At 37.1% G+C, this 288,358-nt stretch overlaps 12 protein-coding genes, 1 long non-coding RNA gene and 1 pseudogene across 21 annotated transcripts; 8 read left to right on the top strand and 6 right to left on the bottom strand.

Moving 5' to 3' along the window:
• Window positions 1-52,711: 52,711 nt before the first annotated feature.
• Window positions 52,712-141,594, bottom strand: NGR-A31 (neuropeptide receptor A31). Its single transcript, XM_028187537.2, has 7 exons — window positions 141,262-141,594; window positions 87,936-88,211; window positions 74,511-74,655; window positions 72,214-72,373; window positions 70,620-70,817; window positions 58,498-58,659; window positions 52,712-56,370 (listed from the first exon to the last, which is right to left on the bottom strand). Exons 2-7 carry the CDS (start codon window positions 88,168-88,170, stop codon window positions 55,882-55,884), a joined length of 1,389 nt encoding a protein of 462 aa, XP_028043338.2. The 5' UTR covers window positions 88,171-88,211; window positions 141,262-141,594; the 3' UTR covers window positions 52,712-55,881.
• On the bottom strand, window positions 85,025-85,143 carry LOC114252930 (5S ribosomal RNA; annotated as a pseudogene).
• A 10,463-nt stretch (window positions 141,595-152,057) lies between the features above and the next one.
• On the top strand, window positions 152,058-152,890 carry LOC114252758 (uncharacterized). The gene is made up of 3 exons (XM_028187382.2): window positions 152,058-152,360; window positions 152,508-152,611; window positions 152,696-152,890. The coding sequence occupies exons 1-3, from the start codon at window positions 152,279-152,281 to the stop codon at window positions 152,888-152,890; spliced, it is 381 nt and encodes a 126-aa protein (XP_028043183.1). The 5' UTR covers window positions 152,058-152,278.
• A 42-nt stretch (window positions 152,891-152,932) lies between these two features.
• On the top strand, window positions 152,933-153,247 carry LOC114252759 (uncharacterized). Its single transcript, XM_028187383.2, has one exon. The coding sequence runs from the start codon at window positions 152,933-152,935 to the stop codon at window positions 153,245-153,247; it is 315 nt and encodes a 104-aa protein (XP_028043184.2).
• A 21-nt stretch (window positions 153,248-153,268) lies between these two features.
• LOC114252757 (ankyrin repeat domain-containing protein 39) lies at window positions 153,269-156,963 on the top strand. The gene is made up of 3 exons (XM_028187381.2): window positions 153,269-153,410; window positions 154,405-154,623; window positions 155,705-156,963. The coding sequence occupies exons 1-3, from the start codon at window positions 153,302-153,304 to the stop codon at window positions 155,899-155,901; spliced, it is 525 nt and encodes a 174-aa protein (XP_028043182.2). The 5' UTR covers window positions 153,269-153,301; the 3' UTR covers window positions 155,902-156,963.
• A 2,259-nt stretch (window positions 156,964-159,222) lies between these two features.
• On the bottom strand, window positions 159,223-165,589 carry LOC114252756 (uncharacterized). Of its 2 annotated transcripts, XM_089740309.1 has the most exons (10): window positions 165,264-165,589; window positions 164,596-165,085; window positions 163,966-164,123; window positions 163,627-163,802; window positions 162,045-162,195; window positions 161,026-161,150; window positions 160,819-160,948; window positions 160,028-160,211; window positions 159,590-159,916; window positions 159,223-159,500 (listed from the first exon to the last, which is right to left on the bottom strand). In XM_089740309.1, the coding sequence occupies exons 1-10, from the start codon at window positions 165,343-165,345 to the stop codon at window positions 159,467-159,469; spliced, it is 1,857 nt and encodes a 618-aa protein (XP_089596435.1). In that variant the 5' UTR covers window positions 165,346-165,589; the 3' UTR covers window positions 159,223-159,466. The 2 variants fall into 2 exon arrangements, with proteins under 2 accessions (XP_089596435.1, XP_028043178.2); XM_028187377.2 differs by having other exon boundaries at window positions 159,223-159,916.
• Window positions 165,590-169,713: 4,124 nt separating this feature from the next.
• Window positions 169,714-170,296, bottom strand: LOC149503122 (uncharacterized). Its single transcript, XR_016325795.1, has 2 exons — window positions 170,021-170,296; window positions 169,714-169,896 (listed from the first exon to the last, which is right to left on the bottom strand). It is a non-coding gene; the product is annotated as an uncharacterized LOC149503122 (long non-coding RNA).
• Window positions 170,297-171,382: 1,086 nt separating this feature from the next.
• LOC149503121 (uncharacterized) lies at window positions 171,383-174,825 on the top strand. Of its 4 annotated transcripts, none has more exons than XM_089740316.1 (6): window positions 171,383-172,654; window positions 173,532-173,591; window positions 173,667-173,825; window positions 173,934-174,085; window positions 174,262-174,403; window positions 174,495-174,825. In XM_089740316.1, the coding sequence occupies exons 3-6, from the start codon at window positions 173,803-173,805 to the stop codon at window positions 174,601-174,603; spliced, it is 426 nt and encodes a 141-aa protein (XP_089596442.1). In that variant the 5' UTR covers window positions 171,383-172,654; window positions 173,532-173,591; window positions 173,667-173,802; the 3' UTR covers window positions 174,604-174,825. The 4 variants fall into 4 exon arrangements, with proteins under 4 accessions (XP_089596442.1, XP_089596443.1, XP_089596441.1 ...); XM_089740317.1 differs by lacking the exon at window positions 171,383-172,654 and adding an exon at window positions 172,701-173,018; XM_089740315.1 differs by lacking the exon at window positions 171,383-172,654 and having other exon boundaries at window positions 173,389-173,591; window positions 174,319-174,403.
• Window positions 174,826-178,457: 3,632 nt separating this feature from the next.
• RtGEF (Rho-type guanine nucleotide exchange factor) lies at window positions 178,458-195,293 on the top strand. Of its 4 annotated transcripts, XM_089740302.1 has the most exons (11): window positions 178,458-178,601; window positions 178,842-179,054; window positions 179,365-179,527; window positions 180,427-180,645; window positions 180,853-181,051; window positions 181,294-181,515; window positions 181,702-181,914; window positions 182,279-184,346; window positions 184,870-185,137; window positions 187,788-187,988; window positions 194,995-195,293. In XM_089740302.1, the coding sequence occupies exons 2-9, from the start codon at window positions 178,871-178,873 to the stop codon at window positions 184,887-184,889; spliced, it is 3,288 nt and encodes a 1,095-aa protein (XP_089596428.1). In that variant the 5' UTR covers window positions 178,458-178,601; window positions 178,842-178,870; the 3' UTR covers window positions 184,890-185,137; window positions 187,788-187,988; window positions 194,995-195,293. The 4 variants fall into 4 exon arrangements, with proteins under 4 accessions (XP_089596428.1, XP_028043423.2, XP_028043425.2 ...); XM_028187622.2 differs by lacking the exons at window positions 182,279-184,346; window positions 194,995-195,293 and adding an exon at window positions 189,025-194,203 and having other exon boundaries at window positions 178,459-178,601; XM_028187624.2 differs by lacking the exons at window positions 182,279-184,346; window positions 194,995-195,293 and adding an exon at window positions 188,282-194,203 and having other exon boundaries at window positions 178,459-178,601.
• Window positions 195,294-201,323: 6,030 nt separating this feature from the next.
• Window positions 201,324-218,148, bottom strand: LOC114252854 (betaine-homocysteine S-methyltransferase). Its single transcript, XM_028187526.2, has 7 exons — window positions 217,863-218,148; window positions 210,042-210,248; window positions 206,741-206,911; window positions 206,330-206,430; window positions 204,049-204,210; window positions 202,857-203,071; window positions 201,324-202,328 (listed from the first exon to the last, which is right to left on the bottom strand). Exons 2-7 carry the CDS (start codon window positions 210,220-210,222, stop codon window positions 202,136-202,138), a joined length of 1,023 nt encoding a protein of 340 aa, XP_028043327.1. The 5' UTR covers window positions 210,223-210,248; window positions 217,863-218,148; the 3' UTR covers window positions 201,324-202,135.
• An 8,462-nt stretch (window positions 218,149-226,610) lies between these two features.
• LOC114252909 (uncharacterized) lies at window positions 226,611-229,775 on the top strand. The gene is made up of 3 exons (XM_028187599.2): window positions 226,611-226,851; window positions 228,762-228,933; window positions 229,352-229,775. The coding sequence occupies exons 1-3, from the start codon at window positions 226,624-226,626 to the stop codon at window positions 229,585-229,587; spliced, it is 636 nt and encodes a 211-aa protein (XP_028043400.1). The 5' UTR covers window positions 226,611-226,623; the 3' UTR covers window positions 229,588-229,775.
• An 8,302-nt stretch (window positions 229,776-238,077) lies between these two features.
• LOC114252781 (uncharacterized) lies at window positions 238,078-270,638 on the top strand. Of its 2 annotated transcripts, none has more exons than XM_028187409.2 (10): window positions 238,078-238,676; window positions 251,005-252,300; window positions 252,368-252,521; window positions 252,861-253,089; window positions 253,809-253,905; window positions 254,692-254,824; window positions 255,868-256,085; window positions 263,995-264,256; window positions 264,572-264,647; window positions 265,619-270,638. In XM_028187409.2, exons 2-10 carry the CDS (start codon window positions 251,029-251,031, stop codon window positions 265,848-265,850), a joined length of 2,673 nt encoding a protein of 890 aa, XP_028043210.2. In that variant the 5' UTR covers window positions 238,078-238,676; window positions 251,005-251,028; the 3' UTR covers window positions 265,851-270,638. The 2 variants fall into 2 exon arrangements, with proteins under 2 accessions (XP_028043210.2, XP_089596433.1); XM_089740307.1 differs by having other exon boundaries at window positions 264,562-264,647.
• Window positions 270,639-271,967: 1,329 nt separating this feature from the next.
• Window positions 271,968-284,352, top strand: Taf5 (TATA-box binding protein associated factor 5). The gene is made up of 12 exons (XM_028187362.2): window positions 271,968-272,357; window positions 272,438-272,623; window positions 273,107-273,309; window positions 274,101-274,300; window positions 274,833-275,034; window positions 275,137-275,326; window positions 276,311-276,386; window positions 276,460-276,597; window positions 278,245-278,438; window positions 283,079-283,192; window positions 283,323-283,503; window positions 283,999-284,352. Exons 1-12 carry the CDS (start codon window positions 272,295-272,297, stop codon window positions 284,202-284,204), a joined length of 1,953 nt encoding a protein of 650 aa, XP_028043163.2. The 5' UTR covers window positions 271,968-272,294; the 3' UTR covers window positions 284,205-284,352.
• IntS10 (integrator complex subunit 10) lies at window positions 284,263-286,099 on the bottom strand. Its single transcript, XM_028187363.2, has one exon. It carries the CDS (start codon window positions 286,026-286,028, stop codon window positions 284,292-284,294), a length of 1,737 nt encoding a protein of 578 aa, XP_028043164.1. The 5' UTR covers window positions 286,029-286,099; the 3' UTR covers window positions 284,263-284,291.
• Between the last annotated feature and the right edge of the window lie 2,259 nt (window positions 286,100-288,358).

Here is a 288,358-nt window from a genome sequence, read left to right as displayed (position 1 = left end):
GAAGTCGTCCTTTAAGAGATATTCAAGAGCGACGTAAAATATGCAACTCTACCTACCTCTCTTGATCAGGTAAATGTAGAGTATCGCGCCAAGAAGCCCAACTCGTTTAGCTGCAGTTATTTCCAGCGAATCGGCGTTGGCAAGGAGGCCCTGAATTCAGTCAGACCACCAAAAGGTAGGCCTGGACCACCCTTTACACATCAACCGATGCCGGTAAGAAGCGGAACTCTGTCTCGAAAGGCTACGCTGAAAGAGCCTTTTCGAGGCACTCCCTGACGGCCAGTATATAGCGGATCCGATTGGGTTGAAAGGGCTTGCAGGCGACCTTGACCGCGTAAGAGGTTGAAAGTGTGGGGCCTTGAGGATCGCCCTATTCTTGGACATTTATTGTGCATCTTGATCAAGCCTTAGTTAGACTTAGACCTGATTCTTTCCCGCAGCCGGGGTGTTCTTGAGCAACCGTTCAGCATAGGAAACACAATTTCCCCCGATACATCCTCCGGGAGTCCTGGGCTGGACGTCCGCTCCTGGGCAGATAATGACCGGGGGGGTCGCTGAAGATTCTTAGCGAAGTGCGAAAAGCTCCGCTACTTTAATCCTCTTTTGGGGCGGACTAGATGGGTTGATGAGTGAGCTCCCTTGACATGATGTTCTTTACTACTTATGCATTTTTTTTAATGAATGGCTATTGGCGACGGGAACCTTTCCAGTTTCGTGAGGACAAGTGGGCAAGCAAAGGCTCAGCCACAGGGGGATAGTATTTGCTAACAGCTGCTGGAGCGCCTCCAAAAGAGGCCCAACAACTCAAGAGCAACTGCTTTGCGAATCAATATACTACCAGATCGGAATCGCGACCCGCTGAGAGCATCCGGCGAGAAACTCAATGGGCTGATGTATGGGTTAGGTACTCTTTGCCGAGTTCAACGAGTACAGCTACCAAAGTCGGTACTTCTTAGACTGGGTTGGCATAGGAATTTCTTCCAGTTGCGACATAAATAACTAAAATACTAAGTTATTACAACTGAGGTAATGTAGTAATTAAAACAAAGTGAAACGAAGAAAATATACACATAACGTATGCAAAATTTAAGGTCAAAAATCAATTGAAGTAAAAGTAAATAAAAATTATAATAATATATATAAAATAAAAAGTAATATTAAGAAAATTAATTTAAAGTACTCTGTTTTACAGGGTTCAGTAAATAAGGGTAAAAATTATAACTAGTGCTTATAACCAAATACCTGAATATAAATGTATCTAACTAACTAATCCAATGTGTGCAATCAAAACATGTAAAAAAACAAACAAACAAAAATGTAAAAAGTAAAACGAATAAATTAAAATAATAAGTAAAGGAAGTACACACTAAATCTTCTTCTTTGTTCTTATCACACACTATGTGGGGTCGGCTCGACATTAGGTGTTTTTTTTTTTTTTTATTGCCCTTGTAGGCAGACGAGCATACGGCCCACCTGATGGTGAGTGGTTACCGTCGCCCATGGACTTCAGCAATGCCAGGGGCAGAGCCAAGCCGCTGCCTATTATGAGAATTCTGAATTACGAATGTGAAAAAAAAATACTTTCACGTATGGTGCTTGAAATCGATAAAAACAACCCTAACTTTAATAAAGAAGGTGTTGATGCTTTTTTTTTATTATTGCTTAGATGTGTGGACGAGCTCACAGCCCACCTGGTGTTAAGTGGTTACTGGAGCCCATAGACATCCACAACGTAAATGCGCCACTCACCTTGAGATACAAGTTCTAAGGTCTCAAGTATAGTTACAACGGCTGCCCCACCCTTCAAACCGAAACGCATTACTGCTTCACGGCAGAAGTAGGCAGGGTGGTGGTACCCACCTGCGCGGACTCACAAGAGGTCCTACCACCAGTAAATCTTATCCAACACCTAGGCTCCTTTTACCATGACGATGAAAAATCAAGGTAAACAAACTGCCAGACCTTAAGAAACTATTAATTAATTCGGCATGAAATGAAACATAAAATTATAGAAATATTTTTTAATACAATAACAGACGGTAGTTAGCACAATAATCGGTAGGCGGCGGCTTGGCTCTGCCCCTGTCATTGCTGAAGTCTATGGGCGACGGTAACCACTCCCTATCAGGTGGGCCGTATGCTCGTTTGCCTACACAGGCAATAAAAAAATTATAAAATTGAAATGTCGATGAATAACATGTTAGTCCACCACGAAAACTGTGGAGTATTTATTCGTAACGTCGGAAATAATATAATAACTAGACGATGACCGGTTTTTCTTTTGATAAATTGTGTTTTTTAGACATTATATTTAAATACAAATTACATATTGATAAAATGGTGAAATATTCCATGATCGTTTAGGCATTTTTAAGTGGCTTCGGGTGGCTTAACAACGCCATCTGCTGAAATAGCTTTAGTGTTATTGTGTCTTTAAAGCAGTTAGTTGCTCTCAATTATGAAAAATAGTGTTATTATTCGCCAATAGATTTCGGGAAGAGTCATAAAGTTGATTATCGATAAAGTTGATTCTTGAAAACACGAATAAAACAACATTTTCTGAAAATAAATCGTAGCTAGATCGATTTATCGCCCCCGAAATCCCCTGTATATTAAATTTTATAAAAACCGTTGGAGCCGTTTCCGAGATTCAGATTATTTTACAAGAATTGCTCGTTTAAAGGTATAAGAATAATATATGATAAATAATAACATTTAAAAATGCGAGATTAAAACGTAAAAAGTAGTTTTAATTATGTCTACGACTCGCGAAGAAAATACTGAATGGTGAAAATTAAGTTTTCTCCTTGAATTTATTCTGACTTGCTTTTTTATCCTTTTATAAACAAAGCGTTCAACTCTCGGTTTATTTCTTCTTTCTTTTGTAAAGTTGAATTATTAGCGGACTATTTCCTTGAGAAATATACTTCGACTGGATCAATCAAGATTTAAGCGAGTTTTCGGTACTGTTAGTATTTCCCAAAGCCTTTCTCGAAAGCACTAGTTGATTTTATTACTAAGTTTTGGAACATTTTAGCTACAATCTTAGTAATTTGGTATTGATCCGGGCAAATATAATATAATTTAATCCTGTATAATCTACGTAACATTAATCTACAAGGGCGGGATGATAAGTAACTAGCCTAATAATGAAACACTTAACTTTCCATGATAAAATTAATTTTATTTTTCGACATAGTCTCCGTGAACCTCTACGCACTTATTCCATCTTCGTTCTAAAGCAGTAATGCCTTCCATAAAATGATTTCTATCGGGGCCTGCAAAATACTCCTCTACAGCGGCTATGACTTCATCATTTGTGGCAAATTTCTGTCCGCCCAAAAAAGTTTTGAGCTTAGGGAATAACTGGAAGTCTGATGACGCTAGATCAGGCGAATAAGGTGGGTGGAGCAGCAAATCATACTTCAATTCGTTGATTTTTGCCATAGCTTTAACACATGTGCGAACCCTAGCGTTGTCTTGGCGGAAGATGATATTTTTTTTCGCCAAACCTTGTCGTTTCTGCTGAATACACTGATGAAAATTATCTAGAAGATTAGCGTAGTATTCTCCATTAATCTTTTAACCTTTAGGAAGGTAATCTATCATCAAGATCCCATCTGCATCCCAAAAGACGGAAGCCATCACTTTTCCAGCCGACTTTACAGCCATGGCTTTTTTTGGAGCCAGGCATCCCGATTGCATCCACTATTTTGATTGAATTTTTGATTCTGGCGTGTAATAATGAACCCATGATTTATTTGTTACAAATCGACGTAAAAAATTGGCATTATTACTCTGAAACGGTCCAGACATTCTTTTGAGTTTTGTACCCGAATTCTGTTTTGATTGTGCGTAAGCAATCGCGGCACCCAACGGGCCGATGACTTTTTCATATTTAATTCCTCACTTAGGATATGATGTACCCGTTCTTTTGAGATACCTGTAGTGTCAGCTTTTTCAGATAACTTCAATCGTCGATCTGTTAAAACTATATCATGTTCTTTCACAACCATTTCCGGAGTCGTGACGCTTTTTGGACGTCCGAGGCGGACTTAATCTTGGACACATGTACGACCGCGTTTAAACTCATCCACCCAATTTTTTACTCTGACCTAAGAAGGAGCACATTCACCCAAAACATTCTTTAACTCGTCATAGATATCTTTCCCCTTCATGCCCTTCATATGAAGAAACTTTATCACTGCTCTTTGTTCAATTTTATCCATTTTGAAAACACTTGACGAAATATATTTTCAAATGACAAAAAATCAATAAAATTTTCACGCTACCGATTTCAAATTTAGAACACAGGTGGCCAGAGATACGAATTTAAAAATGACATATATATTTTTTTATATATTTTAACTTTTTAAATAGTAGAGGCTAGTTACTTATCATCCCGCCCTCGTACGTAACGTTACATATTAGAATTGAATCTTCCTAAAAGGCCTTGGCCCAAACGACCTGTGACTATCAATAAGTAAAGAAAGCCCGAAAAATGAAGATAAAAGACTAATCCAGCTAACAGTCAAAGGCATTTGCTCTATTATTTCAATGTATAGAAGATGGGTGACTGAGATCATGGCCCGCCTGGTGTCCGCGGTCCGATGGTCATCAGAGCCAACATACATTAACGACGTAAATACCACCGCCTACCTTGAGATATGTGTAAGTTTCAGGTCTATAGTGCGCGTGGGAAAATAGTTACGATATTGCAAAGGTTATCTACTTCTTATCAGCCCACAGACGTCCACTGCTGGACATAGGCGTCCCCAAGCCTCGCCACAAGGACCGGTCCTGCGCTGCCTGCATCCAGCGGATCCCCGCGAACCTTAATAGATCGTCGGTCCATCTAGTTCTAGTGGGAGGCCTATCCACGCTATGTCTTCCGGTACGCGGTTGTGTTACCTACTTATTATTATTAATCCTTAATTAAGACAGCTGCGTAAAATTGTGTTATGTGTGAAATTTTTATTAAAATTACCACCAAAAGATGAAGAAGTACAAATGATAACCGCGGAATAGCTGTATAAACTATAGTAATTAGTCCGCGAGTACGCAAATAAATAGTCTCGCAAGTTTGAAAGCGAGGCACGTAATCGCGAAGTTCGTGATCGCCACGATCTCAGAATTGTCGGATGGTGAAGAAGGGGCAGCCTATATGCTCTACGCAGAAAAACGCTAGACAAGCTAGTGCACAATTGCTTCATATTCACCATCTTATAATTTATCTATCTATCTTCTATCTTCTTCTTCTATATCTCTACATATAAAAATGAATCACTGTTCGTTAGTCTCGCTAAAACTCGAGAACGGCTGGACCGATTTGGCTAATTTTGGTCTTGAATTATTTGTGGAAGTCCAGAGAAGGTTTAAAAGGTATTTATAAATGAAAATTCTCGGAATTAAATATAAATATGTGTCCCCCGTCGGACGGATTCTTTTTGTTTGTTCTATGTTTATTTTATACAGAAGTTTAGGTCTTTTAATTATAGATTGAGGCATTACGAAGTCTGCCGGGTCAGCTAGTTTGTTATACAAATTGATAATTACCGTACACAGTTCACTTAAAACCGATCGTCGGGGTCGTAGATTCGCCCAGCACAGCCCAGCAGCCTAGAGGTTCTCATGTTTGTGTATTTAGGCATGCGCGAATGTCCCCAATATGAATATTACTGCGGTAACTGTTATTATGAATACATATTATTAAATTGTTCGATAATAAAAAAAACACCCAGATTGTACTAAATTTTTCAATAACGTGTAAAACCTGTCTTTGTTAACCCGAACCTTTGTTCAGTCATTTGCTACGGAGTCATGATGCTGATCGCTGAAGTTCATCAATATTTAATTTACAAACTGAATACTGAGCATTACCGACACGTCATAATATTTTAAGTAAATTCTTTCTCTATATATTTAAGTGTGTATGTGTTTGGCGACAATAATTGAGGTACAACGAAATATAAAAACAAAATGCGTGTATTGCGTTGAAGACTAACATACTCAAGGCAATCTTAAAATATTTGCTTTCATTAAAGTTTTTCAGTTATTGAATTATTATTATTTATATTATTATACACATTAAATTATTATAAAGCGGACCCTGGTACTAGACCGGGAAAGTGCTAGTAAGAAGAAGAAAAAGAACGTTTTCCAACTATTTAGTTTATTATTACAAACAATTGGTATCTCTACAGATAAAAAGAAACGCAGTTATATATCAAAGTCTTTAGTTTCCGAAAGTCATTGTACCTATTTGAATATTTCAGATTAAAATCATAAATTTGTGAAGCCTTGAAAGCTTTTGAAATTTAAATGAAAGCTTGTAGCTTCCATTATCTTTTTTTAAAATAATGATCTGAAGCACATTGAGTTATTTTGCTTACTAATATGTATATCTATATCTATATATATTAATGGCAAGTACTGTTTTCGTATTAAATTTGCTCTATGAATTTGTTCTATGTTGGGTTTTTTCCTACTAAATAACTACAAATAGATAAGAATTGTATATCGAAACACCCTCTGAAAATTTGGAGCTGAAGTGCTGCTTGTAGTATCCTGAATTTCAATTAGGACTAATACCTCAACATAAGAACAACCCGGCATCAAGTAGCGTCTATCTATAACCATGAGAAATCGAATCCATAAATGTTTCGATCTAGTCTCCTGAAGTATCACAGGCCGTTGTTGTGCAAGGCTGGCTCGAATTCACCAAACGTCGCGGTTGATTTCCTAGGAGATGAATTTTTTAAATCTAATCCGCTTTATGAGTTTAATTGCTTGATCATACAAGTCGATGATTTGTAAGGAATGGATGCAAAAGGATGAAAAAGCTCTCTGGCGAAACGTTAATAAAAAGTTATTTTGTGCAACACATATCGACTCCCATCGACGATTTAATGTGAATTCCATCGTCCACCTTAAGTTAAAACAATGAAAATTCAATTGCAAACATTAAAATAAAATATTTTTAAAGATCGTTCATAAACATAATATTATATTAAAAAAATGAATTAACAAAAATAGCAATCCTAAGATTGGAAATAGTAACGGCTGCAGTTAATAATAAATCGTTTATATTATATTTTAACTAGATTCTATTTGATTATTTCTTGAATTAATGATCGACGCGAAACTCACTTAAGCTACCTAACGATCCTTAAAGATAACGAACGATCTTCTGCTTTGGTACAGTTCATTATTTTACTTATTTCGATACGATCAGGCTTATCGTTGAATTAAAATATGCAGGAAATAATACAATAATGTTATTTTAATAAGATTTCACGAAGCGCACATAAACATGAAGACCGTGTTAATAATAAATGTTGTAAACTAATATTGTTATCTCTTTTTATGGACAGTCGTGTATGACACGATTAAAAGAGAGAGACAAGAATACTGTGTAACCTGATAGTGACTTTGTAAATGTATATTATTTATAATGCACAGTTATCAAATATATATAATGATATCAAATACTTCAGACAAAAATCATTCCATAAATTAAAACAAGGTACAATTACATGAAGTGCTTTAATACGAAACGGGGAGGATAATATTTTTTATTAAAAAACAATATTTCATTTCATAGCGAGGGACCCAGCAAAATAGCAGATGTGTAGCGTCCGGGTTTTCACCACCCATTCCAGAGCAGATGCCGGAATTTGAACTAAAAAGTTTGTCAACCGAATATACTGAATAATCGCATGCCTTTGTGACCCTTTCATTACCATGTGTGTTCACGAAATAGCGTTATTTTATGAAATGCCATGTTCCGGATTACATTTAGAGATAAGAAAATACCACATATTTCCCGTCTAATGTTTGGTGTGACGCTTTTTTATTCCAGTTTCCTGTTGCTTTGTTTTCTGAAATCGTAATTTACAACAAGTTAAGGACTTTGTTTTGAGACGAAATGTCTGGTCTAGAACAAAGGATTTTGGTAATCTTAGTGAGCTATGTACTGAATTGAAATTTTGAAAAGTAATACGTAATTAACTAGCGATTTTACATTATTTTCTGCCAGTTTGCACAGATTTTTTAAGTTGATGGGTAAGCAGACATTAATTTTGAGAAAAATAAGGATTAAGATTTATGCTACTAAGATATTTGGAATTCAGTGTTAAAACTGTTTAGGTCTTAGACATTACATAAAACAATGTAATAATAAAAACTCTGCTATATTTTAAGTTATTCAACAGATTTTGACGAAATTCAGTATGGGAATAGTGTGAGCCTGTTAAATTGATATTATTTCGTCTGTTGATATTAAAGCTGATATTAACAGTTAATGTAGGAATGAACATTGTTAACAGGACGGGTGACGGTTGTATAGATATAAGTCTACTGTTTGGGAATAATAACAAATAATAATATAATTTGAAAAGAAGTTAATCTTTTTTAATATTGCATAGGCGGGTGAGCGACCTCACGGTTAAGTGATCACCGGAGACAAACTCAACGTGAATGTCTTGAGACATTAGGTACCTATAAGTGTCAGTTATATAGTACAACGGCTGCTCCACGCGTCGATTAATACGAATGCACGGACATCTTATCCATTAGGTCACGATGGCATCTTTACCTTTCATCCTAGTGCTGATCACGGGTATCTACTTACGACATATAAAACGTATCCCATACAGGCGAAACTGAGGGCAGAAAGCTACTAAAGTACATAAATACTTGAAATGCACCGATCGAGCAAGCTGGCTATAAGTTTTTTCATTTAACCTTAAGTGCTTTCGCAGTAGTTCCGTTGAATAGAAGTTAGAAATTAAAAACGTTTTCTGTTTTTAAATACAACGGGTTCTCGTGTTCGACTTTTCTACGCTAACGTACTATATAGACAGGCGAAATCATGGCCTAAGGCTAAGTGACAACCGAAGGCTATAGAAGCCACAACTTTAATTTCACCGCCCATGTTCATACCTTACCTAGTCCGTAGTAAGTCCGTAGGTAAAGTGCCGGAGAGGGATGGGACAGGATTTGCAAAACCAAATTAAAATGTTGCTAATTTTCGAAACTTAAAACTAACAGTTTTTAAACCAGCGCAACCACATAGGTTTAAGAAAACTATTCAAGAACATCTGTGTAATAAAGCTTACTATAAATTCAATGATTATCTAGAAGATTGCATAAAGTGGGAATGAGTTCCTCGCTCCGGACATTTCAATATTGTAATAATTGTTACGTTATAATACTCATTGTAAAAATGAATATTAAAAAAAAAATCTAATGACAAAAAAAAAAAATTAAGAAAAAAAAAGACCTGCCCGCTGAGTTTCTTGCCGATTCTTCTCAGGACGGAGGCTAGTTTTAGTGAATTGGCAGTAGTTCTTTTGACGTTCAACAAGTATGTACTTTCATTTATGTTGAATAATTTTTTATTTTATTTTTATGATTGAAAAATTACTGATGGCCCGGAGGCCTTTCCAGGTGGGCGAGCAAAGGCTCAGCCAGAAGGGGTGGGATTTGCTAACAGCTGCCCGAGCGCCTCCGAAGGAGACCTAACAACTCAAGAGCAACTGCTTCGCGAATGAATCTACTGCCGGATCGAAATCGCGACCCGCTGAGAAGATCCGGCGAGAAACTCAGCGAGCTGATGCATGGGTTAGGTTGCACGTCGACCTCTTTGTCGAGTTCGACGAGTACGGTTACCGGGGTTCCTCAGCCTGCTCCTAGTGTTAGAGTTGAAAGTATCTAATGCAAGAGTTATTGGATCTGATGGATCCGTAAGGACGTGTCTAGGGCGTCAACGGTGACTGGCTCCTGCATGATCAGGATTCGGGGAGTAGTCAGCGGCGCCTACGATAAGGCGATTATCATGACGCATAACCTTATCGAAGTACCGTTCCGACGCTGACTTCATGTATTTCTGGATAGATTCGAGGCCTAAGTCGTAGTGTAGATCAACGTTCCTCACGCACCACGGAGCTCCGACGGCTAACCTGCAAAAGCGGGATTGTAGAGATTGGAGGGTGTCTATGTGTGTGCGGGCCGCGTGAGCGAACACCACACTCGCGTAAGTCATGACGGGCCTTATGCAAGTTTTGTAAAGTGTCACCTTGTTCCGAAGGGACATTTTACTCCGCTTACAGATCATGGGGTAGAGTCTACCGAGAATAAACGCGGCACGGTCACGGACTGATTTTATATGCGGGCGGAATGTCATCGATGCGTCCAGGGTAACGCCCAGGTCCTTGACCTTCCTGGCCCAGGGTATGGGTTGTCTAAAGAGAGTAATCGGGGGTGTGAGAGTCCTCCTCCTAATCCGGGAGGAAATCCGTGTGGAGCTGTTTTTTTTTATTCATTTGGAATATCCTGTATAAAGCTTGTCCTTGTCCGTTTTTCAATAGATGTTTCGATGTCTATATTCATAGCGGGTGGAATATATCTATACTTAATATTATAAAGAGGAAAGATTTGTTTGTTTGTTTGTATTGAATAGGCTTCGAAAGTACTGAAGCGATTTGAAAAATTCTTTCCCTGTTTAGAAGCTACACTATACCCGAGTGACATAGGCTATAATCTTTTTTGAAAAAAAAATAGGGATCCTTATTAAAACTCCAACAATGTAACCAACGGTGTAAAAAAATTAAAATATTCTTTACATCGCGTGCTCTGCGAAAACTATTGATGATAGAATAAAATAATGTACTACGACTTTGTAGAACACATTATTATTTACAAAAAGTGTCGCGACAGCATATGTCTAACTATTATAGTTATGAAGCAATAAGTGTTTATTTATTTAAAAAAATAAAACAACGTTAAATATCGTTGAAATTTTTGTCAAAGACCCGAGCGGAGCCGGAGCGGGGCGCTAGTGAACTTATAAAAACAGACGTCTGTTTGCAATTTTGTGTTTAGATAAAAATAATTTTTCATACTTATCATTCAAGCGTAAAAGAATCGTGCTTAAAGATAAAAGCGGTCTAAAATTTCTCTCTAATTTATTAAATCAGGATAGGATCTCAAGGATCTCTAGGATCTCAAGTATGCTTGAATATTGAGATTGTACCAAATTAAGTAGTGTATTGAAGCTTAACATCTAAGAAGTTCGGGTTTCTTGGTGTGGTATTTGTCTGACTTTAATTCAGGATAAAAGAAAACCCGCTCTTGAAGCCGGAATGATATTGTATTGCTAACATAACGTAAATGGAGAATGTTAATATTTATTGTGATTTTCTTAGTTGTGATTTTTTTAAATGTTTTATGTATTAAAATGAAAATTATGAAATGAATTTACGTATGATTTTACTTAATTTAGAGCTCAGATTAGACCAGACTACACTAGACTAGAGCTTAGATTGTTAAGTGAACACTATAATTACCAGTTCGAATGGAAATAATACGTGTATTTTAATAATGTTCATAGGCTATAATTTACATTAGTATTTCATTTGTCTCATAGATATGTTAGTTTAAGTGTCTGTAACTCTGAGTTTATTAAGAATCACACTAATTCATTAAAATGTAAAAAAATAATCTAATTCAATCTCAGAGCAATTGTTTTGAAAATTGCTCTTCGATGATTGTTCCAATCAATTTTGTTAAGTTGTGACCTGTAAGGTTGATATCCCCTCTCTTATTACTCATCCTTCGATATTCGTTCGACTATTCGGCGATAGATGGCGTTACTCTTACCGGCGTAACAGTATTATAATTATTTTTTGTATATTACAGATATCTACGGCACGTATGTTTCACGGCAGAAATACGTAAAACGGTGTTACATATCCATGTTTACTCTGGCACCAGTAGTAATTTTATTTTCTAAGCCTGACATGAATTCCTACCTATTTTACCAAACTCAGGCCCATAATAGGAATGGGAGACGGTTTTAAAAATGATGAAATCAAATTCCTTATCCAATAATCTTATTCTACTGAGCCTCATTAACGGGTACGATATGGCAAATAAAGAAGCATACCTGTTAAGTTTTTGACATTCTTCTTCTTCTTAGTCGAATACTTCATTGCTAAAGGTCGTGTCCCTGAAAGCCCTTCGTGGCTCTTTGTACCATCAGCTTCCACTTGCTTCGGTTTTCGGCTTCTCTCAATATATAGTATAACGAATATTTTATTAATGGTGCTCGCAAAAACAGCTGTTTTCATATTTTATTTTATTACTTAGATAATTATGCAAATGAAGCTTTCCTTATAACGACAGCGTTCACTTTTAATGCGAAATGTTCTCATTGAGTTTCCATTCTTAAGGGTATATAAGATCTAATAGTGTAATTTCCCGTCATATATTGGGATTTTCATCAAGATAATAAGACTTCAGACCGCAGCCACCACCATGGGACAGTGGTTCCGGAAGTGGCGCATCGACATCAACCCCACGAAAAGCACAGCGGTGCTCTTCAAAAGGGGTCGCCCTCCGAACACCACGCTGAGCATCCCCCTCCCGACTAGGCGCGTCAATACCCCCGCCCCCGCCGTTCGCCCGATCACGATGTTCGACCAGCCCATACCGTGGGCCCCGAAGGTCAAATACTTAGGCGTCACCCTCGACAGTAGGATGACATTCCGCCCTCACATCAAGACGGTACGCGATCGTGCCGCCTTCATTCTAGGACGTCTCTACCCGATGATATGTAGGCGAAGTAAAATGTCCCTTAGAAATAAGGTGACACTCTACAAAACTTGCATACGCCCCGTCATGACCTATGCAAGTGTAGTGTTCGCTCACGCGGCCCGCATACACTTGAAATCATTCCAAGTCATTCAATCCCGTTTTTGCAGGATAGCCGTCGGAGCCCCGTGGTTCGTCAGGAACGTCGACCTCCATGACGACCTGGACTTAGAGTCCATCAGTAAGTATCTGCAGTCGGCGTCCATGCGCCACTTCGATAAAGCGGCACGACACGAGAACCCTCTCATCGTGGCCGCCGGTAACTACATTCCCGATCCTGCGGACAGAATGGAAAGCAGTCGACGTCGCCCAAAACACATCATCTCGGATCCTCCCGATCCACTAACGGTGCTTTCAGACCACTCAAACACCGGTCACCGTCCTCGTCGAACTCGTCGATTAAGATGAAGAGTCCGACGAGCGAACTAGCATAGACACAGCCCACTGAGTTTCTCGCCGGATCTTCTCAGTGGGTCGCGTTTCCGATCCGGTGGTAGATTCTGCGAAGCACGGCTCTTGCTAGGGTTCGTGTTAGCAACATCGTCAGGTTGAGCCCCGTGAGCTCACCTACTAAAGTTAGGGTTACGCTGACATAGCCTCTCAAGGCTCTCAGCTTAGGTAGGAAAAAAAAAAAAAAAAAAGATAATAATGCCGAATTTCCGAGTTTATAACAACTGACATCGTTCTTTTAATGGATCATAAGTTCTATTGGCAAAAGTGGGACTAAGTAAAGAGATAAAGTGTTAGCAGACTTTTAGTCCTACTCCTCGGTAAAGAAGTAGAAATAAGTATATTACTTTTGGAAAATATCGAAATACTCTAACCACTAACCACCACTAACTCGAAACGGCAACCGAGTCCCCGAGCTATGTACTTCCTTTACCTTACACAAGAACAACCCGTCAATTACCTCGGATGCCCTAAACCCAAGCAAGGAAACCGCGGCCACCGCGCTCTCTCCTACTTTAAAGCCCTGGCACCTTCAGTGTCAAAAGCAAAACTCATCTTTGTCCCGGCGGCGCGCCAAGTCTCGGTAGGAGAAAAACGCTGCCGATTACGATGTAAGACACCTCACACTCGCGTAATGCCCGCGCCCAATCCCGCGGCACGCTTTCTCCGTAGTGCGCAACTTCGTCACGTTAGTACTGCTAACTTGGTAGACTTTGAAAGGTTGCGTTCCCTCCTTTTTTTTAGCTGGAAGCCGAACTTCCTACGAGGTCCCGTCACCTAGGGGGACGTGCGGGGTATGTGGAACAAGACAACCCGCAGATTTTGAGAGGACCGCGAGCACAAACGACGGAATTTAGGGCCCTAACCACTAAACGACACACCTACACTATAGCCCAAGCGTGAGGTCATCCAGAGGTCTAAACTCAGGTGGCAGAGCTCCACTGGGCAAGAACGAACCTTCCAGGTCAAGACGCGACACACCACCAACCGGGAACCGGGTGTTCTTACCATGTTACTCCTTGGCGGCGTGTTGGAGCGCTGGTAGCACACTAAGCGGCCTCTACCCCCTCAAGTCACCCCGTGATGTGATCTCGGGGAGGCTGCCACTTATAGGGGTCGGAACGTACGCTCGTACTATCTGCTTCGGACCCCGGCCCGTCGACGACGGATCTATGTGGAGAGGGAAGAGCTCTCCTCTCTCTTTCTGCCGCCTCCTTCGAGATCGTAAAGGCGAGCATTGCAGCTACGACGCCGATGGGCAGTGACGAGTTCTGGCAGGGGCTGCTCGACTTCTACGAGTTCGCCATTTCGCAAAAGAGCTCTTCGTCCCTCTCGGCGCCGTACCGCTGCAGCCGCGTCGCACGTCGGAGGAAGACACTCGTCAAGATCCGGTCTCTGTGAGGAGGTAGCTGGTGAAACCACTAATTACGACTTAGACCTAGATTTTTAATGTGATCTACATTATTGATACTATGGCATCGTTTTAGGTTGATATATAATATTATACACTTTGGGTGACACCCTGCATTTCCAGTACCCATTACTGTACAAAAAACAAAACATACTTCTTCTCGAAGATTCTGGTTTTGTCGTTAGGCTTCTAAATACAAAATAGTATAATATTTTATGCCTTTTTAGGCAGACGAGCACAGAGGCTGCCGGATGGTGAGTGGTTATCGTCGCTTATTATGGACGTGAGTTAGCAAAGGAGGACATTATAGCGCTTGGGAAAAGCGTGAAGGGGATTCGTTGCCTAGTTCGTTTATTTCATATCCAGATTATTGCACTACATTCGTGTACGTTATGTTGCGGTGTGTATTCTACATGGTATCTTTGTTTGTCTACTGTAGATAATCATAGCATATAAAGTTGATGCTCTTTCAACCACAAATGTCGCTGATTTTAATTTAAGCAATAATGAAATTGTAGTGGTGATTTAGAAAGCATATCGTTCAAACAAACAAAATAAAAAATACAACAATACAACACCAGATCGAAGGATCTAAAAATTGGTAATTTGCTGCGCGGGTCCATTTTAATACTTATGTAGCCTTTAATGTACATCCATAAACTGTTATTCCCTAGTAGTTTTATTGAGATTATTTTCCAAAAGATTGATCCAATTTGATTTATTATTTTAGAAGCAAGCTTTTCATGAGATTTAGCATTTATAGAGGGGAAGTAATTCAATTGGAACAGGAGGCCATCTTCTTTGAACTCGTGTTGTGATTTTTAGAACAATCATCGTTTTTGTATGGCATATTTTTTGATAGGTCAGCACTTTCAATACAGACGTACACGAGGAGTTTTTAAAATTTTATATACTCTGAATACATAGTTGAATTTATCTATACTTCTATACTTAATATTATAAAGAGGAAAAATTTGTTTGTTTGTATTGAATAGGCTCCGAAACTACTGAACCGATTTGAAAAATTCTTTCACGTTTTCGTTTGGAAGCTACACTATTCCCGAGTGACATAGGCTATAATCTTTTTTGAAAAAAATTAGGGTTCCTTACTAAAATTCCAATAATGTAACCCACGGTGTAAAAAAATTACCTAAAATATTATTTACATCGCGTGCCCTGCGAAAACTATTGATGATAGAATAAAATAATGTACTACGACTCTGTAGAACACATTATTATTTATAAACATATTCCTAACATATTCCAACATATTCCTAACTATTATAGTTATGCCGCAATAAGTGTTCTTTTATATATAAAAAAAAAACAACGTCAAATATCGTTGACATTTTTGTTAAAGACCCGAGCGGAGCCGGAGCGGGCCGCTAGTTTACAATAAAACTAAATCACATTACTCTTTTTATTCCGCGAATAGGCACGAACTTAGAACGCCCCTTGGTTTTTAGTGGTTACCGGAGCTTATTGATATCACACCACGAATGCCGCCAGCCGCCTTGAGACATGAGATCGAAGTCTCATAAGTATTTTAAATTACCGCCACCGGAAAAGGATACGTCCTTACTACCTAGACCTGGTATGGTCAGTATGGTGGTAGGACCTCTTGTGAGTCCGCACGGGTAGGTACCACCACCCCGCCTATTTCTGCTGTGAAGCAGTAATGCATTTCGGTTTGAAGGGTGGGGGCAGCCGTTGTAGATGTCTATGGGCTCCAGTAACCACTTAACACCAGGTGGGCTGCGAGCTCGTCCACCCATCTAAGCAATAAATAAAAAAAACCATTAAAGTCCCCTTCATGGTGTTTACATAATAATTTTACCTTTAAACGAGATTTAATAAGTTTTCAATGATAGGCAGGGCCGGATTTAGAGGTTTGGAGGCCTCGGGACAACAGAAGAGCGGAGGCCCCCTGGCCCCAAATTATTTTCCAAAAAAAAAAAAAAACAGTCTAGTTTTCCAATAACTAATTTATTGTAAAATCACGTAGATTCTCTTAGTATTCAACAAAAATACATAGACAAGAATTATCTGAAATTAAATGTTAGTGTTAACGTTAAGTAAAACACCGAAAAAAAAGGTATCGAAGGAGAAGGATGCTTACTAGTGTTTACTTGTCGGAATTTCAAAGATTTTTGTAATAAAAGTCTCTAGTGTGAGGGCCTTCCGTTTGTGAAGGCCCCGGGGCTTTCGCCTCGGTTGCCCTCCCTTAAATCTTGCCCTAAAGATAAACCGTGACTTAGCTATACTCCTGGTATCGCTGCTTTCATCGAACCATGACAAACACACGCGAGATTAGTTGAGTATGTCGTTTACCCTTGAAGGCAGTTTGTAAATTGATATTCCTCGCGTCACACGAGGCCATGATTTCGTGATTCGTCTTTATGGTAAATTATAATCCTAAAGCAAATCTAAAAAAAAAATTTTCATTGCTATTTATTAATTGCCTATCATCCGTAACGAAAGCTCGTTGGAACGATTAATGATTCAAGGAAGAGTAGACAGATGGTCAATGTTCTCGCGGTCGATCACCTACAAGATCGATAGACTTTATTAAATCATCTGCGAAGTGATACCCTATTGAATGAACACGCCCCACTACAAACAGAGAGAGAAAGAGAAGCCTCGCAAAGGCCGCAAACAACCAATAAAACGATACATAACCACGACCGCTTCGCTACGTGTGTATACAAATGAGAAGAAATTACCTTTGAAATCAAATAATGTATGTTGATAAGATACACGTGGTTATGGTTAATCGAAAACAAATAATCAAATCATTATTTTTCTTCAGCTTTGTATGATTTCGTTTGATTCGTGATTTATTCGACGCTTTCGGGTATAGCATATTTTGGACACAATAATTTATTTTGTGTTCATAAACCGTTAATATTAACGATTAGCATTTCTTGTTGCATAATATTTATTACTGGTGGTAGGACCTCTTGTGAGTCCGCACGGGTAGGTACCACCGCCCCGCCTATTTCTGCCGTGAAGCAGTAATGCGTTTCGGTTTGAAGGGTGGGGCAGCCGTTGTGACTATACTGAGACCTTAGAACTATATCTCAAGGTGTGTGGCGCATTTACGTTGTAGATGTCTATGGGCTCCAGTAACCACTTAACGCCAGGTGGGCTGCGAGCTCGTCCACACATCTAAGCAATAAAAATAATAATAATAATATTATGTTTTTTAGGAAAAATACCTATTATAGAACATTTGTTCTACTAGGTTTGTTAGAATACGATCTAATAACATGCACTAATTTCATTTCATAAAATCAGTATTCATTAACATTAACATGAAACAGTAAATTTTTGTATTACACTATATTAAAGTGAAAACAATAATTTGCTAATAATCTTATAATTATCATTAAAAGTTCACAATAGTTATTAAAATCAGTTTTTCTTCAATTCGATGTTTCAACAAAACTTCTTTATTTGCCTTCGACTAAACTTTCATCTAATTTTCACTATTTTAATGAATATTTTCTAACTCTCCTAATTATTATTGTTTCACCACTTTTTTGCCTACTTCTATTGAGATTTCTGATAACTAAGACCTACCATTCGCATAGGTTAACGCAAGTCAGGCAACAGTCGTGACCTTTAAAGTACATATTACATATACATTAATTCACTTACTTGAATACAACTCTCAGCTGGGATATGGCAAAAATTACAAAGAAAAATAGTGAAAAAGCAAAAAATAGATAAAAAAATTTAATATAATAGGACATGGATAAAACAACAAGATAAAGATGGTAAAGTTTTAAAAACATTCGAGTAATTTTGTATTCTCAAGACGACCGAAGAAAATAATTCGGTCAGGAAATAATCCGATGGAGGGTTAGAAAAAGTCAATAAATCAACTGGAGTGTTTCCAACCGAAGCGTAAATGCTAATCAAATTTGAAATCAGGTAATGCAATGATATTTCAGCAGGGAATAATGTTTGTAATTTGAAAAGAAAAGAAATATGTTGAAAGAGAAACCTTTTCAGTGCTTTTCTGTCCTTCAGTAATCAATTACACATTGAATTAAAAACTTTACGTGCTTGAAGAGTATATTATGTACTTAAGCTTAGCTTAGCTTTGGTGCCTAACCGTAAATCGCCTAATGGTACAATAATGTCGGGGTTCAAGTGTCTTGTACATAATGTTCTAAGTAATACGATTTCATGAACAATGTCCACATTGAGTAACAAAAGCAATGTCTATGGTTGTCAACTTGTTCAACCCGGCGCAACGCAAAGCCGCTGTTGCCTGAATGTTTCAGGTAGATGGGATCCCCCCCGGATCCACTCTCGGTGCTTTCAGACCACTCAAACACCGGTCACCGTCCTCGTCGAACTCGTCGATTAAGATGAAGAGTCCGACGAGCGAACTAGCATAGACACAGCCCACTGAGTTTCTCGCCGGATCCTCTTAATGCGTCGCGATTCCGATCCGATAGTAGATTTTGCGAAGAAATTCTCTTGCTAGAGCTATTGTTGGTAAATTTTCTCTTATTGACGCGGTGAGCCCACATTCCTGTCCACTGGCTACCAGCTAATAGGTAGAAACAATTCTGTCAAAGATACCTATGAAGCTTTCGTACATTTCGGCATGAGGGATATCAACTAATATAATTCCATTTTTTTATTGCCTTTGTAAGCAGAATTGAATATGGCCCACCTAATGGTGAGTGGTTGCCGTCGCCCATGGACTTCCACAATGCCAGGGGCAGAGCCAAGCTGCTGCCTACCAAAGAAGGTAGGTCATAGGGCTCTGGAGGTCTCCGATTGGGTGACAGCATTTACTATTCGATCCGAAACTCACTGTGCGGGCTCACAAGGCGTCCTACCACCAGTAATTACGTAAATTATAATTTAGCGGGTTTGATTTTTATTACACGATGTTATTGCTTCACCGTGGGAGTCAATGAGAACAATTGTTAAGTACATAATTATTTCATTAGAAAAAAATGTATGTACCTGCCTGCGAGAGATTCGAACACCGATGCATAGATACGACTACACCGTGTTTCTTATCCTTTAGACCACGACGACTTTGCACAAGTAATTCCATCCATAAAGTAATCGAAACCACTGCCCGAGGGCTAACGCTGCGCTCTGGAGTTTACCTGCGATTAGAGACTTGTTTCTACTCGAGTAGTAAACGGTTGTGTCGTCAGCGAATAAGGCTAAAGGTTCAGGGTCGGCGGCGACCGGGGAATGTCTTTAATAAATAAACTAAATAGGAGCGGAGAGAGAACGGAGCCTTGCGGGACTCCAGCCGTGAGTGGTCGCAGGGAGAAGCGGGTTCTTTCTATTTGATATCGAAAAGAGAGAATGTGCGTCATGAGGCGGTGCACGCATTTTGTTGTACGCATGAGTGATTTGTACGGAATTCGAATCATCGACGAGAATGCTCTTGGATGAGACGAAGTATCTGAGTCAGCGGCATGATTCGGTAGGCAGCGGCTTGACTCGGTGGCCAGCGGCTTGACTCCGGTAGGCAGCGGCTTGACTTGGTGGCCAGCGGCTTGACTCCGGTAGGCAGCGCCTTGACTCTGCGCCTGGCATTGCTGAAGTCCATGGGCGACGGTAACCATTCACCATCAGGTGGGTCATATGCTCGTCTGCCTACAACGGCAATAAAAAAAGGCGTTTTTAGAGCACACACCGATACAGTTTGCCTAGAAGGCTAATCGGGCGGTAACTCAGCGGATGATTTTTTGCTTTGCCGGGTTTATGTATGCCGATATTGTCCGCTTCTTTCTACACCGCGGGAAAGATACAGTTCGCCATAGCGGCATCTATACTAATATTATAAAGAGGAAAGATTTGTTTGTTTGTTTGTTTCGAATAGGCTCCGAAACTACTGGACCGATTTGAAAAATTCTTTTTCCATTAGAAGCCGACATTGTCCCGGATGAACATAGGCTACTTTTTTTATTTTTTTTTAATTTTATTTTTTTGGTTTCATGTGTGTTTTAATGTTTCCGAAGCGAAGCGAGGGCGGGTCGCTAGTTTAAAATATATGCCAACATCACGATGAGTTGGATGGGGTTTTATAACGCGGTTAGATATACCGTCGGAACCGGGAGCCTTGCGAGGACGTAGGCCTAAAAACACGTATCTTATCTATTATACCTAGTCAGGTCATAAATTCTGTCACATGTTTAATGTAAAATAATTGAAACAAGTTTATTCATTATGTAACCATTCATATACCAAAATGAACTTAACAAAACATAGATTCTTATGACACTAAAGTTTATTCAAAATGACCTCCGTGATTTTGAATACAGGCCTTCAATCTGCGCGGCCAGTCGTCTATCGCAGCACGAACGAGGTCCATGTCAATATCGGCGGCTGCCTTAATCAAGGATGTCTTGAGTGACTCCAAATTGGGATGAGGCTTTGAGCACGCCTTTTCCTCCAAGTGTTGCCATATCTTGTAATCTAACGGATTCAAATCTGGACTGGAGGAGGGCCAGTCTTCGTGCCGGATGAAGTCGATTTCACGCGCCGCCAGCCAGTCTTGTGTGCTCTTCGCTCTATGAGCTGGCGCCGAATCTTGTTGGAATACCCAGTGCCTGTTATTGAACATGGTATGAGAAACAGGTTCCACAAGGTTCGTCAGGACTGTATTTTGATACACAACTGCATTCGTTTTTACACCTTTCTCACAAAAATGTACCTCTGTTAAGCCCCAATAAGAAACTCCCAACCATACCATGAGCGAGGATGGAAAATGACCTCGTTGGACACGCGGAATACGGTTGCTCGCTTCTTCACTACTGTGTGCGTACACCTTATCATTTTGTTTGTTGTAGCTCTCTTCTACGGTAAAAAATTTTTCATCCGAAAAAAGAATTTCCCGATATTTTTTTCCCGCGTACCGCTTCAAGAAAGCGCGGCATCTCTTCAGTCTCAGGTCCATTAGACGAGCATTCAAACAATGTCCTGTTTTTCTTCGATATGCCCGAAGCCCTAAGTCTTCATTTAACACCCTTTTCACCGTGGTTCTGCTTAACCCCATCTGAAGGGCCAACAATTTCTGCTTACGTTTGGGATTTCTTTGAATTCGCGCCTTCACAGCTTTTATCACTGCTGGAGTCCTAACAGACCGAGGGCGACCACTTCTTGACCTGTCATCTACACTAGAGTCTTCATTGTATCGTTTGATGGTACGATAAACGAATCTTTTGGTTATATTCAAATTTTTCAGTATGTTAAAAATTTTAATTGGCGCGTAACCGCAACGATGCAACGCAATAACTGCAACACGGTCTTCTTTAAGCGTCCACTCCATATTTAAAAATGAGTAAAATTCTAAAAGTATACATTTTTATTTTCATGAACAATTCGAAATTCGAATTCAATAAACTTTTTTGTGGCCAGCATTCTAAAAGAAAAGTTTTTACTGTGTGACAATACTTATGACCTGACTAGTTATATACATATATACACGTTAACACAATACCTATATATTATTAAATATAATAGTACATCTACAGAAGCTTACATAAAACGCGTATAGTAACCGGCAAACTTCTTGAGCAAATGACCTTGACTGCGCAGAACCGAATTTTAGATCACTTTGGTGGTGAGGGTGAGGCGCGACGGCAGGGGAAATCGTATCGAGCGCGTTATTGGTAGATCAGTCGAACCTTGCGTCCCGCACCGCGCCCTCGTTCCGCTTGCTCCCAAAAGTACGCTTGCGTACAGTGAAAAGTCTATCGTTATTAATCGTTAAGTTATTTGTTATAATTGCTTGTTGACTTTGTTGCCATTGCTATTTGTTGAGTGTTTGTTGATTTTTTATAAAAAATACATTATGCCGCGACAAACTGGTGTAGTATTCAAAAGAAAGGGTAGAAAAATTGTGTACGACGTATATTACTTCATTATAAAACAGGGGAAGAATGATATGGGAAAAAGTAAAACAGACTTCGGAAGCAACAAAAACATCCGTGAGTACTGTTAGGTGCATTATTAACGAAGCTAAAGGCTCTGGCTTGCTCGCCGTGTTTTGGACTCCGGGTAAGAAAAGATCAGGGAAGAAGAAAGTTACCGGAATGGATAGTTTCGTTCAATCTGTAATAAGAAGATGTAATCATAATAACTACATAACAAGCAGCGAAACTCCGTACCGTAGAAAGGCTTCGAAAAATTTAAAGAAGATATAAATTTTAATGGCTCAGTATGAAGTTTACGACGAATTATGAAAGAGCTAGGCTTCAGATGGAAAAAAACAGAAAATAATCGGAAGCTGATAATTGAAAAAAGTTACATTCGATTACTACGAATCGAATATCTTCAAAAAAATAATTAATTATACACAAAAAAGTAGACCGAACCGACCGAGTTGTAAACTACACCGATGATCCCTATGTCGACTCATCACGATGATAGCAATTCGGGTGATAAAAACAGTGATGATGATGGTCAAGATTATGATAACGAAAAAAAAAATTACAAATACCAGCTTCGCTTCAACTGAACCAAGACCTGGAAACAGCTCTAGTTTTGACTTTATAGAAGGAATATCTATTTTACCCCAAGATTAAATTATTACAATTATTAACCTATATTTTTTGTTGATGTTCTCATAAATATATAAATAAATACATATGTTGATTTTAATAATTTAATTGCATTATGACGCAGAGTAAATAATGTTTTTGCACGTGAGTGTACCATGCGCAAACTTACCCCCACTACGTCAACAAATGCTCAAGAAGTTTGCCGGCTATTATAACAAAGAAAAATTGATGTCTATTATGCTTCGAATCGAAAAGCGAGTCAAAGTTAGCGTTTGGCGGTCGCACTTTTTATCCGTGGCTACTCACTGCAATCGTCCCAAAATACACAAACAACAAGTATTTAGCATAGAAAAAGGTTAGGTATGTAATTGAAATATAAAAATTCAACATTCTTTGTTCAATATTTGAAGTCTAAGATTTCCTTTCTGGAATCTAGGATTCTTCTTAATACTTTCATTATTCTTAACTCAATCACTAAAAATAAATATTGGGTTATCTACTAGCTTTGTTTGAGTTATAAAAGGTCTACAAAAGACTATTTATTCTAAGAAATTTGGTAAATCGGGCTCCAAGTCGTGACGAGACATTTTTAGATATACATAATATTTGTTTATGTCGTTTATAAAGGGTTAAGAGCACCCGCTTTTCTATCAGTTCTAAATTTGGCGAAAACAACTACTCAATTATAATACCTTCGACCATTGAAACTGAAAAGTATTTGAAATTTATTAAAGTTATTGTTACGCCGGTAAGAACAACGCCATCTATTGTCAAATGGCAGAAACGCATATCAATAATACTCGACTTGTCAGGAATTTTCTTGATAATTCTAGGAATGTCGTATCGACTTTAAAAGCGTTGCAGGGGTGTCACAAAGGCAGTTAGTAATCGAATCTACTCGAAGCGAAACAGCGAACAGATCACCTGAAAAGAAACTGAAGAAATGAATTGCGAAGTATAAAGTATTCTGTGAATGCTCTAAGTGTTAAATAGAGTTCTTTGGTGGATCTTTTATCGATCCCGAAAACCAGCGCGTAACAATTTGGAAGTGTGAAAATAATGCCAGTTTTACCGAAGGACACGGCAGAAGGTATTCGCGACAGGGTCAGCGGCAGCAAGAATTCGACCGATGGCGGGTTGAAGGTTCTGCAACGCCGACCGAGGAATAGCCGGTCCGTCGCCAGGAGGAGAAGCTGGTTCGCAGGCTGGAGGAACAGTCCTGTCGGCAGGAGGAGCACGCTTGACGACAGGACGAACAGATGCTCTTAATAAAATATTTAAAAGAGACATTCGGAAAAGACTTGACGGATATGAAAGAGCAGGAAAACAGCACAAGGACCGTATTATTCAGCATGAGAGCCGGATCGCGAAAGCTGAGATTCAGGTGGCTGATGTGACATAAAAACAAGAACAGTAACTTCAGCCTCGGCTACTGTTGCTCCTTCCACGCGAGGGTTCAAAGTCCCGCCATTCGATGGAATAACCTCGTGGTCAGCCTATAGGATCCAGTTTGAGGCCGTTAAGGCAAACGGCTAGAGCAACTCACAGGCCATGAGGGCGCTTACTCTGTGACTCCGCTAACAAGCTTTCACCGCCCTGGAAGCCTTAGTTAAGGATGCAATCTATGAGTAGCTCGTGGAGACGTTGGAGTCGAGATATGGAGATGCGCACCTGGAACACGTTTTCGTGCCCAGTTGAAGGAACGAGGATAGCGCAGCAACGAAAATCTCCAACAGTGGGCTCTCGAAGTTGAGAAGCTAGTCCGCAAGGCGTACCGATCTTCGCCTGCCCTTATTGATGGAATCTTGGTACAAGTATTTATCGACGGATTCCGGAATTTGGAGGTTAGAGTTGCAGTGCGATTGGGTCATCACGAGGCCCTGAAAGACGTCTTAGCTCATGCTTAGGAAGTAGAGGCCGTAAGGCAGGATTATCGATCTCATCGTGTCGAGTTACCGCCCTATTAGCCTCCTCATGCTACTAGGCTATGAGTGTCTGCTCTACAATCGCCTCAGAAACTTCGTCCCATCCAAGGGCATTCTCATCGATGAACAATTCGGATTCCGTGCAAATCACTAATGCGTACATCGGTGCACCGCATCACGGAGCACATTCTCGTAGGGCTTGACTGACCAAAACCGTTCTACACGGAAGCCCTCTTCTTCGGCGTCGCAAAAGCGTTCAACAAAGTCTGGCACAACAGTTTGATTTTCAAACTTTTCAACATGGGCATGTCGGATAGTCTCGTGGTCATCATACGGGACTTCTTGTCGAACCGCTCTTTTCGATATCGAGTCAAAGGAACTCACTCCTCCCCGCAACCTCTCTCGGCTGGTGTCTCGTAAGGCTCCGTCCTCTCGCCGCTCCTATTTAGTTTATTCGTCAACGATATTCCCCGGTTGCCACCGACCCAGTTAGCTTTATTCGCTGACGACACGACTGTTTAGTATTCGAGTAGAAACCAGTCCCTAATCGCGAGGAAACTCCAGAGTGCAGCTGTAGTCCTAGGACAGTGGTTCCGAAAATGGCGCATAGACATCAACCCAGCGAAAAGCACTGCGGTGCTATTTCAAAGGGTAAACTCTACACGGATTTCCTCCCGAATTAGGAGAAGGTTTCCCACACCCCCCATCACCCTCTTGGGCCAACTTACCATTGGCGACAGTCGCGCGTTTATTCTCGGCAGACTCTACCCCATGATCTGTAAGCGGGGTAAAGTGTCCCTTTGGAACAAGGTGACAAAATTTGATTAAGACCTGTCATGACTGACGCGAGTGTGGTGCTCCACCTTCCAATTCCTACAATCTCGTTTTTGCAGGTTAGCCGTCGATAGCTCCGTGGTTCGTGAGTAACGTCGACTTACACGACGACCTGGATCTCGATTCGATCCGAAAACACATGAAGTCAGCATCGGAACGTTACTTCGATAAGGATATTGTTACGTCGTAACATAAACTCTAAAATATAAAATTAATAAAAAAAAAAATTACACACAAACAAACAAAATAACTAGTTAATACAATGAATGAAAAGTACGCGATTTAACTAGTCATAGCTTCATAATGTCCATATAAGGTAATCTTTGGTACCGGAAATCAAATTATTTCTGGAACATCCGATAGAAACGTCCACAACGTAGGTGCAGGTAGAAATTTCGAAAATAAAATACAATAGCGAACAACTGCTTGAGAATGATACCATTTCGCTCGATTCGAGTATTGCTATCTCAGTAGTACAGGTGTTTTCTGGAATATGGACAATAGTTTGGGGCGTGACTTGCTTCGGTTGAGCCGTTCTTTACATATTTCTATCTCGTCTCATACGAAAGATCTAGAAGTCAGGTCAGTGCGCATTGTCGCCACAGGGAGGAAGTAGGCCGTTCCGATACATACATGTAAAAACGAATTCGCGCAGGAGGAAAGCAAGAGAGCTCGCACGACGATTATAAGTGATCCATATTCGTGATTATTTGTTCACTTTTTAAAAATAGCACAATCAGTCCTACAAAAATATAAACAGGAAAATTAAAAGCGAATTGCATTATTTTTCAACCCCCTTGGTAAGTTTATTATAATTAATTCCAATAGGTTTGGTTGCTATTTACTAATTTTCGTGTCTGGATTAATTCGATTACTATTCAACAAGTAATTTGTAAATAGTGAAAAAAAAAACTCGTATATTTCTTAATAGCGGTTTAACAACGTAATGAAATGTGACAGCAGGTATCTTAAAATTAGTAAAGTATAAGTTTATCAGTTTAATCATTCCCATAAGTTTTAAATATGTTTCACCGCGGTATTTTTCTCCATTAGCATTCTATTATCATATTAATTTAGTCCAAACCAAATCAGTCCTGCCTCCACAAGAAACCAGAGGATATATGGCCGCGATAATTAATTCCCATTGTGTATTCCGCGCGTGTTTTGTTAACGTCGGTGGCTAGTGTGTATCTTATAGAACCTATTATTCTAGAATATTTATTTTGTTAAAGTTTTATAAATAATAAATTTTAATACATGCTTGAAAATAATAAGCTTTTGGTTTTTGTAGTTAGTATTCTATTAAAAATTGCCACCGAAAAATTGTATACAAGATTGTTCATATGAAATTATAAGCTCGAAGTATTGTAATTGAAATGTTTGCATTGATACACATCTTAATTTCGTTTAGGTTTTAAAGCCAATTGTATAATAGTTAGAATTTCATACTTAAACTATACTTCCTTGTATTAGTTCATTTCATTGATGAGAATGCCCTTGGATGAGACTAATTCTCTGAGCCGCTTATAGAGCAGTCGATCGTACAGTTTGCCTAGAGACATGAGGAGGCTAATCGGGCGGTACCTCGTCCGATGCGACGCGTTCGCGACTTTGCTAATTTTAGCGACCGTAGGAGCTTGGTACTCCACGGTGCGATTCTTACCTTTTTGTACCAGGGTGAATTCGTCAATCAAAGAAGCGGGGGAGAGGTTGACCTCCATGTCCAAGTCATTTGTAAGTCGTCGTGGCCTAAAGGATAAGACGTACGTGCATTCGTTGTTGCGATACAGCGGTGTTCGAATCCCGCAGGCGGGTACCAATTTTTCTAATGAAATACGCACTTAACAAATGTTCACGATTGACTTCCACGGTGAAGGAATAACATCGTGCAATAAAAATCAAACCCGCAAAATTATAATTTGCGTAATCACTGGTGGTAGGACCTTTTGTGAGTCCGCACGGGTAGGTACTACCGCCCTGCCTATTTCTGCCGTGAAGCAGTAATGCGTTTCGGTTTGAAGGGTGGAGTAGCCTCTGTAACTATACTGAGACCTTAGAACTTTTATCTCAAGGTGGGTGGCGCATTTACGTTGTAGATGTCTATGGGCTCCAGTAACCACTTTATACCAGGTGGGCTGTGAGCTCGTCCACCCACCTAAGCAATAAAAAAAAAGTCCGAGTCAGAGTCTGCAGGTGCTTTAAAGGGCGCGGGGGTGGCGGTCTCGAAGGAGGCCATGGACGATCGCGCAGGTGGAACGGAGGCCGCGGCGGAGACCGCGGAAGGGCTTGCCGCGCGTTTGGATTTGTATGTTAGTAATTTGATGGCTAGGCTATGTAGGTACTTCCGGAAAACCCTTGGTCGCCAGAAAAGTTGGGCGATCGAGCGGTCATTGAGTATGTCCGCACGCGACGGGTGCTTGCATCAGAATGATTTTAAGCTCAGTAGAATCTTCTCCCTTAATCATTTAGGTAAAATGTGGAAATAATGTGGCTTCAATGATGATTTGGCGGAGATGTCTGCGATATCAAATCATATTTCTGTCACTCATTTGGACCTGATTTTAAGTGATTTGCGGAGCGGATTATTTGGAGAAAATCATATTAAAAATCCCGTTAAATGAGTTCGTGTGATATATTCTCAGATTTATTAAATCTTATCAGCAAATAGGAAATTACGTTATCCCTTCGTTGGATGACTACACAATTTCCGAAACCGGAATCAAGACATATTCACGTGTAAGCTTGAGGGTAGACATTATCTTGTTGAACACCGAGTAAAACGAAGTCACCTTTGGTTTCTGATTTAATCAACAATATGTTAACTTGACAATTCACTTTAACACTTGTCCAACTTTAACCAGTACGTACAACAGTCACTGAATCACACAACGTAACAACGATATAGTAAGTGCACCGGGCAAACGCAGTCGAACGAATGTTCATTGCGAGGCACGTACCGCCTTTTTATGCTGGCCGGCGCAGCTGGCTTATTTATGAGTCATTTCTGTTGCACCTGTTGTTTGTGAGTCGAACGACACGGCCGGCGCACCTGGCTTGTGTGAGTCACTCCTATTGCACGTGCTAAACAGAAATATCGTTAACGCCGTCACGGCCATACTGACGTGCGCTCGTCCTCGTGCGCGCATTCTTATGGTATGTCTGTGAACAACAAACGTGTTCGTTCATCCTGACATTAACGGATGCAACTTAAAACGTGGTCTATGATATTAACAATCTAGTACGGTTCGGTTCGCATAATTCTTCAGAAAATCCTATATTGGCTATAAATACTGACTGCTTATATACCTGGGTCAGTTCATTTAAAACTCTTCAGGTATGTAAGTATGTCCCTTTTAACTTTATCTCTTCAGTTTTTCGAATTGGACCGAATAATGCTAGACCGGATCGCAATCCCTGTAGCTAATTGTTGTGGCTAGTCCGGATCAACATCCCTTTAGCCAAGTCGTTGGACCGGATACACCCTTCAACGACCTACATTTTTTTTTCTCTTTTTTTTTTTTTGCTAGTCCGGATTAACATCCCTTTAGCCAAGTCATTGGACCGGATACACCCTTCAATGACTTACAATTCTTTTTTTTTTCTTTTTTTTAATATTTTTTTTTTTTTTTTTTCATTTTTTTCTCTCTTTTTTTCATTCTGCGTGTACGGTAGCATTTGTTGAAACATTTCTTAGACTAGAACGGACTTTCTTCAGAAATAGTGCGAGACCGACCATCGTTTTCTACATTTCCAACACCTGCACCCGAGGTGCCTGACCTAACAGACATTGTATCACCACCCACAGACATAGTATCGCTATTTGCGGATAAAAATGTCGCTTCTATTGTCAGTGATAGAGTCGTCATCATTAAGATCAGTTTCATGAACAAGATTAATTAATCCATCTGTGTACGCCGTCACGTCATCGTCACTATAATTTTCAGAAATTTCTAGTAGGCCTGACGGGCCTCGAGGTATTTCACGTAAGTTTTCATGGGGAAATTTGTACACTCTATTAGAACTATTTACATGTCTCAATTTATACCTATCGTTTTCCAAAACTGCAGTAATGTTGAAGGGACCTTTACATTTTCGGTCAATTTACGAAAACAAAATCCCCAGCGGAAAAGAGGTTGACTTTAGCTTTGCCTCGACTAAACCAAGCTTCTGTTTGTGCCCTTTTTTTTATGTTTTCGCCGGTCTTCGACCGTGCTAAATCAAGATCTGATCTAGAGGGATTATCACTCTGTTGAAACTTTAAGATATTTCAAGTGAACTACCCTGAACGGCAAACGTCTATTCTATTGGAGTAAACCCTGTTACTCGACAACGTGCACTATTAAGGGCGAGTTGAATATCCCCTAAGTGCTCTTACCATCATGATTGGTCTAAGTTACTTTCAGATCAAAGAGTGACTTGTTCATGAAACCGCTTACCATTGAATAAATTACTATGACTTTGTTTTATAAGACTACATTCTGACCCTGAATGGAACATAAAGGGGAAGCCAAAACCACTTATCTGTAACACACTGAAGCTCTGGAACACACGTTGACGTCTCTGGTTGCACCTGCCACAGCACCTGGAGCAGTGTCGTTTTTCTTCTTGTAGCGCATGGAACACCCAGAAGCTACATGACTCGCATCACCGCACACGTAACAGCTGACTTGCAGGCGAGAGCCGGGCGCCCACGGATGAGGAGATTGTTCAGGTTTTGCCACGAGAACGTCGCCGCGCTGCGACGCCGGCAGCGCGCGATCGCAGTCGCTAGATCGCAGGCGCGCCCTAGCGCAAGTGCAGCCGGAGCGCGGGGGCTCCAATATCGGCAGTAAGTGCTGGAGGCGAGGTCTCGTCGTTTGGCGGACCCGTCGGCCGGCCTCCGTACCGTCGAGGCGATCTGCCTGGTTCTCGCGGACTGGGTGGGCCGCGACCGCGGAAGTCTCACCTCCGGCTACCTGTGCAGACTCACAAGACATTTTACCACCATGCAAACTTCTTACCGCAACAAATCTTACCAGCCACCACGCAAACTACAATTTTACGGGTTCCACCTCTCTTACACGATGTTACTCCCACACTGAGGAAGCCAATCGCGAACACATGTCAAGCACGCACTTCACCGGAAAAACCTGCATCCGCCAGCGGAACCCGAACACCGCCGCATCGCCAGACACGAACGCACCGGACGTCTTATCTTACAGGTCACGACGACTTCAGATGTGTCAATTTTTCTTCCCCACGGAAACTTGCTTGCTTTCTTGTTTGCTTGCTTGCTGGAGCCCGAAGTCATCGAACGTGTAGTGTTATTGGTATTGAATCGAGTAGATTCTAAAATTTCAGCGACAATTCACAGTCTCATGTCCTGGTTTACTGTACTAGTGCCATGTAACTCTAGCAGTAGTCATTGGCTTAAAAACGATTCGTGTCGGAACTACCCACTCGTCATGACAGATCCATTATTGCGATCGAAGTTTCACTTGAGATTTGCACTTGCCTTAATTTCTTGCAATAGCTTGTTACGTGTTGTATTTCCGTTAGTAAATGCCATGTGATGAAGTCGACAGTCAAACTGGGCAACATGAGCCAGAACGTAAGATGTGACGATTTCTTCGTGGCTCAGATCTTCCATCGAGGTAACAGAGACGTTATTACACGACTTACGTATGCTGCATTCACGCTCTTGTGGCGTACCACTACTAGTATTCTGATCTGCATCATGTTTTTTTGCTGTACTTCGAACATGTTCAAACACGTCACGCCAGTGAGAGTAGAGTCCTGATCTCACTTCTGATGTAAGCTTGAGGGTAGACATTATCTTGTTGAACACCGAGTAAAACGAAGTCACCTTTGGTTTCTGATTTAATCAACAATATGTTAACTTGACAATTCACTTTAACACTTGTCCAACTTTAACCAGTACGTACAACAGTCACTGAATCACACAACGTAACAACGATATAGTAAGTGCACCGGGCAAACGCAGTCAAACGAATGTTCATTGCGAGGCACGTACCGCCTTTTTATGCTGGCCGGCGCAGCTGGCTTATTTATGAGTCATTTCTGTTGCACCTGTTGTTTGTGAGTCGAACGACACGGCCGGCGCACCTGGCTTGTGTGAGTCACTCCTATTGCACGTGCTAAACAGAAATATCGTTAACGCCGTCACACGCAACAGTACACATCCAACCATTGCTGAGCGATTATATGTTATGAATGGAGGATAAATATCATATGTTATTAATTATTTTTGTCAAAAATACGTGCAAATAAAATATCATACGAAATTTGTACTCTGAATCTATTATGCGCAGATTGATTAATTAATTCATAACTAAAAAATCAGAATTACCTCTAAGCAAACTGGCACAGAAGGGCATTTAATTTCTGAGACGTCGAAATTAACTCCTAATTGACAAATTAAATTAAAAGAAAGAAGACTGAATGTGTAAATTTTTAAATAACAATGCGATTAATAATGATTGGTAATTTATAATCTTACCCCTATTGAAAAAAGATAAAACTTAGCTCGAATAAGATGACAGAACGATCTTCATAAATAATTTTTTTCCTTAATTGATATAAATTACCTAATGGATTATTTTTCTAACCTCGGTAGCGTCTGAGAATTACTGCGCTGACATCCCTGACTCACGAGAGATACCTCTGAGAGAGATTGAAGAGGGGTTCCCTACTAAAAACTTCCCGGCCCTATCGTCCCTACTGTCCCATTATTCCTCTAGATTTCAAAGGAGTATCAGTCTCAATCTTCTGCTTTCTTCAAATAAAAAAAACGAGAAATCATTTGAATAATAATGACATTAATTTGTGTATAATGAGTTTTCTTACTAACACATTGCATATTATAATGTGTTCTTCTGACGAATTATTTCTAGAACGTCATGCAACACAAATAGAGTACCTATTGATAAAATAGTTTTGTATTTTTATTACCGTAGATAAGCTCATAATGCAATCATGAGGGCAATCGCTTATGAAGCCGGAACAATCTCGGGCACTATTTGCTTAATACAGTCAATAATCACCGACACGAGTTAAAGTAATCGGCCTATAATAACCACCAATCCATAAAACACTAGTAATATTTGAGCGTCGATCATCGTTTGTTAGCGAAAAAAAAAAGGAAAATATTTGTCCCGGTTGCATTTAAAAAGAGAAACGTTTTCAATTCCTATATTCCTCTATTCAGTGGAATCACAGTCAATGTAATCAAAAAGAAATGAAAAAAGTTACTTTAAGCCTTTACTCGTGCCGTTCAAGTGTTTGCATATCACTACTCGACCGCTTTTGCTTATGTGTGTACATCTCACTTGAACGAAGAACTAACGGGAGTTGAGAGCACTCGAGACTCTTTGCTCCGACCATGCAAACATAGATTCCTAGATTTATTCGGAAGTTCTTCGGAATTGGAGCAGTATTTGTCGATGCGTAATTCACAAAGCTCAGTAGTATTCACTGACGTATTAAGATGCACTTTTGTTTTATTAGTACGTTTATATTAACTTTAATGAACTATAAAAATCCCGTTGCATTAGTATGAATGTATTTTTGGTTAAAGCCAAGAAAATCATATAATGTTGGTAGATTCTAAATGTAGGAAGAAGAATGTAGAAAGAAATATTGTATCTTAAAACTTATTTTATTCATTCACTTTTCAGTTATTAATTTCAATAAACCTATAAATCTTATTTTAAAAATAAACACAATTTTATAATAAAGATTTTTTTGAAGACAATTGTTAGTATATATTCACCTTGAAATTGTTATAAAATTTTCTTGTTATCTTATCATACGTCATGACGGAGCGTATGCAAGTTTTGTAGAGAGTTACCTTATTACGGAGGGACAGTTTGCTTCGACTACAAAGCATTGGGTAGAGTCGTCCTAGCATAAAGGCGGTACGGTCGCGTACCGTTTTAATGTGGGGACGGATTGTCATCCCTCTGTCGAGGGTGACGCCTAGGTAATTGACCTTCGAGGCCCACGGTACGGGCTGGCCAAAGAGAGTGATGGGGCTAATGGCAGAGGTGTTAACGCGCCTATTAGGGAGTCGGCTGGTTGAAGTGGTATTCGGAGGGCGACCCCTTTTGAAGAGTACCGTTGTACTTTTCGTGGGGTTGATGTCGATGCTCCACTTCCGGTACCACTGTGCCATGGTGGCTACTGCGATCTGGAGTCACCGATGCAACAGCGACTTCTTCCTACACGAGCAGTAGATAGCCGTGTCATCGGCGAAGAGCGCTAGATGAGTCTCCGGAGACCGGGTATATCATTGATATACAAATTAAATAATAACGGGGAGAGCGCGGAGCCTTGCGGTACTCCGGCTATCAGATGACGGGGGCGAGATCGAGCTCCCTCTACTCGATATCGAAACGAACGGTTCGACAAGAAGTCTCGTATGATGAGCACGAGTCTGTCTGGCACTTCCCTTTTATACAGTTTGTAAATCAAACCGTTATGCCAGACTTTGTCGAACGCCTTTGCGATATCGAAAAAGTGGGCTCCGGTGGGGATTGGTTTCCGCCTATTTAGCCCTATTAAGATATGCTCCGTGAGGCGGTGCACTTGTTGTATGCACGAGTGTTTGGCCGTGACCGTGCCGCATTTATTCTCGGTAGACTCTATCCCATGATCTGTAAGCGGAGTAAAATGTCCCTTCGGAACAAGGTGACACTTTACAAAACTTGCATAAGGCCCGTCATGACTTACGCGAGTGTGGTGTTCGCTCACGCGGCCCGCACACACATAGACACCCTCCAATCCCTACAATCCCGCTTTTGCAGGTTAGCCGTCGGGGCTCCGTGGTTCGTGAGGAACGTCGACCTTCACGACGACCTGGGCCTCGAATCGATCCGCAAACACATGAAGTTAGTGTCGGAACGTTACTTCGATAAGGCTATGCGTCATGATAATCGCCTTATCGTTGCCGCCGCTGATTACTCCCCGAATCCTGATCACGCAGGAGCAAGTCACCGTCGTTGCCCTAGACACGTCCTTACGGATCCATCAGATCCAATAACTCTTGCATTAGATACCTTCAGCTCTAACACTAGGAGCAGGCTGAGGAACCCCGGTAACCGTACTCGTCGAACTCGACAAAGAGGTCGACGTGCAACCAAACCCATGCATCAGCCCGCTGAGTTTCTCGCCGGATCTTCTCAGTGGGTCGCGATTCCGATCCGGTAGTAGATTCATTCGCGAAGCAATTGCTCTTGAGTTGTTAGGTCTCGTTCGGAGGCGCTCGGGCAGTTGTTAGCAGATCCCACCCCTCCTGGCTGAGCCTTTGCTCGCCCACCTGTCCTGGTGAAGCTGGAAAGGCCTACGGGCCACCAGTAATCTTTCAATCATAAAAAAAAGAGTGTTTGGCGTGAAACCCAAACTGCTCGTCTATTTTCTTTTCGGTAATGAAGTCCGAGAGGCGTTTCCGAAGGAGTCGTGCTCTTGTGTATCGTTGACTTGCAGCATTGCGAGTTCTGCGACTTAAGTTTGTAAGTCTAATAGCTGGCATTTTTGTAAACGAAAATTCAATTGTAAATTAAAGAAAACCGTTGTACTCTTCTTTATAACCAAGTATACCACGTGTTATATTAGTAAAGTGTATGTTAGTCTACACAAGCTTACCAAAACTCCACATCAAATTGCACTTCTAATATTAGGCATGATAGCTCTGAACTAGCCGTGATGTTCAATAAGAAATTCAGTTTTTTTACATCCTCTTTGACGATATTTGTAGCACGCATTCTGTCAATGTTATGTCAAACACCATAAGGTTACAATAAGAAAATTTAATATGGTGCATAAGTAATTTTATATTGACTAATTGTCGGCGCAATTTTCTAATTTTTCATAGCCACCTTCTCCTGTCAATAACAAAAAGAAAAGAACTAGCGAAATCAGTCCAGCCGTTCATTCAGGCGTGATACCGTAACCAAGGGAAATTGGGTTTCATTTATATATATATGTATATGTATATATATATATATATATGTCGCATCCGGGTCAATAGTTCGGAATATCAACGATACACAAACGTCAAAGTGACAGAATGGCCGCGTCGTGGTTGACGACTTTTAGTAATATTTAAGACGGTGGTTTTGATTATTATTTTAAATGATGAAATGTTGTTTTGATAAATATGACAAAATGAAGGGTAGACTCCGTAACGCCACAGTTATAAAATGGCGGTACGTGGACAGAGTCGTGGCATTCGTGTCAGACAGTGATTCCGTCCGTCTCAGCAGTGAGTCTCTGACGGTCAGTCAGTCAGTCAGTCGGTCTGTCGGTATGTGCAACGAAACTGTCGGTTTACCCTGTCATTGTGAAAGCTGTGTGTGTTGAGTTTCAATAATTATTATTCAAAAGGTTTTATTGACTTTTTATAAACTGTGTTCAACCAAATACGAGTGATGACGGAAACTACCGCTTAGCCATCCCTGGCGCCGCCGCCTACGACATATATATATATATATATATATATATATATATATATATATATATATATATATATATAGCTATGAACCTTCTCCTCACAATAACAAACATAACGAAAAAAGAACTAGCGAAATCGGTCCAGCCGTTCACGCGTGATTCCGTGACCAAGGGAAATTGGGATTCATTTTTATAAATATGCATATAGATAGCCTGTTGGATCTCTATTATAAATTTATTGAAGTAATTATTACAATACCCGTATATTTTTATTATTTTAATCCGACATGGCAAGTATTTTTTTGTTATTAAATCTGTTACGGAAAATTATGTAAGTAATTAAATCAAACAGTTATACCTCGGCGTTAAGCAGCGTCTGTCTACAACCGAAGCTTTAAAAATTGAATCCTAAAAATTTCGAAGCCTTAAAATTTGGAATTCTTCTTCTAAATTTTTCCTAATTTCTTGAAATTAGGCTCAGACTTGTTGTGTAAGTTGAGGTGGATTTTGCCAAATCTCACGGTTGGTTTCCTCGGAGATAGACGAAAAAAAAATCTATGTTAGGTAGACTTATTGCTTGAATTGGTCGATAAAGAAAAAAACGATACAAAAGGGTTCAAAAACTAGCCTCTGGCCGGATTATTGGTTTGGCGCAGGTAGCTTTCGTAAGGCCGTGGGCAAAAACAAGTAATAAACAAAAATGCTTGCAAGGTCTTACAGATTAAATACCTATCACACGGAATCTCACTTTGAAAAATTACAAACCGTTTGTACAAAAAAAAGAAAGTTGTTTTGTTTAACGACTGTCGGATCCAATATAATGCTATTGTGGTGTTTTTTTTTAAAATGAATGAGGGATTACTGGTGGCCCAGAGGCCTTTCCAGTTTCACCAGGACAGGTGGGCGAGCAAAGGCTCAGCCAGAAGGGGTGGGATTTGCTAACAGCTGCCCGAGCGCCTCCTAAGAAGACCTAACAACTCAAGAGCAACTGCTTCGCGAATGAATCTACTACCGGATAGGAATCGCAACCCGCTGAGAAGATCTGGCGAGAAACTCAGCGGGCTGATGCATGGGTTAGGTTGCACATCGAAATCTGTGCCGATTTCGACGAATAGGGTTACCGGGGTCCGTAAGCCTGCTCCTAGCGTTAGAGCTAAAGGCAAGTGTTATTAGATCTGATTGATCCGTAAGGACGTGTGACTGCTGGTGTCAAATTTTAAATATAATGTTAAAATTTCATTGCACTTTTTATATTAAAATAACAGGCTTTTATAAATAAATTACTTCGTAAATTTTATAAATTTACTAGTTTATATTAAGTATAATAATAAATTAAATATTTATTTATTATACTTCATGTATTTATCGATATTGGCGAACTTAAGGCCTAAGTCATTTTCTACCATTCAATCAAAGGTAGTGCAGAGTTAATAATGGTAGATGCAAATATTATATAAATTAAACACGCAAACATAAATATATCCAAGAAATATATACATACAAACTATACATAAGTGTATTTATACATGTATTTACCGGTCAGTAATGGTTCTGACCTCGAGAGAGGGCCCATTCCATAGCAGAATAAACTGCACGATATTATTACGAACGTAGCTGAGTAATATGTGGGTGGCTAATTATAATTTAACGAACTTAAAATAGCAACTATGAGGTTGGAAATATCAATATCTATTTTAATTATTCTATTTTAGATTAACTAGTATATTTTAACTAGATTTTAAATTTTGTTTGATTTTTATTTGATCACAACTTAAGTTACCTAATGAGCCTCAAAAATAACGAACTATGTTACACAAGTTTATTTCGATACGATTGGAATATTTATCTTTGAATGAAAATACGAAGCCAATGATAAAATTTTATTAAGATTTCACGAGGAGCCTATACGCTTGAAGATCCTGTGGTAAACTAGCTGTGTATTTTCACTTGTATAAGCGTCAAAGGAGGCTCGGGATAAATAAAACTCACCGATGTACAAATTGAAACTGTAACACTTAAACACACACTTAAGGACACATTACAAGCGCAATTCACTTCTTTCGCTTCGCTTCAGGTGATGCGTTCGCTATTTCGCCTCGAGTAGAACCGATTACTAACTGCCTTCATTTTTTTAATTTTTTTTTTATGATTGAAGGATTACTGGTGGCCCGGAGGCCTTTCCAGTTTCACCAGGACAGGCGGGCGAGCAAAGGCTCAGCCTGGAGGGGTGGGATTTGCTAACAGCTACCCGAGCGCCTCCGAAGGAGACCCAACAGCTCAAGAGCAGCTGCTTCGCGAATGAATCTACTACCGGATCGGAATCGCGACCTGCTGAGAAGATCCGGCGAGAAACTCAGCGAGCCGATTCATGGGTTAGGTTGCACGGCGAACTCTTTGTCGAGTTCGACGAGTACGGTTACCGGGGTCCCTAAGCCTGCTTCTAGTGTTAGAGCTGAAGGCGTCCAATGCAAAGGTTATTGGATCTGTTGGATCCGTAAGGACGTGTCTAGGGCGTCGACGGTGACTGACAGGAGTCAGGAGTCAGGAGTCAGGAGTCATGCAGGAATATGATCAGGATTCGGGGAGTAGTCAGCGGCGGCTACGATAAGGCGATTATCATGACGCATAGCCTTATCGAAGTACCGTTCCGACGCTGACTTCATGTATTTCTGGATAGATTCGAGGCCTAAGTCGTCGTGTAGGTCAACGTTCCTCACGAACCACGGAGCTCCGACGGCTAACCTGCAAAAGCGGGATTGTAGAGATTGGAGGGGGTCTATATGTGTGCGGGCCGCGTGAGCGAACACCACACTCGCGTAAGTCATGACGGGCCTTATGCAAGTTTTGTAAAGTGTCACCTTGTTCCGAAGGGAAATTTTAGTCCGCTTACAGATCATAGGGTAGAGTCTACCGAGAATAAACGCGGCACGGTCGCGGACTGATTTTATATGCGGGCAGAATGTCATGGATACGTATAAAGTGTAGTCCATGTAGGCTGCAACATAAAGCTGGTAAAGTAAATAAATACTTGAACTGTACTGCTCGAGCTAGCTAGCTATAACTTTTTCATTTAATCTCAAGTGCATTCGACGTTGTATAGGAGTTAGGAATTAAAAGCTTTTTCTGTTTTTAGAATTTAAACAGGGTCCCGAACTCTATTTTTTTTTAATAGGTAACCTGTATTGCTAGTACTTATTGCGCTTTATAACAATAGCTTACGCCTTGATTCTCAAACAATAGATAAAGTTATTTGAAATTTCGAAGACAGAAAAGCAATATTAATGTCTGCAAGCGAAGTGAAATGTCCTTTTGCATCAATGTAATATTTCACAAAACTTGCCTCTGGCCTATAATGAATGACCTATGCGAGTGCGGTGTTCGCTCATGCAGCCTACACTCATTTATACACCCTTCTGTTTCTTCAATACCGAAGGATAGCCATCGGAGCGTCGTGGTATGTGAGGAACGTCCACCCTTAAGACGATCTAAGTTCAGAATCATCAGAATGGTTATTTTGATGAGGCGATTTAACATTGCCGCCTCATCGTGACCGCCGCTGGCCACTCCATATAAATGGCTCATTCAAGAGCCAGTTACCATTGACGTCCTAGACACATGTAGTATTGTAAAGGTATGATTCCGAACTAAGCTGCAGGCAGCGTGTTGTCACGGCACTACTGGTCCCCATACAATATCTATAAGCTTATATGACATTTCGAGCTAGGCAGCAATGTCCTACCCCTCTTAACTGAGCCAGTGCTCACCCATTTTGTAATGGTGAAACTGAAAAGGCGTTCGGCCGACCCGTAAATCCTTTTTTCCTAAAAAAAATTTATAAAATATAATATATTTAAAATATTAATCATTACTATATTTAAATTTAAAATTATAAAATAAAATAAAATTATAAAATATAATGTGTAATTATAAATATATAAAATTATAAAACAATCTTATCAATAAATCTTTGAAAACGTGTGAAATATTTTGATAAAACGGACAAGTTATCTATGAAACAAAGTTAAAACGTTTTTAGTTGATGTTTCGATACCTAATAACATTCATAGCGGTGAATTATTCGATTTGTTATTAAAACACTTCTTTGAAATTTAACAGTCAGAAAACAATAAAATTTTCAGAGTTATAATTGAACATTGAGTATTATATTTTGATAAAACATCGTGATTCGATGAAATAAAGAGTCTAAAATCAAATTAAAGCTAGACGCTGCGTTAAAATTTATTAATAGTGGAGAGGCCGTAATTATTTTTAAGCAATATAGTTTTCTCTCTAATTTAATAACTGATATTTAATAACCTTCAGGATCTAAAGTATGCTTGATTATCAATATTTTCAAGACCGCCAAGATTGTGTGTTGGCAATAGGTACCGACTATTCTGTGCCCCTGAAATTGCTGATGTGAATGAGCCCTTTTTTTCCTACCTAATCTGGTAGCCTAGAGAGACTATTCCAGCGTAACCGTAACTAGTAGGTGAGCTCACGGGGCTCAAACCTGACGACGATGCTAACACGAACCCTAGCAAGAGCCGTGCTTCGCAAAATCTACCACCGGATCGGAAACGCGACCCACTGAGAAAATCCGGCGAGTAACTCAGTGGGCTGTGTCTGAGAGTTAGTTTACTCGTCGAGCCCTTCGTCGCAAGAAAAGCCACGGTTCTTACTAGTAGTAGGACGTCTTGTGAGTCCGCACGGGCAGGTACAGCCGGTACAGGTACAGATTAGCCTGACATACTTCAGCCACAACGTCCATCGTTTCTCGGTAACGATTCAGATTTAATGAAAGACCGCATAAGACCGCAAGGTAAGTGAAGTAAAACCTTTATGAGCCCTTATCTGTCCTTAACCGTATCTTCAATTTGAGCTTATTTACAAGTAGCGGTGTGTATTCGAGAAGGTGACTCACGCTCGGGTGTTCGTTCTGTGGAATTTAAGAATTGTACGCGAAATCCGTGGTCACAGGAAAAGTTTCTATGCAATTTTGGTATTATCCTACAGAAGTCCACTGCTGAACAAGCATCCACGCCCCCGATCATCCTCTTCAGCCAACCTATATATACCCTGAGACAGGAAGGTCAAGTACCTGGGAGTCACCCTGGATGCATTCATGACATTCCGCCCGCATATAAAATTAGTCCGCGTCCGTGCCGCGTTTATTCTCGGCAGACTCTACCCCATGATCTGTAAGTAAAGTAAAATCTCCCTTCGGAATAACTCTTTATAAAACTTGTATAAGGCCCGTCATGACTTACGCGAGTGTGGTGTTCGCTCACGCGGCCCGCACGCACATAGACACTCTCCAATCCCTACAGTCCCGTTTTTGCAGGTTAGCCGTCGGAGCTGCGTGGTTCGTGAGGAACGTTGACCTACACGACGACCTGGACCTCGAATCAATCCGGAAATACATGAAGTCAGCGTCGGAACGTTACTTCAATAAGGCTATGCGTCATGATAATCGCCTTATCGTTGACGCCGCTGACTACTCCCCGAATCCTGATCACGCAGGAGCCAGTCACCGTTGACGCCCTAGACACGTCCTTACGGGTCCATCAGATCCAATAATCCTTTCATTAGACACCTTTAGTTCTAACACTAGGAGTAGGGATCCCGGTAACCGTACTCGTCGAACTCGGCGAACTTCGACGTGCAACCTAACCTAAGCATCAGCCCGCTACCGGGGTCGTATCCGTGACCTGGCCCCCTAAGAGCTAGGGGTCCCACCCGTTTTGTGCGGGGAGAGACCCAGACGTGGGGTGGCGTGCTTTGCACGCTCACCCGCAATAGGAAGCCGGGTGATGGTAGACCGCGTTCCCCCGACCGCTCTGGGGGAAGGTGTAACGCGGCGCCATCAAAGCGGGCTCTCGGCCCGCTGAACGAGGGAACCGGTGGTCGTGTCGCTGGCGGCCACCGGTCCGGCGTCCGTGGGACGGTGGGATGGATGTAATGTGCTCTGCGTCAACCCTGTCCCGTCGTTTCAATAGCCCCGACTGGGCTCCGGCCCGGTCCGAGGTAGGGCGCCGGTTGTGAGCGGCAGGAGTTTTTAGTGGGTTCAACTCCCACATACCCCACCTGCCGCGCGGGTGGGGATCCGGCGATTTTCTCCTGTGGAAAAAAAAAAAAAAAGCATCAGCCCGCTGAGTTTCTCGCCGGATCTTCTCAGCAGGTCGCGATTCCGATCCGGTAGTAGGTTCATTCGCGAAGAAGCTATTCTTGAGTTGTTAGATTTCCTTTGGAGGCGCTCGAGTAGTTGTTAGCAAATCTCACCCATCCTCGCCCGCCCACCTGTCTTGGTAAAACTGGAAAGGTCTCCGGGCCAGCAGTAATCTCTCACACATAAAAAAAGAGCATCCACTTACCGACGACCATCTCTTCCTCGAGAAAAGTAACTATGTCGTCTGCAACCGACATATCCCTTTAAATTTCTGAAAGATTATCAATACGTGGTTGTCACAACCTTCTTGATGATCAGCCGTCAACTCGCCTTATATCCATAGGATCCATAGGAATCCATATATAGATTTCTAGCTCCGATGATCGTAATAAGGTTATTTTATTTTTGTTTCTTTTATTTGGGCTGAGAAGATTTTGCGTGAATATCTGTTAGATATGTATTAGCCTAGGATAACTGGTACCCACCTGGAGAATATGACAAAAGGTAATTTCACTTGATATGAGTAAGTACACCAGGCGTGATATCGTTTAAGCCTCTAGTATTCGTGTCTCTAGGTGAGTGGCTACAACTACATTATCGCATTCGGAGAATCTAGTAATAGTCGATAACGGGTAAGTCGTGGGCACGTCTACATAAACAATAAAAATCACAAATCAAATAGATTAGGTTTTCTTTATTTATTTAAGCTTTACAGGAAAAGTTTTTATTTTTTCGAAATCAGCACTTTTATTTTATTATATTTCCTTTCGTGTATTAAAGATCTGTGGCGCTATTTTTAGGAAAAAACGAATAAAGCTAATACTGCAAATATCAGTAAAATATTTTTGTTTGTGATGGATTTTTTTATAATAAAAAACCTTTATTCTTTGTCTTTCCACAGAGGTTGAAGTAAATACACGCGAGGCGGCGTAAGATAGGGGCCATGTGAGAGCTTTCCTTTTAGCTTGAGCGAATCAAGCAATCGTCGCGTGTTGTAAAAGACAGTGACAAAATTAGGGAGAGGCCAGATTAGTATAAAATCAGGACAGCACAAATTTTCAGGACCCAATTAAGTTTTTCTTTACGAAATGGCAACATTGTATGCTATAGCTGCATTCCATTATAGTCAACAAATCCTAGTAAACCATTATGAATGTACAATTTTACCGCAAGCACGATGATAGCCTTAAATACACTTAATAAAAAAGTATTAGGTCTTCCTGAAATGTAAAAATTATATTATCTATGAATAAGACCGTTTTAGTGTTTTAAATATACAATTTAAAAAGAAAACTAAAATCGACTCACCGGTTTTTTCCAGGACCGCTGCGCATTTTAAAATCGATTGTGGAGTTAGTTAACATTTTGTCATTCTCACCCTATTTAACAATTCATTTGCTATGACATCTAAATTTAAATAAGATTCATTTTAGCTTAACTGTAGGTGATACAATGGGCTTCCAGAAGGGTTCAGTTCATTAACCTTAGTCAGAAATAAAACAGCCTTTGTTTTCGATACTCCTTTACAGATTTTTGCTGAAGTTTCTAGTTCTCCAATTGAAAGCTAAAGCTGTTTTCGCCCGAAAATAAAGTAAAAAGAAGATATATACTGGGTAAGTATTCAATTAAACCGATTGAAGAAATAATATTAGTACTTTTGTAAGGTTTACAGACAAACTTATTTACCTTTGTATTTTTATGCATAAGCAATTATCTTCGCTTGTATTTGCTGTGTGTGCTTCATATCCGCTGGGACATGAGCTAGCCGCTCTATTTAACTGAATCGATTACATGAAATTTAGCAAAAAAAATACAATTTGAATTTTATAATAACTTTTTTTCTTATTTATTGCACAGATGGGTTACTGGGAGTAAAATAGACAGAACCCCTTTTTTGGGCCGAGTGCCAAATTTCTACATGAGGTTTCCACGTCGGGAGGCACACGAATATGTAGAATTACCGTAACCACCTACTAAATGATTACTCTGTACTTTCTTTCCAAGGTCCGAGGCGATAGTACGGTCTGGTTGAGGTATTAAGGTGATCAACACTACCAGTAAACGCACAGCATATCCCTAGGATGCCTGGCTGGCGGAGTCGTTTAGGCAAATCGAGGACTCTACGTTGGCTATCACGGTCGGTGGTGCATCAGGTTGGCTAGCCGGTGCCGCTGATATTTCGGAATATCAGCGGCTAATTCGACAATCCGAACGGCTCTTGAACGGCTCTTTTTTGTATGGAGTCAAATGGAATATCGGCTCTTGAACGGCTCTTTTCTGTATGGAGTCAAATGGAATTAGTTATACTGAAAAACAAAAAAAAAACATTCGAGTTTTTGTTAAATGGATATCTTAAGTTTGGAGTACAAAAGTTAGCAAAAAGGTATGAGTGTATTTAGGATTCAGCAAAACCCTTTTTCGGACTTGTTCGAAAGTGGATAAATATCTGGTATACCTGATCATCGAATCAGGAGCAACTCTCTGAAAATAATAAATTTACATACGGCAAATTATATATGACGGAGGAGAAACGTACGTAATGTTTTTAAAAAGTGTGACGTCACGGTCATTACTTTCTTGACGATGACTCATGTTATGGCTTCCGAAACAAAACTTCACGAGAACTTGGTGAGCTGCGTATATTTCACGAGGAGCGTAACAACGTTTCAGAGAGATCCGTACTGTATACTACGGCTCGGGCACGAACACAGTACACTATTACTTCTAGCGAAAGGCACGAATGACCAAGCGCTAGACAGTACGGCCGTATTTTATAGGGCTTGGTACACGTGAGCGTGTTTACACGTTTTTAAAGTATTGAAATTACAATAAAAGGGACTGCTTAACATCAATTTCTATAAAATTAGTTGACGATCAGATGATCCGATTATCACATTCAATTATTATTATTTTTACAATAAGTAGGTAAATAGTCATATTTGCACCACACGAACGCTGATACCGATATTTTGAGACAGAAGCAGTTCGAAAGTTCATTTTTGTATTGCAATAATGGCTGTGCTACCATTTATCTCTATGATGACCTGGAACTATCTCCATTATGACCTGGAACTTGACTCAGTAAGTATTTACAGTCGGCATCATTACGCCACTTTGAGAAGGTGGCACGACATGAGAACCCTCTTGTTGTGGCCGCTGGAAACTACATACTCGATCCTGTAGATCGAATGGTAAACAGTCGACGTCGCCCAAAACACGTCATTGCGGATCCTCCCGATTCATTAACGGTGCTTTTAAGTACCACAAGCACTGATCGCCGTCCTCGTCGAACCCGTCGCTTGCGACGAAGGGCTCGATGATTCTGCAAAGCACTGCTCTTGCCAGTGTTAGTAACACTCCGGTTTGAGCCCCGTGAGCTCACCTACTTGTTAGGGTGAAGCTGAAATAGCCTCTCAAGGCTATCAGCTTAGGTAAGAAAAAAAAAGAAATCAAACGAGATTGTGATAGAATTTAGATAGATTAGAATATAGATTGCCTTATCCGGCGGTATAATAATTAGGAACACGACTTCAAACAACTCAAGCTAATGTGGACGTAGCCATCACACAACACAAGATACTTGATCGGTAGGCGGTATAATTAGGCTTATCCTTAATGGAATAATTATATACTAGTGTCAAGGAATCAAAGGGCACCTTTGACATAGAGATCACTAAGTCACCTCTAGCTGAAATCGAGGTTTCAATTTTATTGTATATAAGTGGCTGGTCCCATGGTGTTTTTAAAATGATGACGTCGGCTTAATATGATGATCAACGTTCATGGAGTGCTACGTGTTTGAATTAAATAAAATTTTAAAATGTATACGGGAGACACAGCAATTAAATTCACAAGTATGGGGTGGGTTACCATACTACTGAATTCTGGATAAAGATATTCCGACTAGTGCCAGTAACTATCTGTTGCTGAGTTTGACACGGCAAGAAGAACTAAAAATATATTTATTTATTATATTATTATATGACGAAGAGGCTGGTTCCATGGTGTTTTTTAAATGATGACGTCAGAGTCACTGACGCCATTCTCTTCATCATTATCATTGCCTTCCATAGTGACAGTAATTGAGGCTCAATGAATCCCATTTATTACATTTCAAGTTTACAACGAAAACAACAGAGAGCTGTGCGTTTTTTTTACCATTTCTACCATTAGCTGATAGCCTTGAAAGAGTATATCTGCATAACCTAACCACTACTGGTGGTCACCTACGTGAGCTCACGGGGCTCAAACCTGACGACATTGCTAACACTAACCATAGAAAGAGCAGTGCTTCGCAGAATCTACCTCCGGATCGGTACTACGATCTACACGGTATAGATAAATATATCATCACATACAACAAAGTACACAATAGTATATCATGATAATGATATACAATTTACACATATATCTATATATTGCTATCATATACTCGTATATTTACATACGGTAGCCACATTCGGTAGGCAGCGGCTTGGCTCTGCCCCTGGCGTTGCCGAAGTTCATGGGCGACGGTAACCACTCACCATCAGGTGGGCCGTATGCTCGTCTGCTTACAAGGGCAATAAAAAAAAACCATATATAATCATATACACACTTAAACACAACATAAAAATATAACAAATTTATCAGAAAAATAGAAGAAAATAGTTTAAGAGAATAATATATTATATTGCACAGAACACCCTACATTGCGAGTCAATTTTTTAAGTTTTCACTAATTCATCCAGAAAAAGTTGCCGAACATTTATTTTGAAAGTTAGACAATCAGTGGTCATCCTAACATTAAGAGGAATTCCAAAGTTGAACAGATTGAACTACGAAAGGCCAACGGACCAAACTAGAGTTGTGCGTGGGACTGCGAAGGAGTCAATTATTAGAGGAACGCAAGTCCTTATTGTGCGAAGAATGTAAATATTTAAAGTACTGAGTCAGATAGGAGGGATGAGTTGGGCATGTCAGTATAGAGTGAAGTGAAGTAAGAGGATGTAGGTTGCGGCGCTCGCGTTGAGGAAGAAAATTTATTTCGAAGCGGTAAGTAGACACGTGGTCATACTTGGGAAAATTAAAAGTAAATCGAATGCAGTTGTTGAGAAGACGCTCGAGTTTGTTCAAAAGGTCGGCATTCAGGTCAAGATAACACACATCGCCATAGATTAAAGCTTGAACAAGCATCAACTTTATTTTGAAATGGAGAAAGTTTTTGAAGCGATAAAGTGCATTATTTATTATGTCCCCACGTGTTCTTACCCCGTATTTTACCAATCTAGCATTGCAATATGCAATTATTACAATATGCGATTCCAAAATGCAATATAGCAATGTGAAGTTTGCATTAGGCAGATGGTCGTAGAACTGTTCCAAATCGAACCCCACGTCCCCTGCGTGCCGAAGTCCATTTAGGTGTAGGATTTGGAAAAACATCATTCAAGGTACCTCTTAAATTGTTTTACATGCGAAAAATACCCTATTGCTTTTGCGCCGAGCCAAAAATACTTTATTTTGTTACTTAAATAACAAATGCAAATTAATTATATGCAAATTAACTCATCCTTGTAACGGCGGCGTTCTCTTTTAATGCAAAATGTTCTCATCGAGCTTCGATTCCTTAGGGGTATTTAATATCTTATACCGTAATATTCGGGCTCGTAACGGAACCTTCATCGAGCAGAACAATGCAAAACTACTGAGTAAAAAACACTTCATATCGGTTTTTTAATTGTTTATAAATTGCATAGGAAAACATTCATGTCTCAGTCCGGTGTGACACGGTATAGAGATTTTATTGTAGAATTTTAGATGTACTCTTCTAAAGGATATAGAAATGAAATGAACTAATAGTTGTATCAAATATTCAGGAAAATAACTCTTTTTAACTAAGAATAAAAATTTAACTGCATGTTGGTGGCTTGAGGAATTCACTGGAGAACTAGTGGTAGGGTGGGTGTGTTGAAAGTTCACACCGGTAGTTACCAACATCCGGTCAATTTCTGTCATAGTTACAGTTACAGTTTGAAGAGAGCGGGGTGGGTAGCCATTTTACAATACAATTAAGACTTACTTCGAACACATGTTTGAACTAACATTTGCAATAAAAGGCATTTATTATAGAAAATATAGTTTTTACCTAAACAAAACAAGTTCCAAAAGAGCTTTTACTATAATGGTAATAAGCTCCGTGCGAAGTTTGCGTGCCATAAATAATTTTCATTAGCACCTTTACAGTAACCACTAGCGACCCGCCCTCGCTTCGCTTCGGAAACATTAAATTTTATTATTGATAGCAGAGTCCCGCGATGTTAACCCCCGGTACGACAATAGCCGCGGGTGACGCCGCGGGGCGAAGCTAGTCTAAAAAAAGTACAGTATAAGAAAGCCTAAGTTACTCCTTATATCATCAGCTACCTATCACTGAAAGTCTGGTCAAAATCGGTCCAGCCATTCCAGAGATTAGCCGGAACAAACAGACAGACAGACAGACAAAAATTGTAAAAAATGTTATTTTGGTGTATGTACCGTATACACATTCATATGCACGTAGTAAAAAGCGGTTATTTCAATATTACAAACAGACACTCCAATTTTATTTATATGTAGAGATTTATATGCGATTTTCACATAGAGATCGTAACCAATAAGGATATTAATGAAGCCATATCGCACTGATACCCGACCCTTTGATTTGACAGCACATATGTACCTACCTATACATATTTGACACTCATTTAACTTTGGGCTACAAGTTAGTAGGCGGAAAAACTTCAAGACGTGTGGTCGTACTGATGTGGCGTTCTGATAAGGCTCTTGTAAGGTTCGATTGAGATGTTTTATTGTTTGTTTGATTCGATGAGAACAGATAAACAATATCGTCACGCTACAGACTAGGTGTGGTAGATTGACCCGTTTATTATATGTATGTATAAATACTTCTACTGAGGGTGACACCCAGGTACTTTGTTTTTGTACGACGTAAATATAAAGTATATATTTGCTTAGATGGGTGGACGAGCTCACGGCCCACCTAGTCTTAATTGGTTACCGGAGCCCATAGGCATCTACAACGTAAATGCCGCCATCCACCTTGAGATATGAGTTCGAAGGTCTCAGTATAGTTACAACGGCTGCTCCATGCTGATCCCATGAGCTCACCTACCAGTCCGTGAGTGGCTTTAATATCCCCTTAGGATACCAGCGAATAGGTAGAAAAAAAAAACTGACAGGTGAACTCTTCGATGAATACGATGAGTACGGTGGCCTGTCTTATGGCTGTTCCTGGTATTATTAGATCTTGAAGCGACCATCGATACTGAAAGTGAATCGGGTGGATTCATCAAGACGAAATTTTTGAGTTAGTTCTATCTGAAATTTTAATATTAATACAGAATCCTCAGGCCACTTTTCCGGTTTATTGGTATCAGTGTTGTGGGATCAAATCGTTAAGTTACCAAATTAAATGAGCAATGAAGTAAATTTCGTTTATCTTCGAATTTTACAATTTTAGTAAAGACAAATACTTTAATTGTAAATACGTTTAAGCTTTCTTGACAGTAATTTCCTTCCACGCCGGTTACCTTTTTCCTTCGAGGTACCTAATACGTACTCACCAGCAAGTAATTGGTAATTTGTTACCCTTTCTTCCATTGTAATAGGAAGAATAGGTATGCCACGGGGATCTTCTTTTCTTACCGACTCTCATTCAAATAAGTATAAGAGCTTTATTGTTATGAAATAATCTTATTGGGGTATTTATTTCTATAGTCAAAAGTATTTTAACAAAATATCTATTACACCATCCATTGTAATTAAAATTCTATGGTCATTCTGAAAGTATTGATTTTAGTTTACCATCGTTCTTCACTGTTTAATTAATCAGTCGATTTAAAGTTATTATTATCTTTTTGACCTGAAATATACAATTGTTATCAGATAATTCCGTTTGTTTACGCGGGACACGTCAGAAAAGCTCCCGGTCTGCATGATTTTTTACGATTCCTTCCGTCGCCGTTAAGCCAATTAATAAAAAAATATAATTAATTAAACATCTGAGCCTTTCTCATGAACTATTTAACCCTCAGACACAGCCCACTGAGTTTCTCGCCGGATATTTTCAGGGTGTCTGGCTTCCGATCCGGTGGCAGATTCTGCGAAGCACTGCCCTTGCTAGGGCGAGTGTTAGCTGTTTCTTTCAGGTTGAGCCCGCGAGATTACCTACCCGCCCGAGTGTAGCTGGAATAGCCCCCGTAGCTGGAATAGAATAGAATTAGACCACCAGCGAATAGGTAGGGGAAAAAATATGTATCGCTCAATAACATCAAGCAATAATAATTGATTGGTGAAAGGGGTATGACAATCCGCTCTTTAGTTTTCGAGCTTATTGCGTTCGATACAGACACGCATGACGGCGAACTTTGTTAATATACTAGCAGTACTCGCCCGCTTTGCTGGGCATTTAAAATTAATATTGTTATATATATTGTCATTATTATTAGGGAGTCCAATACTCATTTAAATATTAGCCTATCTATTAAGTACATGTATTTTCTACATGGATACCAAGTTTCAAGTCAATCGGATGTATGGTTCAGTAGTTATAATGAAACATTCGTAAAAACCACTGTAGAGTAATATAAGTATATTGATAGATTGTTTGAGGAATATTGTTAAAATCGGTCAGGTAAAGATACCGTCACTAAAATCGTAAAACTTTGAATTAAAATAGTAGAAGAAATACCTAACGCTTATAATCCTTAAAGTTATAAATATCTTGAACTTACTAGACTGGCAAACATTGTAATCGACTTATATGATTCATTTTTTAGTTTTTTAAATCAAACTGTCAAACTCTTAAAGCGAAGAAATAAATTCCTTTATAAAAGACTTATTACACTTGGCTGAATTTAGTAGACTGATTTCTGAAGCAAATTTAGAAGCTCCTGATTACACTGTTCTAAATTGAGTTACTGAATCAATTGTCAGTTGAAACGCGACGAAATAGGACGTGGCCTGTGCGTAAGAGGATGGCCCCAGTGTTGTCTAGACAATTTTTTTTTTGTTGTTTTTGTTTTATGTTTCAATTTCCAAAATAAAAAATAAAATAAAAACAAGAATATCGGTGAAGAAATATTTATTGCTGCGCGGAATGTTAGCAGATATGAATATTATGAGTGATTTAGAACCAGCAGACTTCAGAAATTATCTACGAATGGATTCGAGATCGTTTGACCTAATATTAAACCTTGTGACACCGCTTTTTTAAAAGCAGGACTATCCTACGATACTACGATAGTCTATTATATATCTGTAATATATGACTATTACATATCTAATCCTACGATAGTATAAGTCGAAAAGAAATATTGGTTGTAACATTAAGATTTCTTGCAACAGGAAATTCGTATCAAGATTTAAAATTTAGTTCTTTAATATGCCAACCCCTGCTGACAAAAATTATCCCTGAAACATATCGGGCTATTTATAAATATCTGGCATATTAAATAAAGGTGACAGAAATAAATACTTTTTATTCGGAAGTAAAAAACAAACTAAAACGTCATTACGCACAGAGAGCTAAGGGACGACTGAAATCATTAAGTAACTAAATGCGTTTCTAATTAGGCTTCTAAATGATTTAGTCAGTCAGAAATCATCCTTTCTACTGAATTCAGTAGACTAACTTACTTAATGCTATTATTACACTTTACTGAATTCAGTCGACTAAATGCAGCCAAGTGTAATAAGCCTTTAACTTATGAGTATTTCTTTGTTTAATTGTGAATAATCAAAATCGTAATTTAGGGTAAAACTTGACTTTTTTATTATCTCAACACATTACTATAAAGAATAATGTTATTATTATATAATTGTAAGAATAATAATATTATGTAATAAATTCGCGCAAAAAATGAGCAAACTTTAATATATTACATACAAAGCCTCCAGACTTATTAAGAAATCAATCTCAAAAAAGAATATTTTATTATTTTTGCATTGAAATAGTGTTCAGCTAAGACGATGACTAGATTTACCGAAATAAAAAATAAACATTGAACATAAGTTTTGTATTATTGAGTTTCACTTGAGTTCAGAAAATAACAAGTGAAAATTGGGATAACTATTCGACGCTTATTGGTGTAGTATATAAATTGGATCCAATAAATTATTCTATCGTTAATATTGGCGTTTACAATTCCATGTTACACAATTTTGTTTGCATAATAACATTGTGATATCGTATACTTTGTTGTGAAAGGCTCTTGAAAATAAAACACTATTTAACAACATCCACTTAACTTTACTTCATAAAATTAATTCATTAACATTAACATCAAACTTACATTCTACATATATATCACTATAGATTAAACTAAAAATATTTTTTATATCTCATTAAAAGTGTCAATTTTCACTTCACTTATTAAACTATGCTTATTTTTGTTCAATGCGTCGTATCAGGAAAAAAATATTTAACTCATGAAAAAAATCAGTATTTTTTAGTATTTTGTAACAACAATCGTTACTTAAATATGATGTCACTGTTACAATAGGTTCTGGATTTTTGCCATAAGAAGCTCCTATTTCCTATCAATGGCACTACCATTGGCAAGGATTAACTCAAGACGAACGGACTGCCGTAAACTTTAGATAAAACAAACAATCACAAGAATACAACTTTGTTGCGGAAAATTTGCAAATGAAAATATCGAGAGAAAAAATTAGGAGATGATAAGGAAAGAGAGAGAAAATTATTGGTAAAGATTTTAAAAAAATTATTTTACTTCTGGCAAGATATGACTGAAGAAAATAATCAGGAAAATAATCTGAAAGTAATTCTATGGAAGGCAGCTCAATCGTGATATTTCAAGCGTAACGTAAATGTTAAAATATAAAATTGGGGAAATCGGTTAGTGAAAATGTCAACAGGAAATTATGATTCGAATCTAAATACTGAAGAAGAAACCTTTTCAATGATTATCCACTTGTTAGAACATTGCGTCCTTGAAATATATTTTATGTGTCCTAAACACGAAAGTTGCGTCGCCTAGCCGTAATACGACAATACCCTTGGTTCAAGTTTTTTGTTAATGATTTTAAATTGAGTAAATAACTACATCCACACATAGTTGCTAAAAAATTATGACGAATTTCGGTGTAAGGGCTGGGACAGCTGTTATGCCGAGCTAATATGACTTCTGTCTGAGAGGGCGGCAGCATTTACGATACGATATCTGTCTATCTATTTATCCGGTAAATACTTAAGGCCGTGTTCACTGAGAGCTCATCTGCCGATACACAATCATTAAAATAATTAATTGAAACAAATCATTTGAAATGTTTGTGAATTTGCAAAGTTGCATTTTTTGGATTGTATACAGGATGAAAAGCCACAGTCTATCTATTGATGGCATGCATTATTATGCGAATGACAACACTGGCTATCAGAGTCTCTCTCGCAGCGTGGTGCACGAGATACGATCAAAACTTGAATCTGAAGTGGAAAATTCTCTGGGGCAAGTCTCCGAGTGAAGTTAACCAACTTGTTGAAGACACACGTTGCTTGTTTACTGCGAAGAAGGACTATTTCTCATGGTGACACAATTTCAAGGACAATCCCTGCAAGCTTCCATGAGAATTGCGACACTTGAAGAGTCGTTTCTAGTGATATCCAATATCTGACTCATTTGGAGAGCTAAGCTAAGATGTCGTCTAAAATGCTGGGAGCCCTCAAAGGAGAGAAGTGGTAGTTCACTTCTGGACAAAGAAACACGGCCAGTGATCCCACCTCTGGGGCAGGCCTCCAAAATACTAACTACTTCTATTATATTTAACTCTATATACCAGCGGCTGTACAGATTGTCGATAATCCCATTCACACCGCTCATTAATTAAGACCCTCTGCATTTGGGACGTCTATAAGGGACGGTAGACACCCATAACAATGGGCCTTGTTCTCATACAAGGGCAATAAAAAAAATCAAACACCTCATAGAGCGTATGATAATTTGCATGATACAGAGTCAGAAATACATATATAATGAACGAGGACTTTCCTACAAGAAACTAGCTCTGGAAAAAAACCGTTCGCTAGCTTTACTGTTTATTTTTTTAAGTAACTTTCCCTTAAACTAGATTTAAAGAAATTTACTTCGGAAAATCGTAGTATATGACGCTATAAATTTTAGCTTTATGATTTCAATTATATATAAATTAATGCTACATGAAAATTCCGAACATAGTAACTGCTCTCGACAGTAAATAAATAAGACGTAATAAATAAATTAAAACTTATTGGATATTCAAAATACTTCCAAATTTAGATATAACAATTATTACAACAATATATTACAACAATTATACGATTACAGCTAAAATTTACATAAAGTTAAAATGAATTACCGAATGTGGTTTTATTAATTACATGAATATCGATTATAATGAAATGAGATACAATTATAATGAAATAACAATGTTCTCACTGACACCATACGTCGTAATAAGTAACATCAGCTTGGTAAAGTCTCTAACGTCTGAAGTCCAAATGAAACCAGTGTATTTTAATCATCTTTGTTTTTAATCATTTTTTTGCTCACAAGAATCGGTGCTTCTTATTCACCGAATATTCATTGATGAAGAAAAACTCAGCATTTCCAATAAGATCATTGTAAAACACGCAATAAATATACACATTACAAGTAGAATTATGGATAACACTTATTCATATAACATTTATTAAGTCAATCGCCATATAAGGGGCAAAATTTAAATATTACAATAAAGTATCTGTCATTGAATTAAAATCACGAAATACAACAATTTACATCTTATTATAAGAGTCGTAACAATTATTTTACTTTGTCTTCTAAACAAAGTGATATTATTCTAGAAATGGATATTACTTTTAACAGGTACGTACTCACTACATACAATTCAAAGCCTCTTACATAAGATATTACATGCTTAAATAATTTTTTGTATCTATATAGTATAAATTTATTATTTTGTTTTGTACGGAGTCCTATTATAACTTTGTTTCATTACAAGCCAATGTAATCATTATTTCATTTTGTACAAGATATGTATCGCAATTACTTGTGAAAGTCTTCATATGACATGCATTTGGATTCGATGTACATGTGTAATCTAAGTACACGTATAATAAAAATACACACTAAAACTTATTAAAATTAAGCTCATGAGATCGTCATAATCAAGATCGTTCACGATCAGACTTACCAAATGTCAGGAGTCGAGAGAACAGTCATACGAGCACTTTTATTCGGATAGGAGAGTTCGACGTACGTGAGTTTAGCCGTATAAGTCCATTTTGGAGATTGTAGACACGGTGTAGAGACCGCTGCTGTCAGTCACTTCATCCGTGCTTTCCGTTAATCAGGAAACGTCAATATTCTCCATCCTATGAATAAAGCGCCGCCGTCTTAAATCTCACGAGTCACCGTTGGCCGCCATCGTAATCGTGCTGCAGTTAGCGCGGGTAGACCGGGTCGAGCTGCGTCGCAGAACTCCACCGCCTACTGGATTCAAAACTATAATCTGATCGTTCTTCCTTTTGGCGCGGTAGTTGCAGAAAAGTAACTCCTTCATGCCTTTCCTAAAATTCTTAGAGAGGAACGCGTACAGGAGAGGGTTTATCCCCGAGTTGAAATACGTAATGAGAAACGTTAACGGCGTCAAAAGTGTACTGAAGTCACTCGATCCCTCGTAGCCGCTGGACCAGTACTGCCACATCTTGCGTGCGTGGAATGGTAAGTTGCAGATGGCGAACGTTAGGACGACCACGATGAGCATCCGCACGACACCGCGACGCGCGCGCAGCACGTTGCGAGACAAGTGGCTCAGGTGGTGACAGTCGCGAGGCTCGTAAGTGCGAACATTTTTAGCTGGAGGACCTTTTACTTTTGTCGAAACTCCGTTCTATTTGAACAGAAAATATAAAAAGTTATTAGATTAGATTAGAAGATTGAGCAATAACAAATTAACTCTGTTGGGTATTTTTTACGTTGGACGCATAGCCATTCTCCAGAAACGAACCTTAATGTACATGGAAAACAGGCTTAATTTGTCAGGCTAAACATAAATATTTGCCGTTTTGTTGACTTGAATGTCGAATGAAATCTCGATCTCATGACAATAACGGCTATTTTATCCTTCAAACCGGATGTGTCTTTGATCGGCGTCTACGTTAAAGGAATGAGAAAATAAGGCTTTAACAACGCACAACGAGATTGAATTTATCTAACAAAAAGTAGAACAGCTATTGCTGTCGGCGAAACATCGTTTTGATTTTACCAAAACCTTTTAGTAATAAGCTTAATATTAACATAAGAAAACAGAGTGTGTCTGGATTATTATTTTAGAATCCAATTTCAATGTAAACGTGTTGCGGACTGTTGGAAGAAAGTGTCGCGAAAATGTAAATACCACATACTGAATATACTTATTTTCATAATCTAAAATTCCGATCTGCAGAGAGTTCGGCCTAATGCCTTCAGATAGGCAGTGGCTTTTACGACTTGAGCAATCTCGTAACAAATAGTAGGCCATGAAATCTCATAACTGTCTGAAGTATAGACAAGAAATACTTCATGTTCACTTAGACTATAAAAAAACTAAAGATACAATGATTACGGAAACAATTTATGATTCACTGCCATTGTAATGATATTTAATCATTTTAGAAAGGATCAAAATTTTAAAGTCTAAATCATAAGACGCCCGGATTTTTTAAATCAAACAGTGCTAGTGCTCAAACAAACTTCACATGCAGGTAAACACTTTTATTCACGTCTTGTTCACGAAGGGTAAGACGTCCGGTGCATTCGTCTCTTGCGATGCACTGGTGTGTGGATCCTAGGCGGGTACCAATTTTGCTAATAAAATACGTACTTAAAAAATGTTCATGATTGACTTCCACGGTGAAGGAATAGCATCGTGTAATAAAAATCAAACCTCCAAAATTATAATTTGCGTAATTACTGGTGGTAGGACCTCTTGTGAGTCCGCACGAGTAGGTACCACCGCACTGCCTGATTCTGCCGTGAAGCAGTAATGCGTTTCGGTTTGGGGGGGGGGGGGGGGTTGTAACTACTTATACTTGAGACCTTAGAACTTATATCTCAAGGTAGGTGGCGCATATACGTCGTAGATGTGTATGGGCTCCAGTAAACACTTAACATCAGGTGGGCTGTGAGCTCGTCCACCCAGCTAATCAATAAAAAAAAAGAATAATACCAGTATGTAAAACAAGTGAAACCCGCAAAGCTTAATTAGTGGTAGGCCGTAATTGTACAATATATTGTGAAGCAGTTGGATTCCGGTTTCAATGATGAGACAGCCATTATAAATAATACAATTTTTTCACGGCGTCTGGCCGCCGCAGTTCGAAGGAGTGTCCCTGCAATTGTCGTATTACTAGCATTGCTGCCGTCCACGAGCGACGGTAACCACGTACCATCAGGGTGTATGCTTGTCTGCCTACAAGGGCAACAAAAACCAAGACTTCGACCTCATTTCTCAAAAACGATGGCACAATTCAAGTTATGATGATGTGAATAGGTTTTGATAACTACATAACACCGGGTAGACAGTGAGGTAAACAAAAATTCGTAAAAGTGTAAAATCAACTTAATAGATTTTTATTTTATTATAAAGTACGGATGATCTTTTGACCGGCAAAAAGTTCTGACTAAATTAGGTTTTTATCAGTTTCGAGTTTAGCATAAAGTAGTAGCTTAGTAGCCCTCTTTATGATCAAAACATCATCAAGAGCTAAGAATTTATCAACGCTACTTTCTACAGCTATTATTATCGATTTTATTTAGACTAGACTTTCACGATACGTGACCATTATCAGTTAGTAGTGAACATAGGACCATTTTGTACGAAAATAATATTGAAAATGAAATAAACCTTAACTTATATAACAATCGTGCGTGTCAACGTACCCTCTTTAAACCTCTACTGAATTAACTCAATGAAAATTTGATTTGCAGTGTGTGCTGTCTGTGTGATTAGCATAATAATATGTATTTTAAATCTGACCTTGTCCTCGGTAGCACCGACAAAGGTACGTTGCGGCTCGTAATTAGCAGTGCGAGGTTTCTCAGGTCGAGGACATTCCGTTGCGCAGCATTGAACACGTCCGAGGCTCTGAAGTGTGTGTGAACTCTGCCACAAGCCCACGGCAATCCGCGTGTAAAGTACCTAAAGGAAAAACGTGGCATGCATAAATAATATATCGCTTTTCCGTAGAAAGGCAGACTAAATCGCGGCTTGCGAGGTGGTTGCAAGATATAGGAACTTAAGCAATAAATTAGAACACTACAAATGCCAGAATCAAATAAATAACATGATTGCAGTAGAATGATTTATACCCGGAAAATCTATGGTTAACAAAAATAAAAGGGAAATCCAAGGAAACGCGTTTTGTTTCATGTTTGAATCATATTATTTTTGTCTAAGGTAGTACACAGCTACTCTGTTCTGGCAACGAGAGCAATGATAGGGGAGAAGGATTTTGAACAATCGCGTTAGGTCGTGTTTTGCTAGACAGCTAGAGTTACATTCGCGTGGATATTTTTACATTCTTCTTATTATTTAAACTCTTATCAAAGGTGTAAACCGATTTTAGTTAACTAATCTGTTGATTTTGTTTTCAATTACTTGATAAATCTTTTAAAATAAAATTCGATCCAATCGATCAGTCATAGAAATTGATTTGAGTCCAAATTGATCCATTTGTCTGTAGAAAAAAGAAAAAAACTTTTTTATCTTCACATGGATGTGCTAGTCGGATATGGCTGCAAGCTGATGGTGAATGTGAGGTGTGAGGAGACGGCAGGGACGAGAGCCATGTAAGTACTAGCCATGAGCTTGAAGGTAATCAAGCGATCCTTTCGTATTAGGAAATATAATAATAAAATTGAAAAGTTGTCGAAAATATTTTTTTTTTCTACGAGCTGACAATATTACTTTCTATGGCGGCATTTTAGCTAACAAGGTCTCAACAAACTATTGTTAGTAAAAATTCAGACCATAATATGACTGTCTTGGAAATATTGAATATCTTATTATGAATAAACCATTGAAAGTCCGTTAAAGTTTGTAATTTATATCATGTTATTACTTGTATTATACTATTTTGGAAGTCTGCCACAAATCTTTAATATTCCGTATCCTTAGTAATATTTAATTCCCTAAAGATTTAATGAGAGAACTTTTAGATGCTTTCATAACTTCCTTGTTGTTCGACGATGACGACAACGTTGATGTATTTTTACAAAACTTAATATGCTATTTACCGACTTTAGTACCAAAATATTGTTAAAAAAAATACCGAAGTTTTTTAAATTTTCATTTCATGTAGTGTAATGAAAATATGAAAAACTTACCTATTTTTGCTACTCAAGAATATGAAGATGGCTAATTCGGATATATATGCTTAAAAAGTTCGTTTGAGTTTCTAATAGTTTGCCGACTCTATTCAGGACTATGACTTTTTTTGCAATAGGTGATAGAGCTTACTTTGACATTTAAAATGAATGATGGAATAATAAAAAAAAAAGGGAATGATTTTATCTTTATGTAAACTGTTTTATTGTTTAAGAAAAATTATTCGAAAAAGTGAATTAAATGTGATATAATGCTAAAAATGTCAAATTTATCATACTCACAGTAGAATAAAAATAGAAATAGTTTTTTTTTATTACTTAGATGGGTGGACGAGCTCACAGCCCACCTGGTGTTAAGTGGTTACTGGAGCCCATGGACATCTACAACGTAAATGCGCCATCCACCTTGATAAGTTATAAGTTCTAAGATCTCAGTATAGTTACAACGGCTGCCCCACCCTTCAAACCGAAACGCATTACTGCTTCACAGCAGAAATAAGCAGGGCGGTGGTACCTACCCGCGCGGACTCACAAGAGGTCCTACCACCAGTAATAATAATATTAATAATTAGATAGAATAGATACATTGCTGGTGTCTATTTTATTATCTATTCCGATATTGAATACTACACAAAATCATAGTATAAATAGACATTTGTAAATGAAATAAGTGATTGCTAGAGAGCATTTGAAGTACTTGCGACGAGATTGAAGAATGAATCGGAATCATTTGAAGAATAACGCAAAGTTGATATAAAACACGCTTGGATTCAACAAAGCGACGCGTTATTTCACGTTTGAATACTTTATAACATACTGTACAAAGTACTTTCACCTCCGTAAAAGATCTCCGGTTCTTTCTGTGTTTTGTATCGTTTGTTTCATAAGTATTTCTGAGAAATTGTGCGAGATGATTCGTTCGCCTCCTCTTTACCACCTGACTTTAGAATTCAGATTAAATTCAAATTAATTATTATCCTTAACTGTATTTACTGTATTAAGGATAATAACTAATTTAAAGCCTACTGTTAACTAAACTGTTTTTGGAACGAAGTTCCTTATCGCGCGTTGTGAAAGGGGGCTAGACGGAAAAAATTCTTACGAAAAGTTGTCACGACACTTTTTAGATCCGTCATTCTGACCAATCAACGTGTAGGCGCTTATCGCGTGACATTGCTCGTATCCGATTGGTCCGCGTAATGAGTACAGTTTCTCGAGATAGCGTTTCAACAATAGTAATTTAGTTCATAGTATTGTTTTTTTCTTCTTCATAATGCCGTAATTTATTATTATAACTTAAAAAAAAGAAATTACAATTCCTTCACTAATTAATCGAAAGGAACTTCGTTCCATCCGGGTGTCCCTTGACACCTCTGAAGTTTTTTTTTTATGAGAGTAGACATATAACCTGTCGCATGGCCAGTCATAAGCAAATACATATATGGTTTTGTTTGGAGAAAGCGCTCTTTAATAAAAATATCAAAATTTAAAGTATATGTACACAGTACCTAGTATTTTCAGATATACACATATTTAGAAGTACCTATCAAGGAAAAATGTAATCTACATATGTTACATCAAAGTTAATAATCAGGATAAAGATTTTCTGTGGGAAACCGGCATGCATGGCTTTTAGAAACTTTTGTCTTTTATACATTATTAAATAAATTATGCTTCTCTGCAAGCTCAACGTGTAAAATTTTAAGTGGGGTCGTATATTGTGTTCCCGCATTATCAGTCCCACGATTCATCGAAAGCTTGAAATAGTGTGTCAAAGTAAACGGCTTTAAAGAGGTGGAAAAGAAAAAGTCCATAATATAAACCTTTACATTTTAAAAGGCTAGTATTAAAATATTTAGACTTTCAAACTAGGACAGACTATCTTTTAGGTGTGAATTTATCTGGAAGAATTGACAAGACAGTACAATTGAATAACAAAAAGCAAGTTAAGGTTCTGCGACGATTTGGGCGGAAAGACGGGAAAATCGTTTTATTTTTGGGGGAAACAAAAGGTTTATTTTGATAAATGGCTATGGCTCAGTTTTACTGTTCACGGACCACAAATTCTTGATTTAAATAGATCGAGGTAGCACCATTTTCCCTTGGAACACATAATGTTTTAAGTCGCGTTAATATGTGAATATACTCGTTTCTAGCGGTGCGACAATGCCAGTGTTCTAGTGCCGCAGTCAGGTAACAATTTTTCTAAATTTTTTATTTTATTTTTTATTACTTATTTGGGTAGACGAGCTTATGGCCCACTTGGTGTTAAGTGGTTACCAGGACCCATAGACATCCACAAAGTAAATGTCGCCATCCACCTCGAAATATTAGGTTCCAGTTTTTACAGTACAACGGTTGCCCCACCCTACAGACCGAAACGCATTACTGCTTCATGGCAGAAATAGGCAGGGTGTAGGTACTTGATGGTGGGCTACTTGTGCGCGCTCTTGTAATTCCGAACGCTACTCTATAAACCATTTTGGTATACAAAAATCTACAGGTTTTTTAAAATAAATATGCATATTATGCTTTTTGTAGTTACAAACTTTTCACACAGCTCGAAAATCAATTGACCTACACAAGTAAAATAATCTTCCCCTTGAATTTATTAGATAAACCGTGACCTATTTCATCAATAGTGCACAAATTTTGATGTCTACGAATCTGAAACACAATACAACTTAGCACGCGAACATAAAGCTTAGTATGCTAAATACTGTTATTTGATTACTATTTATCGGTACATCTACATGTTTATTAAACTGAAGTAACATAATTGATTGTTATTTTTAAATAAAATAACCAATTACCATTAAATCAATTACCCAAAAAATTTAGAAATGAACTGATCGATTGATTCGTTTATTTCTTTATTGTATTGTGTATTTTTTTCCTTTAACTTATTATTGTTACCTGTACTTAGTATACCGATGTGATGAGATCATAACTTTGGCAACATGTTTTCGCGTGCTATTTTGATCTTTTTAATTTTTTTTATTGCTTATATGTGTGCCCACCCAGTGTTAAGTGGTTACTGGTGCCCATAGACATCTACAACGTAAATGCGCCATCCATCTTGGGATATAAGTTCTAAGGTCTCAGTATAGTTACAACGGCTACCGTATCCTTCAAACCGAAACACATTACTGCTTCATGGCGGGGTGGTGGTACCTACCCGTGCGGACTCAGAAGAGGTCCTATCACCAGTAAAAATTTTTTAGTTAATAAGTGAGCAGCGATTTCCTTCCCCTTATTTGTCATAGCTACTATTTTTTTTATAGCTCATGCATAAACTTGCAAAAATCTCACAAAAAGTCCCAATAAAAACATATATTTACTAATTTTTCTCTAATTTGTATCTATTTCGTTTTCTAAATTCAACAAGAAGCTGTACTAAATTATTGGAGGAGTGACATAATATTATATTTGGGACTAAAAAAATATTTTATGTTGGTGTTATCTTATATTTTTTGTATCAATATAGCCGTAGCATATCAGAATTTTTAATGTTATGTGAGGTCTATATTGTTTTCGGTTTTTGATTCTGTTGTCGATGATGATGAATCAAACAGTCCAAACGAAAAGATTAATAGACGACGGCATAGTAAATGCGTATGCTTTTTATTCGAAATCAATCAAAAAATAATTTAAAAATTTACAACGAATGTCGAAGTTTTATCATTGTCAAATTCAATTTCGACTATAATATTTATAGCACAATTTCGAAATTTTGATTGCTTAAATTTGACAGCGTTAGACCGAAAAGAGATTTGTAATTACAACGCCACTTTCATTTAATAAATTCAATTTTGCGCCCATAAATTTCTGTTATATGTTTTATTGTATTTTTGAAAGTTGTATGAAACGACTTTTTCTCCAACCTATTATGTTTTATTCTATAAAGCCAGAATTTATTAATATATTAATGGTCATAAAATTTACTTTTCTAAAATTAGCCATAGATCGACCTGTAATTAAACGCTGTAGTCATATGGTAAACAGTATAGTGTAAAGTTCATTTCTATTCACATAACCGTAGATAGTGAGATAAACTTTTTTTTTTTTATAACAGCTAAGAGGCAAACGAGCAAGACGGGTCACCTGATGGTAAGTGATTCACCGCCGCCCACGGTCACCAGCGACGCCAGTGCGTTGCCTACCCTTCAGGTAAGAATATGCTCTTTTCTTGAATAACCCAATGTCGCAGTTGTTGGGGAAGACCGCTGATGGCAACGAATTCCAGAGATTTACTGTGCGTGGCAGAAAACTGTTTTTAAAACGCATTGTAGTGGAACGCCAACCATCCAGATGGTGCGGATGATAGTTCCGGCGAGACGATCGGTTGCGAAAATCAGCGGCTTCTATTAAATTGAACAACTCCTCGGAACACTCCCCATTGTAAATTCTGTAAAGTATGCATAGGGAAGATAGATCCTTACGCAGTGCCAAAGGATCTAGCCGATCGACAAGTTCAGGATCGTCGACAATCCGAGATGCTCTACGTTGGATACGGTCAAATCAAAAAAAACTCTTTTAACTTTACATTTTCATCAGTATTTTTTTTTAACTTAAATAGTATAAAAAATTTATTAAGCATTAATGAAAGTGAAATAACACGTAGATGATGCTATTTTAGGGTAAGCAAAAAGGGGATGATGACCTGTTGCTGAGCGGGTAAATTTACTCTGTAATCCGAACGTTGGAGATTCAACATCTGCTTGAAAAGCTTATTCTGAATTTCGTTAGTGCGATTCAGGTTCATGCCATTTATTGTTCTTTATCGTTCATTTCGCACTGGAAATGTGGTGTTGGAGACGTCTCCTCAGAATTCCGTGGACCGCGCACCGTACCAAAGCTTCGATCTTGAAAGAGCTCAACATCCAGGAAAGACTATCGTCAACAGTCCAATTACGAATCCTCAAGTTCTTAGGGCACATCACTCGTAATGAGGACTCCATTGAGCGGTTGGTGGTGCAAGGGAAAGTCGAGGGCAAAAGATCTCGCGGACGATCTCCAACACGATGGACCGACCTCATAAAATCTGTGACTCACTCCAACATAAATTATTGCTCTCACTCTGCGAAACACCGTGCCACATGGCGTCGCATCGCGAGAGCATCGGTGTCGCAGGATCTGACTGATGCATGACCACGACCACTCTGACATTCTGTTCATTTATTACTGGTGGCTAGGCCTCTTGTGGCCCGCACAGGTATGTACCACCCACTTATTTCTACCATAAAGCAGTAATGCGTTTCGGTTTGAAGGGTAGGGCAGACGTACTGTAAAAACGGAGACCTTAGAACTTATGTCTCCAGGTGGGTGGCGGTATTATTTGTCTATGTTTAGGTGTCCTGGTAACCGCTTAGCACTTCGTGGGCCGTGGGCTTGTCCACAAATAATAGAAACAAAAACTAAAAAATATGTCAAATGATAGAAACCACTACATTGTTTTTCAGCAACAAGTTTGCTTGTCAAGTTGTCCTTCGACGTAATTTTATATTTAATAAACTTTTGGTTGTGTAACCTTATTTTTAATATATTTCGCTTCACTTCGGTTGCGATAGAGCTAAAAAGTTGGTGTAAAGTAGCTAACGAGTAATCCCATCGAGTTTGGTTTCATACAGTTTTTTTTAACGAGCCTCGTCGAATTTTCGTGATGACGAGAACTTCATGACGGATTTGGAAGGGTACGTGGTTAGTTTTCAAGGGATAAGCAGATACACTCAAAATATTCTAAATTAACAAGACTAAAATTTTGCTGAAGTACCTAATTGCACAGATGTTTGCAGGCTTAAATTAAAATTCATCAAACGATGTTATTCGATCAGTTAAGAAGTAATTAGTTGAAAAGCTATCTTCGGAGTCTTGAACATATTTTACGTTTAGGCCCTATTTTAAGAGATACACACACAACAGTTTAAAACCATTTTTATCTTCACAAAGATCCATAACACTTACGATTCAATTATCGCTTCCTTTGCTTGTAATAAAAATTTATATAAGACCCAAAGGACATATATCCATTCGTACAAAATTTAAACAAGACTGTTTACCAGGAGCTTTTGTCCTTAAAGTAGCAGGAATTATTTTTCCGAAAGACGTTACGATTTACATTTTATTTGTTACTAGCTGACCCGGCAGACTTCGTATTGCCTCAATAGATAAATAAAAGACCTAAACTTTTGTATAAAATAAACTTGAAACAAAAGGAATCCGTCCGACGGGGGACACATCAAAGGAAAACCAAAATTGTTTGTTTTTATATAATTCCGAGTATTTTCATATTTATCTAACTTTTAAACCTTCTCTGGACTTTAACAAATAATTCAAGACCAAAATTAGCCAAAATCGGTCCAGCCGTTCTAGAGTTTTAGCGAGACTAACGAACAGCAATTCATTTTTATATATAGAGATTATTGAGTGTACTTGGTAAAATGTAAAGTATTACGTATCGAAGCTGTTTAAGTACGCAATTAAGAAAATCGTTCGTATACCAAGCTTTTAGCTTATGACCTACTTGTGTATAACCAATTCGTTCTCTACAATTTCTTTCCATAAATAGGATATAACAATTTATTTAAATCAAGGTAGGTATTTTATAATGTTTGAAAAATAAAATTTAATAATGTGTGTGTGATTGTAATCTGTAATGTGAATAATTGTAATATTCAAATGCGATTAATTTGAGTCCGTAATCATTTAAACGTTCATCTAGGAATCTTTTATGAAAAATCTGATGAGATGAATATTAAAGCCGATGTATGTTTTATTCCACATTACTAAGAAAATCTCTATCTTGTATTGCATTATTAGTATTCAACCCTTTACTAGGTATTATAAGTTCTTAAATGTTGGAAAACAAATAGAAAAATAATAATAAACTACTTAAAAGTTCTATAGTCGTAACGTCAATCTACACGACGATCTGGGTCTTGAACCGATTCGGAAACACCTGAAGTTAGCGTCGGAATGGTGCTTCGACAAAGCTATGCATCATGATAATTACCTTATCGTTGCCAACGCTGATTACTCCCTAATTCCTGCCCACGTAGGTGCTAGACACCGTTGACGCCCTAAACCCGTCCTTACGGATCCATCAGCTCCATTAATCTCAGCACTAGACGCTTTCAGCTCTAACGCTTAGGGACCTCGGTAACCGTACTCGTCGAACTCTTTGCAGAGTTTTACGTGCAACCTAACCCAAACATCCGCGTTGAGTTTCTCGCTGGTTCTTCCCAGCGAGTCGCGATTCCGATCCGGGAGTAGATTCATTTTCGAAGCCTTTGCTCGTCAACCGAATTGGAAAGGTCTTTGGGCCACCAGTAATCCTTCATTAATATGAATTTAAAAAATTACAGTTGCACCTCGTTCGTTCTTTACTAATCGTAGATACACAAACATCAAGCAAAAAGTTATAATAGAAGAAGTGTGTGTGTTTTTTTTAAATGTAAACATTCAACAATGTTTTATTTCTGAATATTTTTTGTAGATTGAGTAGCTTAAAAATTCTCTTATTAATACTTTCACTATAAATACATATTATTATATTATATATGTCGACGCACCACTCTAATTATATGGAAAAATTAATTAATCAATCAAGATTAATTCCTAATTTAACATGCGGCGTAATTATTGATTGTAATTATTACACGTGTAGTAAATATATTTCAGACTGATTGTTAATTTAAGCAAAATGCAATGTTATGGTTTGCTGTTGCTTGGGCAGCAAACGATAACTTTGCATTTACCATTCGTCTTCAGAGGAATGTTTAATCATTTGCTAAATTCATTTCTTGATTTTTAAGCGACGTCTACTTGTTTAACACGATGTTTGGTTAAGATTAATGTTTTAAGGAACTCCGCCAGATTTTGTAATACGCGGATACGATACCACGTGATTACGTTTGTAAGGATAGATTCAACTTTAGGTTTAGTTAGTGACCTAAATTAGTTGTTTAAATTAATTTGTGATTTAACTATCAAGTTTGGAAAATTTAGAGTGAGTTTGCGTTTTAATAATTTGTGAATTTGAAGTAATTTCCGTCTTGACAAGAGGGAGCCACCGTTTTTGTTTTCGGGGTGGCGGCTTGTGATCAAGACGGAAAAAGATTGCGACCAGACGCTCTGTGAGTACATACTGTTGTATTATTTTAAGGTTATTTTTAAGTGTGTATATCAGTGCTAGACGAAGTGTTGTAATTAAATAGTGTTAAACTATAATTTGGTGTTTCGTTTGCAATGAGTGAGCCTTGTGATGGGGTTGGTGGCGTCAGTTTATCTGACGTCACCTTTTCCAAAAATTCTCCGGAGGTCGGTGCGCCGTCATATATTATATTACTTTTAGTCACAATAAATATTGGTCTATCTACTTGAGTTTGAGTTTTGAAAGATGTTCAGCAGTTTTCTGCGAAAATTTTTAGTGCACTGAATTCCAGTCTAAATCTTGACATTATAATAATATAATGGTATTTTGCTTAAGGAATGAACATGAAATAAACAAGCAAATTAACTGATCTCGGCACAGGTAAATATCTAAACATCATAATATGGAATTTGTTTTATTAATATCTTCTACGTAAAATTTTAATGGAATTTTACATCAGGTTTATGTACATAGTTAATACCTCTGGGTAACGCTTACAAAACAGCTTTATGTTCCCATGATTAGGCAAAATCTTACAAATTAATGTAAAATACAAAAATAGATTATAGTGTTTTAATATAAAAGAAAGATGTGTGGTGTCGTAGGACACTGGTTAGGAATGAAGTTCCTTATTATAAAAATATTAATTTAAGTTCTATTCGAGGTATAAGGAAAATAAAACTGGAAGTTTCGCAACAACCCACGGTTATTCGGTAGCGTGCGAACTTATTGTGGTACACTTCATTCACGGTTGTTTGCATAAGAATTAGTGTATTGCGCAAACGAACGCTCTGAGATCGTGGTCAATGAATGATAAAAAAAATTGTTATTTTTTGTACGTTTTTGTCGTATTTTTTGTCGTACACTGTGTGCATTACTAATAAAAATCTTACGTTACGGACGTTTTTTCCCTGTTAGGGTATCCCTTCGCATCGTCCCATAAGGAACGTCGTTCCAACAATTAACAAACTTATTCATAATAAACTCACGAGTCTCCTTCCAGGTTTCTCTGGGAACTTCACAACAACATGGATTTCAATAAAAAATTATATATAATTAATAGATGGGTCTGTTTTATTAATCATAGCTCTTTTGGTATTGTAAATGTAGTTATTGGATTCCATAGACATCACACAACGTGAATACCGCTGGCGACCTTGAGACATAAGATCGCACCAAACATCAATTCATTACTGCGTTACGTCAGAAATTAGACAGAAATGTAGTGGCCATCTTACGTCAAAAAAAATTAGTACATTGTAATGGAAAAATGTGCTGAAAATTGAGCCGTCTATGTTGAGATTTAATGAATATATTATATTTTTCTACTGATAAAAATAAACTGCTAAATCATCAACATCTTGACATTCATTACTGGTGGTAGGACGTGCTGTGAGTCGGCACGGGTAGGTACCACCGCCCTGCCTATTTCTGCCATGAAGCAGTAATGCGTTTCGCTTTGAAGAGTGGGGCAGCCGTTATACTGTTCAAACTGAGACCTTAGATCTTTTTCTCAACGTGGGTGGCGGCATTTCCGTTGTAGATGTCTATGGACTCCAGTTACCACTTAACACCAGGTGGGTCGTTAGTTTGTCCATGATAGATAGATCTTTCAAGATAAAATGTAAGCATCTATGTATCCGTGATTTCTGGTCTGAAGTTCTGCGATTAGTTATATTGTGTAATATATATATGTCGGCGCGCGCCAGGGATGGCTAAGCGGTAGTTTCCGTCATCACTCATATTTGGTTGAACTCAGTTTATAAAAAGTCAATAAAACCGACAAACCGACTGACTGACTGCCAGAGACTCACTGACTGAGACGGACGGACCGTCCGATACGGACTGAATGACTGTCTGACACAATGCCACGACTGTCCACGTACCGCCATTTTATACTGTGGCGTTACGGAGTCTACCCTACATTTTGTGATATTTATCAAAACAACATTTCATCATTTAAAATAATAGTCAAAACAACGTCTTAATATTACTAAAAGTCGTTAACCACGACATATAAATCAACCCAGCGATATAACAACATATTTACTTATAAATATTATGGGAGTTCATAGTTAAGTACCACCATCTTGTTTATTTCTGCCGGGAATTAGTCACGCGTTTCGGTGTGAAAGGGTGGGACAGCCGCTTTACTAATTAACTAAGACTGGGGCTTCATGAGAGATGAGAAATTATAACAAACAAAATATTATTTTAAACATCACATCTCATTACATATCGACGCTTGAAAGGCAAACGTGACTAAGCGACAATGCGTGAACTTTACAGTAGAGTAATTTAAAGTTGAAATACCTAAAAAAAATTCTATTTTAATGAATCTAGCTGTAGAATTGAAATGATTTTAATAGACCTAGAAATATTTTTATATTTATATTTTTATATTTTTTGCGCATCGAATATGGTCATTGCCTATCATTTATGTATCAAGCAGTTATTGTCGCTTAGTCACGTTTGCCTTTCAAGCGTCGATATGTCACATCACATCCAACATAATAGCAAACAAGCAATTTTAACATCCTATTTAAAATTAGTTTTCATTTATTTATCTCACACTGAACGCGTGGGCAATTGTATTTATAATTTAATATTTTAATACTTACAGTCATAACACAGAGCGGGGTCACGTAGAGCAGCCCGAAGTTCACCATATCGAATATTTCCGAATTATATTTCCTGCGATGCGGTATGCATATAGTCTCCATTTGCCCGTTGCCCAAATCGTTTGTTATCGTTTCCACCCATATGAATTTCGGGGCGCTATACGCGGCGCTAGTGATCCATACACCAAGTATCACCAACTGGAAATATGTTCTAGTTATTTTTGAGAAAGCAACACGGCACGGGCCTTGTTCATTCTGAAGGGATACGAATATTAAAATTTATTGTCCTATTACTATTCAAGTGAGAAATTGTTGGCTTTTCTTTTAAAAGCTTTTACTTTAAGAGAATGTAGATTTATTACCTAGTAAAAATTGTAACAATAAAAAATAAAAATAAAATAAAAAAGATTTGGCTAACTCATTTCAAGGCCTTAAGATACAAAATGCTTCAAAAGATTTTTGGTCTAGCGTTTCGTGAACCCCGTTTCGGTAATAGATAACTGGAGACATTTGACAGTAAAATATAGGGTCAATAACACCCAAAGGGGACAGAAAAACAGCTTTTACGCGAAACATTTGTGAAGTAAGTATGAGTCGAACGATTCCCTCTTGGCTTATTGTTAAAAAAAACAGGATCCTCGTTTTCAGTTCCATTTCAGTTTATATCCTTATTTTAGAACCTTTCGCTTTGGCACCAATACCTATAAACAACCTAGGCAAGATTAAACCTCTATATTGACATTGGCACAACTGTCGGCTTTACGTTGCGTCGCATGATTTCTTCATTGTAGAATTAAGTAGGATTGTGACCTGTTAGGATTCGCAATATACAATATACAGCTGCACACTTTGGACGTAAAGGATTTAGATTTGACGTTAGACAAGAAACTGAGAAATATGAATCTATGAACCTTTAATATGGGACTTCCAGATGTAGCCCAAAGCCAACTAATCAAGAGATAAGAGCAAGGCTTATATAATATTTAAATAATTAGACTTATATACTTACTATTAAGATCTAAAATTTAGACTAAGACCCTGTGACTCAAAAAATACTAAAATTGCATTAAAATATAAATACGTATCTTACCCCGAGATAATAAATAATGAAAACATGTGACTAGGAGTATTACGGAGAGATTTTCCTCTGCAAAATGATTCCCATAAAAACAAAACATAGCTGTCTCCGCTTTCAAGTGCGTTGCGAATTTTTCATCTTTTTTATTGTACAGTAAAAACAGGAAAGATCACCTGCGTACACGTGAACTGAATGACAGGCATCTCATTCAAGTGAGCAATTATTACTATATTACTATTATTACATAATACATCAGGTTAAACAATTTCCAACCTACGCAACACCCTCTTTCGCGTTTGTAGAAGCTTGTTCCTACGTAACAAAGCAACTGACCCTAAGTCTCGTTGATGTCAGAATCTGCTTGCAAGTAATTGGATCTATTATTGCGAAGTATCGTTCCGTGCATATCACGACCAATACATAATACATCATGTTCAACAATTTCCAACCTACGCAACACCCTCTTTCACGTTTGCAGAACAGTTCCCTTTTCCTACGTAATAAAGCAAAACTTACCCTAAGTCTCGTCGATGTCAGAATCTGCTTGCAAGTAATGGGATGTATTATTGCGAAGTAACGTTCCGTGCATATCACGACCAATATAAAAATTGACGCAGTATAGCTCAACGAGTGAACAAACTGATACATTTTACACAGAAAATCTCCAAATATCCAACTGTAACAAAATAATAGAAAATTTATATGATACATTTGAATTGGATTAATAACATTCAAAATATAGTTGAAGACATTCTCAAAACAACTTATCGTTAAATTTATTTGTAAAATATGAAGTAGATAATTTTATAAATTACCGAAACGCATCAATTACGATGAATACTGTTCTAACATAAAAAGATATCGAAAAAAGTTATCGAAGTCTGTTGTAAAAAAGGCTTTATGAATGTTGTAGATTACATTGCACATCCACTTTTTCTATTTATAAGCTATTCATCATTCCAATAACAATTTTTCATATCTTTTGAGTGCTCCTCGGGTTTTATCTGGGTATCGTAATTTTAATGTACGAAGATGTAGACAAATGAAGACAAATGAATGAAATTTTGAAATCGTCGTGGCCTAAAAGATAAGACGTCCGGTGCCTTCGTATGTAGCGATGCATCGGTGTTCTAATCCGACCGGCAGGTACCAATTTTTCCAATGAAATACGTACTTAACGAATGTTCACGATCGACTTCCATGGTGAAGGAATAACATCTTGTAATAAAAATCAAACCCGCAAAATTATAGTTTGCGTAATTACTGGTGGCAGGACGTCTTGTGAGTCCGCACGGGTAGGTACCCTGCCTATTTCTGCCGTGAACTAGTAAAGCGTTTCGGTTTGAAGGGCGGGGCAGCCATTGTACTGTTAATAGTGAGACCTAACAACTCATGTCTCAAGGTGGCTGGCGGCATTTACGTTGTAGATGTCTATGGGCTCCGGTAACCACTTGACACCAGGTGGGCCGTGAGCTCGTCCGACCATCTAAGCAATAAAAAATTTAAAAAATACTAGAAACTTTATCAATATCGAAACGAAGCTTACAGGGGTTCTAGCAGTATCTAAAATGTTAACAGAATCTAAATTGGTGCTCTTACTGATTTCTAACATGAATATAACACGTTTTAGTTTTTATTACTTTTTATTTCATTACCCATATTGAGAATACATCATTATTCTTTTTAAATGAAAAATTCTTATATCATACTGAGTAAGGCAGATAAAACGTAATTGTTATTTTGGAGACTTAAGGGCCTTCCTTATATTCTGGCTAATTTGTTATAGTATTGTAAAATAATATTGACTGGCTTGTAACTACTAACGGGAAACGTCTTGTTATCAATGGAAAATTCGTAAAGACCGTCGTATTATCCAAACACAAACAGAACGTTCATTTCGGATTAATTAAACACAAGCCTGCTCGACATTGGACCTTGTTTGTTTACTTTGTGTCGGAGCGCGTAAAACGCAGCTTACCTATATAAAATTACTAAATACGCTGCTGACACTTGAAATTTAACAGATTATATATTAGCCCTGTACGCGTTTTAACATGATCACATGGATCACGGTGTTAATAAATACTAGAGGTCCCGCAGTAGTCGAAATTCGACTATAATTAATTGGAATTGTAAGTTTGTACATAATTATGATTGTATTTTATACTTCTATAATCACAAATTTCGCCAAGACTACACTATAAAAAATATTAACAAAAACAAACAATATTTAATCTCAATTTGACAACAGACGTCAAGAACAAAAGTTTGACAATAAATAGTATGCATGCGTGTGTGCGCCAAATACATGGTATGTAGTGTGTGTAATGTTTTCTTTATTGATTTAATGTATCTTTTATGCATTATTTAAAAAAAAAATTAGCAATGTGCACTTCTTCTCTATATTCTCTAGAAGTTTGGAAAATTTCATACACCTCCGTCCGCGCAATTTTCGTAAAAAGGGATACAAAGTTTTAATATATAGATAATATACGGATACGTATTAATATATAGATAATACAATGGCTCGTTGACAACTTAATGTCAACTAGCAATTTCAATATTCATACTTCAACCTACAAATGAATGTGTTTATTGAATTGAAACTATTCATTTGGGCGGCTGTTTATTTATCAAAAGAGTCGCTCTTTGATTTCGATTTGCCAAAACATTATGCCCTTGATTTGAAACTCAACAAAATCCAACCTCTTCTAACACGTTGAAACAAATATAGCCCTGGCCATAAACAAATATAGATTACACTGGCCAGTTAAATATCGTATCATGTTTACCTGATGTTCCGATTCACTCACCTCGGTATAAGATATATAGTTAGGTTTTGGAAGACACAGAACACTCCGACACATAAATCTGCTACGGCAAGGTTCGCAAGAAAGAAGTTTGTTATGGAACGGAGACGCCTCGATAAAGTTACTACTAGGATCACTAGTAGATTACCTGAAAAAAATGCATGTCATAATTAACTTATTTCGCTGTCTTTATATCAAAGATTCTAAAATAAATGAAGTGAAAATTTTTATTATTATTTTTATAATTAAAGTAGAGATTATGTTTCTAGTGGTAAATAAAAGTTGTGAACAAAATGAGGACACATATTTGATATCTTAGAAAGAAATTAATTAATGAAATGTATGTGTTTTTTAAGATTGATTAATCAAGCTGTCTCGACAATTCAATACATTTAGTAAATTTTGTAAAATGTAAATTAATAACGCATTTTCAAGATAACAGAACTTCTCTTACCCACAGTCGTCATATTCTATCCAACTCTATCTATCTATCTATCTATCTATCTATCTACCAAATCTAATCGTTATACATATAACCTATAGCTATAAAATAACTGTATTGATTTTAGACTTTCATTTGAAAACTTTAAGTGTTTTAATTTACGAACTTAAGTTTTTTATTATTAAGTTAATGAATTAATTATTCTGTTTAAGCACAAAAATGCATAAACTTTAATTTTTTTATTCGTTTAGGATTTAGCTTTAGATATTAACTATTAAAAGGCATTTAGCTGCCTTTGATAAATTCAGAGTACCGCAGAAATCCGTTTAGAACCAAACACATGGTTCATTTGTTCTGCGATACAATGCGTTTGTTTGTCAATCGACGCTTCGCCAACTGAGAACATAGTCTTTTACTTGCATGTGACAGACCGTCAATGTGTTTTTGAATGGATTTCTCTAATGGAAGCTGCTCAGATATATATATTTTTTTGGTATTTTTTTTTTTCAATAATTTTAATTCTGAATTTGGTCTGCGTCAATTTATGAATGATGCCATTCTTCTTCAAATGTAAAGTCGAAATCTTAGTTGCTTTGGAATATTGGCTAGCCGTGTGATATTCAAACATGCTTGTTATTCCACGTCATTCAAGGTAAATATTTAAGGTAAAGTTGAAAATTAAGTATAGTAACTACCAGGATGGACTAATGATGGAAAAAAAGTAATAGAAGTGCCTGAGACTTCCAGCTCATTTCCTTAAGTGGATAGAGGTAGTCACGTTTTGATCTTTAAGACTAGGTTTTTTTATTTAGTTTTATTTAGCTCAAACGTTCCAGCAGCACACGGCCTATTTCGTATCAAGTGATTACCAAATCTCATAGACAACAAGCACAATGTTGATGCTGCCAGCCGTTTTTAGATATAAGATCGAGATCTGAATTGGATAGAAGCTTTCCCTCCGTTCAACCTGAAACCTATTTTCGTTTCTCGTCAAAAATTACCAAGAAAAGTGGGACGTACCTGTACGTACAGGCTTACAGTATAACTTAACACCAATAAACCACGGAATAGATAAATAACCTTATTTATCTATTCCGTGCAATAAACCACTAGATGACAAATTTTTTTTCTGGTGGTAGGACATCTTGTGAGTCCGCACGGGTAGGTACCACCACCCTGCCTATTTATGCCGTGGTTCACGTCATGCATCGTCGGGGTCTATGGGATCCGGTATCCACTTAACACCAGGTGGGCCGTGAGCTCATCGACCCATCTAAGCAATAAAAAAAAGATGAGTCGTACGCTCGTCCATCCATCTAGTCTAATAAAAGATAAAAAATATAAAAAGCTAATAATTTGTCGATTTCATGAAATTGTTAAAATATACCACCATCAAATTAGACGATAACGCAGAGCCGTAACAATTTTCGAAACCTATATAGAATCATAGAACGATAACGAATAAGATAAGAATCATATCGTCCACTGTACATGCAGACGTGCCGAATTTTAATTAAACCGAATCCGCTACCTTTTAACGGCTACTCGTGTGGAATATAATAATAATAGTGAGCCACCCGGAAATAATTGCGTTGGAAGTTGCTAATAACTAGCACTGAGTAATTTGATCTTTTTAAATTAAAACGCATTCTGGATAATAGCGAACGACAAGAACAGAATTATGCCGCTGACTGGCCTAAATTTCATAACATATAATGTTTTAGTTTTTTATTTATTTATTGCTTAGATGGGTGGACGAGCTCACAGCCCACCTGGTGTTAAGTAGTTACTGGAGCCCATAGACATCCACAACGTAAATGCGCCACCCACCTTGAGATACAAGTTCTAAGGTCTCAAGTATAGTTACAACGGCTGCCCCACCCTTCAAACCGAAACGCATTACTGCTTCACGGCAGAAATAGGCAGGGTGATGGTACCCACCCGCGCGGACTCACAAGAGTTCCTACCACCAGTAAGAGTTTAATTTAATTTAAATATAAGTAGTTTAATTTAAATATACAGTTAATTATATATAAGCTGATATTTTTTTTATAGGTGTATTTAAGTAGGTAAATTTAAAGCATAAAAAGTTTTTTTTTTTTTTTTTTGTGAAAAAAGTATGTTATCACCGAAATTATCGTAGTAAATCAGTGAAGTTTTTTTAAATTCATATTTTTGTAACATGTTTTCCGAAAACATCGTTAAGATTCATTTGAAATCCGAATCAAATTATTTGCTTTCTTCTCAAGCTGTTTTTCTTTGCGCGTTTTATTTGGTCCGTGGATTTGAACAATCTCAAATTAAGGTTTTTGTTCATGCTGAGATTAAAGAACGTTTTTTTAATATATTTCGTTTGATATTATTTGGTTTGCTTCGGCTCTAGAGAATGTGAAATGAGATGAGCATTCATTAAAAATAATAACTGTAGTTATATTTGATGGACGCAAATGGATATCCGACTTTCGTTTACATTAAAATAAATTAAATTATTAACAATTAAAAAAGGTCATTTTAATTTAAAAAAAGCTTTGCACTACTTTCTTTTATTTTCATAACAATTCCCCTTTTAATGTTACTGTTGTACTCAACATATTTTATTGTTTTATTTAGTTATTTATTATTTTTCATGACTTTTTCTATTGATAATGTAATATTTATTTATTTATTTATTAATATGTGTAAAATATATCAAATTAGCGTTGGACGAAAACTTGATTTTTACTAATAATTTTATTTCGCTACACTTGTGATAAATTTGCTTGTCTATAATATAATAATAAGAATTAAAATACGTCCAATTTTCGCCAAATAATTTGCCAGTTGCATTTTCACCTACACTATTACTACAGCTTGAGCAGCCCAACAAGGTGGAGTTCTTTGATGTTATTGTTATACGCTTGAAATTCAATAAAAGGAATTATCTGAAGAAAGTTTCTGAAGTAATCTGAGTGAGTAATCTGAAGAAGTAAGTTTTAATTACTCTCACTATGGAGGGCAACGCTGACGTTATTACTTAAAATTAATTTTAATAAATTTGAATTAAAAATAGTGTAAGAAAAAATAATTTATTTTAGTAAAAGCGTGGGGTGCATGATATCAGTAGTTATAAATAGTTTATGAACAGATATGAGTAGAAGGGTTATTTTGATAATATCCTGAAAAGCACCCCGCGCTTTTTTATAATAAATTCTTTTTTTTCTTACACTATTTTAAATTCAAATTTATTAATATTTAGCTTCTATTTTTAGTTGGATTTTCTATAAATGCGTATTTTGTTAGTTTTTTTAAACTATTATTTATTTATTAGTTGAATTTCAATTTTATTAATTTCTTTTTTTTTAATATTGATTTGTCATCGGTCCTTAATAAGTATACCAAATTTCGAGTTAATCCGACGTTTTGAAGGGGGTCAATATCATGTTCAAAGATTCCGTTACAAACATACATACGTTTGAAGCTAATAAAAGCGTATTAAAAACAGCATGGTGCCAGTTGCGCACTCATAATTATTATTGGAATTCCATAAACACAAATACGTTCTAAGTCTAAAAAATACTTTTATTTTATCTTATCTATGCCCATATTCATTGTTAAGGCTCGAAGTCAAGGTACGGCAGAGATTTTAGTTAAAAGTCGAAAGTACATTGTGATTCGATTTCAAAATTAAAGTGATTACAAATTCGTAATTAATGTAGTATTAAACAACCTATTTAAATCCTGGTTACTCGTGTGCAGGATATTATGGATATGGCAAGTTAAACCAAGTAATAAAATCATTGTACTAAATGACTGATTTTTAAGACAAATGTGCAAGTTTTCAAATCAATCGGACATTTTAAAATTGATAGAAATTACGTTCTATGATTTTGTTAGATAAGTACACACGCCAAGCCAATAAAAGGTTCATAAAATAGTTAAGGGTGATTGTTACTCCAATAGAATACGAATTGGGAATAAAGCAAGAAAGGCTGCTTCGTTTCTCTCCTGACAACAAATCGGATTATCCAGACATTCTTCGATGAATAATTTTAAACACGATGACGTCGCCACGTCGTTGCCTGAACAATGAATTTTACGTGTCACAAAATTAATACGGTAATTATTGTTATTTCACCAAATCTATAGTCATTTTAAGAGTGCGTTTGTGGTGTAAATAAAGTCGTTCATAATAGTGTGTTTGGGACTTTTAGTAGTTCTTTTATATTCGATGAATAGACATAATTTGCATTAATATGATATGAATTTTCATCAAAAATATCTGCGTAACAATGAAGGTTACCAAAGATAGCAGCGTTATGACTTGATATCTCCCCTTATCATAAAAAAAGTATTTACTATGTTATAGTATATAATATATTAAAAGTCTGTTCAACAAATTATTTCCAAAGTAAGTGATAAGTTAAGCAAGTGGTAAATTATATCTATGAATAAATACCTATAAATACTACCATTTTCTCCACAAATTATCAACTGATTTTGTTGTTTTAAAAATCTGAGTTTCCGGTGGAACTTCTATTCTCTGTTTTTTTGTGCGGTATATTCCATGGGGAATGCTGTGAGTAATTGTTCGAGATGATCCCTTCTTTTTTTTTACCACTTCTCATCACCGGAGCAGAGTTTATTCATACCATCTGGAACCGCTGCGTTCAACCACAGTACAGATCCCAACACAGATCGCAAAGACCTTTTGTTCCATCTACCGCTTGGCTCTGCGATGAACTACTACTCACCACGGTGTGTTCCAAACGCTATGATAAATCCTTCTTCAAGCGAGGTCTGAGAAGATTCTTTGAGCGACGGTGACCACTCACCATAAGGAGGACCATAAACTAATCTGCCGATACAACAATAATACATATACTACATATATAAGTATATACATAAAAACTTTGTACTAAATAAAATAATTGAAATAGTCAGTTTTCTTTAAAAGTTAATAAAAAAGCAAAAGGGGAAATAAATCTATAACTATTGGATAAATAATTATTGTTAAATTTGGATCATTGAAATCACTAGTAGAATATAAATAGACAGAGATCAATCAGTTGAGTACCATTCTCTGTACCAAATAATTTTGTTTCTTTTTTTGCGTAGCACCGGTTGACGAGCAAGGCTATCAATATTTTTTTTGGAAAAGTATGTTTTCTTTAGTGTATCAATAACGAAAATATTTAAAAGGAATCTGAATCTTGAGGCCAGTGATTATGATCAAATTTCGGGGGCGTGGCGAGAATACTAGTAAATAGAAAAAGCCTTCTACAGACACAAAATTCAGGCATAATGCGGGCAGTTTTCAGTAATATATGTATAAGCTATTTTATTTAAATCGCACAAATAAAAAAAAAGGATCTACAACATTAACATATCGTTTAGGTGGTATCGACAAAGGGAAGATCTTCCATCAAGCTCGGTAGACAGACGCGCCGCGGCGACGGTCCGAAAATTGATCTTTAGAAAGCGTATATACCTAATGGCTTGAAAATGTAGTCAATGCCATTCAGACATGTGTCAAATATTTTTGTTCTACGATAGCTACTGCTAAATCAGTTAAAACACATATTATGTCGAGCACTTTTATACTATTATACAAAATTATTGGTGTGAAAACATAAAGATGCTCGTCAATAATAAAGTTACTTAATTAATTAATTAATTAGTTACTTAACAGTACTAATAAATATAATGTAATGTTCATAGTTAATTAACTGTTTCCGTCATAATATCCCAAAATTAATAACGAAACAACAAAGTTTTAGTGGATATTGAATATTATATTGTTAAGATTCCCCAAACTTAATCAATAACGTTATATACCTTATGTACCTAGAACAGCCATAGGTTCTGTTACAAATGATTTTTTTTTAAATGAAGTAATGTAATATTATTAAAATGTATACCTACATATTTATTAAAATCGCAGCAAAAAGTTAAAGAATATTCTATTCCAAATGGCCACCTTCGGCTTTTTATACAGGCCTTTAATCTGTTTGATCATGAATCTATGGATTTACGCACTGTTTCGAAGGGAAATTTTGCTACTGCTTGCTCTAAATATTTTTTAAGAGACTCAATATCACCGTGTCGTTTAGAGCAGACCATGTCCTCTAAAACTGACCATAATTCTAAAGGGTTGAGTAAAATAAAATAAAAGGTAAACTAGACCATAATTCTGGCATTAACAAGATTAACAGCCTTTGAAGTTCAGCACGCACGCGACCGCCCCGATATTTTCTGGTCTTCAACAGACGAAGTGTCGTTATATCTGTAGATAGTACGTTAAACGAACATACGGCTGATACCAAGCTTTTCTAGCGTCTGGAATATGACCGACTGCTCCATACCCACTTTGTGTAAGGCGATCACTACAATCCTATTTTCTTTAACACCCCATTCCATGTTGTATTTTGATAAGGAATACCGAAAAACATGTGAAATGGCGCAAAATCGAAAGAAGTTTTTAAAATATTATAGGTACGTGTTCTAAATTCAAAATAATTAAAAACTTGAAAAAAAGGAAAGTTTTTATGTAACAGTATATATGGCCAGACTAGTTAGATACATGCGGTTACATCTTAGACAATATTTTTAATGTGAACTGAGTATGGTTGGTAAAATCAAATATTAATCTACAACCAGTTTTTCGTCAATTATATTACAAGCATTAAAACAGATTTCCTATTTAAATTTTATTTATAATTTTATTTTAGTTTCGTTTAACGGACAACGTTTTGACTTTCCCGAAAGAATGGAATTTGTCTGATCCATCATTAAATATGAGCAGTCACTATAGAATGTCGAATCGTATCGTATTGCTTAAAAAAGAGTAGCTATATCAATTGAGTTTTATGAGGCATAAGATACTGAATGATGTCGTAAAAAGTATCCCGCGGAGATCGGCCGTTTACCGAGGCACCAATTTTTTTATTTTTTTTTATAGATTTTGCCCATGCTAGTGATAAACCGATGACCGAACAACACTTTATTAGTCATTGAGCGGTGGTTCAGTCAATTGTAACTATAGTCGATTAGGATATTAAAGTTGTAATATTTGTCTTTTCCTTTTTTTCCCTTTCCTCTCATCTTGTTAAGTCTAAAAAATTTACAATGTCAAGTCTCCGTCTTAGTCTATGGCCTATTTTTCCTTACCTATTCGCTGGTAGCCTATGAGGCTATTCCAGCTACGCCCGGACGGGTTGGTGAGCTCACGGGCTTAGCCTAGGAGATTTTGCTACCACTAGCTCTAGCAAGAGCAGTGCTTCACAGAATCTACCCCCGGGTCGGAATCGCGACCCACTGAGAAGATCTAGCGAGAAACTCAATAGGCTGTGTCTATAGGTTAGTTCGCTTGTCAAATCTTCGTCGTAATCGACAAGTTCGACGGGGACGGTAAACAATGCTTTAGAGATGTAAAAGCACCGAGAGTGAATCCAGGGGATCCGACAAGACATGTTTATTTTTTGCTTAAGTGTGTGAAAGAGCTTACAGCCAACCTGGTGTTATGTGATTAGTGGAGCCCATGAATATCTACGACGCAAATGCGCCACCCACCTTGAGATATCAATTCTAAGATCTCAGTATAGTTACAACGGCTGCCCCGCCCTTCAAACCGAAACGCATTACTGCTTCACGATAGAAGTAGGCAGGGTGGTAGTACCTAACCACGCGGACTCACAAGAGGTCCTACCACCAGTAAGACAGCGGCTTTGAGTTGCCCCGTCGCGGTCGGATAAGTAATTAGTGGTGGCGATAAGAGGGTTTTCATGTCACGCCGCTTCGTCGAAGTAGCGCTCTGACGCTTCCTTAAGATACATACGTATCTGTAGTAGTCGTCGTGAAGACCTACATTCCTCACATACCACGGTGCTCCAACGCTTTTTCTGCAGAAACGGGATTGGATGACCTGGTGAGAGTTTATGTGTGTACGGGCCGCGTGAGCGAACATTGCACTTTCATAGGTCATGACAAAACGTATGCAAGTTTTGTAGTGTGTCACCTGATAGGAACGGACAATTTACTTCGCTTGCACATCATAGAAAAGAATCGACAGAGTAGAAACGCGGCACGGTCGCGTACTGACTTAATGTGAGGCCGAATGTCACCCCCTGTCGGGAGCGCGACCCTTTTAGAAGAGCAGGGCTGTGCTTTTTGTGGGGTTGATGTTGATGATGGGGACGCCACTTCTGGGACCACTGTCCTAAATTGGTGGTCGCGATCTTGAGCTTACTCTGGGGTTCCAACTCGAGTAATATAACTAGTCAGGTCATAAGTATTGTCACACAGTAAAAACTTTTCTTTTAGAATGCTGGCCACAAAAAAGTTTATTGAATTCGAATTTCGAATTGTTCATGAAAATAAAAATGTATACTTTTAGAATTTAATTCATTTTTAAATATGGAGTGGACGCTTAAAGAAGACCGTGTTATAGTTATTGTGTTGCATCGTTGCGGTTACGCGCCAATTCAAATTTTTAACATACTGAAAAATTTGAATATAACCAAAAGATTCGTTTATCGTACCATCAAACGATACAATGAAGACTCTAGTGTAGATGACAGGTCAAGAAGTGGTCGCCCTCGGTCTGTTAGGACTCCAGCAGTGATAAAAGCTGTGAAGGCGCGAATTCAAAGAAATCCCAAACGTAAGCAGAAACTGTTGGCCCTTCAGATGGGGTTAAGCAGAACCACGGTGAAAAGGGTGTTAAATGAAGACTTAGGGCTTCGGGCATATCGAAGAAAAACAGGACATCGTTTGAATGCTCGTCTAATGGACCTGAGACTGAAGAGATGCCGCGCTTTGTTGAAGCGGTACGCGGGAAAAAAATATCGGGAAATTCTTTTTTCGGATGAAAAAATTTTTACCGTAGAAGAGAGCTACAACAAACAAAATGATAAGGTGTACGCACACAGTAGTGAAGAAGCGAGCAACCGTATTCCGCGTGTCCAACGAGGTCATTTTCCATCCTCGCTCATGGTATGGTTGGGAGTTTCTTATTGGGGCTTAACAGAGGTACATTTTTGTGAGAAAGGTGTAAAAACGAATGCAGTTGTGTATCAAAATACAGTCCTGACGAACCTTGTGGAACCTGTTTCTCATACTATGTTCAATAACAGGCACTGGGTATTCCAACAAGATTCGGCGCCAGCTCATAGAGCGAAGAGCACACAAGACTGGCTGGCGGCGCGTGAAATCGACTTCATCCGGCACGAAGATTGGCCCTTCTCCAGTCCAGATTTGAATCCGTTAGATTACAAGATATGGCAACACTTGGAGGAAAAGGTGTGCTCAAAGCCTCATACCAATTTGGAGTCACTCAAGACATCCTTGATTAAGGCAGCCGCCGATATTGACATGGACCTCATTCGTGCTGCGATAGACGACTGGCCGCGCAGATTGAAGACCTGTATTCAAAATCACGGAGGTCATTTTGAATAAACTTTAGTGTCATAAGAATCTATGTTTTGTTAAGTTCATTTTGGTATATGAATGGTTACATAATGAATAAACTTGTTTCAATTATTTTACATTAAACATGTGACAGAATTTATGACCTGACTAGGTATAGAAGTATCATACGTGGAAAGCGCTAAGTTGGTCGCCGGCGACCGAGGTATATCTTTAACAAACAGGCTGAAAGGTAGCGGGGAGATAACGGAGCCTTGCGGTCCCGCCGAGATATGTCGAGGGAGAGAGCGAGTTCTCTCGACTCGATACCGAAACGAACGGTTCGACAAGAAGTCTCGTACTATGAGCATGAGACTGTCTGGCACGCCCATATTATACAGTTTGTAAATTAAACCGTTGTCAGACTTTGTCGCACGCCTTCGCAATATCGAAGAAGAAGGCTTTCGTGGAGATGGGCCTGCGTCTATTTAGTCCTACTGAGATGTGCTCCGTGAAGCGGTGTACTTGCTGAATGCACGAATGTTTCGCGCGGAATCCAAACTTTTCGTCGATCAGGAGGTCTTTCCAGGTGATGAAATCCAAGAGGCATTTGCGTAATAGTTGCTCGTATAATTTGCCTAGGGAAGAGGAGGCTGATCGGGCAAAAATTATAAATATCCCCGTAAATGCAAGAATCCAACATCACGTGGTGTTCCCAGGCGCTCACCCATCCAAGTACTGATCACGCCCGATGTTGCTTGTCTTCGGTGATCGGACGAAAACTGGTGTATTCAACATGATATGGACGTTGGCTTAGTCCTGCCAAAGAGGTTGGTCGCCACGACAATCATCCTTCCATCCACGACAGACATAATCGCTTAACTTCACATATTTCGTCAAAAAGAGACTTCTGCTACCAAACCAGGTCAGCCATTGCCAGTTTCGTAAACTGAATGATATTACTTTAAAATATATTACGTAATGTAGAATTTCATCTTAGTACGAAAATTTAAGAAAATTTGAAGTCGTCGTGGCCTAAAGGGTAAGGCGTCCTGTGCATTCGTATCTAGCGAAGCACCGGTGCTCGGGCCCCAGGCGGGTACCATTTTTTCTAATGTAACGTATTTAACAAATGTTCACGTTTGACTTCCACGGTGAAGCAATAGCATCGTGTAATAAAAATCAAACCACCACCCTGCCTGTTTCTGCCCTGAAGTAGTAATGCGTTTCGGTTTGAAGGGTGTGGCAGCCGTTGTACCTATACTAAGACCTTAGAACTCATATCTCAAGGTAAGTGGTGGCATTTACGTTATAGATGTCTATGGGCTCCGGTGACCACTTAACATCAGGTGGGCCGTGAGCCCGTCCACCCACCCAACTAAGCAATAAAAATAAAAAAGCTACACGATGAAGTACGCTATCATTAGAATAAAGCTTCTGTTTTTTAAATTGACGTTTCGATATGAATATATGAATAAATTTACGGTCTTGTACTGAACGAAGTAAATACATAATATGCTATTATCAATATAAAACATGATTTTTATAAAGTAAATAAAGATAAAAGTATTTGATAAAAGATTTGATAAAAGTAAATCATTTTAATATGCTATGGTAATTTTCATTTGTTTATAGCTTAGATGGGTGAACGAGTCACGACCCACCTGTTGTTAAGTGGTTACAGGAGCTCATAGACATCAACAAGGTAAATGTCATTACCCACCTTGAGACACGAGTCCTAAATTTCAGTTCTGCAGTATAAAGGCTGCCTCACACTTCAACCCGCCATACTTTTTTGCGACATGGATAGGCGGTGGTAGCTACCCACCCGTTCTATCCCATGATCTGTATGCAGAGTAAAATGTCCCTTCGGAACAAGGTGACACTTTACAAAACTTGCATAAGGCCCGTCATGACTTACGCGAGTGTGGTGTTCGCTCACGCGGCCTGCACACACATAGACACCCTCCAATCCCTACAATCCCGCTTTTGCAGGTTAGCCGTCGGGGCTTCGTGGTTCGTGAGGAACATCGACCTACACGACGACCTGGGCCTCGAATCGATGCGCAAACATATGAAGTCAGTGTCGGAACGTTACTTCGATAAGGCTATGCGTCATGATAATCGCCTTATCGTTGCCGCCGCTGACTACTCCCCGAATCCTGATCACGCAGGAGCCAGTCACCGTCGACGCCCTAGACACGTCCTTACGGAGCCATCAGATCCAATAACCTTTGCATTAGACGCCTTCAGCTCTAACACTAGGAGCAGGCTTAGGGACCTCGGTAACCGTACTCGTCGAACTCGACAAAGAGTTCGCCGTGCAACCTAACCCATGAATCAGCTCGCTGAGTTTCTCACCGGATCTTCTCAGCGGGTCGCGATTCCGATCCGGTAGTAGATTCATTCGCGAAGCAATTGCTCTTGAGTTGTTAGGTCTCCTTTGGAGGCGCTCGGGCAGTTGTTAGGAAATCCCACCCCTCCTGGCTGAGCCTTTGCTCGCCCACCTGTCCTGGTGAAGCTGGAAAGGCCTCCGGGCCAACAGTACTATTCCAATCATAAAAAAAAAGCTACTCATCCATGCGTGCTTATAATGTGCTGTGCTCGATGTTATTACTTGATCATGGATGAAATTCGTGAACATATGTAAAGTACATAATCGGTAGGCAGCGGCTTGGCTCTGCCCCTGGCATTGCTGAAGTCCATGGGCGACGGTAACCACTCACCATCAGGTGGGCCGTATGTACGTCTGCCTACAAGGGCAATAAATAAATTTAAAAAAATAATAATAATATTAAATTGGAAAAAATTGTTCCTGCCTAGGGCATATCAACACTGGTACAGTCGCATCGCTTCATTTCGAATACACCGGGCGTGTTTACAAATTAAAAGGTAATAGATATGACGGAGTGGTTCCTTGGTGTTCCAGGTAAATCACAATAAGAATTAAAAGTATTCAAAATTAGTTAACCATGTTTGAATGAACTGGTATGACGGCAAAAGATATTTCTTTTAAAAAAAAAAATGTTCACGATTTACTTCCACGATGGAGGAATAACATCGTGTAAAAAAATCAATCCCGCAAAATTATAATTAGCGTAATTACTGGTGGTAGGTCCTCTTGTGAGTCCGTGCGGGTAGGTACTACCACCCTGCCTATTTCTGCCGTGAAGCAGTAATGCGTTTCGGTTTGAAGGGTGGGGCAGCCGTTGTAACTACCTATACTGAGATCTTAGAACTTATATCTCAAGGTGGATTTACGTTGTAGATATCTATGGGCTCTAGTAACCACTTAACACCAGGTGGGCTGTGAGCTCATCCACGTGTCCAAGTAATAAAAAAAAAAACAATGAAAATAACCAAAAAATGCTTAACAATGTGAAAATAATTTGTTGGTGAAGCTTGTTGGTTATTTGATTGCAGTTAAAATAGTAATTCAACCATGACGCGGACGTCATTACAATTTTTAAAATTACGTATAACTCAGCCATAACCGACTAGATTAAATGCAAGTCCTCGACTGTCTCGAAAATTTCTCCGAGCAAAACTAAGTTTTAATTGGTAAAATGAAACGTAAAACGTGTATTAAGTTTTTATGTACTTACCGAAGAAACAGCAGCAGAAAACGATAGTATATAAGGTTATGAAAATAGCTCTAACATCGGTCCTATCGAATATGTATTCGTCCTCATTATATAGTGGTCCAGTTTCGTTTATTCTTGATACATTAACATCCTCGGGACCCGAAGTCGTCTTGTTCAGAGAACTCCACATGGCCTTCTCTTCTACACCTATTAATAGCCTGACGTGATGCATATTGCTGGATGTACCGTCAATCATCTTTATTTTCTCCTGTAGCCGTGGCTTCCTTTTCCCATTTCCTGAAGAAGAAAAAACAACATTTACTCTGGACAATTGCTATGTACATAAATGTAAACCATGTAAATATTTGCTTAATATTTGCAAAAACTTGAAATTCCTTGATCTGTTAAAACAATGGGAAATAAAATCTCGCTTCTGAGATTGACCCCAATGCGCACGCACGTCTTTCATAAGATAATATTCCATATACTGTTCGTGCGAACTGAAAACGAGACACATGGATGATCGCAGATTGTATCTATAAAATAAAGCTATATCTATATCTATATCTATACTAATATTATAAAGAGGAAAGATTTGTTTGTTTGTTTGTTTCGAATAGGCTCCGAAACTACTGGACCGATTTGAAAAATTATTTTTCCATTAGAAGCCGACATTGTCCCTGATGAACATAGGCTACTTTTAAAAAAAAAAAAAAAATTTAATTTTTTTTGGTTTCATGTGTGTTTTAATGTTTCGGAAGCGAAGCGAGGGCGGGTCGCTAGTTGTTTTATAAAGAGATATATAAGATAAAGATAAGCTTGTATTACTGTTTGGTCCACACCAGTCGATTTGTAGCTCCGATGGTACGTAAAATCATAAATTAAATGTATTTAATCTATACTAATATTATAAAGAGGAAAGATTTGTTTGTTTGTTTGTATTAAATAGGCTCCGAAACTACTGAACCGATTTGTTTGGAAGCTACACTATTCCCGAATGACATAGCCTTTTTTTTTTTTTTTTTGGTCAGGAGGAAATCGCCGGACTTCCGCCCTCCACTGGGGACGGCGGGCGGAGCATGTCGGAGTCGAACCGACTAAAACCTCCTGTCGCTCAACAACCAACGTCCAAACCTCACATGAGACAGAACTCATGAAAAGGCAAAGGGGGGAAAGTGAAGTGTTTAGTGCGGAGCACATCTCTCCCATCACCCTCCCCCTCGGGACGCCGGACTGGCGGTCGTCGGCGCCACGACCACCAGCCCTCTCGGTCGGCAGGCTATCCGGAGCCCGCCTAGATGGCGCCGGTTAGAGTGAGCTATCCTACGGAATACCCCGCTGGGTCAGAACCAGCGTGGGTCGAGGATAGCCGGCCTTCCATCACCCGGATGCTCTTGCGTAAAACGCGTGCAGAGCAGCTTGCACGACGTCTTCTTAGGTCCCCCTCGCCGGTCCCCAGACCGACATATGAGGGGGACCCGAAACACTTAGAGGGCCAGGGCTTGGGCGATATCCGCCTCCCTGGCCCCCGCTCGACCCTATAATCTTTTTTGAAAAAAATTTGGGATCTTTACTAAAACTCTAATAATGTAACCCAAGGTGTAAAAAAATTACCTAAAATATTCTTTACATCGCGTGCCCTGCGGAAGCTATTGATGATAGAATAAAATAATGTACTACGACTTTGTAGAACACATTATTATTTACAAAAATTGTTGCGACAGCATATGTCTAACTATTATAGTTATGCCGCAATAAGTGTTCTTGTATATGATAAAAAGCATCAAATGTATAAGGCTATAAAGTATCTTAGTGCGAATTTTCATTTTTTTAATGCTATTTTCGCTTGACGAGCTTACGACCCACCTGGTATTAAGTAGTTACCCAGGCCGAATTTGAATCCCTTCATAATTATACGGACAGTAACCCTGGCTCGGGTTATAATTCCGAAGTCAGTGTTTCTGTGAAAGATCGTTGATATTTGGGATCTTAAGAATTTGTTCTTGCTTCATATAAGTTTTCAACAGCCATAACATAGGAGAAAATTATAACTTACTTTAATTTTCTACGTATATTTGTTTATTATTATTATAATAGGGGTTACAGTATGAAATTGCCGTTCTATTGTAATAAGTACTTCGAATTTACATAGAATGAGATTTTTGAGTAAGACTCATTTCAAATGGTACCTATGAGGTTCTTCTTTTAAAAAATGTGTAACATTCGATTATCGACTTTCAGTTGGGTTCTTTTTATTCAGCTTAGACAAGAAAGACGGATATTTCGAAAATTCGAGTGATTTTTGTATAAGAGTTCCGATGTAGAACTAACGCTGCAGAAAAAGCTCGCTATATCAATGTTGCGTTTGGAGAGGGCCTACTAATGAACTCACCGTGCGATTTTGATTTAAACACTTTCGTGATGGAAATTTTGAATTGAATTGAAAGAGATGGCGGAAGCCGTTCCGAGCCAAACTACCCAGGAATTGGCGGCATGGTTTAACGTTATCTTACCAACAATATTGACTCGATTGCGTCAAATCAATAAGATAAAAAATATAAAAAATGGGTGCCTCATGATTTTACTGATCTGCAGAAAGAAACGCGTGTTGAAACTTGTGTTGCCTTATTGAATCGATATATTGGATCGAATTGTGAAATGTGATGAAAAGTGGATTATTTAAGATAACCGTTAACGAAAAATGCAATGGCTGATCCCAGGTCAAACGCTGCAACAGTGTCGTAAAACAAAGCTTACCAATAAAAAGGTAATGATAACTGTTTGATGGTCTCAGCATGGTGCTATTCACTACTATGCCGAGCTCCGTACAATGATGGCAAAATTTACAGTGAAACAGCCCCAATTCATGAAACGATCTTCACCATTATTGCTCCATGATAACGCGAGACCTCATACAGCACGAGATACCGTTTTAACTTTACAGGAACTGCAATTAGAAACCATTCGTCACCGTCCGTATTCGCTAGACCTTGCTCCAACGGACTACCAATTTTTCGTGATTTGGATAATTTTCTACGTGATAAAAAGTTTTCTTCCCAGGATGCAGTACAAAATGCTTTCACACAGTCTGTACAATCTACATCACCAGAGTTCTATCGCAAAGGCAGAAATTACCTTCCTATTAGATGGCAGCAATGTATAGATAATAATGGTAGATATTTTGTTTAAATAAATATGTTAAATGAAAAAAAAAATAGTTTCAAATGTTCAGTATAAATCGGCAATTTCATATTTTTAACCCCTAATAATAAACAAAACTGGACAGTGTGCCTGCGACCTCGAAATTAAATCTGATATAAGCTCATTATATTGTTCAAAAACACGCATAAATAACGTCCGTCTATCCGCTTGTATGTTTGTCAGAGATAAGGTACAGAATTTTTCATATTATATAGAGACACTACATGACGATCACGACCACTCTGTCAAGAGTGACACGACTGAGAAGAAGAAGAAGATAGAGACAAAGTGAACACTAATATGCAATAATGACTATAGACTTAGCGTATTCTCTTAGCAAGTACTTTAGGACAGGGTGCAGGCGTTTCTATAGGTGTGTGGACTTTATGTCTACAATATCTTGTAAATGTTTGTTATTTATAACATAACACAAGTGCCTTAGCAGAGATTAACCACTTTTTCTAAAATAGTTAGATAAATGTTCAATTTTACTTTATAAGTCTGGCTTGTGAAGGTCTTAGGCATATAGTTAATGGGTTCTATGGAAAAAATCCAATGCATGAAATACTTAACTAAGTCGTGGCAAATATAATGTTTACACCTAACGCAAAATATGTTTACGAGCACTTATGGTAAGTAGCCTTCGAGATACTGTCTAGCAAGAAAACGCTTGCATATTAGATCACAGTAACATCTGTGTTCATTTGAATAGTTAGTTAACAGGCAAATATGAGGAAATAAATAGTGCTTAGGTTTTTCTAAATAACTAGAGGTCCCGCAGTAGTCGAAATTCGACTATAATTAATTGGGATTGTAAGTTTGTACACTATTATGATTGTAATTTATACTTCTATAATCACAAATTTCGCCAAGGCTACACTATAAAAAAATATTAATAAAGACAAACAATATATAATCTATTCCCAATTCGACCACAGACGTCAAGAACAAAAGTTTGACAATAAATAGTATGCATGCGTGTGTGCCTCAAATACATGGTATGTAGTGTGTATAATGTTTTCTTTATTGATTTAATGTATCTTTTATGCATAACTAAAAAAAATAACATTTTGCACTTCTTCTTTAAATTCTCTATAAGTGTGGAAAATTTCATACTCCTCCGTCTGCGCAATTTTCGTAAAAAGGGATACAAAGTTTTTGCTTCACGTATTAATATATAGATAAAAGATAACCACAACAAAACTTGAATTACAGACTGACGAATACCAACTATTCTTCGAGGATTTGAAAATTTTCCTTTTTTTACAACTGGTTAGATTAGATACATTTGGTTACGCAATTGATCGTCAAGACGTGATACACACGAGCTTCGAGTGAAAACTCGTTTAACTAAACTACGTATTCTTATGAGGCAGATGTTGCCTATATGTTAGTAAGGAACGATCAAGCATTTATCATATCGCTAGTAAAAAGTATGTAGTTTTCGCGAAATGGCGCTCAGACGTTGACTTTAAATACTTAACGATGGACTATATGATGGATGAATACGTGAGACTGTGTCTCACAAGTTGATCGGTACTATTTTGAATAATCACTTGGGTATGTAATATGTTTCCCTCGGCCAGGCCCCAATTATTCATGACACTGACAAACTGACATTGTTGCTGATTGCGAGACGTGGGTTTGACATGCAAACTAGTCAACAAGCTTCGCAGTGGCGTCTTCCAACAGAACGGAAACCGAAAAAACCACGCCAAAATCGATCAAATGTCAATCAAAAGTAATATTAATTAATTAATATTAATTTGCTTCATCAACAAAAGTTTGAATACAAACAAATTTTGTATACTTCCTGTTTGTCAATAAATCGTCTTCATCATAATAAAGTTATTTTAATTACTATCCGAAATTCACGAAACTTTATAAGGAAATTCTTCTGTATGTTTATTTCCTTCTAATTCTCCTTTATCGTTGAGGATTAAGCCAAAAATGATTCTTTCGGACTTGGAATGACCTTTTTCTCATTGTTCTGAAGTAATAAAATATCTGATCCTATCAAAAGGATTCGCTAGCTTATATGAAATACTTTTATAAAATTTCATTGATAAAGTATTAAGTTCATTACAGTAATTATTAAAAAACTTTGTTCTTTTATAATAACTATACATTTACAGATTTTAACTATATTTAACATCTTCACAATTTAATAAATTACTAGTGGCCCCGCAGTAGTCGAGATTCGACTATAATTAATTAAAATTATAAATTTAAACATTATTATGGTTCTATTGTCAAACACTATTATATTTCGATTATAATCATATTATTCGCCAAAACTGCACTACAGATCAATAATATTAAAGACAAACAATATTAATCTATTTTCAATTCGACCCCAGACTTTTTAAACAATGACAAAAGTTTCCCAATTGACAGTAACAAAGAGTACATTTTTATGTATGTTTTGTGTCAAATACATGGTAGTGTGTGTAATGTTTTCTTTATTGATTTAAAGTATCTTTTATGCATTATTTTAAAAAATATTATCATTGTGCACTCCTTCTCTATATTCTCTATAAGTGTGAGAAAGTTCATACTCCACAGTTCGAGCAATTTTCGTAAAAAGGGGTACAAAGTTTTTGCTTCACGTATTACTATATAGATTTGTAGGCAGCGGCTTGGCTCTGCCCCTGGCATTGCTGAAGTCCATGGGCGACGGTAACCACTCACCATCAGGTGGGCCGTATGCCCGTCTGCCTACAAAGGCAATAAAAAAAAAAAAAAAAAGATATATTAATTACATTGAAAGGTGGACCAATTAAGGTCTCTGCATTTCCTACCGTCTATTCCATGAGATGATGTCTACGACTTCATTTTGTTATGATACCAGTCTTCACTGAGCTAATTTATCTGGAACTATTATTATATAAGCTTTCTGTCACTTATGTTGAGCGCTGTGGAGTGGTTTACATTAAGCGAGACTCAAAGTATAGTTTTACGATCGGTGGCAGCGTTATTATAACTTAGGTCCTTGCTGATGTCTACTCGTATATGCGGCGGTTGCTACTTTCTATCAGATCGGGTACGGCCTTAAAATTATGAATCACTTATGCGGGCGTGGTGTTCGCTCAGGCGGCTCGCACCAACATTAGCTCTCTCCAGTTCATCCGATCCTGTTTTTGCAGTATAGCCGTCGGAGCACCATTGTATGTGAAGAATGTAGATTTTCACAACGATTTAGAATTAGAATCGTTATTTAAATATCTGAAGGCCTTTGTCCTACGTAACGACGACATGTATAGATTATTATTCTTTATTTTCACTCTTTTTTTTTTTTTTTTTCTTAGATTTGTGGACGTGCTAAAAGCCCACCTGGTATTAAGTGGTTACTGGAGCCCATAGACATCTACAACGTAAATTCGCCACCCGCCTTGAGATATAAGTTTTTTTTTTTTTTTTTTTTTATTGCTTAGATGGGTGGACGAGCTCACAGCCCACCTGGTGTTAAGTGGTTACTGGAGCCCATAGACATCCACAACGTAAATGCGCCACCCACCTTGAGATACAAGTTCTAAGGTCTCATGTATAGTTACAACGGCTGCCCCACCCTTCAAACCGAAACGCATTACTGCTTCACGGCAGAAATAGGCAGGGTGGTGGTACCCACCCGCGCGGACTCACAAGAGGTCCTACCACCAGTAATTACGCAAATTATAATTTTGCGGGTTTCATTTTTATTACACGATGTTATTCCTTCACCGTGGAAGTCAATCGTGAACATTTGTTGAGTACGTATTTCATTAGAAAAATTGGTACCCGCCTGCGGGATTCGAACACCGGTGCATCGCTTCAACACGAATGCACCGGACGTCTTATCCGTTAGGCCACGACGACCACAAACCAGTTCTAAGGTCTCAGTATAGTTACAACGGCTGCTCCGCCCTTCAATCCGAAACGCATTACTGCTTCACGGCAGAAATAGGCAGGGTGGTGATACCTACCCGTGCGGACTCACAGGAGGTCCTACCACCAGTAAATTTAAAATTATTGTCATAAAAATAAACATATTGCTTAACTTTTTTGGTTTTACGTTTTATAAACATTTCTTCTACATTTGTAATTAGTTTATTTACATTTTCAGAAGGTAGTGCAATTTGCGCCTGCTAGAAATAAATACTTCTACTACTCTATTACTTACTCAAGTTGGATTTATGTTAACGCTAACTTTTCAAATAGCCAGTATAGTAAAACTAAAACTTCATCGAGTACCCATTATTAACTTGTATTTGCAAATCATTTACTAATGTGTGTGTGTACGGTTGTTTTTTAACATTTTTGGTTGCATTGTACATATTTCCAAAATAAATAATTTTGTTTGTAAGTATCATTTGAAAATAAATTAAAGACACAACTGAGTACATTTTGTATTTACGCAGTAATTTTTTTTTCGATTATTTAACCTTGCTTTATGTACTGCTTCATTGACATCAAAATCTATTAAAAAAACACCAGTTAATTAACGAAGTAAACTAGTCCAGAAGATAAATATAAATGAAGAATTGTGCGAGCTTAGTTATCTAATAATGTCTAGCGGAGGTATAGTGAATAAAGATTTTCCTTCGTAATTTCTCGGAAAAGTTCGTATTTATCGTGCTCTCTCAAATAGCTTCAGTACCCACCTTTGAGCCGTAAGTAAGTCGCATCAGCAGACCAATACAAATATATAGAGTGGATAAAAAGAAATTCAAATATTCGCTAAAGTTTTAATCATATTTTCAGATTACTTATAAAAGGGCTGTATAACCATACCGAAACCTAAACGTAGACATGAATATGAGTACAGTAAAAAAATTGATTGAAGACAAAAAAAAATTTATTGGCCCGGATGAATGGAAGAAAGTTTGTGATCATGCTAACAAATGTGAAAATGAATATCACTCACAAGAACACTCGATGGATGATCACATTGATAGGATTGTTATTAACGTCAATGAAAGCACTGACGAATCTGACGATGATACGTCTGACTGTTACTCAGATTGTGAAATGGAAAATATTGAAAACCTCGATCCAAATATGTAATAGATAAAATTTTAATTTAAATAAACTTTTAAGCCTTTATGTCGATTGTATCCCTCTCACACGCAGGTCATTTACTTAGGTACGAGAGGGACGCCCATTGGCTCTGGCTTGTAATGACATAAAATTTAGGCAGGTATTGAGTTTTATTATTGTAAATATTTCCCAATAAGCTTTATTTTGTTGTACTTTTAATTATGTTTTAAAGTGGAAACAATGTTTTGTTTACTAATGACAATAAAACTGAGTAATTTCAAAGTTACAGAAGGTTGTAACAGAATTATGATTTTAAACTAACATGGTCATGAACATTACAATTATGACTTTAAAATATCGGGAACTCATTTCATACAATACACTGGTAAATATCCCGTTTTAAGTAATAATTATTATCGGTGTAACATCTCTATAGTATACAATGACATTATTCATTTTTACATTTAATTTTGACACTAAACAATAAAGTTTCATATTAATAGCACTGAAGTATGAAACCTAATAGATATGAAAATGTCACTCATTTAATATGATCATTCATTGACAGTTCGGGTATCACCGTATTCCGATAAAGATCCGAGTTTTCCCGAAGGAAAATAATTTCTCACTAAAGGTATAATCAAATTATAATAAAACAAGTGTAGTGTAACTATGTATTATTATTATTACTATATTATAAGTTTGACTTTGTTTATAATAATATTAGATGTAGAATTATTATATTTAAAAATTATGTTGATTTTTAATATTGTCTGTTTTTTGGGACAAACATTCTTTGTATATAGTCAGCAATGACGCACCGTGCGCAAGCGCTACGGGTGGCCCCCGCGCGCACTTCACCAGCAGTCCGTAAACTGCCTTGCCGTCGGATACTCGTATGATTTTACCTGCTAACCCGCTTCGCAGTGCTTGCGCATAGTCTTGCGTAATTTTAGCTTATAGTTGAAGTCTGTTTATTGTTATTATTGTTGTTTCCTCTTCCCCTTCTATGTGTTTGTTCTTAATATAATATTATAAGACAATAAAACTGAAAGTGTTTTTAAAAACTGTGCGGGTGGTTTAATTTGACTAACACTTCATTGGTGACCTCTCATACAGAACGCAATATGAGTGTGGAAAAAACAGTTGCAAGTGGCAGTAGTGACCTTGGTCGTGTGGGTGTAAGGGTACCACCGTTCTACCCGGATAAACCTGCGCTCTGGTTTGCACAGCTGGAGAGCCAGTTTCTGTTGTCGAGCATCACCGCTGACTCGACAAAATTTCACTATACCTGCAGCCAGTTGGATGAAGCCTACGCCTCGACAGTGGAGGATATCATCACCAATCCTCCAGCTAGTGGGAAGTACGAGCGACTAAAGTCGGAGTTGATTAACCGTCTTTCCAAGTCCCGTGAAAAGAAAGTCCAACAACTCCTGCATCACGAGGAACTCGGTGATAGAAAACCCTCGCAATTCCTGCGACATCTAAGGGACCTCGCCGGGGCAGACGTACCAGAAGACTTCGTGCGCACCATTTGGGTTAGTCGTCTACCCTCAAATACCCAGGCTATTGTAGCATCGCAGTGCAACGCCTCGCTCGAAGACGTGTCGCAGTTGGCAGACAAAGTGCACGACGTAGTATCCAACAGCCCACAAGTAGCAGCAGTGGGAGTACCCGAGAGCAGTGCCGTTAACGCTCAGATAGCGGAACTCACCCGCCAGGTACAGGTACTGTCAACAAAGTTAGACAGGATGTCACGCTCAAGGCAGAGATCAAACTCCTTTCATCGGAACCACACACGCGCTTCCAGGTCCAGGACCAGATCTGACTCAAACTACAGAAAATTCCCGTTATGTTGGTACCACTCAAAATTTGGAAATCGGGCTAAGACATGTGTGAAACCTTGTGATTTTTCGGGAAACGCAGCGGGCATTCGGTAGTAGCGACCACCGACTGTCCAGGTATTGGTCGCTTATTCGTTACAGACCAACGTACTAAAATGCAATTTTTAGTGGATACAGGTAGTGACTTATGTGTATTTCCGAGAAAGTTTTTAAAAGACAACCGTCAAAAAACAAAATATGATCTTTGTGCAGCAAACGGTACAATTATTAATACCTACGGCTACGCTCACTTAGTTCTTAACCTAGGGTTGCGCCGCGATTTTGCTTGGCGATTTATTGTAGCGGATGTCACAAGGGCTATAATAGGCGTTGATTTTTTATCTTTTTATAATTTAATTGTTGATGTTCGCAGGCAACGCTTAATTGACGCTGAAACTTCACTTGCGACCGCGGCTTCGCTCGATCATTCTCATGAGGACATTTCTTCGGTGCGGGTTGTATCAGGTGATTCTGTTTATCATTCTATACTAGCACACTACCCTGACATCACTCGTCCATCAGGCATACACAGTACACCGAAACATGACACTGTACACTATATTCGCACCACACCTGGACCACCGATTGCAAGCACACCACGTAGACTGGCACCGGACAAATTAAAAATTGCAAAGGCTGAATTTGAGACTATGCTGCAAAATGGTACTTGTCGACCGTCATTATCACCATGGTCTTCACCACTACACCTCGCTCCTAAAAAAGATAATGGCTGGCGCCCCTGCGGGGATTATAGGATGCTCAATGCACGCACCATACCAGACCAATACCCCATACGCCATATTCATGATTTCAGTCATAGTCTCGCTGGTTGCAAAGTATTTTCATCGTTGGATTTAGTGAGAGCTTACAATCAAGTGCCCGTCCACCAGGACGATATCGCGAAAACTGCCATCACAACGCCGTTCGGTCTTTACGAATTCCCATACATGACGTTTGGATTACGTAATGCCGGACAAACGTTTCAGCGTTTTGTTGATGAAATGCTTCGGGGCCTAGATTTTACGTACGCCTATATCGATGATCTTTTAATATTTTCCAAGGATGAAGAGGCTCATAAAAAGCACCTGCACCAACTGTTCTCCAGGCTTCAAAAATATGGCATGGTTATCAACACAGGAAAGTGTGTGTTCGGTGTCCCAAAGGTTACATTTTTAGGTTACAGCATTTCTGCTGAGGGCACTAAACCTCTTCCCTCAAAGGTGGAAGCCATTAAGACTTTCCCTGTTCCAAAAACGGTCAGAGAGCTCAGGCGGTTCCTAGGGATGGTAAACTTTTACCGCAGATTTATCCCTGAAGCTGCAGTCCATCAAGCGCCTCTGAATCTCCTCCTGACCGGCTCCGTCAAAGGGTCTCATCCCGTTAATTTCGGAGACAGGGAACATCAAGCCTTTGAAGCCTGCAAAGAAAGCTTATGCAAGGCCGCCATGCTAGCACATCCGGAATGTAACGCAAAGCTCGCGTTAGTTACGGATGCCTCTGATTCGGCAATAGGCGCAGTCCTCCAGCAGCAAAAGGAAAATTCGTGGCAGCCGTTGGCATTCTTTTCACGAAAGTTGAGTTCCACACAGCTCAAGTATTCCCCTTACGACCGTGAACTCTTAGCCATTTATGAGAGTGTGAAATATTTTCGTCACATGGTGGAGGCCCGAGATTTTACCATCTTTACGGACCACAAGCCATTGACGTATGCTTTTCACTCTCGTAAAGAAAACTGCTCACCACGCCAATTCCGACACCTTGATTTTGTCTCGCAGTTTACCACAGACATACGCCACATCTCAGGGAAAGACAATGTTGTTGCCGACACGTTATCCCGAATCGAAGAGATCGTGCAACCCATTGACCTTGAGCAAGTAGCAAAGGCTCAGCAAGGAGACAACGAGGTAAAAGACCTTTTGGAGGATAACTCTTCCCTTTGCCTCAGAAAGGTGAAGCTACCTGGGTCACGCACAGAATTATACTGTGATGTGGGTGAGACAGTACAGAGACCTTTCATTCCGAAGCAGTTTCGACGACAGGTCTTTCAGAGTCTACACTCACTCAGTCACCCTGGCGCCAATGCGACGGCGAAACTAGTTTCTGAGCGATACGTGTGGCCTGGAGTTCGAAAAGACTGCAGAGAGTGGGTACGTACCTGCTTAGCTTGCCAGCGCTCTAAAGTCACACGTCACGTTTATTCGCCCATCGCTGCCTTCAAAGTACCACGAGCTAGGTTCACATTCGTCCATATAGACTTAATCGGTCCATTACCGGTTTCACACGGCAATAAATATTGTCTTACAGCCATTGATAGATTTACGCGATGGCCTGAGGCAATACCCTTGCCAGACATAAGTGCCGAAACTGTTGCAAAAGCACTAATTAGCGGATGGATATCGCGGTTCGGCTGCCCAACGGACATTATTTCTGACCGTGGCAGTCAGTTTCAATCGGAGCTGTTCAAAAATTTGTCACAACTATCCGGATTTCAACACCGACGGACCACTGCTTATCATCCCCAAAGCAATGGACTCGTGGAGCGATTCCACAGACAGCTTAAAGCCGCTATTATATGTCATGCCAACGACAGTTGGGTTGAATCGCTTCCACTTGTTTTGTTAGGGATCCGTAGTGCAGTTAAAGACGACCTCCGAGCATCATCTGCGGAACTTTTATACGGAGAAGCACTACGTTTACCAGGAGAATTTTTTAACCCCGAAGTAAGCGATACCGTCAACGTAACAGAGTACATGGCACGACTTCGCAAGTTTGTTAAAGACCTTCGACCCACACCAGCCTCTCGTCACGGCGGTAAGCGTACATTCGTCTTCAAAGACTTAGCAACAGCATCCCATATATTTTTGAGGGATGATACATTGGGAGGTTCGCTTAAACAAGCATATTCTGGACCTCATGAAGTCTTACAGCGTGGTGACAAAGTGTTTAGGATAATCCTAAACGGTAAAAACGTCGCAGTATCTATCGACCGCATCAAGCCGGCCTACATACTGCACGATTCAGATACCACACATACACCATCACCCACACATACATACACTCACACAGATTCACCTGATACTACAGACCCAGTTGTCCTCGATGCCGATGAAGGTGTCATCAGGAGAACTAGATCAGGGCGTAGAGTGAAGTTTCCGCAATATTATCGCCCGTAACCCGGTCTCTGGAGGGGGGTGATGTAGTGTAACTATGTATTATTATTATTACTATATTATAAGTTTGACTTTGTTTATAATAATATTAGATGTAGAATTATTATATTTAAAAATTATGTTGATTTTTAATATTGTCTGTTTTTTGGGACAAACATTCTTTGTATATAGTCAGCAATGACGCACCGTGCGCAAGCGCTACGGGTGGCCCCCGCGCGCACTTCACCAGCAGTCCGTAAACTGCCTTGCCGTCGGATACTCGTATGATTTTACCTGCTAACCCGCTTCGCAGTGCTTGCGCATAGTCTTGCGTAATTTTAGCTTATAGTTGAAGTCTGTTTATTGTTATTATTGTTGTTTCCTCTTCCCCTTCTATGTGTTTGTTCTTAATATAATATTATAAGACAATAAAACTGAAAGTGTTTTTAAAAACTGTGCGGGTGGTTTAATTTGACTAACACTTCACAAGCCGTACTCGTCCGCTTCGCTGGGCATTTAAAATTAACATTATTATTTATTGTCATTATTATTAGGGAGTCCAACACTCATATAAATATTAGCCTATCCATTAAGTACTTACATGTATTTCCTACATGGACACTAAGTTTCAAGTCAATCGGATGCATGGTTCAGTACTTATAACGGAACATCCGTAAAAACCACTGTAGATTTATATATTAGTATAGATGAGCCAACATTTAAACATACGTCGCATGCTACGAGTACTTCTCCGAAAGCTGAATGAAATTGTTCATAATAATATATGAACGGTTTTTATTAATTAAGACAATTTAACTAACATAAATTATGTCATCAGTCAATAAATATTTAATTTAAATATAATTTAACTCTAAGCAACATGATATATCTGAATAGAGTTAAGCATAAATGTTTTCTTAATATAATTGACTGATTACGTAACGAAGACAAAACCATATATTAGGCAAGAACTGAAAACATAAAGCTGGTTGAAACCTTTCAAGTAGTACAAACTTTATGCTCGACGTGATATAATTTAATCGCAAGCTCAACGGTTATTTTGAAGACTATCGTAAAATCTAGGGACACTGGAACCTAATGATTTATAACGAAAATACTATTTTAGTTGGACTATAAAATCAATCTATTTCAAAGACCAAAATTTATTAAATAAACTCATAGACTATTTATTGATTGGTTAACGTAACTTTCGAAGAAATACTTCTTTAAGACAATAATAAAATATTTTAGGAAATGCATCACACTAAGATTTTATGTCGCATAGCATATTTAAGTAAAAACTTCGACCGTGTAGATAATAAAAAACATAATAAACAGTGACGTTTCAGCACGTATAGTCGGATTTTTAATTAGACGAAGCCAGCTGACAGTAGCTAATGTCACTTTGTGAAATAATGTTGCTATATTTAAAGTAATAGTGATGAGTTCAGTTCTTGTTCAATCATATGAATGAACAATGAGTGTGAAGAGTTAATCATTAATTTCAAATTATAAAAGAATATAATTTATATTTTACAATAAAATTGTATTAAAGTGCTCCAATATATGTTACTAGTAGTATGTAACTACAATCAGTTTTTTTTTATTTTCATTACCTACCTATAATTGTTCTATTTTATATATCTATAGTTTCAACTATATGATGTATTGGAAATAGGACAGTCTTACAAGCTTCATCGCAATGTTTTTCTTAATGTTTAAAACACTCAATATTCGGTACAGGTAAATACTATAGGAACATAATATTTCGTCGAAAAGTCGTTGGTATGTACAAAGCACGCCTAAAATTCGAACCCCGTACCCGATATCGGCAATTCGGCACACCGACTATTCACTAGACAATCGAGGCAATTTCATTAATTCAGGAGTTTTTTCAATCGTTCACTTTGTTACAACACTATTTTTATTTCATCAAAAACTGACAACACAGTAAACGTCAGTTGACTTCGTCTAATAAAAAATCCGACTATAGTTGAAGATTTAAAAGCACGTACAGAACGTACGTAGCTTGCAAGTTCGTCTCATAAAGTCCTTTAATATGTTCCGTGTAATGTATAATACTAAGATCTCATAATGTGTTCATCAAATCGTGACATAATAGTTTAGGGATAAATGACCATCATAAAGTGTGATTTATGTCTAACCGTAGATTATTGGTAAACTAAAGTAAGAAAGTAAGAGCTCATTGTTCTCTGTTCAATTCCGTTATCGTGAATTCAAAGGCATTGCGTTGCTCGAACAAGGTGCACCGATGACCTAATGGTCACACCCGATGGCCACATCAATCAAAGTAAGCGTGCAGTATAGACAGGTTCTTGTGGCGAACTTTATAGGGGCCTATTGTTCAGTAGTCTTGTAGATGTCATCCGTCTGATGAGGCTGATTGATTATACTCTTGTCTTTGGGTGCTTATCCGTTGTTGTTGTTTTTATTTATTGCTTAGATGGGTGGACGAGCTCACAGCCCACCTGGTGTTAAGTGGTTACTGGAGCAATACTGCTTCAGGGCAGAAATAGGCAGGGTGGTGGTACCTACCCGTGCGGACTCACAAGAGGTCCTACCACCAGTAAAAATGTATCGTATGCATTGTAATTACATGTTTAAGTAAAATTTATGTTCAAAGATAAAGCAAAATTATCTCTTATGTAAACGTGGGCGGTTCAACGCATTTTAGTTTAATTAAAAACGTTCCCCAAACGCATGACTGAATTTTGCATAGTACACTGTTTGGGGTTTTATGATGAAATTAATGGGCTATTTTCACCGTTTGTATGTTTTCTTTATATTTTAGCCACCTATGACTACTAAGTTGTGCACTAATCAGTAAGATACCCGATGTGTTTGATATAAGGGCAGAAACTATACTAATTATTCAAAGTAAATACAATCTTAAGACTTGTTCATGAAGGACATCCACGTTGAAGGAATAATGAAATAATAAATAAATAACGCTTAATCAAAAAATCATTTCTGTACTGACAGAGCAGATTATGGCCACTTTATCGCGCTTAACCCTCAGACACAGCCCATTGAGTTTCTCGCCGTATCTTCTCAGTGGGTCGCGTCTCCGATCCGGTGGTAGATTCTGCGAAGCACGGCTCTTGCTAGGGTTCGTGTTAGCAACGTCGTCAGGTTTGAGCCCCGTGAGCTCACCTGTTAGTTAAGGTTACGTTGATATAGCCTCTCAAGGCTCTCAGATTAGGTAGGAAAAAAAAAAATTGTGCTCTCCATTACAACAGTTCTACGAAGCTGCACTTCGATGGAACTGCTGTGGAAGAACGACCGGTTGGCGGTGTATCGTGTTTGTGCCGTTTGGCAATGATCGGACGCCGGCGAAAGTGTATGGGAGTAATTGAGTAGGTGGGCCATTAATATCCTCCGCACCAACTTTTAAAATCATCGGTCACCGAGTGACACTCATCTCGTACGTACGTACTTGGTAGGACCTCTTGAAATTCCGTGCGGGTAGGTACCACCACCCTGCCCATTTCTGCCGTGAAGCAGTAATGCGTTTCGGCTTGAAGGGTGGGGCAGCCGTTGTAACTACTTGAGACCTTAGAACTTATATCTCAAGGTGGGTGACGCATTTACGTTGTAGATGTCTATGGGCTCCATTAACCACTTAACACCAGGTGGGCTGTGAGCTCGTCTACCCATCTAAGCAATAAAAGAAAACCCCTAGGCTTGGGAACCTCGTAAGAGATTGGTCCCTGGCCTCAAAAATCAAAAAGGATATTGTGACGCCGCAAAGGTAGGGTACCACTGTCCTGACTATTCCTGACGAAAGCACTTCATATAAAATGACGAATACATAGAATTATATGAACAATGGATTACGAAGGCATTAACTAATAGGCCTTCAATCTCAACGAGTGAAAATCAAAGTTTCTCTTTGATACCTCAATAAACGTCATGATAATTTTTAAAAACTGGACGTACGGGCTTTAGCTTTAAGCTTCGAAGCTTATTACTTCACTTCACAGACAGAGGCTTATACTAAACTCATCCGTGGAATGATGCAGAGTATTTTGAACGTATCGCAGAGAAGACAAATTCGTTTTCAGTTTGCTTTCAAATTATATAGAAAAGAAAGGATATTCTAAGGTAGCCTTTATAAGGTGTATTTTTATACATATTGTGGCACTCACCGTGTTTTGAACATTTTTCGAAACCTCACCACCATTTTTGTCTATCACGTAATTGCCTGTTCACGATTCGAACCATACTATATCATTTTTTTTTATGATTGAAAGATTACTGGTGGCCCGGAGGCCTTTCCAGTTTCACCAGGACACGTGGGCGAGCAAAGGCTCAGCCAGGAGAGGTGGGATTTGCTAACAGCTACCCGAGCGCCTCCGAAGGAGACCTAACAGCTCAAGAGTAGCTGCTTCGCGAATGAATCTACTACCGTATCGGAATCGCGACCCGCTGAGAAGATCCGGCGAGAAACTCAGCGAGCTGATTCATGGGTTAGGTTGCACGGCGAACTCTTTGTCGAGTTCGACGAGTACGGTTACCGAGGTCCCTAAGCCTGCTCCTAGTGTTAGAGCTGAAGGCGTCTAATGCAAAGGTTATTGGATCTGATGGATCCGTAAGGACGTGTCTAGGGCGTCGACGGTGACTGGCTCCTGCGTGATCAGGATTCGGGGAGTAGTCAGCGGCGGCAACGATAAGGCGATTATCATGACGCATAGCCTTATCGAAGTACCGTTCCGACGCTGACTTCATGTATTTCTGGATAGATTCGAGGCCCAGGTCGTCGTTCCTGGCCCAGGGTATGGGTTGTCTAAAGAGAGTAATCGGGGGTGTGAGATTCCTCCTCCTAATCCAGGAGGAAATCCGTGTGGAGCTTCCCCTCTGAAATAGCACCGCAGTACTTTTCGCTGGGTTGATGTCTATGCGCCATTTTCGGAACCACTGTCCTAGGGCTAGGGCTGCGCTCTGAAGCTTCTTCGCGATTAGGAACTTGTTTCTACTGGAATAGTAAACAGTCGTATCGTCGGCGAATAAAGCTAAATGGGTCGGCGGCGACCGGGGAATATCGTTAACGAATAAGCTAAATAGGATGGGTGAGAGGACAGAGCCTTGCGGGACTCCAGCTGTGAGAGATCGTGGGGAGGAGCGGGTTCCCTCGACTCGATATCGAAAAGAGCGGTTCGACAAGAAGTCCCGTATGATGAGCACGAGACTATCCGGCACGCCCATGTTGAATAGTTTGAAAATCAAACCATTGTGCCAGACTTTGTCGAACGCTTTTGCGACGTAGAAGAAGAGAGCTCCCGCGTATAACGGTTTTGGTCGATTAAGCCCCACAAGAATGTGCTCCGTGAGGCGGTGCACCTGTTGAACGCATGAGTGATTTGTACGGAATCCGAATTGTTCATCGATGAGAATGCCCTTGGATGAGACGAAGTCTCTGAGGCGTTTGTAGAGCAGACGCTCATACAGTTTGCCTAGAGACATGAGGAGGCTAATCGGGCGGTAGCTCGTCGGATGATTTTTTGGTTTACCGGGTTTATGTATGCCGATAACGTCCGCTTCTTTCCACACCGCGGGAAAGATACAGTTCGCCATAGCGGCATTGAAAATAGATGCCAACATCACGATGAGTTGGACGGGTAGAAGTTTAATAACGCGGTTGGATATACCGTCGGAACCGGGAGCCTTGCGAGGACGTAGGTCTTTGATCAAGTCTTTAACTTCCATCGGGGTGACGGGTGGTAACGCATCCGAGGGTGGCAAGGAGACTCTGCGTTCTACCTCACTGTCTACTAATTCTACATGAACAGGGTCCACGGATTGAGTGCTGGGCGTGCACTGGGTTTGCAATGTATCGGCCAGCAGCTCTGCTTTTTCGTCATCATCGAACGCCGCGAGTCGGCCTGAGGGGCCTACGAGGGGGGGCATAGTTACAACCGTATCCGATTTGAGAGTACGAGCTAAGCGGTAGTAAGACCTTTGGGAGGGCGCGAGTCCTTCTAAGAAATCAGACCATCTGGCATCTCGGACTTCGGCGATGCGAGACTTTACGTCGCGTTGTAAGGCACGCATTCGAATACGATTTTCCGCGGTAGGATACCTGTCGTAGGCACGTATTGAGGCGTTCTTAGCTCTAAGGAGCTCCCTAATATCGTCGGGCAACCCGAAGCGGTACAGGAAGTCCTCCGCTACAACTTGTTTCGATGACCTATCTAATGTCGGGGTGATGTGTGACGTTAAGATGTCTATGGCTTCAGCGGTATCCTGAGGAGACGGGGTAGAGTCCGAGCTAAACGGGAGCGATGGTGGATCAGATTCAGCCAGGCTAATACCCAGTGTGTGCCAATCCACCACAGTCCTCGCGACAGGAACGGAATCGGGAGCGCGACTGAGCTTCATAACGACGGGACGGTGGTCTGAATCTAACTCTGAAACGACTTCGATAGAATGTAAGCGCAGAGTTACGTTTTTTAATAACGCTATGTCGAGTATATCCGGGCGATGTGCGATATTTAGCGGGTAGTGAGTCGGGGTTAACGGAGCGAGGATATCGAAGGCGAGATTATCGACTAACGCGTCAAGCCGCCTGCCATTCGGGGTTGTGGTGTGTGAGTTCCACCTGATGTGTTTGCAATTTAGGTCGCCCGCCAGAATGACAGAGCTCCCCATGCCGAGCAGCGCCTCGATATCACTGCTTAGAACGATCTTATCCGGTGGAAGATAAACGGACGCGATAACGATCGGCGCGTGTCCCGTCAGTGAGATTCGGCACACTGATGCTTCGATATTAGCGAGCGCGGGAGGATCGAGCGGGACGCAATGCAGGGCTCTTCTATAGTAAATGACGGTACCACCACCACGAGCAGAGAGCCTGTCGTTCCTGACCATGTTATAGTTCGCGATTTTAGGGTCACGGCGCGCGGGCTTAAGTAGGGTCTCCTGCACTAAAAATATATCAATTTGATGGTCACGCAAAAAGTCAGAAACCTGATCACGTTGATTTGCGAGACCGTAAGCGTTAAAAAATCCTATCGTTACGGATAGGGGCTTTACTCTACTTATATACGCCATTGATTACCGGCGGAGTGAGATCTAGAGGCCGCAGCCATACTCGTTGGTCCGAACAGATCCGCACCGCTTTGGACAGTACAGTGTACAGCGCGCTGCATGACGCCGTGGACAGGGGAAAGTGCAAAAAGATCCTAAGATTGAAGCTCATGGGTGATGGTGGTCACGACCCTCAGACATGAGGAGCACGACTTGAGGAGGAGGAGGAGGAGGAGGAGGGGAGGACGTACGTATTTAATGACGCGTATACGTCGGCGTATTCTTGCAAAACGGCGATAAAGTGTTGTGCGGTGGAGGCAGCGCGAATGGCGTCGCCCAAAGCGTTAACGCGCTCAAAGTTGATCGACTGAAAGAAGTCGATCGCTAAAGCGAGATTGTCGGACGCGGTCGGAGGGCAAGTCGCGGAAGAGGGACGAGTCGCGGGGGCGGGGCGAGTCGCGGGGGCGGGACGAATCGCGGAGGAGGGAGTTGTAGCCGTGTTCATGTACGGCAGCGGTTTCGCCCAGGCCGAGACACTGGGCACCGGCGCCGGAACGAACGCTGGCTTAGCCTGCGACACAGAGGGTGCCGAGGCTTTGATGTCTGGGCCGGAAGCTCGAAGGCGGTTTTGGCGGGCGACGCGGCGATTTATTTTTGGGGCTCGGGGGCAACCACGGTAATTCGCGGAGTGACCCTGTGTTCGACACAGGACGCAGCTAGGCGGTTCCGTCGCGGTTTTTTGGTCGCGAGTGCATAGGGCCGTGGCGTGATCGCCCAAACACTTAACACATCGGGGGCGCGCGTGACAGTTACGGGAAGAGTGCCCGTACAATTGACAGTTATGGCACTGGCTAGGAGTGCCTTTTTTATGGGGGGCTTCGACGGCGATACCGGAGAGCCTACAGACGGTCTGTGTGTTGAAGATTTTCTTACCCTCGGGGGTAGGCTGGAGGGTGACTAGAACCATATTATATGGCTCCCTACCGCGACCGGTGTGCATACGGTGCACAGAATTCACTGGAAAGCCCTGTTCTAACAGATCGGCCTTGACGAGCTCTACATCTAACTCTTTAGGGATTCCGCGTATTACAACGCGGAGTTCGCGCTCCTCCTGGAGCGTATAAGTATGGAAACTTATACGTCTCTTACGGAGGTAAGAAGAGAGGGCCCTATGGTCGTCGGGTGTTTGAACCTTAATTTGAATGCCGTTCGCGAGGTTACGGGCATTCGTGAAATTTATATTTTTGGCCTTAAGGGCCAGGCAAACTCGATCCCAAGCTGCCTTCTCCTGAAGGATAACCGGGGGAGGGGTCTGGGTTTTATTTTGTGCCACCGGACGCGGCGACGGAGTGGCACAGGCTGGGGGCGCAACGGGAGTCTGAGGGCGGGGGCGCGACGCGTTCGCGGGTTTGCTAATTTTAGCGGCCGCGGGAGCTCGGGACTCCGCGGCACGCTTCTTACCCTTCTTTACCAGGGTGAATCCATCCGTCGATGAGGCGGGGGCGAGGTCGACCTCCATGTCCGAGTCAGAGTCGGAGCACGAGGAGGCGGGTGCAGGCGACCTACGAGCAAGTGTAGGTGTTTTAGAGGGCGCGACGGAGGCCGCGGATGATCGCTCAGCTGAAACGATGGTCACAGCGGACGACGCAGCAGCTTTACTCGCCAGTATAGGCGACACGGGAGCGGCAGGCACGACAGAGGCTACGGTGCTCAATGCAGAAGCTTTGCACGCAGGTACAGGCGACGCAGGAGCAGCGAGCGCGGCGGAGTTCTCGAGAGGGCTCGCAGTGTGATTGGCCTTGAAGGCCAGAAACTCTGAGGCGAGCTGTGGGTGGCGAAGTCGGAGGAATTCCGCGAATACAGCGTCCATGATCGCTGAGTACCCAGGTGGGGCGGCCCCGGGTCTTGAAAACACTCGCCTTGCGGCGAGGCCCCAACTTCTCGGACCTGAGCGGTTCTATTGAACACAGGTGGCAATGCGGCGCGATTACTGCAGGACAAAGAAAAAGCACAACAAAAAGAAACAAAACAAATAAATACTTGCAGGAAAACACTTTGTCGGCAAATGTTCCACGAACACAAAAATAACTAAAACAAAACAAATAAAAGCTTCCAGGAAAAACACTTGGCCGGCAGATGTATCACGAGCACAGGCCGCGCGAACAATGGCCGGGCTAACAAAAGCCGGGCGAACAAAGACCGGGCGATCGAGTGGTCGATGAGCACGTCCGCACGTGACGGGTGCCTCTATCGGAATGAGTGACTATATCATACTGGAGCTTCCGATGCTGAAAGAGTGCTTTTGGTTTATAGCTTGCAAAATTCAGTTATCCGTTCTGTTTTGAAACGTGATACCGGCATCTCGTTTTTACCATCGCACCGCCCGCCACCGGAGTAGAGTTCATCCATACTACCTGGAGCCACTGCGGTCATCCACAGTGCGTTTCCAGAGGTCTTTTTTGCCTCGTACCATCCGGCTATGGAATGAGCTCCCCTCCACGGTGTTTCCCGAGCGTTATGACATGTCCTTCTTCAAACGAGGCTTGTGGAGAGTATTAAGCGGTAGGCAGCGGCTTGGCTCTGCCCCTGGCATTGCTGAAGTCCATGGGCGACGGTAACCACTCACCATCAGGTGGGCCGTATGCTCGTCTGCCTACAAGGGCAATAAAAAATAAATAAAAAATAAAACGTTTTTTACGATTGAATGATTACTGGTTGGCCTAAGACCTTTCCATTTCCACCAGGACAGGTGTTTTGACGTTTTGACGTCATGCAGTTATTAGTAACGCATGTTGTAAATCCGAGCGGGCTGGTGTCAGCGCTTACATAATTCTGAGACAAAACAGCCACGCTTCTCAATTTATAGTGTGACATAACGTTACAGCAAAGACATAAAAAGGCAAAAAAATTGAGATATTCTGACTCATATCTCAAAATGAACGACGCTGTGAATTCGACAAGCTCTGTCACTGCTTAACTGCTTAGGTTGACTGTGAATTCGTCTACACATCTGTGCCATTAAAAACGCTAAAAAGCCCGTTTTATTATCTGAGAACAATTTGTTATTTCAGAACAACATGTAAAAATGTAACTTTGTATGGAATGATATTATATGGATGTATATACATATGTATATGTTATGACGTATTCTGACTGACTGATTCATCAGATTGAAATACTGGGCATAAAAAAAATTAAAACTTTGTATTGTTCCATAAATTTGCCGTAGAAAAACCAGATGCAATTTCTAATGCATAGAAGTTGAAAATCGACTTTTTGTTATTTCCTTTTACTGTTTTTTAGCCCTAAATATCTCTAATAAGCCCTAATTATTTCCTGAATGAAAGATAGCTTAGTATATTACTTGAAAATTCTTCTATCGTCCAGTGAAGGTCAGAAAGATGACAGAGAAACAAAAATTAATAAAATTTTATAAAAGTGTTTCTTTCAACAGAGAGAGAGAAATACTTCAATTTTATTTATTCGGTTTGATGAACAAATATATGTAGATGGAATACAGAGCACAGAACAGGACTCGTTAATAGCGACTTCAAAAATAAATACGATGAATTAACTTAACTTTTAAGCTCGGCTTTGATTAAACTCTGCAGAGGTTCATTTGCATTTCCGCAGCAAAATATAAAAGGCATCGAAATAAACACGGCATCATTAAATTCGTTGCGAAAATACAGACGCTGTAAGCATTCAGGCGCCACTCCTATATTGAAAGTTCATTAAAATGAGAACATTGCAATATACAGTGTGTCTGATATTATGAACTTGACTATGTATATAGCGACTTTTTTTTTAAGTAAAAAATATGTATGTATTTATTATTTAACTTTGTCTATAGTATAGGTTCCAGTAACTACTTTAGACCGGGTGTACCGTGAGCTCGTTCACTCGTATACCCAAAACAATAAACTCATAATAATGTAAAATGAAAGATTGTTATTAAAATATAAAATTTGATTTCAAAAAAGGAGACGTCATTTGTCTCTTTAGACCGCTAAACAAGGTTAAGGTTAAGGCGGTTACCGCGACTCATAGACATCATAACTTGAACGTTTCCTTGAAACATCAGGCAAAGAACAACTTGAAACATAGGCACGTGCATAATCGCGTCGTTCGATACAAGGCCCAAACGACATCATAAATATTAGTCATCATTTTAGTAGGCAGCGCCCCTGAAATTTGCTTGAGTCCATGAGCAACGGTGACCTTTGATCATCAGGAAGGCCGTATGCTCGTCGCCGTACAAAGTCAATGTCTTTTTTTCAACGATTTGATTATAGTATTTTTTTTTTTCGGCAAATTAAAGTAGAATACAGTGACAGAATAAATAATGCTTTAGTAATTTCAGTCAGTAAAATTAGTTATCTACTTATCTATATAATAATATGACTTTTTTTAAACGTGGAATATATTCTTTACCTATTCTCTAGTAGTCTAACGGGCAATTTCCGCTATGGGTAACAGGACAGGTAATATGACTAAAAAAACGAAAATGTCAAAAATTGTAACATGGGTCAGTGATCGTACAATGTTTCGCATTGAAGTCATTCGTCAATAGCAAATCACAATTTCTACAAGCGCTTTTACCTCGTCGTCACTTTACCACCAAGTCGGAATTCAATTTCATTTGTCATTCAATGTCACTTTCATCAATGAGAAGAATGAGCGAGTATAACTCAGGGCTTACATAATCCGAGATATTATTTATTATTATATTTATTCATATCTATTTAAAATCTTATTATTTACACAAAAAAAATTTTTAAAAAGATATTTAAAATACAATTTTAAAAAACATTATATAAAAATAGATTGCCGCTGATGGCGGTCTCTACGACACAAGCCACCAGTGGTTAGGACTCCAGAGTGTATCGAAGATAACTGCTTTTTGTATTAGGCCCCTAATCCAGTGGGATAACGAAAGTTTCTTAAGATGTTGATCGAACTTTTCGCTATCAAACCGTGTACCGACACAACTATTGGAACGATGATGGTTAAGTCAACATGCCACATGGCGGTAGTCCCGTGGGCCAGGTCTAAATATTTTATTAATTTGTCCTTTTCTACGTTCTTGAGGCTCTCGACATGAGGAAAGATGATATTAACCAACACTTTTCGACGCGCAGATCGATCTATTATCACAATATCAGGCTTATTGGCAACAATATACCTATCCGTGATAATAGATCGGTCCCAGTAGAGCGTAACATAACCATTAGAACTGGTTGAAATTGGTATTGGTAATAGGGTAAAGCAGAATCAAGAAAACTATATTTCAGAGCAAGTTGTTGATGGATAATACTAGCCACTTGGTTATGTCTATGCAAGTACTAGCCGTTAGCAAGCCGCGAACAGCAAGAAACAATAAGTCTAATAGACTCTCCTGGATGATGGCATGCCCGACAAATGTCGACCGTCCCATCCTTTATTATATGTTTCCGGTAGTTGTTCGTCATGATAACTTCGTCCATAATTGCAAACATAAAACTTTCAGTTTCCCCAAAAAGGTTACTGAATCGTCAACAGGCCACGGAAGCTGATCGGTCTACATCAGACCCTGTGAGAGCCCGGTAGAACCTACCGTGCAACTCCTTGCTCCTCCATACGACTATGTGATCAGAAATACTCTCTAACTTCAGCCTTTTCCAATTCCCGTTAGCTAATTTATTATGATCTGATGATGATGCACTTTATTAGATAATTGATTTGATTGAAGCCATTCTTTGGTGTCTGTATGGTCAGACCGTGTCCTATCAAACAGAACAAATAATAATCGGACGGCGAAATATCTAGGGAATATGGCAGGTGGGGTAGGACGTCTCATTTGATAGTTTACAAGTCGGTTATTAATGCACAAAATTATTAAAAAAATTAATCTAAATTTCAAGAAGAAAAATCGACAATGCACGCTTTCGTAGTTTCGATAATCTGTTTATAATGCTAATAAGCTGAGCGTTTTCTTCGTGAGTTTAATTAAAAAACTTAAATAATCTCACAATATATAAGTTAAAAAGTGATAGGATTATCAATCGACAGGATATCAGGCCGTCAATCGTCATGGTCATACTCAAAATTTAGAAAAACAGGGCAATGACACGATCATTGGTCCCTTGTGAAAACAAATTTGAAACAAAAAAGTGGCTATTTTTCCAGAGAAAAACAATGAAGGGCTTAGTTGCTAACTAGAAAGAAAAAGTTACAGAATCGCTGACCCCGTTAACTCAATAGGCCTCATAAAATTCAATGACACTACTAAACGACGGAAGTTTTTGAACATGAACAAACTATTATATCCTATCCACTCTCTCAAGGTCTTCTTGGACTCGAAATACTGATTCTTACTGATAGTAGAAATCATTATAAGTGCGAATATGTGCATTCCCCTGCCCTGCCTATTTCTGATACGAAGGAATGTTTAGTTCCATTTTCAAGAGTAGAACAGACAAAGTAATAAAATTGATTCTTTGAAGTCATGTTATACGTAATAATATAATAGGTATAGGTAATAACTACCCATGCGGGCTCACAAGATGTCGCCATCAGTGATAACGCAAACTATAATTTTTACAGGTTTAATTTTTTATTACACGATGCTATTCCTTCACCTTAGAAGTAATTCGTGAATATTACTTAATTACGTATTTCATAAGAAAAATTGATATCAGCCTGCGGGATTCGACCACCGGCACAGTCATATCGGTCGATACGAATTCACCGGGCTTGTTATCCTTTAGGCCACGACTTCGAACTGCTAATCGTTTAGCAAATAGACAGAGAGTTCATCGATCTATTCAGCTATGTAAAAACCAACACCAAATTGAGTACACCAAGGGAACTCGTAGAGATTAATTCTACACGGAATTCTCGATACGGATTTGGAACGGAATTGGAACGTTTTTAGTGGTAACGAAGCTTTGAAGTTAAATTATATAAACACAAATGCCTTGTGTCAAAGATGTTTTTAATGAAAGATTATCTGTAATTAAGGTCCGCAACTAAGGTTTTTTTCAATAAAAATGGAAATTTGTTGTGAAAAAATGCTTACAAATGAATCATTCAAAGTATCGCCTTTTAGGCTTTTACTGAATACAACTTTTTCCCATCTTCCTGACAGAGTTCGAATACCCTGATAAGCCATTCTTTGGTATCTGTATGATCAGACCGTGTCCTATCAAACAGAACAAATATAATCGGACGGCGAAATATCTAGGAAGGTGGGGTAGGACGTCTCATTTGATAGTTTAAAAGGTGGTTTGGTAACGTGAGGCCGAGTGTTGTCATACAGGAAAACCACTTTATCGTGTCTCTGATCGTCTTGTGAACGTTTGTCATGCAGTGCTCGTCTTAATCACGTTAATTAAGTTCGATACCATTCCCGAGTGATGTTTTCGTCCGGTTCTAAGAGCTTATAATAATAAATATCACAGTGAATATGAGGCCAAGCCGACAACATAGAAGCATGACCGGGCAGATGCGATGCAGAAAGCCTTTCATTTTGTACAGCTGGAGCTGGAGCAGCTGTTCATGCTCAACATCACTTGCCTTCAGCTCATAAAGAAAATTTCATTTATACAAAAATTGTGAAAAGTAATATAAAAATCTTCATTTTCATAATCGATATGACTAGTATAAATAAAATGTCCAAAGTAACATTTTATGATTTGTAATTATTCATCTGCTGTTATTATAATTTAACCAATTTATTCTTAATTCATATCTATACTTCTTTTCATATAAATATACTTTAAATAAAGTACTGTATAAATAATATAGCCTACATTTGCGAGACATTATTAAATCCATTGATTTTTTGACAATTTGTTTATTTTACAATATTTCTCACGAAAAAAAACTCAGGCGGTCATTTTACGTACCGATATGTTCAAAGTTAGTAATCTATCATATCGGAAGAATGGTAGTTCTGTGGTTCTAATAAAGGATCGCAACATCTGGACTTTATATGGGTATTCATTCACCCCAAAACGCAAACTACTGGATAGACACATTAATCTTGACGCTTGGAAACTATAGGTTCGTGATTTAGAAATCAAGTGGGTAATCAGTTACAGAGCCATAGAAAATGAAATGATCCGAAAGAATCCGCCTATACGCAGGCACTATGCGTAAGCAAACATCAACCGTCTCTAAGAAGCTGTTACGACCACCCTTGTAAGTCTGTAGATACACATCCAATCTGTTAAATGGGCTTATGTAGATAATGGTTTGGTATAGTTCGGTACCTATTTACACCCATAGCAGTGAAGAGTCCTTTCTATCCTAAACAGTTCTTATTTCTCGCTAGAAAGAGTAGGTCATATTAAGATGCCGTTATGCTTCTATTGGACTCAATTATAATAATTGGACTATTATGCCGATGACATATAAAAATCAATGACGTTCCTTACGTTGTCGTAGAGAGTGCGGGATGTTTAGTCATGAATTCTCTTTAATACCGTCTTAAACAGTTGCTTAGGTACATGCGTAACATTAAGGAAACAGTTAACTTTAACTAATCTTAGTTAGCCAAATAGTGACGTTGCGCCGACATATACATTTAAAGTAAATATATATAAGTATATTACAGGGAGTTATAGGACTATATGACCTTAAGTGATCTGTCTAGATTGCTTATATTACTTTTAATTACTTATTATTCAAATTAAAATTTAAAAAAACTAATCAAGATAAACATGCATACTTTTATAAGCTTAATGCATTTTATGCTTTTAAATAAATGTATATTAAATTAATTATAATAAAAAAAAACCGCAGTAGTAATAATCATCATCACACAGGATTTTGAACAATATGGCTCCAAAAATAAAGAACTTAATATGTTTAATTATACAAACAAACAAGTCTATGCGATCGAAAAGTCCTTTATATAAATAATTTTCTCAAAGGAAAACTAATGCTACTCTGTGTTCACAAGGGGATTTGTTTGTTTAGTGAAACTATTACATTTAGCTTATCCTGTATTGATGTGGGTAAATATATTAATACAGTATATAAATAGTTACGGATTACTTCATATTAAGTGTATAATCTATGGATTACTTTCATATTATGTGACTGATTTATACTTAGGCTTGTGTGCTTATATTGCGGTCATAAGAATACTCATTTTAAATTGCTTCTTTAGTTTATTTATTTCATAAAATGAAAATGTAATAAGTATTAAGGTAAATTTAATGGTGGGTTTATTCAAAATATTATAATAAATTATTCTGAGGTATTTAAATCTTCGTTGTGTAATATGTATATAAGGAACTAACTGCCACCTTTTTTTTTAAATATAATGACGCCAGCTTTGCCCTAGTAACAGTAATTAAAACTTACTTCTTCATATTATTCCTATTATTGAATTTCAAGTATATACAACATAAGCATATACAACATATAACAACAGAGCGTTCCACCCCGTTCGGCTGCTCAACTAACTTTTTTTACCGGTGGTAGGACCTCTTGTGAGTCCGCACGGGTAGGTACCACCACCCCGTCTATTTCTGCCGTGAAGCTGTAATGCGTTTCGGTTTGAAGGGTGGGGTGGCCGTTGTAACTATACTGAGACCTTAGAACTTATATCTCAATAGGTGGGTGGCGCATTTACGTTGTAGATGTCTATGGGCTCCAGTAACCACTTAACACCAGGCGGGCTGTGAGCTCGTCCACCCACCTAAGCAATAAAAAAAAGGTTCGTCGTTTAAATTAGCCCACAGACACAGTCCACTAAGTTTCTCGCCAGATCTTCTCAGTGGATCGCGATTCCGATCCGGAGGTAGATTCAGTGAGGCACTGCTCTTGCTAAGACAGATGTTAAAAATTGCTCGATGGTATGCTAGCTGCACCGAACGTGAAGCATCGAGAATAATACAAATAGGTAGAAAAAAAAGTTGACCTGGCATCTTATCCATAAGTCCAGAGACATAGGGAAATTCAAATAAATTCTAAGATATCTATTGCCATAGTATACTTAGTACAAAAATTGTAATAAAAAAACTGGCTTCAAATTCAAATTCAAATTCAAAAATTGTTCATTCATATTGTTGCTACACTGTTTCAGTTTCATACATTCATACTGTTTCAGCTATTAATCATTCATCCGCTTTCAGGCCCGTAAACAAAATCGACAGCATAAATTATTGCAAAAACAAAATGGACGTACGGCGGGTGAAATATGTCAAATAATTTGTTACATAGCAATTTACTGGAATAGTTTAAGCTCTAAACGTTTCTAATACATTTAGTTTAATATAAATATTTTAGTTTTGGCTATCGTAAATTACATGTTAAATGGTGTCTTATATTCAATCTTATGTCTTCTTATAGTAAAAAAGTATGAGTCTATACTGACACAAAATTAAATATCGAATTCGAATCAAAACCGCCGTTCACTGGTCGACAGCAAGCAAATTCGACACTATAGGCTTCCAGATAGCTCAAGACAGTATCCTGAGGGTACTTTAGCGTCTTGATATATTCGAAATTCGGAAATCCATGAGTACCTGGAAATCCCAACCATATTGGATGAAGTTAAACGATACTGACCAAACTATAAGAACCGCTTGACAGCAAACCAAAACCCGTTGTCCGGTATGCTCTTGCAGCCAAATCTGATTACAAGAATCAAGAGAGTCGACTTACTATCCTATTAAGGCAAGACGGAGCATTGGCTCTGCCTCGCCAAACCATGTATCGGGAATGGAATATTTCCACTGTTCCTGTGATATTAAAATCTTTTTAATTGAAAACTCCTTGGTTTTAAAAATCGAATACCATTTATTTATTTAAAAAAAGATTCTCGGTCTTGTCACGAGGTTTTGTCAAACTTGTTTAGTCGTTGAGAAAATGGAATTGACTCGAGAAAATTCAAGAGCGATGATTTACTATGACTTTCGAAGTGGTTTAACACAAAAACAGTGTGTTGACCGGATGATTTCTGCATTTGGTGATGAAGCCCTATCCAAAACCACAATTTATCGCTGGTTTGCTGAGTTTCAACGTGGACGTGTCAAGCTCAGTGATGATCCCCGTCAAGGTCGTCCAAAAACTGCAGTCACCCAAGAAAACGTTGATGCTGTGCGTAAGTTGATTGAGGAAGATCGACATGTGACATACCGCGAAATTCAGGCAACTTTAGACATTGGCATGAGTCAAATACCAATAATCTTGCATGAACAATTAGGTGTAAAAAAGTTGTTTTCCCGATGGATACCGCATTAACTCTGTGAAGAGCAAAAAGCGGCTCGCGTTACTTGGTGCGTCAGAACTCTCGAAAGATTCCACGCAGGATCCTCAAATGCTGTATACAACATTGTATCAGGTGACGAATCCTGGATATACGCGTACGAACCCGAAACAAAAAACCAGTCACGAGTTTAGGTGTTCGAAAATGAGTTAAAGCCAACAAAAATTGTTCGTTCACGGAGTGTTGCGAAAAAAATGGTGGCCACGTTTGTCTCCAAAACCGGCCATGTTACGACTATTCCTCTTGAGGGACAAAAAACGGTTAATGCAGAATGGTATGCTAGCATTTGTTTGCCACAGGTCGTTTCTGAACTCCGTAAAGAGAACTGCAACCGCCGCATCATCCTCCATCACGACAATGCGAGTTCTCACACCGCGCACAGAAAAGAGTTTTTAGAGCAAGAAAACATAGAATTATTAGACCATCCACCGTACAGCCCCGACCTAAGCCCTAATGATTTCTATACTTTCCCTAAAATAAAGAATAAATTGCGTGGACAGAGATTTTCATCACCTGAAGAAGCTGTGGACGTCTACAAAACGGCCATTTTGGAGACCCCAACTTCCGAATGGAATGGTTGCTTCAATGATTGCTTCCATCGTATGGAAAAATGTGTCAAATTTCGCGGAGAATACTTCGAAAAGCAATAAATACATTTTTAAATAGTAATGTTGTGTCACTTCGTTAATTCCTGAAATTTTCAGTGCCGCCCTCGTATGAGATATGAGATATTTATTTAGTTTTTATTTTTTTAAGAAGTAAGCTAGGATTACTGGTGGCCTGAAGACCTTTCCAGTTTCATCAGGACAGGTGAGTGAGCAAAGGCTCAGTCAGGAGGGATGGGATTTACTAACATCTACCCCAGCGCCTCCGGAGGAGACCTAACAAGTCGGGGGCAGCTGCTTCGTGAATTAATCTACTACCGGATAAGAATCACGACCCGCTGAGAAAATTAGGCGAGAAACTCAGCGGGCTGATGTATGGGTTAGGTTGCACATCGAACTCTTTGCCGAGTTCGACGAGTACGGTTACCAGAGTCCCTAAGCCGGCTTCTAGTGTTAGAGCTGAAGGTGTCTAATGCTGAGGTTAATGAATCTGATGATCCGTAAGGATGTGTTTAGGGCGTCAACGGTGACTGGCACATGCGTGAGCAGGAATCGGGGAGTAGTCAGCGACGACAATGATAAGGCGATTATTATGGCGCAAAGCCTATTCAAAGTTGACGAATATTTATTAACATTGTAACAAACACTGTATTTACGGTTTATACGCATGATTGATTCAGACATGAGGACGGCGATACCAACCCAACTCACGATATGCTCTAGTGCTTGATTACATAAATAAATTAATTTGTGCGCTACATATACTACTCAAGATTCCATTATTTTCATAAACATAATACGTTAGGCGAAAATTGGTAAAAATGCATTTAGATTGATTCATGTGACCACTGGGTAATAATATACTTAGTCTGGCCATAAATACTGTTACAATTAAAAATAAACAAAATATTACATTTGAATTTGGAATCTGTCATTTTTATATGATTGCTCATTGAGTTTTCTCATTTTGGCGCCAATACATTGTACAATATTTTGCGATATTAAAATGGAGTGGGGTGATAAAGAGAACCAAATCGCTGTGATTGCATTACACAAAGTAGGTATGGAGCCAAATGCAATTTTTAAAACTCTCCATACGCTTGGTATTAGTAAAATGTTTGTGTACCAGGCTATTAATAGGTGCAATGAGACCTCCTCTGTTTGTGACAGAAAAAGATCTGGCCGTCCACGTAGTGTTCGTACGAAAAAGGTGGTCAAAACAGTAAGGGAAAGAATTCGAAGAAATCCTGTCCGAAAGCAAAAGATTTTATCTCGGGAGATGAAGGTAGCGTAGCACCTAGAACCATGTCGGGTATTTTAAAAGACGACTTAGCACTTGCAGCCTATTAGAGACGTACTGGTCATTTCTTAACTGATAATTTAAAAGAGAATAAGGTGGTAAAATCAAAACAACTACTGAAGCGGTACGCAAAAGGGACCTCCCTTAATAGAAAGATTTTGTTTACGGATGAGAAAAATTTTACAATTGAGCAACATTTTTATTGATAACTGGCCTCAACGTTTAAAGGACTGTATTGCAGCCAATGGAGACCACTTCGAATAAGCTTTTTATACTTTAAATTGTTTTATATTTATGCATTAAACTAACACACTGTAAAAGTAATAAATGTTATTTGCAATAGAATTTTTTTTATTTTTCATTGTAACAGTATTTTTGGCAAGACTAGGTATATCAGACTGGGATTTTAACTTAATATAAGATATTCCCTAATTTAAACTTTTTCAGCTACTCTAATGATTCCTCACTATACAAAAAATAGGAATATAACGTGCCACTTTGCTTAAAAGTGCACTTTGCTTAATTCCATTGATGTCAAATTCTAGGGATTCCTCCTGTATTATATCGATCGAGGGGTATTTGGTTTAGGCAACATTTTTACATCTTTATAGGAAAGACATTTAAAGTTTAAAATTTAGAAAACATATCATAACACTAAAACTTCTTCAGCTATTTGACTAAGCCTGACGTTGTTGCTAACACGAACCCTAGCAAGTGCCGTGCTTCGTAGAATCCACCACCGGATCGGAAACGGGATCCACTGTGAAAATCCGGCGAGAAACTCAGTGGGCTGTCTCTATAGGTTAATTTACTTGTCGAGCCCTTCGTCGCAAGCGACGGGTTCGGCGAGGACGGTGGCCGATGCTTGAGGTACCTAAAAGCACCGTTAATGGATCGGGAGGATACGTAATGACGTGTTTAGGGCGACGTCGACTGTTTACCATTCGGTTCGGGTATGATATCGTTTAATAAAGCCCAATGTATGTTTCGATAAAGCGTTTTTGTTTGGAGAAAGTAGCCTTTTTACTCCCATTATCTACTAATATTTATGTCGTATGAATTGAATACGCACACTGAATAAATACGTTTTCCTTCGCCGAATATTTCGCTTTTATTAAGGCTTCTTAAGCACGAATCTGTATCTCAAAATTTATGTAGGTCGTGATCGAGCTTACATAAGCAATACCTTCAATCACTTTTATCTCATAAATATTTATATCCATAAACCAAGTTCAACGCACGAACGAAAAGAAAATTCTTGTAAAATTAAATTAATGTTAAAAAAATTATGTAAAAATCCTAAAAACTTCAAATAGATTTCGGAAGTTTTTTTTTTTATTACCCTTTCAGGCAGACGAGCATACGGCCCACCTGATGGTGAGTGGTTACCGTCGCCCATGGACTTCAGCAATGCCAGGGGCAGAGCCAAGCCGCTGCCTACCGCTGAAATATCGGATATAAAAATGCAGTTGGCCTAATCGAGCGGCTTCTCCTGAACTCAAAAGGTGCACGTGATGTGCAGCTGATTGAAATACACACATACACAGGCCACGCGCCACTAGTCCGATCCGACTGTGTCGGGATATCAAAGAGCTTTCTTTTGTCTTCGCCATAAAGGTTTTTTATTTAGTAACAATTGCGGTAATAACTCTCGAGACCGTCAAGTATACATAAACTACATTCATTCTGAATCTGCTGATGATTATCTATATAAACAAATTAACTAAATAAATTAAACATCTAGTATGGTGAAACCGATGACCATATGAAAGTTTCACATTAGCTCTTTCAATTATTCTTAGACAGCGAATTTTTCACTTTATGTTGTAATTTTAAAGATATCATAATCGACTAGTAAAATTGGTAAAATACGCTACATTTAATAGAATATCGCCAGCGATTCATAAAGGGGTTTTTATCTTATCTTCTCGTTTTATTTACAGCAGTAGTATGGATTGTGCTAGTCTTTTTAGCTCATTAAGTTCAAAAATATTACAGGCATAGGTCGAGAGAGTGTATTCGGTGAAATCAAAATAGTTATATTAACATGAGTTCTAAAGATGTATTTCTGAATAGATCATCTGTCTCTTACTTTGTTATTGTTATCACATTATATTTATGGTCTTTAGGCTGTATTTGACTACAGCGGTTAGAGCTTAATCTTTTCCCGCACCAACATTGTTATCAAGCTTCCAAACGTAAGCAAGCACTCTTTGCTGAAAATCAAACCTCCAAACTAAGGCCCGTGTTTTAAAGCGAACTTGCTGACCACAAAACCACTGTAAAAAAGTATTTACCGTCATTGCTGGTCAGAGATTAGAGCCAGATTCCACGGGAGGAATTTTGTCTAGGCCTGCTTCGCTCTATTGCGCGACTTCTAACATTTTAGTTGCCAATAGGCTTTACCCTTTAACTAACTTCGATACTGAACACTGCTCAAAACGTCGATCACATGAATCAGAAGCTGCAGTGTACTCCTTGAAATTGCAATGCACTGACAAAAACGTTTTTCATCGTACTCAACACGCAAACTTGTGTCGTCAGCGGGTTATTTTGAACTTAATTAAATTCACCTCATCAAGAGTCTTGCCTAAGAGAGTCCACGTTTCAGATACATGCTGTGATCGATTTCTACACGAATCTCCCGGATCATCTTTGGGGGGTCAAAACTTGCTCACCAGCATTGCATCCCATCAACGTCTCAGACTCTATCACGTTACTTTGCAGAGCAAGTATTACCAGTCGGACACTCTAACACAATTCATACGATTTCACAAAATTTCGTTATAGAAACACATTCCTATAAAGTTATTTTATGATCTGGAAACATTTTAACATTTGAAGTCGTCGTGGCCTAAAGGATAAGACGTCCGGTGCATTCGTGTGTAGCGATGCACCGGTGTTCGAATCCCGCAGGCGGGTACCAATTTTTCTAATGAAATACGTACTCAACAAATGTTCACGATTGACTTCCACGGTGAAGGAATAACATCGTGTAATAAAAATGAAACCCGCAAAATTATAATTTGCGTAATCACTGGTGGTAGGACCTCTTGGGAGTCCGCACGGGTAGGTACCACCACCCCACCTATTTCCGCCGTGAAGCAGTAATGCATTTCGGTTCGAAGGGTGAGGTAGCCGTTGTAACTATACTGAGACCTTAGAACTTATATCTCAAGGTGGGTGGCGCATTTACGTGGTAGGTGTCTATGGGCTCCAGTAACCACTTAACACCAGGTGGGCTGTGAGCTCGTCCACCCATCTAAGCAATAAAAAAAAAAAAAAAAAAAAAAAATTCAAATTTGATTTTATGTAATACAAAAATTCCATGGGGTAGCTTTTTTTGTGCATCAATCTGTCGATTTGCTTGATCGTTACGTGGCATCAGAGTAAATCTCTATATAATATCTCTCTAATTCTAATATAAGTATCTCTATAATTCTAATATAAGTAGTTTAATAGTAGTTTAAGTCTAAAATAAATAGTAGGTATAAGTAGTTTTTATAAATATGATATTAATTGTTATCCAAATAAATACGTTATTTCTTACAAGTATTTAATTTAAAAGAAATTTGGCCTTTACGTCATTTGATTTGAATGAGTATCTTAGAAGATATCGCAGTTTTAAAATAACATCGCAGCAAAATCGAAGTGTCTTGTAGCGCCTCCTAAGAAAAATTTCTTAAATTTTTAAAACTTAAATGTATGACATTACTTAGCTAAGTAATTTTTCCGGCTGATTTATGGTCCAATGCGCTTTTTGCCCTTTTATATTATGTTAACTCGTACCAATCGTACCAAATTTCAACTATATTTATTTAGTAGTTTTAGCATGTGGCGTACACAGCCATACAGACTAAAAGTTCAAAAGCCAGTGTTTTATATTGATTATTAATACTAGTTATGACTACATACTATACAAAAATTATTTATAGGCATTGTTAAATAAAAAAAAAAAAATTGTTATATTCGGACACAGCTTTGTTGCATATAGTTAGATGTAAACTAGATCAATAGTTAGTGGATCAATAGAAGCTTCTCATTCAACAATATTCACACATTTTCGTTTTAAGCATCGGCACGTGTTTGAGTTTTTTTCCGCCGTTTTATTTTTTTATTGATGCATACACGGCTTTACTTGAGGTGTCAACAGGTGTCGTAGATAATTTATTAAAGAAGGAATAAGGATAAGAAAGTCCCTGCAAATTCTACGATCGTCACGAACCAAATCCACACATCTTAATCTATAAATTCAATGTCTATTTAATCATATCTATGGTGGATCTTTAAATCTCATGCAGTAGGTAATCACATTACAAAAGCGTGAATACTAAAATAACAAATCGTTTTGATGCGAAACAAAAATAGCTCGCCTTTTATAATGTACGAGCCATTAATCTGAACGGTATACAGCCAAGCGGTCACGTGGAAGATAATTATGCGTCTTTTTTCTCAACAGTACGATCGTGTTGTTTCGTGTCTATTTTTTATTCCAGCTACGAAACTCAAATTTGTATTGCTGCATTCAATTGTAACTCAAATCTGCTTGTGTGTAAAATAATGAATTTGTTTTATTTATCTCATTGAGTTGAAACTCTGAAGTTGGTATAGGCATTTCGGAAATAGTTCCTGCTATAGTGTGTATGATAGATATAACCACCCTGACAAGAATATAAACGTTATTACTAGAAGTGCGTATTATGAGCTATACGTACCAAATGCTGCCTATTTCTGCGATGAAGCAGCTATACGTTTCGGCCTCAAATATTGGACTGCCTTTATGCAATATAATTGAGATTTCGACCTCATATGTCAAGTTGGGAGCTGGCATTAATAATATAACGCTATGATGTCTATGGGCTCCTATTCCCATATAAAATCAGCTGGACCATGAGCTGACTTGTTCTACTCGTAATAAAATAGCAAACTAATAAAATAATCGTTTCAACAAGTAGGATGTGTATATATCACAATATTAAATGACATTGACTATCATTCACTTGTCAAAATGAACTCAGTTTATAAATATAAAGTACTAGCGACCCACTCTCACTTCGCTTCGGGGACTATCATTTATTATTGGTTTTATTGAATTTTCTTTTATATAAATCTGAACTTGAGAAAATGATGTAATATAGGATATTGTATAGCAGATTGCCTGTAATACCACCATTAGGTTCTACCACGTGGCTCTCAAAATACTTTGTCAGCACTGCCATTCCCCTTTTACCTGGTCACTTCTGGCTGCTTCTAGCAATTCGTAGAGCTACAAATGTACTTTACGCCCTTTCAATTGATTCTTCTTCGTCTCAGTCGTATGCACTCTTGGCAGAGTGGTCGTGGTCATCACTTCGGTTGGTGGTGCGCTTCACCAGACGTCGCCATTCCTCGCGTACCGCGGCCCTTCTCGTGCACACTTTCAATTGATACACCATTTCAAAAGACTTTGTCAGCACTGCCATTCCCTTATCCCCTAGCCTATTGCCTAGTCACTTCTGACTGCTTCTGGCAATTCGTAGAGCTACAAATGTACTTTACGCCCTTTCAATTGATACACCAATTCAATCGAAACCTGCCAACGTATTTCGCAACAGACAGGTGTTGGTAAAAGTTTGTCGTTTTTCAATTTACTAACCTTGAAAGTTGGCATAAAATTTCCTTGAATAGCTTTTGTAGCTCCAAATTACGTCATTTGAAAGCAATAATAATTATTGTATAGTTGAATATGAGTCAAAAAATGTTTAGAATCTGGTTTATTTTCAATGAATGTCCCATTTCCAAACCAATGAATGTGGCTCCTCCGGTGGCGGTACCAATTGCGTCAATTTGACTTGAATTCAGCACAACACAATTCAGGAGCTTCATTATTATACTTAAATGCCTTGAAATATTGGCACACAACGTTTATTGGTCCAATAGCAACGGTTTGCCGTGAACTGTGAAATTCAGTTTTTTTACATCCTCTTAAATATTTTATCAATACTTACAACTTCAACCGAAGCATTTGTTTTAAGCGATATTCAGTTTTTTTACGTCCTCTTTGAGGATATTTGCAGCACGCATTCTGTCAATATTACGTCAAACGCCTTATGGTTACATTAGAAAATTTCAAATGGTGATTAAGTTTTTTAGTTTAAGATAATTTTTTTTTTTTTGTTAAGATGGTTGGACGAGCTCACAGCCCACCTGGTGTTAAGTGGTTACTGGAGCCCATAGACATCTACACCATAAATGCGCCACCCACCTTGAGATATAAGTTGTAAGGTCTCAGTTACAATGGCTGCCCCACCCTTCAAACCGAAACGCATTATTGCTTCACAGCAGAAGTAGGCGGGATGGTGGTACCTTCACAAGATGTCCTACCACCAGTAATTACACAAATTATAATTTTGCGGGTTTGATTTTTATTACACGATGCTATTCCTTCACCGTGGAAGTTCAATCGTGAGCATTTGTTGAGTACGTATTTCATTAGAAAAATTGGTACCCGCCTGAGATTCGAACACCGGTGCATCGCTCAACACGAATGCACCGGACATCTTATCCGTTAGGCCATGACGACTTTTTTATTTATTTAGATTAACTTTCTTAATTTTCTACGCAAAATTCCTGTTTTTTTCTTTCATAAGAACCTTCTCCTGGCAGTAACAAACAAAACAAAAAAAGAATTAGCGCAATCGGCCCGGCCGTTCGCGCGTGATGTCGTAACCAAGGGAAATAGGGGTTAATTTTTATGTAAATAGATGTACTTTAGTAGGTTTTTAGGAGGCAGCAAACAATTTAAAGAATGTCGTAAGTGATCTCGAAATTTAAAAAGATATGTAGGTAACCAGTACATAAAATTGTACGTATGTATAAACGACAATCTGCAATTTATTCGGTAGTAAAAATTAAATACGTCATTTATTACTGATTAAATGTTCTTAATGCTAACCGCATTACAATTACGTGAAACAAAAAAAGACATAACACAAATGTGTGATTCAAAGTTTCTCCCAGTATACTTAACTTTCGTACTTGAAGCGTAGTCCAAAGTAATCGGCCCACAGCCGTCCAGGAAAATCACCCAAGACTGAAACTAGCCACGTGTTATTCGAAAACCGTTGTTTCAGAAAGTACCTACACCGGTTGGAGATGGACCGTGGCCAAAGTACCATCACTTTAAATGCCACTTAGAAACGGTGGAACACATGCTTCACGGTCTGCGATGCGAACAGTAGCGCGGATTACTTCGCCTATGGTGGGCAATGTGCGACTTCTACGAGTACACTATATTAAATTTCTAGAGGAGAGAAGCCATAAAAGAAGTTGCTCTCCATTGAGCGGGTGCGAGAAAATTAATTTTGCTCGTATCGTCACCGGCAAGCGAGACCAATAAGACGTCGTGTACGCTGTCTGCACGGGTCTTGCTAAATAGCAACGCGTGACAAAAGGCCACACCTCGCGATCTACGCAAGCTCTGATCCAGAGAGGTATCCCAGGGTTATTAGTTAGCGGCCACGTTAAGACAGGCTCCAGGTAACCCCACAATATTAACAAAAAAAATTTTAACAATACTATTGTTCTATTTTTTTTTAAGAGAAGAAAGAGTACTAAGGTCTCAGTTTTAACAGTAGAACGGCTGCCCCCCTTTCAATCCGAAACACATTATTGCTTCACGGCAGAAATAGGCGGGGCTTACCTACCCATGCGGACTCACAAGAAGTCCCTACCACCAGTATATTATTTCAACCTACTTCAAACATTAATTCTTATCCCAACGTTGCATACTACAAGATCGTTCCTGAAAACAATGACAAGGCCCAAATAGTTTTTGCGAGAAGATTTACAATCGAAATCGAGAACTTGTTATAAATTATTTTTTTCACTGTTTACAAGATTACTAAATAAATAAATAAAAAGTTCTGAATCGAGTACTCTTGAAGGTACGCGCGCATTCAGTTTCAATTGAAATAAATTAGTAAATAGAAAGGTACATATTATATGTAGGAGCAAATTTCTTTTCTAACCAGTATCTGCGGTTCTACTTGGGCTAGTTTTCTCTAATAATAGGCTCACCGTGTTTAAGCTTAATATGTATGAACCTAAATGGAATAATCATTTTGTCTGTCAGCGCTCAAACACATTTGACCCAAAGCTCAGGAAAAGAAATATAAAGGAGTCGCTAGTTTAGAGCTGTACATATTTATTTTATTTTATTTTATTCATTTTACCACATAGTTTTTTATTACTAGCTATTATTACTATCGACGATCAATTGTACAACAGCTTTCCCGCAAAGCCAAAATGTCTGACTACTTGCGGCGTAGTTTTTTTTTATGATTGAAAGATTAACGGTGGCCCGTAGGCCTTTCCAGTTTCACCAGGACAGGTAGGCGAGCAAAGGCTCAGCTAAGAAGGGTCGGATTAGCTAACAGCTGCCCGAGCGCCTCCGAAGGAGACCTAACAACTCAAGAGCAACTGCTTCGCGAATGAATCCACTACTGGATTGGAATCGCGACCCGCTAAGAAGATCCGGCGCGAAACTCAGCGAGTTAGTGCAGCCTGCTCTAGTGTTAGAGCTGAAGGCGTCTAATGCAAAGGTTATTGGACTAACAAGGCTAACTGGGTCGGTGGCAACCGGGGAATGTCGTTAATAAATAAACTAAACAGGAGAACGGCCCCCTTGCGTAGTGGTATCTACCCGTGCATGATTACAATACGCACTACCAGTAGGTAAATGCATAGTCGTATCACTCTATATTATAATGAAAACACGGGATATCTTATCCATCCAGTTAAGAACGCAAACTCGTACAAATGTAGTGTCTAAATACATACAAATAGGCAGAGACAAAAACAATATATTTTTGTATCAACAATTTTTTTTTTTACTAGCTGACCCGGCAGTCTTCGTAGTGCCTCAATCGATAAATAAAAGACCTAAACTTATGTATAAAATAAACATCAAAGGAAAAACAAAATTGTTATTTTTATTTAATTCCGAGCATTTTCATAATTATTCACCTTTTAAACCTTCTCTGGACTTCCACGAATAATTCAAGACCAAAATTAGCCAAACCGGTCCAGCCGTTCTCGAGTTTTAGCGAGACTAACGAACAGCAATTCATTTTTATATATATAGATTTAGCAGTTATTCACGAGCTGTAATAATGTTATTAGTACTATTTTACGAAGACAATAATAGCACACAAGTACAATTGGTTCTCTTTATGTATTACCTAGATGAGTGAACAAGCTCATGGCGCACCTGATGTGAATTGGTTACCAGAGTCTATAGATACACTCTGAGACATGAGACGGAAATCTCAACTTTAATGTATGTATAACGGCCGTCCCACTCTTCAAACCGAAACGAATGAAACGAAACGACTTCGTAGCAAAAATAAGCAGGATGGTGGTGGTATAATAATTTGCTAAATTTACCAAACATTAATATTATTATTTCAAAAAACATTGAGTATAGAGAGAGAGTTGTTGAGAAATATTTATAAGCATCAAGAGTAATGAGAATGATCCACCAACAAAGTACTTGGCCGGAAAACCCTTTTTCTAATTTAAATGTTTTATGACATTTTATAGAATAAAATTAATTTACTAGGTTAGTAGTTTATTTTCACGCAAAGGTAGGTGGTTTCACTCGTGTTAAATTTTGATTAAAAAAGAAAAAATTAGTCGACAAAAAAACACCCTGCCTATTTCTGCCGTAATACAGTAAAAGCAGTAATACGTTTGGGTTGGAAGGGTGGAGCAGCCGTTGCACTGTAAAGCTGAGTCTTTGAACTCTTGTCTCAAGATAAGTGGCGGCATTTACGTTGTTGATGTCCTTGGGCTCCAGTAACCACTGAACACCAGGTGTGGGCTGACAGAACGTCCACTCACATAAACAATAAAAAAAAGTTAAATTATAGATATAGTTCTGTAGAATGCTTAACGACGGAGGGAAGACCTTCCACCAAGCGGGTGATATTGCTCGGTAGATCGATGGCCCAAGTGTTGTTGTTCGGAATTTGTATATATGCATGCTTATCTTGAAAATGTCGTAAGCGAGATTCAGGCATCTGTCAAATATCATGCATCGTATGATGGCTAGGTACCCGCCACAGTTCTAATGAAGTTCTAATGAACTATCTCTTTCTCTTCGATTTCGAGGTGAATTTTCTCCTGATAAAGCTTTACGATTTTACTGGAACTTTTTGAAGGAATGATTACTCGCGCCGATGGAACGGAGGCCGCAGCAGACGGCGTAGAGGCTTTGCGCGCGGGTACGGGGCACGCGGGAGCAGCGGGTGCCTTAAAAAGCCTAGAAATTCCGACGATAGCTTCGGATAGTGCTGGCGGAGGAACTCTGCGAAAGACACTCTCATTTTGGACTCATTTTGAAGTAATTATTACAATACAACCTTGACTCGAGTTGCCTGAGGTATTCATATTGTAATTTTCATGGGCTACAGGATTAAAAGATAGAAATATACGTCGGAGGTATCAAACTTTTTTTTCGGTCAGGGGGCCGAACCTCCTACAAGGTGTCGGTGCCTAGGGGGCACGCGGAGTATGTGGGACTTGACAGTCTGTAAATATTGAAAGCAGAGCGCGAGCCCAAGGATATTTTTGCGGCCCTACCACACCAAACGACTCCCTTTGTACTCTCTCTGCCGACGTCCAATCCCGGGGTCAGAACCCGGTCAGAGTAGGGGGTTTCCCACGGTCAACATAGCAACGCCGGCTGGCATAGTCGAGGCAATCGTTGACGACCAACGACGTCGGCCTCCGCGGTACATCGATCCCTCAGGCCGCCCAAACGATGCCGCTGGTGTTCCGGAATACCTCGCTGGATTAGAACCAACCTGCCGGGTCGGAGCTCGATACACTGTCGATGTCCGGCGAAGACAGCAACGACGGCAACGCGGACCGTGGCCTCAGACACGTCGTCCCATTTTCCTTGTGTCAGCGCGCTAGAGTGAGAAGTAGCAGACCAGTTCATTAATACCTTACCTCAATAATATTGTAGCAATTATTGTTAAATAAGCTATTTCATAAAAAAAATATTAGTCGTTTTATTATAAGCATCACTCAAATAATTTGATAATAAGGACATGAACTGAAAGTAATTAATTTCTCGTAAAAGCAAGTAGCTAGAAACAGGCTAAAAAAAACCTCTTCAGAGTATTATTTTGTTTATGATTCAAAAAACCATTCATGTTTCAATACCTGAAAAGATAATTATGTTCAAAGGATTTTTAAGAACATTAAAATTTATTGTACTGTGTTATGTTTTATCAAGTCAGAAGATGTGTATGTATATCGCCCGTCATCAAATAACTTCATACTTGCCGATGAAGTGTCAGATAAACTCGTGCTCATCATACGAGACTTCTTGTCGAACCGTTCGTTTTGTTAGCGAGTAGAGGGAACCCGCTCTCTTCCGTGTCAGATCTCAGCCGGAGCTCCGCAAGGTTCTGCTCTCTCTCTCCGCTACTTTTCAGCTTATGCATTAACGACATACCCCGGTCGCCGGCGACCCAGTTAGCCATTTTCGCCGATGATACGGCTATCTACTACTCGAGTAGGAAGATGTCGTTCACGCATAGTAAGCACCAGATCGCGGCCACCAATTTAGGACAGTGATTCTGGAAGTGGTGCATTGACATCAACCCCACGAAAAGCACAGCTGTGCTGATCAAAAGGGGTCGCCCTTCCGACACTACTGCTAGTATCTCGTCACCAGTTAAGCGCGGTAACTCCATTCCCGCCATAAAAATCCTTGGCCAGCCCATACCGTGGGCTTCGAAGGCTAAGTACTTAGGCGTCACCATCGACAGAGGAATGACATTCGGTTCCCACATTAAGTTATTACGCGACCAAGCCGCGTTCCTACTCGGTCCACTGTACCCCATAATCTGCAATCACAGTAAGTCGCCCGAAACATGTTTTGTCGAATCCCCCGGATCCACTCTCATGTTTTAGGCTCTTCAAGCACCGGTCAGCGTCCTTGTCGAACTCGTCGCGAAGAGTTCGACTTGCAAACTAGCCCATAGACACAACCCACTGAGTTTCTCGCCGGATCTGCTCAGTGGGTCCGGATTCCGATCTGGGAGTAGATTCAGCGAAGCAATAATCTTGCCAGGGCTAGCCATTCTCTCAGGCTGAGCCCGTGAGCTCACCTACTAGTCCGTGCGAAGTTGGAATAGCCCCTTAGGCTACCAACAATTAGGTATGGAATATTAAAAAAAATGCCGGTCGATAGCAATAGATAGACTAATGGCAAACGTCTATGTAGACTTGTAATACGCCCTACCACCACAATAATCACAATTAAACTTACTACGGAGTTGTTACCATTTTATGTAAAGTAATGAATTTAATAAACACTTATAAAACTTATTTAGGTTTGAACGAGTTTATTATGAATTATAATTCTGCGAGTTTAATATTTAACCAAAAGTGCTCTAGACAAGGCTCTGACAAACTCAAAGAATTTCATCATTTTTTTACATTTTAACAAAATGAAATTAAATTCATTTTACCTTGAATTATGACCACGACCACTCTGCTAAGAGCACAGTTGAGAATAATTTATTTTAAGTTATATTTGTGTAGTATATTAACGTTAAAAGCTTTTAAGCTTCTATAATTTCGATAATTACAATAGCTTATTTAAAAAATGAAAAGGATACTGTGCGGCTTAAAATTTAAAATGTCCCGTGATGCGGGCATCAGAAACATGTATCGTCTTCAATAACTAATTTTGTATTAATAAAAACGTAATGCATGATTATCAAGATAGAAAAAGACAGCGGATGCAGTCCATGCCATATTTGAAATATGCTACAGCCCGTTATTTTGTGTTTAATCACTCATTTTCATTAATTATGCAAACTGCCTAACCAAAAATGAGCATATGATACTTTTTATAGCTTCAGTTACTAAGTGGTCAGTGATTCAAAGACCTACGCCTCTGCAAGGCTCCCAGTTCAGACAGTATATCTAAACGCGTTATTAAACTTCTACCCGCCCAGCTCATCGTGATGTTTGCATCTATTTTCAACGCCGCTATAACGAACTATATATTTCCCGCGGTGTGAAAAGAAGTGAACGTTATCGGCTTACATAAACCCGGTAAACCCAAAAACCATCCGACGAGTTACCGCCCGATTAGCCTCCTCATATCTCTAGCCAAACTGTATGAGCGTCTACTCTACAAACTCTTCAGAGACTTCGTCTCATCCAAGGTCATTCTCTTCGATGAACAATACGGATTCCGCGCAAATCACTCATGCGTACAACAGGTGCACCCCCTCACGCAGCACGTTCTCGTAGGACTTAACCGACCAAAACCGCTCTACACGGGAACTCTCTTCTTCAACGTCACAAAAGCTTTCGAGAAAATCTGGCACAACGGTTTGATTTACAAACTATTCAACACGGACGTGCTGGACAGTCTCGTGCTCATCATACGGGACTTCTTGTCGAACCGCTCTTTTCGATATCGAGTCGAAGGAACCCGCTTCTATTTGTTAACGACACGACCGTTTACTCGACTAGAAACAAGTCTCTAATCGCGAGGAAACTCCAGATTGCAGCTGCAACCCTCGGACAGTGGTTCCGAAAATGGCGCATAGATATCAACCAAGGGAAAAGCACTGCGGTGTTCTTTCAAAGAGGAAACTCAAGCCGTATTTATTCCCGCATTAGGAGGAAAAATCTCACACTCCCGATCACCTTCTTCGGCCAACCAATACCCTGGACCAAGAAGGTTAAGTATCTGAGAGTCATCCTGGATGCATCGATGACATTCCGCCCACACATAAAACAGTGCACGACCGCGCGTTTATTCTCGGTCGACTTTATCCTATGATCTGTAAGCGAAGTAAAATCTCCCTTCGTGACACTTTACAAAACTTGCATAAATCCCGTCATGACTTACACAAGTGTGATGTTCGCTCACGTGGCCCGCACACACATAGATACCCTCCAATCCCTACAATCCCGCTTTTGCAGGTTAGCCGTCGGAGCTCCGTGGTTCGTAAGGAACATTGACCACGCAGGAGCCAGTCACCGTCGTCGCCCTAGACGCGTCCTTACGGATCCGTCAGATCCAATACCATTTGCATTAGATCCAACCTTTGCATTAGACGCCTTCAGCTCTAACATTGGAGCAGGCTTAGGGACCACGGTAACCGTACTCGTAGAACTCGATTAAGAGTTCGACGTGCAACCCAACCATACATCAGCCCGCTGAGTTTCTCGGCGGATCTTCTCAGCGGGTCGCGATTCCGATCCGGTAGTAGATTCATTCACGAAGCAGCTGCTCTTGAACTGTTAGGTCTCCTTTGAAGGCGCTCCGACAGCTGTTAGCGAATCCCACCCCTCCTGGCTGAGCCTTTGCTCGCCTATCTGTCCTGGTGAAACTGGAAAAGCCTCCGGGCCACCAGTAATCCTTCATTCATAAAAAAAGGTTTGTGAATCGGTGCCGATTTTCGTATAATTAGAATATATTCGGCTCTTAGGCTCGTTACGTATTACAAATTAATTGTGTTATTAATAATACATTTGAATTATTTATTAATACATTTGATTTTTTTAATAATTAAATGTATTCTTTTTTGAGGTAGGTATACGATAAAGGGAATGTCTTCCGCCGAACGAGAATTAGGTTCGATAATCCGACGGTCCGAATGTTGTTCGAAACTGTAATATTATATATGCAAGCTCATCTTGAAAATGTCGTAAGTGAGATTCAAGCATCTGTCAAATATCATATGTTGTACGATAGCGCTATCGCCACTATTATTAGAGTAGGTTTGTTTCAATTACATTTATCAGTAGCATAATATCTAAAAATATTTTGTTAGAAAGTAGCTAACGCAATTAGATGCTTAATATTCTGACCCTGTTTCCACTAGCCAAAATCGTTTACAAGAATGTCGAAGCTACACGAAACCAATAAAATGAACTATATTAAGACTCGGCGTGTGGATTTAAAAGGGTAGCTATAGTCAAAGGAAATTATTCAATAAATAAACCGTAGCAACGAATCCGTTGTATCTGTAAGTTCAATGATATAATACATACGAACATTTTCTACCACACGACACTTTGCTTGTTTATGTACGATCCCTTATTATCGTCCTATTGTGAATGTTAAGGTACATACTATTCAGCTATGAGCTATTTAGTCTATCCCATAAAAAAGCATCGCAGAAATAGGTAGAATTTGCAAGACCAAAACGTCCTGCATGTCTCACATATTATAAATTTGGCAAGCTTTGATTTTATTACACTACTTTAATTATCTTTGATAATTAAAAGTTAATTATCTTTGATAATTAAAAGTTAATTATCTTTGATAATTAAAAGTTAGGTAAATAATTAATTAAATTGTGTTTCAGGATCAATTAATGTAATAAGCTGATTACACTCGAGTCCGCGCCCATAGTAACTACAAATTACCAGGTACGCTTTTATCCCACATCGCTGAAAAACTCAGTAAATGCCTGCCTTTAATGGATTCAATTCGAAAGTAGGGATTCTTAGTAACGCTTCGCTATGGCAATCAAATCTATGGAATACATCTATTGGTTGAAAATAATCGCTCGCCGCCGGTCATACGTAGATTCCTTTGATTTTTATTCCTGAATGATAGATATCCTTATGTGCCAACAATACAAAGTAAAGAGTTTAAAACAATCTGACGAAAGACACGCGAACGCGTAAAGCGCGCACAAACAAACAGACAAACCTACAAATTAATATTTGTTTGGTGCAGAAAATATTTTACACAGGTGATGAATAATTGTACCTATTTAGATTTTACCTAACGTGTTTTTGTTTACCTATCTGTTCAATACTTTGTACGTGAAGCTTTGATTTTAATAATACAACAATCCCTTTGATTCTGTTGATTTTATTCTCCAACACGACGCTAAGCTTTTTATGAAAAGTTGACAAATGTAAAATTGTAACAAGATTAATCGATTTGTTAAATCTCATATTATATATACATAATCTTATTACTTTTAACAGTTTTAGCTTTTAACTTACATATTATAACTTACTTTAACGTATTTATTATACTTTTTTTTCCTGCCTATGCTGATAGCCTTGAGAGGCTATTTCAGCTTCATCCTAACGTTTAGGTGAGCTCACGGGGCTCAAACCGGAGTGTTGCTAACACTGGCCTAAGCAAGAGCAGTACTTCGCAGAATCTACCACCGGATCGGAAACGCGACCCACTGAGAAGATCCGGCGAGAAACTCAGTGGGCTGTGTCTATGGGTTAATTCGCTCGTCGAGCACTTCGTCGCAAGCGACGGGTTCGACGAGGACGGTAACCGGTGCTTGTGTTACCTAAAAGCAACGTTAATGGATCGGGTGGATCCGTAATTATTTGTTTTGGGCGACGTCGACTATTTACCATTCTGTCTACAGGATCGGGTATGAATAATACATAGTTGAGATGTGAAGTCAACGACTTCTCCAACACGATCTAAAAGTATATGTATGTACTTGAAAATTTTCCTGACATTTAAAAACATGGTTACCAAATCATCAAATCGATTGCTTTAAGTGGAATCTTGATTTATTTTTTTATATCAACATTCGTGAAACTTTCCAGTTTCTTATAACGAGTTATTCGAATCTGATTTAAAGGAAAGAACGTTTTCAGAAGAATCATAGAAATTTCAGGGGTACATTTTAAATTTAAAAAGGTATTGTTTAATAAATGAAGAAGGACTACCGATCCAATCCGACCAGTAAGATTATCATCGATGCAAAATAAATTTCTAGAGTAAATTTTAAATTGTTTTTGTATAACCTTTGTGGGCAGACGAGAATACGGTTCACGTAATGGTAAGTGGTCACTGTTTGTTTTTTTTGTTTGTCACCCAAGCCACGGCCAACTTTTTTTTATGATTGAAGTTTTTATTACTGGTGGCCCGGACGCCTTTCCAGTTTCACCAGGATAGATGGAGTTTGATGAAGCTGTAAGCCTGATTCTCTATTCATCTATTTATTTATCTTTATCTGAATCTGTTTATTAGAGTAAATGGGTAATTGAGCTCACGGAACGTCTGATATCAAGCAGTTACCGGAACCTATAAACACCACAACGTCCTATAGTCATGAAATGAAATAGAATTCTCAAATTTATTTTACAATACGGTGGAAATAATTTACGTGAAGCAAAAACTTTGTATCCTTTTTTACGAAAATTGCGCGGACGGAGGAGTATGAAATTTTCCACACTTATAGAGAATATGGAGAAGAAGTGCACAATGCTAATATTTTTTAAAAATAATTCATAAAAGATACATTAAATCAATAAAGAAAACAGTACATACACTACATACCATGTATTTGACGCACACACGCATGCATACTATTTATTGTCAAACTTTTCTTCTTGACGTCTGTTGTCAAATTGAGATTAAATATTGTTTGTCTTTGTTAATAGTATTTATAGTGTAGTCTTGGCGAAATTTGTGATTATAGAAGTATAAAATACAATCATAATAGTGTACAAACTTACAATTCCAATTAATTATAGTCGAATTTCGACTACTGCGGGACCTCTAGTTCCTATGATTCTGTCATATGTTGTCTTATGTCTTCTACTACTTTCTTATTTTATTTCGTTGCATAAGTATCTATGCGTATTTTTAAGAAAGTATTTATACATGTATTTAGCAATTTTATAGGTACGTATAAATTGTAGTAATATCCAAATCTATGTATGTATTTAATATTATAATAAATTTAGTTTATTTAATTTTAGCTGTATTCATTGTATGACACCGCTTTAATTATAAATGCGTTTTTTCTTTCTTAACAGGCGGTCTGGAAAAGATCACTTTAGCAATAAAACTGCTCTTTGTATTCACTTTGTCTTATCTTATTTCGTGCTATTTTTTAGTATTACCGTTTATATACAACGAACAGTTAGATAAATAAATTAAGGCTACCGTATCCTTGAAACCATAGTATGTGACTACTTCGCAAGAAATAAATGTAATACTGGTACCATCCGGACGGCACAAATAGGCTCCACAATTGCATCTTGCTTTATCCTCCTCCTTTATCCTCCATTTAATTATGTTATGCTATATACCTTCCATCATCATATAATGTCAATGTTCGTAAATATTAAACGTTAGGAATTAATGTAAATATTGAGTAGAATTGGTGCCCGCCTCTGTTTGGATAGAACTACGACTTAATTGGATAATTACAAGAACAACCATCGTATTTTCTACTAAGCCAGTGAAGCTTCAATTTGTAGCTAGATTTCTTTTATTCAATTGGATGGGTAGACGAAGATCATGGCCCACTTAGAGCTCGTAAGCACAACAACGTAAATATCGCCGCCGATCCTAGGACGTGAGGACTTTTATCATGTAAAATTATCTAGCTTGATTGCGACCGGATTGTAAATGTAAACCTGTGTATGTATGTTTATATCTAGTAGCTTGTATAACAAAACACATACATTTCAAAAATATAAATCAGAATGAAGGATATTAAACTGCCGTTTTAAAATTTACACAGCGATAAAATGTCGATAATACATAAAATACGCGCTACTATGTCCGCTTGTAAACGACTGCCAAAACATTTAAAAAATTTAATCTGCGGCCATCTTTCTATTCCGAAGATTCCTTTGTAATACCTTCAGGATTTTTTTTTATTTTTTTTATTACTTAAGTGGGTGGACGAGCTCACAGCCCACCTGGTGTAAAGTGGTTACTGGAGCCCATGGACATCTACAACGTAAATGCGCTACCCACCTTGAGATATAAGTTCTAAGATCTCAGTATAGTTACAAAGGCTGCTCCACCCTTCAAACCGAAACGCATTACTGCTTCACGGCAGAAATAGGCAGGGCGGTGGTACCTACCCGCGCGAACTCACAAGAGGTCCTAATACCAATAAGGTGTAAGTAATATTCAAAAAATGAGGATTTCATTTGAACCCTCCAAACGCGGGTAGTCGGAAGTGAATTATGGAAAACTACGAATACTAATATTATAAAGCTGAAGAGTTTGTTTGCTTGTTTGAACGCGCTAATCTCAGGAACTACTGGTCCGCTTTGAAAAATTCTTTCAGTGTTAGATAGCCCATTTATTAAGGAAGGCTATAGGTTATATAACATCACCGTAAGACCAATACCACCAATGGAGCACCAATAAAGAATGTTTCAAAATAGGGGTTTAAACAGCTCCTTAACATTCTAAAATTTAAAAATATTTTCACTTTCTACGTAAATGAAGTGTGGGCGTAAAATTTAGCGTTATGCCAAAGTAACTATTCCACGCGAACGGAGTCGCCGGGAAAAGCTAGTATTATATAAACGAGTGGGGAAAACGGATAAACATTAAGAATAATGCCTGTCTATTTCCGATACGAAGCAGTCAAATATTCCGGTTTGAAGGACAAGCAAACGTTTTGCGATACAATTGAGTTTTCGGCCTCATATATTAAGGCCGGTGATGGCAGTGATGTATATAACTCCGATAATCACTTGACACTACAGGAACTCATTCTGAGTCTCGTACCTACTCATTCACGTACGTACGCAATAAAACAAAAAAATATGATAACAAATTGTGACCAACTTTAAATAAAAAAATAAAAAAGGTATTCACGCAAAATTATTATACGTTAAAATCTATTTGTGAATTGATTAAGATATTTTTGAAATCAGCAAATTTATACACAGAGTATTATATTTACTTTGTTTTTAATCATTTAATTTGCACAAACTATTTTAAAACAGTAGTATTTATAATTCTACGCTGTTGTATATAATTTGCAAAATATTCGGCATAATTTATTACAACATACATTTAAAAAAAAAAATCAAAAATACCAAAAATTCCTCACCTCGAATAAGTCGCCTAGACCAAACACCAGAAAAGTAGAACACAATTCAGAACTTGAAACTGTTTATTTTCATCTGACTATTTATTTAAATCACTTTACAGTTTAAAGATACTTCATTTACATCTCTACATGGCATACATCAGAAATTTACGCTTAGGGCTGGTGATGTTCACGGCGGCCCGGACAGAAAGCTCTGCGACCGAACTCGAGTCAGCCTAAACGAACACTGAATGTGAAATGAAAATGAAAGCGCAGCCCTTTCATAGACGCGCTGAATATAGCTGATCAGAGCGGTTTTCAAACATGTCGAATTCAAAATAAACTGCTACTAGATTGATGCTTCCTCCTTCCTCTAGCATACGTGTTTTGAGTAATTTAAATAGCAGCACAGTGGGTGAAAAACAACATATGAAAATCATATTTTCCACAAAGAAAATTCATAAAGTCCTGCATTTCGTCTTTAGTTTAGAATGTTTATCTTATACTAAATACATAAATCTTGAAATTTTCTAGTTTATTTTATAGCCCGTCGTTCATTTACTAAAATGTACGGAAACAACGTAAATGTCAGGTAAACTTGCTCAAAAATATTTTGTGTCAGAATTTACTGTAAATATTTTAGGAATGAAAGCTACGATCTTAATTGTTTTTCGTTTAAAAAAAGACTTCAAGTAAAAAAAAAGGATCTTTCCCGATATCTTGAACATAATGCCTCCTGAATTTTTCGTTAAAATTAAACGGGGTGTGTTGATTCTTATTTAGATCATTCGGGTTTAACTCCAAGTGGTTTCCGTTTTAATTTGATCTAAAGAGAATTTTAGAGCCAATTTTCCATAAAAATGTTTACTATATGTAAGCATAGTAATATAAATCAATAAAAAATATGGCTCGAATTGAAAACTTTACTTGAATTTAGTCAGTTGAAAAAGCGCCAATTAGAAGTAGCTTCGGGTTGGCAAAATTGACCCACTCATTAATTTAAAAATTGAGATATTAGACAGGTGATATAATTAATAAAATTATTAAATTTAAATTTGCAGTGGGTTTTTATTATTTTGTTTGCCACGCAAAACCAAGACCTACATAATATGAAAAAAAAACTTGTCAAATGCACAGATTATTCTCCCTTTAGATGGGGTGTCATTATGGCAAAGTATGATTTTAATTGCCCTGTGATCTAATAATTTAAGATTCTTCGTCACACTTACGCAATAAAAAATTTAATAATCTACGCTTACGCTATTCATATTACAACAGGATACTATCATAGATACGTTCAGAGATTTTATGTTTAAATAGAGTAACCCGTCGCGCTCTGCTGTTACTCTAATTGTATTATAAAATACCGATTTTGTGATACTAATCACATGTCACGTATCGTACTTTGATAATACTAAGACAGAAACCTTTCCTAAGTTCCCAAAATTATTTTTGGGAACTTAGGAAAGGTTTCTTGCCAAGATTAATTACAACTGGATGAACGGTTTAGGAACGCATAGAGGACAAACATACGAGTACATACAAACGTCCCCACATGAAAGTCTCACAGCCATAAAAGTTCATATACATATTATATATAAATATTTTGGGACAGCCAATAATTTGATGCCCTTCCCAGCTGCGCCATTGCGGGTGGACGAAGGCGGGCTCTGTCAGGATGAGTGTTTTTTGAAGTTATACTTCTTTATGAGAGTGAAATTTTACGATGCGCGCGCACCGTGACACAAAATTAACAGAAAGAAGTAGCCCCCTAAATCACTCATTACAATACGACCGACGTAACGTGGCGAGTCTCAATATGGCCGCAGGTGAACTTTCCGAACCGTACCGAGAATTACCGAATTTATACGATGTAAAGAAAAGTGATGTCCAATATGCGTGTTTGAGGATGTTGTTTAATCGATATTTTTTTTCAAATTGATTTTAAAAAAAATAATAATAATAAAAATAAAGTATAACTTCTTACGCGCGTACATAAGTACACGCACCATTTTTTTTGCTTAGATGGGTGCTCACCGCCTTGGTGTTAATTGCTTACTGGAGCCCATGGACATCTACAACGTAAATGCACCACCCAGCTTGAGATATAAGTTCTAAGGTCTCAAGTATAGTTACAACGGCTGCCCCACCCTTCAAACCGAGACGCATTACTGCTTTACGGCAGAAATAGGCGGGGTGGTAGTACCTACCCGTGCGAACTCACAAGAGGTTCTCCCACCAGTAAAAAAGTCCCAGCGCTTCCGAAAGAGACCTGACAACTCAAACGCAGCTGCTTTTCGAATGCTTACTACAGAATCAAAATCTCGATTCGATGAATGGAACTCGCAAGAATCTCAGGAGGCTGACGTAATGGGTTAGGTTTCATGTCGAACTTTGCGTTGAGCTGGATGAGAACAGTGATCTCAGTGATACTGACCCCGCTTTAAATCTAGAACTGTCTAACAATAACGTAAACGGATCACATGAACCCGAAAGGACAGGTCTAGGTCGTCGACGGTGACTAACACGCGCATTAGAACTCTCAGCGGTCAAAACAAGAGGTTGATCATGTCGTATCGAAGTAGCGTTGAGATATTTACTTCAGTAATTTCCTGACGGTTTCGAGACCCCGATCGTCATGAAAATCGATGTTCCTCACGAACACGTTTCTCCTAACGATACTTCGACGGCTTTCCTGCAGAAGCGGGACTGAAGTGATTGAAGGGAGTCGATGTTGATACGTGGTACATGAGTGATCACCACACTTGGTTGGCAAAGAGTGCTAATTGACTCGGCGGTAACCGGAGGATGTTGTTGATGTATGAACTGAATCAGAACGGGCGAAGATGAAGCATTGTAGGTCCGTAATTGAATGGGGATATAAATGAGCTCCCTCGACTCGATATCGAGACAAACGGTTCGACAAGGCTATCCGACTTGCCCATACAGGTTGAAAATCAAGCTATTGTACCAAACTTATTCAAACGTCAAGCTGAAATTGTTGAATTGAATAATAATAAAGATGAGAACAACTTTAACAAGATAACGTAGAATTATTCTATTCCAAATTATGATACTCATGAGAACACAGAGGGTCAACAAAGTGTGGTGTAATACTGTTTAACTTAAGAAAACCACCTAAATAGATAATTATACAGGTTGTTGCTTTAAGCAAAGACAAAGGCCGTTTTGTAAGCAATTCGTGCGCATGTTAATAATAGACTAGGCAGAACGTATTTAGCTCATAATAAACATTCTGAAAACTTAAATCTGTTTCGTGCTACCTAGCTAAGTTTTTTCTTCTTCTTCTTCTTCTAAGTAAATCAAGATTTTTATTTAAAATTGTATTTGATTTATTTTATTTATTATTAAATTATGCATTATGAACAGACAATATACGGGAATAACAAAAAAATTACTGCTTATTTTAATCTATAATATGCAAAAAACATACAGCCATGGTTGAGATGTTTCATTCAGAAAAAATACTATCCTTTTTGTATTTGCTTGGCTCCTAGTCTCATATGACACGGTTTTGCACAACACGGGACTTTGTAGTAACGTATCTACCGTGCTATAAGGGGGTTACCTGTATGGCAATTGGCTTCCTGCGATGCCATTGTTACCAATGTCGAGTTTAAAAATCTTAAATTATAAAATACATAAATATTCTGTTAAATAAAGAATTATATGCATCGGAATGAGATGAAGTTGATTTATTGGAGTCCGTAATTAATTGGGACGAAATTAAATGAAACGAGATTAGATTAAATAAATCCTCAATAAAATGATGGCTATAATATATATACTGAGACTTAAACGGACTTTTTGTAATAACCTAAGAAGCCATATCCAGCGGTTTTGCTTTATTTTCCCAAATTTGTGCACTTTCATAGATGCTAAACGGTTGGCTTATTAACCGTACGTACCTTTATCACACCGTTTAAACCCGAAAAAACACAAAATGATCAAAATAAAACAATTCACACAATTTCGCTCTTCGCGTTCCCGCCAAAAACCCCTAGATAATTTTATAAAGCTACCGTCTGTTTTTTATAAAGCTTTTATTAATTCTTTATTGTAGACATAAAAAAAGTACAAAAAAGGTCAAAATGGTATGAACAAAAGGCGAGCTTAACTCAGACATGAGTTTTCATTCATCGAATTAAAACCAAAGGAACATTACATGAGATAGAAATTTAAAAAAAATTAATGTTCTTCTTCTCGCTTCGGTTTCCTCAATACTGAGGGTCGTGACCACCTCCTTCTTTTAAATGTACATACATTGAATTTTTGTATGTTGAGTTATTTTGACAGATATTTGGCTTTATATTGCTATTTGCACTTGAATAAAAGCAAAATACGGGTATTCTTATAATGAGTTTGTTTGTCTGTCTGACCGGAAGCTTGTCCGCCCATCTACAGCACCCAACAAGTACTACTACTGCGCTAGCGCTATGATCCCGAAGTTGGCCTCCGACAATAAACTTTGCCATTCATCCCGGCGCTGCGCAACAGCTTGCCAGTCCGACACTTGGAGCTCACGTAACTTTCCTTCCACAGCGTCAGACCAGCGGTACTTGGGCCTCCCTACGGTACACCCGCGTACACCCGTTTTACAGCCCGATCCAGCTCCATACGCAATACATGTGCAAGCCATCCGAGCCTCCGTATATTCATCTTCCCCAGAATATTTGGCTACCCAAAATGTAAAGAGCTATAATGAAATATAAAGACGTTAATCTGATAACATTTATGCCCGCAATAGTCAGTTATTGCGTTTTCATTAAAAGTGTGTAAATGTGTTTTTTCTGGTTTTAAATTGAAAGAAGGACCAGATAATATTATTACTTTAAACGATTTTTTTATTTTTATTATTGCTAAGATGGGGGGACGAGCTCACAGCCCACCTGATGTTTAGTGGTTACTGGAGCCCATAGACATCTACAACGACTGCCCCACCCTTCAAACCGAAACGCATTACTGCTTCACGGCAGAAATAGGCAGGGCGGTGGTACCCACCCGCGCGGACTCATAATAGGTCCTACCACCAGTAATTACGCAAATTATAATTTTGCGGGTTTCATTTTTATTACACGATGTTATTCCTTCACCGTGAAAGTCAACCGTGAACATTTGTTGAGTACGTATTTCATTAAAAAAATTGGTACCCGCCTGGGATCGCTCAACACGTATGCACCGGACGTCTTATCCTTTAGGCCACGACGACTTCGACGAACGATACGTTGATTGTCGATTTTTTTACCAATACTTATAACTTTTCGCTGTTGTTGGTAGTAGTAACGATTCATCTTAGCACAATGTCAGCAGCGTCACCAAGGAAAGCGTGAATATGGCCATTCACAAGTTTTTTTTTTGCAACAATTTTTTTTTTAGACTAATGTAATATGTTTATTAATATTTTATTCATCACCCTTTTACAGTGATATCCACTCTTCTATAACCATTTTTCCCCCTATATTGAATTGCTAGAAAAAAGCTATACTTCATTGGCGTAAAAAATAACTTCAATAGGTTTAATGTTATTTTCATCATAATCTTTTCATGCTTGTAAATGTTTTAATAGTCTTCTAAAAATAAATCCTTCTGCCTATTTGCTTACGTTTTAGTATTTTCATCAGCCCTGAAACATGCTCTGTGTAACTATTTGTGGATTAAAAATAAACAAACTAGCATTATACACGACTGTAATCATTTAACACTCCTAATGTTCGGCAGATCGTTAGATGATGTTGCAAATAAAATAATGTAAGCCGTTACTTTTGTCGTAATAGTTAAATTTGATATTATGTACCTACATACCTTGCCCATTCGTAGGCAATAAAACTTTATTAGGCATCTAAAATACATATATGGCCGTTCACGTTTACTTTATTAATCTAGCAATCGAGTCGTTGACATCGTTTTTCAACATTTTTGTGGTAAAAATAAACGGTGATTAACACAATATTCAAATTTCGAATGACACCTTAGTCGTTTATCATCACGAAAACTGTAAAGTATTCGAAACACCAGAAATAATAACATAATGACAATTAAAAACGCGAGATTATATCGTAAATGTAGTTCTTATTAAATTTAGCAATTTCTAGCGATTTTTACGAGTGGCTATTGTCGCGGCCACAAAAAAATGAAGGAGAGAAGCAGCCGTCCCCTCGAAGAATGAAGAAGGAAGAAGGAAGTCCAAGGAAGAGGAAGAAGAAGAAGAAGAAGAAGGAGGAGGAAGTAAGACGATGGTGAAGACGTACACCGTCCCTTCACTATACAGCCAGCATATATAGAACCATACCAGCAAGCTCATCACTCCCGTTAGCCAACTGAGTTTCTCGTCGGCTCTTCTCAGTGGGTCGCGTTTCCGATCCAATGGTAGATTCTGCGAAGCACTGTTCTTGCTAGGGCCAGTGTTAGCAACTCTCCGGTTCGAGCCCCGTGAGCTCACCTACAAACATTAGGGTGAAGCTTCTCAAGGCTATCAGCATAGGTAGGGAAAAAAATCACTCCTGCCTAGATAGGCAAGGAGCCCAAGCCCGGACAGAGGGGGTTGCCCCGAGGCCAGTCCTGGGCCCCCGTAAAGGGACGCGACGACCCGACGACGCGGCTACACTTTCCGATTTGAGCAGCCGACAGGCTGGCTCTCGCTGCTATTATTGTTGTACCACAGAAATTCAATTAAAGAAACTGTTTGGAAAAGTAACTTTTAGTTACTGACATTATGGAAGGAAATCATAATAATGAAGATAATGACGGCAGCCACGTTGACGTCATCATTTTAAAAACGACATGGAACCAGATTCTCCGTCGTATACTATTACGTACACTAAAGTGAAACTTTTATTACATCGTCTCAAACTTTTTCGCCTGTGTGTTGCATGTCGCATGACGGTCGGCCGCGGAGTAGGGATAAAGTGAAAGGCGCTCGTCAAGCAGCCAAGGCCAATATGGCGGCGGGTTCAATAAAAATATTAGTTGGGGATTTAGTCTATTTTGATCCTTTCCCATTATCATTCCAATTTTCTAAGTATAAAATTAAGATTGATAAAGCGATTTTTTTGCCCTTAAGCAATGGCATATTATTCAAAAAAATTTTAGTTAAATGTCTATAATGTGAAAAAGGTTTCACTTTTACCGTGGTTTCATAAAACCACGCAATCCTTTTTTTGTGTGATTGGAATCGTATGTTATTTTTCTACTCATAGGAGAGTAGACGTCACCTTGTTAACATCTACAGAAGTTCAATCTGTTTTCAAAAATAAATTACTGCAGAAATAGTGTTTAAAACTTTGTGAAGTGAACGTAAAGCTTAAATCAGTTCAGAAACTTTGTGAAAAAACGTTACAGTAAATTCGCTAAACAATGTTCTAAATGCAACCAAGTGCTCGGTGTCAAAGCGATTATTTGTACTTCAAGAAACTTACAAATCAAGAAAAATTAAAAAATAATTCAATGAGAAACTAGTGGAAGAATATACTTACAGAAAAAAGAAAGTTAAGTGCTTTATAAAATATTCTTAGAATATCATAATCTCAAACATATTTATTATGTGTAAGCAAAGTCACTATTCCGATTTCAATTCAGCGCTATCTGTTGAGAATCGAACAAAAACTTCAAAAGGAAGAGATGAGAAAATTAAAAAAAAATTAACAAAGAGTATTAACAATAACATCAATGAAAAATTTTACGAAAAGTACAAACACCTAGTTAACAAATTGAATATTCAAGAAAAACAAATAGATTACTTAGAGAGAGAAAACCAAAGGAGAAATTTAGTATTTTTCGGGATAGAAGAAGAAGAGAGATGTTACTTCCAGCTTTATACAAAAGTAGCTTACATCATAACGATGAACATGAAGTTATCTTGTGAGAAATACGATATAGAGAACGTTAAACGTATCGGTAAGAAGGGAAACAAAGTTAGGCCCATCATAGTAGTCCTTACCACATTAGAAAAAAAGATAGAGATCCTGAAAAATAAAAAATCTCTGGCAAGCACGTCATATTACATACAAGAAGATTATCCCAAAAAAGTTTTGGAGATAAGAAAACCTTTGAAAGTTACAGTGGAAGAACTCAGACAGGAAGGAAAGGCTAGAATCATTTAATACGATAAGTTAATAATTTTCAAAGATAAACTACCAAAACAACATCAACAGTCCAAAAAGAGAATGCTCACACCGTCTCCAGCTACTCAAAATAACGCAAAGATAAGTAGAGTATAAGATAAATATTGAGCAGAATAAGATAAGCAGGTCAGATATAGCTAGTTTCTTCGTTCCACAAACCGACAAGAAGCCCTCTCAGGTAAGCGATTTAGAAAACATTAGCAACGAACCCTGCCCTCTTCGTCTCTCCCAATCCGGCCAGTCGCCGTGGGAGCAAAGACTACAACCCTCCAGCTCAGTTAAAAGAAAATAGTACATTGTGCACCAAGGGAGAAAAGTAGGACATTTCCTCCCGCCTGTGAAACACCCGGGATGGGATGTCCTACTTTTTTCCCGCGTTGCACATACTATTTTTTCTCCTACCAGGCCGAAAGTTCGTGGAGTAATGAGCCGGGATCCAGGGGAAGACCCCGGTGGGATCCAGGGGCGAAGCTCTGGCGGGGGGTTACTCATTTATTACTCATACTCATAAAAACACAATTTAACTGTTTTTTAATTTTTAAATAAACTACTACTAATTAAATAAGAACTGTCTGATGAAATCATCTTTGTTTAAAACTTCACTATTAAATTTTATTACCTTTTATTTATTTCACTTTTACACTAAACACAATATTGCAAATGCAACCCGAGCACAACAATGGCGGAGAATTTTAGGTGCGTGAGAGCAGACGTAGACACTAACGCGCATGCGCACTTGTACCCAGGGAGAAAAGGTTACACTTTCTTCCCTGTACAGCGGGAGGAAAAGTTAGACTTTCTTCCCTGTACGGCGGAAGGAAAACCGAACTTTCGGCGTAGGTAGGAAAAAAATACATCTCTCAAGATTGGCACATTCAACGTTAGATCATTAAGATCCGAACATAAATATGTAGAATTGATATACTCGCTACAGAAAATAAAAATGGACGTATTAGGCTTGGCAGAAGTCAGGAGAATGGGATGCTACATTAAAGAACATGAAGATTATATCTTCTGCTACAAAGGGGAAACGCCAGGCTTGTATGGATTGGAAGCCCACTCCATACAAGCCTGGCGCCTCCATACAGCCACAAGTTAAGAAAGAACATAAAAACAAGATACTAAGCTTCTCGGGCCTATCCGAACGCGTAGCTATGCTGCAGATTAAATGTAACAATGCGACACTGTCAATAATACAAGCTTACGCCCCTACACAGAGAGCACCAGAGGAGGATATCAACTTATTCTACGAAACTTTAGAAACAGCGCTAAGCCAGGCAAGCAGACATGTTCTTCTTATCGGCGACTTTAACGCTCAGGTAGGTCAGACAAGTACGAACGAAAACATAGTCATGGGAAAATTCGGATACGGAAAACGAAGCGAGAGAAGGGAAAAGCTTGTGCAATATGCCTTGGAAATAAATTATCGATCATGAATTCATTTTTTAATGCCAGCCAGAAAAATCGTAAATGAACATGACTGTTTCCCGATGAAAATACTAAAAATCAAGTAGATTTTATCCTATCGAACAAACCAAAAAAGTTAAGGAAGTTAGATTTTCTCAATGCCTTAGGATTCAGATCAGACCATCGCCTCGTTAGAGCTACATACATGCTAAAAAAAGAAAAGAAAATCAGAACAACATTTAAATCACAACCCAAATCTGATTCAAAACTATCAATAGCAGATTTAAGATGTTTTCTTTTTTTCTTCTTGCAATGCTTGCAGATCTTACTAGCATATTGTGATCTTTTTCTTTTGGAGTTAGTTCTAGTTGGGTAAGAGAAATCGGAATCTAGTACGGATCCCTCAGTATCTATTCCAGAGTTAAAATCAATAGTTATTTCATTCAATCAAACATTAATACAAGCTAAGAAATTATAAGTATAACTTACCAAATCTACGAAGAAAATAATAATATGTGGATTAAATAGATACAAATATACTAAAATATTAACACTATATTACCCAACTGATCCAATTAACATCAAAAATTAATTTTAATTATAAAAAAACGACCAGCAAATCCGAAGTTTCCCGCGCTTTTTCCTGAATACTTTTAAAAACGCTTATTGTTTATGCCGGCCACTCACATGCGCGCAAATATTCGTACATTGTACGAATGTTTGCGCGCATGTGAAGGGCCGTCAAACATTCATTCGCAAACTTAGCGGCTGTGCAAATGGGTTCGGTACTCAATTTGCGAACCCGTTTGCGCTTCCTCCCACACTTGTTTACGAATGTCTCACGAATTTCTCCTCCTTTTTAATTCGCCAATAGAACATTGAAGAGAAAAATAGTTTTGAATTCTTTCCCAGACATCATTAACAGCCATGCTGTTTTTATGGGATTTCTTTTAATGAAGATACGCTACACAGTAGACGTCACGATCTATGAAAATAGCGAAACATCCGTTGCCTTCGCAATCCTGGGCGCAACTGGTCACACGAATGTGTAGGAGACTACGCGAAGGATCGCGGTTCGCGCGTTTTGATGTCTGTTAAAAAACCGACACAGCTTGGAAAACCACGAATGCAGCGAAACTTTGCACAATCATTTGCAAATGTCGTCCTACACTTACGGGTTTACGTATTCGTGCGAATGTGAGTGACTGGTATTAAACTAATATGGTTGGGAGTCTCGAATATATTAAGTGTATAATCACTATAATCTATGGTTGGGAGCTGGCAACACCGCTATACGAATTGGGTTTTCGTGTTTCTATTTTAGACAATTCTAGTTTATGTGTAAAAATAATATTATCTATGTTTTCATTATCGAACTCTTTTCATTGTGCCGTTAGTGAACCTTTATTTTGTAAATAAATTGTTTATATAAACATTTATAGTTCAGTGGATGCAAATCTTCTTTTTAAGTGTAACTATATCCGTAATCAATGCCCTACATTTTGATTAGAGGTAATTTGGCCTCTTACGGACACAAAAATCCTTGGCGCGTGTTAGTGTCTGGCTTGAAAGGTAAGTTGTTGACTGTTGACAATATTTCCAATAAGATGATAAGATAAAAGTTATGAACTGTTACTCCTTTCATGTTTAAGCAACATGCCCTTTTGTGTTGATTAGCTTTTATTCTTTCTTTTATCAATGAATTAAATGTTTTCGTAGCGGAAGATATAGAAGAACTCAAGAGATTTGCGTGCGGAGGGTACTGTGACAATTCCACAATAGTCTACTTACAACATCCCTGCGTTATACTGAGTGCTTTAGAAGTGAGTTATATAATAAAATTGATGACTCAACTTCTCTCCTTCACGGCAGTTTAGCCATACAACACTAATTAATTTACGTTACAGGTTTTGGGTTACAAAGTAGTTGCTTCTAGTTCAACAGCAGTTAAACAAGATTATAATGAGTATATGTGGACAATGAGAAAAGAGTTTTCTGAACCAGAACCTTCAATTATTGTTGAGCAAGACAACATCACCAATTTTAGTAAAGAAGCAATGCACTTGAGCAACTATCACTCAAATAAAGACGACGAAGTTTAAACATTTTACTTCAAAATAAAACTTGATTAAGGTATTCATAATATGGAATCAAAAGGCAGCCAGAATGTTTTGAGCAACTTGATAAATGCATCAATTGCACCAATAACTGAAGATGGTGTTGTTTACATTGCTATAAAAGGTTCTTTACATGCGAATGACAGTTCTGTATTTGGACTAGGTGAAGAAGAAATAAAAGCTCTTACAAAAAAGTACCCGGGATCCGGAGTAGTTGTTAATGGTGTCTCCATTAAAGCTAATGTACTTGATGCTATAAACTCTTTAGCTCAACTTGGGTACAAAGTAGTAACAACCACAGGAGATACAGAAATTACTTGGACAATGCAACGTGAACTGTGAACTTTACATACATTATCAGATATATTTTACTTAGTACTGTTAAAATAATTAACAATGTCACACAAAAACTGTGATCATAATAATTGTGCAGTTGTTAGTACTAATTCCTCAGTATGTCAAACATTGACAGAAATGGATTGGGAGAGGGGCTTGTGGTATGCAGGTAAATTTGAAAACTTTTTTCCACTTTAAAACTATTCCAATAAGTAAAATTTTCTCTATAGTGAAACTACCTCAAACCGATAACTGCAAGTGACAGATGACTTATTTGTGTAACATTTTTTGTTATTGATATTTATATATATGCCATAATATGGTTTGTAGTGATGTAGAGCTGTTGCTGAAAGCTACAATCTGTTTGGGCATGTTTAATCACAAAACAGCAAACACAATTGTAATTTTTATAGCAGATATACCAATAATTGCTTGGGTCACAATATTTACTGTGATAAAAAGTATTGTATAAGTTAATTCAGATTACATATTGAGGGGTCAAATGTAATCTGAGCTATTTGGGGCTATTTGGTTAAGCAACATTCATATCAACATTTGTCTTTGTAGTCACAGTTACCGCCTTTGTAGTTACTATTTGCATCAACAATTAAACGTTTTTAATTGAACTTAGATTAAGTTTACCCCATTCCAATTACTAAAGTGTTTTTTTTGTTTTTATATTTTTCCAAATTTTAACCTTTATGTAGTATAGTTAGATTCTTGTCATATAGTTTAAAAAATTTCGCTTTAACCACATAAATAGCCTTTCACCCCTCATTATTTCCTTTTTGCAAAGTTTCATCCACATCCATTCAGTAATATTTTGTGACTGAATAAATTTTCACTTTTAAAATGGCCAATAATTAGTCATTTCTTAAAAGAACCTCTGTAATACCACAGGTACAACTAAGCTGTTGCCTAAATATACACCTTAGTAAACAGAGCCCCTTCCAAAGCCACTCACTCCTTTCAAATCTAAATCAATACTGTGGTTCTGAGTAGTAAAGATGAATTGTAATCTAGTGAGACCTGTGCTAACCATTAGAGTTCTGATAATAGGATCATCTCAATCAATTCCCCTCCCCAGGGCATCAAACATTTGAGTTTATTTAAAATCAGTTTGTAATTGCTTCATAAATTAATTAACTTATTAATACATTTAGCATTTCATGGGGACAAAGACAGAGTTCAGTATTTGATTGACAAAGCAAACAATGCCAAAGAAATAGTCAATGCTCCTGACAATTCTGGCTACACAGCTTTACATTATGCTGCTCGCAGTGGACATTTGGACATCTGCAAAATATTGTTACAAAATGGGGCTAACATTAATGCAGTGACCCACGGAAAAGTGACATCTCTCCACAAAGCTGTAGCTGCAGGTATTTAGTGAAAATTTTTCTTCTTGGTTTTTTTCAGTTGGGTACCATGGGCAAGTTAGTGGGTTTTTATCAAATTTGTTGTGCCATATCTACAGGAATTGAAGCCCAATAAAGACGTCGTGACCTACGGGATAAGACAGGCGCTGCATTTGTATGTATCGATGCAACTGTGCCGGTGAACAATACCAAAGGGCAATTACCAATTGTATGATGAAATGCGTACTTAAATGTTCAAGATTGACTTTCACATTTACGACTTACGTAGGTAGGAGTGGGTATCACCATCCTGCCTATTTCTGTCATGAGGTAGTAATGCGTTTCGGTTTGAAGGGTAAAGCAGCCTTTGTACTGAAAACTGAGACTTGGAACTCAGGTTTCAATGTGGTTACCTTGCTAGTAGTGTTTATGGGCTCCAGTGACCACTTAACACCAGGTAAAAACAATATATGTACACAAGTAAAAAGTAAAATTATTTTAGTAAGCTAATAGTTAATCACGAATACACAATTTACAGCTGGCAACTTGTAAACACCCTTCAGCCGGTTTTATACAAGACCGAGTTTGGCATAAGCAGTTTTATTTTATTTGATATGTATGAAGGGTAACTAGTGAATCTGCACTAGTACTAGTCTTTTGCAGCAACATGGCATGATTTTTAATGAACTAAACTATGGATTTCATTGAACGTTTTCATCATTGCAGACACTAACTATATTATGTATGATGTTAAATTACATTTTATTGGTGAGAGGGAAACTGCCTATTTCTTATACAGTGAGTTCACAAAATATTAGCTACATACAAAAGCAACATTTATTTATGCTTTACTTTACTTCCATTATTGTATTCCTGTTTCGGCTTCAAGAACAAATTCTCCACTCTGTATCATTAAAGTGAAGATTTCTATAAATGTTTAACTATTCTTAGTATTAAATTTAGATGAATATAATGTAAACTGCCTGTTAACAGTATGTAATGGTACTGTTAAGAGTAATAAATAATTTTGAATTGCCAATACAACTATCATAATTTCTAAAATGGCATATTTATGTTAATTTTATACTATTGTATTATATTTTAGGTGAAGTGTTTGTAGTGAAATACTTAATACAATCTGGTGCGAAAATAGACTTGCAAGATAATGATGGCCAAACAGTTCTTCACAAGGCAGTTGAAAATAATAAATTGGACCTGATACCCATACTGCTTGATGCTTGCCCTGATCTCAAATTAATAAAAAACAATAAAGGACATTATGCTACTGAATTTATTTCATGAAAAAATCAAAATGAAAATTTGTAAGACCATCTAGACAAACTCTAATATTAGAGTCGTCTATTATCAAAGGCGGCAATCTGTACATTTGGACAAAAATTTTTTATTGATATGTCAATACAGATTTATTTGAATATAATCGTCTCCTTCAAAGAATACGGTTCAAAACCTGCATTAAATAAAGGTAAATAGTTAACCTGTTATTTATCTAAGATGTCGTTCCGAAGAGTTTTGTGACTGCCAATGGAATACAAAGTCAATAATTCGTTTTTCTGATTTACCAATCATTGTCCAAAAGTCAGATTGCCGCCTTTGATAATAGTCGACTCATTAGTCATTTAATTTTAAATAATATACATAGTTTAAATAAACTGTGATTTATGCTATGTTCATAAATAATAATATTGAGTACTATCACTTCTATTACTTAGATGTGTATCTTGTTTTGCATTTCAATTTTATGCTATGTTAAATAATATTCTATTTTATTTTAGAAATTAATAAATAAATTAATTTATGATTTTTATAAACTTGTTAGTGCATTCATTTGCGAACTTTGTTATTATGATTAAAAAAAATCTGCATATTTATGTATAATATTTTTTTAAATAAATAAAACTATTTGTGAATGTATATTAACTTTCTTAAATTATTTATTATAATTACTTAATAGGTTAGCTTTAAAACTTACATAATAATTACATATTTCGCTCTTTTGAACTTAAATGTCTTTAAAAGAAATATTTAATCTAAATGTCATATCATTTTTATAACATGTATTGAATTTAATTAGAACTTTTATCTTAATAGTACTAGTATACTTTTTAAATTCACAAGCATCCCCAACGATGATAAAAAACCTCAATAACGTAATCAAGTGTATCATAACAAACTGATTCAATTATTTCGAATATATATTATTTAATACTATGTATCACTAAGACTATGTTTACCCCATGAATGAGTTTAAATTATCATGTAGACACATTTGAGATCACACAAAAAATATTTTTTAATCACATACACTTTTGTAATATTTTAAATAAATTTAATACATACTATTAATTCCCGTACATTTTTATTTCTCGGTATTTTTTATTCCCGTCACTCCTTTTTATAATTTAAAAATCGATTAAGGCCTTCAGATTAGGTTTCTCATTCCTATTTATTTGTTTCCCTTTATATCTCTGAATACCCTTATTGATTTGTGCAAACATTTTAGTGCCCAATTTAATTAGAGTATACTTCTATTCCTTCAACAATATTGGTTAAAATATCCCAGATATCATACGTATTCTACATCAGTATTTTTCATAAACAACAATACAATATAAAAGTTGGGCCATAAATACTCTTACAATAAAAAAAAAAGAATATTATTACTGGCGTAGAGTTAAAGTTTGAATGCAGTTGGAAAAGTGTTCAAATGATGCAAAGCGATGCGCGGGCGGTGGGGATATTTTGGTGTTCCGGTAAATTTAGAAAAGAGCCTGAATCGGAGAATATAAAAATCATGACTCACCTGATCTCAAACTCCTCATCCACTTCAACGGTAGGTTTACTGAATGATTTTTATGCCGGCGAACGGAAGGCGAGCACTTTACAATAATGCGACAGCCATGGATGCGAATTTAAATTCCATATTGCGCGTATAGAAGCGGGAAATCGAGTATAAAGTTCCAAATTTAAAATTATATTTTTAGTGGCCCTTTCCACACATTCAACGAAGATTCGTGGGATTCCAAAGACGTCGGCGATAAGTGTGTGAACTCTAAATTCAAAACTATTAAAGGCAAAAAGGCGCTCATTCAATAAATTTCCAATTCTATTTGGAACCGGTCACATAAATTTTCATTGTTTTCCCATTTTAGTGATATTTTTTATTAAATATTCTTGTAACATTAACAAGTGGGGCAACGCAGAGAACAGAAATACACAAATGATAGCTTTACACAAAGAAGTTCCGGAGTACAATGAAATTTTGAAAACTTTCTATTTGCTTGATATTATTCGAATGTTTGTATATCGAGCTATTGATAGGTTCAGAGACTACAAAAGGAAGATCTTCCATCGACCAGGTATTTTTGCTGGTAGGCAGACAGTCCTGTTGTTGTTAAGTACTCGTACATAGGCAAACATATCTTGAAAACGAGGTTAGCTCATTTCAGGTTTTTGTCAAATATCTTCTATCGCATGATAGCTACCGCTATAATTATACCCTTGTAATAAACTCCCCGTCAAGTGTTTACCAGAGTCCATAGACTACACGATGTGAAGTTATGTGGCACCAACTTTGAGACTAGAAGCCGAAGTATCGATGTATAGTGACTGTCTCACTCTTTAAACCCAAACCGTTCCTCCCGTACATCCAACATACACCTGGTACTAATTTACCGAATTCGATTATTAATAACGATATCATGTTACTTCTTCATTGTGAAAGGCGTTATTGAATAAATTTATTTATCTATATACCTACATATTAAAATTGGTGCCTGTCAGAGAATTTCAACAGCAACACAGTTATATCATTCGATAAGAAAACATTAGGCGACTTCCCCTGTAATTATTGGAAGACGGTCGTTTACGCGAACCTAAATTATGTACTTTGTCGAATACAAATTAATTGAGAGTTTTTCAACTCTGTAACAAAATTTACCGATGGATATTGAAACTCCCGATGATCCTGGTAGAAACGATTATTTGCAATGAAACTATCTATATATTCCACGTAGAGCTACACGACAAAGCACGAAATGTGTCTGGAAACTACACCTCCGACTCGGCTCATGCTGCAGTCAACTACTGTCAACATTCTAGAAACACGTCCTAACGGATACATCAGACCCAACAACCCTTGCGTTAGACGCCTTCAGCTCTAACGCTAAGAGGGACCCCCGGTAACCGTAGTCGTCGAACTCGGCAAAGAGTTCGATGTGCAACCTCACCTAAACATCAGCCTGAGTTTCTCGCCGGATCTTCTCAGTGGATCGCCTTCTTCCATCACTGCTCTTGTTAGGCTTCTATTATCAACGCCCCCAGATTTGAGCTCCGAGAGCTCACTTACTCATTAGGTTACGCTGGCATAGCCTCTCAAGCCTACCAGCTCAGGTAGGGAAAAAAAACTTTCATCCCAAAAATAAATAAAAAGCATTAAATAATATCCCCCCTTACTACATACGTACTTAACTAGATAAATTACATATTAAGGATTAAGTCAATGAAGTACTTTGATAGCATTCGAATGGCAATTCGAACATCATCGCCAGTTTGCACTGTCAATTTCACAGCCACAGCAAAAAGCCATTAAAATGAAAAAAACGGTTCAATGTAACATATCGATCTATTTTATTACATTGTAGCATTTAAGAAAATGTATTTCAAATATAATGAAATCACTAATTACATTACGATAAAAGTTCAGAAACGTTCAACGTATTTTTTTATATTTAATGTAAGTTCTGTTTGAGATAGCTTGGCTCATTTAGTCTTTGCCAGACTATATACTTACAACATTCCTTCCAAAATGCACACTCGATTTTAGTCTACATTTAATATTTCATACTACTTATTCGAGCCCCTCGTCTTCCATCATGAGGAACCTTTTTAAACCAAGTGCACACTCGATTTTAGTTTACATTTAATATTTCATACTACTTATTCGAGCCCCTCGTCTTCCATCATGAGGAACCTTTTTAAACCACGGGGTAAGGGTAACGTTGCCACAAAACGAAATAATTTATTACTTTTACACATACGCCTTATTGTTATCCTACAATAATCTGATAATGTCAAGGGCTGTTTACAAGTCTGTTGTACCCAATTTGTAGTACATGTTGATTTAGTAGTAATACTAGGATCTTGAGGTATCACGTAATGCCCCGCCTTGAGCAGCATCCGCGCTAAAACGTGCGTCTCTCTCCTGCTAGCTATTGACAAATTGTCCAAACCGCATGAATGTAAGTCACACGTATTAACATCGGCTCCATACCGAATCAACAAAATTGCGGCATGATCTCTGAAAACAAAAAAATATATAATATAAAAGTATACTCCAAAACCAATACATGTTAATGAGGGTGCTGCTAATGGACAAATTATCAGAAATACACTTGAATTTTTCACTTACTTTTGTAGCAAAAGAGCTCTGTTTAAAGCTGTGTCGCCTATTAATGTAATAGCGTTCATATCTATATTATAATCCAATAAACATTTCAATAGAACTTCAAAATGTTCAGGTGATTCCACGCTTTCAACTGCTATATGTAATGCATTAGCACCCGTGATATTGTTGCAAGAGTTTACATTAGCACCTAAAAAAATACATTTATTTAAAGATTGACCAAAATACCACAAGCGCAATTCTATTCGAATGTTTTAATTAAAAAAAAGACGAGCTTTATAATTTTAACATAACAGCAACGTAAAAGACTCAGGTACTTGTAAGCTTGTAAGTAGTAAGTAACAAACAATATTGGAAAAAAAAATATGTCTCCTGCCGTAACGACCGCAGTGAGTTACATAACATAGCAAATGCTCTCGTCTATGTAAATCAGTAACTAAATTTTAAATATTTTCTCAGGCCGTCTTTGTTTTTATTTTAAACAAGATTATATTTGTTGGTTAAAATCTTATTTTACCTATTAGATATCATATTAACTTATTGTTGCTGGCGCTGCAATGAGGTTTTGTCATTGTTAATGTAAGAAAGATACCGAGCTTGTGGTTTTCAGGCATTTAGCAAGTCGCAGCAAAGCATGACAGAGATTTATTAATCTATTTAAAGATATTTCAATGTTCCTTTGTATGTTCTTAGTTAACTGTGAGTTTTAAGCCGTTCATCAGTTGTCATAAAATTATCAAAAGACGATATAATTTTCGATATAAACATAACCGGGTTTCACTAGTAATTCAAGATACCTTTCTCAAGCAATAACCTAGCAACTGAAGGCTGCGATAATCTTGCCGCCAAAAGTAGGGGTGTGTCCCCATTGTCATTGTGTAGATTTATACCTCCACCGATTTTAGTTAGCATCTTAACTATAGGTTCCTGAAATGTGAAGTATGTTGCATCAGCTAACTATATATTTTAATACGATAAGCACACTATTAATGACTTATATTTACCTGTCTTTGTATAATTGCATTATGCAAAAGTCTATGCGAGTGTGTGATGCGAGCGCCTGCTAATAGTAAAATTTCGACAACCGTCGTGTATCTTTGCCATACTGCTTCACATAGGGGTGTATAACCTTAAATGAGCGATTTTTTATTTGTTACTTAACAATTAATAATTAGAAATGAATAAATTTCAGAAAAAATGCCTAATCATTGCCTTTAAAAAAAATATGAGTTAGTTTGATGATTTTGTTTTTTATATGGATGAAGGATTGCTCGTGGCCCAGGGGCCTTTGCAGTTTCGTCAGGACAGGTGGGCGAGCCAGGAGGGGACGAGATATTGTGAATGGAGGGATATTTTTCGTCATCTGTTATTTTTCAAGATCGACAGTGTACTGATCGACAGTCCCCAAGAATAATGTCGTAGGTATATATCACAGCAAAATTTCTGTGTTGAAAGAAAAAACGAAGGTTTTAATAGCATATACTCTCGGGAATTATTGTTTATTTATTTACATGTGTCTTTTTTTATTTTACTGCGGATTAAAATAATATAGCAATCTCACATGCAACTTCATTTTTCCGTTTTTGTGTCATGGTAATAATATTCATACGATCATGCGGCATACTTCTAGGGTTTGTTTCATGACTATTGATTTTGAGTACACACTAGAACCAAGACTGTTCGTCCTATCTTTTTAAAAGCGAGTTTAAGCTTAAAGTTTCTTTATTCTATAATTGAGTTTTTTAGGCCTTCGAAGTCAGATAAACATTCGGCTTACCTAATGGTGGGTGATTATCGTCCTTAGTGGAGATCGACAATGTTACCAGCAAGGCCATGTCTACTCCGATCTTATAAAGCGCGAAAATGTGGCCATATAGCTCTTATGTGTTCAATTCAAATATGATATAGAATAAGTTTTGTTTTAAATGGGCTCGATGGGCTGATGTTCTTAGAAACCGTTATTATTTGATATTTAAAAATAGAAAATGTCCAATAGTACAATAATGAAAAAATCATCACATACCATGAATTTCTTCACCATTAACATTGGCTCCGCTATGAATTAGGTATTTGACAACATCACAGTGGCCCCTTCCTGCTGCTAGATATAATGCAGTTCTTTCAGCTGTGTCTCTTGCTTCTAAAAGTGCTCCATTACTGACTAATAATTTAACCTGTAACATATGAAAATGGAATAAGGATCAATTTTCAAAACTGTATTTAATTAATGGTTGGACAATTACTGAAAACGAAAAATGTACATATTTCAATACAAATGTAGTAGATATAAATTTTATCAACAAAACGCGCAAAGATGTCATCTAGCGTTAATGACGTCACAACCGTCCGCAATACGCTCTGTTAATGCCATTAGATCAGGGGTTCCCAAACTTATTTTGTCTACTACCCACATCGAAAAATTATTTTTTAGCGCGCCCATTTTTTCACCTACTTATAAGCCACTATAGCAAAAGCTCAGTTGGTGTCTAAGAATCCACCTAGATGAAATCACAAATCGCCTCCCAAGCCCCCCTCTACACAACGCCCCCATTTTTTTTGGGTCTCTTACGCCCTTTGGGCTGCAGCGCCGACAAGGGGCGTCATCGCCCACTTTGGGAAAGGCTGCATTAGATAGAATAAATAAGTCTAAGTAATGTATAAGTAATTGTCATTGTCAGACAACTGCTTTGTCATGTGTTTAAAAGTTTTTCAGGTGTTTTAGTTTACCTAATGCCTACATAATATTATAGCTTTTTATGCATTGTGTTTTCAGCTATAGATGAAGCCATGTATCATACAAATCACCTGATGTAAGTGGTAACCAGAGCCCAACAGCATCTCAGTATGTAATGGTACTCCAAAATACCACTTTAAAGGTTTTATTTCTACTAGAGGTCCCGCAGTAGTCGAAATTCGACAATAATTAATTGGAATTGTAAGTTTATACACTATTATGATTCTATTTTATACTTCTATAGGCACAAATTTCGCCAAGACTACACTATAAAAATATTATTAAAGGCAAACAATATTTAATCTATTCTCAATTTGACAACAGACGCCAAGAACAAAAGTTTGACAATAAATAGTATGCATGCGTGTGTGCGTCAAATACATGGTATGCAGTGTGTGTAATGTTTTCTTTATTGATTTAATGCATCTTTTATGCATTATTTTAAATAAATATTACCATTGCGCACTTCTTCTCTATATTCTCTATAAGTGTGGAAAATTTCATACTTCTCCGTCCGCGCAATTTTCGTAAAAAGGGATACAAAGTTTTTGCTTCACGTATTAATATATAGATTACACATGCCCTTAATGTGTACAAATGTAATTAGAAAAGAAACTAAATGAAACGAAACGTAATGAAAACGTACGAGAAACATTACATTTGAAATACGCATCCAAACTGGCTATTTTAATGAAAGATAAATTTTCAATCAAATTGCACCACATGAAAATTTAGGTTTGATAGACTGGAAGTGTTTAGTTTATGGCCACAACAGAAGTTTAATCATTAATTTTCTAAATGAATTTACTATGTAGAAGCAATTTTTTCTTGAGGTTTCAAATATTTAGTGAATTACTATAACTTGACTTACAATATCTAAAAATCCTCTTGAAGATGCAAAGTGTAATGGAGTCATTTTTTCGTGAGTTTTGTAGTTTACATTACTTCCAGCAGCAATAAGTAGTCTCACAATTTCTATATGATTCTTAACAACTGCGACATGTAAAGGTGTCAGGCCATCACTTGCTGTAACATCTATTTTACATCCTAAAATAGGTTATTAATAAATACAATTTACATATGACTCAATGTTAAATTTGACATTGTTCGAAACAAAATGTAGTAAATAAAAATATATATTAAACATATAAATTAATAATAATAAATAAATATTTTGATACATTCTTTTATGCCAAATAACTTCACTAACCAGCTTCTATTAAAAGCTTTGCAGTATCAATATGTCCCTGTTCTGAAGCATAATGTAGGGCAGTTCTCATAAAGGCATCTTGCTGGTCTATGCCATTAGTTACTTTTGAAGCTGATGCTATTGCAGCCCCTGTGGATTCTAATATTGCTGCATACCACCTAAAAAAATAAACTTATTATTAGTTAAAAAAATTTTTTATTATGTGATTAATCACTAATATAGTATTTTAAAGCAGATTTAATGAGTGTTCCAGGGCACGTGGAGTGGCACTACAGATTCACAATTGTATGATACTACTTACTCTATTAATTAATAAATAAAAAGTAAAATCACAAATTATGTCTAACATTACACAGATAATACTGGAAAAAAAGGAATATGTCCAGTTACCCATGCACAGTGTGCACTTTTGACCCAGGAACATCACACATACCTCACATATGAGATTGTGGTTTTGCAATTATATGTTGTACACTACTAAGTGTTTCCATAATTTACCTGCCTGTAAACCAAAGTTTACAATATTGATGGCATGGGATTATTCACTCATCAAAAATACTTGCTCATCTACCAGCTTCAGATAAAATAAAAAATAAGAATTGCGTACATAATTGTGAAATAAGTACACACTTATACATTGATGACCATGTTTCATCTTCACTGGTAGTTGGAGCAGTATTGCCTATATCTTCATCCCACTCCAAGTCTGCTTGAGGTGAAGGAGTCATAGATGATGAGCTTTTCGGAGATTTCAAACTAGGAACGCGTGTTTCATCACTACTACTTCCGTCGTTGTGTATAAACACAAAATATCCTTTATTTTTTTCAATTTGTCCAGTGTGAGATAAATCTAATTTTTCACATTTTCCTACACAATAATCTTTGATTTTTTTCTCATTAATGTTTTTAAATTTCACAACTGTTTCACTTATTTGTCCATCATGTTTGAACTTTCTTTTATGGCATTTTAACGTCCTTTTTCTTGAAGGTGCTTGGTTATTCTTACTTTGTGGTGTTTTGCTGGCTGTTAAGAGGAGTTTAATTACGTTAACATTTCCTGTGTTAGCAGCTTCGCCTAAGCATGTCTTTCCACGACTTGCTGTCTTATTTGGATTAGCCCCTGCATTTAAATGAAAACAAGTAATTAATATAGTACACATAGGTATGTAATTTATTCGTATAATTTGTAGCTGTCGATATTCAATGCACAAGCTTTAAGCTACTGATCAATAAACTTCACGGTTGCTTTCGTTTTTAATCGAGTTACAAAATTCTAATATCTTGAGATACTTAAATACCTTTTGATAATAAGTGCGAGATTGAGACCTGATCTTCAAGAAGGATAGCTTGAAATAAAGCTTCTTCTAAAGAATTTTCCATTTTCTTATAAGGAACACGAAATCTTGCTTTAATTTCCTTTTTTATTTTTATATTAGACTGTAATAACGTAGGTATTTAATTACTTTATTGAACTTTATTCGGATTTATTCCCTACCCCTACGACAGTACATACGGACATACTCATAGATTATACACTTAATATATTTGAGGACATACTCTCTCGAATATATTGAGTGTATAATCTATGGACATACGACCTTCGCTAGAAGTAATAGTGTTCTGTGCATACGACTGACTAGCAGTGTGACCATCTCTTAGCTACAGATCCTGCCATAATTTAGTTGAAAACCTGCCTAATCCTGCCAAAGTCTGTGGTAAAAATGCCTAATTAATGCCAACTTTATTAACCGTTGTAATAAACCAAGAAAAGTATAAATACAGGAGTTTTTGGCGAGAACTTAAAGCGGACTTTGTGCTATGCAGCTTTATCTTGTAACAATCTGCAAAATTACTCTAAAATGAACAATATTTGAAGTATATTGATGGTTTTTGAGTTATGTGTTTAACTAAGAAATGTAAGCGTCGAAATGTTAACGACTTGTCACAAGAACTCCGTTGCACGGCGTCGGTTGATAGCCTACAGTTCAGCTGAGCTGTACGTAGACTTTGAAAATGAAGAAACTATAATATAATATGTATATGATCGAAAGACTTGCCATGTATGTGTGTTCATAATTAAATTAAAATGATAAAAGTAAAAACACACATAATATAAACTATATTTTTATTAAATTAAAATTAATCTTTTCAATTAGCGTCATATTCTTCATTTTTTTCATCTTTATATATTTTTTTTATTCAGTCTACTTAACATATCTTCGGTTATTTTAAATGCAATGCAATCGTCATGCTCACCAAAACCTTGTTTAACATGCAAGATAGACACTGCATGTTTGTTTATAAATCTGTTGCGCGTTTTCGTTTTAATGAAATACATATTGTGATATGGCTTGTATATGGTAAAAAAATAAATATATTACATTCTATTTATTAAACTTACCGAAGACCGCCTATTTCTGCCGTGAAGCAGTAATGCGTTTCGGTTTGAAGGGTGGGGCCGTTGTAACTATACTGAGATCTTAGAACTTATATCTCAAGGCGGGTGGCGCATTTATGTTGTAGATGTCCATGGGCTCGAGTAACCACTTAACACCAGGTGGGCTGTGAGCTCGTCCACCCATCTGAGCAATAAAAAAAAATCATCTTTAGCTTTGGCGATCCACAATAAAAGTAAAGGATCTTGTTCCCATTCCACTCTATACGCCCTTTCATATTTTCGCTTTATCACCACCAGCAATAATAATAAGTATCGCCCAAGAAATATCACTAACAAGATATTACCACCTTAAAATTTAAATCGAATCTATCTATAAACATGTACAATGACTGATTAAATTGAAATATAAACCGTAAATTCGTGTTTATGAATACCCGTTTCAAGATTATCAACTTTCTAAACAAAGTTTTAAAGTTGTTAATTGAATGTGATACGAACACAGTACAGGGTATGGGGAAATCCCCTACATGCTCACGAAGTATCTTCAGGGTTGTCTTTTTTTACATTTTATTGTGTTGCCATAAGGAAATTTATTTTCTTTACACCGGTCACTCACATGCGCACGAATACGCAAACCCACAAGTGTAGGACGACATTTGCGAATGATTATGCAAAGTTTTCGCTGCATTCGTCGTTTTCCAAGCTGTGTCGGTTTTTTAACAGACATCAAAGCGCGCGAACCTCGAACCTTCGCGTAGTCTCCCACACATTCGCTTGCCCAGTTGCGCCGACGATTGCGAAGGTAACGGACGTATACTATACGCCATTTTCATAATTCGTGACGTCTACCGTGTAGCGTATCTTCATCAAAAGAAATCCCATAAAAACAGCATGGCTGTTAATGATGTCTGGGAAAGAATTAAAAACTCTTTTTCTCTTCAATGTTCTATTGAGGAATTAAAAAGGAGGAGAAATTCGTGAGACATTCGTAAACAAGTGTAGGAGGAAGCGCAAACGGGTTCGCAAGTTGAGTATGCGAACCCATTTTCACAGCCGCTAGGTTTGTGAATGAATTTTTGACGGCCCTTCACATGCGCGCAAACATTCGTACAATGTACGAATATTTGCGCGCATGTCAGTGGCTGGCATTATCCCAATACTGCCAAAAAACTGCCAGAAGCTAAAATAAGAGTCCAATCCTCCAAAATAACAGGATCCTGCCATATGGTCACACTGCTGACTTGATCCAAATGCTATAGGTACCCTAAATTGGGGTGATTAGGGATTGAGAGGTGAATGAGGAAAAAAACAGGAAAATCTTTGGACACTCAATATTAGTTTTATAGGCGTTGCAAAATCTTCCATTTTTTGTAGTTTAATAGTAGAATGTTGAAAGTTCACAAAATAACTCTGAATATGCATGATAAAAGCTGCTAACTTTTAAGAAATTGCATAACTTCTTGTGGTGGTAATTATTTTAGTGCTATTCACTTTGCTCTCGTCAACGGCGGATTTAGGGGGGGGGGGGGGGTGTCATGGGGTCATGACTCCCCCTGAGCTGGTTCCAGATAGACCACTAATTGAATTATTTATGTATAGGTTAGGGAAAAATTTCTTCGCGTTTTTTAAGAAAATTCACAACATTTTTTAATATAGTTTATTCACATTTAACTGCAGTATGTAGGTACCATTTTGTTCGATAGCTTTTTGCCATCTTGTAGGTAGGGACATGATCCCATTGTTATAGACATTTTGGGGCTTCTGATCAAAATACCGCGACAATTGGTTTTGGCAGTCCTCTCGTGATGTTAACCTGACACTGCCTAAAGAACTCTAGAGAAAAAGACCGAAACAGGTGGAAATCTGAAGATGCAAGGTCAGGACTATACGGCGGATGCATTAACACCTCCCAGTCAAGCTCTCAAAATTTTTGCTGAGTGACTAAAAATGTGCGAGGTCTAGCGTTATCATGATGGAAAACCACACCCCTTCTGTTGATTAATTCCGGCCGCTTTCTCTCAACTTCTTGATTTAATCTCATCAGTTGTTCGCAGTAGAGTTCAGAATCGATGGTCCTGCTTGGTGGTAACAACTTGTGGCGTTTAAGTACGCACCTTTTTATGATGCGTAAGCCGGAATGCACGAGAGGTAGGAAACAGAATATAGTCTGTGACACGAGATTTCTTTACCGCCGAAAATTTAATACGTAAAAATAATTTATAATGTGTTTAATAACTAATATAATAAAATTACTTAGAATTGTTTATGCCGCTACAAGAATACAATTTCTATTGTTCCAACTGTGGTGTTAATTACATAAAACACGACCTTACGGCGAAATAAAGAAGGGACTCTATATGAACTCCCTCAACCTTTTAATGAATAATGCCCTTCCAATCTCACCACACACACAGCATCACCTTGTTGCGAGTTAACCTGGGTTTCGCCACACTCTGTGAAGCCTGACCGGCCTTCGACCACGACCTATTTCGCACGTTCTTGTCGTACGTGATCCACTTTTCATCACCAGTTATCAGCTTCTTCAAAAATCGTTCGGTTTCATTACGTCGTAATAAAGAATCACAAATGAGTACACGGTTCATTAAGTTTATTTCAGTGAGCTCATAAGGTACCCAAATATCGAGCTTTTTTGTGTACCCAGTTTTTTTCAAATGCCCCAAGACGTGTTTTGTGGTCAATTCCCAGTTCTTCAGCTACATCGTAACTACTGATATGTCGGTCTTGCTCCACTTTTTCAAAATTGGCATCCATTTTATCCGTAATAGGGCGACTAGAGCGACATTGTCCGATTGCGCTGAACTAATTTTAAATGATGAAATAGATGTTTTTTCTAATTGTGTCACCATTTACAGGAAAAGTCTGTCGCGGATCATTTGCAAGTAAATACAAATTAATCATAAGTAATTAAATTTAATCAAGTTTTAGTTATAATTTTTTTTTTTTGTTGTTAATGCACTGTCGATTGCACTTGAGATGACATCTGTTATGTACTTTTGTCAGTTTTTCAAGGTTTTTTATTGATGATCACTTTGTTGATGCAACTAAATAAATAAATTAATTAAAAACAAGTAGTGCCGACCCTAGCAAAATTCTCTATTAAACACTAATTTCGTCCGTATTAACCGCAATTCCCGGGTGAATAAAATAAAAAAATAATACACCTCTTTTTGCTTTTTTTTGCTTAAACTGAAATGCAAGTTGCAGAGTTTTAATTTGGATAACAAAGATACCCCGAAGACTCAATCATTTTGATCCTGATATAGCATTTTAAACATCCTCCCCCCACTTTGAAGAAATATTAATATATTTTATTATGTATTACTTAGACATTTTTGTCCACCTTGAGATTTCATTGTTCTTGTTACATGTCTGTGCAAAACCGACTTACTTATGTTAAATTCCTTAGCTATTTCAACTAAAGATTTATTCCTAATTTCATAGGCTTCTATTACTGTTTTTAATATTAAGGGATCATATCTCTGCACTCTTTGATACGTACACGCGAAGCATATCTGAAAATAGAAAACAACACGTAACTGATAGCATAAATATTTGCCAAACAATAAATTAACACTACATTGATAACTTTGAATAAAAGTTCTAGACAAAAACATCATGAATAAACCAGATTCTTACCCGCTTAATTGCCCCGTAGACTACCAGTCTGCGAAATTCTGCACCTTATTATGCCCCGTAGACCACAAGTCTACTAGATTTAGGACCATTAAATTGCCCGTGTGGACTAGTGGTCTACAAGCCCTCTTGACTTGACCTTCCTCTAGTTTTATGAATATTATCCGTCTTGCTCGTTCATTAGTGTGTTTATATATATCTTTCCTGCTTCTTTGATAAATTTCCAACCAAATAAAACCAATAGACCGTATTCCAGTCCTGGAAAAAATTATAAAAAAACAAAGTTGAAGTCAGTGTGACCAGATTTAGCAGAATTCTGCGGTTTTAGCAGAATTAGACCCCCAATTTAAGGTTTAGCAGATTGTGTTGCAGATTTGAAAATAAGGAATTTTTCGGCTGAATCTCATAAAAACTTCGCAGAATTGTAGCAGGATTTGACATCTAACTGTGTTTCACATTTATTCATTCGGGTAGTTGCGCTAAAAATATTTGAGGAATTTTACCTTTGTTAAAACAATGTCAGGTTTTTCTTCCAACACTGCCAGCACTCAAGCACATTTTAGGGGAATCCCCGTTAAATGTTTAGCTTTGAAGTTCTGTGTAGTGTTCAATGAATACTGTTGACATATTTCCTAAATAGTCGTCGACCATCGTCTCTCAGTTGTGTAATACTCGTAATTTGCAATTTTTTGATCCACAAAACGGTGTATATAAAGTTGACCAGAACTGTTTCTAAATTTCCGAATTTGGTTAAAAAATCTAACATACAAGCAATTGACTCCGAATATCAAGAGGTTAAATTAGACAAAACAGTGGCCAAACTGTTAGAATCTGGAGGGAGTTCTAATCCCACACCTATGAGTTTGAACACAGAAATGTTTTGGGTCACATTAAAATTTAAATGACGAAGGCTGATAGAACTAAGAAGTATCTGCACTTGGTTGATTTTGCAAAGTTCACGATGATTTTGGCTATGTCTAATACAGCTTGTGAGAGCCTATTTTCTCAAATAAGCAACATAAAAAAGACTTGCGGAACAAATATAAAAATGAACATATTGCTGCAATTCTACATGTCAAACAGGCAGTTAAAGAGCAAGGTGGATGCGTTAATTTTACGCCATCTTAAAATATGGCAAAGGCAGCACAAAGCTCGACAGTTCTATATAAAACATGGACGCCACAATAATTGAAGTTATAATTGGTTAATAAATATTTGAAATTGCCTTTTTTTGTTCTTTTAAATTGTCATAAAAATGAGTTGACCTTATCTATTAGCAGAATTTTGGAATTATTTACAAAAATTAAGCAGATTTTAGCAGAATTTATACAAGTAACTGGCATAATGTTCGATTTAAATCTGGTCACACTGGTTGAAGTTGTCATTTGCAAATGTGTGGTTCGCGTGTGCTGTGATATACCGGTAAAATGGGGCGTTTAGGGATTGAGAGGCGAATCGGGAAAAAACCGGGAAAATCTTTCGACGCTCAATATAAGTTTTATATTCGTTGCAAAATCTTCCATTTTTTGTAGTTTAATAGTAGAATGTTGAAAGTTCACAAAACAACTCTGAATATGCATGATCATAGCTGCTAACTTATAAAAAATCGCGTTTCAAATTAACTTCCTGTGGTGGTAATTATTTTAGTGCTAGAAACTTTGCTCTCTTTTATTTATTTGATAATAATAGAAGACGACTATGATTTATAAACGTTATTTAGTGTTTGAACCAGCATATATATTAAAGGTAAGTCTCAGTTGTTATTGGTTTTAATGTATTTGATTAAATAAAAATACATATAAAAATCTGTTGTTTTTGGGGATATTAGGGACGTCTTAGGTACAAATAACAACGAAAAAGGGGTCAATTGGGATGAGAATACGTGAAATGGAAACGACCTAAGTATAAATAGGTACAGGTTTGTAGGGTTGTCTATGTAGGTATAACAATATTTTTTTAAATTTGTTGTTAAAAATCTGGTTTATTCGAAGCGAAATTGGGAATAAGTCTTTAGTTGAAATAGATAAGCAATTTAATATAAGTAAGTCGATTTTGCAGAGACATGTAACAAGATCAATGAAATCTCAAGGTGGACAAAAATGTCTAAGTAATACTTAATAAAATATTAAATATTTGTTCAGAGTGGGGGTATTCATCTGATTAATCCATGGAATAACCGACACACCTAATCTCTTAACCCAGATAGAAATATCAGCACTGTCGATTGCACCTATAATTGAGGTGATGTCTGCCATGTACTTTTGTCAGTTTTTAAATTTTTTTTATTGATGATCACTTTGTTGGTGCAACTAAATAAATAAATTAATTAAAACTATATATAAAAATAAAAGTAGTGCCAACCCTAGCAAATTTCTCATTTCATCCCAATTAACCACAATTTTCGGGTAAATAGGGATTACACCTATTTTTGCATTTTTTGCTTAAACTGGAATGCTAGTTGCATAATTTTAAATTGGACAACAAAGATGCCCCCAAGACTCAATCATTTTGATCCTGATATAGCATTATATACATCAACAACTACCTTAAAATTGCTCATAAAGTTGGAATTTGTCCCTAATCGCCCCATTTTACGGTAAGTGTTGTGCCGAATTGTGAAGATTTTTAATACTTACGGTGAGTATTTTTACTTGATTTTTTATCATTATCAAGGTAAGTAAACTACTAAACTGTAGAAATAAAGTTTTCAGCGTGAAACACAAAATTTGTCCTTTTCTGAACCCGATAAAGTTGACGGTATATTTTGGGCGCGCGCTTCCCGGCTAACGTAATAGTTTTATCTTCAATTTCGATATATTTGGGCTGTTTTATAATTCTAAATACTATCAAAATGATTATTTACGTTATGATCATGTAAATTCTAGCCGGGACGATAAAATTAGAAGCAATTTGAGTCAGAAACTTTAAAATCCGACTAACAAGTGTTCATGGTGCAGTTAAGGCTAGGAGCACACCGAGAGATCGTGTGATCCGGAATCCGGTAGATATATTTTTCTAAGCGATTGTGTTACTTGTGTTACTTTGGCTTATGAAAATGCTTCTGAATGTTTTTTTATTTATCTTGGTTCATGATGCAGTTAAGGTTAGGTGCAGACGGAGTAATCGCGCGTCCCGGACTGGATTTTTTTCTGTACGCTTGTCCGAAATTAATTATATTATTAAATTTTACTGCTTGTGAATGTGAAATGCTTGCTGCTGGTTTTTATTTTTTCTCTTCTATTTGTTTTTGGCTGCTTATTGCATGTGACGCAGAAATTGTAAGCCAAAGTGGTCAGGGTGCCATGAGACCACGTCGGGGCTTGGGAGCGGCGAGAGGACGTGGAGCTGCTCGACGTGGTAGTCGAGGGGCTTCAGGGGTGGTAGGGGTGGCCGTAGGCCACGCTGTGCCCGATCTTTGCCTTTTTCACAGTAAGCAATATTAAATTAAACCTAAATCATATTTTAATTGTAAGTAAAACTTCCGACATTCATTAAAATATTTTTTTATGTTTAGTCTTGGAGATGAAAACGTGGAAGTGGAAACTTCTCCAGGCCCATCTGGAATTCCACAACGGTAAAATCAACATAAATTAACTTTATTGTACCTAATTGTTCCAGTAACATTCATTCATTCAATTTTGGATTTTAGGCCTTCATTGACAGAGCAATTGAAAGTCGCCAAGGTGGCGAGGCTTTTGGATAAAAAGCATGAGAATTTGCTGTCTGCGGACCAAAAAAAGGAGCTGGCCAGGCTGCGCGATGGCAAGCAAGTGGGCAATTTTAAAATGCCAGATGCTCCAGAACCACAGTAAGTAAATTTAGAAATAAATTCAATGTTTTAACTGCTCATACGTGAGTTTGTTAGTGTCGAACATGTGCATGGTATCAGATCAGCATTTTTTTTATTTATTTACAGAAGAGGAAGAGGAAAGGGAAAGGGGAAGGGCAAAGGAAGGGGCAGTGAAGACTCGCGGATGTGGAGGCCATGCCCACTTTTACCTGGGGTACCAACTGTCCCTCCTCCACGTGTACGTCAGTCGTGGGAATTGCAACAGCAACGCCCGATTGGTACATGTATAATACTTTATTAATAATATTTCCGTAGGTACTTCATTCATCTGTCAAAATCACACTTGAGTCAAAACCTAGAATTCGCAACAGAGTTAAACTCAATCATGTTTAAAGTTAGACATATTATGTTGTGTTAATTCTCTCTAGTAAATATCCTCGTTGTTAAATTCCAGATATCACCGCGGAGCAGGAGGATGAGGATGATGACATCGAAAGCTATTTTCTCCCAGATATCACCGAGGATGAGGAGATGCGTCCTCCCCTCCTCGAGGATGAGGAGGCCGTTCCTTCTGCAGGGACCCCACCTCAAGCGAAGTAGGTTATTCTGTTTCTGTAATAAATGAGTGTGGCCGATTCTAAAAAAATATAAACAAAATTTACAGTTTCTACAATTTTTTATTGACAGGAAACGCAAGATCCAATTTTCGCCCTCGATGGGGATCATCCAGGCTACTGCATTGCCTCAAAATATCGTGCCAGCAGAGATAGAACTCCTGGGGTTTACACCTTGTTAGTTGATATCATATTTTAAAAAATGATTTCTTTTACTTTCAACTTATTTTACTAAAAATTTATAACTGTTTCAACTTCTACCGGTACTCGAACAGCGCTTGGCTCTGGAAGAAGTAATTACAGTATGGGTAAGTTAAAGTATTATTTGAATTTCATGTGTCGCCTCCATAAGATGATAGGGTGGACCAAATCCTAAAATTTATTTTCTTACTTACAACAGATATCGATATAGATATGGAGCGTGACTTCATAGAGCCTGGCGAAGGCAGCGAAGTAGATGAAGGTGATTCGGCGAATATGGTCGGTATGATCGATATTTCTTTGAAACCAAGACGAATCGATGATTTTCCGATGGACTTAGACAGTATTGCTGAACATGAGGTAGTTGAGGTGATACAGGAGCTGGACAATGCTGCCGACGAAGTCCTTCGGAACGTGGTAGGACCGGAAACCGATCTGCTTCATTTTGACTGGCGAGGCGAGCCGGAAAATTTTGAGTCTGTCAGGGAAGCATTTACTGTGCCATCTACTGGACCAACGTTTGATAACGCCGATTTAATTCCCTTAGATGTTTTTTTCAAGATTTGGGATGCAGATATTATTGCTTACATCGTGCGCGAAACCAACCGCTACGGTGCTCAGCTAATAAGGTCGACCATTCCATCCAAGCCAAATTCTAGATTAAGCCGTTGGAAAGACGTCACCAGTGACGAAATCCTACGGTTTTTAGCAGTTTTAATGTTACAGTCACTAGTTATAGATTATGTGGAGCGCGAATATTGGTATGCCATGATTGAAGAACTCCAAATAGGCAATTTTAAAGAAATAATGACTTATAACCGTTTCATCGTCATCAAACGTTGTCTCCATTTTATAGACAATGCCACTTTGCCCGTGCCGCCTACCAAACTCTATAAAATCATCCCCATCATAGAGCACCTAAACAAAAAATTTAAGTCTTTATACGTACTAGAACAAAATATAGCAATTGACGAGTCACTCCTTCTTTGGAAGGGGCGCCTCTCATTTGCGCAAAAAATTGCTACAAAAAGAGCTCGAGTAGGTATAAAGTCTTACGAGTTATGTGAATCCAGGACTGGATATTTATGGCAGATGGAGGTCTACACGGGCAAAGGGCACGCACATGTGGTACAAGACGGGGAGCCGGAAGAGCGCGGGCAAGAGTCTGACGAGCCGGAGAGTGCCACGGCCCAGATTGTGCTGAACTTAACGAGACCACTTTTTGATAAAGGCCATACATTAATAATGGACAATTTTTATAATGCGCCACTTTTGTCTCGGATCCTAAAAGTTCAGCACAAGACTGATTCGATGGGTACTCTACGACTTAACAGAGAGTTTGTCCCCGAAGCTCTTAAAAAAAAAACAAAACAAAACATGAAGGAGGGCGAGGTGGCATTCAGCACAACCAAAGACCTCAGTGTGGTTGTGTGGATGGACAAAAATATTGTGGCAATGATTTCTTCTTTCCATCCCATAGAAGTCGGCGGCATTGAAAAATACGGTTATTACCGGTACAAACCGCAAGTTGTTCTTCATTATAATTTCTCAATGGGCGGCATCGACCACAAAGATCAAATGCTGTCTGCCTATCCCATTGAGAGATCACGTAACATAATCTGGTACAAAAAATTATTTCGCCGACTTTTAAATGTATCGATGCATAATGCTTTCGTAATGTTCAACCACAACCGCACTCACGCCCTTCGTCACCGTGAATTCCGCCTGCAGTTGGCAAAGCAACTGCTGCAAAGCAGCAGATCAGCAGCACCTTCCCGGTCTTTAGCACCGGCAGCACGACCAGAACCAGCGGCATGCATACGGGACATGCACTTGCCAGGAAAAAATACAAAAAAACAGCGCTGCAAGCTCTGCTACTCTGCCAAAGTGCAGCGCTCGACGGTGTGGCGGTGTACCACCTGCAATGTTAATCTGTGTATCATAGGATGCTACACCGTATACCATATCAATCTAGCGCAAACGCCCGCCGTTTAGTGCAAGTTGTTTTTTGTTTTTTTGTTTACTCCGGATCCGACTACCTAGTCTACGTCAGAGTACGTATCAAAATATATAAAATCAATATACATAAGGTCGAAATAAATAAAGTCAAAGTGCCGAAATTCGAAATACATAAAGTATCAAAATATATAAGTTCCAGTATCTGTTGTTCTGGTCATCATCAGACTCTGGAAACTTTTTACAGAGAAGTTGCTACATCTCTGGAAGTATTTAGATGAAAAAACGACTTCAATAACTTGTTCCGTTCCTCAGTTCCAGTATCTGTTGTTCTGGTCATCATCATACCCTGCAAACTTTCCACAGAGAAGTTGCTAAACCTACGGAAGTAATAATTAACTTTAGGCATTTTGGGATGGGTGTCACAGATAGTCAACAACAAACAAAACCGACCGACAAAACTCCGGATCAAGAAAAAATAATGTTCCGGATCACACTCGGTGTGTACCGAACCTTAAATATTGGTGTAGCCCGCCGATTTTGTTGTTTACTCTTGAATATGTTTTTGTAATACAGTACAATACACAAGTGTGATATATTTTTAGAAAGGGCTTGAAATGTTCTATTTGGTATGATTATTCTTGTTTTTACATTGTCTATTTTGTAGAACAAAAAATATGTAAAACTACAAAGATTTCACTGTGCGAATGAGACCTGTAGCACTAATTTTAACATATTTCAGTAATGGCTAATGCTATCGATTGGATTTTTGTATATTTTGTAAGAATGTAAGATAGCCCATATTATACTACTTAAATTGTAGGCCTAAATGTGATATTTGCGCATCTGTGATGATAAAAGTTTGTCTAGAATTACGGCTTGCGCCGCCAAATTTTTATGCAAAATAAAAGAGCTGTAAATAAATATTTTTGTAGGAACAGGTGTATGTTTTTATTTAATATCCTCATGTTTATAGTATATATATTGTAATGAAAAATAAAAAACCCTATGTTATCGCTTTAATTTTTGAGGTATGATCGCTTAAACACAAATCTTGCTCAAAAACGCACTAGCTCTGTGTTCTATCTATGATAACTTTACACTGTAGTCAAATATTGATAAACAAAGCACTTAAATAAATAGCTTTGTTCATTCTAAACATAAAAAACATAACACTTGACAGGGTTCTAATAACAAGTTGAGTCACAATTAATGGTTTCGTCGAACTCGAGCCACGCCACACGATAGCGGTGTCGTGTGGCGCGGGCTAAGTAGCAAAAACGAATGGGCAAAATAGATTCACGGTGGTCGGTAAACGGGGCAAAGTAGCGTACAGGTCGAGGGGCGGGCGGGCAAGCGAGCGGTTATCAACAAATTTAAGAAATATTGTAATAACTACACAACCCTACAAACCTGTACCTATTTATACGTAGTTCGTTTCCATTTCACTTATTCTTATCCCAACTGACTCCTTTTTCGTTGTTATTTGTACCTGAGACGTCCCCAATATCCCCAAAAACAACAGATTTTTACATGTATTTTTATTTTATCAAATACATTAAAACCAATAATAATTGAGACTTACCTTTAATATATATGATGGTTCAAACACTAAATAACGTTTATAAATCACAGTCGTTTTCTATTATTATCAAATAAATAAAAGAGAGCAAATTTTCCAGCACTAAAATAATTACCACCACAAGAAGTTCATTTAAAATGCGATTTTTTATAACTTAGCAGCTATTATCATGCATATTCAGAGTTGTTTTGTGAACTTTCAACATTCTACTATTAAACTACACAAAATGGAAGATTTTACAACGAATATAAAACTAATATTGAACGTCGAAAGATTTTCCTGGTTTTTTCCCCATTCACCTCTCAATCCCTAATCACCCCAAAAATGGTACAGAGAAATTCATAGTTCAATTGTAATGTACAGTACTCTGTGCAGTGTTTTTCGACTTGTATTTTTTATTCATTCATGCAGAATGTAATTTATATGTACTAAATACGAAAAGTAAGTAATTTTGCTTTAATTTTTCACAGTATTTTCAGTAATGTAAATCCTTGAGGCATACAGAATAGTAATGGAAATGACAGCTACTTTGAATTATAAAATAAACCATTCCGGAAGACGACAATTACTATTTGTCATGTACTCATAGTAGTTTTTAATACATTTTTATTTAAAATGAACATTTTTGGATATTTTCTTTATGTTAAATAGCTAATAAGTAACAAAAAACTTTTTTTTTAGACTACAAATGGTGCTAAAATTTTGGTAAAATGTCAGCAGAAAATTGCTTGGTTAAGGCAATATACTCTTTTAAAGGTAAAAACAATGATGAATTATGTTTCAAAAAAGGCGATATTATTACTGTCACGCAAAAGGAAGAAGGAGGATGGTGGGAAGGCACTCTGGGTGAAACTACAGGCTGGTTCCCAAGCAACTATGTTACTGAATATAAAGGTAATTCTGCATCTTTCTAATTATTAGATCATTAACGTTTGTCATATAATTGTACATCTTATGATTCAAAGCCCCAATACAATTATAAAACAATTTGATAGTTTTTAATCACATTTTCATTAAAAAATATTGAATACAATGAAAATTCTGCTCACTCATAGTAATTTAAATGTATTTTAATATTATTATAAGTATATTTTATTAATAAACTATAATTTGGGATCTCTAGGATTAGGAAATCATTTGTAGGAGAACAATAAACATATATAACTTTCTTATGGATGTAAATGTTTTTAATTTAATTAAACAGATACATCAGGTTCAGTGACAACATCACCTATACGAGCTGTGTCTGAGATACAGGCATTCCGAAATGTGGTGCTGAAAGACATAATAGATTCTGAAAAGGCCCATGTTGCAGAAATGCAGGGTCTTGTCACCAACTTCTTACATCCTCTGGAAAAAAGTGAAATGTAAATATGTACACCATTTTATATTTATTGTTGTTAATTAAAAAAAGACAAATAAATAAGAGTGAAATAAATATCTATGTACTGCCATTTGCATTTAAATAATTTGGATTGTTGGGTAATCAGAATAGTATTATAGTTAATACACAATGATGGAGAATTTTGAAATTATAGAGGCCTTAAAGATGCGATGCTTGGTACTCTTGTATTGATTGATGTGACTATGCTGGTGTAAAAATAATGTACAGTAAACATAATTGTATACTCTTTATTTGTCATGGAGGTATCCTAGACCTCTTGAAAATTATAACTGTTACACATTAGTGACCTCAATCTAATATAGACATGCAGCATTTTGACTACCATACATTTTAAAAGTAACAGGAACAATTGAAAAAAAAAAAACAAATTTTCCAGACTTTGTGTGGTTTTATTGAGTCATATTTCATTAAATTTAAAACAAGATAATAAAACACAGATGGCAAACCATTAGAAACAGAGTCATGAAATGAAGTCTGCCGTATTAACAGCTATTTTTAGTTCATAGCTTTATATTTATCAAACTGTACTGTTTTTTTCTGTACACTGAAGTGAGATATTGCTAAAAATTAATTGATTCACTTTGAACAATATGAAAAGTAGACCGGTTTGTATTGTGACTACCTTAACTGATGTTGATTTGTATCTTTTGACTGGGGACATGCTTGGGGATGAATACTTGGTTAATATTAGATACAATTTGTTGATCAGAGTGCCCTTAAATATTATCCAATGACTGGATGTTTGTTGCAAGTTTCTGGCGAGCATGCTGAAGGCTGCATTTTGAATTTGACAGTTTCTTGCTTGGCAGTTCATAAGCTTACATAGCATAAGATATACATTTAATTCTCTTTTGATTGCAGGCTAACTAAAGATGAATTCAAACAATTGACCGGAAATATAAATGAGGTCTTGCAGATTCATGAACAGTTCTTAGGGCTGTTAGAAGATAGTGCAACCAAAACAGGTCCAGATCAGAGAGTAGGAGGGTTATTTTTACAGTGGGCACCAAAAATTAAAACAGTACACCAAACTTACTGTGGTGGACATCCAAAGGCAGTGTGTATCCTTGATAAGTATAAGTACGTTATTTGAATGCCTTTAATATAATATAAACTCATTAACCCAAAAAGTTGAGTCAAAACAACACATGGGTACTTTGGATCATTTTATTAATATTCTGTCTTTATTAATCATGTTAGCTTCTATTTTTCTTTGCTGCATGTATCAATTGGGCTATGATAAGTGTAATGCAAAAAACAATGGTAAATTGGTTAATATTATTTTAGGGAGGACTTAAACACGTGGATGGAAAATGCAGGTGCAGTGTGTCCAGGGGTCCTTGTTTTAACAGCTGGTCTTTCAAAGCCATTTAGACGTCTCGGCAAATATCCAGCTATGCTACAAGAATTGGCAAGACATGTCCACGAAGCCCACCCTGACCGGGGCGATACTCATCGTGCATCTGTTGTCTACAAAGATATTGCGGTAAAACTAATATAAACAAATTTTAAGTATTATGTGCACCGATGCATGTACAAGCTGAGTACACTACAATTGTATGGCGGATAAAGTGTTTTAGGAGTCTATAAAAAAGTAGACTTGTCAGACCCAACATTGTTGTAAGGGTGCAAGCAATAAGAGGCTTTAAGATCTCTTCAATTACAAACCATTGTACATGCAAATTACCGAATACAGCTGGATTATTTTATTTTTTTCCTATGATTCAGAGTGCTTGTGCGGCATTACGACGTCAAAAGGAGTTAGAATTACAAGTTATAACTGGAGAAGTTCGTGGCTGGCCCGGGGGTGAACTAGCCTCATTGGGTGACGTTTTACATATGGGCAGCGTGGCAGTGGGCCCGTCGCATCAGGACCGCTACCTTGTACTCTTCCCATCAGCGCTGCTATTACTTTCAGTTAGCAAAAGAGTATCTGCATTTGTGTATGAGGTAATATTTAGTTACTTAATAGCTTTAACTACAGAGTTCAAAGTCGTAAATCATTTTAATTATGACAACCGGATGGTCTAATTTAAAAGCTTTGAAAGAGAAGAGTGTTTTCTGATGCCTGTTATGTTTTCTGCTGCTTACAAATAAAGAAATTGTTAAATTGACGTGAAATGTAAACTTTTTTAGGGATGTCTTCCACTGACAGGCATCACAGTGTGTAAATTAGATGATACTGAAACAAGAAAAAATGCATTTGAAATTAGTGGTCCCATGATAGACACTATAGTGGCAGTGTGCCAAACAAAAGCTGAGGCTGACAATTGGGTCAGTTTGTTACAAAAGCATTCTAACACGAACAGTCCAACACACGAGCCTGGACAACCGCAGTCATTACCTCATGTAAGTTACAATTCCACAATTTCCACAGTATAGTACGAGTAATTTTTTAAAACACGTGCAATGGCACCACTTCCATTTTCTTCTCTACTATGGGTGCCGAAACCATATTTCCGAGACGTACATAAGTACAGTCACACTCTATATTCAAATATTTTCGACAAAGAAATTGACTATATCCGAGCATCGAACGCAGACCCCGTGATAAGCTGTCAGGGTTGCTGCACCGTCGACGCGTTAATTTCACTATTGATGTTGATTTTGTATTTTTAATTTATTCGTAAGATAATAGATATTAAAAACAATTATAGTACATTCTCTTTCCTCTTGAAAAATATATATACTTATTTTGTGATATTGTTACTAGCTGACCCGCTCTCCTTCTGAAGGAGCGTTGTCTAGTATCAACTCTAGCCGCCGAAGTCTTTATCACGTGACGCTACCACCTCCCAGCTACCCTTCTGCATCTCCATATTATTCATTAACGAAATATTTTGCGAGACTTGTTAAGAAAAAAGTTATAACAAAACAAATGTTGCGTAAACTATTGCACGAAAGAACATGGGCGAAAGCGTTCGAATTGTCAGGCTTGCCTATTAGGAGGAGACACAAAAATCAAATTAGGCTAAAAATTGAAAACGACGGCACCATCGGAACTGAAACAGAATATTCGGATAGCGACGATAGCGACAGAGAAGGCAACACTAGCTCGAATTGTACGGATGCCGAAGCAGCAGGCTGTTTGAAGGTACTGAGGCAGGACGCCATGGACAGTCCCAGAACAATCTCCTCTTCGTACAGTAGTTGGGGCAGTAATATGGGCTACGTGCGGTATTTCGATAATAATTCAGATATGCATTTAGATGAATCACAAAATCTATCGAATTTGACATTAAAGGGAGATTGCACCAAAGATTTGTTTCAAGCGATGTATGGTTTTAATGAAATGAACAGTGAAAGTGATCGAAACCTGGATTATGATATAGTTAATGCACAAAATGTATTTGGAGAGTTTCCTGATTTACAAGAATATGAACCACATTCCGAAAGAATTGAAAATTCAAGTTTCGAAGCTCGACCTTACATGGCTTGTGAAGATTTAGTGAATATGGATCAAAATACACAAATAGAGACGCTAGGAAACGATGACAAAGATTTTTTACCAACAAGGCGAAGCTATCCCAACTGCAGCGTAAAGGTCGACACGTTGCCAAAACAATGGAAATCGACAGAAGAGAACTACACTACTAGAGACAGCAGTGGATCCTTAACATCCAACTTATTACAAGTTTTAGATCCGCCCTCACCAAAGCGATGCAGTCATGACATTGATTCCCTCATAATAGATCCTCCTCCAATGTTTCGAAATGAAGATGATATGAAAGTTATTAACGTAAATCTGAACACAAATGTTCCATTTCGGAAACATTCACTGAATTCTGATAAAAAAATCCGACGTTCTATGTCAAGATCTATGGTGGAGACGGAAAGCAACAGTAATAAAGATGACGGAAATCGGGTACAGAGAATGAGTTCACAATCAGATAATGATAAAATCCACAAGAAGTGTGAGTGCTGTAATAGATCTTTGTGTCCTAGTCCAAGATCGTCAGATTCAGGTGTTGTGGGTAGTTGCACCCTAACATCACCAGACATGCATGATTATGCCAGCTCAGGCAATACAGGTAATGATTCCGATCATAACGAAAAGCTACCTGATCGTAAAAACATGAGAACATCAGAAGAGGCTCGTGACACAAGAGGTCTCCGAAGAAAACTGACACTGTCAGATATAGAGGCCGCTACTTTTGAAGATCAATGTCGGTGTACATCTCCGTTCGGTTCCACGGCTAGAACATCTTGCGTTACGAGTGTGACGTCAGAGAACAGCTTAGACGTAACTGATACATCGAATACCCATCTAAAGTCAACGTTTGCCGCCACACCTCCCGTACCGACTTCACAAATAAAAAGAACATCTATAAGGAGGAACATTGAACGTTACGTACCAGAAATTAAACTGAAACCGGAGCCGCCGCCGAGAGTATACCGAAAGCCTAGCACTCATTTGGAGGTCCCTAAGAATGTTCGGCAACACTTACCTTGCCAATGGGGTACCTTGAATATTACCGAGCGTTCTAAGCCTAGTCTTCACTATCACATGCGTATATACAAAGATACTTCAGAAAACGTTACCGATAGAAAATCGCGTGTCAACACACCCCGGAATCGGGACATATTTTGCAACGATAAGAAACAGGATAGCAATGCCGATTTCGAACAAGTGCGAAAAACAAGGTCTCGCAGCGAAGATCTGTCGAAATTGCAGAAGGGCTTAGCTGAAGGGCAGAGCGGTTTCGTGGTGTATCGTTCAGATTTGTACGCTCACTGGTGGATGAAGGCAAAATTACCGATAACCGTGGTCACCGACTCAGGCAAGGATTATTCTTTTGTAAAGAGATACTGTTTGTGTATCACTGGTTTGAAGATAATATTGCCTTGAAGTTTGCAACCATTAGATTAATGCTGTTATTAGAGTTACCCCATCGATGGAGTGCTTTACTTGATCATCCTTGCCTGTGTTTATTCATATTACTAACTAAAAAGAGATCACTGCAAGTAGATATCATATGTTTAATTGTACTAACAACAAAATCCGATACGTGATGCATGGAAAGGCTTGCATACCTTGTACTTCCCATGAATTGGAGATAAAAACCAAAGAGATATAAATCATATTTGATTTTTTCACTTATTTTAAAAGTCTTAAATCTTAAATTTTTATCGATGATAATACATTGTTATTCAAATGCTGTTCAAATTGCAAATCTGTGTTTGTTTACGAGATAAAAATACAGAAACGGACAGAAACGATACTGGATGTTTAATGTCTGAATATTCTGCCGCTCAATACAATATACTCGACTAAGAATGTAATGACATTAATTTTCTTTACAGATGGCCACGAGCGAGAATAATAACTCTGATTTATCTGGTGGTTTAACGAGCCACAAACGATCACACTCATTCAACAATCATCAAAGCTACACACAACACGCTCAGCAAACGCAGAAAAACAAACAAAAAAATCAATCAGCGCGTTGGCTGCTCAACTCTTTCGACTCCCTCGACCAGTCACCCGCCAAATCTGATAACGGTTCCATCGCAAAGAAATTCTCCTCTGTTGACTTCATCGACACCACGGATTCGACTTACACTAATAAAGGTTAGATTAGATTGCCCAAATAGAGAATTTGTTTTTTCCCTGGTATGGTGTGTTTTATTCGCTGGTAGTCTAAGGGGCGGAGCTCACGGGCTCAACCTGAGAGAATTTGCTAACACTAGCCTCGCAGAATCTACCAGCGGATCGGAATCGCGACCCACTGAAAATCTGGCGAGAAACTCTGTGCGCTGTCTCTATAGGATATTTTATCAAACCATCTTATTAATAAGACGCCTTGAGCATATTTTGTATTTTTTAGTGCATAGATCAGTGAAAAGCTCACAGCACCCTAATGTTAAATGGTTACCGAATTCAATAAAAATCACAATGTGAATGCCCCACCCTGTGATTTGAAGTCTAAGTGTAAATTGTAAATTAAAACGACTATTTAAAGGGTCAAACCTGATCCGGGTCAGATAAAGACGCGATTGTTAAAAATCTAGGGTTAAACCGTATCAACAGTAGTTATTTAGCCAACTGAATTTCTCGCTGGATCTTCTCAGTGGGTCGCGTTTCCGATCCAGCGGTAGATTCTGCGAAGCACTGCTCTCGTTACAGCCAGTGTTAGCAATGTCCGCAGGTTAGAGCTCCGTGAGATCACCTGCTCGCCCGGTTACGCTGACATCATAGCCTTTCAAAGCTATCAGATTAAGTAGAAAAAAAAACCCAGTAAATACGCAGATTTAGGTTTCTCTCTTTATTACATAACTAGCCGTACTTTCGCTGGGCATTTAAAATTAACATTATTATTTTTTGTAATTATTTTTAGGGAGTCAAACACTCATAAAAATATTAGCCTATCCATTAAGTACATGTATTTTCTACATGGATACCAAGTTTCAAGTCAATTTGATGCACGGTTCAGTAGTTATAACGGAAGATCCGTAAAAACCACTAGATTTTTTATATTAGTATAGATGTATGTCATCGTTGGAAGTTTATAAGTGCAAGCTAAAATGGACTTATACTGAAAATGTCATATATACCTAGTCAGGTCATAAATTCTGTCACATGTTTAATGTAAAATAATTGAAACAAGTTCATTCATTATGTAACCATTGATACACCAAAATGAACTTAACAAAACATAGATTCTTATGACACTAAAGTTTATTCAAAATGACCTCCGTGATTTTGAATACAGGCCTTCAATCTGCGCGGCCAGTCGTCTATCGCAGCACGAACGAGGTCCATGTCAATATCGGCGGCTGCCTTAATCAAGGATGTCTTGAGTGACTCCAAATTGGGATGAGGCTTTGAGCACGCCTTTTCCTCCAAGTGTTGCCATATCTTGTAATCTAACGGATTCAAATCTGGACTGGAGGAGGGCCAGTCTTCGTGCCGGATGAAGGCGATTTCACGCGCCGCCAGCCAGTCTTGTGTGCTCTTCGCTCTATGAGCTGGCGCCGAATCTTATTGGAATACCCAGTGCCTGTTATTGAACATGGTATGAGAAACAGGTTCCACAAGGTTCGTCAGGACTGTATTTTGATACACAACTGCATTCGTTTTTACACCTTTCTCACAAAAATGTACCTCTGTTAAGCCCCAATAAGAAACTCCCAACCATACCATGAGCGAGGATGGAAAATGACCTCGTTGGACACGCGGAATACGGTTGCTCGCTTCTTCACTACTGTGTACGTACACCTTATCATTTTGTTTGTTGTAGCTCTCTTCTACGGTAAAAATTTTTTCATCCGAAAAAAGAATTTCCCGATTTTTTTTTCCCGCGTACCGCTTCAACAAAGAGCGGCATCTCTTCAGTCTCAGGTCCATTAGACGAGCATTCAAACGATGTCCTGTTTTTCTTCGATATGCCCGAAGCCCTAAGTCTTCATTTAACACCCTTTTCACCGTGGTTCTGCTTAACCCCATCTGAAGGGCCAACAGTTTCTGCTTACGTTTGGGATTTCTTTGAATTCGCGCCTTCACAGCTTTTATCACTGCTGGAGTCCTAACAGACCGAGGGCGACCACTTCTTGACCTGTCATCTACACTAGAGTCTTCATTGTATCGTTTGATGGTACGATAAACGAATCTTTTGGTTATATTCAAATTTTTCAGTATGTTAAAAATTTGAATTGGCGCGTAACCGCAACGATGTAACGCAATAACTGCAACACGGTCTTCTTTAAGCGTCCACTCCATATTTAAAAATTAGTAAAAATTCTAAAAGTGTACATTTTTATTTTCATGAACAATTCGAAATTCGAATTCAATAAACTTTTTTGTGGCCAGCATTCTAAAAGAAAAGTTTTTACTGTGTGACAATACTTATGACCTGACTAGGTATTTAGTAAATACACAAAATTCGTTCGAAAATCGAACGCCAACTGAATCGTTCGTAGTTTAGTCAAGGTCGTCAATAATTGAATATGCAATTTCGAATAGGGCACATCTCTGAAAACGTAAAATGTTCAGGAAATGAAAAAAACTGATTATTTTCTAAAGCAATTTAAAATATTAACTTTTGAGATATTATGTAGTGTTAATTAGCAATAAAAAATTACTGGAATTATTATAAAATGGGTTGTAGGTAAGCCTCAAAACTACATGTAGGTATATGCAAAAACGTATTTGACAAAATATGCGACATGTGCCCTTTTCGAAATTGCATATACAATTAGATGACCAAGCTGCTGTGTTTTAGGTTGGAGCATAACTTGTTTACGGCCTGCACCACCGCTCCGGCCCCAGTCGTTTTCGGTGGGATCGGACGAGAACATCGGGCCGACCCACCCCTACGCGCCGCATCAACGGAAATCCAATTCTTACGAAGAAGACGCCCTCATCCTCAAAGTCATCGAAGCTTATTGTACTTCGGCTCGGTGCAGAAATGCCGTAAGCTCCGGTGAGTGTTTCAAAACGTTTTAACAGTTGTGAGAATATTTATTGAAAAAAAAAAAAAAACTTAAGACGTGCGTAAATATTCGCTGATATTACACGTAATTTGCGACGTCGTGGCATAAGTACATTTTGATCTCCGCAATAGAACTTCGACAAATTCTAGTAATGGAAAATATATTGACGATTAATCGAATTGAATTTGACGATGTAAATGCAATTCTAGTCGTAAAACGAAACGCCACAGACGCGACAGAACGAGCCCGTCTGTCCCAACTAACGCAAGCGTTTATTACACAGTACCCAATATACCGCTGGAGGTATTCGAGTCGACAAGGAGGACACATGTGAAGTCAAGAAACCGTATTATCAGTTGGTTCTTAGAATGAGAGATCCGCATTTTACATCTCAAACCAAATTTGTTGCTAGTCATAAATGTAGCGCTTGAAATTTTATATTATCAATGTTTGCTCTGTCCTAACAACGAGCACCAAATTCAATAATCTCATTATAATACTCAAACATATACAGGCACATGTCTTAAATGCATGTTATCTTAGAATGCTTTCACTATTATTATGTAACATGTAATCTAGCATTCAGCATAATCTTACTATTTAGATCTTGTACAAAAGTCTAGTCCTTGTAACTTAGAATATAACGTGTACTGTTTTGATTTCATATTTTATGGATCCGGTTTTAATGTAGGTAGTCGTAATTTCGAGTTTTTGTTTAGTATGGCGTTTTGGTGGCTGGGAATACAATCTAAAAATTACAGTTTCTCTACACTTTACTGTTTATATCAAATGTGACAGCTATACAACACGCGAGGAGAATGTCGTCTACAAAAACAAAATGTGTCAGATGTATTATATCGTTACTAACATTTTTATTGTGCTAAATCGACTTCGAATCTGCTTTATTAAAGAACTTAAAGCACTAGCTGGCCAACGACCCGTTTACTACACGACACTGGCATCTGACTTTTCAGTCCTGAATATTTGTATTTTGTTACATGCGGCTGCCTTATTTCGCACCTGCAGTGGATTGCGGCCACTTATCTCTCGGTAAAGTACAGTATCACGCACCCGCTACTAACATAGACCAGTTTAACTACACTAAAATGTCGCCCGTACAACGAAGCAAAACGCCTGACCGTCCGGAATGTACGAAACCCACCAAAGTGAAACGAAACAAAAGCTCTTCCGCTGCGGACGCGTACTTGTACCGAGGGCCGGAAGCTAGAAGACTGTTGTTGTGCGACCGAAAGTATGACATGAACCGGTCTAATCCCAACCTGCGTCAGCATTGGGACGAGCGACCCAGTGTCCCGGCGTGCGGCTCCCAGCCCAGCCTCGCCGCCCCGCGCTCCTCCACCTGGTGCTGCGGCACTTTCGTCAAACATCTCACTAAATCTCACCATTTCGATTGACACAAGTAGAGCATCCGTTGGATGATGCTCGACCTCAGAAAACTCACAGTGCACGCGACTCAGTTTTATCCGACTGCACCTGTCATATAAATGTCATTTACTGTCTGGTCGATTGGGATTTATCGTCGCTTCTTTTGCTAATTGTTTTCTGGTTTATATTAACGCCTGGATAGTGGTGTTTCAATTCACTTGCGATTTATATTTTACTAATCTCTCCTCATTCCTGATCGAGGCTAACCTACCTTAATTTTCATGTTTTCTTTTTCCTACTTAGTTTTATATAGTATTACGTATTGTGTGAAAGTAGTTTATACTTTGAAACTAATTTAACATAGTGAAATGTGAGTGCTTTCCAATTCAAGCTTACTACGTAAAATACAGGATGCATTGGAACAGCTTCGGAAAACAATAATAGGCTGGTGATTATTGACACTACATAGTATAACACTAATAAAATTGTTAACGATAAGTTTGCGAATTTTTTGGTAATTTGAAATTTTGGCATTGTAACATAATTAAAACTCAATCGAAGCATTGACCTCAAGACCTTGAAAGAGACATGGAGGCGTATGCCAAGCGGCGCCCGTTGCTTGACGGGTAAGGTCTGACCAAATCTGGTTGTCTTGGCCGGCACAACCGGATACTGGACATCAAGAAAAAACTTCAATAAAGACAAATATGCCCATCATCATCATTTGTCTGTCTCTCTACTGGTCAAAAGAGGCTAGTCCCATAGTGCGCTATAATGAATGGCCCTATCTTTCGCATACTCTCTATCAGTCATTTCACGTAATTTGGGCAACGGGTGGGTACCTTGTCAGTTCATATCTCCATTCGGGATAGTCTACTACTCCCTACTATCGCAAATCGGTTCCACAACAGAATATTATTACTTAAAACCATCGGCTTCTCATATGTCAACTACCAAAAAATCCCTTCAATTACTGCCGGCGTATTTCTAATTAATCAATTACCTGCCATAACGTTCTGTCAACTCTTAGATAGTGGAAGTTTAGCTTTGGTGTTTATAAATATCCAAAGAGATTGCAAACAGAATTTAAACAATTGCCGTAAATCGAGACTGGCCTTTTCGACGGGCCCATTTTATGATGAACAGCCGAGACTGACTCCACAATCAGACCTTACCACAATGGTAATAAGGTTGTGTACCCGATGCAATGTACTTGTTCGTTACTATTTAAAGAATATTAAATTACCGAAATGATAAGTATTCACAGTAAAAAGGTATTTGGTTTTGTCATACGCAGGTTTGTTCGTACTTCAAGATTTATTGGATTCGGAAGCGGTTCCTTTACATTCTGTTTAATAATGTTTTGTACATATCGTTATCTATGTCAACATAGATTTACTATCATAGATTATATGCATGTCTGCAGTATTATCTACTTAGTTATTTATTAGAATAATAATTTAACCTGTATATTATTATTATAGATATATTGTTTTCATACAAATAATATGAATTTTATAAAATGCTGCTTAAATTGCTTTTTTTGGGATTAATTGTGATATGGTATCGATTTTATAGATAAACTGGTCAGTGATCGGTGTAACTTTTACTGCTTTCTTAAAATTATTTAATATTATTTATTTGAAAACTAATAAAAAAAACTATTATTATTTTATTGTGAACGTTCACTGTCCTCATTTAGAAATGAGTAAGATTTCCGATTAGGAAATGCTATTTGTAACAGTGATTTTCAAATAAGAAATATTCTTCCTGATTATTTCTCGTTTTATTATTTGAAAGGTACATACGACATAGTTTATGTAAAGGAACTTTTATTTATTTATTTTACAGACGTATCCTTTTTACCAAACTATAATGGGACGTAGTTTAGCTAAAAAGCTTTTCAACCCACAGTCATATCAAAAATGACATGACTGGGCTCTTGTCAGGTTCTACACACTAATATGATCTAAAAAAAAACATCAAAGAATAACATAAAGAAGATTTGAAAGGGGTAAACGAATCGTGTCATGAAATAACAAACTCATACGAAATATGACTCTGATCGAGATGTAATGAGATCTGTCAACCTGAACGTAAAATTTCAAAGAATTCAATTTATGAGTAGACTTTTCCGTTAAACTACGTCTGACTTTGTAATCTAAACTTAGAATATCGAATAAATTTATTTTAGTTCAATTTAATTATCACTAATGAAATTTTATTATCACCAACGTTGTGTCTGCCAAATATTTAAATTTCTTTTTAAATCATTCAAATATTGCATAATTTTATAATATTGAAATCTGTTGTGATAATTTTGAAAGAGAAAAAATGTTTTTATGGCTCTATTTCGATTGTTGTGAACCTTTTAAAATATTGTAACAGTCCAAAATAAATTCGAGTAACTTGTGACAATAGACTTCACACGTCATAAACTTTTCACAGTTTAACTTTTACCCATATACATATATACCTACTTCAACAACGTACAATTTAGATTCTAAAAAAAAAAATCGTAACAATTTCCGAGGCATGCAAAATATATTAAATTACGGAACGAAATTATGAATTTAATATTTCGTGCAACGTGATTCGCGTTCGCGTCATGGCACAGACTATTCTGGATACTTTTAGATCTTAAAAAGTAATTCACCTTTCAACAAATAATTAATCTGGAAGCTAACGTGAAATGCAAGCTGACTGACTGCATGTAAAATAACGAGCATGCAAATCACGTAAAATTCGCACGACTAATAGAGACAAATGAAGCAAGTTATTAGATCGTACGGCGCGTAATCACAGCGGGCAGCGCTCGTCCGCCGCGTGCCCCTCATTTAATATTGAACTCGGTAGCGAGCGCATGCATTCACTTATACATATTAAATGTATATCAGAATTAACTCATGCAAAAATTGGTGTCAATTTCACAAAAAAAAAATTATAACTTTTAGCTGACCTGGCAGACTTCGTAGTGCTTCAATCGATAAATAAAAGACACATCAAGGGGACACATCAAAGGAAAAACAAAATTGTTTGTTTTTATATTATTCCGAGCTTTTTTTATATTTTCTCACCTTTTAAACCTTCCCTGAACTTCCACGAATAATTCAAGACCAAAATTAGCCAAATCCCTCCAGCCGTTCTCGAGTTTTAGCGAGACTAACGAACAGCAATTCATTTTTATATATACTTAGTTTGGCCATAAATACTGTTACAAAGGAAAACAAAAAAAAATCTATGGCAAATAACATTTATTACTTTTACAGTGTGTTAGTTTACAGTTTTAAAAATTACAGATTCCAAATTCAAATGTAATATTTTGTTTATTTTTAATTGTAACAGTATTTTTGGCCAGCCTAAGTATAGATTATTTGAATAAAATTCATTACGCTGTTACCGCCAAACTTCTCGCAATAAATTGTACATAACTATTGCAGTAATACGAACGATTGTAAATGTTTGATATACAACTTACTGTGACTACTTTCCCGTTTAGCGATAAATTAATAAACGCGTTGTTTAGTTCATGGGCAATATCGTCATCCTTTTCCACGAAGGTTAGCTTTATGACGTCGTAACCGCACCGATAAATCTAACGTTAACACGAGCCCGCTAATAACACAGATTTTTACCTCAATAAATTGAGTGGGCTGGCAAGCGAAATAATCATTGAAACAGATTCAGTAATGCGCCAAACCCGAAGCCATTAGGGATCGGAGGGAGGTTAAAAATTGTACAGCGCATGCTGCCGCTGATTAATTGAAGCGAAAAACAAAATTCCTTCAACGATCAGCAGCAACAGTAACGAACGACATTAGCGTCCGAAAGAAATTTCGCATTAAAATTTACATTTTTCAACGAACTTTCTTTAATTTTTTTTTGAAACGAAATTGTTCATTTTCGATTTGTATTAAAAAGTTTATAAATTTAAACAAAAATAAATAACTATTACATTATTGAGTACACGTACAAAAGTCCTTCAGAATTGTTCGCTGTGTATATAGGTATATATAGGTATAAGTAGCACCGTCTTTCCCAGGGCCCGCGAGATCATTGACATGATGCAGATATCGATTAGTTACTGTTGTTGCGAGCGCATGTCGCAAGTCAGAGAGACGCACACTTTGTTTCTCAATGTTACCCTTGGAAAAATATTAGTGTTGTTTAATTTTGTTAACAAGTTTAACACTTTAATGTTGGCTTACATTATCGTTCCTCTTATCCATATTATAACGATAACCATATTAGTAATAGATAACCCGTTGTCTATTGATTTAATAGATTTTTTCTTCTAATTCCGATATAGGTAGATATTTAAAATAAATATTTTATAATAATTTGACATATACCTGAATTTGATAAAATTTAATATATGTCTGAGGAATCTATGCGCTTGAATTTAAAAAATAATAATTTTGCTTTCAAATTATATAATCCTTATACCAAATTATTTTAAATAGTTGTACTAATATATAGGTAGATAATTAAAATAAATATTTTATAATAATTTGACACATACTTGAATTGGATAAAATTTAATATGTCTGACTTCGATCAATAATAGTACAATATCATATCAATATAGTAGTAGTATTATTGATCGAAGATGTCTGAGGAATCTATGCGTTTAAATTTAAAAAATAATAATTTTGCTTTCAAATTATATAATCTTTATACCAAATTATTTTAAATAGTTGTACTATTGCTGCTTATTTATCATTAATGATATGTATAATAGTTTATGAACTTGTATTTATTTATATTATGTCTAAGTTGTAAATGCTATTCATATTTTCGAATAAATGTTTTGGAAATATTTAAGTAATGTCACTTATATCCACATAATATTAATGCAATATTAATTAACACAGAGAAAATGAATTTGTACAATATAAATAAATTTGAAATAAAATACATTTTTTGGGATAAACGTCGATGCTCCCTTCGAAGTCGTTTAATACATGTTGACTTTATTTTGTCAAAGAGTCATGCAAACCTTTTTCTAATAATTTTTTTTATCTCATTAGAAATACATATGTTCGAAAAATTTCAAACTCGGTGGTGGAGGTAGTTAAATTACAAAAAAAATAAGCATGAGCGTTTGGAAGTGTTATACTGTTTTTTAATAATATTTATTACGATTGTGTAAACAATTAAGCGTAAGAAATACGCCATAGCTAATACGTAAGACGCATAATGTCGTTGTAAGATTTTCTTGAGTAGCACAATCCCAAATATGTTCTTGAACGATATTCCGATGAAGGAATAAGACGTTATAATAAAGTTAAAAGAATCTCTCTAATTCTGGAATGGTTCCATAGTCCTATTTATTCCGAGAAGCTATAAGGTTCTGGTAAAGGTGGCGGTTTCGAGGTTGAAAGAACCAATATAATTGACACTTCAACTTCATGTCTGGAGGTGGGCTACGGCATTGAAGTCATATCTATAAGTTGCGGCAACTTTTTTTTTGGCTCCAATGTGAGCTCTGAACGTTGTCCCTCCAACTACACTCGTAAAAAAAAAAACTGAAGGTGGGTTAATGGTTCAACTTTTCCGAGCCGGTCTGAAGTTATTGCGATTTGATTGCTTAACCATTTCCTTTTACAGAATGCGATGACGATATGTTATCGGTTGAAGCGTTAGTGAGGTCACCGTCACTGCCGATACCAAACTCGAGTCACGCCCCGCCGAGTTTGTGGACGGCTGTCGTGCGACTGCAACACGATGTGAAAACTTTGAAGATGGAAGTAAAAAATCTTCATTTGCAACTAAACGAAGAAAAACACGACCGCACTCTTGCCATTGCTGCGTTACAATCTAAAAATATATTATTAGATGCTAAAGAAAGTAAATGTTAACCTCTAAGATATAATAGAATACAAATAAATACAAGTATTATTCACTAAGTGCTTGTTTTTTTTAATGCTAATAAAAACCGACGTTTTAGTTTCTTTTTTTATTGCACATATAAGTGAGCAAGTTCATAGTCCACTATGTGTTGATTACCAGACTATACAGACATTACATCCCTAATGTCGCCCACCTCGAGACAAGGGCTTGAAACCTCATTGTATTATATAATGGAGGTTCGACCATTCAAACCAGAACCCACGGTTTCTTCGGAAGAGAAATAAGCAGTATGGTAGTAGATGCGTAATCACCATTACCGCTAATTACGCCTTTATATTTTATCACCTACCTCGTTTGGGGAACGGACTTATGAATCTTCCTCCTCCTTCAGTCGATCGCTTATTGCTGAGCGTCGTGATGCGCCCGCCTGTGACCTTTTTTTTGTAATTTGTAGCCACTTATCGGTCAGTGGCACAGTGAAATGCGTGGCTCAGTCTCGTGTCCAGATGCTCGGACACATGGTCACTCCATCTTTTTCGGCCCCGACCTCCGGATCGTCTTCCATCCACTTTACCCGTCACTATGAGTCTCTCCAGTGAAGTGATGAATGATGAATAGTGAAGACAACAATAATGACTGACTCGATGATGCAGTAGTTAGCGCTGAGGATCGTAGGTTCGATTCCCACATCTGGCCAACATTCGTGTGATGAACAGGCTTGCTTGCTCTTTGTCTTAGTGTTTATTATTTATAAATATATCGAGGGATGAAAGACTATTTGGTTTAAGCGACAATTCGCTTAATTCGTTTTTTTTTTCTTTGTAATTAAAGGTGCGTTTTATTTGGTATTAGCATCAACAGCTTGATGTTTTTAATTGAACTTTAATGTACTCGATTCAAATAGGTAGCTAAAGAAGCTTTTTGTGATGTTTTTTTTCCAAATTTTATACTTTAAATGGCTCTCCGGTAAAGCTCCCAAAATGACCCTTAAACTAAATAGTCTTTCACCCCTCGATATCTATAGATTTACTGGTCACCGTCCTAGCCGAACCCGTGACTTGCGATGAAGGGCTCGACGAGTAAATTAACCCATAGACACAGCCCACAGAGTTTCTCGCCGGATCTTCTCAGATGCCTTTCCGATCCGGTGGTAGATTCTGCGAAGCACTGCTCTTGTTAGGGCCAGTGTTAGCAACACCTCCGGTTTGAGCCCCATGAGCTCACCTACTAGCTCGGTGAATCTAGAATAACCTCTCGAGGCTAATAGAATAGGCAGAAAAAAAACGATTTAAACGTTTATAACTATGTATGTAAGTCACACATGGTACACAAACACAGGAAATCCTAATTTGGGACCGGATGACCGTGCATGATTTGTTCCCAGTTATTTATTTACCTAAAATTACATTGAACAATTTAAATCCAAATTAAGATAAATTTTGTGAATGAAATCAGTGTCCACTCTACGGCATTGAGTCTATAAATGTTGACGAGCATATCGGTTCAATGATTGCTCATTCAGATGGAGTCCCGCAGTTGACGTAGGTGTACAGCTCGGCCACAGAACAATGTTGATGGGTAACACCCACATCAGAGATTTTCTCACGGTTTATCGCATACTAATATTAGATAATATACTGTAGGATGATGTGAACGTCTATATGCAACGATAATAATCTATACTAATATTATAAAGAGGAAAGATTTGTTTGTTTGTATTGAATAGGCTCCGAAACTACCGTACCGATTTGAAAAATTCTTTCATTGTTTGGAAGCTACACTATTCCCAATTGACATAGGCTATAACTTTTTTGAAAAAAAATACTAAAGCTCCAATAATGTAACTCAAGGTGTAAAAAATTACCTAAAATATTCTTTACATCGCGTGCCCTGCGAAAACTATTCATGATAGAATAAAATAATGCCCTACGACTTTGTAGAACACATTATTATTTACAAAAAGTGTCGCGACAGCATATGTCTAACTATTATAGTTATGCCGCAATAAGTGTTCTTTTATTTAAAAAAATAAAATAACCTCAAATATCGTTGAAATTTTTGTTAAAGACCCGAGCGGAGCCGGAGCGGGCCGCTAGTTTATAATATTTTTATTTTGGAATAGGAGAATTAGTAGCGGTAACGATTCTCAATGGTTTATTCAAGTATTATACAATACTAGAGGTCCCGCAGTAGTCGAAATTCGACTATAATTGGAATTGTAAGTTTGTACACTATTATGATTGTATTTTATACTTCTATAATCACAAACTTCGCCAAGGCTACACTATAAAAAATATTAATAAAGACAAACAATATTTAATCTATTCTCAATTTGACCACAGACGTCAAGAACAAAAGTTTGACAATAAATAGTATGCATGCGTGTGTGCGTCAAATACATGGTATGTAGTGTGTGTAATGTTTTCTTTATTGATAATGTATATTTATGCATTATTTTAAAAAAATATTAGCACTGTGCACTCTTTCTTTATATTCTCTATAAGTGTGAAAATTTTCATACTCCTCCGTCCGCGCAATATGCGTAAAAAGGGATGCAAAGTTTTTGCTTCACGTATTAATAACTAGTCAGGTCATAAGTATTGTCACACAGTAAAAACTTTTCTTTTAGAATGCTGGCCACAAAAAAGTTTATTGAATTCGAATTTCGAATTGTTCATGAAAATAAAAATGTATACTTTTAGAATTTTACTCATTTTTAAATATGGAGTGGACGCTTAAAGAAGACCGTGTTGCAGTTATTGCGTTGCATCGTTGCGGTTACGCGCCAATTCAAATTTTTAACATACTGAAAATTTTGAATATAACCAAAAGATTCGTTTATCGTACCATCAAACGATACAATGAAGACTCTAGTGTAGATGACAGGTCAAGAAGTGGTCGCCCTCGGTCTGTTAGGACTCCAGCAGTGATAAAAGCTGTGAAAGCGCGAATTCAAAGAAATCCCAAACGTAAGCAGAAACTGTCGGCCCTTCAGATGGGGTTAAGTAGAACCACGGTGAAAAGGGTGTTAAATGAAAACTTAGGGCTTCGGGCATATCGAAGAAAAACAGGACATCGTTTGAATGCTCGTCTAATGGACCTGAGACTGAAGAGATGCCGCGCTTTGTTGAAGCGGTACGCGGGAAAAAAATATCGGGAAATTCTTTTTTCGGATGAAAAAATTTTTACCGTACAAGAGAGCTACAACAAACAAAATGATAAGGTGTACGCACACAGTAGTGATGAAGCGAGCAACCGTATTCCGCGTGTCCAACGAGGTCATTTTCCATCCTCGCTCATGGTATGGTTGGGAGTTTCTTATTGGGGCTTAACAGAGGTACATTTTTGTGAGAAAGGTGTAAAAACGAATGCAGTTGTGTATCAAAATACAGTCCTGACGAACCTTGTGGAACCTGTTTCTCAAACCATGTTCAATAACAGGCACTGGGTATTCCAACAAGATTCGGCGCCAGCTCATAGAGCGAAGAGCACACAAGACTGGCTGGCGGCGCGTGAAATCGACTTCATCCGGCACGAAGACTGGCCCTCCTCCAGTCCAGATTTGAATCCGTTAGATTACAAGATATGGCAACACTTGGAGGAAAAGGCGTGCTCAAAGCCTCATCCCAATTTAGAGTCACTCAAGACATCCTTGATTAAGGCAGCCGCCGATATTGACATGGACCTCGTTCGTGCTGCGATAGACGACTGGCTGCGCAGATTGAAGGCCTGTATTCAAAATCTCGGAGTTCATTTTAAATAAACTTTAGTGTCATAAGAATCTATGTTTTGTTAAGTTCAATTTGTTATATGAATGGTTACATAATGAATAAACTTGTTTCAATTATTTTACATTAAACATGTGACAGAATTTATGACCTGACTAGGTATATAGATTAAACAATCAATTTAGTACTTTTACTCGTAATCGAAATTCGTTGAAAAATAGACAGATACCTGTATTAAATATAGTCGTATATGTATAGAACTCTTAAATATAGTTTCGTGCATTATTTCTCTAGATACCTATCAAACATTTTATGTTTATAAGCGGTGTGTATCTGGAATCTGGATTTAGAGTTAACGTTAAAAACAAAGCGGGCAGATAAACTCTTTTAAATTTAATAAACTTAGCATTTTTTATCGTCTAACTTTTAATCAACGTCTACCTAAATATATCCTTAAAATGCACAATGCTCAAACCAGTTTTATTTGAAAGTTTTCTTTAAGTTCTATAATCTCAAACTGTTTTACTTGATATTTTAAAAATGTATACTTTTATGGCTTTAAAAGCAATTTATTAAAAGATAAAGTTATTTAGAACTGAAAAAGCTTATGTCTACGAGAAATATTTTATGCATTTCCTAGTAATTTTTATATTTAAATATCCGGTTTCTGCCCCTAAGGAGCTATACGTTCCTATTTGAAGAATGAAACTGCCGTTTACGTGATATATCTACTTGTGTCCTGGACGCAATTTGTTGCGGCTCCAATACCCACTTAACTTCATGAGTGCCCTGAGCTAGTTTAGCCATCTCATCAGATAATATTGCAAAACTTGACAATCTTTGACTTGAAAAATGAAATTTCTCTCTTAAAATGGTACAGCAACAGGGGTAAACATTTTTATAATAAAACATTTCTCTACGAAGAGCAACTATATCAAAGCACTTGATCGTTCATTCACATCTGTATAGAAGACTGTCAGTGAACGAAAAATCTTATGCTGTACGTTGTTTAATTAGTTTTCTTAATTTCTTTGCGACGATGAAACACGGCTAGTTATTAAAATCGTACATTTGTGTTTCAAGACCGTAAATATGTATATTATATATAACTAGCTGACCCGGCAGATTTCGTAGTGCCTCTAATAAATGAAAGACCTAAACTTTTGTATAAAATAAACTTAAAACCGACGGGGATACATCAAAGGAAAAACAAAGTTGTTATTTTTATTTAATTCCGATTTATCTACCTTTTAAACCTTCTCTGAACTTCCTCAAATAATTAAAGACCAAAATTAGCCAAATCGGTCCAGCCGTTTTCGAGTTTTAGCGAGACAAACGAACAGCAATTCATTTTTTATATATATAGATAGCAAAATAAATTCACATAAAAAAGTACATACCATAAAAATCACACTGAAAATGTTTTCGATGTGAACTGAGCTATAGCGAAATAAACTGACGAATAGAGGATTAACATCCATCATTTAGCCGTAACCTTAAAATTTACTCTTGTGTAGGTACAATGCACATTCCCACCTTAGAGATTTTGACGAAAGTTTTCAAAGACGGCCGCTTTTGAATTGGTCGGTACTCCTTGCCTCTTCCATTCTCTTAAACGACCCTATTTTATAACCTAGTATGTAATAATTGACTGGGACCTTATTGTTAAAAAAAAATCTCTAAATTGTCACGTGGCCAGTCATGTTATATTCATTTTATTGTTAATAATGGTATTCAGTATTAAGAACTGAGTATTAGTTAATATAAAGGTTAAAAAATAACATTTGGTGAACCAAGGTAATCTTGAGTACCTAATATTATTCTTAAGATCTAAGATTACATTTAAACGGCAGTACCAAGGCTCTGGAATTAACTCCCCTTAGCGGTGCTCCACGAGCGCTATCACATGTCCATGTTCAAACGAAGTTTGAGAGGAGTCCTTAGCGGTAAGCAGCTGCTTGGTTATTGGTTATTATATGGTTGCTATTGTCCATGAACAACGGGTATCATATATCATAAGGTAAACCGTCGACTCATCTGGCACGACATAATTGGCTGATGCGGTTTTTTGTGTGTCACTTATTTATCAACTTGGCATTTATAGGCTATGTTAGGCATATATATGTATGTATAATATCATACATATCAAAATGAGCACGTAATTGACTTTAAGGCATTATTTATTTGGCGAATTTCTGAATTGATAATCTTTGACCTTGTATAGTGCGGCGTCGAGGTCTTTGTCAGGAGCCAAAAAAGGAAAAACCTTTATTAATTTATCACTTAATTATGAATAAATATATTTTAAAATTGGGAAACGTACTACTCTAAAACAATTTATGAATTAAAATAAAATGCTTTCGGTAAAGGACATACATATAGTACCTAATCGTTTTCATTTATTTTAAAATAGACAATTTGTTACATAGTGTCCGGAACGGACAGTCTATAAGGACTCTAAAATATGGTATTAAAAACTAACCACAAAAACATTCTTACAATCACTAATATTTATACGTAGATATTATAATTTCTAACAATGAAATTTTGTAACAAAACTTGTATCGTGTCATTGTTCCCTTTCAGCAAGACGACGAACGGTTATGTATAGCTGACGGATTACCTACTTCCAACAAAGGAGACAACTTTATATTATAATCATCTTATACCTAAGAGTCTTATACCTTGATCGCATGTTGTGTTTATTATTCTAAATAATTCTTTGGTGTTCTGTCGCTATATTTGTATTTGTAAACATTAGGTACTTATTGAAAATAAGATAACAATCAAATCTTTTTAATTCTTTGGTATTTTTAGACATAGAGTATACATATAGAGTATGTACAATATGTGCATTTACAAAAAAGTTTTGTATTCAATTCGATGAATTGTGTAACCTAATTAATCTATTACCTAAAATGGCACTGTTGGATCAGAAATAAGAATAAAACTAGACGTTATGTATATTGCGTACAGATACACGGTCGATTTGTGTCCTATCATTATAGGTACCAATCGAATTAAAAATTAAAATAGTTGCTTTGTGAAATACAGTTAATTTACTTTTTGTTTATTAACTCGTATCACGAATGCATATAGGTCGATAATAAAGTGTCATGAGCTGAATTTAAAGCTTAAAATTCGCCAATACTAGTAGACCTATTGAGGTTCTAATGCAAGCCGTTATTCGACTGGTATTTGGTTTGGAAGCGGTATCTGTCCCTCCAGCGGTGCACCTGGTTTTGGATGCGAGACACGTCTGCGGCGTACGTGCGACAGCAGCCGCCCACGTACCTCACGCCGAGGTCCAGCCACTCCTGTATGTATATCTCCACGGGCTCGCACTTGTCACGGTCTATCCAACTAAAATAATCAAATTTATGTAAATGTTATACATACATATCGACGATTGAAATGCAAACGCGACTAAGCGACCATGCGTGAACTTTACAGTAGACTAATCTAAAGTTAAAATACCTGAAAAAAAATCTATTTTAACGAATCTAGCTGTAGGATTGAAATGATTTTAATAGACCTAGAAATATATATTTTTTGCGCATTGAATATGGTTATTGCCTATCATTTATGTATAAAGCAGTTATTGTCGCTTGCTTAGTCACGTTTGCCTTTCAAGCGTCTATATGATCAATGATTTTTTTAACTGTAAAAGAAGAGTAATCATGATAAAGAACTATCGACATAGTCAAAATAAAGTACAATATATATGTATTACCAAACGACAAGGATATATCTTCAATTGTCTTAATAGTATTTTTTTTCTTTTAGCACACTATACCTAACCGACAAAAACTCTTTTCATTAGAATTCGCGAAAGCTAGACGAGCCAAAGCTTTGGTTATAATTGGTAAAGTGACCTTGTAATCCACTTACCCTATTTGAGGATTATATTTTTCGCCCGAATTAGGGTAAACAATAAGCGGAATTGGGGCTTGTGGCCTGTCGTCATTGAAGCCCTTCATTAAGTTAGAGACGAAAGACGGTGCACAACAATTCACGCCTACAGCCACTAACTGATCCGGATTCAATTCCCAACACTTCTTGGCGACTTTTTGAAAACTTTCTCCATGAGCTATACTTTGATCGTCCTAAAAAAATATTAATCTATTGTATTGGAAACTTATGCTAAGTGTAGCACGACACGGCAAGTGTAGTAAGTCGTCGTGGCCTAAAGGATAAGACGTCCGGTACATTCGTGTTGAGCGATACACCGGTGTTCAAATCCTAGGCGGGTACCAATTTTTCTAATAAAATACGTACTTAACAAATGTTCATGACTGACTTCCACGGTGAAGGAATAACATCGTGTAATAAAAATCAAACTCGCAAAACCATGATTTGCGTAATTACTGGTGATAGGACCTCTTGTGAGTCCGCGCGGGCAGGCACCACCGGCCGTCCCTGTTTCTGCCGTGAAGCAGTAATGCGTTTCGGTTTGCAGGATGAGGCAGCCGTTGTAACTATACTGAGACCTTAAAACTTATATCTCAAGGTGGGTGGCGCATTTACGTTGTAGATGTCTATGGGCTCCAATAACCACATAACACCAGGTGGGCTGTGAGCTCGCCCACCGATCTAAACAATAAAAAAAATCAAGTAAATTATTCACCTGTCTAAGTCTATCAATGTCTTTGGTTTTAGTTGAATAAATTTATTCGAAATAACACTTAATTTAAATTTGTTATCGTTCACAGAGTATGTTTTTTCAAGTTGCCGAACCAGCCCGGAAAGTATTCAAATGTGTACAAAATAAACAGCGTTGAAAATTCCCGACTCAGTTATTTCGTATTCTAAAACATTGCAGTCGGTCAATTTTACAAATATTAAATTCGCATTCATTTGAAGAATGTTAAATAAAATTTCCTATTAGTTTTAATTCTCACACCTATACAAAACATTTAAACAAATTAAATTTTATACTTTTTTTTAAACGTTTCTTATTTTTTTTCTCTCCTGCTGTAGGCTGCATAAGAGCAAAAGGAATAAAGAAGAGATCATAAAATGAAAACTAATCGTGTTTTGGTTTAACAAAATAAAATGAAGTGAAATGGAGCTTCATACTTACTTTACAACTGAATGCAAGCCAAGCCTTTGTACCCGGAAACTCCCGTAGAAGATCACACAATGTCTCTGCTTCCTCTTGACATGGAATTGTCTCTAGTGCGAGGAGGTCTACTCCCGCTTCTACCAGCGCTTGAATTCGGGGCCGATGCCATTCCCGCATAGTCTAAAAAGTACAACCCATTGATTACTGTTCTATTTTTCAATATTTGTATGGAGATAAAGATTAACTATACTAATATAGTTATATAAATCTACAATGGTTTTTACGGACGTTTCGCTATAATTACTGAACCATGCATCCGATTAATTTGAAACTTGGTATCCATGTAGAAAATACATGTATTTAATGGATAGGCTAATATTTATATGAGTGTTGGACTCCCTAATAATAATGACCATAAATAATAACGTTAATTTTAAATGCACAGCGAAGCAGGCGAGTACGGCTAGTATTTGATAAGCACAATAAGGTTAATGAAATTCCTGAATTTCCCAGAACTATCCATGTAAACAATGGAAATTTTCCAGGCACACAGACATCAATGTGAATGCTGACATTCAGATGGCTATCCCGCTTTTCAGAATGGAAACTTAGAAGGAATAGAAGTAATCACATAAGAAAATATGGTGAAGATACTAATATATATAGTAGTAGAATTGCGAATGATCCGTCTATAAGAATTGTTGGAAACTAATAGTTGGTAGTAAAATGACGAAGTAGCTGTGTCTTCTTATCGAAAGCCGGATAAACTAATCATGTTTGATCCTTTGAATTGACTTGCATCGTCATCATATTTATTGAAAGTTATTCTGAAACGAATTCAATTATGTTCGGTATTTCAATAGTTCGATCAAGTTTTAAAGCGTTTTGATAGTAAAAACAAATACCTTTTTTTTGTTGTCTACAAGACAAATGTAATAAAACAACAAATTCAATTTAATAAGCAATTCAAATTCCGTTCGAAATGGTTGTTTCAGATATCCATTTGTTCTAGGTTTCGTTAATTAACTGTCCACCCCACAGTTAAATGCTTTCTGACAAAAAAAAAACATGAGAAATGGAGTGGGAGTTTTTCATACTGCCGATGTAAATTTTTAATTTGCAGGCAACTTTACGGCTCTCTTTACGATTTGACCGGCGCTTTAAATGGCTTTTATTTGACTGTGCATTTATGATCTTAAAATCGTGGCTCTGTGCAAATGGTGTTTTGGAATATTCGGACTGGAAAATGCAGAAAAATGCAGATAAGTTGGTATAATCATAGACTAATATTCCGTATTGCGTAATTTACGAAAGTTATTTATTAGCGTTTGAGTAGCAACTGCTTGGCATGAGAAGACCTGGTCGCCCTGTACATACTTGGCGACGCACCGTGAAGAGCGAGATGAGGACTGCCGGCATGACCCGGAGTGATATCAAGGAGCAAGCGCAAGACAGGGCCAATTTGAGACAACTTGTGAGGGGCCTATGTACCTACCACCGGGGTACCCTAGGACAACAACAATATTTATTTCGTGATCAAAACAAAAATGCCATCAGCTATGCGACACAAAGTCTATATGATGTCGAAAGTTAAATAATTTTTTTTATTTTTATTTATTGCCCTTGTAGGCAGACGAGCATACGGCCCTGATGGTGAGTGGTTACCGTCGCCCATGGACTTCAGCAATGCCAGGGGCAGAGCCAAGCTGCTGCCTACCAACGCTCATCCGTAACATTTGTAACATATCATTGGTAGGAAGAAATATGAAGGTGGTGTCATTCGTGGCAGACTCAAAGCGATCTACAATAATTGTAATTTATATACTTTCAAGTTCTAGTTTCGCTTTACGGTCAACTACTTACTAACAATGCTTATGTACCTAAGTGAATTTACAACTTTTGCAGGATTCGAACAAGGACGTTCACAATATTCATGGTATTAATAATGAATTATCGTTAATGGCATGAGTGACTAGAGAGAGAAAGAGAGGTTTTTCACCCAAGGGTATAAAAATTGAATTCAAGATTTAAAAAAGAATTCGAGATAGCAGAAAATCACACTGACGAAAGCTTTTATTCAACAAAACCTTTTAACTGATTCCGTCAACAATCGAATGTAATCGACGCCCATAAATATTTAATTAACTGTAAAAGGGGATTGAAATCTCAAGGCAAACCTTTTGTAAATTTAAAAAATCTGTCCAAATTGATTACATAAATTCTAGTCGACACTAAAAGAAATGTTGTAGTTAGCTTTTTCTAAATATATTTATTCAAGAAATCACTGTATTTGATATACCTCTATTGACGTGGTGTCTGCGTAACTGCCATCGTATTCGGAACCGTCGTGAAGATGAGCTCCATATGGTCCGACTGAACCCACTATGAGTGGAATGTCATCTAAAAAAAATTAAATAAAATTATTCAGCAAAACACATGCAGACTCTATGTTTTAGCGCTATTTGAATAGAATACCTTTCAACCCTTGAAAAGTGTAATTAATGCGTGCTTGCACCCGACCCTCGCGGGTGCGAACCAAAGATTCTTTGTTTACTACAAAATGCAAACATTCTTGAAAATTCACAGGGGAACAAAGAAGATTACATGTACTCCAAAGCTAAAATTAAACACTATTTTGTGACTGTGTAACTGATTGACTTCATTATAAAGTGTGACACTACGAAAAATCGATTTTAACCTGAATACCTACCATTTTGAACGTAGTCACGGTATTCTTCCAGATAGAGGGTGCGGGCTTGTTTAGCGAGCTGAACTGCGCGGGCTATTAATTCGTAACCTTGTTCTTTCGTTACTCCCAGATGCTCTACGAAGCCTTCCACTGAAGCTTGGTATGTATTGGTAATGATTAAATCAGCCCCGGCTGCAAATAAATTGAAATCCATCAACTACCAGAAAGAGGAGAATTCTTCTTTGTGCAAAAAAGCATATTCTCAATTACCCATATCTAAAAAAAAAATTCAATCATTGAAACCTCAACCATAAGCCTGAACTGTTTAATAATTTCAATCAAATTACGTTCGTTATTCACTAAAATCCAATCAGAATGTTCTTAACATTTGAAAACGATATTTCTCATACTATGTTAGTGTACACGTAATTGCGAGTTAAAATGTGAGCTTAACTTTGTTTCATACTATGCTTTTAGTATGAATGAACAGTGGAGGCGTAAACAAATACGTTATTAAAACTTAGTAAGTAATGCAACTCGAGCTCGACTAGGTCAGTAATAAGGAAGCGAGACCGGGAAAAGCGAACGGTTCTGTCGAAGAAAATAATTATGTAATAAACAGAAGGCGGAGCGAGGCTTGCGAATGGAAAGGTATTAGACAGACAACGTGATTAATGAAGCGGCGTTGTATACCCGTAACTATAGTCTGTATACGAGGCACCGGTATTATACCGAGTACTCGTGTCTTGCCGCCTGCGTACCTTGTTGTATGCAAATGAGAGGTGGTTACTAGATGACGGAGAAATAGCGGCATCACTTGGCAACTGGCTGCAACGTCAATCATAATAATCACAGAGGAACAGCTGAGACTTGCTACCTAACTCTGTCCCAGATGATACGTTACAACTACGTAATCATTGTAGGCAAGAACAGCTCTTACTGCCTACACGTTTTGCAGCAAATTACAGTGAATCCGTTTGCAAATAAAAGAAAATAAATGAATGTATTAAAATCGTTGGCCTTTTCACATCTCGCATTTGTCATTCTTAAAGAGGATGTGAAACGTTTTCGTAATTCTGCAAAGTACGTGGTCATATTTTATTTTTTTCACATCATATCTCCCAGAAGAAGTTACAAAGCAAGGCAGTAGGCTTTTGCCTCCAGGGAGTTATTTGCTTGCAGACACTTTTCAGCTTTTGCCTATGAAAAGAAACGGTCCGTTTTGTGGCGAAGAAAAGCGCTTTCAGGGGACGATGACACGAGACGAGGTCACACTCTCGCTGTCAGATGCAACAGAATGACGGACAAAAACTGAAGTTAACTGAAAATCGATGTATAGAAACTACGAGCGTGTGCTCGTTATTATCGCAGATAAGAACATCTAATCTAGTCAGACGAATCAAAATAAATATTTTGTGCTATAGATATGAATTAAGGGTAAAGTGATTTAATAACATCATCATAATCTATCATCATAAACCAATAAACATTATCTTTATACGTAATACGAGTACATAATATGTTCACGTAGCAACATGTCTTGCAGTTTCTGGCCGTGATTTCGAATTAGGAATCTTTTTATGTTCATTTTCGTTTGACTAAAAGCAAAATGGGCTATTTTTTGTTTGTCTTTCTTATTTTAGAAACGGTTTCGCGGTTAGAAAATATTTTAGGTGCTTCTAGAAATCTTCTTCTATTCTAGAAATAACTAATTTACATACAAGAAGTATGTTAATTAAGAAGAAATTTTAGGGGGAGCATTCATAAGATATAACGTAGTTTTATCACAAACGTAATGTGTACAGACAGTTACTTCAGAAGAACTATTTAACACGACTCTACCGGTTTTACCTCCCGGCCAATGTAATCTTTTTAATATATTTAACCTATATTTTTCAGCTGTTCTTCTATTTTTATTTCTACACTTTCTATTCTCTGTATTCCAAACCTTTAATAACTCACTTATCTATCTACATAATTTTAGTGTACGGGTCTCTTGAGATCTGCCAGTCTCGTGCTGCCTATTTTTGCCACAAAGCAGTCATGTGTTTGATTTAAAAGTAGAATATCAGACCAATCAACACAATTCAGAATTTAACCTCATGTCTCAAGGCAGATGGGGCGGCATTCACATTTTTACATCTCCATATTCTGGTAGCCGTTGAACACCAAAATGTCTCATTTACCCTTGTGTCTGCCGAATTAAAACGGCAATCAACTTCTATCCTACTGTTGATATAAAATAATGTTTTTTTAAGTATATTAAAATACTGTTCAGTGCATTAGTTTAATTTTGAAACCATAATGAACCATAGGTAGTCGCCAGCCCGCCGCGCCTTTTTGAAACAGTTGCTCTTAGTTCGTCATCAAATTTTTTAATATAAAATAAATTGATTATAATATATAATAAAATAATATTTAGGCTAGTTTTTATTTCGCTGCAATGGTAAGTGACCAAGTACACGGCCTACTTAGAATCAAGTGATACTCGAGCTCATACATAATATTTATTACATTTTTATCTACCTAATTAAACTATAATATATTTTTATCTACATAATCGTTGGTAGCCTAAGGGGCTATTCCAATTACTCGCGGAACAATCGGAAAGCTCACGGGCTCAACCTGAGAGTTTGCTAACAGAATCCCTAGCAAGAGCAGTGCTTCGCTGAATCTACCACCGGATCGGATTCGCGACCCACTGAGAAGATAAGACGAGAGACTCAGTGGGTTTTATATTATTATATAAGGACCGTACTTTACCCTAATTTGATAATACCCGTTCTTGCTTAAATCTTACAATATGGGCTATTACAAATATACAAATTTTGCGGGATTTCAACACAACCATGGTCGCTTTATACAAGTAGGTACATCGGACTTCTTATACTTTAGGCCACAAGGACTTCATAAAGAAGTATTATAAGTACTATTATGAGTTTGTTTTTGTTGCATAGATGGGTGAACGAGCTCACAGCCCACCTGGTGTTAAGTGGTTACCGGAGCCCATAGACATCCATAACGTAAATACCGCCAACCACCCTGAGATATGAGTTCTAAGTATTAGTATTATAGAGAATACAGTTACAAAGTCTGCCCCACCCTTAAAACCGAAACGCATTACTGCTTCCCGGCAGAAATAGGCAGGGTGGTGGTACCTACCCATGCGGACTCACAAGAGGTCCTACCACTAGTAATGAGTATTAATATAAGTAAGTAAAAATTTATCAGATGTCATTTTTAATGTTATAATATTAAAAACCTCAGCTATTATATGCTTTCATTATCAAAATTTATTTTTAGTATATATATAATAACCTACCTCTCAAAAAATCAAGATGCGTATTGACAACTTCGTTTGGATGTGTGTGGATAAAACGAGCACTCCACAGTGGATCACCGTCGATGACATGCCCGACGTGGCAAGACAGCTGTGTCGAGAACCCACCGTCCAGCACAACTATGTGCGGAGCTTCTGTATTCTCGCTGCTAGGTGGAGTCATCGTTCGAGCTTTTTGTCCAGATTTGTCTAGACAGAAATATGTAAAACAGATAAGTAAGGTGATAAAAATGCCACTTACACAACATTGTAGATAAGTTAACGCACATTTGGTTCGAATAATATCGTCAAATAGGTTCACGTCCTTTCGTTCATTCTGTAGTCTTTATGTCGAATGTGCAGTAATACAGTGCCGTAATCACTACATAGTATAAAACAAAGACGCTTTCTCTGTCCCTATATCTGTCCCTATGTATACTTAAATCTTTAAAACTACGCAACGGATTTTGATGCGGTTTTTTTATAATAGATAGTATGATCGAAGAGGAAGGTTTACATGTATAATAACATCCATTAAATAGTGGAGAAATCAATAATAAATTTCAGTTTCCGAAGCGAAGCGAGGGCAGGTTGCTGGTATATAATATATACAAATGAAATAATGGTACACTCCACAGCCAGAGCAACTATGATCGGATATTAACAGTAAGTAGGTACTTAGTATCGTAGACGTTTCGCAGTTCTTCATTTAAAGAAAACACTCAATTATGTTACCACCAAAGTAAACTGCTTGTATTTAAATTATATTATTATAATTCAGTACACGAAACCCTCAACCTTAGATTTTCAGAAGATAAGCGTCTATTTTCTGTTGATTGTGTGGGATTCCAGAATTGAAAGCAACTTGTAATTATATGATAATTATAGTTATGATATTCAATTTAGTAAATATCAAGAAAAGTTATAAGTATCGAGCAAATGTAGGGCCCTGTCCGGCGTCCCTCTATCATAATGCGATCAATAGGTGTCTGAGTTGGGAATTGGAACGGAACGAGGAAGAGCTTTGCATTGACAGTTGTATCTATAGAATTAATTATCTTTGTATGTACATTTATAATAAACTAGCTGACCCGTCAGACTTCGTAGTGCCTCAATCTATACATAAAAGACCTAAACTTTTTTATAAAATAAACTTAAAACAAACAAAAGGAATCCGTCCGACGGGGGACACATCAAAGGAAAAACAAAATTGTTATTTTTATTTAATTCCGAGTATTTTCATATTTATCTACCTTTTAAACCTTCTCTGGACTTCCACAAATAATTCAAGAGCAAAATTAGTCAAATCGGTCCAGGCGTTCTCGAGTTTTAGCGAGACTAACGAACAGCAATTCATTTTTATATATAGAGGTAAAATAAAAAAAACATTGTGTCGATCATTTCTATTTCTAATTATAGTGGTTCTATTTCAGTTCTATTTCTAGTTATAGATTACTGGTGGAAGGACCTCTTGTGAGTCGGCGCGAGTAGGTACAATCCCTGACTATTTCTGCCGTGAAGCAGTAATGCGTTTCGGTTTGAAGGGTGGGGCCGCCGTTGTAACGATACTCGAGACCTTAGAACTTATATCTCAAGGTGGGTGGCGCATTTACGTTGTAGATGTCTATGGGCTCCAGTAACCACTTAAGACCAGGTGGGCTGTGAGCTCGTCCACCCATCTAAGCAATAAAACAAAAGATTACTTTATTGACTCATAGGTAAATCTGCCCTATCTGATATGAAGGTTCTATCACCTATGAATATCATGCTAATGTTAATCAAACCAAGGACACAATCGCGTGCATATGCGTTGTGATGTCAACGGGCTACAGTCATTTTAAACCAGGTAGGCTGTGTTTACAGGTTTTCGTTCACACAACTAAGCAATTAAGAAAAACACGTCAACACCACTACAAAAAAGCCTGTGGACATGTGCGGGAAGTGCAACCTTCATAAGTATATTAACTCATTATTTCGTAAAGTAAATCCTATAAATGTATTTGTTTCTCTCTTGTAGCTGTCGCGTTTCTAGTATTATTTTCGTTTTATCGAGCTTCAAATATGCAATAATCGTGATAAAGAAGTTCACCTTCGATAAACTAGAAATCGTCAACTTGGTCAAACTGGGCTGCAATTCATTAAAAATCATTTGGTTTGAACATTATTGAAGATGTGAATTTTCCATTTGTACGTACAGGTTTGGAATAAAATACATCCCATGGACAATATTCATATTATTTAATTAAACTATGCCACGTTTTTTTTTATCATTGAAAGATTACTACACTGCACCATGCTCGCAATGTGCTTAAAAACTGTCAAAAACTATCGGTTCACGTATTAACATATTATAATAAATCTCTCAGAATTTCTCCCTGTGAGAATCTCTAAATTTCCGCCAAATAACAAACTCCTATGTGAGCAATGTGTTTATTAATTAGAATTGAGGGGATAATTTAATATAAAATACTATCTCCCACTTGCTATTGTTTTTTGCTTAAGTTTGTAGTTAGATTAAAAACAAAATAGCTTTTCTTCGGATTACTTCATTGTTCAGTTTTTTCAGTTGGTTGCCACTGTGGATCCTACCTACATGTGAGCTACAATAGTGAAAGTGAATGGCGGGAAAACAAATGAAAAAGAAACCGTATTTTAATAATTCCTCCAAATATTCATAACCCTCAATGTTCACCACACATCTTGTCTCCATGATTGTGCTCTATCGATATTAATAACTTTAAGCCATAACTAACAATTTTATTAAGCTCTCGCTCTGTTGCAAATTAATAATGCCTTCTGTTTTTGTGTTGTTTGAATTTTCAATACATTTTAAGCATTATTGTTTTTTTTATAATTTACTTTGAATAACAATTAGTCTCCCCAACGCTATAATATCAAGTAGAGAGGAATGAAGGGTCAGAGTGCGATCACATCAGACGCTTATCGCTGACGTGTAAATACCGAGTCTACAGTGCATAATTATATTGAAAATCATAACTAACAATACATAATTTAATACAATCGGAATAATTCTGATGCTTCGTTCGAGTCCTCTCTGACAGACGCTTATCTTTTTTCTTGTTTCGGCAGTGAATTTCCACGTTTGACAACCATATGTCAGACATGGCAAAAGGCTCGAGTTCATGACTTTTGTTTTAATGACTTGTGGTAGATTACCTTTAAAAATATCCTTGAAACCACAGTACTTGTTCCATGTTGATTTTATTCTTTTCTCTATTTCTATGTTTTGGACCATACTAATTTGAAATAAGACTTATTTTTCGGGCCGTTTTTGAAGCGCTTATCGGGAATCTAGTACTATTATTGATCGAAGCTAACAATACATAATTTAATACAATCGGAATAATTCTGATATATTCACCAGAAATTTTTACGATTTGAATACTTTGTCTACTCCTCAGTATTATATCATCAATACGTAATATTAATTATAAATCATAATATAAATAAACATAAATTAGAACAAGAAACTTTTGAGTCCGTACCAGCCGAGACATTCGTGAATTTGTGAACGCCGTTTTCACAGAAAACAATATATTAAGCCCCCGAAAAACACCTGAGCTTGAAGCATGTTCAAATTGGTTGTTTTAATTCAAAATTGAACCTAATTTCATTCGTTGCCCAGTTCCAGTAATTGTGTTTTACATTATTATTCGTCGCTCAAATGATTATAGATGTTTAAATATTCGGTGAGTTATGCTAACAATTTTCTGAAACCGATCTCACCTATGCCAAAGTCGATATCCTTCAATATAATAAATAGAATGGTATGTACCTCATAAAATGGACCGAGTAACTATAATGATTGCCGACATGGTAACTCTAAACAGAAGTAAAATATGCTGTTTGGGGAGATATATACGACAAAGGGAAGATCTTCCACCGAGCGGTGACATTGCTCGGTAGACCGACGGTCCGAATGTTGTTGTTCGGAACTTGTATATATGCGCTTTATCTTGAAAATGTCGTAAGCGAGATTCAGGCATCTGTCAATTATCTTGCGTTGTATGATGGCTACCCGCCACATCACTCCCCTCCGAGACTGGAGGTCGTGTCATTTTTTAGTTAGCGTTGTCCGTGCTGAGATTAGCTTGCAAGGGCCAGTGCTGCTCGAAGCCTGCGGTGAGTCGAGGCTGAGCTTGAATGCTGCGTGCGTGTCACCAGTGCTGCTCGAAGTTTGCAGTGAGTCGAAACTGAGCTGAATGCTGCGTGATTGTCGCCAGTGCTGCTCGCAGTCTGCGGTGAGTCGAGACTGAGCTTGAATGTTGCGTGCGTGTCGTGCGTAGTCCATGTGATGCAGAGCTGCCACGCCGGAGATGTGTGACCCCAAGCGTTGATGATCCGGTCGTGGGCTGCGATGAACTGTAGCGGCGTGATGAGGCAGTGAAGTTGCGTGCCGTAGGACCAGGAAGCGCGATGAGTCGGCTGCGATGGTCCTGTTGAGGCTGCGATGCTGGCTTGCTGTGGGACGACTGTCAATGACGTGCTTTTATCTGCGAGAATGCGGGGATTGTGATAGCCGAAGTTCTTGATGCGCTAATGATGAATCAGAAGGTTGCGTGTTCATATCTCGTCGCAGGTCACCAGTTTGGGGAGATATATACGACAAAGGGAAGATCTTCCACCGAGCGGTGACATTGCTCGGTAGACCGACGGTCCGAATGTTGTTGTTGGACTTTCTTTTCACGGGACTTGGAAAGACGGTTAATCAACTCCGATTTTAATCGCTCGTACTTCCCACTGACTGGAGGATTGGTGATGATATCCTCCACTGTCGAGGCGTAGGCTTCATCCAATTGGCTGCAGGTATAGTGAAATTTTGTCGAGTCAGCGGTTATGCTCGACAACAGGAACTGGCTCTCCAGCTGTGCAAACCAGAGCGCAGGTTTATCCGGGTAGAACGGTGGTACCCTTACACCCACACGACCAAGGTCACTACTGCCACTTGCAATTGTTTTTTCCACACTCATATTGCGTTCTGTATGAGAGGTCACCAATGAAGTGTTAGTCAAAATTAAACCACCCGCACAGTTATTACAAACACTTTCAGTTTTATTGTCTTATATTATATTATATTAAAGAACAAACACATAGAAGGGGAAGAGGAAACAAATAAACAGACTTCAACTATAAGCTAAAATTAAGCAAGACTATGCGCAAGCACTGCGAAGCGGGTTAGCTGGTAAAGTCATACGAGTATCCGACGGCAAGACAGTTTACGGACTGGTGGTGAAGTGCGCGCGCGGGGGCCACCCGTAGCGCTTGCGCACGGTGCGTCATTGCTGACTATATACAAAGAATGTTTGTCCCAAAAAGCAGACAATATTAAAAATCAATATAATTTTTAAATATAATAATTCTACATCTAATATAATTTCAAAGTTATTATAAACAAAGTCAAACTTATACAATAATAATAATAATAATACATAGTTACACTACAGCTGTTCTGCAGAACAATACTTTTCGGAGAACGCGATGGATCGCCCCCTTTCGTTTCAAATCAGCGTCGGATTTACGAAACAATTCACAAAAACGATGTACGTAATGTAAATTCTTTCATTTGTATTGCATTTTGGAAATTTACAATAGTGAAATAATTTGGTAACGTTTAGGTAATTTTTTAATAATAATTTGGTAATGTGTATTGAAATTGACCGCAATAAAATTCAATAATTATCTTTCGTGCAACGTATGTTCCTAATATTTTGGTATATAATCGGTATGATCATGCCCATTTCTCCCGTGATGCAGATATACTCGTACGTTCCAGTTTGAATGATGTGATAGCCATCATACAATAAATTAAAACCTTCGAACACATTTCTTGGTTTGGTGACATTTACATCATGTCTAATGATTCCTTAACATCTAGTTGATTTTAAGTTCGAAAACATATTAAATGATAACATTAACTATTTCATCAACGGCTAGAAGTGACATTGAAACGTATATTTAACCTAAATAATTCCTGTCCTTTGCGTTTCAAAACAGAAAAAGCGCGGATACAATAACAACTGGTGGCATGATTGCATTATAAATTTAGAGTATTTGTAATATTTCTAACTGGCATTCCCAATCTCATTATATCTATTTTATTAAGATCTGACCAGTAGTTTTTGAGTTATCCTCAAAAATGCATATTTAATTAACTTCGACTATATTGATGACATTCTAATTTTTTTTTGAAGTCAACTTTCTTAGCAAATATTACGAAATTTAAAACAACAAAACTACAATACTTCTTATAAACTTTCGTGGCTATCGATATTATAAGCACTATTATTTAATAGATTATAATTTATACTATATATACCGATATTTCGAGAACTCGTTAACAGCTACAATTCGTCGTTAGACCACCGTTAGATAATGGTGTTTACAATACTTATGATAGCTTTGTGCGTTCAAACAGTTACTAGTTATATTATTGATAAACAATTATAAACATAGAGTTTTAATACTATATAAATATTAATCAAATGCCGCGTTTTGCTTAAGAAAGCTTTCTCACAAAATTATACATTGAACAAAATTAAGCATTTAGGTAATTATGTCTCGTCGTGAGCATAAAAAAAACTTAAAAGAAGTACAGCTGCCCCGGTTCAGCTGCAGCTTCAGCAGAAATTACAAAAAAGCGGAAGTATTCGGGTTTGGGGTCTTCTTATTCTTTTTTGCCTTTCGCGGTTGAGACGATGGGCCCTTGGGGCCCTGAAGCAAAGAAATTTTTAACAGAAATCTCCAAACGCTTGAGGGAGGTTACACATGATGCTAAGGCTGGCTGGTACTTTGCACAGAGAGTGAGTCTGGCTGTCCAACGAGGCAACGTAGCCAGTATCTTGGGGACTGTGCCTCCTTCAAGCGCGTTGGAAGATCTGTTCTACTGTGTGTAAAAAAAAAAAAAAAAGAAGTACAGTGTGTAAGAATTTAAATTGACTAAAAAATTATAATTTACATCACAAATGACTCATTGTATCATAAACTTTTTTACATTTTATGATGCGAGTACTTTTAGAGGATTGTATTAGATTGTAATTTACAATCTAAAGAAGACTTGTAGAAGAGATTGTAATCACAACCTGACCTAACTAAAACCAAAACTATTCCAAATGATAGTTAAAAAATTATAGAAATTAATTTGAAAAACTAAACGAAATAATGGTATCAATCAAATTGTCAAACAACGTAGATACTCGTATAACAGACCTTGCTCCCGAAGAGAATAAATATCCTTGGCTACTTCCCATGTAACCTTGAGAACCATATATTCTTATTCAACACAAACGTAATAAATTCGTACTTCGATAATTTATTTGACTGTGCTTTGTATTCTTAACTAATAATATGAAGATGCTCGTAAATAAATAATAGTGAGTAGCGCCCACGTAAGTTGTTTTCCATGAGTTGGACGCACTCACATAGTAACAGTGATAGCCTGCCAGTGTGATATTTGGTGTGATTTAAATTGTGTAATGGAATATTCCGTGGTCTCGTTATCCCAGACACATGCAACAAAATATGTACGTTCATTATACGTGATAAATTATTATGAAAGCGAGCCTACCCATTTACAAAATTTACAAACAAAAACTTTAAATCAGAAGCATACTCACGCACGATAGCTAATTTAATAAGTTTACTATTATTGCTTCATTATAATCTAATATGATCTAAAATAATACAACACAAGATCCATGGTTTCTTATAATGTTTACGCTGTCTACATAGCTATAGATTTAACAACTAAATAGTTAATAAGTAACTATTTAGTTTACAAAGACAAAAGACAAAATAACAACTTACCGGTCTTAAAATGTTTTCAAATTTATATTCCGCGTTTCAAAAAATTCATAAAAAAAACATTAAATAATTAGTCAGAAAAACATCGTATCGTAGGAGCAGAGCGAGACGCCAACACGCACGACGCACTGTCCCAAACACACGCGTATCGCTGGTATCTATGCTGGCGCGCACAGTGAAGCTATCAAGAACACACTAAAACCAACGAACTCAATATAATCTGTACGAAAACAATCAAATGAACCTTATGACAGTTCACTATCTACAGACTGGTATTAAAGACTGTCTTACCATAGAACTTCAAAAGTGAATTATCTATCATATACCTATGAATGTTTACTTATTCAGTGAAGTTATCTTTATGTCAACACTTATTATCGTATAATATTATTTATATTGTGATGCTCTATTAATCGGTCAAAGGTCATTTATCGACAATATTGGAAGTTGAACAAACAACTGTTTCAATACCTACTGTTTGTTGGTGATACTTTTTAAAGACAAGAAAGTCAAGACAAAGTAAGGCTTGATTTTTATTGATGATTGATTGATTGATTACTGAAATTGAATGTTTTTTTTTTTAAATGATTAATTTAATAACTCTGTTTGCTTAATTATCGAGCGTAGTTCAAACATTAGCATCGATGCTTTTGCTGAATGATGAAATGGTTTTGATGAAATTGTGTCAAACGGACTGCATCATTTAATCTAAGTTTGTACTCTAACGCAATAAATTGATTACTTGAAATACTGAAAAAAATATAACAGCCACCAGTTCAAATGTGTTTTCCAGTGAAATCATTGACAATAATTCCAGATGACCAAACAACGTCTTGTTTGATCCACTGTGCATATCGACGTGTGGTGATTGGGTGGCACAGTACATTTCGAGACACATGATATTAATAGAGTTATCAGCACAGAGCAATGTACCCGCGATCCGGGAGCACCGTCATCAACAAAAATACTAGAATAAAACAATTTTATTTCAGATAGGTGCTTACTCTCAAACAGCTCTGTGAATTTTATGAAAAAAGTTGATACGGAAATAGAAATATTTTGTTTACGTTTTAAAAGTCAACGCTAGGCAGACTCTAATAGTGGACGAGAAATTCAGAACAATATGCGTATAAAATGTCGCTCAGAATGAAATCGATGAATTGCTTTACTTGTCATACTGAAATCCTTGAAGATCTTTGATAGCGGTTTGAGTTTAGTGATTGAACAAATTGATACTTTTAAGTTTTATACCAATCTATATGTAATTTAATTTTTTCGTAAAAAAAACACAGTCAAAAGCACGAAATTAAAAATGTTACTTGAAGAGCATCTGTCACTTTATACCGAAACGAAACGTACGCGTCCTTAAAAAAATGTGGCCAATTTCTTTTTATCGGAAGGATTTTGGTGGCCCGGAGGCCTTTCCGGTTTCACCAGGACAGGTGGACGAGCAAAGGCTTAGCCAAAAGTTAAGGGATTTGCTAACAGCTGCCCAACCGCCTCCGAAGAAGACCTAACAACTCAAGTGCAGCTGCTTCGAGAAATTATCTACTACCCGATCGAAATCGCGACCCACTGTGAAGATCCGGTAAGAAACTAAGCGGATTGATGTATGGGATAGGTTACATGTCGAACTGTTTATCCAGTTCGACGAATACGGTTACCAGAGCCCCTAAGTCTGCTCCTTTTGTTAGAGCTGAAGGCGCCTAATAAGTTAATGGATCCGTAAGGACGTGTCTAGGGCGTCGACGGCGACTAGCTCGGCGGCTAGTCGGGTAATAGTGAGCGGTGGCAACGATATGGCCTTATCATGACGCATGGCCTTTATTGAAGTACCGTTCCGACACTGACTTCAGGTATTCCGAATCGATTCAATACCCGGATCGTCGTTTAGGTCGACGTTTCTCATGAACCACGGCGCTCCGACGGGTAACCTGCAAAAACAGGACTGTAGGGATTAGAGGGTGACTGTGTATGTGCGGGTCGCGTGAGCGAACACCACACTCGCGTATGTCATGACGGATCTTAAGCAAGCTTTGTAAAGTGTTACCTTATTCCGAAGGGACATTTTACTCCGCATACAAATCATATCTGCCGAGCATAAGCGCGGCGCGATCACGGACAGACTTTATGCGTGGGCGGAATATCATCGATGCATCCAGAGTGACTCCCAGGTACTTGACCTTCCTGGCCCAGAGTATCGGTTGATCGAAGAGTGTGATCGGTAGTTGGCCAATTGTACATCACCAATCTCCCTTTTGTGACATTACTCAATGTTCACGTTTATTCATTCGGTTTTTAGGGTCGCAAGAAGTTGGTCTTATCCGTATTCGAAGCTTACACGCTTACGATACATACGATAGGATTGAGTGATGAGTCGAGATCTAAATTTTTTTTAGGGAATCTGTTATAAAATAGTTCTTTTTATCAATAGATTATACTTAATTGAACAAATAACTAGAAAACATTAATGGATTGTTATCGGTTTGTCTTATTTGAATGCAAACTTACCACATAAGCATAATAATGAAACCAACAATGCATTGTTAATTTTTGCAAGTAACAATTTCAGAAAATAAAATTCATTTTAAGTAATAATACTAGTAGACATGCAACTGTTGAACTGTTATCGGTCATTCACCGGACGTCAGCATCGTAGATATAGACCCATTTCGAAAATCAAAACATACATACATTAATATGTATTGTAGTAATAACGATATTCCTTGGCAAGTTTCCATAACTCAACCCCGCTCTACTCGTCTATGCAATATACAAGATGAAAATTAACCTAATTTTTATTGTTGCCGTTACAAATGGTGGTTTTATAAACCATACGGACATGTAATAAAGCACTTTTTATTCGAGCGTTGTTCGTTCTTCTATTATAAAATATTTGAAACTTTTAAATTTCAATTCACGTTTTTTTTCGTTCCAGATTTCTAAGTAGGTACTTTTAAATTGTGCAATTATTTTGCAACTTTGGATTAAATCTATTTAATTTCTGATTATGACATGTCCTTCTTCAAACGAGGCTTGTGGAGAGTATTAAGCGGTAGGCAGCGGCTTGGCTCTGCCCCCGCCATTGCAGAAGTCCATGGGCGACGGTAATCATTCACCATCAGATGGACCGTATGCTTGTCTGCCTACAAGGGCAATAAAAAAAACTTCTAGTTCTGTTAATTTAATGTATACATATACCTAATATCTATATTGATACTGAAATGACTAGACAAACGGAAAACGAGTTTTTAAATACCAAAGCGATTGTTTGTTTTTTTTTTAAATGTAATTCATATTATTTATTACTTGAAAGAAAAATAAACCTTCCAAATCTAGAAATTTTAACGACTATCTTTCCATAATTTGTATCGAAATTTTTGGTTTTATGCAGCAGATTGAGAAACTGATCAACTTCATAATTAAAAATATTCCAAACATTCATTTTGACACAAGTGACACAAATCAAATTCAATTTGACACAATGAATCGGGCAAATCTTATTTCATTACATGAACAATATTGAATTCGTTTGCCGAATCACAATAGCTGTCTCATGCAAGTCAATTATGTCTATCTGCCGCCTGGTTAGTTACCTATAGCAACTGATACGACATGAACATGAACTCGATTCACGAGCGGAACAAGTTGCTCGCCCGAAACTGTTCAACATGATTATAACGTAGTCAAATTGAATTAAAACACAATTGTGTTATCTTAAGTTGACAGTTGAAAGTATAACTTTCATTGTTTACTAGACAATAAGTAGCTAGCAACAATGCTGATATCTGGCATAACGTCCACTTTGTTAAATAAATTTAACGAACACTTACGATAACGTCAGATAGTGTCGTCATGGAAACCGATATAAATTAATATTATTTGTCTACCATGTGTGATGTACTCATGGAATGTAATTCATTTGCAATTCAAAAATACTCAAATATTTTTTAACAAAAACGGGATTCTTCTAATCTATAAATCATATGTTATTTTAATATGCGCATCAAATTTTTATTTTAAATTATTTCTTAGATGTGTGGACGAGCTCACAGCCCACCTGGTGTTAAGTGGTTACTGGAGCCCATAGACATCTACAACGTAAATGCGCCACCCACCTTGAGATATAAGTTGTAAGGTCTCAGTATAGTTACAACGGCTGCCCCACCCTTCAAACCGAAACGCATTACTGCTTCACGGCAGAAATAGGCAGGGCGGTGGTACTTACCCGCCCGATCTCACAACAGGTCCTACCACCAGTAATTACGCAAATTATAATTTTGCGGGTTTTTTATTACACGATGTTATTCCTTCAGCGTGGAAGTCCGTCGTGAACATTTGTTGAGTACGTATTTCATTACAAAAATTTGTACCCGCCTGCGGGATTCGAACACCGTTGCATCGCTTCAACACGAATGCACCGGACGTCTTATCTTTTAGGCCACGACGACTTCAGAATAAATATGATTTTTAGTAACAGGAATTACATATTAATGTCGATCATAAGATTATTCCAAAAGGCGAAACTAATTAGTCGACAGATACCTACGTAAATACTACGAAATAGACTGTAAAAATAATTGATGCAGATATTATATAATTCTTACGTAGGCAGATACTAATGGAAATCTGTAGTAAGTAATCAGAATTTTCTGCTTTAAAATATATTTCAAATTCTTTGTTTGAATACCGAGATTGAATATTGGGGGAGTAGCAAAAAATCTGCAGCGAAATGTTGAAATCAGGGAGTTTTCTGTTTAAAGGGGAATATATAATTTGCACTGGGGGTCAGGGATACGTATCGAGGTATTCCCAAGGCTCTGCGCTTGCTGCAGGTGGTAATAATATGTAGACTGTTCTATAGTGATACTTGCAGCAGCCCTGTCGCCGTGCCCAATGTGTAATTACGAAATATGTCATGAAAGATGTAGCATAAAATGTCTACGTGTCACGTATTACATGCTATATTCAATAATTTTAATGACTACAGCAACGTGTTATTTTTAGTAAAAAAAGCTTCATCAACGTATAAACTGTCCTTCAATGTGTTTTCACAATTATAAGCGAAGATACTGTACTATTAAAAGTGAGACCGTACAACTCATGTCTCTACGTTGTAGATGTCTATGGGCTCCGCTAACCACTTAACATCAGGTGGGCCGTGATCTCGTTCACTAATCTATGCAAAAAAAACATCGTTACCTAAAAAAAACCGCTTGTTTGCAATAATAAACATCCAATTTTAAACACTAGAACATGTATTTTAGATAGTAGAAAATATGACTGAGTCTATTGCGAGAATCCATGAGCACAATCACGTACAAAAGATTCCACTCAAGGAAAACGAATGCTTAACATGATATCGTGCATAATAAGTTCAATATATACTCTTAATAATTTATAAAATCAATATTTGTGGGCTGTTTGTGCGACGATATTCAGGTTGATTAATTAATTTTTAAATATGTACAGGTGTTGTTGGCACCACGGGAAAGATTTTGTTAAATCTATATCAACGTAGCGCACAAGTTTTTTTTTATTGCTTATATGGGTGGACAAGTTCATGGCCCCCTTGGTACTGAGTGGTAACTGGAGCCCATAGACATCTACACTGTAAATGCCGCCTCCTACATCGAGACATGAGTTCTAAGATTTCAGTTTTTACGGTGCAACGGCTGCCCCTCCGTTCAATCCGAAACGCATTATTGTTTCACGGCAGAAATAGGCAGAGTTGTGGTACCTACCCGTACGGACTCACAAAACGTCCTACCTCCAGTAAAGTGGATTGGAAGAATGGATGTATTTTGCAAATAGATATTCACTATTGAGAAACGTGGCTGAGATTATTGTATATTATGACATAAATAATAAAAAATAAGAATAAAATCTATAAAATCAAAAGTAAAGATGATAATGAAAGTGAGAATTCACATCGAATTTCCAGTTTTTTTTCCTCATTAATAGAGTCATGGCTGATTATGTCGATGAAATCTCCAGTGTGTCGAGCAGAGTTATGCACTTGACCATTAGGATTTCTGGGCGCTAAAGTTCGACGGTCATTCAGATCTACGCACTAACCTCAGTATATTCGGATGAAGAGGTAGAATTTATGTATTAAGATATTACTAAAGCTCTTCATAATACTATCAATGCTCACTTTAGTGTAGTTATGGGAGACTTTAATGCTAAAGTGGAAGTGCAGACGTGGCGAATCGATGAGCACACGGATTCAGAAGCAGGAACGATGGGGGTAAATGCTCGTTAAATTTCCAATGCGGGAGGGGCTATTCTTAATGAACAATTTTATTAAAGAGCAGCCCCAATGAAAATGAACATGGCCAAGCCCAAACTCTATGACAAAGAATAAGATTGATTTTATGCTGCTTGACGTCACCGTGGACAAAATTGATTGGCTCTGAGGCAACTAGAGAATGGAAAAGCCCCCGCAGATGGCGGTATAGCCTCTGAGCTACCGAAAGCAGGATTACAGGAAACACGTCTACTAATAGAGATGCAATAGGTCTTCAATTGCGCAACCTTCAATTCATTCACCGCGGGAGAACTCCGTGTGCGTGGAACAACAGTATTATTGTCCTCTTTTTCAAAAAAGGGGCCAAAACCCTTTTGAAGAACTATAGATCGATCTCTTTCCTGAGCCATATCTTTAAGTAGTTCTCACGAACGGGGAGCCTTGTGAGGACATAGGTCTTTGATCAGGTTTTTAACTTACATCGTGGTGATCATTAATTCCCTCACACAATGTGCAAGTATTTTAGTATACTAACTTTTAAATTTAAATGACTAAATACTTGTACTATAGAAAAACTATTCCGGTTTCGTTGCAAAAATCGGTATTATGGTTATGACCAGCAAAGTTATATGTAGCCTGCACCATTCACAATACTTGGTGCATCTAATGGTATATCTAATGGTGTTATAAATTTTATGAACAGTAGGAGGTCACCAGTGCTCACGGTCTTATAAGCGGTCGATAAACTTGCTTTTTACACTGAAACCACACTATTTTATTTATAATTTCCTAAACGGGTATAGAACGTAAATAAGCATCTTATTTAAATAACAAGACGTAATTTAAAATGTTTGTCTGTTTATACTACTAACATTGAAAGTAAACAATAAGACGTTGATCAATGAATAAAATCAAAGTAGATGTAGATAATTGGTACACAATGAGCAGGTATCACCATTATACTTGCTTATACCGCGAAGGAATCAGGATGTCCGGTTTGAAGAGTTGAATAATTAGGATTGCAATTTCTAGATTATAATAGATTGCAATTTAAACTTTATTTGTTATTTCCATAGGCTTCAGTACCCATTTTAAAACCAGATGAGCCATTCGTCTTCCCATTTACAGTAATAAAAAACTGAATATCGATCCAAAGTTAGGCAACGATAATAATTGTTAGTTATGACCAAGAGAGTAAAAATAAATCTGCAGGAGTATATCTCTACCTAGGAACCTATGCCGCTATCAAAAGTAAAGCCAAGGCTTACCCAAGCAAAGTATTTAACCCTCACCATGGAAAGTGCTGTGGGACCCGCTCCGTATGCCGTTTTAATTAATACCAGATGCAGCTCTTTCTGGTATCCTCTATGTGCCACAAATGGAGGTAAGATTTGGAATTCTGGTCGTCGTTTGTCTTTAAATGGAGGTTCCTAATAAAATTCCCTTTAAAGTGGCACAGGAAGGGAACACCTTCGTATTTTTCAGCAGGAATCCGTTTCACCTCAAAGACCACTTTTCAAGTACAGACACTTTCCCCTTTTTCGCTAGGCTTGGGAGGTACATACACTCTTAGCTCAATTTTCCCATGCGAACAAAAAAGCCTTCCTTGAATATACAAAGTGATAAGAACAAGCGCTTTTATGGACGTTTAAATGTTCCACCTATTTAGATTGCAAATTATAAATGCAAAACAAATAGCAAAAGTATTTTGATCATGACATGTAATATTTACTAAACCTTTTTTTCACGAGTATAAACGTTCACCAAAAACTTTACTTTCAACATATTTTTTTCCTTTCGGGCATTGTGAAAGTTATATTTGTTCTGTACACGCCCGACGGCGCCTTTGATATGATTCTTTGTCTGTAATCATAATCATTGTTTTTAATGTTTTTGTTTTTTTGTCTACATTTATGTTTCAAAAAAACCTGGAATTTTGGCCTCAAATCAAAAAGTGGCTCAGTGTTCTTTTATTGTAATTTTGTAGTCGTCGTGCGGTAAAAAGGATAAGAAGTTCGGTGCATTCGTATCTAGCTATGCAACGGTGTTCGAATCCCGCAGGCGGGTACCAATTTTTCTAATGAAATACGTATTCAACAAATGTTCACGATGGACTTCCACGGTGAAGGAATAACATCGTGTAATAAAAATCAAACCCGCAAAATTATAATTTGCTTAATTACTGGTGGTAGGACCGCTTGTGAGTCCCGTGAAGCAGTAATGCGTTTTGGTTTTAAGGGTGGGGCAGCCTTTGTAATTATATTCTCTATAATACTAATACTTAGAACTCATATCTCTCGGTGGGTGGCGCATTTACTTTGTAGATGTCTATGGGTTCCAGTAGCCACTTAACACCAGGTGGGCTGTGAGCTCGTCCACCCTACAAAGCATTAAAAAAAAATTTTGACGTCTCGTCTACTAAATTACTAACTCTATGAGCTACATCTGCATATATACTGAAATATAAGTGAACAACAGTTAAATTACTCAGTGAGCAACAACAACAACAACAGAATGTTTACCTGGATGTTGATATTTGAAATTATTTTGTTGTACGTCGTGTCGGGACCAAGTCACGCGCTCACCGGCGGCACCTCGCACAACATCACCACCTGCGAAGAATTCGAACGCGGAGCTCGGTTCGATCCATACGCGATTATCGATTCAATGTGGAAAATATTCTACTTTTGGGCAAACACAACGGAGATCAATCCAATTGTGTTTTCGTTGCCCGCAAAAAAGGTGAGTAGTCATTAGGTGAACCGTAAGTAACACACTAAACTTGATTTGAATTTAAAACTCTGATCATCATCAATTTTGTTAATTCGTTATTCATCATCAGTATTTAATCTATCTATATATATATAAAAATGAATTGCTGTTCGTTAATCTCGCTAAAACTCTAGAACGGCTGGACCGATTTGGCTAATTTTGGTCTTGAATTATTTATGGAAGTCCAGAGAAGGTTTAAAAGATAGATAAATATGAAAATGCTCGGAATTAAATAAAAATAACAATTTTGTTCCTTTGATGTGTCCCTGTCGGACGGATTTCTTTTGTTTGTTTTAAGTTTATTTTATACAAAAGTTTAGGTCTTTTACTTATCGATTGAGGCACTACGAATTCTGCCGGGTCAGCTAGTTTTGAATAAAATTGTCAACACATCATTTGTTTGCAATTAAGATTTTAGGAAAAATAACAGTTTTAAAATATCTCCGCAACTTAATAGTGATGAAGCATCGCGCCCGTATATCTTGTCATGGGCGGGATGAAGGGCGCGGTAGTGAGGAAGCCTCGCATCGAAATAGCAACAAAAAAAAAAATCCAATGATGCCCGCCTTTTAATTTCAGACGAATACAATTAGTAGGCAGCGGCTTGGCTTTGCCCCTGGCATTGCTGAAGTCCATGGGCGGCGGTAACCACTCACCATCAGGTGGGCCATATGCTCGTCTACAAGGGCAATAAAAAAAAATTCCCATCAAGATATCGTTTGCCGTGACAATTAATAAATATCAGGGGCAAAAATTTAAGCACGTAGAAGTCGATTTACGTTAAATCTGCTTTTCACCCGTACACCTGTATGTCGTGCTATCAGAATTAGCTTGCGGAAAGACCAGTATGTTCTTCTATCGCACGAAAATAAAACGAAAAATATCATGTACGCCGAAGTACTTTAAAATACTATTTATCTTACGTTACATAAATACCTACATGATATTTTAATATGCCTACATTTTATTTTTAAAAGACCCCATTAGTGTTACGCAGCTTTCCTTCATTATTCCTATACCTGTGAGGTTATTTGCTATAGTAGAAGTCGTCGTGGCCTAAAGAATAAGACGCCCGGTGCAATCGTATCAAGCGATGCATCGGTGATCGAATCCCGCAGGCAAGTACCAATTTTTCTAATGAAATACATACTTGACAATTGTTCACGATTGACTTCCACGGTGAAGGAATAACATCGTGTAATAAAAATCAAACCCGAAAAATTATAATTTGCGTGATTACTGGTCGTAGGACATCTTGAGTCCACCCTGCTTATTTCTACCGAGAAGCAGTAATGCGTTTCGGTTTGAAGAATAGGGCAGCCGTTGTACTGTTAAAACAGACTTAGAAATTATGTCTCGAGGTAGGTGTCGTTATTTACGTCGTAGATGTCTACGGGCTCCAGGTAGGCCGTGAACTCGCCCACCCACCTAAGCAATAAAAAATAAATAAATAAAGTTCAATTCTTACTGATCATAGCGTGATGTACCGAAGATAACCTATCTTAACTTTTAACGTGGATAGTTAAAAAATCGAAAGAAATCTTCAAATGAACCAATACATCATTTTTTACCTTACCTTTATCAATTACATACAAATAATGTTTTTCCTGTTTTCGTTCCCTTGTTTTAAATATGCAGTGTATGTACTAAATTTTGTTCAATAGTTCTCATGACGACGTTCGTGGATAAAGGATAAAACAAAGAAAGTTTCAGCTCTTTTAGTATTGTATTATAGGTATGTATGTATATTATATTATATTACATTATATATATATATTATGCGCCCTCTCTTTCTTACTCTCTCTCTTTCTCTCTCTCCTGTGTGATGTAGACGAATTTACGCGGGTCGGCTAGCAGATAATAATTAAATAATATTTTAGAGGTTAGCAAAGTTTAAGGAAGTAATAGAAGCAATCGAGCCACATCTTGAGGTGGAATGGCAAAAAGCGACGATGTTCATGACCCCACGACCGGGCGTTGAGGTTCTCCTACTGCATGCGACAACACCAGGAGCATTTCGAGCACTCGTCAAGCAAGAACAGCGTCATAAAGGTATTCCAATATTGTTCTGTACCCGCGCACTTGCCCCCCCCCCCCTCCGCCATTTCCGCTCGTAACTTTACCGCCCGTCTTGACTCATAATGACACTAAACAGGTCTCGTTTTCACCAAGTTTTTTTTCGCATTTCGTTCCTAATGACTTTTGTCGTTTCATTTCTTAAGAGCGCGCCGTCGACTTCTTCTGTATTTGACCTATATCGATAAAATAATAATATAAAAAACGAGATTAATCTTACTAAAATTGATTTCATTAAAATCGAAAGTCTATTTTGAAGTTAATATGTCATGCTTATAGATTTCATGGTCATAATATGATTTATAAAAATAACGTATTTCGAATTGATAAAAATCGCAAGTAGATATAATTTCGTTAAATTACATATTTATAAACATGTTATTTTTATTTATAGCAAGACCACAACCAGTGCCATTAGTAAAATTCGCCGATATACGAATAAAGTTAGTAAATCAATTTATGGGAATGATGTGTTGTGAAGACCTAACTGCGTACGCTCTGGCAAGAACCGATAGCATTCCAACCACAGAAAAAAGTTGCAAAGAAGCTGCTGACAAAATCGGGTACAAAGGGCCAGATGGAAGATCTTATCTTTTTTTGCAGAAAAGGCAAATTGACGATGAATTTTAAATTTATAAGAAACAATTTAAGTCCGAAAACCATAGCAACTTGAAAAAAAAAATGTTTACAAAACAACAAGCCTCCAGCGACTTTACGTTTTACAAGTAAATCATTAAATAACGTAACTTTGATTTCTTTCTAAAATGGAAAATTTCGACAACAAAATTTCAAAACAAACAAAATTCTTAAAACGATGTTAATCTTGATTATCTTTTGATTATCTTTATTGAAATAAACAATGACCAATCATCTGTAATGATGTTCACTGAAGAGGTTGAACTTACTAGTACCGGTGAAGACAAAATAAAATATGTTTTAACAAAAAAAAAAATTGTTTGAGTTTTGCACATTAAGATCAGTTTGATTTGATTGATAATTATAATATTGAAGTATTTTATAATATTAATTGATTATATTTAAAAGTTTCCTCGAGTCGTAGATAAGATTAAACACAGTTTTTCATTTTAATATCTAAATGTACAATAAAACACAACAAAAAATCTGTGATGTTTTCCACCCAACAGTGCAAAGTTACAAACAGTGTAAGAAATACAGTATACGTAAAATATGTTTGCGGGAAGGTATTGCGTGCTATAATTGATTTATTGGCAGATCGGGACCGTGAAAGTCCCATTTCCCACATTACTCAGTAAAATATCGATGGAACCACAGCGAGCTCGAACAAGAAGTGCAAAATCTATGCCTTTATTAGATAAAAAATCCAACAAGTCATCTTTGGTTCGTATTTGCAGTCATAATATTACAATACAACATTTTTTCGTGTTAAATGTAAGAAAATACCGTTATAAAAATAAGAATAATAAAACAGCACCTTTTTTCACAATACACACACATATGTACGTAGTTCATGCGTATTTCAGGCTGTCTCTATAAGTTTCACTGAAAGCCGGATATTGGTGAACGTTAGGATTTTCCGGCATATCCTGACGTTCTCCAATAGCTCGTGATATTTACAAAGAAAACAAGACTCTAGAAATATCAACTGTTACTTTGCTACTAGATTTAAAAATGCATATATTAAACTAGAACCAACTTACTACTACAAATTTACATTTTGAATATAAGCTGCCAGAACAATTTAAGTTATATTCCTGATATTAAAAATGTGAAATTTATTCCTGAGACTCACCCACTGATGCTCTTATAAATTAAAAGTTTAATAACTCATTCCCCAGGGGTTCGTTTTATTACCATTAAAATATTATCTTGTTATATGGAAGTTTATTCTGTCAATAGCAGTGATTTATTTTCTCATCATGCCTCTCGCACGTGTATCGATCGTTACTTTGTGTTCTCAAGTAATTTATTCCACTCCTTATCTTTTAATAGCACTACTGTTTTTTATAAAGACGGACACGCCATTGATAAAAGTCGCTATATTTTAGCAGAGAATATTCATGAGTCTGAAACATCGCTTTGACATTTTAGGTTATTCAAACTTTATTGTAATCGTAAATCGTAATTATTGTAAATATATATTATATGAAGATAAATTAGTAAAGTCAAAAACCACAGAAGGTACCAATAGTCTTTATCGCCAATGGAGAAAGCGGTACGTACAAAATAAATGCAGTCTGTCTACAGAATGTAAAGATTATGTATTGAACAGCAGTCAAGCTCATGGCCTAACTGAGTCAGTTACCGTACACCTCAATGTGAACACTACCGCCTGCTTTGAGGCATTAGATAGAAAGTTATTAAATGGCTATTCTGCCTCTCAAATCGGAAAGCATCATCGCTATACGTCAGAAATTGGCAGGGCTTTCACCTCAAAGCACAACAACAACCACCAGAGCTCAAGGAAGATGATAAAATAAGTTAGAGAAGTCAAGTAGAAAAATTAGCTGAAAAAAAACTGAAGTACTAGCAGTAGAAGTATTCGTTCGAGGAAGCTGGAAACTTATACTCGTATCTTGAAAATAAAAGAATAAAATTTAACTAAGAAGCATTATTTCTCGATGTAAATTTATACTATTTTTCTTCTTGCCAAAATATTCTGCCAATGCGTAGCTGTTAAAAAACTCGTGTATTCAATTCAATTTAGGGTCAACATTTTGTTTGTATAAAAAAATTACCTCCATTTTCGCCTAATTTATCGCAAAGTTAATGATGTGCATCGATTTATATGTCGACTTAGAAAACGAATGTTCCCGTTTATCAAAACGGATTGACACCAACAAAATACTCCAAAGAAGTCAAACAATCTGAGAACCGGAAAATAAATAAGTAAGTATGAAGTCAGAGAGAGATCTGCATTCAATAAGACGTCGTTGGCGAGTGCCTGGGGCTCTCCATATCCACGAAAGCAAATTTATTTTCCTCCGAAGCATACTAGACGTCAACAAATAAGGTTATTTTTCAACGAGAAAGCTGTGTTCATTCTTTTACAGGTAGATAGGAAAGCTGTTTCTATTGGGATCTCGTGCAGCCAAGCAACCAGAATAACCTATAAACCGATGAACCATTTCATGACAACATTGGCCTATACAAACATGGATTATTTTAACATTACTAAAAATAGTTTTGTAGACTAATTAGGCAACACGAAATAAATCCGTACATAAATATTTCTCTTGCTATTATTACCAAGTATTCTAATTTAACAACAGAGAGTATTCTCAGTGAGCGGTATGAATTATTATTACTAGACACTTATCATCTAGATAGGAGCAATTATTAAAATCTAGCTATAATTTAAAATAAGTTATATAATAGTTTTAAGCAAAATTCTGCTGGTTAGGTGAGTTGTTAAGTCACACGAGTAGGAACCTCCATCTCACTATTTTCTATGACGAAGCTTTAGTGTATTTCACTAAAGGGTACTACAGTGTTATCTATAATATACTAAATATACTTCAACGCAATATATTACTAAATATTACTTTCACCTTTTCTTTCAAAAGTGGGGACGGCATTCTGATGGTCCATGGGCAACGACAATTTAATAACCGGCGGGTCGTAACCCGACTATCTCATGCAATTTAAAAAGAAAATTAAGACCTGTAACTCACACTTTATAGCAAAAATAAATTTTCGTGTTTAATTAAAAAAGATTTTTGATCGACGCTTTTGCAAGACGTTTACCCAATACAACTACGACTTTGTACAGTAAAATATACTAAAATTTTTAATATGTGGTAGACCCGTTTGTATGTACAGAATAATCAAAAACAATATGGCACCTACGCACTACAGATGGAACGCGAGACACTTGTGGATTGCTTCTCATATTTTTAGCAGCGATAGTCATACCGAAGCAACGCGAAGATTTTGTAGTCGTTCACAAGAAACTTTTTTTCATAAATGTATTAAACAGGTAAAAACAGATGAAAATACTTTAGTATTACACTTTACATCAAAGCTTCGAACGTATTACACATTGATTTAATTAAATTAAAACGTACCAAGCCGTATCGTGAAGATGGTTCATAAAAACGAACCGAATGCTCTTAGCTGCATTTCTCCTAATTTCATTACGCTTATGTAAACACTGCCGGCTCGCAGATCCTCAATATATAATATTTTGTATAATGCCTACCTCGATCCTTTTTTTTATGACAACCCAATAACAAAAATGCGTCCCTATATTAAAACTTGGTGAGTAGATTTTTCGGTAAAGGAAAGTCTTATCCTGAGAAAATATTATGAGTCGGAGCAGATAAGTCTGGGCCCCGCACGACTTCCCATTTACAGTCTCCGAAGGAATTCCTATTAGTGAAGGTTGTTTCCTTTCTGACGGACCCATAAAAAGTTCTCTTTTAAATGAATGTTCCGCGCGGCCCTCCAAACAAAATGTTCAACTTACAATGTTTGAAAAGGCTGTAAAAACAAACGTAGCGTTTATCGTGATTACAGTTCGACGAAACGCTCGGGAACAATTAACAACTTATATGTACGTGTGTGTGTGTGTGTGTGTCCTGGACTTTTTGCGTACGCTTCATCAGAGTTGTATTTTATTTAAATTAATCTTGTTATTATTTTGACAAAAAATTATGTATAGATGGGTGACCATACAGCCTATCTTGTTTAAAACGGCTATGGGAACCCATAGACATCAGAACGAGAATACCGCGATTACCTTGAAATATGAGATCGAAATCTCAATTGTAATATGATATAACGGCTATCCCACTATTCACACTGCTTCCCTGCAGAAATAGAAAGGATGTTCCGGTGCAAGCTTATAAGACACCCTACTGTAAAGAGTTTTAGTTCTGTTAAAATTATTACATGTAGCTAAATATCTATTGAAAAATACGATAGGTATTTTAAATAGCTAAGTATTTCAGCCATAATATTATATAGTGTGGGGCTTCCAAAATGAAGTGCGAACAGTTACGATTTTTTTTTGTTTCTGAAATAAAACAATATAATAAATCCAGCGAACTATCGATCTCATATAATTTTCCCACTAATACTTTAGCGTTAACGTGCGTAAATTAAATTTAGTGTACAATATTCCCCGGTAAACTCACTATTACGTAGGCTTGGAAAGGATTAAGCCTGGCTATACTTGTCTATAAATGATCCGGGTCTCAGTACATACTACCTGGTTTAGATATTGTAGAGATTAAATCGCAAGATTTGTGTGATACTGTGACGCTCGCAATTCAGCTTGATTAAATGTTTCGTTGATCACGTACTACATTTATGTTAGAACACATTATTCCTTAGAAAACGTGTGTAAATGTGACAAACTATTCGTCATTATATAAGAAGTCATCCATACATTTATCCAAGGGCGGATCCAGCTTTGGCGCCAGGAGGGGGGGGTCACATAGTCAAATTTAGATGCGTTCGTTCCCAAGCGTTTGCCATTATACAAAGTTATTATATTATATTAAATTAATTAAATAGTGAAGGTATGTAGTTACATAAAATCTGTATGGTAACAAAATATATAAATAAAATCATTATAATATTCAATTAGTGGTCCACCGCAGTCCTGGAACCAGCACAGGGGGTGGTCATGACCCCCATGACCCCGCCCCCTGGATCCGCCATTGCATTTATCATTGACACGTGGAAAAAACGTCGAAACATGTAAAACTTATATTTCTTTACACTTAAAGGAATCCTAAGGCACCTACCTGTGTTCAAAATTTTTTTGATACTATATGAATTTTTTGCAATACAATGAAGTAATCTATATATTAAGGTAATATTATATAAATATATAAATAGATTTTGTTTTTTGGTAACACTTTCACATCTCAAGCGATCATGATGAAACTTTTAAAATTTAGTTCTCAAGAGAACAAAAAGAGGGTACATCTCGAAAGATATTATTTTTTCTACAGTAACGCGGGTGAAGCCGCCGGTAAAAACTAGTATGTAAAAATATATCAAAATATTGCTTAAACATACATACTGCCTTCAATACTTTTTATTGAAAAAATAAAACCTGAACCTGTTGTTTCTTAAAATGTTTTTTTAATACATATTTTATTATTATTATTGTTTATATGGGTGAACAATATCGTAGTCCACCTGGTGTTTAAGCTTGCCGAGCCCCTACGCATTATTGCCGACACACAAACCTTGAGACATAAAGTCGAAGTCTTGAATTGTAAATAAATTTAACATAATTTCAAACTGGCTCACAACATAACATATAAAATTAGTTTACTTTTGTTGAATCCAAATAAAAAAATATTATTTGAATTAATTTCGAACAAGAGTTACTTTCCATGTATATGAAGACATAAGAATGAACACTCGCCACAGCATGAGCACTGTGACCTCTCTTTCTTCAAAGAATATTTGAAGAACGTACTTGTTCCTGAACAGATAAAATGAGATTTAAAAAAGAAACACTTATACCTCTTTTTTAACATTTTTACCAAGTGGAATACTTCTGCTTTTGTTTCAATCAGTTGTATTTTTTTTGAGCTTTTCTGTATAAAAAAAAAACAATTGATTGCAGACAAGCTTTCCTCTCTAAAGATTGGTAAGTTGTGACCGTCGCTCTTGGACATCGGTAATGTCAAAGACTCACACAAACCACTGTCAGCTTTAAGTATTATTTATCATTTAGTAGCCTATGATGGTTTGAGAATATTACGAATTTTATTTCAGAACAGAATTGTATAACAAAAAACGTTTTTTGAAACATACCGTTGACGAATGCAGTAGTTTTCTATATAGTCGGGATGAGCTCAGGTCCGATACCAGGCGGTACGATAGTAAAAAAGAGATGACGGAAACATCTCAATACATTAACTGAACATAAGGTTTATGTGTACTTAAATGTTTACGCTTATTTATTTATTCGTTGATTGAAAAAGTTTAAACTACCCTAAACTAAGTTAAATGACACTAATTTTTAAATTCAGTGAATCTTTTTTTTTATTTTTTTTTTATTGCTTAGATTGGTGGACGAGCTCACAGCCCACCTGGTGTTAAGTGGTTACTGGAGCCCATAGACATCTACAACGTAGACGCGCCACCCACCTTGAGATACAAGTTCTAAGGTCTCAGTATAGTTACAACGGCTGCCCCACCCTTCAAACCGAAACGCATTACTGCTTCACGGCAGAAATAGGCAGGGTGGTGGTACCTACCCGCGCGGACTCACAAGTGGTCCTGCCACCAGTATTTTTTTATTTTCGTTTTTTATTTTATTTTCGTTCTGTTAGTTAAAAGTAAAGCATCTAAGATAATAACACGAAAGTTTACAGTTGTTAAAAGACAGTCAGCGTTCAATTAGATTAAATACATTAGATTGTAGTTATCAACATGGAATAACGTTTCATCATTTGTATAAAAAGGTCTTAAATCATTCGAAGTCGAACTATACAATAGTTGACGAGGCCGAAAAATCTTTAACTGTACTCTCAAGAGGCTACGGTCCCTTCATGTCACCACTTTACTTTTTACCTTCCCGTCCTTTTCTGCGAAAATATTACCTTAACTTAGATGATGTCCTATCGGCCAAAGGTAAAGGTCTAAAATTTTATTTATTTAGGTTGAGATATTTTATTTTTTATTTCTCTTACCAGAATTCTAAGTACTTACTTTAATTTAGCAATACAAAGCCAAGAGGCTATACAATATTCACTGGCTTTGGTATGTGTCACTCATTTCTACCATTGCAACTTCTATCTAGTCATTATTTACTGGTGGTAGGAACTCTTATGAATCTGCACGGGTAGGCACCTGCCTATTTCGGCCGTGAAGTAATAATGCGTTTCGGTTTGAAGGGCGGGGCAACCGTTGTAACTATACTGAGACCTTAGAGCTTATATCTCAAGGTGGGTGGCGCATTTACGTTGTAGATGTCTGTGGGTTCCAGTAACCACTTAACTCCAGGTGGTCTCTGAGCTCGTCCACCCATCTAAGCAATAACTAAATAAAAAGGCAGGAGCGCAACCTTTCGCGAATATCTTTCGTCAAACAATCACGCGCTCTAGTTTAAAGGAAAGGACAGCCGTTCTGTCAAAACAATTGAGAGCTCACTATTAATATATGTTCACTTAGGCATTCACGCTTTTGTGTCCATGGGCTAAAATTATAGGACCTCTCAAAACCAGTTGGACCGTGATACAGGATATACAGGCGCATTATATGAGTCATGATTGTTACTTAACAGAAGTAGGTAAAAACTAGGCGCGACCTACAACGGTTCATTCGTCACACACCCTTGCACCCTGAATAAGACACATCACACAGAATTTATCTTCTTTTTTTTTATTGCTTATATGGGTGGGTGAGCTCACACCTGGTGTAAAGTGGTTACTGGAGCCCATAGACATCTACAGCGTAAATGCGCCACCCACCTTGAGATATAAGTTCTAAGGTCTCAAGTATAGTTACAACGGCTACCTCACCCTTCAAACCGAAAAGCATTACTGCTTCATGACAGAAATAGGTGTGGTGGTACCTACTAATGCGGACTCACAAGAAATCCTACCACCAGTACTTATCTTTAAATTGACAAATATGAACAATAATTATTCCCAAAAAAAATCACTTTCACTTGAACCATTGCAGTGTCTGGATACCATAAAAGAATTAAAGGCGAATTTTTTTACCAAACCGAACGATGTGCGGTCATGAATAAAAACGGCACAAAACAAAGTTCCGAGTACCGAGCATTAAATCATTCTCCAAAGCTATTCGAACACAAAGGATATGGTCAATAAACAAACATAGCTCGACTCTGATAACTGTGGTCAGGCCGGAGTAACTTAGCGCCAAATTTATATTTCATACAAGTTTGTTTCGTGTGTGTTCCAGATGTCCCATTTAAGGATTTTATTTTCTCTGTCTCGTCCGAAATCCGAAATCTCATTTTCTTCGTCGAGCTCACCTAGTGTAATGCAACCACTAATAAACTGGTCACGTCAACGTTATTTATTGTTATTGTAACAACAAAGAAGAAAACTTCGGATATTCACTTCACGATTTTCTGAAGATTCTCTTTTAAATCACATTTTTAACGAGAAATATATTATTACTGTTAATGTAACTAAGAGCATGGCTATTTTCAAAATAATAATGAAATAACGTTACATCGATTTTCGATCAACTAGTAGTTAAAGGTTCTGTATGTTGTAGTTATGAGACAAGCCCATAATCAGGGAAAGGACCTTAAATTATGTGGCATTATTTGAAATTGTGTCAACATGAAGGAGCGAGGCGTGCAACGCAGCCGTGTCGTGGGCGGCGGCGGGAACCACCGGAGCTGGTTCGCCCGACCGCCCTTCGGTCCGGTAAATACAGCCTCCTCGCCTCTCGGGTATAGATTATTCGCTACGAACGAGGAGCGGAGCCAGTGCGACCCACGCGCTACCCGCGGTAGCTCGCTCGTCCCCGGACCACACTCGTAGCGCTCACGTCGATCTGAACACGCGTCTCGTAGCCGGGTCGTAGCTCGCGAAACTGCAGAGTAATGTAACCTTTCGGCCGCTACGGCTGACTCGACATCGCTATTAAAAGCATGTCATTAATACCTACGATCTCACATTGTAGTTTTACCCTGATGTAAATTCATTTATGAAATTTTAATAAAAACACCTGTGTGATTGTTAATTTTTATCAAATTTTCAAGTGATTACTACGTTTGTTTACTTTATGTAAGTATCACAACACATGCTTCGGAATGTTTATTATTACCAGTCGTAGTCAATCTCGCAGTGCTGTTGTCATTAAATGTTATGCCAGTAAAGACCATTAAAGAAAATCTTTTGGTACAACAGATATGTTTAAAAATCAATCCCATCTTGGCTGTTAAGAAGACTACTCACTCATCCGAGACTCAATATCTTTTATTTTATAAGTAACTATAACAATATATAATATTAGAATAAAAACAAATAAACAAGAAACCAAAGAAAATATTTAGCATTCAAATTATTAATGAATTTAATTTAAAGCAAGCTGAAACGCTTCCTTCCTAACACTTTTAAAGTTCGAGATCTTTTTTAACGTACATATTTGATTTGTAATTTAAAAGCAATCTTTAAAGCATTTAAAAAAAATCTATTGTTTCGTTTAAGCAATTGATCTAGTGATTGATTTAGTAAAAGTTAGTATAGCAAATTATTTATTCTATATTGTCTTAAACATTGGTACATCATATCGTATATATTTTGAATTTATTTCAATTTAAGTAGTTCTTAAGAACAACAATATTGTTTTTACAGTTAATCGTCACTCTATTCTTAATATATTGCAATAATACATTGAAAATTAATTTATATACAATTTATAGTCTTTATAAAGAAACAAAACTACAATTATTTAATATTGTGTGTTTGCTATCATTGAGATAGATAAAGCATAGCATATATACACATGATATTTTCGTAAAATTTCTAATTACGACCACAGGGGATACCAGGACAGATTATTATAAATAACATACTATTATATGATACAAAGATTAAATACAAGAGACGTACAAACACTGTTCAATGAATAGAAATCAATTTAGCCAAATTTTGTTTATACGTTGTAAGACAATGAACGAAAACATAGCATCTGCATAACCACTGTACATAAGCTGATTGATCGTCTTAGCCAAAGCATAAATCTGTTGTTTCAAAGTCGACGAACGGTTCACTTTCGTTTACACATGTAGCAAACACAGTGAACTGTATCAATATTAGTACCAAAGTATGTTGCTTCCGAAATTAGTCACTTATTGTCTCAGAAAATGCACTAGCTTCAATAAGAAAAAGACCACAAGAAACAGTCACAAAACATCTAATTAACGCGAACACTAGAAATAGTATTATATAACTAGAGGAACACAAATTACAAGCAAGTTAGTTTTTTTTTTCTAATCTGTTCGTGAAACAGAACAAAAATGTTAGTTTTTTGGTAGGACCTCTTATGAGCCCGCGTGGGTAGGACCACCACCCTACCTCTTTCTGCCGTGAAGCAGTAATGCGTTTCGGCTTGAAGGGTGGGGCAGCCGTTGTAACTATACTGAGACCTTAGAACTTATATCTCAAGGTGGACGGCGCGTTTACATTGTAGATGTCAATGGACTCCAGTAACCACTTAACATCAAGTGGGCTGTGAGCTCGTCCAACCATCTAAGCAATAAAGAAAAGTTTAAATTAACGAGAACTCTCCGACGGCGTACAAGACAACACGGCGCCAAATCAAGAACATAAGAAGTACATATTATTATTTTAGGTATGACCGCTGTGGTATCTCCATAGTCCATTATTTTAATCAGCGAATGCGCCGACGCGTTTTAGTGGTGCTGGAACAGCTCGCGGAAGCCCGCATTCGTTTGGTATAGATCACAACAGTAAAAAATTATGTCGAAGATTTGGTACAGGCTATTCTATTGGTAATAAACCTAAAAAAGAATAAACCGAAAAAAACCTAAGCACACGGGATCACTGCATCTTGAAACAAAGGAAAAATTCATAAACCTGGGCTTCATGATTGCAAATACTGGATCGTGTGAACTTGATATACGAAGATGTATTGGGATAGCAAAAAGTGTCATGTCTCAGCTCGATAGCATCTGCCGATAGACCCGATAGACACATTTCCATAAAAATCAAGCGTAAACTTGTGACAAGCTTGTGGCTCGCCTTATATAGGAAACATGGACTCTTAGCGAAAGCTAGTCGTGTTTGAGATGCGGTGCCGGAAATTCCCTATATGGCATAGGACCAACGCACCAATCCTGGAACTTCAGGGCTTCTCCACAAGATTTTCGAGTTTTTTGGTCACGTTGCGAGGAAGAACGCTGCAATCTTGAAAAATTACTCATAACCGGCAAAGTGGAAGGAAAAAGGCCAAGAGGGCGTAGCCTCGTACTCGTGCGCTAGTCCGATCAAATTAAGACGACACTGGACTCCAGCATCAATGTCACTATCCACTGCGCAGAGGACAGGAAACAATGGTGTAATATAGTCCGAACAAAAGTGCTCCGTAAAAGTGATGACCCTCAGCACTGAGGTACACGAAGCAAGGAGGAGAATCCGACATTCATTCGACACCAATACCCATTAATTCGTCAAATAAAAATACATTAGGTCCTTACATATGAAATTAGCGTGTTGTCGTACTGACCACTTTGATCTGAAATATCTCCTGTTTGGTTAAGAATTCCAAATTCAAATTTATAAATCCATGTAGCTGGTACATTTGAGTTTTGAAAACAGTCATTCATTTGTTTTTCCCAATTTTTTTCTTTGCCATCGCTTATTACCGCATAATGTAAGACATGAAATATCGGTATATTTACGAGTACGAGTTCTACCGTGGCACCAGTGCTGCAGAAATAGCTCGAAGGATTAATGATGTATATGACGCTAGTGTCGCAAAAGAATGCACCGTAATTTTTTGGTTTTAACGTTTTCGTTCTGGAAATTTCGACCTTCAGAACCAACCACGTGAACGGCCCGAGACCAAAGTGAAAAATGAAGAATTAAAGGCTATTGTGGAAGCGGATCCATCACAAAGCACTTTAGAGATAGCTACAGGTTTCGGGGTAAGTGACAAAACTATATTAATCCACTTGAAGCAAATCGGGAAAGTAAAAAAAACTTGAACGATGGGTAACTCATGAATTGAGTGAATCGAACTTGCAAACACGCGTCGACTGCTATGTTATTTTGCTCAACCGACACAATAATTAAGGGATTTTAAATCGGATCATTACTTGTGATGAATAGTGGATACTGTACAATAACCGGAAGCACTCGTCTCAATGGCTGAACCCTGGAGACCCAGCCAAATCCTCCCCTAAACGAAAATTCACTCAGAAAAAGTGACTTGTGAGTGTTTGGTGGACCAGCGCCGGTGTCGTTCACTACAGCTTAACAACTAAACAACCAAGATTGGTCAATCGCTCTAGGCCACTGCTGCTTCATGACAACGCAAGACCACACACTGCACAACAAACAACCACTGAGTTAGATGATCTACAATTGGAATTTCTGCAACATCCACCGTACTCCCCGGACCTTCCTCCAACAGATTACCATTTTTTCCGGAATTTGCATAACTTCTTACAAGGAGATAAATTCAACTCCGATGCGGAGGTCCACACCGCCTTCAAAGAGTTTATTGATTCTCGCCCCATGGTTTTTTTAGTAAAGGGATCAATGAACAAATATGAGATGGCAAAAGTACATAGATAACAACGGTGCATAATTTGATTAATTAAATATATTTTACAAAAAAAAAAATACTTTATATTCCTCCTGTACAAAACCCAAATTTCATATGTAAGGACCAAATATATTTCTCGGTTGCTACATTTTAGAAGAAGGGAAGGGAACAGCCAGCCGAACAAGCAATTGACGTTTCGTTATTATTACACTGTTAAATCAGGACTTGTAACAATATCCTGGTTTTGTAATTTCAGAGTAAATAAGGTATTCTTAGGAGTTTATAACTTATTAACAACCAGACAATTTCTTGATGTTGTTATCTCGAACTTTTTAGCTAGCCTCTTTAAAGTTGTATGGGCCTAAAAGATAATGCACAAGGTGCTTCCTATCAATTAATGTGACTATACCAATGTCCAAATCCAACAAGCAAATCACAGTTTTTCAAATACATACTTAATATATTATATAAATACTTAATACGATAACTTAACTATTTAATACAATAATACTACATAATTAAAATAAAGGAAATAAGCTTAAGTGAACAAATTTACTAACTTGTGAACAAATTTTATAAATTTGCGTAATTACTGGCAGGGCGTATTGTAAACCCTCACGAGCACATACCACTTTTTTCCGTATTACTGTCATGGTCATGGTTTCCGGTTTGAAGGGTGCGATAGCCTTTATACAAAACACAAGACAAGAATTCGACGCCCGTAATCATTTAAGACCTGGTGAGCCTAATAAGTTCGTTCACCAATGAAAAAAAGTACATTAAAAATCTGCTGACGAACGGTTGGGAAAAGGAACTATCTCGCAGTTACAAAATATGTGGACAGACCGTAAAACAAAAGGGAAACCGGTGAGCGTTGTGGTCGGGTGCTCAAAAAGTCCGACCGAGTCCTGTTTAATGTTTTTGAAAAACTGAATCGTGAAATACTGGTGAAAGATGCCTCAGATTCCTTGAATTACATTACCTTATCAAGACATCTATACTATTTGAACTGGGGAATGATGCATAGTCTAGTCATCATGACTAGACTATGCATCATTTGCCTTCGTTAGATACTTTGATTTTGGACCATTAAGAATAGATAAAAATAATAAGATATGATTACTGGCAAGGTTGAAGATCATCAATCTAGTGTTCGCAGCTCCACCTAAAGGATCAGATGGATTTCTTAATTCCATACTTCATGATATCCCACTTGACGCTCGATCTTGCTGGAGGCAGCGTCAACTAAGAATTATTCCGCAGGCGGGCCACACTCAATAATGAAATACATGAAGCTTTCGAAAAATATTTTACAGTATCAACTTTTTAAGAAGTCATAGAATTTCAAGTCCTTCATGATCATATTGAATTCAGCAGCTCACCAATCATTTGAAGTAAAGCTATTGCCTTAATTGAAAAATATAAATTACCTAGAAAAGGGTTGCGTAATTATTAGCTAATTCTCAGCCTACGTCTGGCAAGCTGAAAATACGAGAGCGTGGCTAAATTAACTAAACGTTTTACACTACATTTTTACGACTACATTTGTGCTCCGAACCTACGCTTAACTTTAATAACAATAGACATATCAATTGCTACTAAATGAAATTGATTTAAATCCTATGAAATTTGGGATAATTTTGCATTTGCACTAAATCGAATTCTCTTTATAAGGATACTACTAAATAAAGTCTGCCTTGAGGTCCTTTTTTAAAATAAGAATTACATATTTCCGAAGTTTCGAATATGTTACACGTCATAACGGACCACTAAGGCGATATTCATGTGTTGTGGAGATCTTATAGACCCACCCTATTACCTGCTGATGATAGAGCGTCTGGTGAGCCCGTACGGATAGTACTACCATCCTACCTACATTTGTTCCGATTTGAAGGGTGGGATAGTTCTTTTACTATGCAGCTGAGATTTAGACCTCACATGTCAACGTGGGTGGTGATATTATCCTAACCCCTGAACTTATTCTACCGTGTAAGCGATAAATAAATAAAACCTGTTTTTATAGCCCAGAGATAATTTTACAGCGCTTATTAATAGGAGAGAATATCTATTATCAATTATTTCCAGATATAATAAAGATAAATATACAATAACGCAAACTTAGCTCTAACACTAGAAGCCGGCTTAGGGGCCCCGGTAACCATACTCGTCGAACTCGGCAAGGGGTTCGTCGTGCAACCTAATCCATACATCATCAGCCCGCTGAGTTTCTCGCCGAATCTTCTAAGCGGGTCGCGATTCCGATCCGGTACTAGATTCATCTGAAAAGCAACTGCTCTCCAGTTGTTAGGTCTCCTTCGGAGGCGCTCGGGCGGCCGATAGCTAATTGAAATTGAAATAAATTTTTTGGAAAGAAAGATTTTATTTGTAATTATTTGGTTTTACATTACTCACGTTTGTATGTAGTAGACATTTATGATTTCAAGGCCAGGGATTCCCCTTTTCCAGAATGAGCTGTTACCTTAGATCACCAAATTACTTTAAAATTTTCTTTTTAGTTTTTTTTTCTATTAATACAAAATACTTAACAGTTTAAAAACTTTGTAGTTATCGTGTGTGTGCTACTCAAAACTAGAGAAACAACCATACAGCTACATATTTGAATTACACAATAGAATTTACAATGTTGGTAACAATTTACATGAGGAGGAAGAGATATTTGACACATGCAGTACCAGAAAACTTAAGAGACATACATTCTAATAACACATAGTTTGTACTCCGGACAGCTTAAGATTATCTCCCTTAGGAATATCTGTTCAGTGTATGATAAAAGGACCGAACAAGAATATTTGCGTTAGTCATGACTAATCCATGAAATTGCTGTGACTAATCGTAGTCGTAGCCTAAAGGATTAAGACGTCCGGTGCATTCGTATAGAGCGACGTACCGGTGTTCAAATCCTAGGCGGGTACAAATTTTTCTAATGAAATACGTACTTAACAAATGTTCATGATTGACTTCCACGGTGAAGGAATAAAAATCAAACCCGCAAAATTGTAATTTGCCTAATTACTGGCGGTAGGACCTCTTGTGAACCCGCGCGGGTAGGTACCACCACCCTGCCTATTTCTGCAGCAAGTGAAGCATTAATGCGTTTCAGTTTGAAGGGTGTGTCAGCCGCTATAATTATACTTGAGATCTTAGAATTTATATCTCAAAATGGGTGGCGCATTTACGTTGTAGATGTCTATGGGCTCCAGTAACCACTTAACGCCATGTGGGCTGTGAGCTCGTCCACCCATCTAAGAAATAAATAAATAAATAAAAAAAGTTTATAATTCCACTAATAAATGTATATTAAAATACTAAATAAATTAAATACGTTAACGAATAATAGCAAGCATCACTAGTCATATGCTCCAAGATTATGCAACATTATACACAAAGGACAACATATATTATACTCATATATATTCACTGGTGGTAGGACCTCTTGGGAGTCCGCACGGGTAGGTACCACTCCCCGCCTATTTCAGCCATGAAGCAGTAATGCGTTTCGGTTCGAAGGGTGGGGCAGCCGTTGTAACTATACTTGAGACCATAGAACTTATATCTCAAGGTGGGTGGCGCATTTACGTTGTGTATGTCTATGGGCTCCAGTGACCACTTAACACCAGGTGGGCTGTGAGCTCGTCCACCGAACTAAGCAATAAAAAAAAAACTATAGTGAAAACATTTTGTAAACATTACCCACTTTCATTTTTAAATTGGTACAAGCTTAACATAATCATATTGCAATACATTTCAATCTGGTCTAGCATATGAACTGTAGCTATACGCAAGAAAGCGTGTTTTATTTAAACATTGAAAGTGAACATGTTACGATTATGTTTCCGCCGCGGAGTTCCATTAAAAGCATTTATTGCCTGCACAATCGCTGGGGTTGAGCGTAACAGTATATTTTAGTTACTTATGCTTTTCACAAAATTATACCTATTTTCAACTGTAAATTTATCAGTACCTCGTTGGTACATAAAAACAACCATACTTGGTACCTCGTGATCGCGCCCAAACTTAGTCCAGGCATCATAACATGAATGCCACCCACCTTGAGCTTTGAGGCCGAATTTCAATTGTATTATATAGCTACTGCCCTACGCATCAAATTGAAAGGCATGATTGCTTCGCAGTATTACTTACCCATATAGGCTTCAGGAATTATAAAAAAATATAAATTTTATTAAAAATACTAGCCGACTTAACCTAATAGGTGTATGGCTCTAATAAAGAATAAAAAAAAATAAAAAAAAAAAAATAAAAAAAAAAATTTTAATACTTCGTTTTTCTACATCTTAAGAAACCTAATGATATCAAGCAGATTACGAATTTGCTTACAAAAAGAGTTCATTAAAATATGAAAATCAAGACTTTGGGGACCCTTTTGGGTCAAGGCATCCTCCATTACCTTGGAGCGGTGGACAGTTAGATTCCTGAATTTGGTAGTTTTTACAATATCATCGCAACCGTGGCCTATCGTAAGGTATGCTTACGGGTCTCAAAATCATTGTTACTCCATTATTTTTATTTCAATCTATACGTTGTATAGAATATAGATAAAACTGAAGAATAGAACTGAAACTTACAACTCATATCTTAAGGTGGGTAGCGGCATTTATCTTGTTATAAGTTCTGGTAATCACTTAACACCAGGTGGGCTATCAGCTGAATCACTCATTTCAGCAATAAAAAAAAGAAAATGTTTTTTTATAGAAAGCCGTAATAGAACTCTCTCATATGTGCGTTTATATTCGGAATTTCGGAACAATAATCTCCATTTTAGAGGTATATTAGACAAAGACAAAAAATTGATTTCTTGATTTTACAGTAAAATGCAGAAAGGCATTAATGTTAACCAGCATAGTCGAGGCTATTACGCTTTTACTGAAATTAATATTTTAAAGTAGGTACGAGTTGTGAGAGGTCTTAACTTGGTGCATCTAAAAACTTTACGACGTCTGAACAAAATTAGGGCGGCCTCGTTTTAATTTGGCATTAATTAAATTCTCAATGACGAAACCTTCGCAGTCACCTTATTAGATCCCTTGAGTTTCTTGTTAGAAAAGGACACAGCGGAAAGAAAATCAGTAGGTGTAAGAAAACAGAGAATGAATGTGAGACTAATTGGAGGCCCGCATGCCTGGATTATTACTACCATTCAGATTATTTCTACCGGAAAGAAGACTACAAGAATACAATTCAGAGTTCGACTAAATGTCTACAGGTAGGCAGGGGCATTCATGTTGTAGTACATTATTTAGAGTCCCTTTAAAGGGACTCAGTGCCGAACTCACTCACTGAGGAGTTCGTCGGCAGTTAATCCAGGTAAATAAATAAAAGCATATCTTTTTACCAGTGTAAATTAAACTATTCATTTGAAGCGATAGCTATCATGGAGCAGAAGATCACTTTGTATATATTTATATAAGTTCCGAAAATAACATTCAAACCGTCGGTCTACCGAGCAATTTCACTTACTCAGGGAAAGATCTTCTCTTTGTCGATTCCTTCACATTGAAATGTTCATGTACTTACAAAATATTACAAACTAATAAAACGGAACATTCCTTAGACATTACGACTTTTTACAGAATCAGAAATAAAATATATTGAAAGTAATAGAAAAAAAAATTGTTAAATTAAATATTATTAGGCCGGTATTGCTAATTCTGCTCTGGATCTTTACATAGATCAAGATTTCTAGAGTGGTAGTTTATAAATCTGGTGAAGTAAAACTGGCTCACTCACGATTATTTTTCTGGACGGATAAGCATTTCTCTTGAGCTCTTACAAATGACTGCTTGGGCACTGAAAAACCCGTCCTCCACATTTTATTTTCCCTCCTCAGGTATTTCCATTATTCTGCTAATGGAACGATGTTCAGAATCGACCAAACAATAAAGGTCTGACTGAGAGATGGCCATATTCGTAACGCACGTAGAAAGACATCATTCTTTTACTGAGTATATAAATATAGTGTCAAACGCTAACATTGTATACTTTTTATGTAGAAAGTAAAGATCGACAGAGACAAACATTTTAGCAACAAAATGTTCATTAACACGTAATCTTGTAGATGAACGTTTTTATACTTCCTCATCAATTTTTCATAATTAAAATGCAGATATGTTTCTTTACATCCAAATATTAAGAAATAGAAAAACTACCAAATACCAGCTTCTTTGCGTAAGGAGTCTTTATTAATTAATTCTACCGTGAAGCAATCATGCGATCCGGTTCGAAGGTTGTATCCGTTTTGAGAGTGTAAGGGTTGTATCCTGTATGCTTGAGACTTAAGCCTCGACTCCAGTTCGTGCAGTGGCTTTGAGATCATAATGTCTATGCGTTTCGTTAACCACTGATTTCCAGGTGAGCCGTGAGCTCGTTGACCATGATCGGTGCAATAGTGCTCAATACGGTACTAAGAACTCATGTTCATACCTACCTAAACTAATCAATGACTGTATACAGGTTATGAGCACAGCTCAATACCACCGTTAACCACCTTAAGACATTACATTAAAGCTTCAACTTTAGAAGTCTCTCCTAATTGAAAAAAAAGTCCTTCAGTACTTATTTCCTCGTGCAAGTAATTACTGAACGGTAGGTCTTGGCTGTCTCCTGGCATTGCTGACGTTCATAAGCGACGGTAGCTTATCACCATCAGATGGGCATGTTCGTCTGTCTAAATCTATATCTGTAAAAATTAATTGCTGTTCGTTAGTCTCGCTAAAACTCGAGAACGGCTGGACTGATTTGGCTAATTTTGGTCTTGAATTATTTGTGGAAGTCCAGAGATGGTTTAAAATGTAGATAAATAATAAAAATCTCGGAATTAAATAAAAATAACAATTTTGTTTTCCCTTTGATGTGTCCCCCCGTCGGACGGATTCCTTGTTTTTGTTTAAGTTTATTCTATACAAAAGTTTAGGTATTTTTGAGGCACTACGAAGTCTGCCGGGTCAACTAGTAACCAAAAAAAAATGTCTTTACTCCTGAAAGTAAATTGTCCATGTTGCAAAACCACAATTGTTCAATTTCTATGTAGGCAGTGTAGAAGAAGTGGCAAGTCTTTCAAAATTCTAACGTAGCTAATATCTGACTGTTACGATGGAAATTCTACATTAACATATACATTATTTAAAAAATATATACAACAAGAACCATACAATTCTCTCACTAGGCGAACATATAAATAATCTGGTAATAATGAACACCAAAACGAGCAGTCGACACAAAGGCTGTATTGTCATACCCACAGCGGCAAAACAAATATAAACAAAAATGGCTTACTTGCGAACATCGTAGAGTTGTCAGGCGCTCGATCCCGACGACGACATGACTTTCATTGAACGCAATACGGGTTCCGTATGTAAAATTTCGTTTAAAGAATTTAAGATTTAAAGTGGTACCTTTGGTTTTAAATCAAAGGGAGTGTGTGAGTGTGAAATAATAGTGCCGTCGACGTTCGTCAGGACAAAAATAATCAACTTTTTGTTATACAAGTTGAATGAAAAAAAAAAACATTTACTATTTATTGTGGTATAGTATTATGAGACCTCTCATATAACGAGTTTTCCTCGGTTTTCGCGAACCCTATAATTAATAAAATAATGACAATATAAAACGCGAGATCAAACTGGGAAAAGTACTTAGTTTTAATTAGGCTGCATACTTTTCAATGCAATGTTGCTACAGTTAGCTATTACATAATGCATACATGTATTATATCATAAAAGGAAATTGGTATAGAGCCAACTGCATTTTTCTGGCGTTAGCATTGTTAATTGGTGAACTTTATTGACGAAACAAAGAAAATAATATTATGACAAGTATACATTGTTTACATATAATTATGTAAACAATGAAATCAAACATACGGTGTTAACAAAGCTTGTTATGTAAAATTATTTGAAGTTTGAAATTATGATCTATATTATTTAAAACGCCAAGTTGTTAACGTTAAGCTGTTCATATTTTAAACTTCAGTAAAATTATTAATAAAAAATGAGGTTCAGCAAACAGCGTCAGTATGCGGCGCTGTCAAAATCTCCTGGGATGAAGATTGCGCAGAGTGTAGAGAAATCTTGAACCACCCAAGTAAAGTTTATGGTTGACGTGATACAAAGATTTATAATGTAAGCAATAAGCAATAAATAACAGTTAAAGTAAACAAACAAAAAAGTGTATAGATTGCAATGTCGTGTACACTCTCTAATTTTTACTTTACTTTATATCATTACTTCATCAAAAATAAACAAATAAATCGTTTTTTACCTTTACATATCTCAATAAAAGAATATTACTAAAAATAGGAGAAAATAATATGACCATTGTAAACTCGAATTTATTTACAAATTGTTGGGTTTTTGCCAGTCACGAGAAAGGAGCCATCGTACGACTCAATTTTATTCAAAGGGCTGCAGGATTTATCCTTAAACACTATTTTTATCCCGTAACAATGACACGTATTTTATTATTTTGCAATTATTAACTAGAAACAGTAAGACACATCTAGCAAATACTAGATTTAAGATTAAAGTATTGTGTCAAAACTACAATTAGTAAGTACCCACACACAAAGTGTAAATCTATCTACGTAATATGTACATAACGTCAATATATAATTTCAAACATATTTTTTCAAAGTTCTTTAAATTCAAAAATCAATTTAAGTATTTACCTACAAAACCATACTTACCATATTTACCTAATAAACTACATTTACTTATAACTACTTACAAGTTAGAGATATGCTTGTATCAAATTGAACGTAATAATGTTGTTTTGATTTTGTTTCAGTTTTTTTAGCTTATTCTATGTAACATGATTGAAGTTGTCAACTTTAAACGACCATCCCCATCCCCATCAAGAAGTTCTGTACGAAGCGACAGCAGGGTATTCAGACAACCACGCGTAATCCAAGTGAATCGAGATGCCTCTACAATGGTTGATGGAGAAGCCAGCGGCCACGGTGCTACGGTCGGAAACCCACCGTCGGATTGTGACCCGCGACGTGGGTTACATACTACAAATTTTCGATCTCGTACATTTAGCGATGGATTCATAAGAAATACCAGCTTAGAACTTTTGTTAGGTGTTGATTGTGAAGCTTGCATAGCATTAGCTGCCCAGCGACAGTGTCTAAGTGAACACATATCAAAACATGATTTAGACTTAGTTTGCAATTGTAATATACAACAGAACAACTACCTAAACTGTCATCGAAATGTTTCTGATCATCGAGGCCACACTCTAAATATTTATGATTTAGAGAGAATCAAAAGAGAAACCGATAGAACTCTAATAAACGTGGGATCACACCGAAGTCTCGACAGAAAACAAACAAGAAATAAATCCATTGGTGTCTCTAATTATATTTCGAAACAATTAATATCGTATGACCCAAGAAATACTCTTGTCCAAAAAATCAAGAGAAAACTATCTAATTTAAAAAAAATCGGCGGAGATGCTATCACCAAGAAACATCAAAACGCTGTCCAACTCGCCGATATAGCATCCGGGTCTACCAGCTCTCTCAAAAAACTATCTATGCTGTCGATTGCGGACAAACCACAAAGAAGAGTTAACAGCCATAGCAACATATATCCATCAACGACAGTTAATAGAGACGAGTACAAACACAAAGCGTCAACATACGCAAATTTTTCTGGTAACGTGGACCAATGCTTTGATAGACTGAAAGATTCCAATACAGTCATGGATATAAACAATACGACACAAAAAATAAGAACTTTTGATAACAATCAGGAGCTGATCCGCAGGAATAATGTAGATATAGATGCAATGAAATTTTCTACTTTAGACAATCGAAGCAGATGTAGGAGTATCCGTAGACAACTATCATACAACGATTTTCCTAGTGATCGATGCAAGGAGAAAATCACGGAGACATGGATGACAAATGAAAATACTATTGAGTCCAGGAGTACTCGAAGTGATTTAGTCGACGATGATGTCCACACGTTTATTGACAACGACGTAGTGGCAATGACAGGAACGAGGCCGACACACGCACATTGTACCTGCACCCAGAGCTATGATAATAGAATGCCTTCTTTATTCTACGACTCGCAAGTAAGTGTCAATGTATTTGTTGGCGATTTATAAATACATTTGTTTCAAAATTCTGTTTTGTTTTTAGGGCAAGAAACGGTCGGCGCCAGCACCTGACGTGACAGAGCGTAGTCAAGGGACTCGCGCAAACGTTTGTAGCGCTTGCAAAGTACCGCAATGGATATCTACTGGTACAACATCGACTACAAGCCACAGTTCAACTACAACTGGAAATTCTTCTCGTGAGTTTTGAAAAAAATTAAGTATAGATAATTACAAATCAGTTTCTCAACGTTTTACCGATTACTGCGAATATTGGATACCCGAAAATTCTCGTAACTTGTGCGATGAGATTTTTAATTGTTTATATTTTTTTGTATTTCTGTACCTATCTTTGCTTCAACTTAATTACAATGTAAATGAAAACTTCGTCAGATGCTAGGGCACTTAACTTTAGCTTTAAATTTACGATTCGATACAACGTTGATGAGTACGCTTCGTCCACTTTTTCAATATCATAACCACAAACAACAATATGAAGATCAATTATTATTTTAAATTTACCTTTGAGTATTTCTCAGGTTTTTCAATATGGCACCGTCGATGGTGCTGCGTAGCAGTTTTAGTACTGGTAGCCGGGACCGCGTGCGTAGCAGGTCCTCTTGCTTTGAGAGCGCCTCCAGGCGCTCCGCTCCATGAAAGACTGCGACTGGCCGAAAGACTATTACACGATACGCCTCTTATCGACGGACACAACGACTTGCCTTGGAATATAAGAAAATTTCTACACAACAAGATTAAAGACTTTTCGTAAGTTTCACTGAATCTTTTTATCGCAATATGACAACATCTTCCTTGTGACATGAGGTCTCAATTGTACGAAATCTCAATTGTAATTATAGTTTAACGGCTTAAGCCTAAGGTTCCAAATGGTAGTAGTTTCTTACTATCTTCACTCCGTTTATCGGCTAGTACGGTGGTCCATATGCTCAAATTTGACAGTAAAAATCACGGACAACTTGATATGAAACGGTCCCAGCAGACCACACCCTACGTGAATGCTGACATCCACCTTGAGATATGAAGTGGCAATCTCCATTATATAACAACGATTGCTATTATATACAACGGATAATAGGAAGAATTGTAAGTTCAGAATTATACCACTGATCGTACAAATAATACTTCCTTCTATAGGTTAATGTTGATGGACACATTGGCACGATGCCAAGTCGTTTGCAGCGCCTGCGGGACTGAATTCGATCTGGTTATTGTAATAAATCTGAGAGATTCGAAATTTTCTTTTTTTTTATTGCTAAAGTGGATGGACGAGCTCACAGCCCACCTGCTTTTAAGTGGTCATCGGAGCTCATAAACATCATAAGCCGCCACCCACCTCGAAAGATGACTTCTAAGTCCCAGTAATTACGCAAATTATATTTTTTGCGGGTTCGATTTTTATTACACGGTATTTACTCTTTAATCGTGGAAGTCATTTGTGAACACGTTCTCAACATTTTGTGTCTTAGGTTTGATGAGGACTTGAGGACGATATCACCATGGGCGACGAGCTCGTGGAGCCACACTGATTTGCCGAGGTTAAAACAAGGCAGGGTCGCTGCTCAGGTACCAAACATTAATTTCTCAAAATCGTTTTCACTTATAATGATTTCTAATTTGTTTATATTTTTTGACGGTTAACTTATAAATTTAATATATTATTTACTAACGATACGATATTATGAACATAATTATGATAATATGATAATCTGTATGATAGGATAAAAACCTAAGTGATCAAGCCAACGCGACGTTAATTGTAAGGCAATTCTGTAATTTACTGAATGGATTATTACGAGGTTAAACTATTGATTTAAACCGAGCACACGTATTGATGCTAATCTACATATTGTGTATATCCCACTTTTGACACGAAACATTTTGAAACTAATAAATAATAACGTTAAAATTATTTCTTTAATAGTGTTTAATAGTTTAATAGTGTGAAGGCCCGAGCAAGTAGGTAGTTCTAGGTCCACTACAATAATGTGTTCCGGCATGAAGAGTAAGACAGGTGTTAAACAATACAATAGAAACTTAGATCTCATGTCTCAAGGTGAGTGGCGATTTCTGATTTTTTTTAAATTCAAAATTTTTGTATTTCCTACATGGTAGTTTATAATTTATATCATGGTTCTCATATCTAAAACACTTTTATGAAACGATAATTAGTTACAACAAAATATTGAACTGTATAAAGTAAAAACAAAGTTAAATCTTGAAAGTGTTTTCTGTTGACTTTATTACGGGTCGCAAGCTCCACGGGAAATTCTGATACAAGAAGTTCAATAAAAGTGGGTAGTCGTGCGTGTTTTTAATCTAAGTTCACGTCAGATGTACATTGTGTGTCAGTTCTGGGCGGCGTACGTGCCTTGCGATGCGCAACACCGCGACGCCGTGCAGCTGACGTTCGAGCAAATTGACCTCATCCAGCGACTCACTGAAAAATATCAACCTCAGCTTACAATGTGCACTTCTGCCGAAGGTAATCAACGACTGAAAATATTAAGACGTTTTCGTATGCGATATATCGCGGTGTTTAATTTCGGATTCATCCATATTGGAATATTTCTTCTTTTTCTTTTCAGTATGGCAATCGGCTTTTTGTGATGCCATAGTTGCTAGTGTAGACTTTATAGAAAAACAAATAATATTATAATATATTGAATAATTATATTAAAATACATACTTAACCTGTTAAATGAAACGTGATAGGTTTTGGAATGAGGTGAAGTTGATTTATCTAAAATTGTAATCAATTCGGATAAAACGTAATGATACGAGATGAGATAAAATAATATAAAATAGCACACGTTTAAACCACCATTAGTACACGTTTAAGATTGAACTGATAAATACTAAATGAACAAAATAAAACAGTTCATATAATATAACTGTTCTATGTTTCTCGCATTCCCGCCAAAAAGCCCACGTTAGGTTTCTTCTTCTTCTTTATTTTTTGGCTCCGGCACGGCTTGTGCATTAACCAGCGTCAAGCAATAAGATTTTTATAATTCGCCATTTTTATCATTTACAGTTTATGAATAATAAAAAACAAAGGAGACTAATCGCGACATAACATAAATGATTAAAAATGAATTAAATTTACAAATGAGATGATAATATATGTGATGAGTTAAAATCTCAGTAAAATGGTGGTCATTTATTGAGACTTTTTCAGTGGACTTTTTGGAGGATCCCGAGAAGTTACACTGCAGCACATTTGTGCACTTTCGCAGATAATAAAACAGTTAATAAGCCTCCAGTGTTCCACATTTAAGCCTGAAGAAACATTACATTAACCAATAAAACAATTCAATCAATGTATTTATTTTGAAAAATATACTTTTATAAATCGGCAATTACCGTTTTGAGCACAGTGATTAGTGTACATAAAATTTCGAAAATCATATGTAAAATCTTACAATAATTGAACATCTCTATGAATAGTCAAACAACCATCACGAAGTGTTTTAATTTTTTTTAGTTTATTCGATTATTAAAATTCAGATTTCATTTTTGGAACAGATATTAAAATAGCGCACGCTAATCATCGTGTATGCTCGTTGATTGGTGTCGAAGGCGGTCACGCTATTGGCAGTTCTCTTGGGGTGCTAAGAACACTGTACCAGGTCGGCGTTCGTTACTTGACATTGACCTCTACTTGTGACACGCCCTGGGCTGAGTGCGCTTCTGCTGACAGAGTTGAACCATCGCCCCGGGGAGGGCTCACGGCTTTTGGAAAGGTATGTACTTCGATTCTAGAGATTAATTATGGAACAAATTTAATTTCAGATTTTTGCAGCTGAATTGACTCCACACGGATTTCCTCCCGGATTCGAAGGAGGAATCTCACACCCCCGATCACCCTCTTCGGCCAATTCATACCCTGGACCAGGAAGGTCAAGTACCTAGGTGTCACCCTGGATGCATACATGACATTCCGCCCACATATAAAAGCAGTCCGCGACCGTGCCGCATTTATTCTCGACAGAGTCTACCCCATGATCTGTAAGCGGAGTAAAATGTCATTTCGGAACAAGATGACACTTTACAAAACTTGCATAAAACCTGTTATGTCTTACGCGGGTGTGGTGTTCGCTCATGCGGTCCACATAGACATAGACACCCTTCAATCGCCACAATCTCGTTTTTGCAGGTTAGCCGTCGGAGCTCCGTGGTTCGTGAGGAACGTTGATTTACACGACGACTCGGACCTCGAATCAGTCACCGTCGTTGCACTAGATACGTCCTTACGGATCCATCAGATCCAATAACCCTTGCATTAGACGGCTTCAGCTCTAACACTAGGAGTAGGGACCCGGTAATCGTACTCGTCGAACTCGGCAAAGAGTTCTAACCTAGCCTAAAGTTGAGTTTCTCGCCGGACCTTCTCAGCGGGTCGCGATTCCGATCCGTTAGTAGATTCATTCGCGAAACAGCCACTCTTGAGTTGTTAGACCTCCCTTGGAGGCGCTCGAGTAACCGTTAGCAAATCCCCCTCTTCTGGTTGAGCCCTTGCTCGCCCACCTGTCCTTGTGAAACTGGAATACTAATATACGTCTGGGTCACCAGTAATCCATCCATCAATCATAAAAAAGCTGAATTGAGTAAGCTTCCGAATAAAACGAATAGTTTTTTTTGTTGTTTTCTCAATGTACTAAAATCATAAACATATGCACCGGTTCAAATTAATGAATTAGAATAGAATTAGCAATAGATGTTAATAAGCAGAGATAAAAATAATAAACATGACCTATATTCCGGGGTACCCAACATAAACACATGAATTGTGAATTGTAAACATGGTCTCTTAATTGTGTAAACATCAAACGATATCCTGTTTAATTGAGCAAACCTGTGTAAACATTTAGACTAATTAGAAAAATGTAAATAAACCAATCATAATGAGCTCTCTAGTTCGTTTTGAATTACAATTTAGTGTGCGTGATATAAGGAGAGGCAGTGACACCGCATGCCAGTTGATTTTATTTGTCTTACATTGCCTACAGTTGATATTTTTGAAATAAAAAGTTTGATACAGCGGTATGGCTTATATGGTCGCATATATATGTTTAACATATAAGAATGCATATATATTCACGGGTTTTTTAACTTTCGCGACCGGACTCCTCAGCCTTACCACCTGTTTCAAATGTTCACTCATTATCCCACCAGTATCGAATACGACTATAACCACTGAATCCACAAGATTTAGATGCTTCTGATGTGTTAAATTGTTATTCGTTATGGATATAGTCTGTGGGCTGCTGATGATTTTGAAACGTGTTTCACTTGTAGGTACCACCACCCCGCCTATTTCTGCCGTGAAGCAGGAATGCGTTTCGGTCTGAAGGGTGGGGTAGCCGTTGTAACTATACTGAGACCTTAGAACTTATATCTCAAGGTGGGTGGTACATTGTAGATGTCTATGGGCTCCAGTAACCACTTAACACCAGGTGGGCTGTGAGCTCGTCCACCCATCTAAGCAATAAAAAAAAAAAAAAAAAAAAAAAAAAAAAAAAAAAAAAAAAAAAAAAAAAAAAAAAAAAAAAAACTTTAAAGATAAAAAAACAGTTTCCATTTTGTTATTAATTGATTGTCGATTTATAAAATTTATAAATATAGATTATTTATGCAATTGTTACGAACCATAAAAAAACCTCACAAAAAGGCAGTTCTCGTTTTGTGCAAACTACAAATATAAAGCGTAGTTGTACACATCGAGCAAGTACTTAAACGTTAAGATTGAGACGTCTCGAGTAGTGTGAGTGCACCATAATCATAAACATGCCGAGTGCTGTACATAGTATGTGATGTACACGCCGCAATATCTCGCTTTGTACGAACTCCAACTACAGCTCGTCGAGCCCGCCACTTCTTTGTTTATCAACAACGATACTTTCCTAAATACTTTCTTTTGTTAAAACCACTCATTGCGTGCACATATGAGACAGGTATGGGATTCATATTCTTCAAGAATCATTTTCTACAAAGGATTTTTTAAATCCAATGCACGGACATTGCACCAAATGGGAAAAATTAATTGCTCGCTAATAAACTGAAAATAAATTGAAATTGGTTCCACAAAAGGTAAACAAAACAAATAAATCACGATCCATGCCAACTTCAAAACCTGTTAAGCGGCAGACACCATTCAAACTTTAAGGCTAATTAATACAATTTGTCGCGTTCAGAATTTGTAGACCACAGTTCTCAATTCACTACTCTCAAATGTCTGAAGAAGTTGGCAATTAATAGGTAAACTTATACTTCAAAAGCAGCAGAACAATAGTTCGTGGCCAATAATCGAACAACAAAAGGGTTTATTCAGTTTTTGTTTTTAAAATTTATGTTTTAATGAAATACTTTATTCGATCGCCAACACTTCAAATAACTAATGTATTAAAATGTAAATTACGTTACTTTGTATAATCTTATCATCAGCGCAAATCTGGTAGCGCGTGCAGTTTCAATAAATCAAATAACTATGTTGCATGATTGAAGAACATCATAATTATTATTATAATTGATAATGTGATAATATAGTCAATAGCATATATTTGGAACAACAATTATTTTGTAAAATAAATTAAAAATTAATGAATAAAGACGAAATAAAAAACATTCCGTCACCAAAAATATACCGGTAATACTTAATAAATAATGTAAAATAAATCATACAACTGACTTAGGTTCGCCGATCTTATTTTGAGGCTACAGTATGCCAATACAAAACCTTTACAACAATAACAATATACATACTATATGTACCGACGTGAAAAGCGTGGATGCTTTGCTGTAGCTATCACTAAATGTATGAAATACATACAATACTTGTAGCAAATTACATACGTTGATGTTTTTTTATTACTTAGATGGTTGGACGAGCTCACGGCCCACCGTTAAGTGGTTACTGGAGGATATGTCTAACATCTACAACATAAATACTGCCACTCATCAGTAGGCTTAGTGCGAGTTTCAAAAATCGAATCGAATGACTCGCATCGAGTGTACGCTCTTCACGGTGAAACGTGCGGAGCTCTGAGTGTGAGTTACTCGATTTGCAGGACGTTTATTCGTCTTGAGAAGCGATAATTTTTTCTCTTATATTGGTAGCACGCAAGGTTGTTTTTTAAGGCGTTTAATTGAAATGCCAAGCTTTCTAACGATATTTATAGTTAGTCGGGTAATGGGTAATGTACCTATGTTTAGTGCGAGGTTTTTTAATTACCCAGTCGATGTTAATGTTATGTTTAATTTGTGTGAGGTTGTATCAGTGCCACCTAGTGGTAAACTTATGAATCCCATTTTGTGGGAGAGAGAAGGTTTGTTTATGTTGCTGTCTCATGTATCGAATAGCTTTACCGAAGTGAGCCTCTCGATTATTGTATGTGCGAGTGCGAGTTACAAATTAATGGATTTTGAGAGTATTTCTTCACTTTCAAGCAAGTTACGTAGTCACTAAAAATTTTGCCGTGAAACCAATACAATTTCAAGATTTTTTCTTTCGTTTTTAATAATAATATTGTTTTTTAAGGTTTTATCTATTCTAATGGTTTATACACATATATTTTTTCGTTTAGAAAATTTTATAGACGTCTAGCTAGTTGTAAATACATATGAATTCTTTGCATTTTCATTTAATTCTTATAAAATCATTGCTTTTTTTTAAAGAATTGTTTGATGAGAGAAAGAGAGAGTGAGATAGAGTATTCTTTATTGTACACAAAATGAATAAATATTGCGAAACAACATTAACAAAAAAAAAGAGTACAATTCTTGGTCTTATCACTAAGAGTGATCTCTTCCAGACAACCATTAGATGGGCAAGAATAATTTCGAAATGAATTGCACACTATGTACCTATATATTGAAATATATATACACACAAACACACACACACACACACACACACACACACACACACGCGCGCGCGCGCGCGCACACACATATATACATATTTACACATACATATATACAGATATAAATTTATAAATTATGTAGAAATTTGAATAATGTAATTATAAATTTGTTTCTTTACACATTTATAAGTAAGGATGGATGCTCGTAATAATTTTAGTATATTTGGGCCACCTAATGAAGATCATTAACACTATTACCGTAAATACAATCATTTTATAAACGTTCAACGGGTAAATGATTAAACCTATATAAAACATAATTTCTTTAATTAAAAAAAGCTGAAATAATTACCTATTCCAGGATTAATTATGTTAAGTATGTCTAAATATGTAATTACAATTAAATAAATTCTATAATAAACTTCTAATTCTAATACTTCTATTAAAGTTACTAAAAAATTATGTTTATGCTGGGCAGTTTCCGTGTATTTTAAAGATTACGCCATTACGGCAAAGTTTGTTTACGAAATAGCACCCTTAGAATGGAAGTGGTATAACTAAAAAATTTAAGATTAGTTTTATATTTCAAAACACTTATGTATTATTATTAAGAACCTACATTTTAAGTAATACGTGAAGCAAAAATGTTGTACCCCTTTTTACGAAAATTGCGCGGACGGAGAAGTATGAAATTTCCCACACGTTGAGAGAATATAGAGTAGTGCAGATTGCTAATATTTTTTTAATTGTGTATAATAAAAAAAAAATTAACTAAATCAATAAAAAATCTTACACACATTGCCATGTATTTGACACACAAACACACACATGCATTTATACTTTTTTTGTTTATTGATTTATCAATCTGTGGTCAAATTGAGAATAGATTAATATTTTTTGTCTTTAATATTATTTTTCTATAATGTAGCCTTGGCGACATAGAGCAATGATTATTATAGAAATGATGATAATAGAAAGGTGACAATAGAACTATAATAATGTTCAAACTTAAAATTTAAATAAATTATGGTCAAATTTCGACCACTGGACTACCATTAGTAGATAATAATAAAATCATTTATTGCCTTTCACACAGATTTAGATTATTACAGGCAGCCTACAAGGAAACAACAAAAAAACAAAACAATATTATATCATTTCTGGCAAGCAGCTCAACATTTGCACTTGTATATTATTAATAGGAATTTTATTAAGAATATTGACAATTTATGAGGAATTTGACAAGTACGGATTAGTTATAGATATATGTAGTTACATATTGTAAATTAAATTAGTTTTATAAGTGCAATAAAAAATAATTTAAATGATAAAATGATAAAGCCATACCTTTTTCCAATGTGACGATTAGAGGGTATCCTATTATTCTTTTCTATATTATTCTATCAGCTTATAAAATTAAACAGTCTCTTTTAGTCTAGAAAAGGACAAAGTACTCTTTCTGTCTTTTTCAAATAAAATGGCATGCCTTAAAGTGTTTAAACCGAAAAACTAAAAAAATACAATTATTGTATTACAATATTGAAGTTTACCAGAAACTAAGAATTTTGGGTTGAGCCACTTTAATTCTAAAGGTACAAAATAGTATTGAACACGTGACATTACCCGAATAATTTTGAAAGTAGTTGGTTCCCATTAAAATGCTGTTAAAATGCGTTGTATTTCATTTAGACGGTCTAATGCCAAAACATCACGTGCTACCAATATACGAGAAATAATATTATTGCTGCTCTCGGTGAATAAACGCCCTGCGAAGCGAGTAGCATATCTCAACTCACACTCACAATTCTTCATTTTTCACCGTATAGAACGTAAACTCGATTTGATTTTGATTTATTCATTTACAATTGAACAACTAGGAAAAAAAGATGAAAAGACATTTTGGAGGGACCGCAAGGAGCTAAATTGTGTGAATTGTTTTATTTTGTCTATTTAATGTTTCTTAGTTAATGCGTATTTAATATTTCTTCGTGTATAAGTGTAATTTTGAGACCGTCCTGGCCTAAAGGTTAAGGCGTCCGGTGTATTCGTATCTTGCAATGCACCGGTGTTCTAATCCCGCCGGCGGGTATCAATTTTTCTAATGAAATACGTACTTATCAAATGTTTACGATTGACTTTCACTGTAAAGGAATAGCATCATGTAATAAAAATCAAACCCGCAAAATTATTTTTTGTAATTACTGGTGGTAGGACGTCTTGTGAGTCCGCACGGGTAGGTATCACCACCCTGCCTATTTTTGCCGTGAAGCAGTAATGCGTTTCGGTTTGAAGGGTGGGACAACCGTTGTAACTATACTGAGACCTTAGAACTAATATCTCAAGGTGGGAGGCGGCATTTGCGTTGTAGATGTCTATGGGCTCCGGTAACCACTTAAGATTAGGTGGGCCGGGAGCTCGTCCACCCATCTGTGCAATAACAAAGTAACGTGGGTTTATTAACTGTTTAGTATCTGTGAAAGTGCGAAAATTTAAAAAAAATAAACAAAACCGTTGGACGTAGCTTCTCAGTCTTCGAAAAGGTCCACTGAAAAAATCTCAGTATATAATCAGCATTTTGCAGAGATTATATTTTATCCCATATTATCTGATCTCATTTCATTTCATTCCATGCCAATTGATTAATGCTTCAAATTAATCAAATCTATTTCACTCCATATTATCATTTTTCATAAAAAAAGATTAGGCTCTATGGCATGATATTTTTGCCTCTCTAGTTGGAAAAATAAAACTACTAAAGAAATACTCGATTGAAACGTTAAAATCCACTAATTTGTAACACGCACTCGCACAAATGTCATTCGTAGTACTCATTTCGGTAAAATTACTCGGTTACGAGATCACAACGTTAATATGAACTCGCACTCACAAAATAACACCGAGTACGTTTGCCGCTAGGGGCGCTGTTCCAATTGCATACAAATTTGAGCAAACTGGCTCGCTAGTGAGAACGTTACAAAACTCGCACTAAGCACACTGGAGACATGAGTTCTAAGGTCTCAGTTTTAACAGTACGGTTGCCCCACCTATCAAATCGAAATCCATTACTGTTTCACGGCAGAAATAGACAGGGTGGTGGTACCTACCCGTGCGGACTCACAAGACGTCCTACTATCAATAAAATTGGTGCTATATCAAAAAACTACCCTGAAGTGCAACAATATCACTGTATGAAGCTTCAACTTAATCGGTTAACAAACGCGTGAACGAATATAAAACAAAAATACCGAAACTTAAACTATGAAGATTAATTTATTACAAAATTAAAATATTGAATTTGGGTATATTATTCTATCAGTGTCGCCAACTGTTTGAAAACTTTCCCCCTAAAGCAATTTCAAAAACCACTAAATTCAAAACAAAACTCCCCAAAAAAACCACTAAATTCAAAACAAAACTCCCCAACGATGGAAACAATAGTTATTTAGTATTTTTAAGTATTTTTGTTTAATTTCATCACATTATGAAATTGTTATTTTTGTTGATGTACGTAGAAAATTTTAAAAAATACAAATAAAATTTTATCCCTAAAAATATTTCCAAAAAATTTCACCCCCTAAAAAAATCCCTGTATAGATTTTTTCCCCCTAAATTTGGGGGGAAAACCCCGGAGTTGGCATCACTGTATTCTATCTACTATATTAGGCATATAGTTTAAAATCTTAATATCCGAGAAAGTTATAACACACATGGGTTTATTTCAGGAATAATGTTGTTTCTTCACATCATATCGATTTATGGTTGTTGAGTTTCATCGTCTCTTAATTTTTAGGTAGTAATAAAGGAAATGAACAGATTGGGAATGCTAGTGGATTTATCTCACGTGTCAGAGCGAACTATGCGTGATGCTCTGGCTGTCTCACGAGCACCAGTGCTTTTTTCTCACTCTTCTGCACGAGCTCTTTGCAACGTTACTCGTAACGTTCCTGACACAATACTGAGAATGTTAGCTGCCAACAAAGGACTCATAATGGTGAATTTTTATACTTCATTCCTGACTTGTAAGGAAACAGCAACCGTTCAAGATGCGATTGGTGAGTTTTAATGGAATTTATGTCTATCATTTGCAAAACAAATCCAATATTCAAAGTTAATCATTCGGGTATGAATTTTTGTTTTCTCAATACATGAACATATGTTTCTATGTGTGTTTTCCGATTAACGGAATCTTAAATTGAAAAAAAGAGAAACAAATCAAACAACTTATCCTTTATTAAGTACTTAATACGTAATATTTAAAGTTTATTAGATTAACAAGTTATTATTATATTTAATATAAAAACTAGGAACTTTTTTCATTTTTTTTTTGTTCAATGATAACAAGAGTTTTTTAATGAAGTTTTTTTCAGCTCACATAAATCATATACGGAACGTGGCCGGTGTGGACAGCGTCGGCCTTGGCGCCGGGTACGATGGGATTAATTAGTGAGTCCCTGTTCGTTGATCTCAACTCACAAGCCTTTACTAATGGCGTGGCCATTATCAGCACGCTTAATATGCCTATTGTACAAATATCTAAAAACAGATTATTTATTGACTTCCTGATTATTTACTGATAAAATTGAGAAATTAACATGATTTTAACACGTGATTAAAAATGTGATTTTTATATAATCTTATGAAACCTTAGATTGACACAAAAAAAATGAGTTAAGTAGGTTGATGTCCGAAAAAAAAAAAAAGGTTGATGTCCGTCAAAAAGTTTAAGCTGTGCCAAAAAATTTACGTGTATCCATGCAAATCCACAAAAATCAAAAAACGTTCCCATCCTTCGCCAATCTGGTAAGAAGATCTCCAAAATTGAGTTCAGACACGATCATCTGAGTGCCTTTTGAGACAATATCAATTCTTCTTTTAATGTTAAGGAGTTTTTTTTTTTTTTTTTTTATTGCTTAGCTGTGTGGACGAGCTCACAGCCCACCCGATGCTAAGTGGTTACTGGAGCCCATAGACATCTACAACGTAAATACGCCACACACCTTGAGATATAGTTCTAAGGTCTCAGTATAGTCACAACGGCTGCCCCACCCTTCAAACCGAAACGCATTACTGCTTCACGGCAGAAATAGGCGGGGCGGTGGTACCTACCCGTGCGGACTCACAAGAGGTCCTACCACCAGTAATTACGCAAATTATAATTTTGCGGGTTTCATTTTTATTACACGATGTTATTCCTTCACCGTGGAAGTCAATCGTGAACATTTGTTGAGTACGTATTTCATTAGAAAAATTGGTACCCTCCTGCGGGATTCGAACACCGGTGCATCGCTTCAACACGAATGCACCGGACGTCTTATCCGTTAGGCCACGACGACCACTACGTGTCCGTTTAAAATACTAAAATAAAATAATCTTCAATTAAATTGTTATTTAAAATCAAACTATAATATTTTCAGTACACCACAAGGTCTGGAAGATGTATCATCCTATCCATTGTTATTTGCCGAGCTGATGGAGGCAGGCTGGAGCATAGAAGATCTTCGTAAGCTTGCCGGACTGAATCTACTCCGGGTAATGGGCGCAACAGAGAGGGTAGCTAAAGAATTGGCAGCTGCTCGTGTTGTTCCTTACGAAGAAGTGCCACCGCGAATTTTCGACGCTCATAACTGCTCCAGTCAAGATGTTTAAGACTTTTTAAGCTAATGAATACTTTCAATTTAGATATAGTAAGCAGCTGCAATTTATTATGGCACCGCAAATAACCTTAATATTCATGCAAGGGTTGTGATCTAGAAATTAGATGAAATCCGGCAATGAAGATATGAAGAATTTTTCTTTCTTCTTCTTACAATTCCATTTTAGTAAAGTAAAAATAATATTAAGTGTAAATGTCACCTCCAATAATAGAGCCCCTACTTTAATAAGTTACCTTAATTTCGTTGATTGTGATAAATAGTATAGAGTTTATAACAAACCCTTTCTTCTAAAATTGTAAATATAATACCTACTTTTCAGAATAATTGTAGAAAAATAGAGGGGTTGACAAAACTGGAAAGAGTTTTTTTATATTTTATTCGTAATTCTGCTATTGCCGGTGGCATATATTTCCTAATATGTAACAAAACATTTAATAATTACAAATTGTTTTACTGCTACAATTTTTTGTTTTTAAAAAAAATGTTTTACTGCTACAATTTTATTTTGAAATAGTTTAACATATATTTACCTATTTATTAGATAGCTATTTACTTGTTTTTTTTAAACATGCGAGACTTGCTTACTTATTTTACCTTTACATACTAATAATATTGGAAAATAATTTACTATTCGTGAAAAAGATTAGGTAAATTCTTAAAGTAGGTAATGACTTGTTACCAAATAAAAACATTGAAGGCTTAGAATTTTTGGAGAATCAAAAAACAATTGTCTGTAAATACTATTCATAATTATTCTATAGCTTTATCTTTTGACGACCAATAGTTGTAACATAAATTTAGAAGAATAATTATGCGTATTTGTTGTCCTTAGACGTAAATCCCCGCCTATGACTACGATTAATGTGATTGCGTCAACCCGCGAATAGTGGCTAGGTTAGTTTTAATTTAGTGTTGTTGATATTAATTGAGACGTTTCATAGGTACAATTCATTTACATGTGAATTGAAATATCATCGTAGTTACTTTAGTAATGCAAGTATAAATTGAAAAAAAATGTATGGATATTTTGTTACTATTTAAAAACAAACGTATTTAAAAATAACAAATGCGATCCAATGATCTTTATCAGATTTTGATGTACTACAACCTACCTACCAAAAATAAGCTGCTGTGGACATTAATTTACTTTTGGACATAGATTTTACTGTTTTTTCCTACCTACCTATTCCAGTGACCAGGGGGGACCCCACTTCCCGCCCTCGCTTCGCTTCGGATACTATCATTTATTTGATTTTATTAAATTTTCCTTTATACAAATTTGAACTTGAGAAAATGATGTAATATAGGGTATTGTATAACGAATTGTTTGTAGTACCATCATTAAGTTCTATCATGTGGCTCTCAAAATACTGTCAGCACTGCCATTCCCCTATCCCCTATCTATTGCCTAGTCACTTCTGGCTGCTTCTGGCAATTCGTAGAGCTACAAATGTACCTTACGCCCTTTCAATTGATACACCATTTAAATTGAAGCCTGTTAACGTATTTTGCAACAGACAGGTGTTGGTAAAAGTTCATTGTTTTTCAATATACTAACCTTGAAAGTTGGCATAAAGTGTTGCATAATTTCATTTGAAAGCAATTATTGTATTGCTGGTATAAGTCAGAAAATGCTTAGAATCTGGTTTATTTTCAATGAATGTCCCATTTCCAAACCAATGAATGTAGTGGCTCCGGTGGCGGTACCAATTGCGTCAATTTGAATTGACCGTTCGCACAACACTTTTTTTTTCCTACCTATGCTGATAGCCTTGAGAGACTATTTCAGCTTCACCCTAACGTGAGCTCACGGGGCTCAAACCGGACGAACCAGGAGCTTCATTTTTATACTTAAATACCTTGAAATATTGGCACACAACATTTATTGGTCCAATAGCAACGGTTTGCCGTAAACTGTGAAATTCAGTTTTTTTACATCCTCTTAAGTATTTTATCAATACCTACAACTTCAACCGAAGCATTTGTTTTAAGCGATATTCAGTTTTTTTACGTCCTCTTTGAGGATATTTGCAGCACGCATTCTGTCAATGTTACGTCAAACGCCATAAGGTTACATTAGAAAAGTTAATATGGTGGTTAAGTTTTCTTAACTATTCTAGTTTTCCGCGCAATTTTCTGATTTTTTCTTTCATAAGAACCTTGTCCTGATAATAACAAACACAACAAAAAAAAGATTAGCGCAATCTGTCCAGCCGTTCGCGCGTGATGTCGTGAACAAGGGAAATAGGGGTTCATTTTTATACATATAGATACATATGTATATAGATAATAAACACTCACACAAACATCAAGAACAAACAAAGCTGTTTATCATCAAAAGTTGTCGTAAAAACACCTCATTGCAATAAAAAAAATTAATATACTCATGGCTTGTGAACTCGCACGAATCTGTCGTTATTGTCAATCTATGACGGATTAAATATCTTGATTTTTAATTAAGATACTTTCTTATTCATTAAATGAATGAATTATTAAAGTATACAAGGAATATTATATATATATTTTTACACTTAAAATGTATATAATTATCTCTCGAACGTACGATGCGGAGGCGTGGCAGGTTCTGGCACGCCGTGTTGCTCTACGATGTAGGCTGTACCTACGTATAATTAATATCCCTACAACCAGTAATTATATAAAATTATGTTTGTGTGTCAATAATAAGATCACTACTTTGGCATACGAAATTACAACATAAAAAAAATCTTCGAAATGTAAATTTGTTCAAAATGTTTATTGATTCGTAGCCTGCTAATGTAACTCAAATCATATGGTAGGTAATTTATTGTACAGTCACATGACTCAAGAACGTATTTTCATTAGTCAATTGGTAAAGCAGGTAGGTAGGTAGCAAGAGGTAATAGAATCCGAGTTTCAGTACCATACCCTTGTTAATGAAACTGAAGGAAGAGATTGCGTACAGAGCGGTTTGGTAGATACAGAGTGCTTCATTTCATGTATATTTCCCTCAACTACGAACATACTATATAATCACTATCGAACCTGAACCAGCTATTTTCCCTAGTCATTATTCCATCTGTGGGGAAGCCAGACACGGAACCTATATGAGCCTGTCTGGACTCTGCCTGATTGGTTTGTCGACAATGAGAATCCGACATATTAGGAGCAGAGCAGAGCAGAGTGAAATTAGTCAATGTCAAGTTCCTCATTGATACAATTTTAAAAAGCATACTTTGATTTTAACCATTTAACTACTGAACCCACTTGTATTAAGCGGATCCCAAGACTGAAAAGTTTTATAATTAACAATAATAATTAATAAGCATGCAATTTTGTAACGTATGTTCTGTCAATTTTAATTTAACTACTAGTTAAAATAATTATAAGCTAAATATTATTTAAAACCTTCCCAAAAGAAGGTCTCTGCAAACATATCTCGTTTTAAATAAGAGAAAACCAAACAGTAATGTTAATTGTGAGCAGCTTTGCAAAATATAAATTTATTGTTTTAATTTTATAATCTTATAGCATTCTAACGTTCTAACAAATTCTAACACCATTCTAATTAAAACAATATCGTTAAAAATAGAATAAATATACAAATAGACAGTTGCTTTGTAAGAATGTGTCAATAGCGGTTTTCAAATTGATTACTTGATAAATGATTAATAAATGAATTACCTTCAATTTGTAAATTGACCTGAATTTAAAATTGATGGTAATCATTTATATTTATGATCTCCTGTTCTAAGAAAATTTTTGTAAGTACCAACATGCTTAAAATTGATGTATCCTATGAGATATTTTGACTTGTATCTAAGCAACTATCGATGATTTAATATAGTTCATATAGCCCGACGGAATACTTAGTAATAAACATAATTTTCCATCATTGACAACTACACGTCTTTGTGAGTGAGTTAATGGTGTAACCTCTGTAACTAGGCCCTGACTGCCTCATAAGAAAGTCCGGGTAGAATTTACAATTGAAGTCAGAATCATTTTAATAAATAGTTTGTATTCTGAATTTTTTCTTCGTATACGTATTTTGTTTACGTCTTGGTACCCATAACATAAGAAAAAATTCTAAATCGGCCATCTTTTGTAAGTCACACTGCTCAATATCAGCTATGTATATCGTATAATCAGGCTTTAGGATTAGAATCCTTGACTTTAACACCGTGGCCACCGTAACCGACAGCTCTAATGCTGATGACACCTATATTTTTTAGCTAAGTATGTCTTCTACATGGTCTCTACGTCACCTACAAAATCTACATGGTTTATCCCAGTATATCGTTTTAAATAGTTATAGCTATGTTATATTATAACACACATACTGGTTGACAACAATAGTCTTATGGGTATCTAAATCGTTGACCGTGAATTAAAGTTAAAGTTAAGTTGCAGCCTATCCTCCTCCTCTTGTCAGCAATCTCAAGGTGCGGCGCAGGTACTTAGATATACCAATATTATTACATTATACATTAAACAATACGATTGATAAGTCGACTTCGGGTGACCTCAAAGTGGGTGATATTTCTGTTGCTTTCAAGGTCTGGGCTCGAGTACTTTGCACCAGGTGTGCTTTTAGTACGTTCCCTCACTTAATCCAGTAAGAAAAAAACGTAGCCAGCCTCATCTCTCACGAGTCAGATATTTGGTTACATTTTTACAAAATAGTCGGATATAGGTCAACGAGCTATGCTAGCTATTAAAGTTAGAGATCCTTTAATAAATTTTATAATTTTTATGACCAAAATCATTGTACTGACAAATAAATAATTTACCTCAAAAACATTTTTTTATTTAAATACGGCAATATTTCCCTAACAAAAAAAACCCCATCATAATTAAAGAACAATTTAGTTTCTCATTTTTTCCGAATTTCACATTCGATGTTTAAAAAGGAAGGCCTTTCACAACTTTTTACCTAATTATATAATAAAATAATAACTAGCCGTAGGTACTCGCCCGCTTCGCTGGGGTTTTAAAATTAACATTATTATTTATTGTCATTATTATTAGGGAGTCCAACACTCATATAAAATTAGCCTATCCATATAAGTACATGTATGTATTTTCTACACGGGTACCAAGTTTCAAGTCAATCGGATGCATGGTTCAGTAGTTATAACGGAACATCCGTAAAAACCACTATAGATTTTTATATATTAATATAGATGTACATGTTTTACCAGTTTTCTTTAAACAATGAATTTGCAGGGGCCTGATAATTACTGATCAGAAGTAAATATTAAATTCCGATGCACGATTACTGTAAGCCTATGGTTTAAAATCTCAATCTTATATCTTAAAACATAAAATAGAATTAGCTATAACGAGATAAACAGAGATGAAATTGTTGAAAGAAAATAGTACATTGTGCACCAAGGGAAAAAAGTAGGACATTTCCTCCCGCGTGTAAAATTGCAAACACGCGGGATGAGATGTCCTACTTTTTCCCGCGGTGCACATACTATTTTTTCTCCTACCAGGCCGAAAGTTCGTGGAGTACCGAGCCGGGGCGAAGCCCTGGTGGGGTCTAGGGGGGGGGCGGAGCCCCCCTCATATTCATGAAGAAACAATTTAATTGTTTTTTAATTTTTAAATATACTACTACTAATTGAATAAAAATTGTCTGATGAACTCATCTTTGTTTAATACTTCAATATTAAATTTTATTTCCTTTTGTTTATTTCACTTTTACACTAAACACAATGTTGCAAATTACCCGAGCACAACAATGGCGGAGAATTTTTGGTGCGTGAGAGCAGACGTAGACACTAACGCGCATGCGCACAGGGAGGAAAAGTTACACTTTCTGCCCGGCACAGCGGGAGGAAAAGTTAGACTTTCCTCCCTGTACATCGGGAGGAAAACCGAACTTTCGGCGTAGGTAGGAAAAAAATATGTTTTTTTTGTCAGGAGGAAATCGCCGGACTTCCACCCTCCACTGGATATTGCGGGCGGGGCATGTCGGAGTTACAATTTAAAATTATAATTTGCGTAATTACTGGTGGTAGAACCTCTTGTGAGTCCGCACGTGTAGGTACCACCGCTCTGCCTATTTCTGCCGTGAAGCATAGACATCGTAATCTATAAAATATAGGACAAATGTAGGTATATCAAAATGTGTCAATACGGTCAAAATATTTATTAGAATAGTTCAAACTTCAAAGACTGAGAAAGGATAGTTGCTAATGAAAAATAGTTTCAATATCCACATTAAAATCGATTTTCAACATTATCTTAACCCTAATATTGTCACTCTGACATCTGACATAGATAATAAAATGACATATTGTTTTTTGTGTAACCTAAACAATACTCTACTCTACTCATACTCTAAACATGTTTATCGTTACGCTGCGTTAGTGTTAAAACAACAAGTTTTTAATTGTCCTTTATTTACTAATTACTGAACAATTCAGCTTCTTGCAGAATCTCCAAGATGAGTGAGAAATCAACCCCACTGCTGGCTGTTTTACAGTTACTTAGAAAGTACAATCTAAAGGTTTGTACGGATTTGAGCACTAAAATATATCGTAAATATAAAATGTAAAACCAAACTTTATAAAAGGATGTGATTTTTAGAGTACAGAAGACATTTTAAGAAAAGAAGCTAGTCTAGGAGACGTCGAATGTGAAAGCTTAGATCTTCCTGAAGTAGAACTAGCGAGCATTCTTACCGCTCATCACACTGAAAGCGACCCCTTTACGTACGAATTGGCGTACGACGGTCTAAAAAAATTTATTGAAAATTCTTTAGATTTGTACAAGGTAAGGTCTTAAATCATATTTTAATTGTGTAGTATAAGAAAAATCTTAACATTAATTATAATTTTATCCTTTTTGTGTTTAACACCAATATGAATAATAACAAAAAAAAAATGCTTTGATTTACATAGATTTATTTATAAAACTACTTCATGTGCTTTATACAAACTAACTACTTAGTATAAAAATGTATTATACACCACAAAAAAAGGATGTGTTCAGAGCCTGCAAGTGTAGGCAATATTTCTGGCATGAAGGAGTCAAGGTTTTAAATAATATGATGGCTTTCTCACTTGTCTTAAAGAGGCTAGTGACATATAATTGTAATAATCCAATAACTCTTTAACACCAAGTGTAATGTGAGGGTTACAATGTCTTACCCATTTGGGAAAAATTTTTAGACAACAAAGCTGAAAATGTTTGAGCAATAGTTTAAGCAACTTTTTTTGGTTGTACAATTTAAAATTATAAACTTGATATTTACAGTATGAATTGTCCACACTATTGTATCCTGTGTTTGTTCACATGTATCTTCTGTTGATACTCTATGATCATGTTGAACACGCTGTCAGTTTCTTGGAAAAGTTTGGAATAGAACAAGAAGATTACTATCAAGAGGACTTGAAAAAGTTGTCTATTGTAAAACATAAGGATCAGATAAAAGGAAATGAACTAGCAGAAATATACAGGTATGAGGTTTAATTTGGTTTCAACCACAAATACTTAATGGGGCTTAACATTCCTTTGCATAAATCTATGGGCCTGGTTTAATAAAACTTAAACAACTGTGCCCCCAATCCACTGATGTGAGAATGTTAAAATATAATACTGAATATATGAGTAATTCTGAAATGACTGCAAAGAAATAGTCAATTTATAGACAACTCAAGTTTAAATAAATTTTAACCTGAACAATACATTTTCTGTCACACAATATGATCATTTATATAAATGAATGTTTGTTAATTTTTCTTTTAGACATTCCTAAATTAAAGCTTCTAAACCTCTTACACTCTTGAGAATGATGATGGTTAATAGTCACTTTCACATTTAGATGCTAACAATGTGGTAAAGCGAGGCACAAGCAACAAGCTAGCAAGCCAGGATGTACTACTGACTGTCCTTACTATTACTTTGTGACCCTACTATTGACATGTGCTTGGGTAATACATGTGAGGTTTATTCTAAAACAAATTTCATAAGCTGATAGTGAAGATAAATCTCATATTTACATTATCACAAGCAGTAAGATCCACAGTGCATTATTATTGGTGATGAACTCGTTCACTTAGACAAATGGACTGTGTGCTCACATTTCAAGGATTTGATCCAAACCAATGAAGCTCCACTGCCTGCAAGATTACTTTACATGCAGAGTAAATTCATGAATTGCATGTAAAGTAATCTTTATATGCAATGCATAAATTTAAAGCTAAAATAATTTCAAGGACAAACATCTAAATATATTCTTCATTTCCAGCACAAATAAATTTACAGTTCAGTTATCAAGAGATGCATCTTCACAACTGAAACGTTACTTACACGAACAGAAAAATTCCTCAGTAATAATAAATATAATAAATAATCATATACAAATCGAAGTCCATGATGGTCCAGGAAGAACTCAAGCACAAGTTCGAGCTACAGCTGGAGGGGTACTTGGAGAACCAATGAAAAGTGGTGAGAATGTTGAATAATTATCAAATTACTATAAACACCAATGAGAATGAGAGCCATCAAATATTAACCTGCATAGGTTACCATCGTTGTACGTTTTTCTGCTGCAGTAATAAGTTCCCGTTTTAATGTTGAGACAACTGTTAAACATTAGAATTGGTTTTTGTACCTCATGTCTTAGATGTGTGATGACATTTAAGCTTTGATTTGTATGAGCTCTCATAACCACATATCACCATGAGAGCCACATATCATCATTGTTCACTCATCTATACATTCAATTGTTCTCCAGTTTTTCTTCCAGTATTTAAATAGTGACACTGATTCAATGAAATTGTAACTATACTGTAAATAACATTATGATGACATTGCATCACAGGGCCAAAAAATAAATGACTCTTAAGTAGGTAGGCCAAATAAATAGAATAAATTTTATTATAAATAATTATATAAACGACAATACCTAATGAACACAAGAACAATGATTAGATTAAACTTTTTAAATTTAAATTAAACAAAAAATTTAATTATATAGAAAATCGCACCAAAGTGTATTATGGGCTCCTGAAAGAGCCCGATATTCAAGTTCTACCGGCTCCGGTAGAAGACGAAGAAGAAGTAGAAGAAACCCCTGACAAACCAAAAAAGAAAAAAGCGAAAAAAGATAATCTTTTTATGAAGAAACCAAAATCTGACCCAAATGCACCTCCTAATGACAGGATCCCTCTACCAGATCTGTAAGTCTTGTACTGATTGCAAATTTATGAATTTTTTAGAAAGAAATTGTGCGAAATAAAAAATATAGTATTATGTACACATATTCTAATTTATTATTTTAGAAAAGAAATTGATAAAGTAGAGAAAGGCAAAGCACTCAGAGAAGCATCAAAACGTGTTCAGCTAGGACCAGACAGCTTGCCCTCTATTTGTTTCTATACATTACTGAACAGCGGACATACTGCAATTAGTTGTGATATTTGTGACGATTCCACCCTTTTGGCTGTGGGATTTAATAACTCAAACATAAAGGTATACATAGTATATAGCTAATGGTATTGATTTAATTGTGTTATGATTTTCAGGTATATGCTTTTTACTAACTAACAAAAAATAGCATAGGAATGTCGCTTGTTTGGGGAAGCTGCTATTTTTAATTAGAGCTTTTAAAGGAACTGCATCGCCTAAGACTAGATTTTTTCTTTGAGAAGTTTTTGAAAAAAGAAAACCTGACTAGAGATGCTACCACGTTTTTCCCAATTTAGCACTCTACTATTGTAGCGACAGCTATTACAGAATAGAAGATATTTGTCAAAAACACATCATCAAACACATAAGCACATCTAAGTTTCGTGCATTAGGACAAAGACACTCGCTCAGTGATAATTCCTATGTCATTATCCACAAAACTGTAAACCCAGTAAAATATGAAGTAACCGATTGTAAATATAACGCTCTCATCATGTTTCCACTTGTGTACATATTTTTCTACATGACTAAAGATCAGAGATCACTTAATGCTAAAAAGCTTTTACGATAATATTTAAGTACAGTAAGTATACGAGGCTTGAATTAAGCATCAAAAGGTCGTTGCAAAATTCAGATCAGAGTTGTTAAATATTTTATACCTAATTACCACAAAAGCTCAGGGACATGCTTAATACTAACGACATGTCGCAATGCTCGGGAAAAATCTGAGAAAGGGAGAGTTAGTTAATTCCAGGCAAAGCCGAGTGATAGTGACACAATAATCTCTTAAATCTCGCTGTGGAAACCCTACGATAAGCATTGCCCTGTGGTAATGGTACAGTTATTAATGGTAGATCACGACTCAGAGCAGCCCCTAATAGATCGAAGTATCTTCGGGTACCCAATGATTGAAAACGATCCGAGAAACTAATCGATAATTCTAAAGAAACTATCTTCTCAAATTATAATTTGTCTCTAATTATTACTACCTAAACACTACTCTTCATCCTAAAACTCAAAATTATATTCTAATTTAAAATATTTTAGGTATGGACATTAACTCCCATTAAACTGCGAGGAATGAAATCTGCAGAAAAACTACAAGATATAGACAGGGAAGCAGGTATAAATTTGGTTAAAATATATAATTGTTTTCAAATGATTTAATCTAATATAAATAAATTGCTTACTTATAGGTGATGTACTCGTGAGGATGATGGAGGAAAAGGACCGTGATACGTGCCGCAACCTTTTTGGGCACTCCGGCCCCGTTTATAAAGTTGCATTTGATCCTTTTAAAACAATGCTGCTTTCGTGCTCTGAGGATACAACTGGTACGTGGGTCCGGTTTAACAAACTTTGAAATCGGAATCAAAGTTCCCAGTCTGAACGGGGCACTGAACCGGCTCTGTATTTTACAAATATATTATATTATCTCCTCGCGTCGTTACCTCACTGCTGAGGGTCGTGACCATTATACTTCGACATGATTTTACTCCTTGTAATGTCCCGCCAGCGCCTCCAATTATTGACCGCATGTAGGGCGTCGTGGAATGGGATCTCGGATATATGACTTATCATTAAAACCGGCTAGTAAGTTAATGAAATGAAATTTCGAATGTGATGCTCTGTCCCTTTCCAACAATGCATGCGTTACAAAAGAAACTTTTGTATTATTGCTTTTTTATTTCCCTTGTAGGCAGACCAGATACGGCTCCCCTGATGGTGAGTGGTTACCGTCGCCTATGGACGTCAGCAACGCCAGGAGCATAGTTAAGCCGCAGCCTATCGCTAAGTACCGTTAAGCTTGCACTCTGTCTGTCATGAATAAACTTTACAAATAATCAAAGAATCAGTTCATGTCTCTATTTTTGAAGTATAGGTTTGCGATGACTATGATGAATTACAGTTTCCTAACAAACAAAAATTTGTTTATAGCTACATAATTACACCATTTGATGGAAAATTTATTGAAGACTGAAATAATATTGGTAATGGACCTACAGAAATTTCTTAGTCGGATTTCTAGTAACTGTAGTGGTTCGGTTAACACAAACTTGTTCGCGAAACGTCTACTTTTAACGATCTTACAGATCTTATTTTCGACTATTTTGAATTTATCTTCAGTCACTCAAAATCGCTGATGGAAGTCAATTATCTAATGCGGTACCCATTTTCCTACTGATGCCACGGTATAATTCGTATTCGGAAATAACATGATATTTAACTTTTCTAGAATTGTGAATAAAATTTTTCAAAGCAAACAATGCGAAAACACACAGAGAACACACTAAACTTAAACCAGAAATCACTCCCTATACTAATTTGAATATGGAATTGGGAAATAAATTAAAAGATATTTGAGCCCAAAAATTTTATCAAATTATAATGGGCAAACTCATAAGGATCTAACTACTTTACAGATTATTTTTATTATTATTATATTATCATTTTCTATTAAACGATCGGCTGTTATTTTATTCAATAAATTGAAAAGATTAATATCTAAAACTTAGTATTAACGAATCTATACTTATATTATAAAGCTGAAGAGTTTGTTTTTTTGTTTGTTTGAACGCGCTAATCTCAGGAACTACCGGTCCGATTTAAAAGATTTAGTGTTAATTCATTCAATGTTAGATAGCCCATTTATTGAGGAAGGCTATATAACATCACACTAAGACCAATACAAGCGGAGGACCAATAAAGAATGTTTCAAAATCAGGTTTTTTCCCTTTTGAGAGCTTCCGCTGCGTGCGCTGCAGAAACCGTTAAAGTTTCGCTAAAATAATGTATGCCTGAATTGTTCCCCTTTAAAAATGTTAAGGTTGAGTCACTACAACCTTTTTTCTGCTAACCAAGTTTATTCTAAAATAAAGCATTATTTGTGAACTATTCCACGCGGACGAAGTCGCGGGCGAAAGCTAGTCATATTATAGAATAATAGTTTGTGGTTTATAAAATATTACTTTTCTTCGCAGTGAGATTGTGGTCACTACAGTGTTGGACGTGTCTTGTTGTATACCGTGGACACGTATGGCCGGTCTGGGATGTGCGCTGGTCCCCTCATGGCCACTACTTTGCTTCCAGCGGCCATGATCGTACTGCTCGACTATGGGCGACTGATCACCACCTTCCACTGAGGATATTTATAGGACATTATTCGGATGTAGATGTACGTTAAATTAATTTAGTCGATGATATAACCAAAATTTAAAATTTCAACCTTTTATATTATTATAGTACCCGGCAAACTTCTTGAGCAAATTACCTTGACTGCGCAGAACCGAATTTTAGATCACTTTGGTGGTGAGGGCGGGGCGCGACGGCAGGGGAGATCGTATCGAGCGCGTTATTGGTAGATCAGTCGAACCTTGCGTCCCGCACCGCGCCTTCGCACAGTGGGTCGATTCTATGATTTTAGTGACTTAGGGACCAACTTTGTTTTTTTATAATTTTTTTTATGTAGATAGATAGAGCTCGTTAATTTCAATAATAATTGTTTTGGGCAAAAATTACAAAAACTTTATAGTTTGGTCAGAAAAATGTGTTTTGTGATTTTTTTGTATGGAGCGGGTCACATTAAATTAAATTCCTGCTAAGTACCGCGAGGTCCTGCTTTGAAACTTTATTTTCCTTATACCTTGTCTAGTCTACTATCATTTGATGCTATGAACATGTGCATAAAGTTGCAATTCTGCCAAATAAATGGATCGAAAAAAATTAATAAATACATAGAATAAAAACCTTTTTTTTTTTTTTCGTAAGTGCTTTTAAGTTAAATTTGATATGGATTAGTAAGTAAAAGCACGTAATGATACCCATAATTACATAATACCTAACAACAATACATTTAGTAGGTCTCTAATTATGCAATCTCTCTAAATATTATATATTTTGTTTCACCTTTCGATCTTTGGGTCAGAAGACGAAAGAAGATTGTGTAAAATATCCTCATTAGTCGACCTTCTACTTCTCATTCTTGAATAACATCTCTCTGTATATTTCCGAAAATCTTTATTGCGAGCTTCCGCTGCCTCTTCCGAGAGTTTACCTATATGAATGGCACCAAAGTTCTTCATTATTATATATCACTGCTATGTGCCAACAATTTATGGATACTGGAAGGCATATATAATACCAGGGATATACATTAACATACAATTCTGCAGTATATCTAAAAAATTCCGAAAAATTGGAAACGCGCTCTCCAGATGCAACAGAGTGAAGAATCACGTGAAGCCTCTCTATTAAATCTTTACGTATTCCTGTTATGCGGGCTGTTTCTTCTGCATCCCTGAAAAATCTTCTGGCAGTATTGCCATCATTGGTTGTTCCTACTCCTTGCTTGACAACATCTATAAGTAAACCGCATTCCTTTTTAAACGCTTGCTGTATAGCGCTCTTTCTGATTGATATTTTTTCTTTGACATCCCCCCTTGCAACCCCATTTCTTGAAGTCCAAACGATAAGACGCAAACAAAAAAGTGTCATATAAAAAATAATCTCACAGGAAACTACATACGATGAAAAAATTGTGAAGTAATAAAATTATATTTACCGATATGAAGTAAGCACTCCATGCATCTTATCCAGGCATGTAAAGATGGCATTCCATACTGGAATATTTCTTCATTATTTTCTCTTTGATAAGCAAGTCACTCCAAAAAACTCTGACGGTTTTGCTTTGCAAATATCACAGCAGAAAATGTTTCTGAAAAATATGAGGTTATTTTGCCGTCTATCATCATCATGTGCAATTGATGCTTAACTTCAACTTGTTTGATTTTTGATGGCTGAAGTCTTTCTATTTATTCTGTTATGCTAGCTTTTATAATTGTCACTGTTGACTGCGTTTCTTTTGTAAATTTAAACATTATTGGACGGCAATAAAAAGTTGATGAGGTCGTTTTCCCAAACAATTGTTCCATCAAATTTCTGAAGCCTTATAGGAACTAGACTGACCATGAAAATAGATGAATCATCAAACTCTGTTTCAGTTTTTTGTTTATAATTACTTTGACTTGGGGCTCTATCAAAGCCTATTTGCTTATAAGCAGTAGCTTTCTTGCAGAGTCCAAATCCGAAGTAATCACATCTAAAAGCCTATATAGCGCCAAGTTTAGTAATGCTTGCATTTTAATAGCAGCTCCTTCTTCAGTAATAATTACCTCGTTTTTCCCTGGATAACATTTGGTCTTTTCTTGCTTAATTTTATATTAAGAAGGGTATAAATCAGACCCATTTTCACTTGCTGCTTCTCTTAGGTTTATATACTGCCACTTAATTTAAGTGAAACTAATATTGCCTTATCGGGAGAATATGTACTACTTTTCACTTTACTTGTAATTAAATACTCATTAACTTTTTCTAGATCTTCGGGGTGATTTGACAAGTGGTTCATTATTTCTCCTACATCTTCATTTCTAGTGTTTCTCAAACTAGCAATTGTAGTAGCTTTCATTTCATCCGGGGATAACAAAAGCGATTGGTAAATTTGTTCAATGCGTCTTCGTTTTTGCCTGGATCCCAATTCTTCAAAAGGTTTTCGAGGTGCAAAAATAGATGTCGAGGCTTCTGTAGTACATTTGAGGGTGGTACATTTTCAACATCTTCAGTATTAGAAATCTCGAGCCTTTCATGTGCAGTGTTGATAGCTTCAGGTATCATTCCTTCGGGCCAGTTTATTGCACATTCTAACCAATCACATTTTTTTCTTATAAACTGTGCTAACATGCGACTACTTCGTTTCCATATTGCACTTATATTTGAACAAAATTGCGTACTGAATTTTTGGAGCTCAACATTTTTCTCTTCGGTCACGTTTATTTGATTTTGTAGGAATTGAAAGAGTTTTTTATTATCAGACAGCGATTGTAGTTGCTCTCTTAAAATCATAAATAATCCTAAATTGTTAACAAAATTATCAATTATAACGGAAACAGCAAGATCACAACGACAATCACGAGATGTTAGTAGTAGTACGAATAAACGAACACGTTAGTATATAATAAACATGGTCACTTTATACTTCCAGAGACAAACAAATGTTTACTATATTTTCTACTACCCAGTAATGGCTACTTAACTAATTATCCTCATTAAATAATGTTAACTATCTTAATAATTAGAGAGATTGCTTAATTAGAGACCTACTAAATGTATTGTTGTTAGGTATTATGTAATTATGGGTATCATTACGTGCTTTTACTTACTAATCCATATCAAATTTAACTTAAAAGCATTTACGAAAAAAAATATAAAGGTTTTTATTCTATGTATTTATTAATTTTTTTCGATCCATTTATTTGGCAGAGTTGCAACTTTATGCACATGTTCATAGCATCAAATGATAGTAGACTAGACAAGGTATAAGGAAAATATAGTTTCAAAGCGGGACCTCTCGGTACTTAGCAGGAATTTAATTTAATGTGACCCGCTCCATACAAAAAAATCACAAAACACATTTTTCTGACCAAACTATAAAGTTTTTGTAATTTTTGCCCAAAACAATTATTATTGAGATTAACGAGCTCTATCTATCTACATAAAAAAAATTATAAAAAAACAAAGTTGGTCCCTAAGTCACTAAAATCACAGTATCGACCCACTGTGCTTCGTTCCGCTTGCTCCCAAAAGTGCACTTGCGTACAGTTAAAGTCTATCGTTATTAATCGTTGAAGTTATAATTGCTTGTTGACTTTGTTGTCATTGCTGCTTGTTGAGTGTTTGTTGATTTTTTATAAAGAATACACTATGCCGCGATAAACTGCTGTAGTATTGAAAAGAAAGGCTAGAAAAATGGTGTACGACGTATATTGCTTCATTATAAAACAGGGAAAGAATGATATGGAAAAGTAAAACAGACTTCGGAAGCAACAAAAACATTAGCGAGTACTGTTAGGTGCATTATTAACGAAGCTAAGGGCTCTGTCTTGCTCGCCACGTTTCGGGAAAGAAGAAAGTTACCGGAATGGATAGTTTCGATCAATCTGTAATAAAAATATGTAATCATAATAACCACATAACAAGCGGCGAAACTCAGTACCGTAGAAAGGCTTCGAAAAATTCAAAGAAGATATAGATTTGAATGGCGGAAGTGTACGACGAATTATGAAAGAGCTAAGCTTCAAATGGACAAAAACAGAAAATAATCGGAAGCTGGTAATTGAAAAAAGCAGCATTCGATTACTACGAATCGAATATCTTAAAAAAATGATAAAATATAGACAAGAGAAAGAAGACCGATGAGCCCTATGTCGACTCATCACGATGATAGCGACTCGGGTGATGAACAGTGATGATGATGATGATGATGATGATGGTCAAGATTATGATAACGAAGAAAAAATGACAAATACCAGCTCCGCTTCAACTGAACCAAGACCTGGCACCAGCTCTAGTTTTGACCTAATAGAAGTAATATCTATTTTACCCCAAGATTAAATTATTACAATAATTATTAACCTATATTGTTTGTTGATGTTCTAATAAATATATAAATAAATACATAATAATATGTTGTTTTTAATACCTTAATAGCATTATGACACAGAGTAAATAATGTTTTTGCACGCGAGTGTACCATGCGCGAACTTTCCCCCACTACGGCAACGAATGCTCAAGAAGTTTGCCGGCTATTATAATACGTTGACAAATTTTACGTAAACTATTTTTTCTACAAAGGTCCATTAGCTCGAGGGGACTGCGTTGGATACCGTTATCATTTGCTTAATTTCCTATGAACTACTGTCATGAACTCTTTGGCATGTGAAAAATCAATTCATATCTTTTAAGTCAGGTTTTTTTTTTCAGTGTATTCAGTTCCACCCGAACTCAAATTATATAGCAACTGGATCTAGCGACAGAACAGTTCGACTGTGGGATTGTTTAACTGGTAGTCAAGTTCGAATAATGACAGGACATAAGGTAATTATTGCTATGTAGGTACATTAATTATGCACTCTCCTAACCTTAAAAACCTTAATTTTAAACTCAATTCAAATGAATTATTATATATTTTTTAATAATAATTTCCTCTCTTCCCCTATTGTTATAGTCAACCATTTTCACGTTGGCCTTTTCCGTTTGTGGAAGATGGATTGCTTCTGGTGGCAGTGGTGGAGATATGATGGTTTGGGATTTATCCACTGGGGGTCCAGCCGCTTCGTTACCCCCCGCACATACTGCTCCCATACACGCCTTAGCCTTCAGTCGTGATGGAACAATTCTATCGTCAGGTAAATAAAAACCGCCACAATCTAAAAATTTTTAGAACACTGGATGAACTTAGTGGATTCACATTGCATGTGTGAACATGCTCCGTTTTGCATAGTGATATTATGGTCATAACGCAAGGGTTATAACGAAAATAATTTCACATAATTCTACCGTGCACTCTCTCCACTTCGACAAAGCCGCACGACGTGAGAACTCTCTCATTGTGGCCGCCGGAACTACATTCCCGGTCCTGCGGACAGATTAGAAAGCAGTCGACGTCGCCCAAAACACGTCATTCCCGATCCACTAACGGTGCTTTTAGGTACCTCAAGCACCAGTCATCGTTTACCTGATTGTTTATTATATAATCTACAAACTACCACGCACATGATGGTGAGTCACTGTCCCCCATGGATAAAAGGAATGCACATAAAAAATAGAAAGCATATAACAAATGCAGGGGCACAACAAAGTAGCACATACAAAGTTTTATTAAATTAAACACTGTTTTTCAGGCTCATTGGATTGTACAATAAAATTGTGGGACTTCACAGCCATAACAGACGAATCTCCCATTGAAGAAACTCTAAATAACCCTATACCAAAAGAAGACAAATATCTATTACAATCATTTGCCACTAAAAGTTCCCCTGTAAAAGGCTTGCATTTTACAAGACGCAATTTACTACTTGCTGTTGGCACATATGAGAGCAGTGTTTAATTATTATTTGGGTACTTGTGAAATACAAGTGACATTACATTATAAAAAATTAAAAATATTAAGACAGAAACATTGACTTTATTACAACTATACTACTTGAAGAAAAAAGGAACGCTCTGAAGTAATAAATTGTATTATTAAATTTAAAGTTGATTCATTGCTGCGTGTAACCTGAGCTTTCAATGCTTGTTTAAAATCCTCTTTCACTCCTTTATCAGCACCACGGGTACCTATTCTTCTCTGTCCTACATGTTGCTGTGAATTAGGTAAAATATCTAACACAATATTGTTCCCCTGTTCATTCCACATAAAGCAAATCTCTTCAAGTATGTCAATGTGTATAATATATGAAGCAAACAAATGATAGTGAAATATTCCTTTCTGTCTAATATATTCCAATATGTGAATAAAAATAGACTCTTCCTGTGGCCAACCTAGTTGCATTAAAACCATGATGTGGCCATAGATGAGGTCAGAACTGCTTCCAGTGTTTAACAAGATTCTGATTAACAATGTGCAGATATAATGCATAATAGCTAATTTTGTTAAAGGTAAAAAATGTAAATGTCTCTGTTTACCACCTATAATTAATTCAGCCTCTAACATTCCCTCTACATTTGGTAACTGTGGCAAAGCCGCCAATATACTTTCAATGCAGGCTGCATATTTCTTTTGACTAAAATAAACTGAGATTTTCATCAAACATGACACCATATTGTTAGAAGTAGTTGATGGTAAAGCTTCATCATATCTACCTCTGTACAGAGCTAATTCATCAGCAAAACCTTCAGCCCATGGCTTAGCTTGAAGCTGATTAGCCAATTTATTAAACTCTCGAGATATTACTTCATTGTTATGTAGAAGCTCCCAACAATTTGCAGCTACTTGAAACTGATGAGCTGAAATACCTGTAACTTCTATATCACTTTTTCTTCTTTTTGACTGCGGCATATCAGGGTCCGAAAGAGCCTCTACAAGTATATGATTTCCCTTTAATAATCTTTGTTCATATAGGGATCTTAGAAAAAAAGTTACTCCGCAGTACAATAGTTGACGACAATCTTCACTGTTCCTCAATGTCAACAATTTTTGAAAATATGCTTCTTTGTTCAAGCTATTGCTGTAATTAACAAGATAAGGGTCCCAACAAAGCTGTCTTCCCAATAAATCCAACACTCCATACAATCTTTGCCATGGGTCAGATATGTCATGTTCAGTTTGATCATATACATAAGAATTATAAAAATCAATAGCTTTAATTAGCAATCTTTGTAACAACCTTGGTGACTCCAATGAACTCAGCAATGGCAATGTTTCTACCACTAGAAGCCTAGCATATCTATTGTCATAGAAAAATTTCTCAGCATTAATTAAAGTTTTAACCAAACTATCCACTCCTAGTTGTGGAAACTTTTTTAATAATAACACAAGTAATTTACAATGCTCTGTTGTATCATCACTGTTTTCTACACTTGTCTTCAATATTGTTAACTGTATATCGGGACAAATATGATCAAACATCTGACACAAAAAGCTACCTTCCGCTGATCTAAGAGCATTAGCGATTGCAGAAATTTCTGGTAAAAGCGCAGTCATATTTTGTCTTGAAAGCATTAAAGAACTGAAACATTCTGCGGCTTCTTGTACATTTCCAGACTGTTTCTCCATCAAATATGCCTCAAACTGAATTTTAAAATTCGTCGGAAATAATGTTTTCGCTGTGAGCATCCATGCTTTTGCTGCAAAAATGTCAGATTTCTGAGCATCTTTTGCTTTTGCAATTATAAAATCTTCGTCTGATAATATTGCTTCAACGCCAGGCATTACTGATACCTACTTGTTTAAAATACGTATTTTCGACAATTTACGTACGGCATAGATTATACACATAATATATTTGAGATAATTAGTAAATTTTTTTTTTTTAGAGATTTTATGACCTGGTAACTAAGACCTTTAAGTCATGTCTTATTTTACTTTATATTCTTAATTTTATGAAAAATGATAATATGGAGTGAAATGAAATGAAGATGATTAATTTGAGACATTAATCAACTGGGATGAAATTTAATGAAATGAAATGATATGGGATGAAATATAATCGCAGTAAAATGGTGGTCATTTACTGAGATTTTTTCAGTGGACTTTTTGGAGGAACCCGAGAAGCTATGTCCAGCAGCTTTGTTTCATTTTCCCACATTTGTGCACTTTCACAGATATTAAACAGTTAATAAACCACCATTATTACACATTTAAACCTGAAGAAACACTAAATAGACAAAATAAAACAAATCACACAACTTCACTCCTCGCGTTCCCGCCAAAAAGTCTAATTAGTAAATAAAAATTAAGTAGCACAGATCATAGGATAATAGGTACACTGTAGGGATGTAAACCGGTTCGAAGAAAACCGGAGAAAAACCGGTTTTTTATAATACCGATAAACACCGGTTTTTATTTAAGAATACCGATTTTTAATTACGCGTTACATTCACAGTTCACACCAGTGCTACCAGATTAAATATACAAGCTACCTAAAAAAACCGTGTATCCGACTCAAATTACCGTGCATTACATTTAAAAACTACAGTTCAATAACCATAATATGATTGGTAGACTTTTAGCGTACGAAATGAGGACCGTGACCCAAATATCCACATATCTGCACCCAACACTCAGAAATGGCTTTCGCCAACCAGAGCACATGTTGTCTGCAAAAGAGATGGTGCATCGTGAACTGGGGAATCTTCTTAAAGAATTTTCAACTCTCGCTTTATCATCGGAACAGCCAGAAGAAACCACAAACAATTTTAAAAAGCCTGGTATTCTGGATTTTTTGCATTCCCGAAAACGGGAATATTCCGAAGGCCACGGCGGCCGCAGTGAATATAGTGTGATTGTATATTGAGACTGAAGCCGCCACAGGAAACCACACCGAAATTGCTGGCACTTGTTGAATGAGCAATACTCATTTAAGGCCTTTAAACAAAATAGCATTTAAATACCTATCAGTCCCAGCAACTGTGCCTTCTGTTCTGTGCCTTCCAAACGTATGTTTTCGACGTCGGGGTACGTGCTAACATCCAGAAGGAGCAGGCTTCAGTGGACGAAATATGCTTCTTTCATCAAATTTCATCAAAAAAAATTAAAAAGCTTTTTATTATTGTATAGTATAAATATGATCATTAAAAGCCTATATAAAATATGTTCACCCAATTAATTGTATGAAGAAAACTCGTCGTTTGCACGTAAATTTGTTTTATTTAGTGATTATTTAGCCTTTATAGGAAAAACCTAAAAATACCTAAAGAAACCGGTTTTTTGAGAAAAAAAAACCGGTAATAAACCGGAGCCAGAAATTGTAATCGGTTCACATCACTAGTACACTGATGCACAATCACAGGCTAATAATGTAAGTTAGGGGTGAGCATAGACCTATATAGTAGGGACACGACATATTGTTCTATACGTACAATTGCTTATATAAATAGCACCCATTTTGAAGGCACATACATAAACATATATCTATCTCGTTCTTACTCAGCACTTTAACTCGCAGGAAAACAATATAACAGTATTTCAGTGCGTACATAAAATGAAACATGAATATACGTAAATGTCTCCGTCTCCGTCTAATGAGGCCGAAAATCCGCCATGTTTAGCGCGCCAAATGTCATTGTCACGTCAGTTCAGCCGTCTGTTTTGGGTTGTACATTATTTATTGACTTTGATATCGATTTAATATGATTGCTTATATAAAATTTCTTATTTTATCATGCTTAAAACATACAAAAATAATAATTAAAACATATTTTATAGGATCTCAAGAAAGTCGATGCCCCAAAACTATTATCTATATATATATTTAAATTCATTATGGAGCCCTCATCCGAAAAATCGGACACCATTTTTCGGTCGGAATCTATTGTTCATGACACTAATCATAAATACCTCTTTAAAATATGTCATCAAAACATATTTAGACATTCTGTTTAGATATTTCAGGAAAAAGGCTACCAACAAAATCTCTTCGGAACTATTTAAATAAAATAGTTTTATTCCGCAGTGAGTAAAACACTATTGTCAACTCGTTAAATATTTAATAATTAAGTGATTTTAAAGAGGAAGTCACAAGGAATGACGTTTGTAATTTT

Source organism: Bombyx mandarina, chromosome 04, assembly GCF_030267445.1.
Source record: "Bombyx mandarina strain Sakado chromosome 04, ASM3026744v2".
Lineage (NCBI taxonomy): Eukaryota > Metazoa > Arthropoda > Insecta > Lepidoptera > Bombycidae > Bombyx > Bombyx mandarina.
The sequence above is the reverse complement of the archived record's forward strand: the minus strand, read 5'-3'. Positions and strand labels throughout refer to the sequence as shown.

Bases quoted from the DNA above. Each gene is read 5' to 3' on its own strand.
- NGR-A31 (XM_028187537.2), bottom strand. From the start codon at position 88,170: ATGATTGACGGTACATCCAGCAATATGCATCACGTCAGGCTATTAATA. The intron at 74,656-87,935 runs GTAAGTACATAA...CATTTTTTTCAG, and splicing joins TTTCTGCTGCTGTTTCTTCG to GTAATCTACTAGTGATCCTA. The intron at 58,660-70,619 runs GTAAGTATTAAA...TTTTTCCTTTAG, and splicing joins CCCCGCTCTGTGTTATGACT to GTACTTTACACGCGGATTGC.
- LOC114252758 (XM_028187382.2), top strand. From the start codon at position 152,279: ATGCCCTACATTTTGATTAGAGGTAATTTGGCCTCTTACGGACACAAA. The intron at 152,361-152,507 runs GTAAGTTGTTGA...ATGTTTTCGTAG, and splicing joins GTTAGTGTCTGGCTTGAAAG to CGGAAGATATAGAAGAACTC. The intron at 152,612-152,695 runs GTGAGTTATATA...TTTACGTTACAG, and splicing joins TTATACTGAGTGCTTTAGAA to GTTTTGGGTTACAAAGTAGT.
- LOC114252759 (XM_028187383.2), top strand. From the start codon at position 152,933: ATGGAATCAAAAGGCAGCCAGAATGTTTTGAGCAACTTGATAAATGCA.
- LOC114252757 (XM_028187381.2), top strand. From the start codon at position 153,302: ATGTCACACAAAAACTGTGATCATAATAATTGTGCAGTTGTTAGTACT. The intron at 153,411-154,404 runs GTAAATTTGAAA...TAATACATTTAG, and splicing joins GAGGGGCTTGTGGTATGCAG to CATTTCATGGGGACAAAGAC. The intron at 154,624-155,704 runs GTATTTAGTGAA...ATTATATTTTAG, and splicing joins CCACAAAGCTGTAGCTGCAG to GTGAAGTGTTTGTAGTGAAA.
- LOC114252756 (XM_028187377.2), bottom strand. From the start codon at position 165,345: ATGGAAAATTCTTTAGAAGAAGCTTTATTTCAAGCTATCCTTCTTGAA. The intron at 165,086-165,263 runs GTATTTAAGTAT...ATTTAAATGCAG, and splicing joins CTCGCACTTATTATCAAAAG to GGGCTAATCCAAATAAGACA. The intron at 161,151-162,044 runs GTATGTGATGAT...CGCTCATTTAAG, and splicing joins TAATGGTGAAGAAATTCATG to GTTATACACCCCTATGTGAA.
- LOC149503121 (XM_089740314.1), top strand. From the start codon at position 173,524: ATGTTTAGTCTTGGAGATGAAAACGTGGAAGTGGAAACTTCTCCAGGC. The intron at 173,592-173,666 runs GTAAAATCAACA...TTTGGATTTTAG, and splicing joins CCATCTGGAATTCCACAACG to GCCTTCATTGACAGAGCAAT. The intron at 174,404-174,494 runs GTAGGTTATTCT...TTTTATTGACAG, and splicing joins GGGACCCCACCTCAAGCGAA to GAAACGCAAGATCCAATTTT.
- RtGEF (XM_089740302.1), top strand. From the start codon at position 178,871: ATGTCAGCAGAAAATTGCTTGGTTAAGGCAATATACTCTTTTAAAGGT. The intron at 179,528-180,426 runs GTAAATATGTAC...TTTTGATTGCAG, and splicing joins CCTCTGGAAAAAAGTGAAAT to GCTAACTAAAGATGAATTCA. The intron at 184,347-184,869 runs GCAAGGATTATT...TTTTCTTTACAG, and splicing joins AACCGTGGTCACCGACTCAG to ATGGCCACGAGCGAGAATAA.
- LOC114252854 (XM_028187526.2), bottom strand. From the start codon at position 210,222: ATGACTCCACCTAGCAGCGAGAATACAGAAGCTCCGCACATAGTTGTG. The intron at 206,912-210,041 runs GTAGGTTATTAT...ATTTATTTGCAG, and splicing joins GCATCTTGATTTTTTGAGAG to CCGGGGCTGATTTAATCATT. The intron at 203,072-204,048 runs GTAAGTATGAAG...ATATTTTTTTAG, and splicing joins GGCTTGCATTCAGTTGTAAA to GACGATCAAAGTATAGCTCA.
- LOC114252909 (XM_028187599.2), top strand. From the start codon at position 226,624: ATGTTTACCTGGATGTTGATATTTGAAATTATTTTGTTGTACGTCGTG. The intron at 226,852-228,761 runs GTGAGTAGTCAT...ATAATATTTTAG, and splicing joins TTTCGTTGCCCGCAAAAAAG to AGGTTAGCAAAGTTTAAGGA. The intron at 228,934-229,351 runs GTATTCCAATAT...TTTTATTTATAG, and splicing joins GCAAGAACAGCGTCATAAAG to CAAGACCACAACCAGTGCCA.
- LOC114252781 (XM_028187409.2), top strand. From the start codon at position 251,029: ATGATTGAAGTTGTCAACTTTAAACGACCATCCCCATCCCCATCAAGA. The intron at 252,522-252,860 runs GTGAGTTTTGAA...AGTATTTCTCAG, and splicing joins TACAACTGGAAATTCTTCTC to GTTTTTCAATATGGCACCGT. The intron at 264,648-265,618 runs GTGAGTCCCTGT...TAATATTTTCAG, and splicing joins GGGTACGATGGGATTAATTA to TACACCACAAGGTCTGGAAG.
- Taf5 (XM_028187362.2), top strand. From the start codon at position 272,295: ATGAGTGAGAAATCAACCCCACTGCTGGCTGTTTTACAGTTACTTAGA. The intron at 272,624-273,106 runs GTAAGGTCTTAA...TGATATTTACAG, and splicing joins ATTCTTTAGATTTGTACAAG to TATGAATTGTCCACACTATT. The intron at 275,035-275,136 runs GTAAGTCTTGTA...TTATTATTTTAG, and splicing joins AGGATCCCTCTACCAGATCT to AAAAGAAATTGATAAAGTAG.
- IntS10 (XM_028187363.2), bottom strand. From the start codon at position 286,028: ATGCCTGGCGTTGAAGCAATATTATCAGACGAAGATTTTATAATTGCA.